Source organism: Strix uralensis, chromosome 2, assembly GCF_047716275.1.
Source record: "Strix uralensis isolate ZFMK-TIS-50842 chromosome 2, bStrUra1, whole genome shotgun sequence".
In the NCBI taxonomy this organism is placed as follows: Eukaryota; Metazoa; Chordata; class Aves; order Strigiformes; family Strigidae; genus Strix; species Strix uralensis.
In genome coordinates this window covers 89526520-89814877 of record NC_133973.1, presented here as the reverse complement: position 1 = coordinate 89814877, position 288358 = coordinate 89526520, and the positions used below count along the sequence as shown (strand labels likewise).

At 38.9% G+C, this 288358-nt stretch overlaps 3 protein-coding genes and 1 long non-coding RNA gene across 24 annotated transcripts; 2 read left to right on the top strand and 2 right to left on the bottom strand.

Moving 5' to 3' along the window:
• Window positions 1-60497: 60497 nt before the first annotated feature.
• Window positions 60498-134741, bottom strand: RBM26 (RNA binding motif protein 26). Of its 16 annotated transcripts, none has more exons than XR_012627616.1 (28): window positions 134260-134740; window positions 121387-121505; window positions 120693-120829; window positions 119720-119808; window positions 118882-119120; window positions 116815-117075; window positions 114009-114248; window positions 112391-112558; window positions 111886-112026; window positions 110761-110872; window positions 109796-109955; window positions 108227-108391; window positions 104601-104732; window positions 103562-103633; window positions 100318-100446; window positions 98014-98088; window positions 97196-97366; window positions 90835-90939; window positions 88119-88328; window positions 84911-84997; window positions 81162-81275; window positions 76599-76816; window positions 72524-74154; window positions 72349-72407; window positions 67756-68579; window positions 67422-67642; window positions 65888-65985; window positions 60498-65390 (listed from the first exon to the last, which is right to left on the bottom strand). XR_012627616.1 is itself a non-coding variant. In XM_074859440.1 (22 exons), exons 1-22 carry the CDS (start codon window positions 134328-134330, stop codon window positions 76727-76729), a joined length of 3087 nt encoding a protein of 1028 aa, XP_074715541.1. In that variant the 5' UTR covers window positions 134331-134740; the 3' UTR covers window positions 75990-76726. The 16 variants fall into 16 exon arrangements, 6 of the variants coding, with proteins under 6 accessions (XP_074715541.1, XP_074715543.1, XP_074715542.1 ...); XR_012627618.1 differs by having other exon boundaries at window positions 67756-67835; XR_012627619.1 differs by having other exon boundaries at window positions 67422-68579; window positions 72524-72595; window positions 74062-74154.
• Window positions 134742-134830: 89 nt separating this feature from the next.
• Window positions 134831-150536, top strand: LOC141940008 (uncharacterized). Its single transcript, XM_074860781.1, has 16 exons — window positions 134831-134971; window positions 135063-145304; window positions 145395-145544; window positions 145745-145909; window positions 146085-146126; window positions 146440-146524; window positions 146623-146676; window positions 146806-146872; window positions 147141-147313; window positions 147540-147701; window positions 147876-147985; window positions 148375-148570; window positions 148774-148899; window positions 149181-149236; window positions 149323-149457; window positions 150305-150536. The coding sequence occupies exons 2-15, from the start codon at window positions 145273-145275 to the stop codon at window positions 149441-149443; spliced, it is 1539 nt and encodes a 512-aa protein (XP_074716882.1). The 5' UTR covers window positions 134831-134971; window positions 135063-145272; the 3' UTR covers window positions 149444-149457; window positions 150305-150536.
• Window positions 150537-168544: 18008 nt separating this feature from the next.
• Window positions 168545-187292, bottom strand: LOC141939532 (uncharacterized). Of its 3 annotated transcripts, XR_012627613.1 has the most exons (5): window positions 187269-187292; window positions 181323-181420; window positions 180318-180347; window positions 170110-170417; window positions 168545-169083 (listed from the first exon to the last, which is right to left on the bottom strand). It is a non-coding gene; the product is annotated as an uncharacterized LOC141939532 (long non-coding RNA). The 3 variants fall into 3 exon arrangements; XR_012627611.1 differs by lacking the exon at window positions 168545-169083 and having other exon boundaries at window positions 169824-170417; XR_012627612.1 differs by lacking the exons at window positions 168545-169083; window positions 187269-187292 and adding an exon at window positions 185407-186045 and having other exon boundaries at window positions 169824-170417.
• Window positions 186593-233756, top strand: NDFIP2 (Nedd4 family interacting protein 2). 4 transcript variants are annotated; one of them, XM_074859436.1, is made up of 10 exons: window positions 186612-186719; window positions 202982-203066; window positions 205228-205384; window positions 206866-206993; window positions 210904-210963; window positions 214169-214256; window positions 222947-223071; window positions 226223-226289; window positions 229977-230082; window positions 231934-233756. In XM_074859436.1, exons 2-9 carry the CDS (start codon window positions 203061-203063, stop codon window positions 230078-230080), a joined length of 735 nt encoding a protein of 244 aa, XP_074715537.1. In that variant the 5' UTR covers window positions 186612-186719; window positions 202982-203060; the 3' UTR covers window positions 230081-230082; window positions 231934-233756. The 4 variants fall into 4 exon arrangements, with proteins under 4 accessions (XP_074715536.1, XP_074715539.1, XP_074715537.1 ...); XM_074859437.1 differs by lacking the exon at window positions 202982-203066 and adding an exon at window positions 196115-196189; XM_074859435.1 differs by lacking the exon at window positions 202982-203066 and having other exon boundaries at window positions 186593-186719.
• Window positions 233757-288358: the final 54602 nt, after the last annotated feature.

Here is a 288358-nt window from a genome sequence, read left to right as displayed (position 1 = left end):
CATCAGAGCCTTTTCAGCCAAATCTAAAGTACAGATAGCAAAACACCAAAGGGGGTGAGGCAAGTAGATGTCCCTTATACACTGACCATATGTGCCCACAGAAAAGGCACAGCTCAGTGAAGAGCTCTGAGCAAACAGCCTTTATCTCAGCTGTTGAGTGCTAATTCATCTGTCCCCAGCAGCTCAAAAGCTGTCCCAGAGGAGAAGTGAAAACTTTATTCTTTGTTCCATTTCCTAAAATAACAGAGCCCACGACTTCGTGTTGATCTAGTTATGCTACAGAAAGAATAAAGTTAACAATTGCAGCTTTACCCTAGCTTTTCTCTGCCCATAAGGGTGTCAAGAGCCCAGATGTGCGTTACATAGCCTTGGTTAAGGCATTTAATAATGTGGATAAGAGGTGAATTAAGGAACACATTTGAGTTCTGATCCAAGCTCAAAATATAAATTCTTTGTCTCATTGTCTGTTCCTCTCAAAAAAACTTTCTGCTGTATTTTCTAGTAAATTAAGACTGCACTGTGAAAATACAGATATGAGAAAAGACAGCATGGGGGAAACATTACATTTACTGGATACCAACTAACTTCATTCGAATCCAAAAACCTTACAAAACAAAAGAGCTTCTCCTGCTAGGTTTTGTATGAGCTGGAATGTCCTTGTCTTACTGTGTATTTTATCTCATAAGAGACAAATGCTTAGATCTGAGCTGAAATAAAAAGGCTAGATAGAACTGCACTCTAGGTCACTTTGATGTGCATTGTTCTAGTTTAACACTGTTATATTTGCAAGTAAAAAAACTACAACAATCTATATGTAATCATTTGATCATTTCCTTCACGTTACTTCTCTTTCCACCATTTGTTTGAGAGAGATTTAAAATTACTAAAGCAGAATCAATTGTTATAAAAAAAAAAAATCTTAGATTTACATTAGGGAAGAATTTCTGCAAATCATTTATTACACAGAAAATGCAAGGTCTACCATTTCATAAAGGTTAAAATGTAAACAGATTAAAAGTTCAAATTATATTACATTTGTTGTATTTTTTCATTTGTATAAAATTAATGCTAAACTAGATCCTCTTGAGGCTCTTGCAAGAGTTGTCTCCGAGTACTTCTCCTGAAATCAATCTAAAAATATTTAGCATTGTGTAAATCTTGTAATAGGAGCATGCATCTTTGTTAGATCTTGCCAATATTAAAGAGATTTACAAAAATTCAGTGTGTTTGGTATAGTACCTTCCTCCCACTTATTATGATCATTATTAAATTATTTGCAAATCAGAAAATTAATCTGTCCAGTAAATAAAATGAGATAGTTTCTTACAAAGTTCTGTTATTGCAGCTGGTTTTCTACAGATACATTAAGAAGTATCACTGTTTAGAAGGATGTGCATTCATTTGTGTGTGTATTTATATTTATATGTATATAAATATATTTAAAAACTAAAACTAAAGTGCTTCCTTCCCCTCAAAACCAGCTCTCTTTTTAGATATTTCAGAAATGGTTGCTTTAACACATTTCCAATGCATTTTCATTAATATTTTATTCCACCATCTTACGAACCCACTTCAAGTCACAAACAATAACAAGCACAGTTAGACTGCCTACAAATGTAGCCTCTTTTCAGTGACTTCCAAATACATGGGGATTTAGTTCAATAAGGCAATGCACCTGAATGACAAAAGAACTCAAGTGAACCAAACTGAAAAGCACAACAGCTGTAGGCTTCTGAGCAGACAAAGTGCCTGTGTATTCTGGCACTGGGCTGTACTTGAACTAGACCAAAAGCAACACTTTGCATTCAACTTTTCTTTCACAAAAGTAGGACGCTGAACTTTTCTTGATTGCATATTTTATTTGATATTTAAGAAGGATTAGTTCTAACTGGCCTGACCGTCTCTCTGACTCATTTTTACTCCTTACTATTTTATGGTGAATGCATCTTTTCATCTCACATCTCTTTCTTTTACGAGTGCTACTCCCCAGCTAATTTGGGCTCTACATATGAGGCTAGTTCCAATTCTTATTCAGGAATGCCTAGTATCTTTGGCTTCTAACAGAATATCCTATCATTTTTCAAAAAGATGATTTATATTACTACATACTACATACTTGAGTTTGGCCCATGAATTATAATTGATGAAAAGGGCATCAAATATCCTGATCTGCAGTGAAAGAAAATCTATAGGTCTTTTGCAAAGAATCAGTCTTTTCATTTTAGTCTAAGCTGTTGGTACTTATAAGATCTAAGACAGTCATAAAAAAGAAACAAGATGACAAAAACATATCAGATGACTTTCCACATGATTCTTGCTATTTATTGTGTTATTTAATATCACAGTACGTAACAAAATAATGTAAGAAGTGACAGAGAGAAAAGTGAAATACCAAAGGATGAGTCAGTTCAGAGTAAAACTCCAGACCACCCCACCCTCATTGATAATCTTTTTATTCCCTTTGCAGATAAAGCTATTACTGTTAAGTCTTTACATCACTATTGATACATTCCACTTACATGCTTACAGCAGTCAATGCTTTCTAGCCAAAGCAGATAAAGAACTAAACTGGCAGGGCAACCAACATTGCAGTATTAAAGGTTTAGTGTTCAGAGTAATTCTAGTTATATATAGTTCATTGTGTGGACTTTTTTGAACACTTCCACTAATATTTTGCTTTTATGTGTGAAAATACATAATTTTGTTGCAACAAATACTTTCCCCAAGCATTTAGAAAACTCTTCCCTCTCAACTATTTCTCAGTGCATCTCAACCTAAATTACCACTTTCAATTGAAATATGGCTCTTTCCAGATATATGTATTAATTAAACCATAATCAAGTTAAACAGATTAAAATCAATTGCTCATTTTTTAATTTCATTGTAAATCTGTTTGCATTAGAAAACTAACTGTAGAAATAACAATGCACCTCATGGTGTGTAAGAAAGGTGGGAGGTTATTTTCATTGCTTTACTCCATCACACTTGCCTTAGTTCCTGTTTAGAACTGCACAGGAACAAAAATGTCATAGATGGATGTTGTTGTTATTTGCTATAAGCTATAAGCACTTTTCCAGGAAGCCTGGAGCTCTTGGAATCTACAACCTTTGTACCTACAATGGTGTAGAGACATGAGGGAAGAAAAGGTTTGTAGGAAGGAAGTAGCTGCAGCCTGTGGAAAGCCCAAGGTGGAGCAGAGGAAAAGTGTTGGAGGGAAGGATTGGTAAAAAGAAGCTGCTACATACTGACCACAACCTCACTGCACTCCCCAGCCCCCTGCATTGCACAGGGAGGTGGGTAGAGGAGTCAGGAGTGAAGGAGTGAAGGTGAGCATGGGAAAGGGGGGAGGAAAAGTGTTGGTTTAGTTTGTCTCTTTTGTTTCCCACTACTTGAACACTTTATTTTGCAATAACTTAATTATCCCCAAGTTGAATCTTTTTTGCCCACAGCAATAATTGGGAAGGAATCTCCCATTTTTCAACTTAATCCACAGTGGTTCTCATCCTGTGTTCTCCCTTGTCGCACAGAGGAGGTTGAGTGAGTGAGCAGCCGGTTGGGACTTTGGCTGTTATCCAAGGTTAACCCACCACAAACATCTCTGAAAGAAAAGTCAGGTGGTATCTGTAGAAAAGAGAAGGATGCAAAAAAGGAAGCAAAATATCCATCTCCTTTGCTCCCAGGTGATATTTAGCACAGAATTCTATTTCAGACCTGACAGAGAGCTTCTGTGATGAACTGCTTGTTGTTTTTTTTCCCTGCTATTGCTGATAAAACAGTAGTATTTGAGTTATTTTGACACCATCTCAGTTTTCCCTTTTCCAATCTGTCACAATGTAAACAAACTCAAAGGCAAAGTGTATTTCAAAGTGTATGTGTATAAATATGTATGTGTGTAACAAGGTGTATTCACAAACATATATATATATACACAAAGAGGTCTTTTTTCTTTCTCTTGTAATTTTTTAAAATTTAAGTTTACATAGTAGCCATGAATCGCTGTGCATCAGTGTGTCTCTGGACACACTGCCTGGCATGGGGTTCAGAGCAGCCGGACTCATGCTCACTGGCATGCAAGGGTAGTCAATTAGAAACACCAAAGAAAAATAGTAATATTTCAAAATCTGGGTACGTGATACCTACATGGCAGATTCAGCTAGGTTTTTTCTCGGTTGTGAAACTGAGCTCCAAACCTTGAAATGACCTCCTCCACTCTGACAGCCAGATGGTCCTTTCTTGTTACAGCCCAAAGTTTAAGCCATCCCTCAGAATGGGATGACCGAAGTCCTTCTATTTCTGAGGTCTTTAGTCCCATAAATAGCCTTCACTTCCAGAAATATGCCCTAACCACAAGCCTAGAAAGGAGGAGGAGAGAGGCTAAAGCAGAGCTGCTGTTCAGGAATATAATATTCATGGATCCAAAATCAAGATCAAGAAGTCCTTATGCAATATTTTTTAAATAAGACATTGATTGTTTGAGAGTCTATGTAGGAGAGCGAATCTAAAAGAGAATGATGACGTTTCATTTGTTAAGAAATAGGGAAACACCAATGTTTTTTTCTGTAATATTCCATAACAATGTGAAATGTGGACATCAATAAAATTAAAAGACCATCAAACTGTTGACAATTATTTTCTTTCTGGTTTAGGCCAGTTGCAAGGTACTCTGCATGAGTCGCTTCAGCTTTCAAGATATTATTTTCCTGATACTGGAGACCAAGAATGATCATTCTCCTTCCTCTCTAGAAATACAACTTGCATTACTAAAGTAGCTGGTCAGGCAGAGTGGTACTGAGCAGCTCTAGACTTATCCCCAAACTGAGAAAATCATTAAACAGGGTATCTGCTAATTTCTGCAAAAGCCCCGTATTTCCCCCTAATCAAAGGTTTAGCAAATGGCATCCAGTATTAAGAAGTAGAGATGGGAAAGCTAGATATGAAGTATACTACTTTATGACGAGGGTAATCAACTTTTGCTTTTTACATCGTAGCAGATGCAGTCTGGAAGAATCTGGGGCTCTAACTCAAAATCAGCAGTTTTCAATATGGCTAGAAGTTGCACTCTACCTATAGCCTAAAACAAGGAAAAAGGAAACTCCATCGGTGTGTTTCTGCATTTCAAAGTTAGGACATATTTATTTCTTGCTTTATGTAAGATGAGACAAGACAGTGTGAGAGACTTTGGGGGGGGGGGGGGGGGAGCTAATCAGAAATACTTTTGCAGACTGTAGGACTCAATAAAACCCAGCAACTTTATGAATTGAAAATATTTTTGAAGGTAGGAGGGATTTGCATTCATGCTGACAGCTTCTGTATCAAGTTTAGCCCAGTGGGAATTGAAACCGCTGAGATATTAAACCTTGAAAAGAGGGATTTATAATGGAAAGGCTGACAGAACTTTAATTATAGCCAGTAGCACTTTAAGCATACTTAAATGTACTATGTTTTTATAAGGACATTATAAAAACCAAAGGGATAGAGGTCACAGATTAGATTGTGCTGGAGTAACCACTGGAACATCTAAGCCTTTAGGCCACTTTTTGGCTCAAGTTGGCTGACTGCGAGATAAAAAGTCAAGTACCTGAGAATTTAGGTAATATTAGACAACAAGATCTCATGTTTTAAAAATTATTTCACTAACAATATTCACATTTTTTTTTTCCTTGGGAATGTATAATTGGTAGTCTTTTGCCTTATACAAATACATGAAAAAATCAAAACACGGATAAAGAATCCTTTCCTTATTCAGTTTTATGCCCAACTCACCTAGTATTTTATAATACTACCAGGAATATACAATGTCACGAAAAATCTGCTATACTGTACCTTTGTGATTTACTAATTTTCATAGCTCACATATTTTGAGGCTCTCAGTATATAACATTTTTAAATAATATACTATATTAACAAATAATCTACATATAAACATCTGACTTTTAAAGCACAGTTTTAACACTAGAGAAAGGAGTGAGATTGACATCTCTGATAAATGAACTGTGGCAAACGTCTCAATCACCACGATAAGTTTAGAACACAAGACCTAAAACCAGAAGTGAACAAATTTGTCTCCAGAGGAGGTCACAGTGGCCAAAGAAAGGATTAATTTCAAATTTCAAATGCACTAAATCACCTTCTGGTCATGAAGGAGCAGAAGGACTGTAAAAATTAATTTGGATGAATCAGTATATGGCAACAAATCCAAGTTTCCCAAGTAAGCACCAACAAGGAGTCTTATAAATACACTTATATTACAAGGGTTAAAATAATACAACTAATGGCTTGTTGATAGGTTCTGCTCTTCCACTGCAGCAAATACCAGAGGACAGCTGTCCTCTGTGCTCATGTAGCCTTTAAACAATTTATTGGAAGCTGCTGTAAGACAGGAGAAGAACACGTTCAGTCTTCACTCTGGGCTCTCTGAAGTCCAATAGTTAAAAAAATATTTATCAATAGTGCCAAGCCATTTAACATGCTTAATTTAAGGCAACATGAATCCCCATGACACACAGGTCAGCTGTTTTGCAGGCTTGGCTTCTATTCCCAGCCAGGATCAAGAGAATGGCTTCCCAGCTACCTCATTTGTAAAAGAAAGGGGAGACTACTCACGTGGTTCATAGAGAAGATATGCAATTTAGTTATAAAAGAAATGTAGTTAACAAAAAAGTACTGTAGTTAACAAAAACATTTTGTAAAAGAGAGGATGTTCAGGGTGTTTGATACTCTAATTATCTTCAATATATTAAAGAAAAGGAGAATATTCTCCATTTTTCATAGTATCTATTATGTCTCTTTCTTAGCACACTGTTCAGATAAAACTAACAGGGAAACACAAGCTGCATTTCATCAGGTATTTCTAGGATTAATTACTAAAAGAAATTTAGAGAATGAAAACTAGATCCATTCACAAACATTTGGGGGAAAAAAAAAAAACATGAGACAAGGAGTCCTCTGTAATCCAAAGACCTTAAACTAAGACATGCAAAATCACCATGTATGTCCCTCCTTTGACAAATGCAGATTAAGCATCTCCTGTGATCTAGATTAACAATTTACCACTGCTATGAATAGTTATTGATAGCCAATAGTGCGTTATGGCCGATATCACTACTATTAGCTAGCCTGCAAGTACTTAGGTACCTTACATTCTCAAGCTACACCTTGATACATTTCCAACCAAAGTTATGTCAGAACTACTGTTCCTAAGAATAGTTTTGATTTCAGCAAAAAAGTATTTTCACATAAAAATCAGTACTTATAAATAAAAAATATTCTGTGCTAAGCAGTTTTAATGTCTCAGCTTCAAAAGGCAGAAATGTTAATCGAAAAGACCAAGGTACTCATCATTCCAGTTTGTACTTAGGTTGTGTCTACTATTGTTTCCAACTATTTAGAGGTACTGAATAGATAACATAAAAAGCATAGAAATGGAGTCAGGAGACAAGGGATCTAATCAACGATGCATCAAGGACCAATTCTTATTTCTTTATTCATTTGTTTATCCATTATTATTACCTTGGGATGGTTAAAAGACACTCATTTATCAACTCTCCTTATTGCCAGTCAAATTTGAGGGCTTCGCAGTTTGTTCACTGTTAGAAGTGTGGGGAATAGAAAACAGATTTCCTTTGCTTTTGACTGCAATAATATTTCCAGTACTACCTAACCTCTCTCTTTCTCAGAACATTGTGAGTTAGGCTGACTCACACTCCTGCTGTCTCCAGACCATACCATGAAAATGCATGCATAGAGTTACTGCATTTTAGCAAAAGGTGTGAGCTGAAACATGTGGGACTTTGTGCAGGGCTGTGTTGCAAGGCTGGGGGAAGTGTGAGCATGCAGGTCATTTCTGAAAGACTGCAAAATGGAAGAGGGGTACAGCCAGTACAGTCATGGACCAGCTCCACCAGTGAGACCAGAGATAGATAGGAACATACCACATATACAAAATTTCAAAGGAAAATGTAGATGTGTTATTTCAGGAGTACCTAAGGACTCACAAAGCTTAACCTTCACATTTCAAAATGTGATGTTGGCCCTGTCACTTAGGAAAGCAACCAGTAACTGACTGTATCTATAGGAGCCTGATATTGCAGAAACTTACTGCATGCTCCTACAGAACTGCTACAGCCAGTTCATATTATCCAACCAAATATCCCCTGGAAACAGTACTGTATTTAAAATAGTAAAAATTCTCTCTGTCTTTTCTTTTTTCTTTTTAAAATATCCATTGACTCACTTTGCATATATCAAACAACATTTTATGGCACGCTGTTGTGCTGATGTAGATACAGGAAAAGCAGTAAGCATAATGTATAGGCCATGCAGAGTGATTTATTGAACTGGTTGTCTGGTGAAAAACTAAGCAAAGGGCTAATCTGATTTATGGTTCTAATTTTGTTTGGTCACAGTATTACTTGCCTTTTTTGTGTTATGAAAAGATTACTATGAACGATAAACTTCAAAGAATCATTACCTCTGGCATTTGTAAGTGTGCTCAAATTGAGTACTTAATTACAAAATCTCAAATGCATGTTTTCTACAACTTTTACCTTATTAGGGAAGAGCTGTTCGAATATCTGCCTCACAGAAATGAGCACAATATTCTCAGGCAGCAAACAAAAATGCAAAATCAACTTGTCCTTTAAAAACTAATTAAAATTATTTGTTATGCCCTTTTCAACCTTGTAAAATGTGATGATTCTAAAATAAAAACACGTGTATTCTGCTCACAACAGATAAAACTCACTGAGAGTTCACTTAAATCGGGTAACAATTAATTTATTTTTCTGCAAAATTTAACAGCATTTATTAAGATTTTTTACTTAAAAAACATTTATAATACCAGTGTTCTGAGGGAGGGACTGAGAGAAAAAACAGGCTGCAATTAAAAACACAGAACTTGGAATCTGATTATATGAATGACTGAAATTGCAAGAAAAAAGCAATGGATTTCATATTTCAAACAGTACTATTTCAATCAGTGTATTTTAAATATATTGAGTATATCTATGGTTGTGTGTGTAATACACATTAAGCAGGACTAGTCCTGCTATACTAAGCTTCCTGCAGCAAATAGTTCCTAAGAAAACCTCTCTCTAAGCAATTAATTACTGCAGAATAAACACCAACTTCACTTTTTAATTTCTTTTAGGCTTTCATAATTATGTATAGCAATAAACAAGGTGACCTGCTATGGGATTAATATTTTTCACCCACAGATTTAAAATATGTATGTTTGCAGTGAGTAATCAAACACTGCAATACCACTCCACTGCATCTGTAATTGTATTTATAAATAGAGCAGATAGACCAAGAGAAAGATTTGTCCTCTGCTGCAACTGATCCTAGACCTGCTGAAAGACTTCAGCTGCCTCCAGTGGCCTTTGAGCCAGGCCCAAAGTGGCCTTGGGAGAAACTTTGTTTTCCTGCCCACAGACCTCTGAGGAGCTCTGTCTTCTTTAAATCAATGGGATATTTCACTGATCTGAATCTTTACAAATTGCTTTACATATAGCAATAAATGGCACTATAAAAAAGTGTGCCATATGAAAGATATGAGGACTGCTGCCAGTTGTCAAGGACCAATCTCCTGGTGGAAGTTTCAGTCTCTTTGGGAGTTCACCCTTGCCTACAGGAAAACACTTTGCTTGATTTTTTTTCCCCTGTGCCAGGCTCATATATTTGGCCAAAGAGAAGATCAGGGCACAAAAAGTTCCTAGAGTGTCCCCTAGAAAGTGGAGAACCTATATTGAAATCCAAGAAGAAGGAGAGGCAGTATGTGGGTTAAAAGCAGATGGGAGGATAAGGGGTAGAAGGGCAGATAAGGGGGGAGGGGGAGGCTGAAGGAATAAGAAGGAATGGGGCAGAAAACTTATTATAAGTATCCATGAGAGCCTGGAAGCAGCAGGCAGCTGACAAGATCTCCTGTTGGTGTGTTAGGCCTAGAATATTGTAAGTATCAAATAATATTGAATGCATTTGCTAGTCACCATTGCTGAGAAATCATCTTTGGCATCTTCTCCCTTGTTTTTGGAAGGCTTGTAAAACATGGGATCACTACAATGACCAATTTGAGGTCGTGACTGCACAAGCAGTTGAACAAGTTGGGGAGAAGAGCAAATAGATTGACTCTGGAAACTCCCTTGCTACCAGGGAAATCATGAAGCACATTGCACCTTCAGTGACTTCCTGATAAGAAGGTTGTGATTTCAGGAAATGTATTGACTCTCAGGCAAGTCTGAGAAGCAGAATTATCAACCTTATCTGTAAGTCATCACATCGATTACACTGGAAATGAGGGAGAATCCTAGTGCTATAGGCCTAGAGAGAAGAGATGAAGTTGCCTTCTAGAAATTGCATTTCTAGCTCCCCAGGTTGGTGCATTTCAAAACAACTTTTGGTTAGGCACAGCTGAACTACAAGGATGACACCTTGCCTTCAAATGTAGCCTACATTACCTTTTATGCATTGCTCTACATGTCACTGGCCAGTGTGGGAGGATCACAGGACCACCTCCTGCTTTTGAAAAGGATTTGGATCTTGCAGGCATCATCAAGTTCCCTTCCAGCTGAGAGCAAGTTGCAGTGAGTCATCCCACGGCTCAAGAATCACAGAGAGAGCTCTCTGTTCGCAATGTTTATAGGAAGCGAGCCAGTTTAATATGTTGCAGGCCTGCCCCACAGCGTTCATGGTCTGTTTTGGATGCAGCAAAGTGAGGAACCAATTTCTGCAACCTCACAAAGCTGCAATTTTAAAGGCTAACTACAAGTCTTGCAATAAATAATAGGTGAGTGATAGGTTTGCATGATCATCCAACTGATAGAATCAAACACGGCTTTTCATATGCTCCTGATCATCCTTCTTCAGTATTTTGAGGAAGATGAAAGCACTCTATAGAGTTGATCAAAACAGTCAGGCTGGTCTTTATTATTTTGAACAAGCAGAACCTAGGAAAGATGGTCACAAACCCCATCATTTTAAAATTTATGGTACCTGGGCTGTCCTTTGAGAAGATGTCTCCCATTTTTGCAGGTAGGAGAGGAAGCGATGAGCAGAAACAGTGAAAAGACAAAGGTTCAAGGGAATTAAAATGCCAAAGGAAAAGAATGGTATATAGGATCCACAGAGACAAAGTAGATTCAGGACATCAAGAAAGGTGCAGGGACCCTGTCTGACAAGAGGTGCACAGGGACTGAAAAGGAAACTGGAAGATGCAGCAAACTTTGTTGATAAAAACAAAACTCATTATACTTCTTGCTCATGCTATCAGCAATTCTCTCCCTGACGCTGTGTGAACTAGCATCCTCCTTTACAACTGTTCATTAAAATGGAAACAACTTTCTCATTCTTCAAGGCAAGGCACTACAATAAATGGTAACTATCTCAACTGATATCTTACTCATGTGCTTTAAGTTACCTAGGTAAAAAAACTTACCTAATAAATGGTGCTTTTTTTCCCTGAACAGCAGCATATTGTTTGACTTAGAGGATTGCTCTCTGGAAACTTGTGAACAAGTAGGCTATATTCAGAGCTAGTGTCCTTCCCCTTTATAGTCCTCTGTGGAGCTCAAATGCTAAAAGCTTCTTTAACATGTTATACATTCTCTCATTTTTTAAAATTTAAATATGCAATTTACAATTCTGTTTTTATGTTCCAATATATATCATAAAATTAATTATTCCTCAATCCTTTTTGAATTCTTCTAGTTTACATATCAAGTGTTTTTCTTATTGAAAAAAAATCCTTGAATTTTGTTCCAATAAAAACAAAGGAATCCTTAATATTGACTGCTCATACCTTCACACATTTCAAAGTACCACCTTCCTTTGCAGTGTCTGAAAAGCCTTCCTTTAGGATTTTGCTTTTTAAAATGTTAATGGCTTCCTCCTCCTAGGAGATGACTGTTTCTGGGCAAGTTTGTCAATCAGCATTATATTTGTATAGATACAGTATTAAACATTATACATTTACATGGCAAATACAAACCATATCAATCAGTCAGTCTAGAGAGTTCTCAGTAATCTGTGCCTGTACTTTCATTGCCCAGGGGAATAATATGAAAGAGATCTGCGAATATTCATTCAAATGCAAATCTGAATTTCACATCACCCTTACTCATGACCCATTTGTTTTTGCTTTCCTTGAAAGTTAAAGCACTCAAGCAAATACATGAGAAATTGTGTCCACCAAAAACTAGACAGAGCTATGTCTGACCTAACCCAGCATTGACCATAGTCCCACTTCAAGTAAGAGGTTGGCCTAGATCATCTTCCAACCCACGTTTTTCTGATTTCACGATTCTGTGACTCTGAAGTTAATTTCCACACACAGATGCATGCACTTCCACATCCAAAAAACCAAACACTGATCTCTATGTTACATTCTAGTCAATGATCAAAACCAACAGCAAGTGAATGTGTGTAACTAAACTATAGTTTCTCAGAACTACATGTTCAGTTTGACCACTAGCAAAGTCACGCTGAGCTGACAACCTACCTAAATAAGCTATGCCACCAAAACAATGTTTTTCATGAATCAAGGTGAAGGAGTTACCATGCTTAAGAGAAGAGCAAAATAAATTCCTTCATCTTAAGAGGGGAAAATATTGTTGAGTAGTTACTGAGTTTTGTACTATGTCCAATACCAGGGGAAAATTTGATGAAAAAATAAGTTTTCACAGAGACAACAAAAAGTGATGTATTTGATAAAATACAGCCAACTCATGGGATTGTGTTACAAGGAGTATTATTGGACTGGAAGGAGGTTCTTACTAGGCTTTCCTAAGAATCTGAGACTGAACGTTTTAGTGTCTGAGTTAGACAATAAATATAGCTCTGCTGAAATGACATTTGCTGTTGACATGAAGTTGCAATACACACGAGTAAAAAGGAATGTTGCAATATTTTATAGAAACCGGTAAATGACTCTAGAGTTGTAGTAAAGAAAATGGTTTAAAAATTAACTGTACAAAGTGCAAAGTGATGCACTGAGGGATGAATAACAAGAACTGCTTTAACACCTATAAGTCTGCAGGAGAGAGAGACCTGTAGGTAACAACTGCACACATTATGGCTATGTCCCTCTGTTATCTATAATGCATCAAATGAAGTATTTCTAATTTCTCTCAGTTTGATTTTTTTTAATGTAGTTTTAGATTTTCAGTTCACATGATAAAGAAATTACTGTATGAGATTAGGTTAAGTAGCCAAAAGTACAATTTAGAAATGGCAAATATTCATAATAAAACAGTTTCTTCTGACAAAAATATGAAATTACAATAAACTGCAATCTGCTTGCTGAAAAATGAATAAAATAAAATTTGAAATGAAATAAATAGATTAATATATATGGTATTGGAAAAGTTCTAAGATAGATCTCTATTTGTAATTTCCCTCAAGAAGGTGATCTCCTCTCCCTGAAGAACACTATAACTGATCTGCAGACAAAATACAACCGGGAGATGATATTCATATTCCAGACTAGGGAATATGACATGTGCCTAGCTTTCCCTTGCATAGAAAAGTTCCAAAGTCACACAACACTGAGCAGCAAACTTTTTATTACCATACATTTGGGTCTTGCTGGGAACTCATCTTTTGGAAAAGGCACAGAAAAAGACTTTGAAGACAGAAGTCTGATTTTTCTTGTGAATATTTTTCCCAAAATATTTCACTTTCACACTATTTCCGCCTGGCAATGCATATTCACTACCTCTTCCAAAGAGAAAAAAAATTTGGATGATATGCAGGAGGGAAGTGACAGAGCAAATGGCAAAATATGTTATCCTTGTTTCCACAGTGCTGCTCTGAGGCCATTGCTAAACACAGACATCTTGCCTCATTTCAGGCACTGTAGGGTATCTCACCTTCCTGTACAGCTGCAGAAGACTGTGAGTCTCGCATAAATCCTGTGTCACAGCTACCAGCCCTGTGCAGATGTTTTTATACCTTGAGGTATCTCATACAACACCACATGCCTATGTCTAGGCAACTGAACTGTGTCCTACAGCTACTTTTGGGTGAACTGAATGGTTTTCTAGGCCCTGCTAACTGTATCGTCTCAAGGTGGGATTCATCACCTCAAGTTATTCTACGGTATATGTGATATCTACACCATACTAACTGGTAGGACAAATAGCCTGGAAGCCAGGTAGGTGCCCAAGATGTCTACATTTAGGTCATTTGTTGCCATTGACTTTAATGGAATACAAACAAGGTTATATACAGATGCCTCCGTATACTGAAGGTTGGGTGCCTACAAACTGGAGATGAATTGACAGATGGTGAGCAGGATTGCATTGCCTAAACAGAGGCACCTGCTTTCCTTTTAGGCACTGTGGAGTATCACACTTGGCCTTCATCATGTCACACAGAGCAGATTTTCTGTAAGACCTGGGTCTGATGTATGAGGTCAGTGCCGGTGTGTCTCCAATGCCATAGGGCAAGTCAAACTGCACTGCTGGCTGTGTGGTTATGAATCACACCGGGACTGATGATGCTGTGTAGAGAAACACATGCTATATCTGCATTAACGAGTAGTGCAGCCCCAGAATAAGAGACAGCTGGAATGAAACAGTTGGTGCTGAGAACCCAACACTGTTATTTAAGCTTTTTATTTTGGATTATGTCTAGACTGGTCCAGGGCCTGGATGCTCATTAGCAACTGGAGCAGACTATGTGCATGCCTGGAGTACATCTTTCAGGCATGTTTCAGTCTGAAAAGAAATCTAATTCATGCACCCTTGTTTCAGTGGTCACATTTCCATTTCTGTGATGGAAACAAAAGTATGGGAAGTGGGGTACTGCAGAAAGATTTGTTTTGGAAGGATACTTCTGCTCTCAACTAAAATGTTTTTGTAGACATCCTATGATCTAGCTCAAGTACCAAAAAAGATGTAGTTGCAATAGCCAAAGGCTTTCTGTCTGCTAATTCGTCCCTTCCCTCCAGAGGAATAAAGGGTAAAAATGAAAAGGAAGAGCTTGTTCTTACAGTGTTGAATTAACAAAAATGAGGTTTTTCATTAAAAGAGTGCCTTGTCAGCACAACCTTATTTTTCTAGGGGGAGAAATGTATCTTCAACCAGCTTTAGCTATTTGCTATATTGCCCTTTTCTACATCATTGGAACTGAATCGTTCCTGGTAGCACAACATTGAACTTCCATAGGGCAATAGTCCAATCCTCTCTGATAAATGCTGTTCTCCACTGTGGTATATAGTGAAATTCTCCCTGCTCTTAATTAGCTGCACATATCTCATTAACGAGCTTTAAATCAAAGCCAGTCAGAAAGTGGCTACTGTCTCTTCTTGCAGGAGGGAATATTTCCTCCCTGTTACCCTTAGAGAATCACTAAACAATCAGCAAAGGAGATTTCAGAATAATGTGTCTCCTTGTCCCCTAAAGCTATGCAAATGATCTTTTTTATAACACTTTTCAATCTAATTGACACTTGTAATAAAATTCTGCCTGTACTGATCAATCTTACCTTAGAGTCATCCCACACGATCCCTTTAAGTAGTGCCCTTCAATTAAAACTTCCACAAAGCTGTGAAGACTGTAATAATCCACTTGTAGGGTGTGGGAGTTACTTGTTGCTCTGAGGATTTCATTAAAGATATTTAAGACTACGTATTTTAGGGCAATGGCTTTGTGAAGGGAGTTTTGTGGGCTTATGAATTCCACATGCTGTTTAATTATGTCCAGGAGTCCATTGCATGAACTCAATGAAACCCATCCCATGGTTTCAAACAAAATATAGTTCTTTTCCCTGTTTTCTGTAACAGGCATCTCCAGCTATCTTTATTTGGAGCATTCTGCCACTGCACATCAAAATAATGACAAAAACCACACACTGCCAATAAATGAAATACTGTTTTAAGCAAATAATCCCAATCACATCATTCTAGATTGATCATCACTTGAAAATGCCAATTAATTATTCTGTGCAAGATGAATCACCATCAGCCACATCCATTTTCGAAAAAACTGGTAAAGTACTTGATGGAGCATTAGAAAGCCCTTCAGATAGCCAAAATAAACTTTACAGGAGAGAAAAATCATTCATTTTTTTGCATGAACAAGATATCTACAAAAAGATATAGCAGTTCTCAAGAATGGTAGCATAGCTGCCTATATCATAAAATAATTTATATATCAAATGAACAGTCCTGCACACTGCAAGCTTTGATCTAGTGATCTCTACCTACAGGGAAACTAGAGGGGTTTAAAATTGTTGCCACTTTTGTACTGATGACAGAAATGAATGAAAAATGAACATTGTTTTTCACCTGATATTTAAGATACTTTTAAGACTTTTTACATATTGTTGAAAGAATTGCAAAGTGTTATTAAAGAAACAAGGATATAAAAGCTTAGTGTCTCAATTCTTGTGAGAAAAAAACCCCCACGTGATTGTCTATAATAAATCCTACATATCAAGGGACTGTTATATTTTATTAACTATAAAAAGTACATTTTTGGATTGTATCTTTAAAAATATTGTTACCTGTGTCAGAACTTTGAGAACTTCAATTTTTATTTTTTAACCCTGTGCAGATACATTTCTGATAACACTGCAATATGGCAATTTCCTCTTTCAACTTCAAACTTCTAATAAATCTTGTTAGATAACTGCTGTAATTCATATTACAAACATATATCGTAAGTAAAAGCCACTTCTGTGCAGTGAAGCTTAAATGTTTAATTTACAATATGTATTTATTTACTCACTGAGTAAATAAATACCTACAAAACAAATTGGTATTATCACAAATGTAGTTTTTGGAAAGTGTATTGGAAAAGATTGTTAAACCTGTCAGACAAATCCAAACAACAAAAAGTAAGAAGAGATTATGACCTAATTACTCAATTAATTTTTCTAAAAAATATCACTTTTTTTTTCTGAACAGGCAGCATTGTTCAGCAAATGGAGTTGATTTGATCAAAACCACGTTTCCAAAATAGTATCAATTTGCAGAGTGGAGTAAATGTTGTAATTTATAATCAATGCCTGGTTTTGTATGAATTTACAGGAATCATCAGGGGCTTTAATCAGAGGCTTTTGTTTCCCATGAAAAATTAAAGGTGTTAGTTTATTAGAAATGTTAGAAAGAATCAAAGAGAGGAAGCTACACTGCAAACTGCTATGAGACAGACCTTTGGGACAGCAGATGTAATTTGTGAGTGGCCAAATACATCCATCGATTTCAATGTAAAAACCCACTTTCAGCTTTGATGGATTCAAAGTCTAGCACCTATTTTCTTCTTTGCTTATGGTAAGATCTTATGAGCTTATCTGAAATTTTGTGAAGAAAGTAAAAAAAATCCCCCCATAAACTCCATTTTCTCTCCCTTGTATTATTTTTCCATTGTAAAGATTGCCATAAGTGTATGGGGCATACCACAAAGGAAGAGAGGTCATGATTTGTCTTCCCAGAGAGCTTATGGGTAGCAACGACCTTAAAGTAAAGGAGTTTTGCATTCCTTTCAGAAATTCAGTTGCATTTCTGAGGCACAGGGATAGCATCTGTAAGTCAATTTGCAACTGATCCAAAGGATTTAAGCTTGATTCACACTTAAGCCGACAGCCATGCCTAACTGATCCATAGATGGATGCCTGTTTCAGGTGGCTTCTGGCTGGCTGGATATGTTAGTCACTGGTTAGTTTTGGTTACAGAAAGAGATGATTTAACTTTGTTAGACACCTAAGCTCAATAAGTTATTCAAGCCATCTTGTTTCTAAACTCAAACCTTTCTTTTATTTAATCAAACTTTTTCCATAAAAAACACATAAATGTAATGCATATTTAGCATAACCATTCAACATAACCAGGAGAAGAGAGCTGTGTGTTTTGGCATATGGACAAGTTAGAAATAAGCAGATACCGGTGGAAGACATTTGGGAAAACTTGCTAAAATATGGACATCTACAGGAGATTAGAACATGGTCCTGTCCTGCTAATGGTAGAGCAAGGCCAACTGCAGTCTTGGCTTACTCCCTACCTTGCAGTTGCCTTGACTGCTACTTTAAAAAGCATAACAAACTTCAGGACAGTGGGAGGCACAAGCAAGTCTAAACTCAGCCTGAGCTTTTTCTCGATTGTGTCAGTTACATTGCATGAAAGAAAATTCAAAGTGCCTTGAACTGCTCAGTGCAGAGATCTGAGTCAGGTCAGTCTCCCTGGTGGAGAGCTGCAGCCTGTGTGACTATGTGAGTCAACTTATCATAGGGTGAATATCTGAACTACACCAGAATAACTGAACTCTATAAATGCCTATTTCTCTTTCCATTATCTATAAAGGGAGACTACAGTGTCTGACTCAGATGTCATCAGCTGCATTTTAGATATCTAAAATTAGGTTAGATGAATCATGTCCTGCGAGTCTCAGAAAAGAGTTGACTGGCTTGTCCCACACACATCCAGCCCTCTAAACACATCTGAAAATCAGTCAGAGCTCATGTCATGGGCCATGATATTTCCTAGGCACCTCATCAAAGTTTATTATGCATGCTTCATAATGCCTGCAGTTGGAGAGAGATGAACTTCACCTTAAAGGATTTGGTTGATCGGATTCTGTCTAAATTACTGAAATAGCACTGTGTTGATCTCAGAAAGAATAATCAATGTTAGTGTCCACTTCTTATTCCTATCTAGGGGATTTTCTCAGATTAATTGATTTTTAAACCTTGTTTCTGCATACCAGGAATATACCTCACTCATGAGGTCACGTATGACTGTAGGACAAGAAGGATGTCACCCTATATGGATGTGTCTTTATTGTTCCTCCTGATTCTGACTGGTGTGTAGAAAGGTGTATCGGATTTACAAAGGTAGATGAGGAGACCAGAAACAGAGAGACTACAGCTTGATAAGCAAGGGACTTCTCCAAGGAAGACCGAGTTGGTCACTTATTCTATAATCAACAGCTGAAGCAGGAGACACAAGGCTATTTTCTGGGAAGTCTCACTAACTAGTAAATTTTAAAGAAGGAACCTCCTCTCTCCATCCTGAGAGGCATCTGCCCTCAGCTTTCTACATCCCTGCAGGTGAACGTGACTTTATGAGATGCGTTCAGACCATCCTTGAATCTGTCCATGCCTGAAAGTTACCTCCAGGCTCCAGATAGTCTCCTGATTCACTGAGTTCCTCTACAGAGATTCTTTAGACCCCTCTGTGGTCAATGCAGAGGAGTAGGCTCCTGACTTGCAATCCCTTAACTGATTTTCAGAAACATTAGCTCCCTCTTTTAACCATGTAAGCTACCTAGGCTTTCAATTCTGGAGGTCTTAATCACTCTACAGAGACCAGGAATCCACTCTTATTGTTTGTAATATGGTGGATAGGTCCTTACATAGGCCACTGAAGCTGTCCCTCTGCCTCCAATCCAAGGACTTGTTTGACTTCTTTTATACTCAAACTTTGGCACTAATTAGGCATAACTAGTCCAATTGACTTAACTAGTCAACAAATTAGAATTATTATGGTTCGTTGCTATTGTACTGATATGAAAAGGCAGTAGAGAGCACAGCTCCAAATCTGTACATTTCTATAGACATTAACTTTGGTAAGCCTATGTATTTTAAACCAAAAGTTGCATATGAGAGTAAACCACTCCATGGAAGTTCCTGTTCTTTGATTCCTAAGAGAAGAAAGCACAGTCAGGAAATTTCAGAGAGCTTTATTGGCTGAGTATCCCAAAGAAGACACTGAATGTGGCACTCATTTTTTTCAGCCCTAAGTTTGGCCCAGATCTAGCTGAGTTGTTGCAGTCCTCAATGGTTTCCTGCCATTTTTGCCACCTACATTAGTGACATTTCCTAAAAGCATCTCCTTGCTAGCTAACACCAGTTTGGTTCCCCTGGGGCTAGCAATAATTTAAAATATATTTATCCACTTAGGAAGAGACAGATCAAAGAGCAGCTGGGTTCAAGGGGAGAAAAAGCAACAGCCAAGACTTGAGGGGATTCTTAGGTTTCAAACTGGGAAAGGTTGCTTTTATATTTTTTTTGTTGTTTTTACATTATACATTTTTCTAGCATCTCCACAAACATGCTGATAGAACAAATGAGTGCATTCTGTATGAAAAAAATCTGTGACAGTTTGAAGGGCACAGGATTCTTCAGTTCCAAGATCTCTCTGTGGACACTGCCCAGAAGTGATGGGAATTCCTAGACTCCAAGTGCATACTACTTACATGAATTATTGAAATAAACTTCATATCAGGTTCAGCATTTTAAAATATATTTATTTCCACAGAAGAAGGAAGAAGTAGGATGCCTCCGATGCTTCTGCCATCTGCTCCTTTGAAAAGAAGACTCATCTCCTTGTCTCTTGGTATAGATAATTTCTTATCTACAGAGCTGAAAAAGCAGCTCCAAAAGCCTGTGTTAAACTGAGGACTTTGGTATCATAAAACAGTGTCTCTCAGATTTATATTCCATTTTACAGTTCAGAAGTCCTCATCATGTATGTTCATTCTTGAATATCAGCGTCCCAACAGCTTAAGGTGAAGCTGACATTGAAAATGTGCCCTCCTGTTTTCCCTTCTCTGCTCACCTAACATACCATCTAAGGCAGCTGACATCTCAAAGTGATTGCTTGTGCTACATTTGAAACATAGTTATTGAATTAAAATCAAGCTAAGAAACTACTCATTCTGCTGTTCTAAATCCTCCCCACCCACCACACACAGCTTTCAAATCCCTCATTTTTACACCTTGCTCTTCAGTAGGTAGTTATTATACTAATTCACCTCTAAAGGTAGTAGCTATGTATCCGGGATTCTGGTGCAATTGCCACAATTAAGAAATTGATTAATTCTCCACCTATAGACTTTTCTACCATACTTAAATCACAGGCTGACATCTTAAAAACCAAAAGGAATCAAGGTCCAAAAATATAGTATTGGTAAGAAATCTAGAATCAGGTTATCACCATGTAACTTAATAGTTGTTTCCCACATGCTTGTGCTCAGAACCAATTCAAAATAAACTATTGGGAGTTTCATTGAGTGTTCAGCAGGAAATAATTTTCAGTGAGCTAATAAACTCCGTCCATGCAGTTCTCAAAACCAGAACAGAGTGGCAGCTGGCCTTTCTCTCTGTAGCTGACTGGTTTTCCTCTAAAATATTTGAGATATTAAAGATATCCCATCATGGAGAATATTTTCACACTGGAGCACCTAGCAACCTTTCCAGAAACAAAAAGAAAGAGTGGAGTTTGCAAGATGGGGGTTTGGAGTAGGTGCCAGGAAATCTGCATGTGAGGACTTTCACCTCCAATGTAAATGCCTACAAGCTAGTCACTTTATATGTCCATATACATGCCAAGCTTTTTTTGCTTGTCCTCTGATTGTTAAGGTTCAGTCTTTCCAGGGTCTTCCACAATGCTGCCTGTCCTTTCAAAGCTGATTCAAGACTTATGTACTGAAGACTATGATAGTGTTCATCCTTGATCTCAAAACCCCTTTTGGTTCCCTTTCTTCTCATAGACCATTCAAACTCATTTCCTTGCCCCCTGCTACAAACTCTGCATGGTATCAGAGAGGGATCAATGTAGCAGGACATTCCCCCTCTGCAGATGAAGCAGTGTTTTTTGTTCCACTTTTTCTTGCTCTTTTTGGTCATCATGTCATTAATATTTTGCTGCAACACTTACAGCACCCTGACAATAACTTAGACCAGTTCAGAATACTACAGTTTCTTTATTTGTTGTGTGATTCTCACCTAAAAACATCAACAATGTTTGTGAAGAACATGAATTGATTGTAAATCAACTTGGGAGTAATGTGAACTAATTAGCACAGGGTATTTTAACGTAAATTGGATGGATGAAAAAACCTATTCAATTAAACACCTGTTTGTTGAATGAGGTTTGTCCTACTTGATTAATGAGCTTGCAAAGTTAAATAACCACCCAGGTAAATGCTCTTTTATCTGCTGAACTCTTCATCGCTGTCTATTGAGACTCAAACCAGATGTAGAAATTCAGATTTTAAAGAACAGTTGTCTTGTGATTTTGCATTATTTAGAGGAAATATGTTAAATGTTTGGCAATACCTTTCTGTGGTCACTTTCATTTCTAGTTGAGTGATGGACAGATGGCTACAGAGAAAAAGATGTGGTCTTGATTTAAAATGGTCAGTTTGGTAGCAAACTGGACCCACCTGCTGATGCAGAGTGCACTGCTAGAGTTGTTTTGGTGAAACGGGCAAAACCAGCTTGAGAGTGAAGACTGAAAAACCTTTCTTTGTCACAGAAAATAAAACTGCACACTTTTCAAACTGAAAAAGACTACTATAATCATGTAATGTGATCTCCAGGATGATACAGGATTAAGTGTTTTACTCATTAAATTCCATGTAGAGTCCATGACTCTGGGGGAGGGGGTGGGGGATAGCATATCCATTATGAAGATATTCAGTTCTGATCTTTAAAAGGGGGAGAAATATGTTAGAAGAAAATTCTCTATTTTCCTGCTGACCTCTGCTTAGAAAGTGATCTTCTAAAATCTACAGTAATGTTACATTTAATCAGGAGAAGACAGATAAACAAAGGACCTGGGGAGTTACTTGTGACAGGTATTCATGAACCAAAACAAGGGAAAAGACAACTAAAATCAAATACCTGTTGTCAGTGCAAGAGCAATACCGATAAAAGCAAACTAAACATTTAGTTTGAAATCAATTCTGCTGAGCCAGAACTAACAACAGCTGCAATGCTAAGATTCCCTAGAACAATGAGTTTTAAGACTCACGTATATTTTATTTGTTGATTTGATTTCTGACCTGAATCATTAAATTCTGGGAGGACTCTCCGAAGATTATCTTCTAAAGCCACCGGGCCACTGCTGGTATTTTCTCTCCAAAAAGAGTCTAAGGTGTTGTGATTCTCTTCCCCTGCAAAACAGCATTCTGAAAGATGCTTGATCATCAAAATATTTCTAGGATATAGTAATAACATGTTCTGAAATAATTCTGTCTTGGTTGTTGCAGTGGGACCTAGTATGCTAGGGTAAAATTATGACCACTGGTGGCACACTTCACAGATAGCGAATGGGGGGTAAGGACATAAAACTCCGTGAAGAATCTCTTTAAGAACTTAGAGATAAATAGGCAAAAAGTCTGTGGGGGATCACTCTGAAGTAAAAATCACAGTGGACTCATTCTGTTTGCTAAACTGCTATGTCTGATATTATTTAATATTGTTATGAAGTAGCTTGGCAGCCTTTTACTTTTAAAATAATAATTTGCTTAAATCTCTTTTGTTTCCATCCCTGAGTATTGTAAATTGAGGGCAGGGGGAGAGTTTGACCACTCTAAAATTATTGCCATATACAGAAGGCCATACCTTAATCTTACTCACACGTGTGCTACCTGAAATCAATTGACTTCTACACATGAAAATGCACAAAAAATTTCAAGAGATTTCCTGTCACATCCAGAGTTTTTCAAATTTCCCCAGAAATTAGGACCTGGTCTAGAAATGTGCTAGCAAGAGTTTGAATAGCTCTCAGGAAAGGAATTGAGGATGATCAGTACCTCTTCTGTCACACCGAAGTCCTCTCCAGTACTGCAACGGCAGCAAAGCAAACTACTGTGTCCTCCATTCAACCTAATTAAGAAGTAGCATGAGAAATGATCAATGAAATTGTGCTGGCAGTGTGAGTATTTCAAGCAAGCAAATAAAGCTGTTACACAGGCATACAGATCATGAGGGGTTTTCTTACAAAAAAATTAAAAAAGGTGCTTTTTGTTTCTTCCATGGCTTTTTAGCCTTCAGCCTTAGTTCTTTAAGCTCTTCTTTCCAAACATAATCATACAATTAATTTTTAAATTTATTTTTAAGAAAAATTAATGATCTGACCTATTAGGACTTCTTAAGTAGAAATAACCAGGTTTACTATCAAATCGGACAGCATGTTTGAATTCAGGTGTTTTGTTAAGTGTAACCCCATTCGAAAGTTTTCTCACTGTTGGGTGTCCAGGACATCTCTTCTGTGTAAGGGTTCATGGGTGTTCAGTAAAGCTCAGTCAAGCTCGACTCTCTCTCTCAGGGTTACTTTGGTTTGGGAAACTTTTGCTGCGCACAAAGAAAAACTGTGTTTGTCCTTGCAGAGTAAGACTATAAAGCCAATAGTTACTCAATGCACATGATACAGCTAAATAGTACAAGTGTTAGGAGTTTGGGAATGAAGATGCCAGATATTGATAGCAGTGAGGTTGGAAGCTGTTGGGTCTAATCAAGGTTATGTCACTGTCTCAGTGAGACATGTTAGACAACTGATCCATCTGTTCTTTCATGAATCACCTGGCACAAGCTATTATGATTAACTGCCTCAAAAGTATAACACAATGCTTAAGTGGTGTTTGAGTAGTGGTTTAATTGGCTTGTAAAGGCAAGAAACAGAAAGAAATTTAATTTAGCTAGAAGGATAGACTGGGATTTCTGCTTAATTGTAGAAATAGATCTTGGAAGACTGTCCTCGAATGAGCGGGTTGCCAACACAGGTGACATTTGGGTTGACTGAGGTGGGACAGTCAGTAAGTAGATGTTAAGGTCCCCTGCTTTTTACTGCACCAGGCAGTGACAGCTCCAGAACCATTGCATGCCTGCTGCAGGAGGTAAAAGATGGGACCTGGTCTCTCTGGCTGAACTGGGATGCCTGATTTGCATCTCAGTTTTCCATGCTCATGGAAGCAGGACTTCAGAAGTGCAGAAGTTCCCTATCTAGTCTGAGTGAAAATGCAGGCGAAAGCTCTACAAGGAGAACTTACCTTCGGTGCCCAAGTTAAATGTGTATTTATCTAGAAGGCCCCAAATCACCTGCTATTCTCTACAGACTGTATCAGACTTTAGGTACTCTCTTTTGGAGGACAACAACACTGTGTACCTAATGTACAGATGCAGTTTAGGGAGCCAAATTGCTGGCAATGACTTTCCTGAAGTAATGAGGAAAATCTTTCTACATGTAGTAGCAGTCCCCTCAGCCTAACAAGCAGCACTCTCTAGTTCTTCCTGTGGAGACACTGACTTTAAACAATCTTATCAAATGTAGAAAATCCCTGTATGGTTAAACCTGTAAACTTGTCCCTTCTGAGAACCTACAACCAGCTGAAACAAGATGACTTGAACTTCTCAGGCTGAAAGAAAGTGTCTACTGTATAACATTTCATAAATTATTCCCTTTTGTGATTACATTTTTAATACAAAAATGTTATCATGTTTTCATTCTCTTCAATGTTCAGGGGAGAAACACATTTCTGAACAATCCGTTCAGATCAAAGAGGTCAAACTTATTTTGGGGATGCAGTTTCAGTTTTAACAAAATCAGTAGCATTTAATGTATTGAACCCATTATCAAGGTGGGATTAGATAGTGGTGTAAGCCATTAAGAAATGATACAAAGAAGAATTTGGGTTGCCAGACCTTTTCAGAACAGAACAACTGTGCAAAGCTGGCTGCTCACAGACACCTCTACCCTTTTCTCTGCATAAATCAATCATCTTGTCACAGACCATTTTAAACAAATAAAAAAAATTCCTTTATATTATCACATCAGTCACTATAGAGAACTTCCAGTTGCACAAACTTTTTATTAAACAAATTAAACACTACATATTAACTCTAACTGCAGTAACCCCCCCACTGTACGTGACAAGCGGTTTTACATCTGGTAGCATCTACGCCATTCCATGAAAGTACCATTCCATGTCTGCAGTTACAGAAATGGCTTTCTTTGGTCATCAGAGAGAGACAGGTCTCTTTTGCTCTTAAAAAGACACATAACTATGCAAAATTAAATGTTGTGCAAACATTCATTCTTACAGAAAGTACCTTGTAGTGTCAGTTTTAAGTGATAGGGATATACTTATTTTTCTCTTGATTTATTTCTTAAAAGTTTTTCACAAAATGCTCATATAAAAATTGTCAGTTTTAATACAGTGTGGTTTTATTGGCCATGATCACAACTTCACAGGGAAGCACCACTGAATGCCCATCCTATACTCCTCAGCAATGTAAATATCACATATTCATTTCCCTACATTTCTTGCATATGCCATTGAAAGGCATGGAAAAAATTCCATCAGCACTTCAGTTACACCACCTCAAGCTTCTGGGGTTTCTTTCTGGGTTACCTGCAGAGAAATGCCTGTTTGTTGCAGTGGGTATGTGGCAAGCACCATTCTGTCACCATTCTTATGCGTAACTTTCTGTCTCACACATCTGTTGCATTGTCATTAGGCTGAAAGGTACACTTTTTAGAGCACAAATTGAGTTTCATTAGATTTTGCAGAGGATGTGTTAGATATTGTCATCACAACAGGTCCTGTTACAGAGTTGAAGACTTCTGAGCCATAAAAATGTGGAGTAGCTTGTGACTTACAAGGGGACATCAGCTGGGAATGAGGTGGTTGCTATTCTAGCACATGCTTCTCACAAGGACTGTCAGCCGAAATCCTGATACTCTCAGCCACAGCCTATGCTAGATGGTGAAAAGGCACAGACTACTGCAGCACAGGACAAAGTGAACAAGTCCTCAAAGCCAACCCATATTTGACGTTCTGCTTCTTAGAGTGAAATAAGGGCCTTTGGAGCCCTGCAGTGATGAAGGAGCCATGATGAGAAAGGGCACCCTCTCCTGGCACAGTGCCTACAGTCTGTGGTTTTAGTTTCTCCTTTCTATCCACTCAGGGCCCCTGCATTTCCTCCAACAGCAAGTTGAAAGCTATTACATACAGGCTCATTTTTAAAATATGAGCTGAGCAAAATCATCTCCGTGTAGTATTTTCCAGTTGTCCAGACTGAGGGATGGTGCCTTGTGTGAGAGCCACAGTCTCTGTGATTGAAATTCAACCAAAGCCCTCCTCTGACATTTTGCTGTGCTAGAAATGTGTTGAGATCTGATGTGGCTCTGCCTTAATATCTCTGCTGTCTACCCCAGGTCTGAAAATGCTGTGTACTTTTGCTGATGTGTGAACAGACTCGCTGAAAGAGGGAAGAGGCCAAAAGACTGTGGACCCTTGCATCCCTTACTGCAAACAAAAGGTATATGTACGGAGAGAAGGAACTTGGGAAATAACTCACACCTCGCTGCACTAGTCATGTGAATCAGCCACAACAGAAAAACCTTAGGAAAGTATATGAGGGGATAAGCAGAAGAGCAAAAAGGCATTGCAGCCTTCCTAAGTGACATGATCCCCTGCTCCTTACAGAATATTACACTCAAGCAAGAATAATCCACCCCTGCAACCTCCAGTAGTGAGATACCCCATCCTCCAAACTGTGTGTTTGTGCTACCTCTTCCTCTGTGTCTGTGTCATCCAAAAAGACATTATTAGCTGAAAGGAAGCCTTAAGTAAAAAAGATTCTGGAAATTTAGGAGGTACCAAGCAGTTCTCTCTGAGCTACAGGACAGTATGTGGTAACAGCACTGTGAAGGAGAAGACAAGCATTGTGAAGGAAACAGCACCCTGCTTTTCTGCAGACACTGAGGAATTTCTCCATGGATTCAAGTTAAGGGTGGAGAAGTGGTGCAGGCCTTGTTCTTTCAACCAACCTAATAGGTGCCAATATTTTAAATGATAGGCTTCAGGTGCAAACTCCAAGAGCCTGAAAGCATCTCTCAGCATGCAACAGTCCTTTAATGTTGGGACAAAGAGGATCCTTTGGTTGCCTCCAGCCATTAATTGGAAGTTTGGAAATGTTTCTTTTTACACATCTCTATCCCAAGAGAAAAATTAACTTACACCTCTTTCTGACAGAGATAAACCAGCAGAAAATGTAAAAGATGAGTGATGCTGTGCTAAGGGAATAAGGCAAAGAAAATGTTAAAAACTGATAGCTTATTCCCAAAGAAACAATGTGAGCTCAGCCAAGCAGAAAAATGTGCAAATACTACACTTAATTCACTCTAGACAATTTGTCATTTATAATATTTTCTTTAGAGTTTGTGAAATCACAGAGTCGGTGGATAAACTGCTGCTATTTCTCTTGTGTAGCTGTTTACCTGGGGAGAGAATGGGAACATGGGCAAGGGGTTGTAGAGAGCTATTTAAAAATGATCTGGCACCCTCGAAGTTAACAGCAAGGTGCTTGTGGTAGGAGTTTCCTCTTATTTGTGTATTTCATTCCTTTTAAGTCTCAAATATATGATAGTTAAATCTCAGAATTTCCTTTTATTTTTGCTTTTTCATAATGTTGTTTTAATATTAATTTATTTATAATACATGCAGTATAGAGAAATCTGTACACACATGTTTATGTAGGAGCAGGATGTTGGAGGGCAATTTACTAAAATGATGAAGTGAAATAGACTCTTTAAGTCTTACTGACTTTCAGGGGAGCTATATTTAAAGCGAGTCTTTACAAGAAAATTGATGGACAAAGCTTTTTTGTGTGTAATGAAAACTGTGCACATTAGTGCTAACAAATATATGGCCAGAAATTTAGGAATAAGTTACCTTAATTTGTGGCTTTGCAAAACACCAGCAAAAAATGTAGTTCAATATACAGCATAGCTCCTTGTGAATTTGACAAATAGCTGTGATGCAAATAAATAGAAAAATGAGTCAGTCAGTAAATAAATTATCGAGTAAGAAGTTTTGTTTCAGTGATTTAAGGATGAAATATTTTGGTTTCTTAATTTGTATCTTTTCAGTCAAAACTCTTTTCATGTCTACCTGAAAGGAAATATCTTGGTTTTGGTTTTTATCTTGAAGAAAAAGAAAAGGTTTTTAGTTTCCTTGAATCTCTTATTTTCCCACTTATTTGTCAGACTGAAAAAATCTGTCATTCCCACATCCCATTAATTTTGCTATGATTTAATTTTTTTTAATCCCTTCTCTTTTTCCCAATAGTTACACATCCTACATGAAAACTATAATCACTGCAGCAACTGAGTTATTCCAAGTAATTATACATGTCTGTTTCCTCACAAAAAATCAACCCTCAGGCATGTGAAAGTTAAGTGTAGGCCCTTAAGTTTCGTTACGTACTTCTTAAAGTCTTACTGTTAATTTGGAGGTATAAATAAGAACTGATCTCCTAAATCCTAACTACAATACCATTTTTTTTTCCACAGGCAAATCACTTGATCACCCCTCTGAGTCTTAATCAAGTAGATATAAAGTATGGCCTGATGAGCTAATAAGAAGCTGAGACTATTTTTTTAAGTTTTTGCTTCACTGCATTTAAAGATGAGAGTTAGGCTCCCAAATCATGTTGGTATCTTGCCAAAATGGGAAAATTATTATAAAACAACCCAATATATTTTTGTGAAGAATTGTTAATAGAAGAGAAAAATCCACAAGAAAGAGCTACATTTTCCAATCATACTTTTAATGGAATTACTTCAGTGAGAGCTCTGATGTTTTTTTATTCTGGTGAGCTTTCTTTACAATCAGTGTTTTCAATCTTTCACTGAGATCTTAACTGTCAGAAAGGAACTGTCCTTCAGTGAATTTCCAAGGGTTTATTAGGAAAAATTTCAGGCTTCTTTCAAATTGTTCTTCTGTCTTATGTTTTGATTTCTGTGTATTCCGGATATACTGCGGTTGTCACAGAGATCAACATGTGAATTGTGCACCTCTTTCCCCATACCCACATGATGTAAGGTTTTATGCCTAGCAATTCTGGCTCAGGTTGTTTCTTTCCTTTTTGTCTAGGTCTGGAAGATATCCATGCATGGACTTCAGCAGAAGCCAAGCAGCTGTGCAAGGATGGACACCTACCCAAAGAGCAATTCACCGGAAGAGGGCTTTTAGTCTTTTGGTTGCTTCAAGATACCTGCATTCTTTGTTCAAAACTTCCTAAAAAATGGAGGCCTTTGTTACTGATCTGTTCTCCTCTGCATGTGCTACCTAATGTCTTATGGTTTGAATACACAGCAACTTCCTTTCTTTTTTTTGTCCATTAGAGGCAGGGACAAAATATGATGTGCATTTAGGAACAAAGTGCAAAAGAATCTAATCCAAAATTCCATTACAAGCTTTCTGTCAGTAGACTTTTTCCAGTCACCTTTGACCTGCTCGTGCACCTACTGGAAGAGGGACAAATACTAAACACTAACATCTAATTTTCACAGTCTGTCTCATGGACTGGTGTTAAGATAATAAAAGGTAGATAGGAAAAGGTCCTAGAGAGTTTATCTTGTCCATTGTAAAGTTGCAGTACAGGATCAGCTCTGTTCATGTCACTCCTGATCGCTTTTTCTCTAACATGCTCTGTAATGAGAAATAATCCTTAATCGATGCACACAGACTATCCCAGTGCTTCAAAATACCTTACTATTAAAATTTTCTTCTGTTATCCAACATGAATCTATTTTTCCTGATTTCAGTGCATTCCTTCTTTTCCTGATCACAGGAATGTGAAAAAAGTTGGGTTTTTTTTCCTTTCTGAAAATAAATTTATGAGAATAAAATTTATGTGCTTGGAAATTTGTACCATATTCCCACTTGAACTACTGCTCTTTAGACTAAACAATCCCAATTATAAAAGTCAAAAAGCTTTCTAAATCTCTCATCATTCTTGTAACTCACTGAACTTCTTCCTTTAGCCCACATCTGCCTTGAAATACAGTACCCAGAACAGGACAAAGTTTACAGTGGAGACCTTGTCAAGGCTGTCAAGACCAGAAGGACATATTCATGTGTCTTGAAAGTTATGATCCTATTGCTTTATCACATTGTCAAATTTACCTTTCTAAAAGTGTGATATTTTCATCATGTTTAGTTTGTGATCTGTTATAAATCCTAGTTTATAACTAGTTTTCTAGATCTTATATAGAATGTTATTCTTATTAATCAAAAATCATTCTGACTTATTTTTACCTAAAAGTCCTTTTCTGCAATACAATCATACATAGTCTCATATACCTGGTTACCTTTGTGTACAATTTTTTAAGTCCCTCGACAAGTGCAATTGCAGCATGGGGAGTCCATGCGGTCATGTTAAGCCATCACAACGCTGTCTTCTCGCTGTTCTAACTGCTCCCTTTGATACACGTATTGTGAGGAGCTCAGCTTGATGGCACATCACTCTCTGCTTTCAAACATGTTTTCAAAGGGCCTGTTTTTGCTGTAGCATCCTGGAAGAGACACACTTCAGAGTTGTTGCAAAGGCTTGTTGTAAGTATGGTCACTGTGAAAAAAGTCAGACTATTGCCTAACATTAGTTACGTTAAAAGGGAATGCTGGATGAGCAAGGCTGCTGCTGAGCTTGTCCGGGTTCTCTTCGTCTTTGATCTGATTCAGAAGCATCAACTAAACCTCGCTGGTAATCTGGAAAATAGTGAACATAGTTCACTCTGCTTCAGAGAGCAGTAAACAAGGAATGGCAGAGCCTACCTCCGCTGCACTTCATGCCAGCTTGAACAGTGATATGTAGGTTTGGGGAAGCAGCTCCGGCATAGAAAACATATTAATTTCCCCACTGTTCTTCCTTCAGTTTCACCTCTGCATCACACAGGTGAAAAGTGGCTCCTGATAATACCAGGGAGAGAAAAAGAAAATAAACCTGGACAGATACAGATTTGGGGTTTCCATTAGTTTTAAAAACTACAGCAAAAAACTTGCTACAGGTCAAGCTAGGAGAGAAGTATTGTATTCCCAGGTAGTCAAAAAGTTGAATAAAATGTAAAGTTCTGTTAAAAAAAAAAGTTTCAATTCTGAATATTTTACAGGTTTTAAAGTTAAAATAAAAGTAAATTTGAGGGGGAAGAATTGTTTCAAGTGCATGGAACTGAACCCTTTTAAGCTTTTAGAAACCAAGGAGGATTCCTCTTAAATTAAATAATTTCCTGAAAATGAGACACACTGCAAAAAATGTTAGTGTCTCCAAATATTCCTTCATCTCCCTCATCCAAATTGCCCATCATAAAACTTCACTCACATCTTATAAAGAAGATAGTGAGTATAAGGAGTTAAACACAATAAGAAGTAAAAATCTTTAGCAAATGGAAAGGAGACTGATGTTTTGACTTTTATTCCCCAAATAAGGAAGAATGTAGAGTCCTTTGGGAAAAATGACTAATGTAGAAGTAGCAAAAGACTCTCTTTCCTGGAATAACAAAAATACACATATATTTTAATCTCTGTTCTGGCTTTCATAAAGCAACTACATGCTTTAGACTCTGGTGCTGTCAGCAAAAATTAATTTTAAAAGTAGCACACATGAGTGACTTCAGCCTTTGCCTTAATTTAGTTTTTCACTAAGAGCCGAGATAAGACGTAGCCACGCTGAAGAAGGATGGACGACTGTACACTATATTGTAGGAGACGACAGTGCTAAATTAATCATGTTCTATCTGGAATTTGCAATTCTTTCAGAGATGCTCAAGACAATATAAAAAATTTAGTGGTAACAGTGAAAGTAGGCAGGAGGTTGGGAGGCAGAAAGCTTCAGAGGGCACTTTAAATGTGAAAGATGCATTACAGTTTCTCACATATGAACAAGATAGCATGCCTTACTAAAAATATAATAAATAAGGAGTGTATTCTGCCAGATGCAGCTGTGAAGGGAGTGCTCTCCCAGTCAGAAGTACCGAGCGTGATTGACATTCCCTTAGCTTTGCTGTGATATGACTAAATATGAAAACGAACAGCCTCGGAACGATGTTTGCATTAGGAACAACATACCATTCTGTTACTCTCAGAAGCCCAGCAAGTATATCAGAAGTTTTGGTACACGTACTAGAGGAGTCAGTCTGTTTCTCAGTCATGATTTCACTTTTGATTTGCTTTCCTGCTTCTCCTCTGCTTTGCTTTTCTTTTTTTCTTTTCATTTTCACTGCATTGTCTCATTCCTTGCTCCTGCTACAAACATCAGGTGAATGAAGGGAGACATAAATTATCCCATTAGTGGCTTACTGCTGATAGTCTGCTGTAATTTGAATAAATCAGTGCATGCCTGGCTGCAATAGCAACAGAAGGGAGAGAAAGATGTGCAGGTTCCCTCTGCTTGGGTGCCACTGCCATCCCTGCAAGGGCTTTCAACACACACATGGGTTTTGCGAGCCTGCAAAGCTCCAACAAGGGAGCCTCTCCTTCCAGAAAGTAAAATGTAAAAGAAAAGCTCCTCTTTAAGTTTGGAAATGAATAAGTGAGTTTCCATTTCCTTGCGAACATACCCACCAGTAGCAGATTACAACCAGGTTTTGAAAGTTGCTCTGGGAGTTGTTACAAAAATCAAAGGCTCTTCAGGGGAGCCCCAAAGTCACTCCATTTCTGAGGGAAGACAAAATTGTTAGTGACTTGATCAAGATTAGTGAACAAAATGCTAAATAAGTTCCTCCTTTCCCATCTGAACACACTATTGATGCTTTAGACCTCGGGCCTCTGCTGAAGGTCTGTGTGGGATTTTGACTGTAGGGAGGCACCTTTCTTTCACTACATTGGTATCTTTGAATTTGGGGATGCAAGGAAGTGGGGAAGATGCCAACCGTCCACCAGATAGCCCTCTACAGACCATTTTTAATCTTAATAAAGTGGATTATAGTTATATAGGTGAATGTAAGGCCATGGGAACTGTGGGAAAGGCAGTCAAAAATACATGGGAGGAAAACTTCTGGAGTAATTTTCCCAAATACAGAGAAGGAGTATACAGTTAAAGAGTTTCAATGGCAATGAACACCCAAGGAGCACAGTGAGATAGTGATAGTGACAGTGCAAGTGAGGGATGCCCTGTGGTGTAAAGAAGCAGTTTCTGAAATCATTGCCTTGTGGTTTCAATTCTTCTTGCGTGTTCAGCTGCATCTTCTCATTTCTGGCTGCAAGTTCATCTTTTGGAATTGAACTGTTCTCTGAGATCACAACAAAAATTATACTTCTTGGGATCCAGTGGTCTTCAAAACAAACAGTGCCTTAAAGGATAATTTTGGATCTCCAAATATCATCAAAAGAGAGTATCTGGAATATATTGGACAGTTAAAAAGTAGATGTGACAGTGCATCAGTGCAAATCAGCCAAAGTGTAAGGCTACCCCTAGGCTTTATTTTTCACTATATTATTTGTTATGGGACACAATGTTGCAAAACTAGTACTGTTAGAAAGGGCTAGGCTGAAAAACCTCTATTTTTCACACTGACCACTTTTGGCTCTCTCTACAGCTGTGCTGCTTTCTGGGAAAGAACAACCTGAGACCCCACACGGGAGTCTAACGTGCCAACAGCCCTGTAAGAAAATCATTTAAAGAGCAGAGCCAGGTGGGCAAATGAAACCGCTGGGCAAACATGTTGAGTCTGTCTTATACTGCCGACTCACTTCTATCCAGGTTAGTTACAAGAGAAGACAATATTGAGTTACTGCTAATGTCTCAAAAGATTCACTTTTGAGTTACCTGAAGCTGGTGATTGTAACCACTTAATACAGTGCTTATTAATAACTGTTTCATTACAATGACTCATAATTTTTCAAAAATCAATTTATGTACAAAATTTCATTTAACTAATGGAATTCATTTAATTATAGAATATGAGGCATGTATGTTATTCTAAAAAATCTAATCATTTGTAACAGATTGATAAAACTCACAAAATATCCCATTAGATACATTTTCATTACAGTGTTTGCAGAGTAACTAATAAATCATTAGAATTCTTTAAAAGTCTTTCTTAAAGTACGCACACTATAAGTGTTGCAAAGATAATCTTGCCTATAAGCTTCTCACCTGTTCTAAAAGGGATCTATTTCTGTGCAAAATTACATATTGTCAGCTTCTAAGCAGTTATTTGTGTCCCAATAGCTTTGTCACCCTTCAGTTTTTATAAATATTAATTTGATTTGAAGTATATTAGTATTACTTTATAAGTTTTAGGTTTGTAATAGATACAGTGGGTCCCAACCTAGCCAATTCATGAAGTAGAACAGATGGTGGTAGTTTGTTTAAGCAATTTTTACTGCCTGTTCTAGCCTTGTTTTAAATGTCCTTCACATTATTATTTCCTAATTTCATACTATTATTACTAATTATATGATGTTGGCTTTTTTTTTTTTGCTTGGCAGATAATTCACTTTGACACTTGAGCTAATCACTTTTGTTACTATGAATTGCAAAAGTAATTATTTTTTAAGATAGAGCCTTTAGGTCTCTCCTTGTACAGTAAATGAAGGTGTAATTGCAGCATGAATAAGCAGTAGCTATTTATGCTAGCTTTAATCTTGTCAGCAGGAGTAGCAGGAGTAGAGAAGCCGTGACTGACTCCACATAACATGACCTGTACAAGCACACTTGAGACTCTGGGTTTCTCCTTCTGCACTGAGGTCTCTGCTATCACCATGTTGTTATCATTCTTAAAGACAGTAGTAGAGCACTATAACACCACTGAATGCTAATGAAACCAATGATAACTTAGACTTACTAAACCTCTTTTCTGTGTGCACATATTAAAAAGAGGAATCATAAAATGGGTTGGGTTGGAAAAGACCTTAAAGATCATCTAGTTCCATGCCCCCTGCCATGGGCACAGACACCTTCCACTAGACCAGGTTGCCCAAAGCCCCATCCAACCTGGCCTTGAACACTTCCAGGGAGGGGGCATCCACAGCCTCTCTGGGCAACCTGTTCCAGTGCCTCACCATCCTCACAGGAAAGAATTTCTTCCTTATATCTAATATAAATCTACCCTCTGTCAGTTTAAAACTATTACCCCTTGTCCTATCTCTACACTCCCTGATAAAGAGTCCCTCCACATCTTTCCTATAGTCCCCCTTTAAGTACTGGAAGGCCTCTATAAGGTCTCCCTGGAGCCTTCTCTTCTCCAGGCTGAACAACCCCAACTCTCTCAGCCTGTCCTCATAGGGGAGGTGCTCCAGCCCCCTGACCATCTTCATGGCCTCCTCTGCCTGCTTGAGCAAATCTCTGTCCTTCTTATGCTGGGGGCCCCAGAGCTGAACACAGTACTCCAGGAAACAAGGCTCTGTGCAAGTTGTCTTGTTATAAAATAACATAAAAGGGTGAGGTTAGCTCTGAAGTCAGGCAGTTATGGTAGTTATTCTTGAAAATGCTCCATTGGAAAATAACTTTCCAATACTGCCATCACTTATAAAGAATAGTGGAAAACTTATCTTTAACTACTGAAGTGGCTGGGAAGGTACAGGTATTAGGTCTTACCCAGTAGGCAATAATTCAGTGATTTAGTGTGATGGCTGATTTTTTCTGTGTGTGATAGAGATATTTCATGTTAAAACAATTTTAGAGAAAAAATATTCTGGTTCAGAGTGTTAAATCTTTGAGAGAGCTATTTTAAAATAAAACTTTGTTCTGACTCATCAATATGTTTCACTGTAAATTACTAGAAATTTTTTTCACACAGGTAAATACCACTTTGTAGGTGATTTAAATTTTTCTAAAGAGCCCAGTATTTTGGTATTCCTTCTATAGCAGTCAGCAGTTGAATCTCTTCTTTAAATGAACAATGAAGCACCACCTGAACTCTAGCACTGAAGCAGGTCCTTCTATAATTAAGGTCTTCTCACTATTAGAGCGAGAATGTTTTAAGTTAAATACTGCAAAGCATGTACGTATCATCTGGGCTACAAAAATACATCTGGTGGGTATATATAGCATAAAATGGGGTTTATTGTGAGTGAAAATCAGTATGTTTTCAAAAATACAGGGTAAGCATTCCCAGCAATTGCTCTTAATACAAATTTGCTTACTAAGTGGTACTAGTTCTCTTCTGTGACTAGGACAGAAAATGTTCCAAGTGGGGAAACAAATTATTAGAGTTCTTCTGTGTGAAGCTGTGCAAACCCATGATGGATTATTACAAGTTAAATTCATTTCAAATCTAAGAAAATATTTTTTTTCATTTTGTGTTACATAAAATATTACTAGTTTGGGATAAGTTCTTAGTCTCTCTGGTCTTCTAGAAGATTGAGATAAACCAGCCATATTCCAAAAAAAATTTATCTGCTAGTCTGTGAAAATGGCAAGCTTCTCTCTTGTCTTCACTAGGATTTTACATCATAGTAATTATAATAATTTTGCCAAATGGAAGGAAAAAGCACATTTTTGTGTTTGTGCACATTAAAACTGAATTTCTTCTTCTTTCCTGGCATGAGAGAATCCATAAGATCTCATACACACCCACCACATTTTCTGTCCTCCTGGTGAAACACCTCTCTGAGCAAGCAGTCCATATATGTGACCTAAAAATTGTATTGAGCAAAAATGATTTTGACTTTTCAGTTTGACTGCTGTTCGTGTACAAAACGTGTCCACTCAGGTAGCCCACAAAGTGATATATACTCTTTGTGGGTTTGTGAGGTTATAATAAGAACTTTGAAACCGTATTGGAATACCTGACATCCCTCTCTCAACAGCTTTCATCTCAGTTAATTAGATATAATTCAATGTCTCTACTTTAATGGCGGCTGTAGAGTAAGAATATTTCAATTAAAGAAATCTTGTTGCCCTTCACCTGCTTTGGACAATTTCAGATTTCATATGAGACTAGAGTTCCGTAGTCAATATTGCACTTATCACTATGTCTTTGCAGTCTCTGCAAAGGTTTTTGGGTTTTTTTGGTGTTTGTTTTAAGTTTTTTTTGGGGGAGGAGGAATTTTCAGAGATTAATATACATTGAAGATGGGTGATATGCCCAAGGGCATACCTTGTGGAAAATTCCTTCTGCTGAATGTGTAAAACATAAGAGGGGTGAAGCAGAAAATAATTAAAGAAATGAACCAGAAGATTACTAACATAACAGTTTTGTTCTTGTTCTATACATGCATATACAAAATCTAACATGGTTATGGCAAAGGTAGCAAATGCATGCACTGCAAAAGTGTTTAAGGGCACTTATTTACTTATTTATTTTTAAATAACTGCCACTCTTTGTCACAGTCATGAATGTCATCTCATACTAGCATACCATAAGGCCTAACAGAGACAAGGTTCTTAAGAGAGGGAGGATCCAAGGTCCTGAATTTTTAAGTTGTTTTCACATGAAAATATCATATACACATACTTTTTAAACATAGTAATCTCCTAGTGTTTTACTGTAGAAATAGAAAGTGTTTATTACAACATTGGTTAAAAAACATGGTGGCAGTTCTGGCACTTTCTTTTATTGTTGTCCAGAACTCTTTCCATCAGTTTGATTTTTGGCAGATACTATTTGTGCTTGATTTTGGCCTAAAGAGTAAAAGGCTTTTTTGAAAGTTAGAGCAAAAGTGGAAGGGCCATGTTGACACAGGGATATATTCCAGCCTGCTTCACCTGGGAACGGAGTTTACCTGAGAAGAATATTCAGCTGAGGTTGTTTGTAGAGCTCATCAAAGGATGCCTTGCTCTTGTGACGGCGACAGCAATCCCTTCTTGTGTCAGTTCCCATTAAGTCAATGGCAGTGTAACCTTTCCCTTACTATGAGTGGCACAGTTGATAGAAACCGTAGTTTTTAATTAGGAAATATCATACATGCAGACATAAGTCTGGGCAGGAGCTCTGTTCACAGCTGCTTCGTTTATGCTGCTGCCCCTCATTTCCCATTCTGTTTGCATCTACTCTCTAGTCTTGAGTTGGCCCTGATTTGAGGTATGGGGGGGAGGAGAGGTTCTTTGTGGTGACAGGGATAAAAATTTAGATTAAACTAAGTTTGAAGTTTAATTTAAGTTTCCATTAAAGAAAAGTGTAAGAACTCAATTTTTTGCTGAATACAATAAAATACCTTGATTTTAGGAGCTTAGGAGAAAAACAAGGACATGAAAAGGTAGATATGCAGAGAAAGAGTCTTTGTCCTTTTTTATCGTAACCTATTGATTAGGGCATACATCCAAATTGTGAGAGATCTGGAGACCAGCCCCTTCTCACATTAATATTTAATAGTTATACAAAAGGAAACAGCATCTTAAGAGAAACTAAGAATCTGGTACCATTGCGCTGTCAAGCCAGTCCCCAGGGCAATGGGGACTGATAGTCAAATAGTCACACAGAAGAGTGAGTTGAACCTAGGGCTCCTATATTGTGTCATGTCCTAAATGTCAGGTTACTAAGTAAAGGAGGAACATCTTTTCTGCCAATATATCCTGCCAAAGTTCACCAGCTCTTCTCTCTTTCTTCACCCTTATTTACTGCAAGGTAACAAGTCAGTTACTTGAACTGATACTTGAAGAATGAGACCTATATATCTGAAAAATAATTAATGAAAAATAATATACAAAGTTTTATAACATTGCCTCTGCCCTTGCTCAGCATTTGTGGGGAGTGGCTTCAAAGGTATGTGGACATATTATGACAAAAATAACACAAATTAGTATAATATGTTTCACAGAAAATGAAATCAGGAAATTAAATTGAAAAACTCTGAACTAAATTTAATTTAAATAACTCTTCTTTTTAAAGAAAAAAAAACAACTAAAGAAAACACATGCAAAACAATTAAAGGTAGTATGAATTCAGAATTTGGGAATGATGAGCATTCATTCTTCATTCTTTTCTCTTATATAAATATCTGTACATATAGGTATATGTATATATGTTTATTGATATGTATTTTATGGCATATATTTATATGTTTTCAGCTATATTTATTTTCCTTTTCCTGTTAAGTTTGTCACCAGTAGAAAGCACTTTTAGTTAGAATGTTTCTTATATGTAGTATATCCTGTTCTATATTATCAAGCAGAATTGTTACTGAACAAATTAACATATATATTTACTCATGTAAACAAGCAGATGTGATCAGTCAGTCTGGGTGTATCCATAGTAATACTTTTCCCACTTTCTACCTCCCCAGACTAAATTTGACCCCTTGGTCAGCATCAGGCACAGAAGACAGAGGCTTCAACAATGAGCAGAAGCAAACTGCTCAGCACCTAACTCTGATCCTGAGGCAGGATTAACCTAGACTTGACTTAATGGTAAGGTGTAGAGCAAAGCAGTCCTTTCAAGTTAGGTAGATGTTTCCAGGACACCGGAACAGTTAGGTCTACTATTTCCTCAGTGGAAAGCAGTGGATGTCTTTCAAGGTCTCAAAAAGCAGGAGATTACATTCAAATTTAGATAAATTTAAGGTTCTTTCCTTTGGGAACCTTTGAAATCATCTCCACCCTTCCATTGACTTTACTGGGAAATTAAGTGTCTACGGCTGTAGGGATAAGTCATCCATACTGAGGTTTCAGGCAAAGTTAAGTGTCTGTGTAAGCAGACTGTTTTCAATACTCTGTTTCTAAAAGTTCTGCAGGTAGAGTCTGGGATTCAAACATGTACAAGTTCACCCCATAATTTCTTTTGATTTCGTGGGCTGATAGCTGGAGTCAAAGCAGTCTACATTTTGCTATCAAAATAATCCTTTCAGAGGAGACTATAAATATATGTGAAGATGGTATGAAAATAACCCTCCTTACGTCAAGTGTTCATCCAAATTACTTGATTTTGAAGAGTTTTCTAAGAAAAGCACCATGCAAATTCTCTTTTTATGTATATGTCTAAGGTTAAAAGTTAGATATGCAAAACAAAGTATATGTTCTGTGTATTTAAATTGTAGGTTTGATCTGCAGTTCTTTATGGGACTTTACAACAAGGTATTCACAAATTGGCTGTCTCCCCTATCTCTTCAAGGAGCAGACATTTAAAGAATCTCAGAGAAACAGCAACATAAGTGAAATTCTTCATGGAGTACTGCTTTATCTGCAGCAAACCAATGTACATGGAGAAGTTTCTGTTATCTGTATTCTTGGAGAAGTTTCTGTTATCTGTATTCTGCATTTTGCCCAAACACAGGCCAAGAGGAATTGGACTGGAAAGCATCCCAAAAACTGGGAATATGGAGAACAGGGCGGTTACTCTTCCAGAAATATGTCCTTTGGTTGAAACAAAAGCTCAGGGGAAAAAAAAAAAAAAGCTCTCATGCTGGTTAAACTCCTAATTTACGAATCTGTAGAAATCTGGATTCTGCAACTACTTGTGTTCATGCCTACTTGATTTTAAGCACAAGCAACACAGCTGAAATCAGACTACCAACACACCTGGAGTTCAGATTACAGAACATCTTTGCAGAGCTGGGCACACTTGTTCACTGCATGTTTTAAGTGAGCCAGTATATAACGGTGATGTCAAGGGGGAGGACATGGGGCACTGGTAGCAGCAAAGGCTGCAAGTAATAAAAAGTGCTTTTCTAATTGGCTGCAATAATGTTTAAATTTTCTAATAAATAACATTCACACATGTCACAAATAAGCCCTAGGTGAATGTTCCAATAGAGATATTTATTTGGTATACTGAACAGATTACATTTGCAGAGTTATACTGCACAGCAGGGAAATCACTCTACGTGGAGTGACAGGGCAACAGCCTTATAGCCATCCAGTCTCTTTTATAGTGAAGCACTTAGGCACATGCGTATTGATTTCAGTGGAGCAGCTCAAGCTTAGTATTATGGATGTACATTGCTGAACTGGGTTGTGGAGCTGTGCAGAAACCAAGCAATCTTTAGGAAAATATTTATAGGATCCAGGTGGGGTGCGATAAGCCCAAGTTCAAGTGAAAGAGGAAGACTGATTGCTTGCTTCCTTGTTCTTAATATTATGCCCTTATATTACAGGTATAGCTGTCAGAGAGCTTATTTTTAAAATGTGTTAACAATTGCATTCTGCAGAAGCGTAAATGTGCTCTGTCAAGAGAAATATACTCACAACAATTAATTCATTTTTTAATTAAGAGATTTCATACTATTTGGTACCTTAAGCCATGCAGCTGCTAGTGTTTACTGCATCTCTCTGTGTATGTATGCTTGGCCCTTACTTCCGTCAAAATGTTCTCCTCTGAGTATTTCTTTTTTTCCTGTTCTGTGCAGGGATGCATGAGGGAACAAGATGAAACCTGACTAATATTGTTTGGTAATATGGTTGTTTGCAGTTTATTTGTTCTCTGGTGGATTTTATTATAGCTGCTGAATTTTTACTCATTAGTTTAATGATGGTTATTTTGCAGATTTCTTTTATCCTGTATTTTTTATTGAATCCTTATTCACAATACCACAGTGATTTGAATATGCTCTTCATGATGCAAAATTTAATTAGATACTAACTAAGTAAGTGGTCCATTAAAATATTATTCAGATTGTTCAGGGAAATGTTTTGGTAAACATTTTCTTTGGAAGTTGACTTTTTGGTAAGGGAAATGGAAAAAGACAAATGAATGTTACTGTTTATTTTGTCTCTCAGCATGCAAAGGGTGAGATAGTGTGCATCTGAATTACATCTCCGTTTGCAGTGGGGGAAAGGACCTTGCCATTAGAGGAATCATAGCATCCATTTATTATGCAGTTCAGGTCTAGACTGGCTATACTGTAGTCCATCAAAAAGTATTTTAGGGGAAAGATGCTCATAATGTAGCAGGGAGCTCCACTGTTTGAATGATGATGATGATACACTGCAGTTGCTGAAACCTCATAATACACATTGCTGGAAAACGTCCCGAAAAAGATTTGAGCTGGAAATAAAGATATACATTGTGTGTATTTAAATATGGCTCCATTCACTAACAGGAGAGGCTTTAATTATACATGGGTTTTCACAAACAAGTTAGTTCAGAGAGTGTTCAATTCACAAAGGTCTCTTTCTCTATACTCCGGGCTCCTCGTTCTAAGCAGTTTTGCAGCTATTGAAACAGCTGCACAATTTTTGATTTGGTCATGGATACTTTTAATGTTCACATAAAATGAAGAGGAGAGGGAGGGAACATCTCTCTGCCAGCACCATGCAGAAGAGTGAGCCAGCTTGGTATCTGAAGAATATTGAATGAGTCTGTGCTGACCTCATGGAGCTGAAAATTAGACCTCCCTAAATCACAAGCACAGCTTTGATGGCAAGTGGTTCACCAAGTGGCAGCACATCCTTTGGTGGTGAGAGGGAGGGAGAGAGACTTGTTAAGTAGAAAGGTGAATGGGAAGAGAAAAGGTCGACTGTTAGAAGGAAAGAACAGCATGGGAAGCAAAGGAACTAGAAGAGATGTCAGAAATACAAGGGAAGTCAATTTCTCTCTCAAGACAGTATACTGAAACCTTTTAAGCAGAGGTCTCTGGTCAGAGACTGTCCTTCATCCCCCAAATAAACTATTTATTTTAGTACCATGAGGCTTCTTTCTGCATTCAAGAATGCCCTGGTGTGAAGCATCAGCTGCTGTCTGCTGAGGTGTGGCCATGGGGAAATACAGTCAACATTTTAATTGTGGTGTTCATGCAGACACAGAGCATGGAAACATTTATATATAGGAAGCATGTTTAAACCAATGCTACAGATAAAGGGAAAATTAATGTGGGAAACAGAGCTCCAAACTGGAAGTCCTCTGGAAGGAGCTGTTACTCTTTGATGCTACCACTTGGCAGATCAGTAAGCCTGTTGAGGGAGAAGTTCATCTGGGAGTTGAACTGGAATAAAAAATAGGGTCTTAGAGGAATATGGAAGAAGTGAGCCCTTCAACATGGCTAGTGCAATTTTTTTTCTGTGTTAAAGGACACCTTACTGGTCCAAAAAGGATGCCAAACACAAGTAACATTCGGAAAGAGTCATGTCCAGGAAAGACGAAAAGATCTCAGGATACATTTATAGCCAAGATTGGTTTCTCAAAGAACTAACGTTTTGGGTTTCTGACAGTTCCAAAACCAGGTAGGTTTTTCCATCAGCATAATAGATGATACCTCATTTGTCATAAATTTATGTCTTTAGGCTGAACTCCCATGTAAATTGTTTGTAGCATCAGTGCTTGCATCTCCCCCTTTCTTTCCTCTGGGGCAGGAATAGGAATCCTATCTATTTCTATAACACTTACTTCTACAAAACTTGTAAAAATGTAGCACCTTATCAAATGGAGTTAAAATTGGACAACATATTTGAAATTATTATGGTGAGAATGACAGATACTTATGCATACAAGTGTGACAACACAGAGCACTATTATGTGAACTTCATATCCTTGGGAAACCAGATGAATTATAGCATTTCAGGCTGATTATGTCGGAACAATTAGAGTCTCTGGGGGATCAGGATGCCTTCCTGCCATGGTGATTTCATCCAAGGGCATGCTGCAGGCTCCCTGTGTCCTCTTACACCGATGGACAAGACAGCATCATTTCTGGAAAAAGGATCTTCTCCATTTCCCTTCCTTCCCTTTCCCCAGGTGAGTGTGGAGAAAAACATAACATCTGTGGGAATTTGTGGCCGATAGCTGTGGGGCTTGTTGAAACTGTCAGAGAGATCCTAAAAATTATTCTTCCCGTGAGAGCTGGACTGGACAGGGAAAGATGAAAAGGCATTGTAGGAGATGAGGGTGGAAGAAGGTGACTGTTATGCCCCTGTTATCCATGGGAGGCTGACTCCCTCCCTCCCTCTCTCCTCAGTGCAAAACATGTTCAGCCAACTGGCACTTTAGCTTGCAAACAGAGAGCAGCAGTTTTCTCTTGTGTGTACTGTTTTAGGTTTCAGCAGTGCTTGAGTAGAGTTGCTTTTAAATGTTTATATTTTATTCAGAAAGCTTAATTGGGAGTTTTTCCTATCCCGCTGAAGCTATGGATAGGAAAAGTTTAAAAATGCTAGCAAATTACCACTGGCAAGTAATTTTTAAAGCATGAGGCTGCACAAATTCTCTTTAGAGGACCAGCAGTCAAAGACTATGGTGTATGGACAGTGAAGTCATGTTTTCAGTGCCTTTGTATCATAACAGTGTCAGAGACAAAGGATCCCTGATCTCATCTCCCTTTTTTTTTTTTTTTTTTAATTTATTTCTAGTTAATCAGGTGGTATCACTCCTTTTACATTTTGAAGAGTAATGGAGTAATTAATGACACTAGAGATAGTGTATATTGTAATGTGAGTGTTTTGGGCAGGTCTACCCCAATACAGGTCTTTGTAAAGCATGCGTGATGCCGCAGGTGACATGCCTGAGATGCCTGCTCATGCTTCTTCAATGGCTCAAACACAGCTGTGGCATTTTCTGCTTCTCTCTTCCTCATTGCCTGGCAAAATTCCTCACTGAAGACACTGTATCCACTGTTTCTGTTATCTAGTGCTGCAGACAACTGTTACTCTGCCAGTAACAAAATAACAAAAGTGCTTTCTTCCTTTGAGTTATGTCTCAAACTAAAGAGGTTTCAAGAAAAGAAATAGGATCAAATGAGAAACTGTGAAGAACTCAAGTATAGTTCAGGGACAATTGGGTGCCTTCATTAGGTGATTTGATCAAATGCATTTCTGAAAAAATAAAAAATCATAATATGCCAGTCTGCTTGTACCTATCCCTATATACTTTATCATCAAAATGGTGGTTGTGTGCTGAAGGCGTATGTTTTCATGAAAATCTAGAGGGGATGATTTTTCATGCAGCTTAGCCCAAGAATATTCTGCAGAATCAACTGCTACAGAAATTAAACAGGTCCCCAGTGAGTCTACCTGGCTCATCCTCATAAGTAACTTGGGATTCTGTCATGAAATACACTCCCACTAAGGTCAATACATGGCATAGTTACTTCCAATAAGTAATTTCAACACTTCTGCTGTTTTGGTGCTTTCTGTTAACTCCTCTTCCAGAAATTCCTGTGAGAGATCAAGCTGCCACAGGAACATTAAAAACAATAGGTTGATCTGGATACTAACCCAAAATACAGGTCTTTGCATTCCAACTTATACTGACTTAAATGGAAGGTCTTAGAGGGAAAAGAAAGGAGCATGAATCCATTTGCAAAGTTTCTATGCTACATAGCCAGTTTCTTCTAACTACTTTTGATCTCAGAAGGTGGAGATGTGGAAAAGTTTTTCTTAAATCAATAGCTCAGTAGTTTTCTGTGGAGTTGACGAAAGACATGATGTTGGCATGCAGCCATTTTAGGTAATGGGAAAAATGAATGAGCTTTGCAAGCTCTTACTAGTGGTGGTGTCTGTATATATACTTTAACACACTGCCACTTAGTGATAGGAATGCAGTACGGCAAGAGAAGCTGCGCTTTGCTTCCTTGAAGGAGTAGACATCTGCCATAAACCAGCTCTTTTATTTTCACTCTGTGAAGTGTGCTGGGATGCAGGGAGGGAGTTTGGTTTGGTTTCACCGGGGTTTGGTTTGGCTTTTACACAAATAATTTGGCAATAATTTTTGTTTGCAGTCATCAAAGGTTATGAGGCTATTACTAGCTGAAGTCAATGGGCCTCTTAGATTCAAGTCTTTTACTTGTATATTTACACATTGTCTTCATTGTTTCAGACATGACTCTCATGTTTTGCCTGTGAGACACCTTGTATTCTAAGTTGATTTGAGACCTGACATGTAGAGAGAGACATGTTGCCTGAATTTCACTGAATCCAGTTAAAATTAGCCTCAGAAATCCACGTTCTCTGGATTTTGCCCTGTGTGAGTTTTCCAAGAGCATAAAAATCCCTTGTAGGAGGGACTGCTACTGATGTTTGTCATTATTGTTTGTTGTTATTGTCCTGAGAATGGGATAAAATGACTCATCTCAGTTTAGTCATGAAAAAAAAAAATATTAGTCCCTGACTGCAGGATTTATTTATTATATATTATTATTATAGAAAAATGAAGGACTGATAGGGATTTTTCAATCCCATTCCATATTACCAAGGGTGACTGGGTAGCCCATACTGTCTCTTTCATGAATTTGACAAGCTCCACATTAAAAATGTTCCTTTTGGGGAGCTTGCCTCATTTTTCATGTGGGAAATCTTTCTTTTTGCTCCTGTAATCAATAGAAGAAACTATTGTAGTCTCTTGCATACATTCATTATGAGCTGAATTCATTTTATGACAAAGCTGATGCTTAGTTCTCTTTTGTCCTCTTCCAGAAGTTACTTTGATACACTTGTAGAAGGCAGTCTTATCCTGTTTTGGTCTTTGCTTTGGTCTTCTAATTTCCATTCTAAATGTGAGCTTAGATGCTGTCTTTTTGTCTCTTACATTATGATAGAAAAGTAAAGATGAAGGATCTTTTCCTTATAATTTAGACAGAAGAAGATACATTTGGAGAGAGAGATTGCTACTACTACAACTTGCATTTATGTTGTCTCACTGGTGAATAAAATGAGATAGCTATCAACTTTTGGGGCAAGATCTTCTACCTCTTTGATTAGTTCTAGAAATTATAGTAGTTAAAAGATCTCTTCTCGTGGTGATTGCTTTGTACTTTCCCACCATTTGCAGTAATAATTGCAAAAGCAAGTCATGGAATGTGAGGTTTAAACCCATATTTTATGGGTCACAAATGGGCTCTAAAAACACTGCAGTCTTGCAATTTCATCTAGAGATAATTATTAGATAATGCCAGTAGTAAATTATTTGCTGCTCATATACTTCCTAATATTCACTACTTGCAGGTAATTATTCCACCATTTTAAAGAGAAAGTACATTTGAGACAATTTGCTGGTGCTTTTAAGAATTGTACACACAATGAGGAAACCATTGCCCCAGCATTGCATACTCAAAGTAGCCATCTCATTACACATGCTGGACTAGAATCAGATATGCCACTGTCAATCCAGACCAAGAGTCCTGTAGCTGCTGAACTGTATGGAGTTGCCTCCTCCTCCCTGATGGATCTCAGCAGAATTGCTCCAGGTTCACACAGGTGTAAGAGAGGCCAGAGCCTTCCTTTTTTGTATCATGTCCTAAATGCACCTATATGTCTCCATCAAATACATGGGAAATTTTTGGTTCAGAAAACCTGTTTTGGTTCAGTTGTCTTGTTCAGATGACTCCTATTCAGTATGGTAAGACGACTTTCCTGCCTTAAAGTAGAACTTAAATGCTGAAAGAGAGAACATGAAACCATTTTGACATCACAAACACAAAGGGCTTAAGCTTCCCATTTCTGGGATATTACTTTAAAAATAAGGAGGATTATCAACTTTCTTTTAGAAAAGCTAACTCGCTTGGTGATGGCTGGCATTAACCATTTTATTGCAGAATAATCAACCACATCATCACCTATAACTTACATGCAGAATAGACTGTGCATTATATTTCTAATCAAATCCATATTCTATTCGCTTGTCCATTCCAGACCTCAAACTCACCTTTTTTGTTTTAAGTTACAATCAATTCAGACAACCCAGATTTCTTCCACATTACCACAGAACCAGTTGCCTCCCGCAAAACAGTTCTCCTATAGTCAAGTAATTTCAAGGATAAATTTAATGGTAAATTAAATTAATCCAAAACACACTCTTTACCTCCAAGAAAGCAAGACTGGAAATAAAAACAGATTTACAGCAATTTTACTACAATGGCTGAGTCACACTTAGTCCTTGAAACTGGGACTTAAGGAGTTCCCCTCTACTGAAAACACCAGAAATAGTGCTCAGTGTGTTGGGATTGCACTTGTCCATTACTGGAGACCTGAAGGAAATGAGTCCCAAATCCAGGGGAACTCTGCATCAGTATCAACTTTTTGGTCTGAATTTCCCCCTTTTCACAAAACTCACAGCTTGAGCAGATGCCCCTTACTGAAACTGCTGCTGGGAGATGGAGGGGACTTGTCAGAGCCATGCCTGGAATCTCACAAGGCACGCTGGCATAGTATTTGTGTTAGCTAATGCCATCAGCATCTCTTTCATGAGTATTTAAGTCATCCCAAATTTTTTAAAAGACTTGTCATTGTTTCTCAAGTAGATAAAAGCTTCATTACATTTCAGGCTACCGATGCTGACTTCTTCATGAGTTAGGTGATGTTAAACACCACTAAAAATTGATAAAGAATCAAATCGCTGCCTAATTTACAAAATAACAGTCAACTGACACCACATTAAAAGGCTGATCAGCCTTCAAAATTATTGCAGTGTGTTTATTTTTTAGATCATTTTTAGTCTTTGAAATGTCAAACGCAGTGATCCATCTGAGCTGCAAGTGTGGATGAACATACACAGGAATGTCATCCGCTTGGAGAAGAGTTGAAAGCAATTGCACATGGATTTATTACAGAACTTACACCTGTTCTGCATAAAATTCATGAAGAACAATGTAACCAGCCAGCTTCAGTTCTGCTACTTAATCCATCTAACTTTTGAGAAGGATACCCAGCTTTCAGGAACATGCCATTCAGGCATCCAGGAAAGCCGGGATCATTGTACCTGCCCACTCCTGCCTCTTCTGTTGCTGAAACTCATAAACCTACAGACCCTCATCACACATTTCTGATGCAACTCTGAAGCTCTGTATGGTGATACACTTTTAAGGCAAGAGCCTAAAGCAAGTCTCCTCAAGCCATATTCAGGCTACACAAAAGAGCTGAGCTTCTGCAGCGAGAGGCCTTTATAAATAGGACATACATACTCGCCAATTCTGTGTACAGAGGTAGCTAGGAAACTAATGAATTTCAGGAATATGCGGTCAGCTTGTGGGCTCTGTAGAAACCGTTACTTCTTGTGAATTGCAATGGCATTATTTGCAACGGGAGTTTCCACTGACTTTGCAATTTCTGGAAAGGAATTTCTTGAAAGGCCTTGGTTGTTACTGGTTTTATTGCAGAGGCTTGTGATGTACAGTACTAAACAGCTGAGCTCCTTGACCCCAAGTGATTGCTGAACAGTGCATGGGAGAAAACAGAACTAAAATTTTACTGGAGTGGAAGAGTGGTGTACTTAAAAGTCCTACCAGAGCTGAAACTCTCAGTATGGATGACATCTGGAGAATATTGTGAAAATGTAACAGTGGGTGCCAACAAAAGAAGAAAACAAGGAAAAGGGTGGTTTTATTTCTGAATAATTTGATTTTAAAAATACTGTTGAATTAGGCAAAAACAATTAATTATAAACTCACACTTGACATAGCCTGGTGTCTGATGAGTTTTAGATACATGACTTCATCTAAATTGTAAGGATAGGGTGGAAATTTTTTTCTGCAGTTGAATGTCTTGGTGTACTGTGGTTTCATTGAATAAAGTAGTGTAGAAATAATTCATAAAAATGTGAACTATTTTATTTAATGGAAAACCAGATTTTCTGTATCTGTGGTATCCCATTTAAATGGCTTGCTCTTATAGATGGTTTAGGGAATTTTAAAATGATGTAATACAAAATACAATTTGTTTCTTTCAAACTAATCTGAAGAACTACATATTTGATCAGTCACGCAGTGAACAGGTAGAGATTGATTTTAATAAACAATTTCTAAAAACCATGCAAGCAAGACTAGAATTACGTATACAGAATGATACACAATTCTGCCTTGTCAGGTCTGAAAACATGCATTCACCATCACTAAAACTTGTTATTAATTGTGGTTAATAGATTGAAAATGCAACATTTGTGATATTGTTAGTGCTAGAAAGAAAGCTTCTGTTAAGGCTCTTACCAGCAAAGCACTCAAGAATCTGTTTAAATCTTGGAGAAATCAATACTGGTTAAAATCCATGTATAATGGTAAAGATGTGCCTGCATCCTTTGTTGAATATATATGGACTTGAATATATGCCTTTCGGAACATGAATATCAATATGAACGTCATTTCAATTATTTTTTCAAGAGTTGTAATTATATTACAAAATAACAGACTTAGTGGATGTGTAGTTTTGGTCCCAATGTGCTATCATCAATAAAAGTTTACCAGAAGCAATTGTCTCAAGAGACTAAGAAATGAAACATTTTTGGAGGCATCTCCAAATAAAACTCTGTAATTAGTAACCGTTATCTCAAGTGTCTAGAATAAAAGATTCATTAGCACTAGATTTAAATCAAACAAAAAAGCATGCTGAACAGTTTTCTCTCTAAATTTAAAGTTTAAATTAATGACTATTTTACACTTAACTTTGAACTGTTGTCATTTCTTGTGTTTCTAGAGTGTTTGTACTTTTTCCCACTAGTAAATATTCACACTGTTTTGTTCTGGCAAGCCTTGATACCAACAATTTCTTGGTATTGGTTGGAAAAGACCTTGAAGATCATCCAGTCCAACCATTAACCTAACACTGACAGTTCCCAACTACACCATATCCCTCAGCGCTATGTCGACCTGACTCTTTAAACTCCTCCAGGGATGGGGACTCCACCACCTCCCTGGGCAGCCCATTCCAACGCCTAACAACCTGTTCTGTAAAGAAATGCTTCCTAATATCCAGTCTAAACCTTCCCTGCTGCAACTTGAGGCCATTCCCTCTTGTCCTATTGCTTGTTACTTGGTTAAAGAGACTCATCCCCAGCTCTCTGCAACCTCCTTTCAGGTAGTTGTAGAGGGCGATGAGGTCTCCCCTCAGCCTCCTCTTCTCCAGACTAAACAACCCCAGTTCCCTCAGCCGCTCCTCGTACGACATGTGCTCCAGACCCTTCACCAGCTTCGTTGCCCTTCTTTGGACACGCTCGAGTAATTCAATGTCCTTTTTGTAGTGAGGGGCCCAAAACTGAACACAGTAATTGGGGTGCGGCCTCATCAGTGCCGAGTACAGGGGTAAGATCACTTCCCTGTCCCTGCTGCCCACACTATTTTTGATGTAAGCCAGGATACCATTGGCCTTCTTGGCCACCTGGGCACACCGCTGGCTCATGTTCAGCCACCTGTCAATCAACACCCCCAGGTCCCTCTCTGACTGGCAGCTCTCCAGCCACTCCTCCCCAAGCCTGTAGTGCTGCTGGGGGTTGTTGTGGCTGAAGTGCAGCACCCAGCATTTGACCTTATTGAAACTCCTACAGTTGGCCTGAGCCCATCGCTCCAGCCTGTCCAGATCTCTCTGCAGAGCCTCCCTACCCTTGAGCAGATCAACACTCCCACCCAACTTGGTGTCATCTGCAAACTTACTGAGGGTGCACTCGATCCCCTCATCTAGATCATCAATAAAGATGTTAAACAGGAGTGGCCCCAAAACCGAGCCCTGGGGGACACCACTCATGACTGGCCACCAACTGGATTTAACTCCATTCACCACAACTCTTTGGGCCCGGCCATCCAGACAGTTTTTTACCCAGCAAAGCGTGTGCCCATCCAAGCCTCGAGCAGCCAGTTTTGCCAGGAGAATGCTGTGGGAAAGGGTGTCAAAGGCCTTACTGAAGTCAAGGTAGACAACATCCACAGCCTTTCCCTCATCCAATAAGCAGGTCGCCCTGTCGTAGAAGGAGATCAGGTTTGTCAAGCAGGACCTGCCTTTCATAAACCCATGCTGACTGGGCCTGATCATCTGGTTGTCCCGCATGTGTTGTATGATGGTACTCTGGATGAGCTGCTCCATCAGCTTCCCGGGCACCGAAATCAAGCTGACAGGCTTGTAATTTCCCGGATCATCCTTCTGACCCTTCTTATAGATGGGCGTCACATTGGCCAGTTTCCAATCTGTCGGGACCTCCCCGGTCAGCCAGGACAGTTGGTAAATGATGGAAAGCAGCTTGGTGAGCACACCAACCAGCTCCTTCAGCACCCTCGGGTGTATTCCATCTGGTCCCATAGACTTGTGTATGTCTATGTGATGCAGTAGGTCACTGACTGTCTCCTCCTGGATTGTGGGGGGGTCGTTCTCCCAGCCTCTGTCTTCTGGCTTTTCAGTAAGATCTGGTATATAAACAGGCAGATGCATGTTGAGCTACCTCTTTTCTTCTAACATCCTTTAGTGATGGAGACAACAGAGCCAAACACAATGTACCAGCTGTCACATCACTTCCTATAAGCTATGGTATGGTGTCTCTGGTTTGAATACATGTCCAATGTGTACGTGACACGTGTTTCAATGTGGCTGAAAAACTGCACTGAAAACTTGCATTCACTACATTATATATCTTAACTCTCAAAACCTTCCCCTTTTCTTGTATTTAATGGAGGCCAAGTCTATGTCTCTTTTGTCTTACTTGTTATACCCTCAATTTTGACAATTTTTATTAAGAGTAACTGTCCAGTTTCCAGGACATTCACCGCTGGCTCTGTATTGATCCTGCACAGTGCAGACTTTTTCACCACAACGTTATGTGGTGTACACCTGAGTGCCACACAGAAACCCAACTGTCACCACAGTTCAGAACAACCTTTGCTGAACTTCTGCTCTGTCAGAAGGGCAACACAATCATTATACAATAAATTTATTTTCTATGAAATCACAAGAGCATCTGAAATTAACTTTGCTATTACACCTCCAGTCTTTATTACTTGTGTTCTACCTCAGCCATTTTGCAGGAGAAACCTCAAGCTGCACAGCCTACAGTGATCCAAGCTCAACCTGTTTGGTTATTGTCACAATTTTTCCTGCACTTGTTCTTATATAGAATCTTTCATGCCAAAGCAAAGCACCAAGAATTAATCATTTTTAAAAAAGGCCATGAATGAATGTTTTAAAAATAACCAAGTCAGTTATAACTAAGTAGCCAGGCTTCTGACAACATTTTTGTATATTTTCTCTTCGTAAATAAAATAACTGTAAATAAATAAACCAATACTCTTCCTGTTCTAAGTGTTGAGACAATTCAACACTGTTGAATTGAATCCATTAAATCCATTACCATGCAGGAGATGGTATTAGCTATTAGTTTAAATAAATTTCTTAGCTAAGTATGTGACAAAAACAGTCTGCTCACGTGTACATACACAGATTATTTTTGCTTTCACTTCTCTCAAGTTAAGCAGGGATTAATTTCAAAAGAATCAGGCTGCTGTGCATCTAAACACTTTTTAAAAAAAGAGTCAGTTTTCCAGTGTGCAGGAATATAGTTATTTTTGATAAATCCCCCAAACTCTGATAGATTACAGATATTGACTGCTCAACAGAGGAAATGAAGGCATTTAACTTTGTTCAAAAGAGAATATGCTACTGGGTGCATTGTTTTCACCTTGAGAATTTAGAAATCAGGCATAGTCGATGTTGAAGGTCTGCTGACTCAGACTTGCAATAAGCCTGTTTGAACACTTCTTAAATTTCCCTTGTTTTCAGCCTGTTGAACTCTTTCCTCTCATACCTGTTCTTTCCAATACAGGAAGAATGATAACTCAAAACTTTATAGGGGGAGAAGAAGGAAGAAAGACACTAGATTTGTCATTTGCCTTTATGGAAACTTAAGTATAATAGAATGTTTTGGTCTGTGAACTTCCCTGCTACTGTTCCATTATTCTTTGTCAGTCATGCCCCAGATTTAACACACTTAGCCCACAAATACATTGTTTCTCCATCATAAGCAAGCAGTTGTGCTGAAGCAGTGGTTGTCGGATTTTTGGGTGCCCAGTTCTTTCTGACAAGCCTTTTCTTGCCACGACTGCCCCAACCAAACTTACTTCCTTCTTGCAACTCTGTACCATGTCAGGAACAGTGAAGATACAAAATGTGTAATGTTTTTGAACTAGAAGTTAGATATTTTCTGGAATAATAGAAACAGAGGAGGGACTCACAGTGAAGTTTCCTCGTAGCTCAGTTTAAAGTCAATCAACCCTGTGACACAGTTCTATTGGAAACTAAGCTTTATTAGTTCTGGTGCTCATGGTACTACTTGTTTTTAATTAAATTACTAAATGAGGGATTACGTGCAGAGACTGCACTGATACTGTAATTGCTTCCAGTGATGAAATTCAAATTTCAAGCCGTGAGCTTCTGTAATACAAATGGATCCTTTATCTAGCCACAACGTAGAGCTGCAGTCAGTTAAAGTAATAGCTTTATTCACAACAAAAAGGCTGTTATGACATTAGCATCATGATTATTCTGTGACCTTTTCAAATAAACATGCATTTAAACATGCACTCATGCCAATGTATGAGTCGTACAGAAACTAGAGCTAAACTTGTATAATAACAGCTGTCAGTTTTCTGCAGTTATAATCTGAGTCTATAAGACATTACTATCCATTTTCAGATTTAGAGTTTGCAAAAGTAGTAAGAAGGGGCATAAACACATCTATTCTGACCTGTATATTAATACCAGCAATAGAACTTCAGTCAGTAGTTTCTACATCATGTACAGTAATTTATGGTTGATTTACAGCACAGCATTTAGATAGAAAAGAGTTGCAGGAAGAAGATGCTTCCTGCCCTTTTATGTCCTGAGTGCAAAACAGGCAGAGAGGCATGTTATTCCAAAACTCCAGGCTCATGAGCTGAAAATGCTTGTGTGCAATAGTGGAGCATGGGTATGGATGTTCTCTCAACAGAGAATTGGATGAGCATTGTTTTTAAGAAGACATCAAATCTTAATTTAAGAATGTCACATAACAGTGAATCGTCTAAATTACCCTTGTTAAAATTTACCCACAGGGTTTGAATAGTGTTTTCTTTATGTAGACTGTGTCAGATCACTATTCCACCTTCTTTTGGTTTTTTACTAGACTAAGAACTGCTTACATCTGTCTGTATAGGACATATTTTTCAGTTTTATTTTTATTTTGGCAAGATATTGTCACACCTATTATGGTGCAACTAAGCATCCACCAGCTGCTCACTCACCCTGCAGTGGGGTAGGGGAGAGAATTGGGAGAATAGAAACTAGAGAAAACCCATGGGTCGAGATAAAGACAGTTTAATAAACGAAGGAAAAAACCCAAAACAAGTGACACAAAGGCAATCATTCATTCATTACCTTACATCAGCAGACTGATGCCTGGTCAGTCTCTGAGCAACCGTGGAAAGACTACTCCCCCAGATTTATTGCTGAGCACAACATCATATAGTATATTAAATACCCCTTTGGTCAGTTGGGGTCAGCCCTTCTGGCTGTGTCCCCTCCCAACCTCTTGCCCACCCCCAGCCTACTCACTGGTGTGGCTGTGGAGGGGGGACAGTGAGAAACAGAGAAAGCCTTGAAGCTGTTCAGGCACTGTTCAGCGCTAAAACACTGGTGAGTTATCAACACTGTTTTGGTCACAGATCTAAAACACAGCACCATATGGGCTGCTATGAAGAAAATGAACTCCCTTTCTTAATGAAAGCAAGCAAGCTAGACCTCGGACTTCATTCTTATGGTTCACAGAGCACTGATACCCTGAACCTTGTAGCTGTGGAGTAAGGCTACAGGTTGAAGTACCTACAGTAATAATTCAATTTAAATTGCAATTGATGATGCTGAAACTGAAGAAGCACCTGCCTTCAAGTTTTATAATTATATTTATTTTGCAACACAGATTAAAAAATATTGAAATGCCACTAGTGTTGGAGGAAGTATATGAATTCAAGAAAACATCCATTCCATAAAGGAAAAAACAGATGTAAGTCACTTTTCTGACTGCAACCACATTGTAAGTTGCAGGTGCTTAAACAGACAATTTTGATACTGTCCTTTTTTTCAGGACACCAGTTTTCCCTACAAATCCCAGCTCTATCTCTGCCTTCTTCTTTAAAGATGGCAGTTCAAATTCAGTAAGTATATAGCTCATCAAGGTACTAGTCTGTGCTAGATTAGGTGATAAAAATCTCATCTCCGCAGACACACAGGTGCACAGATGAGCAATGGTAAGTGGGGTAACCCAACTAAAATCCTGCCTAGCGACTTTCAGTCCTGTCACAGGAGAAATGTGAGTCCCTGGGGTGAAACCCATCACCACAAGTCAAAGGAAGCAGCTCTCCAGAGCACCCTTTGGACTGAGGGCGGTCACTGCCTAGGGGCATGAGGCATCTTATGGGATGCAAGGGAAAAGTCTTTTGGGATTGCACAGGACTTATTGTAGGATGTGCCAGGGAGGAACTAGCTGGTGAGGAGGCAAAGTGGCCCAGGAGCCAGGGGGTGTCTCAGGGTAAGGCCATGGGAAGAGGGGGCTACTGGAAGCACCAGGAGAGTCCTGACTGACTGCTGGAGAGATCCTGGGGCTTGGGGTTGGCTGAGAGACCCATGTGTGGGTCTCCACAAGAGGATCTAATTTACTGGACAGGCTGTGTGTCTGAACCCAGCTACTGAAGAGATCCATATTGAATATATATTTTTTTCCCACAAGCAGGCCTTCATCCCAATCAGAGAGAACAAGATGAAGCCATGAGTGCTGTTTGTGTTCACATCTGTCTGTCCATGTTGATTTGCGTGGCCGGACAGGTGTGTTTATTTATACATATGTACTGTACACATGCATTCATGCGTGTGCCTACGGGGAGTACATCCCCAGTCTCGTCACTGGTCGGAGCTGGGTGCCTGAAGCTGTGGCAGCCTCATCTCTATGGGGCTGCCAGATTTGGCAACCCCTACAAACCTGTACTGACATTTCAATACACGTTGTTTTACAAATATTGAAGATTTATGGATTAACTTTGATCTAAAGGTATTATACATACAGAAGTGTAATAGCAGTGACATTTGTTTTGTTCATTCATGTTGAAGTGTCCCTTTTTTTATTCCTTTACTAATGCCTGCCTTTCTGCCATGTTTATGTTTGTATTTTAGTTTGAAAAGATATCTGGCAACTTACTTTATTAGAACTTAAGAACTTCTTTCTCTATGTTGGTAAAGTTCATCCAAGTTCAGAGGTACCTTCTGCCAGACAGGTAAGAAATACCACTGCCACCTCTACTGTCTGTCTCTACAGCACTGTCATAGCATTGCCCTGGCACTGCATGTGGAAGGAAAGCTGTTGAAATCAACTGTGTACAGCATATGCAGATCCCACTTATTTTATTATTCTTATTAACCTCAGCTCATTTTCATTTTATGTGAGTATTTTGATTCAGGTATAAGGCAGTTTTTATTATATAATATGTTTTATTATTATTCTTCCACCTTACACCCCTAAAGGTCCCAGCGGCCTCCATTTCTACCATTTGACTATTTGCAGTGTTTCAAAGTAACCATCGGGTGCCTGTCCTTTTTAGCATCTAATTACACTTTGTAAGGGCTTGATTACCAAAATGCATTAAACAATAATTAGATAAGGATAATTTACATTCAAACAATAAAGTTGAAAAGAACAATATAACTGGTAATTGGCCTTGACCAAGGTAAATAATGTCCTCTTTTTTATTTACATTTGGTTTTCCCCATAAACTGCCTACTGGGTTGTACAGAAGTAAGAGGCTAGCAAAAATCTGAATCCCCATCCATCAGTATTAATCTCACACTTTACTGAGGCCCCATCCATTTATCTTTCCGACACAAATTAGAAATTCAAGAGTTTTAACAAATGAGCCTGCAAATGTAAACTTATTAGGCCATATATTTTTACTACACACTGTGCAGTGCCCTCCACAAAGCTGTCCCTTCAGAGAGTGTTTTCCTATTTTGTGTTATTGATGGCAGCTAACTAATCACATTTTTAATGTTGTCTTTGGGGAGGGCTGTTTGAGTGAATGTGCAAACTAAACTACCCAGAATAAATCTACCTTATTAAATGCTTGAAATTATGTGTCTTTTACGATAAAGAAACTCTCGAGCATTGTTACATTTGCTAACCTTCTTTTTGCAGAAATCAAAAGACTGGGATTAATTAAAATAATACATCAAAACAGGGGTTTGTACAGAATGTGTCTGTGCATGAGAGAAAGGCCAAGAAAAATTGGTTAATTGGTCTCTTCATCCCTGCTCTCTTTCCCTCCATTGAAATATCTTTAAAAATTGTTTTTAAACAAACCTTTTTTAGCTAAATGTTGTAACTATCTACGCTCTTGGAGAATTTACTCAAAGTGGATCAAAATGCAAACCTTGAGACACAGTCCTCCTCCTGCACTTGTCACAAGTTTGTCAAAGCTTCTGCATAACAGGGAGACTCTCTGAACAAAGCATTTCAGATTTTACAAAATCAGGTTATTTTACTAATAACTAATTGCTGAAAGTTTCTGTTAAGTGATATATTTGGTTTTCTATCTGCTTTTTTTAAGGCAGTGTTGTTCATATATGACTTTAAATTTGTATAATTTTAGAGAAAACTGTGAGAAGAGGGTTTAATCTGAATGACATAGACTTTCTACAAGAACATGTTTAAAAGCTTTTAATATGCACAGATAAGCATCTTTGACCAATGATATCCATGCTGTTTTATCTCATCATTCTTAGCATTTAACAAAATGATGTAATTACTTCAAGGATCTTTATTACTTTGCTAAAAGGTGGGTTAAATCATTTTAACCAATGATCAGTAGAAATGCTAATTGCCCTTTTATTGCTCCCTTCCCAGCAGCAAATACAAACATGGGAGATATCTGGATTCTTATCTTTAAAAATCAGGCATAATATCTTTTTCCAAGATTTGAGTAGTGAAGCTGATTTGGTTTGATTGGGACCTTTAAGACTTTTCAATGTAGTACATTTCACTAGTGACTCCTATAGAATAGGCAGAGAACATTTTCTGGTTTTCAGATAGGTAGAAAATGAAACTTGAGGACTAATGATTTTATTTATGAAAAAAAGGGGAAATATTAATTTTACATATACTTGCTCATATAAAGGAAGGGTGATAGTTTTGCAATGCAAGACAGGGGAGAAAGTTTAGTTTGCTTTACTTGTGTAACAGTGCAGAAGTCTACTTCTGCCCTAGTCACCATTTAAAATCGGTTTCTATTTGTAGCAGTCATTTATAGAAGTAGTTCCATGAAAATCAAGCACCATAGTTCTTGATATTAGTCCAAAGGAAAAAGAGCTTTAACACAGGACAAGAGTAAGCCTTGTGCAAGGTGCACCAATTTTGTTTAAGTTTCCTCTATTCTTGCTAAAATACTTCAGTTAGTGCATCAGTTAGTCATCATTTTTCTTTTCTTAATTAGACTTCAGATTCTACAGTATTTGGTAATTAATAAATAAATTGGATTATTTTGTATCTGTTGTATTTTTACATTAAATATATGGTTGTGTAGCTGTTGTCCAAAGCAATCTGCTTATTAGATATAGTCACAATTTTAGCAAATTACTTGAAATTGTTTGAATTTTTTTATTATTAATAAGTACCAACTGAGAATCCTATAGATGCCACTACAGTAGTAAAATTATCTAGCAGAATTTCACAGCAATGAATATTTTGCCATTTCAATACAATACATATCCTATAAATAGCATTCTAATGCATATGAAATTACAAATACTGTTATGTTGTCGAAACCCTATGGCTTGTGCTATAGAGGAGGTCAGGCAAGATGATCATAATGGTCCCATTTGGCCTTACGATCTATGAATTTCCAAGAGTTATAGGTATAGTTTAAGTGCACCCTCAGCATGAGTTGCCTTATTATTTAGCAGAAAGGGGGAAAAAGTAACCTTGTTCATGCTTATACTGTAATGCAGTAGGTCAACACACATTTTACCCACAGGGTAAATAAGTTTTCTTTTTTATATAAGAAGAATAGGCAATTTAATATATGTCTTTCTTTGTATATACCCACAGAACATGGAGATGTGTATGTGCAACCTGCTAATCCTTTCTGTGTGTGCTTATTCTTTTGCATTTAGCTATAGTCAAGAGCTAAACTCATGGGAAGGGGGTCAGCTTTGTATCATAAAATATAGGGAGAGATGAAGCAGTTGTCTCTCTTACATGCTGATGAAGTCAGCAATCTAAAGCAAAATAAAAAGCAAGTTATTGGAAGTTTGTTTATTCTAACACCCAACCTAAGAGACTGAGCTGAGGAGAAACCTTTATTTACCCAAGCAGACCTGGGAAAATGAGAAAATCCCCATGAATTACACAAAGGTACTTACAGAAGCAGAGGAGATTGTTTTTAATCAAACATCAATAGATATCTAGGTTGAAGGATAAATGGAAAGTGTACATTTTATTAGAGCTGAGGGAATATGGCAAAACATTTTCCATTAGTACTTGTTCAAAATTTTAAACACATTCCTTGCCCTGACTCTGTTGTTTTTCACAAAACATTTTATGGATAAGGATATAGAACCTGAAGAAATTTTGCAGAGTAGTTTCTGAAATTATAAATCAGGCATTTACTTCAGGAACCCAGTTTGGAAAACTGCATGTTCATATTTACTTAGGACACAGATAAACTTAATGAAGACATTTTAGAATCTAATTTCCCTTTTCAAAAACTGCCTTTAAATCCTACTGTCAGGTATTTTGACTGCAAAACTTAACCTGAGAGATGATATTTGGTTTTGTGGCTGTTGTGGTTGTTCTCTTCTTGCACTACTTCAGAATAAATCTAACAATACCTATAACTCAGTTCAGAGAGAGGTAAAGGAGGTACAACAAGGGATGAGGATTGTATTTTTAACAAATGAAAAAATCCCAGGATTTAACAATAAATTTTACATGTTCGATAAAGTTAAGTTAGAAACAAAGCAGGAATTGTATCTGTAAGCATAGTTCTTCCCATGACCAATATGACACATGAGCCTAAATATTTAATTCAGTTCTACCAGCTTTAACATATCTATGAGATTTCCAGATGAAATCATTGCATGGTAAGAAAAAGTAACAGTTTGTCAATAGGTATTAACCCTGATGTTGAAGAACAGGGTAACTAAGGAATTTTTATTGTTCTCTCTATAGGAAGAAAATTGGTTTTGAAAATGGTACCAGTTTTCTTTAGTAGCTAAATCTTCTTCTGCCTCTTTGATCACAAAGATATCTCAGGACATTTCAGCTATTGGGATGTATTTTGCAAGTGGGAGAAGCTGGGAGGAAATATTAGATTCACTATGGAACATCTTGTTGAAGGTTACTCAGAGTAACCTAAGAGATGTAACAACATTCTGGAAATCCACAAGACATCTTTTTGGTCTGGACCAAGAGCAGCTACTTCATTGATTTTCAGAATCAAACCTGTTGGCACTGTAGTTGCAACTTGTCAGTACAGAATTAAGTTTTTTGTTAGCTAACTCATTTCTTGAATTTCTGTTGCTCCTCAGTTTGATGCTGTGGGCCTGACATGCCAATGAATAGTCTCTTCCAAACATGTCTGTATCCCTCCTTTCCAAATACTTTCTTTTGCAAAGATGATTTGTGCGTTTAGAGTAATTCATTGGCAAACTTGAGAAAGAGGACACGAAATGAGGCCAACTTTGGAGAGCTGTTAATGAGGAAGAAGATAAAGTAGTATGATGTGAAAGAAGGATGTGAAAAAGGAAACTAATAATATTCAAGTGATCACAAACAAGTAAAATGTAGTGAGCATAGAGTACAGCACGAATTATTTCTCCAGCTGCATTTTTAATGACAGTAGAATTCAGTCATAAAAATGAGGAAAAGAGCAAAATTTAATGGAGAAGTAAAGGACAGTGATCTCCAATGCAGAGCTGTGAATGTTAATATCTTAAATAGCTGCAGTTAAATACATCAGACTTTGTCAAAGCCCTTTAACAGTTCAGCCCATTTAGCCTAGTAAAATGAAGGCTGTGACGACATGACAGCTGTTCATGAATGTATCAAGGAAGTAAACATCAGAAGGGAGAAAAGCTATTTAAAACAAAGGACAGCTAACCATAGTTAAACCTGGATACAAGTCAGTTTAGGCTACAAATTACATCGTTCTTAATAATCAGAAAAAAAAAAATTACTTTTTTTGGTACAACCTTATCAGAGAAATGGATGAAAATATCCTACAGTTTTAAGATACATCTTGATCAGTTTATGAAAGGGATTACACCATATTACTACCACTGCTGTCAGTGAACTCCACTTGACATGAAGGTCATTTCAGGGACTTTCCCCCTTCTCCAACAGAATGAAATTTAAAAGAATTTTAAGCAAAATGTTTTCAATTTTATTTTTAAACAATATTTCAGTCATATCTGATGATAAATTATTTTTGTCATTTGAAAACAATGATTTTGACATTTTAGAACTGCTAGAAAAATATCAGTTGTTTGTATATACATCTAAATACCAGTTTTTCTTATCAGGTTGTTTTTAGAAGCTTCCAACAGTCTTTATAGATTTATATCCACTAAGTCCATGTTATCACCCACCTTCTTAAATGATGATAGTTATGGACATTCAGAATATAACAATACTGATACCAAAGGAATGGATGACTTGGATATGTAGATGATTTTTTTTGCATTTTTGTATAGATAATAGTTTGGCTGAACCTCCTCTACCCTCACAAAAAATGCAGCATGACATTCAACTGTTTTAATTGGTGACCTTTTGGTATACGTTATAAGAAGTGATGTGTAAATTATACAGATAAGAGAAGGTGATCTGAAATAGAAGCATGACAACAGTTGTAAGTACATTTGGAAAGCTAAGTCAAACCCCAGAATTTTGAAAAATCACAATAATTTGAACAATACTTCATCCATGAGCTTTCAATGCCAGTTCAAAAATGGATCATAATTTCAAATGAATACAGCACCTCTGTAATAGGCTGCCACAAAGTACCCAGAAATAAGAATGTGTTTTTATTTATTATTCCCTTTTGAGAAGAAAATCTTAGTCTTCATTTTGAAATAATATATGTTCCTCCTATATATAATCAAAAGCAAAGACATTTTCAGGGTTTACAGGAGGACAAGATAAAATGGCAAAATGCAAAGGCATATACTAGTAATAGACTGCAAAATCAATTTAAGAAGTGCAACTGCAGTTGTCTTTCCCAGGTTTTTAATTATGTGTTTGTTTGCCATGGTGGCCTAATTTAGTCAAGTAGATGAGCCAACATTAAAAGCTGGTAGGAGAGGTAAGTAATCCCCAGGGTGGGCTGCTTGTGTAGAGAGTTTAAAAGCTACATGTACAGAAGCAGAAGCCAAGGCAAATTTGAGAAGGGGGTCCACATGATAAACAGTGAAAAGCCAGCAAATCAAATTTTTCACAATTAGTTGAACAACAACTGTGACAGGTTCAGCGCTTAGCATTTTCATTTGTGTGCTCAAATTTGGTTATCCGTCCTCTTTTATGCAAATGTGATGTGACAGGAGAAGCTGGGAGCACTCAAGCAGGCCGATCACTCACAACAGGAGCTAGGTCTGTACAGCTGAGAGGCCTGGATTAAATGGACTGAGTGCTGATGGATAAATGACATAAGCCAGGCTGAAAGCCTCATGAAGTGATTTAGAACTTCCACAAGATGATGCCCAGAACATAAATTGTACTTTATCCTCAAATGTAAAAATAGAGGGGAGAAAAACATCAGCTTCTGCTAGTAAATAACCATGCTTATAATCTCACTAAATTCACCATGCTTGTTGCCTACTAGAATACAAAAGTTGGGAAAACTACCTCTAATAATCACTTAATGCACCTCCATGTAACTATACAACTCACTGTGGTGTTTTTGTACCTGTATGGGAGACCTTGAAAGCTCATTAGGCAATTAAAGCATTCACTCTACTTTGACAGATGGGAGCATGGCTGGCAAAATACATGTACAGACACAGAAAATTTTTTCACAATGTATGTGCAAGTAATTTGGCAACAAAAATTATCTGTTCAGAGAATTCTATCCTGCTGGAGAAGGTATAATAATTAAGGTGATGTATTGTGCTAGAAAGCATACTTGCACACGAAGGGCTAAAGGACGAACTATCTGTGTATAGCTCCCCCTTCACCAGTTTATAGGAAACTGCAATTCAATAGGTAGGCTTGCCAGAAAAGCATCATAGCTTACCCCTTTGATTACCCCACTGCATTTTTGCTAGATTAATTTTTAGCACAGCTGATAATATTTAGTGGATAGTTCAAGAGATCTCCAAACCTTACTGATGATAGGGAAGTTTGAAAATAATGGCCTATAAGATTTTTATTCATTTTCTTCAATAAGGTTTCTTCTAACTTGTATCTCACAAGAACCATCATGTATTTTACACTTCTCATTAAATCCAACAGTTACTATGGTCTATACATTCTTGATTGCTAATTGCCGTTTATGTGTATGTTAGCAAATGTACTAGGATTTTTTTTTAAAGTACCCTTTCTCTCTTTTACCTAGTGACATTTGTCACTAGAGAGGATGGATTCCTTGCAGAACAGTGTTGTCAATTGTCACTGATTTTTTCAAAGAACAGATCTTCCTCAAGGCCCCTCTGTCTACCTGTGGAACTAGATCCCATTACCTGCGTCTGTTGGACAAAGCTTGGCATTTAAAAATGCTGCACAACCCAGACAACACCTGAATTAGTAAAACAAACAGGTCCAGTATGTATCATAGGCACTGCAACTTTACTGTCAGTACTATTAAATTGTTCGGTCTTAAGCACTGCAGAGACTTGGATCACCTATCCCAAGACAGAGACCATTCCCAGAAGAGAAAGTGGATGTGGTTGTCCTGTTTTGAAGCCTAATAGTGTGCATGAGAGTTGTTCCATGTCAGTTGGCCTTAGCATCAGAGAACAGTCCCAGCCATGTTTAATTTACTAGTATTGATGTAGACTGAGTCTGAGTACCAGCATTCAGACACGGGACCAAGACACTGAAATAACCTGTCTCCAGTGAGTTCTGCTAAAAGCAAAAGCTACAAAGACACGCTGAAATGTGATAGTGCCGGACAGGCAGCAGACTAAACCACAGCATGACTGTATGACATCAAGGCATTCACAAGTCACCACAGTCTACCAACTTGCAAAATCTTCAGGCAAGGTGGTACAGGGAGGAGCAGTTGGTGTGCAAGAACATCAATGGGCTCTTCTCACTATTCATTTGTCTGTTGGGGTAGAAGTGCAAGTTGTAAGAAATCATGTGTCCTTTGTCCCATAAACATTTCCCATAAAATTCAGAAGGGCCTGAGATACCCACATCATTTAAAATTTCATTCAGCATCTTTGTAAACAATATAAAAGAATTCATGCTGAAGGTTCCAAACACATTATTGCCATAACCACTGAACAATACTAACCAGAGTGGCTAGAGAAGACTACTCATTTTTTGCTTGGACATTTGGAAGGAAACAAACTGTGGAGTTCTTCAAAAGGCAATGTGTATTTTTGCAAGTAACAGTATATATGGTGTTTGGGTATATTTTAGAGATTTGCTTATGTGCTACTGACAGCTTTGAGAACTCTTTAAACTGTCCAGTGGATCCATGGAGATAAAAGTAGAAAATTACTTTTCGTTGTGATTTTTGGACTCCAACAAAGATGTAAGATTACAGTCTACCTTTCCTTTCATATTAATATTCTCATTTTGAATGTTTTTGATTACCTGATTTTAGGAAGCAGTTATCAAAGCATACACAACCTCTCTCACAGAACAACTTGGTACAGCTCCTAACACTTCAAATGTTCAGATCAGTTCCCAATCTGTTCAGAGAAAGAAGGGCAAGACAGGACCATTAATTCTTTGGACAACTGGAGAAGTATCTAAAAGGAGTTAGGTATGGAAACATTTTGCATTGCAAAAGTGTCTACTTCTAAAGGTTCAATTGACACAAGCTTTTATTAATGCAATCATAAGAGTTTAGACCCATACCTTCCAGCTTATCCTACAGCCATGATGACCAAAGAGGATCCCCCACTCCTATATCAGAACAATACTCATCATCATTCCCATGTGAAATTATGATATGCCCATTAAGTTGCTCATGTAACTGCTTTCTAACTTGTTCACTCAGACAACAGGGTTAAACAATTTAAATAACAGGAAAGATCTATTACTTGTTTAAGCTCATCTACCTAACTTGGACAAACAGGTTTGAACACTGAGTGGAAAAGTAGTCTTTCAAAACAGCAACTGACTGATGACACAACATATTTCATAGGGATTCATAATAGGGAACACTGAATTCTGCGATCCCTAAGCCACCCAGAAAGAATCACTAAAGTGAGGTTTTTCTAAACTATTAGGCATTTTAGATGCTACTTTAAAGTTCCAGGTGGAAGCCTCTGTGAAAGCACAAGGCAGAGAACCAGTATTTCCTTACCCTCTCCTGTGGGTTTAGCAGTATTTCCCAAATCTTTTATAGCAAGTCTTTTCTCTTCTGCAACAAATTACACTACCCACAGATGTGGCAGACAGTGGGTGGATTGCAGAAAAGGAAACATGCACGTAACCAACTGTTTGGCCAAGAACTTGAAACCTCAGCTTCTATCTGCCTCAGCATCACCTTCTAGCAATTTAGTATTGGTAGTTTATTTCACCAACACCCAACAAACTTCAACAAAACCAGCCTTGATGCTGTCTAACCTAATCACAAATCCTATAGTGCATGGCATATCCCTATACTTACTCTGCTTTCTTCCTATTTGCTTGGTTCCCTGACTGGTTAAGGTCCCTAAATGCCATCAGAATTGTCTATGTTCCCTTCCAGTGGTTTAGCTTGTCTGCACAGATCCATTAGAGGCAATGATCTCTTCCTGATGCAGCCTAGCCCCAGGGCTGTTTTACCCAGCTGGAAATCTGAGTTCTCCTACCAATGGAAAGTGCAGGCACTGTGGCCCTGCTGCACAGTGGAGGAGGAAGCCTCTCCTAAGTAGCTTGCTGCTACTGCATTAGCACTGCCCTGACAGTCGCACAGCCTTTGACAGAAAACTACTACACTCACAATAAGCTAAACAAAGATGCAAAAGATCTGACAAAATTCTTCCAAGGCTTCTCACACCTCCTTTGGGGATGATCCTTGACCTATCCAAAATTGCCTTTCCTGCCCCCCCACCTCCATCAGAACCACTGAGGGATACGCCAAAGGGAGCCAGAGCTCCCACAGCAAAGTCCCTGTTTATAAGGCTATTAAGACTACCTTTTTACTGACTTCCAAATGGGTACAGAGGGTCAGCTCAAATGCAGGGCCATTCAGCTTTCAATTTAGCAGGTCACTGTTGAATCACAACCTTGTGTTTCTGAGGAGCCTGTGTAAGTGCAAAGTTCCTGTTCTCAATCGCTCTTCTGATCTTCTGTGGAAGCGCTTCAGCTTCCACATTCTGCTCACTAAATGCTTTGTTAAATGTTTTGTCCTGGCTCCTGTAAATCAGAGGAAGAGAAGAGAAAACCCAAGTTGAAGCCAAACACACATAATTGAGAATGGCACACTGGTGCCGGTGTTTCCAATGGAAGCAGCTCAGGCTGAACCAGACCTGTGGGATGAAGAGCTCTACTGATCCCAGCTCCTCACTCTTGCTCCAGCATCCCCCACCACTAACATCTTTTCAGCCACCTGGTGAAGTAGATTAGGAAGGTAAACCAATTGGATTACCCCATTTTTAAAAGCATAGCTGACCTCCTCGATTACTACATTATCACACAAATACCTGCTGTGTCAAGCACAAAGGATAGGCAGGAGCGACCAGCCAGGGTCATCTTTAATGCTGGCATGGAACAAGACTATTTACGAGAACATTTTGCACAACTTAGTCCTGGCCATCAAAGAGTTACTACTGCTTTATCTAGAAAATAAGTTCTTGCAAACCACTATGAAGTTCAGTAGTGCACAGAAATTATTTCACAAAAAGATTCAAAAGCTAAAAGATAGCTCAGTATTTGTTAATTCAGGGTGACTCCAGAGAGTAATTCATAAGCTTCTAAATTAGTATTTTTAAGGAGGTCATAAAATGTGAACTTTAGTAACTGCTACAGCCAATCAAGCTGCCATCAGTCCTGCCTTAGACTACTAACCCTAGTAATTACCTACTCAAATTACTTCAAAAGTTTAACAAAAGCTTATCTACAGATAGTATCGTAGCACAATATACTGCCATTTAAAAACTGCAGTGTAGTGAATGTTACTGGTTAATCTATTTATTACTTCAGGTTCCGGTTTATATAACTTACTCCCCTAATACAAAGCTGTTTCTTCAGTGTTTTCCTGGCAAGCTGTCTTCAAAAAATTCAATATACAGTAAATTTGAAGAGAAAGGCCAGCACAAGAGCAAACATATCAGTATTTTCAGTACAGGAAGCACTACAGTAAATGAGGATGGAAAAGAAATAGCACTTTAAATTCACTTGAAAGGATGTTTAGAGATAGTTCAACACAGAAACAACTAATATTTTAAATTATTTTAATATTAAAATTATCAAAACATAAATTTAGTGAAGACATACAAATAATATTGTGGGAAGTTCACCAATACAAAATTGCAAATACAGACAGCATTAACCTGTTAGAAATCAAGAAGTTCTAATGGTGACTTATGTTCCTTAATTTTTCACTATATATCAACAGAAAAAAGTGCTCACTTCCATTCTGCTATACTGCCAATATCCTTACATAATTTCTAATTGAAGAATTATTTTGTAATTCAGGTCAGGCAGTAAGTCTGCCGACCAGCACTTTGCGCATTAACCATCTCTCAGCTTCTTCCACCATAAAGGCTACTGCTATTGCTCTTTGTTCTTTAATTTTACATTTTCCAGTAACAGAATACTCCCATCTAAATACATCTAAATACACTATGTACAGGATGTTGCTTATTGGAACAAAGAATTCCAAACTCTAAAATCAGAAAACACCTTTTTCAGAATCCAAAAGGTAGTTTTGCAAAACAGCTGATGAAATTTTACTACAGCAAAAAAACCCCCAACAGAAGTAGCTTGTAAGACCTCCAGTGTTCAGATCCCTGAATACTGGAAACAAATATTCACCAATTATTGACTTTGTATTTTAAAAGTAGACATTATTTTTTTCCCATGAAAGATACTGAGTAAGTGCTCCTGGATATAGCAGCAAAAGAAGTTTTCTATTCTCTCCGTAGAAAGACCTGTTTAAAAGGTGGTTCCAGAAGATAAGCAGTTATGGTTCCACAACCAGGCCCATTCAATCCCTGAAATAATGCATGGAAGCAAAGTTTTCAGGTATGAGCAGATAACATTTCCTTTCACTGTAAGAATTTGTTTGAAAGATGGTCAAGGTTTCAATTACTCAGAAAGTCCACCCTTGTGAACATGTGTACTGCACAATTCTATACTGCAGCAAGGTTTTCTAAACCTGCTCGCTTAATGCTTAGTGGATATTTCTGTTTTGTTTTGTTTTTAATAAAACTTGCAATTTTACACAACTTTTTTTGTCTTATACATGCAGGATGGTACAGTCTATGGGGGGCTTTTGAAAACACCAGCAATGAAAAAGGTTAAGATTGTAGAACTTCGCAAATAAATAAGCGGTATCATACCACTCTGTTTTCTAAGGTAAAATATTGCCATGGAGAATGCAGATGGAAAAACATAATTAAAAATTGTAACAAAATACATATGAACGTAGTATGTCTCTTCTATTTGCTACCAAACTGGTAGAAATAGCACATGGGGAATATATAATTTTAAACATTATCCAACACCTCTCTGAGAGCAGCAGTGGGTAAATGTTAATCATTTATCAGATCTGAATGCAAACAGACAATTGTGATAAATAAAACCAACAAATTTTTTCAACAAGAACTTCTCTTCACACAATCACTTTTGGTAAGCGAGGTTTCCATCTTTAAGTGAACTCAAAGATACTAACTTCTTGGAAGTTTTCTAGGATTTTATGATGTCTATCCACAAGCGACAGCAATACAGCTGCCATCTTGCAAGAAAAAAGATAGCATATAATAATCTCTACATAGCTGAATTTGTGAGTTAGGAGGAGCGTAACAAAATTTGTGCACCTCAGCAGTTTCTTATATCACGCTAATGAAAGGGAAAACACCACAGAATGAGTCACGTGCATTCTGCACGTTGTTGGCCTAAAAGGGATTCATGTGCATGGACTTTGCACGTTCCGAGTTCCAAGTGTAGAGACGCATGGGCTACCAGTAGCTTCCCGATGCACTTGGGCAAGACAGTTAACAGTGTATCGGAAGTACCCGGATGAACAAGTATTTCATATTGCAGCTGAAAAATTGTTTCATGTAGTTACACTGCACTAGTTGGTGGAGCTACAGTAGTAATTCTTTGATGTATTTAACATGAGTCTACCATAAAGCAAAGGTAACTGGCTACAGTGGTGATATTTCTTCATGCCATGTCAGGCTGGCAATTTCTTTTGTAGTCAATATAAAAATGTAGTATTGTCTGCCATTTCTGCCCTCACCACTGTCCAGCAGTAAGTTTTAGCTTTCCATTCACTGCATATCCCCTATTCTAGAGCATAAACACATAAAAAAAGATTTTTATGAAAAGCTTTGATAAACAGGATGTAGCTACCCAAAGTTTTCTGTAACTTCAACTGTAATCTATCAAAAACTATGTCAACTCCCAGAGCAGAAAAGGAGATGGATATATGCCTGTTGCAACTCAGAAATGTTCTTCTGTTTTATTCAGATTTAAACACCTTGAGTCATGTTTTATCATTGGTACCTAAATCCAAAGAGGGATACTTTGTTTCAGTTCACACAAACAGAATTTCTGCTGACATGGTAGGGATGTATACAGGTTTCCGCAAGAAATGCAAATATTAGTATGAGAACTGAAACAGGAAAAATATCACATAAGTGTTGAAATGAGAGCAAATCACTTTCAGTTATTGTGTTTCACTTGTGTAGTCATAGTGCCCTCTAGCAGTCGACAGAGAAAATACAGGGTTTTATCTCAAGGAAAAAAAAACCATTCCACAAAACCAGAACTGCCTTTTCTAAGCAGAGAAAGAACAGTTTGCAAATGGGAGGAAGAACATGTCTTCATGTTAAAAACAAGGTACTTTAATGGAAAGGGCACTTCTCTCGGCTTTTATGCAGCAGAATCCTGCACAGCTGGGAAGCGCTATAAAACAAAAGTTCTTGTACCTTAAAGGCATTTCTGTGCTTCTGTAGATCTCACCTACACCGTATATGCATTAGCAACATGCACACGATTTTGGCAAAAGGATATAGACTTTTACATGCATAGATAAACATACACTTTTGTGAAGTCTTTGTTTTCTCTCAAGGAGGAAACATTTTGGCTCAAACATCTTTATTGCACAAAATTTGGTGCAAGATGAAGAACAAATTATGGCCTTTAAAACCTAAGAAACTTTTCTCATTTCCCTGGAGATCATATTATTGTATAGAGAGAAGAGTTAGTGTGCCTGCGAGCTGAGAAATTTTCTGTCTAGCTGCAGATCATTAGGAAAACATTTTTGAGAAGTTAGGTGTTTCTTTTTCCCTTTGCATTTAAAAGAACACTAAGCCTAAGAAGTGTAAGTCATTCTTCAGCATCTGGTCAGCTGTACTGTTTGAGTTTTGAGGCCTGTAAATAACATTTCTTATTTCAAATAATCTCCATAGCTTGTTAGGATGAACTGTAAGTACCAGTTTGCTTTTTTTATTTTCCATCCTTTTTAAAGAAAAGTGTATGCTAGATGTTATAAAAAGATCTGACTTTTTAAAGAAAATATTTACCCATCAAATTACTATCCAAAATTCTTATGTGAAACTGCAACACTGAAGAGTAAAATAGTGTAAGAGAGTAAAAAGACAATTTCACCCTCTCTGCATCCAAAAGGTCAAAAAAAAAAAAGTCTACTGCAGATGTTTCTCACAAAAATGAATTTTTAAGAGTACATGTCTCAAGATTTTTTTCTCCCATTTGCTGACAGGGAAATACTACAATACAGGTCATCAACTAGCACAGACAGATTTGCTGAATGTGGTATTCCGGTCTTTGCCAGAGAAAGGTGAGAAACTGAATTAGTCTGTCGTACTAACAAAGCAGGAAGGATCTCGGACTTCAAGAATTCAAACTGTAACATGAAAATTATTATAAAATACCACAGGGTCAGATGAGGTGATTTTCAAAGACATCAACTGGTCTCAGGATTACAATCTTACTGTAAGAAGAAAAAAAAAATTAATCTTCACTCACATGGACAAAGAACAAAGTACCAACATTCAGATAAGCTTTTGCATTAAAACATATAGAAGGGTTTTACAAATAATTACCCACTAGGAAAAGAAAAGAGAAGTTTCTTGTGCAGTTATGTTCTTGAAATCCCTCCCATTAGCGTTCCAATTAGATCTAAAGAGAAATCAAATAAAAGACCGAAATCACAGAAGTCTATTATTGTTGCAAGTATTTTTGATGTCTACGGATTTAAAACATGGTTCAGAATAAAACACACAAAGACATATTAAACTAAAAAAGTGAAAATTATTTCATAAAACTACAGTACTTCAGCAACTGTGTGACAAGCACACTTAACGTGTTTATAAACATGAGTCCACAAAAACCAAGAGTTCATTTTCACCAAGGATCAGTTTACAGCTATATTGGCTCAACTGAAAAAGATATTTTAAATCTTCTCAGGAACTTCTACTTTGTCTGACTTAACAGGTTCAGTTGAAAGTAATGAAGTGCTATAACATCAATACAATAAGAAACAGCTCCACTCAGAATAGGATGAAGAACAATCTAAATTGTTCAGATTTTCACACTTTTTTTTTTCCACAACCTCTTCAAATTTCTGCTATTTGTTCCAGTTGTTCTAATCTTAATTTGTTAACTGTAACTTAATTTGCTAATAAAAGGTAAGCAATAGAAGATTAAATCTATATCTTCTTTAGTTGCAGTATTAAAACAATGCTGAACTACAGGAAATGAGGTGCTTCATTAAAGGTCTATGCCCCCTTATGTTATTTTGTATATTGGTACAACAGTAGTGTATGACTGGTGGAAGAAAAACAAAAAATCCCCTGCCATTCTCCATCTATTTTTGGTGAGACCTACTAGTTCAGAGATTAATTAAAAAAATACGGGGAACATCCAAAATCACTTCATTGAGTCAAAACTAAATTCTTGTGCCTCTTTTTGTGCTCTTTTATGTTCACAAGACAACCGACAATTACAAAGTGTCCATTCCATCTAGAACACCCTCTAACAAATGTACAGTTATTAAAAGTTATCCAAGGGCTGACAAGAATAAGCTTAGTCAGTTTAGGGACCTCTTCAGAGTAGATGGTCAACAACAAGAGCAGATGTCTTATTAGGTACAGTCATGCTATGCTGTTCTCAGATACCCAAGTTACCTGGATAGAAATTTTTGACTGCTTTTCTAGTTAAGGAATAGTAACTGTTTTCAGACTGTGGTTTAGAACAGAAACCTATTTTAAGTACCTGAAGCTGTACAAATACTTTTCAATGGGTTCTTTTGCCCTTTAAGTAAGTCCTGTACCTTTGCGATTCACTAACAAATAACTTGTATTTCTTCTATAGGTTTTCTGATTTGAAATAAGTGAGTTTTAAGAGAAGAAAAAATACAAATAGCACTGTCCGTAAGTAACGTTTCAAAGAGGTATTCTTGTTACTTTACTGTTTTGTAGACAAACTGTAATATAGCCTGAATTACTCCCATTACTTAAAAGTTTTTTTAGTTCAACCAAATGTGGTTTACTACAATATTGTCAACTGAACTACACGCCTGATCACATCTTATTCAAGCCCTTTAGCGTCTAGCTGGAAAAGAAAATACCTTCTTAAATGTTTACCTTCATTTCCACAGAAATTTTGAAAAGCTGTCTAGGGAAAACCGAGGTAACCCCACTCTAGGTGTTTCAGACTAGGAAAATCGATTTGCAGAACTGTTAAAAGAAACAATGATTTAGCTAATCATACTGGAGACATACATTGGAATGCATTCAGAAGGATAAACTAAGTGAAGAAGGGAATGAAAGTCAGCAGGATGCTTGGTTTGTTGATTCAAACAAGGAAGGATGCTGCTCTAGGTGACAACAGATTTCACTGAAGGCTATGCTAATAAGGATCTGACTGAACTGAAATGACAAGAGTTGGCTAAGGTAGTAGCAAAAGAAGGAGGGGAGAGCATAGCTAGACAAGGAATACAAGGACAGAGCAAGCCAGAAAGAAATCAAATCAAGAGTCATTTGATAATGACACAATTACGTACAGAATCCATTTAGACTGCAACCAGGCCACCGTTCTCTTACGCTGAATGGCACAGAATCACAGATTAGTTGTCATTAGCTTGTGTTGATTGACTGCAGTGAAAAGGCAGGTTTGAGCACCAGACAAAGCATGCCACACAACCACCTTAAGGCAGCATGCACAGCCCCTTCCTATACCTGTTCTGTACGACAACATATAAAAAACTTCTACCTGCCGGACTGTGAGTCTGGCACCTTTCAGATGTACTAAATTATTAAAACAGAAAACTAGAAAAGCTTGTATTTAATTCAGTAAATTAGAACAGCTCATTCAGAGCACTGGATATAAAGGTTCTTAAAATATTTTATTTTGCCTGAAATTCAGTGTAAAAGGAAATTAATTTCCCAAATACAATTCCTTATGGCAAGATTTAGAACCTACTGTAACAAGCATGGCAGTCAATTGTGAAATTTCAATGTGAAACTAAGAATCTACAAAAATTTTAAGTGCTTAATTTTGCAACAAGATATGCATACACAGAGGGACATATGAAAAAAACCCAACAAAAACCCCCAAAGCAGGATCCGGGTCTCAAAAACCCCTCAAATAGCTGTAAAGCACAGAACAAAAATTCTACAGCCAGAGCTCTTCTCTCTGGGCTACTATTACTTCTACTTTCCTCCATTCCTATTCTGGAATTAAAAAAAAGGCAGAGACATGATTTATAGCAGTTCTCCCCAGCCTTGCCCCCGAAAAGACAAAAACACAGACTGAAGTACTTGAGAGTACTATCCCCTGCATGTATTTGATAAATGATAGTGCTGCACCCATTAATGAGTTGATGGGGAAAAAAAAAAAAACAAACCAAAAAACCCTTCACAACTCTAATACTTAATAAATGGATTTTCTTTTGAAAACAGACCAGAAGAATGCCACTAAATGGAAATAAAAACAAGTATTTCTGGTGATAGAGGTCCTTTACTGCAAAGGACTAGGCAGTTCCCCTTCCTAAGAAGGGGGAAAACTTCAGACCTCACATAACAGAGTGCCTCGTTAGAGCCAATGAAGTATTTCTGTGGAGTATACTAACATTTCATGTCTGTACATTTTTAAATTATGAATATACACTACAGTGTGAACTGGAAAAATGTAATCACAGAAACACAGGAATAAAAAAGATGCATTAGTGTGCGCACTAAAATTTTTTAGAACAATACCTACCAAATATTCCACATCTCCTAATCTATTTTTCTAAAATACATTTCAGTACTGCATGTATTTTTGTGGGAACAAATTTTCTTCTACAGTTCCACAGTGCAGGGATACAGAATAAATTCCTTATTGTTGGAATATTAATCTATTTACTGTTTGACTTAAATCAGTATAAAATTCAGAAGACACCCAAAAGCTTTTATGCAACAGAGTACACCTGTGTGTTAATGTAAACAAATCATCATTATGTTGAGTTTTTTATATATTCGATAGTATTTTAGTATAAGTGATAGTGATTAGAGCTCCTTTTGTGAATATGGGGGTGGGGGTTGCCATTTGGAATGGTCTTTTTCCTTTTCTTTTTTTTTCTTTCCTTTTTTTTTTTTTTCATTATGAAGGACCATTGCCTTAGCTTTTTTGGTTATTGCTTTTTTTTTCTTTTTTGTTTTTTTTTTTTTTTAAGACCATTCCATTTCTTTATTTTTTAACATCTTAAAGTCATAAGGACTTATATGCAAAGCAGTCATACACTTTATCATTAAAACCCATAGGTAAAATACGTACACAAATCCAACAAAAGGCTAGTACATAGTAAAGCCTAAGCATACTACTATGCAATATTATGAATACATAACTTTAGAGACTTCGGTTTAGTACTGTTATCTATTCATTTCTGAAAACATTCACAAAGATTTTAAATGCAAATTTTCATTCCGTATCTGGAATAGAACAAAAATTATCTATGTTATAACAACTTTTGGTCATTTGTGTTTGACCAATTCGGTAAATTACAAAGAACCCAAAGAATTCTGTAACTTTCTGTAGAACTATGTAATAAAAACATTGCATATGTTCCTAGTATGATGTCTTTAGCAATCATTTACTGAAATGTAACTCAAACATCAATCTCTCAAAACGTATAACTGACCAGCTGCTTTTTAGTCTATATCCGAATCCAACTTCATCACAAAACCCCTTTTAATACAAAGATGAAGCACATTAGGTAATACTAATGCAACACAGGTGCAGTTCTAGCATTGTCATTGATCAGCTGAATCATCTTCTCCATGAACGAGATTCATTATCCTCCTCCTCTTCATCATCATCTTGAAGCAGTGAGTCATCCACCAAAGATTCTTCCTGAAACTTCAAGAGAAAAATGTGATACTCTTATGTCAGAAAATGTTAAAAGATCAAAAGGCAAAATACAAATCTCTGATACTAGCAATTTAATAAAAAACAAATTTATTTTTGTAGGTAAACATTAATGCTTTCCAAAAAGTATACTGTATGTATATGTATTATATACATATATTAATAAATGGCAAATGACACATTTTTCTTTTCAATGGACTTCAAAATGACCAGGACATATACACCTCATACTTAAATAGGTCTTCTGATTCTTTAGCATATCATTCATGCCCAAGCTGCAATGTTCCCATGGAACTTAAGACGCTATTCTGAAAACTAATGTTAGTTTTTGCACATTCACAGTAACTACGCCTGATTTCATCCAAGAGCTTAATGCACCTGTGTCAGACCATCAAAAAGGTTGAATCTGAGACATTTTGATTTTGACAGCTTAAACAAGCTTAAAACCAATATAAAGATTTAAAAGACTGGGGCAGGGAGACAGGTATTTACAGAAATTTAAACAAATTATATTAATGTATTTTCCTTTCAGTAACAACATCGTAACTTGGTGAGATTTTGCAAAACCCTGAACATTTCAGGTTGACAGTTACAGACAGGCTTCAGAGAGGCAAAGTTAAAAAAAAGAAAGATAAACAGTGAGTTAATTATTACCTACATGTAGACACAGGGATGTAGATATAAACTATGCTGTCTCAGAATTTTTTGATGATTGCACCTATCACAGCAATTTCTGTGCTAGCTAAAGAAAGGACTGAAACACAAGGATGTCTTTCCCCAGCAAAATCTCCCAGCTACTAAGTAACAGTTATGGTCCTTCTTGTTTTTCTTCTCCCAGTAACTGTAGTTTTTTGTTACAGAATTTCCAAATTCAGGAGGTGCGAAGGTTGATTTGTGAAGTCTCTGGAGAGGTGTGAGGCTCTAGGCTGAAGAAAGCCTAGAGCTAAGCCTTCTCTCTTTCCAGCAGGCTCTTTTACAAGAGGCAGAAACTACAATCTTCATTACTTTTGCCTACAGAAAGTGCATTTTAAAAAGCAGCTCTGTCAACACCTGACCTGTCAACGTTATGCCTGGGTACTCTAAGCCAGACTAAAACACTGAAGCTTCCCAAAGACTTCGCCTCTTCCCCTGGTGTCTAGATGTCCAGTAGGCTAAAATACAACAGTGCTGGCAAAAAGGAGTAGTCCTGGGCAGCACACAACACAGAACTCTAAGGTGTGCAAGGCTGAGTGGCAGTAGGGATGATCGAAAAGCCTGGAACAATTTCTGTATCGGGAACAACTATAGGGACTTGGATTCTCTGGTTTGGGGAGAAAGAAACTGAGGGGAAGTATGACAGGAGTCCATATATCTTAAGTGTCTCAGAGAAAGTGGTTGTCTTTTTGATCCAAGAGCAGAAAAACATATTAAACGTACAGGTGGCAGGTCCAATACAATGATACTTATTCTGGTAGATGCAGTTGAACAGTAGCTTTCCCTGTTGCAGGACATTATAGGTGCTATTCAGATTCCAAAGAAACCAGACAAATTCATAACATAAACACCTATCAAGGGCTTTCAACTACAAAGACACCACATCTCTAACTCAACAGGTCCCTGAACTGCAAACCACTGATGATTAAAAACGTATCTCCACTTACACATTTTATACTCTTCCTAGGCATCTGTTGTTGACTCAGAGTCAACTCTTTTGTTAGGCATCCAGGTGTAGTACATAAGGCATCTAAGAAGATTAGGTGCTTTCATAATTAAGTGGCTACTCACCAGGGATTTTCTAAAGCATCCAAGTCCAAAAGACCTACCTCATATTTTCATAAATGGACTAGGAGCCCGGTTTCATTATTAAGAATGCCACTCTGCTGAATGATCTAGCTCCCCTTTTCTTCTTTTTTCCTCAATCAAGGTATTTAGTTTCACTCAAGTTTTAAGCCTGCTATGCCTTTTTAGCATAGTATACCTTAGCTGAACTAAAATGGTAGTTTAGACATGGAAAAATAAAGGAAATCTTTTTCATGTGTTTACAACAGCTACTATAAAATGAAGTTAAATAAGTAGCATGATGAATTGCAGGCATACAGAACTCAAGACATTTTACATGTATAAAGAATGTATGACTGAAATTCTGTCTATACTGACTATAAGAACCCATCCCATCCCCAATCTAGTCCTGCATAAGGACCAAACTTTAAACAATAAAATGATGTAAAATTTCTTTTATACAATTGGTTGAACTTCAGTACATGAACAAGAAGTTCTTGAACTCATCCATCCAGGACCTGGGGATCATAACATTATACTTCACATACTAACTTAACCAAATGCTAGGAGCAATACAAAGCTCACAGAAAGAATGCCACTTAAATGCAAAATTTCCCAAGGATTATTGAACAGAAATTCCTTGTGTAAAGAAATTTGGTGAAGGTTAGGACGACTAATTCAGTTGTAGAAAATTCAAATAAAATCCAATCTCATTACAGAAAGAAGACAGGAGAGTTACATATATTTGTCTTGTTCTGAAAATGGAAAGGGTCAGAACTAAGTACATCAATCATGTTTAAAAAAAACCTGTAAATACTGAGCCAGGTAAGAATCCAGCAACACTACTAACAAAAATATAGGTAAACTAATATTTTTTTATTTCACATTTTCTATTGCAAAGATGTCAGCAAGCATACAAAAGCAATGAACATTAGGGGTTTTGATCCAAGATCAACTCCTATACATTTTCCACAAGAATAATTAGCTAAGTTTTCTTTCCATACCTGATGACTCCTGTTAAGAACAACCATCACCTAAAACAGATGTATCCCACTACCACAAATATTTCTCAGCTGATGAGTTGTCATGCATACAGGCCTGAGGTCTTTCCCTTCTGTCCTTTCCCTTTGCCAGGGCAGCCAGTGCTTCTCATTTGTTACTATATTCATTCCCTTTACCCCACTACCTCTATTCCAGAGGTTCCCTCCTACACTCAGTGTCTTCAGGTGGGGTTAAAAATTAATTTCTCTGTAGTTCACCTACCAGTGAATCTGTACTTTCCTTCCTTTACACTGCTGAAGCGTTTGCATATCCCTGCATGCCCTTCCTTCATTATGCCAAATGGAGACCTCTCAGTGAAGTAGCTACTCAGTGAGAACTCTCAATAAGGTAGGCTCCTTGCAGCAAAACACTGCTGTTGATTTTCACAGACAATACATCCCTGAAGAAGTGACAAAATATCTAAGATGCTCTGAAGATTCCCCAATGTAGCCTCTCATTCACTCACAGCTCATTACTATCTCAGAATGCAGACAGTTTGCGTCTGAGGTTTGCATCTACAAGGAAAGTAATATTTATTAAGTCAGAATGCACAAATGCCTAATATGAATACACATTAGTGGAGGTAGTCTACTTTACCTGTCTTCAGCTGACGTGCTAAAAAGGAATTAGCGTTTTTGGACACAGAAAGCAAACAGACAAACTGGCTTTCTTCAGGAAAAAACATGAAGTGAATACTACAAAATGTAAAACACCTAACTGAATTTGGTTAGACCAAAACAATCTTGTGAACCTGCTTCTATGGTAGGTCTGCCAAAATATCATAGCAAAAAGATACAGACAAGATACTATCACCGAGTAAGTCAAGGTGTACTTCTACTTCAGCTATTCTACAGCAATTATGTATAATTAACAATTATGTTAACCGGCAGTAAATTAATTAGAAAAAAAGACTGCCTGACTTCTTCCCCAAGTGGCATTTATTTTTTCAGAATTTTCAAACATCTGTATTTTGAGTATAATGAATTAAATGCATCAAGAAATGCTGCGCCACTATTCCTACATTAACCAATTCAGGTTATCTGGACAAGGTTTTAGTATCTTTCACATACCACGATGAAGACTAACACTCAGTAGTACTTCAGATGTCTGAATGAAGTTAGTAAATGCTCTAAATTATTCCTTCACCTGTAACCTCCAAGCCAAATCTCTATATAAAGGAAAATTAGATTCTGCAATTTTATTCTCTAGGAAATTAGTGCCTAAAGTAGATGGTACAAAACCATGTTTCAGACAAAATCCTTAATCTCTCTCACACAAGTTCAAACCTACTCCTTGCATTTTGTAGATATATCCTCGAGATTTTTTTGCTGTATAAGAAATGAAACATGTCTGCAAGAAAAAGTAAAGTATCTGGCCTTTCAACAGCTTAGAGAACAAGAAATGTATATATAGATAAATCCACTTTCTGATACCAAAACATGAGTTAAGTTAAAAAATAAAAGTGTGAATCAACATTTTCTTTTGAAAAATCTACATTATTTCATCTAAAAGAAAAATTAAAAAAAAGCAAGCTTACTTCTTCTTCATCAGGTTCAGCTTCTTCTGTTTCAACAGCTGACATACTAGCAACAGGCTTGTTCCATGCCAACTTCAACTCTTGTCCTTTAAAACGAGATCCATGAATTGCAGCCTAAAACAAGTTTAAACATTTTAGTTATATATGTCTTTGTCAGGGGAAAAATTAACTTCAGTAATACTTAAATGCCAGAAATAAACCAAGAGTCTGTTTTTTCAAAAGAAAATCCAAGTTGCAATACGTACTGAATTAATGTTAACAGGCTAAAACAAAGAAACTTCATGCATTGCACATGGATTTCACATATCCTTTCAGGAAAATGATCAAAATATATTCAGAAGAAAATAAGCTTGGAAAACCATAAATCATTTGGTGATGTGGATAATATATTGAACCAACACCTTCCTGGTTTTTAATATTATCTTGATGGGTTCTTCACCTTTCAAAGACGGACACAAAACTGTTAAAAGTATAGCTTACTGGAAGAAGGAAGACATCCAAGAAATAAAAATGATTTAATATTTAAAATAAAAACCCCAAACAACTAAAAAAAGCCCCTTTGTGATTACAACTTAATCTACTGGAAAATGTTCCACTTCCTGTAAAGCCCTTGTAATTGAAATGTAAAAATTTTTAACTTATGGGATATTCATGCCTTTCTAAGTACCAGCTGCATTAAGTGGCTGCTTTGGAAATAGTATGTTCAAATTAAAGTAACATGAATGAGCATAAATCAGCGTTAGCAACATTCCGAAATAACCGTCATGGTCACAAAAGATTTATAGTACAATCTGAAAGCACAGCATAATGTGAAATGTAGAAACAATTACATGTTCAATGACATCTGAACATGAATTGTGTGATATTAAAGTCCCCAGGTATAAATTTTAAATCTGTACATATAAATTTATGATAAATTTAAAAGATTCTATGCTTATTAAAATGCAGCTCAGGAGCTTTTTGTCCATGGTCTCATCACAATGTCACACACCTAGAATTTTTAAAAGTACTCATACGTGACATTTAGGTCCAGAAACAACTTGTAATCTTTGGAAGAAATTACTACTACATAAAAATGCAACATTTTACAATAGGGAATCCTCCCCTTCCTTCCAGGCTAGAACATACATGGTCATAAAGCCCAGGCCTATTTTCATTTAAGAAGGTAAAATATTAGCTGCATTTAGTTCACAATTGGCCTCAACAGAGATTTTTAATGATTACCTTCTGCAACTTTGCCAATTGCCAGTCTTAAAGTCTGCTTTAGTAGTAAACAGAAATTCCAGTGGAAATATATTTAATATATAAGAATATCTTAAGGAAAATACAGATTTTGCCGTATTTGATCAAACACAGTTTTCATCAAATTTAAATTTAAAAATGAGGTTGCAATTAGACACAAAGTCATTTGACAATTAAAAGCTTTAATTCTAACTAGAATGTGGATGTCTCAAACATTGATCATGAATTCTGACCCAGATAAAATAACCCCACTTTCCGGAGCATATTCTGAACTTCACCTTGAACACAGCTTGAAAACTCCACCTATTCTATTTGAGAGTGATTGAGGATAAACACACTGCTTTTTAAATGCAGTGAAATGTATCATAAAAAAACACCAAACAATATATAATGTTGACTTCAACCTTTCCACCAAACATATTTCCCTTCTCCTCCTGCCCACATCATTCTTCATTCTCTCCACTACCTTCTTTTTCAGATGCTTCCTATCTCTACACTTCTATATTTCTTTACAAAATACTACCATTCCCTGCTTTATGATACAGAAATTTAGCTAAGCCTGAAATGATTTTCCATGCCAATTTTTATGCAAAACAAGTTATAACAGTAAAACCTGTATTTTGCTGATGAACAAGTATCTGTAGTAAGACACTGTCAAGATCCTTGTTGTGAATCATACTCCACCTGGGAGAAGTAAAGACTTTATTTGAACAGTCCGATTGTTGTTCTAGGGGACCTATTTTTCTTTTCAGGGAAACAAAGTTCCTCTCAACACCAATGTCAAAGAATATGAAGTTGCAAAGCAAAGGACCCAATGTCAGGAAGCACCAAAACTAAAATGCCAACCTTAATTCAGTCCACTTGTGAGCATACTAATGATGACAGCTTTTATTTGCAAGTAGGTATTTCTTATTCTCCACAGAACTTTTGTTCACTCTTGAACTGTGTTCCTTCAATACAGTTGTCTGGTACTTTTTTCCCCCATCAGTCATTAACTACACTTCCTTTTTTACAGAGTAATTACAATCTCCATACTGTTAGGGCTCATCATTGCTGTATCTAAGAGTTTCACAAAGAATACCTCTACTTTCATAAAAACTTCCATGCCATTTCTGGCACATGCATCAAATAGTTTCTCAAAATATGTAATCATAATGATACTGTTAGTGTTCAAAACTATTGTCCCCATTGGCTTAATCTGCATTGTAAATATCAGTATTTCTGTCAGTCAGGTCACTGGTGGCTCAAAGTATACAAGAAGAGAAGAGTCTGATCAGGTATGAAAAGGTTCAAGTAAACTCCACAAGATGAACTCTGTGCAAAAATAGAAACTTTGCGCAAAATATAAACATAAAATGAAATCTTTCCATACAACCATACTGTAAACATGAATTCATTCCTTCTGGAGTCCCTACTGTTTTCAGGATACTCCTCCTCAACAGTGATGCAAGGATTTTAAAGAAAACATCATCATTTGCAGAACAACTATGTTTGTTATTTTGCACAGGTTCACATACTGCCTACACCATGGACTAAGGCAGGAGTCCCACTGAGCCAGGTGTATGAAGTCCTAATGATCCATGTGTAAGGATGCTAAATCAACATACATCAACTCTGGATTTTAGACTCTAAAAGTTACTTCTATAATTCAATACTACTGTAATTTTCTAAATTTCTAAAAAAATATGCCAAAAAAGAAAAAAAAAAGGAAAATCCCATCACATCAAATCACATTGACACTATCATAGTGTGGTGGTTTAGCCCCTGCCGGGGTCTGAGACCATGCGGCCGCTGCCCCTCACCCACAAAGGGAGTGAAATACAAAGCCCCGGGGCTGAGATAAGGAGAGGTTTAATACAACAGAGCAACAGCAACACAACAAACAGTAACAATAAGAATAACAGTGACAACAATGAACAGAGCAAAGTATATACCGATACAGCAGTGAGAGAACCGGCTGCGCCAACCCACGCGATCACTGATTCTTCCTGCTCACGCCAGGATGTGACCTCAGCATGATATATGAATAACCTGGCTAAAGCTCCCCCCCCACTGCTGGGGAAACTTAACCCCATCCTGGCTAAACCAGGACAGATAGGTTTTCAGACAAAGGTAAATCCAACTGATCACAAACAAAACATACAGGCTCACTATTCAGGATGTCAGTGAGATTTCACAAAGACAGTGAAGGTACCAAGTCTTCAGGTGAAAAAACCTGGCAATTAAATAAAGATAACCGAAGACACCCAGCTATCAGTTCCCAAGTGCTTCTCTTAATTTTTCTCTTATATCCTGTACTCGAGTTTGCTATAAATATCCCCATTTCCTAAGTATTTCAGCAATATGCTGTTCTGACAGATTTAATCTAGAATTAAACTTTGGTGTCAGACTTCTTTTAAAAGGTTTTTAAAAAATCGGCAGTATTACATTTTAAAAAATATAGAAATATAAGGTAACTAGAAAGAAGATGAATGTTGCAGAGTATTTTCAACAAAGATTATACTCACAGCTTCAGCTTCTGCTCTTGTTTTAAAGGTAATCACCGCATGGAGAGAAGAGTCATCTATTTGGCAATCTTCAATTTCACCATATTGCTTTTAATAAATAAAAAAAAAGTTTAGTGAAATAGTTCTCCACCTCTAAAAATGTTCTCCTAAATCAAATGCCCTCAAAAATAATTTAAAATTAGAATAGTGTACCTTTCACAGCCTTAATGCCAACCAGAGTACTTGTCTTTGCAAGGAATACAGTTACTTTTACTTTCATTTCTAAAACAAAAAAGTGCTGTAGTGTCTGGATTTCCTTATTGTAAACATACAGGTATGAAGTAAAATTATGTCAGAAAAAGAGGTTATTCTGCTTCAATACTTCTCTTGATCAGAAAGAGTGGTCTTGAGATGATTCCATTAATCTATTACAAAACTCTTCCACAAAAAGATTTATTAGATGCAGGGACTGTAGAAAAAGTTTCAAAACTTAACTTGATTTCAGCAGTTTAAGAACCTGACCCATCTATTCCTGTAATGGTCTCTATGGTATTGCTACCTTTAATGCTGTCATCACTGTAAGCTGCAATGCCCAACATATCTGTACAGGTGGAGTGCACTGCTGATGTGCAGAGTTGTGATATCACATGACAGAAACAGAAATGCAGCTCAGTGCATTTCCATGGAATTTGGAGCAAGTTTAAAACAGCAAATACTGTTTTAATGAAATATGCAAAATGAAATAATTAACATTTTTCTTAAGTGTTATATTGCTAATACTGTGAATAAAGTTGTATTTCTTGATGTTATCGAGTTTTTTTTGGTTAATATTTTTGTTTGTTAAAGATCGTAAGTTTAATATTCCCGGCAATAAAACCAGAGTATAAGAAAATGCTAAGTCCTGAGCAAATTTATGACATAAACTGACACCACACAGCAACGCTTTAACAGTGGCAGATTGTCTTCATTTTTATATCCTTTGCAGTAATAGAAGTACATAACGAAATGAAAAATACGAAAGGTGACCAGCAAAATTTACTTCAGCAGTATTCATAAGGCAGACTAAATCACAATATAATGCTGCGGAGTAAAAGTAAGTTTTTTCTTATAGTCATCATTGAAACTGTACTCAGAAATGTCCTATGGTTGATGAAGTGGATTGCATCGTTTCATCTTAAAGTTACATGTTCTTACTTTTACACCAAAAATTTGTAAAGTCATTGCTCAAATGTTCAGTCCATCATACATCTCTACAGAAAGTACTTCTGCTCTCCTTAAATAGACACACATATATATGGATATGTATAAATGTTTGGTCTCTCATTCATATCAATAGAAAGTAACATTGTCCCTCTTATGGGTATGATAGTTCCTTTTCTGTTCCCCTACAGAGGTATGATGTGGCATATTTAAGGGGAACAAAATATGTATACACATTTATGTATTATAATATATATTGTGTGCCCAGGTGGCCAAGAAGGCCAATGGTATCCTGGCTTGTATCAGAAATAGCGTGGCCCGCAGGGACAGGGAAATGATCTTGCCCCTGTACTCGGAACTGGTGAGGCCGCACCTCAATTACCGTGTTCAGTTTTGGGCCCCTCACTACAAAAAGGACATTGAATTACTCAAGCGTGTCCAGAGAAGGGCAACGAAGCTGGTGAAGGGTCTGGAGCACATGTCGTACGAGGAGCGGCTGAGGGAACTGGGGTTGTTTAGTCTGGAGAAGAGGAGGCTGAGGGGAGACCTCATCGCCCTCTACAACTACCTGAAAGGAGGTTGCAGAGACCTGGGGATGAGTCTCTTTAACCAAGTAATAAGTGACAGGACAAGAGGTAATGGCCTCAAGTTGCGCCAGGGAAGGTTTAGACTAGCTATTAGGAAGCATTTCTTTACAGAACGGGTTATTAGGCCTTGGAATGGGCTGCCCAGGGAGGTGGTGGAGTCCCCATCCCTGGAGGTGTTCAAGAGTCAGGTCGACATAGCGCTGAGGGATATGGTGTAGTTGGGAACTGTCAGTGTTAGGTTAATGGTTGGACTGGATGATCTTCAAGGTCTTTTCCAACCTGGACGGTTCTGTGATTCTGTGATATATAGTGCTCCTGAAAACACACTTTAAAAAACCCAATATAATAGTGGCAGATTTTTTTTGTTGTGGCTTTTTGTGTATTTGCTTTCTTTTTGTTGTTGTTTGGGGTTTTGGAGGGGGTTTTTTGGTTTGGTTTTGTTTGTTTAGATTTTTTTTTAAATTTTAAAAAGGAGAGACAGGTCCTTGGCTCATTCTTTTGAAAAGCTGCTTGCATGGACACCAGACAGGAAATATTAAGTACACTGACTGGAGTAGAATTTACTGGACTTACTGGCTCTGAAGACTTCTTCAGAGAGGACTACTGCAATTAAATATTGAAAAAAAAACCAGAAACAAACAAAACCACAAACCAAAGGGCCACACACATACACGCAAAGATTCTCACAATTTATGCCGCTAGATATTCTTGGCATTTATTCCACAGAATAAACAATTTTCCTTTTATTATAACCTTTTTAATGTTGATTTCTCACTGTATTATATTTGCAAATAAAAATTTGCTAAAAATTATGTCAGTTTATAATTTTTTTAGACTAAAAACAGAAAAAAAAAATGTAGAAAAAGCTCTGACTTCTTAAGTTTATAGATATGAACAGACAGAAACCTTTGGCTGCCCTGCCAAGATATGCACATAATTGCACAACTCTCATCTTGATTCTTAAATTTAGAAAGTTAGGCAAAAGCTCTTAAAGTTTTCAGTGAAAATTTTCCTTAAGCACTTGTTAAGATATTTCAATAACTATAAACAGACTTCAGGTATTGAAAGTTTGGCACAGAATCAGTCTTTGTTCTCACCATCCCCTTAGTTATTTTATCTTTCTATATCTAAAAATCTGTAACAATTCAATATATAACCTGAACAAATAAATATTATAATTCATTATTTTATATTCCCAAGTTCCTTCCTTTTTAAGAAAATAAAACCAAGCCTTGCAAATGTTATGTGGTTACAGTTATAACTAGTTGAACCGGTGGTGTAATTTCTTTGTTTCACCTTTTCCTGATGCATCCTCTTTTTCTATGAACATGTGTATCATGTTAAAGATTCATTCCTAAGTAATATTTCCAGATTAATTGAATCAAGAGAAAACAAGGCAAGAATGTCATTCAAAGAACAGAAAAAGTAAAATTGCCACATACCGCAAAATGAGGAAGAAGATCTTCTCTATCGCTTTCTGTAAATGCAGAGATTTCTAATGCCCTAGGTCGATGATCCACAACTGCATGCACAGGAACTCCTCTGCCTCTACCCCGGCCTCGTATTCCTCTACCTCTGCTACGTGATGCACCCCGACCTCTTGCATGAACCCCTCTACCACGAACTGAAGAAAGAATCCCTCGTTTGGCAGCCTAAGATGTTTACACATAAAATATTGATGTATTAAAATTCATAATCTAAATATTTAGACAAAATTAACACGTTTCCTAAAAACACATCCCCAAACAAGCCTCAGAGAGAGCACCTTACAAGTCTCAGAATAACAAAAGGTGAACATGTTAATAACATTAAAAAGCTAATACTGTTAATTACTAACAGATCAAAAATAGGATGGAAATAGGAAAAGAGAACCAGGTATTAAAAACAGATATCAAAAGAGCCCTTATCTGTGAGGATAACTCCTCATAGTACTGAAGTTCCTTCCTCCTATGTTTGAAATTTCATTAATAAATTTTCTTGATGTTGCAACTACTTAATTTGTCTCTTTCTCTTTGTCTCAATTTGTCTCTGAAAGTCCAGCCAGGGCTTCTATTCTGACCAGAATTAATGCAGCATAATAGCTTTTGGCCACAGAACTGTGAGGTATGAACAGAGGCTCTAACAAGCACCTCCAAGAACAAAGTGTTTGCTAAAAATCTGCCTCTACGTGCTCACTAATTTCCATTCCCACAATACCTGCATATGCCTTCTAAAGAACTGGCATGCACTCTCCAAGAAAAGTCAAAAGGCCAATGACAGCATCTCTGATAGGCATTTAAAAAATAATCTGCAAAAGTTATCATAAGTTTCAAAATAGCACTTTCAAGGATATAATTCCAATGTTTGTAACAAGAAAAAAAAAATTAAAACCCAAACAGATTTGATGTGAGAATTAAATGTTAAATGAAATCACCATAACAATGTTTTTAACATATCCTACAGTATTTACAACTCAAGCACTGATAGGCACTATTTTAATGCACAGCAAGCGATATCACCCATGACAGGACCAGTCTGTTACGGCTTTATTCATGAAATTATTCAGATAATTTTACAGTGGTATATAGTTTACTTTTTTGTAAAGACAGTCCTGTGGATTTTGGGGTTTTTGGTGGTTTTTATTTTTAAACATTTTTAAATGGTTAAATGAATAATCCAGAAAATTAAAAGATTATGCTGACTCAACAATCAAGTTGTACACTGTTTGGGTTTTCTCAAAGTAAAATTGGGGCCACCTGGAACAGAACAGCAGCTTATGAGCCACAGAAGAAACACATGAATGTGCGAGTTCAACTCACAAAGACAATGTGTGAATAAAAGGTTTTCTGAATAATCTGTAAGAACACTGAAGAATCAAACCAACATCAAGGTGAAAAAACCTCTTGTAAATTATACAAGGGATACATTTCATGGTGTTCCTTGAAACATACTCGTGTTTTAATAATAATCCTGGTTTTCTCGATCTACTTTGATCAGTACTTGCTAAAGGCTTCAGAATATTAATTTTACTAGCAAAACTCATTTTCCTGAAAGAGCTACAATTTTTTTCCAACTCAAAATACAAACTCCATGAGAGATGGAGTAGGTTTAGCACGCTCAACTACAGTGTAACTTTATCTCGAACAAGCACCTACTTCTCTACTGCTATTTTACATATCATTCAATTCACATTTTCTAAAATGTGCAATAAGCTTTCAGTACGAAATATTATTCACCATCAGAATATATATTGTTAACATCAGCTTTTATGTCATGTCTATTCAACTGGCTTGGCTTATTAACAAACCTATTTTCACAATTTACCAAAGCCGCATAACAACTTAGTTTTAAAGTAAGATTTTAATGCAATTTAGCCATACGTATGTGCATTGTGTTCATATGCAGTTATACTTAAGACATGACCAAACTTCATTAAGATAAGAGGGATTTAAGTGACACAGCAGCCTGCTTAACAGTAAAAAGAGGTAAGATTATCATGCAATTAAGTAGATATTACACAATCGTATAGGCAAGACAGTGCAATATAACACAGAATAACACCCAGAGCATTCAAAATTTCTCAAAATAAGATATGAAGATACAGATATGAAGAATCTTGCACAGCCTTCTGAAATTTTTATAAGCAAGTACTTTAAGAAAAAGTGTGTTTCTATACATTGAACACTTCCTGAAACATTGTATTTGCTTTTGCTAAGTCCTCCTCTTGAAATCAATGCTGTAGTTATACCACTTCTTGCACTTCAGCCTTTTTGGTTTATCTCATTAAGAGGATGCTAACACTTGAGAATAAAAGGTCAAGCACTGTTTTTTAACTCTTCTGTATCAAACACAACACTATAAAACAATATAAAAGGCAACAATATAAAAACACATCATGTTCTCAAGAAAGTATTACTACCACAAATCTATAAAATATGTCTTCTAAACAGTTACAGAGTATTTAAATAGATTAGCAATCAAAATTAAAGACAAACTATTTCTCTACCTCAATGGAATTCAGAAAGTGATTTTTAAAATTATTATTGCTAAATGCCTCAATCTACATACAACTTAATATTGCCCGCTAGAAAAAAAATAGTTTATGATACAATACACAAGCTAAATTTATGAAAATATTTGATTAGAAGTTAGTTGCTACGAAAGAAGAGACAAACATACTTCCAGCTGTAGCTCTGTATATTTTCGTCTTAATTCAGTAACTTCCTCCCCAGCTTGCATCTTCTTGTATAAATCCAGTTCAGTATCTAGTAACTCTTTCTGCATCTAAGAAATTGTTATGGTAAATTATTAGTTCCACAGTTCACATTCTCTACCAAGGAAACAATTTTGTGATAAAACCCAAGGATCTATTGCTGCACTGCTATCAGCAAAGTATTTCAGAAATAAACAGCGATTTAAAGATTGGTCATCACTAGCCTCCAGGTAAGGTAGAAGTCTGCCACAGTATCTCTATCTGGAAAACAGATTCCTAGAAACTCTAAGGAAAGGGAATTTGAAAACTAAAAGCTGTAGTGGAATTTTAAACTTAACCAAGTTGTGGCTTATTAATTCAGATCACATCTGTAACTTTGGAGGTATACTGCTTACTCCACTAGGTTTCTACCTTCAAAAACAAATCAAGCACAAGCTTAGGAGTCTTCTTGGCAAGATAAAACTTCAATGTGTAGTAGTATGTTTCTGAGCTTGGTGATGCATACCTTTAAGACTACCACACAAAGCCAAAGCAAATGGAATTTTTTCTAAACTAGAGATACACAAAATAGAAAATGAAAAATTATACAGTAGTGATGATGAGATAAAGAGGGATTCTACAAAAAAATGCAGTACAATTATGAATGAATACGAAACCTATAATCAGCATTGAGAAAAAGCATCTTAAATTTATCCCAATTTCATAATGCAGAAAGCCCAAGTGGTAGTTCTGGGCAGACCACAGTAGAAAAAACAAGATCTCTGCTTAACAAAATGTTGGTCTCTGATGCACCCAGAGTTGTCTTCCAGCACACAATACCTTAATAAAATTATTAGAAAGTTAAAAAATATATATGAAACTGAAAGGTGTCTCTGAACCCAAATTTAGACATGTTCATTGCAACCACTGAGGTGCAGGTGCTGGTACAGGTGCAGAAAAGGGCTTTATACAACCGTTAAAATTTTATTTGAAGTTCTGTTCCAAATGAAAAGCTAGCTTTTTTTTTTTTTTAAATGGAAAAAGCAGCAGCCAAATGTTCCAGTGACATCACAAATGAAGGATAAAATTATAGATGATTGTGAAAGTTTTACATTTACACCCGTTGATTCAAAACCACAGCATGTAACATATTCAAAGGCTGGTTGTCAAGAGATGAAGGTTTCTCAGTTGTGACAGCTGGAAACCAAGTATCACCACTGAATGTTAAAGAAGGGAGTTTTTTGAGTCTTTGTTTTTTCCTGGAAGCTTTAAAAGAAAAAAAGCTGGATTATTCAACTGGCAACTTCAACCTGAACCCCTTTCAGCCCCATTTTCTGATTATCTACAGCAACCACAGGAAAAATCTATTATCTCCTGTATAACTGTTCTCAAAGTTTACAAAACTGGAAACAGTGTTTCTCTCAAATCCCACTGTGTTGCAACACATCAATGACATGGCAAAACAACCATTTCTGGAGTTTAATAATGACCAGCAGTTAGAACTCACAAAGCAGCCAGTGACACTGGGGTCAAAGACTTTTGAGGTTTATTTCTAGTGCTCTTAATGAAGACTTCTCTTTTATAGAGCTGTGCCAGGTCTCAAGAAGAAAATACCTCCTTGAAGACACACCGAGAGGCAGCAAAGGTTTCTACACTTGGGGGGGAAGAGCATTTTGTAATCTGCGTGAACTAGAACAAGACAAAAATAGGTAAAGATAATGGCACAGTCACACGGGCCTCATCTTCAAGTTTGCAGGGTCTTCTGAGCTGTCCAGGTTTTAAACGCTAACAAAATGCAACAGAACCTTGAGTAAAGTCTCTCAGAAAATTGTCAAAGTTGTAAATTTTAACTGAAGGCTCTGTTAATTCCACAAAAAAGTCATATGGGACTGACTGTCTTCTCTCTTTCAAATGTTAACAAAACAATGCTCACAGATAATGCACAATCTCCCTGAGAGGAAAGCTATCAATAAAATCCATTTTTCTGCAGGTTCGGTATTTTGTCCATTATGAAATGGGTTTGCTTAAAATGTCTCTTCACCTTACATATTACAAAGGAAATGGAAAACCAGCTCAAGAACTTCATTAAAACTGGAATTCAAATTAGCATATAACCTCACTTTACTAGTAAAAACAACAATCACACAAGAAAGTAGTGGACCAGGTTGCCAAGCAAAGGGTGATGTGGGCAGAAGAGATCTCAAGATCAACAAAATCAGGTTGACGGGGGACAACCTCAAACATACACATACCAATCCATATAAATGAAGGACAGCCTACAGAACAGCATCAAGGGGGGAAGATCTCATTTCTTTTCTGGGAAATCAGTGCTCTCTGAAGAGCCTGTATACTAATACACACACATGACACAAAGAGCAGGTATTAGATGTCTACGTGTGCAGCTACAGGGCTGCAGTGTCACCAGGTCTACAGAAACATCATAGTAAAACTCACAGGACTGGAGTGGTACAGTGTATGGATACAGTCTCTTAAGGAAGGACAAGCCAGGACAGCGAGGAGCAGGACTTGCCCTTTATATGAGAGCACAGTATAAACGCACAGAGAGCCAGTCAAAAGCTTGTGAGTCAGGATTAGGATGGCAGCAGACCCATGCAGGTGATGTCACTGTCAGTGTGTACTACACACTGCCTGATCATGTAGATGAGGTCTTCCTCAGACAACTGAAAGAAGCCTCCTGTTCAAAGACCCTGGGCCTGGGTATCTGCTGGATAGGCAGGATGATTTTCAAGAATCACATTCTCCAAGTTCCAGAGTGTGTGGGAAATAAAGCAAATGTGACAGGATGCCTGCCTGGATGAACAAGGAGATCCTAACAAAACTTAAATCCAAAAACAAGGTGTACAACAGGTGGAAGCAGGATCAGATCACAGAAGGAATATAGAGAACTGTCTGAACATGCAGGCACTGGTTTGGAAAGTCAAAGCCCACCCATCTAGAATTAAATCTGGTAAGGGGGGTGAGAAACAAGAAGAAAGGCTTCTGCATATCCATCCAGCAGCAAGAGGAACGCTATGCTGTGAAAAATGTGGGATGACTGCTGAACGTTGAAAGAGGACCTGGCAACAAAGGACATGGAACAGTCGAGGTACTCAATACCTCCTACTACTCAGTCTTTACCGGAAAGACTTGCCTTCAGCAATCCCAGATGCTGAGACTAGTGCAATAACCCGGAGCAAGACTTACCTTTGTTGGAAGAGGATCAAGTTCAGAAACATTTAAACAAACTGGACAGACACAAAAACCTGGGACCCCACAGGATGCAACCACTATGTACTGAAGGAGCTCGCTGATGTCATTGCAAAGCCAATCTCAATTACCTCTGAAAGGTCATGACATCTGGGGGAGGTTCCTTGGGACTGAGAAAATGCAAATATCACTACAATCTTCAAGAAGGGCAAGGAGATCTGGGTAACTACATGCTGGTCAGCCTCACCACAATCCCTGGGAGGATGAAGAACCAAAACATCCCGCAAACCATTTCCAAGCATATTAAGAACAAGAAGGTGATTGGGCAAAAACAAGGAGAAAACATGCTTGACCTTAACAGCTGTCTATAACGAGATGACTGGCTTGGTGGACATGAGCATAGTGGAAGTTGTTTATCTTGACTTCAGTACAGCTTTCAGTACTGTTGCCCACAACATCCTCACAGCCAAAAGGATGAAGTGCTGACTAGATAGGTAGACAGTGAGATGAACTGAAAACTGGCTGAACTGTTGGGTTCAGAGGGTTCTGATCAGTGGCAGAAAGTCCAGCTGAAGACCAGCCACTGGTGGTGTACCCCAGTAGTCACTGTTTAACACCTTCATTAGTGACCTGGATGGTAAGACAGAGTGTTCCCTCAGCAAGTTTGTGGACCATACAAAACCTGGAGGAGTGGTTGGTACACCAGCTGGTTGTGTTTCTGTTCAGAAGGATCTTGACATGTTGGAGAAATAGGGCAGGGGGAACCTCCTTAATTTCAACAAAGGAAAATGCCAAGTTGTGCAACTGGGGAGGAATAACTCCAGCCACCAGTACAGGTTGAGGGCTGCCCAGATGAAGAGGACCTGAGGGGTCCTGGTAGCAGAAGAGAAGCTGAACATGAGACAGCAATGTGTCCTTGTGGCAAAGAAGGCCGACAGCCTCCTGGGCTGCATTAGGAAGAGCACCACCATCAGGTCAAGGGAGGTGATCCTTCTCCTCTACTCTGCAGTGGTGAGGCCGCATATGGAGTGCTGTGTTGAGTTCCAGGCTCCCCAGTACAAGAGGGACATACTGAAGAGAAAGGCAAAAGGCCACAAAGATGATTAAGGGACTGGAGCATCTACTACATAAGCAGAGGCTGACAGAGCTGGGATTATTTAACTTCAGGAAGAGGTGGTGGCAGGTGGGGTGGATCTAATTCATGTGTATAAATACGCAGCATGGATGAGTAAAGAAGACATCCAGACTCTTCTTAGTGGCACCTGGTGATAGAACAAGACAAACCCCAGAGATCCCTTCCAATCTCAACCATTTTGAGCAATTTTGTGTTACCAGGCTAATTTTCTTGTCCACTCCAAGAATTTACTGGACCACTCTCAGGGTAAAATAACTGTCATGGGTTAAAATGCTGCATTTAAGTTTTCTAGTCAAGAATTTAGCAAGTTTTCATGATGCAACTTGCTTCCTCATTTCCATGGGTCTGGATTCATTTCCTTGCATGTGACAAAATCCACAACCAACTGGTATTCTTGGATCAAAACTGATATAAACTACTTTTTCCTGTTCAAATTTAGGAAGCACTCTACACCACTCCAGCAGAAGAGTATTTCTCAAAACCATGAGGCTTTAACAATCAAATGCAGCTTTAAAAATATTGCCAATTTCTAGGACTTTTATAGTTCAAATTCACTCTACAGGCAGGTAACTTCCTTCAGACTTCTCAGAAACATTTTCTCACCGGAAAACGTCCACTCTCTCTCAAAAACATAAAAATGTCAAAAAAATGATCTTCTCTCATCTCCAAAAAAAGGAGAGTTTAATCTTATTATAGCAGTGCCTGAATTCTGGGATTATTATACTTAGTTCCCCCTCTAAAACACAGTAGAATATTCCACTGCAACTGAAGTTGTTTTATGAGGTATAAACCAAGTTGCAGGAATTATAACATATACCCATTTTCAGGATAAAAATAAGCTGCTTCAACTTCTTCCTGACTGACAAATGATGTAAGAAACTACAGTCAGTACATACAAGTCATTTCAGTATTTCTTTTTGATTATTTCTTTTCAAAACTGTTCATCACTGTAATTTACACCGCAGTTACTTTTAATGCCTATATTTCTATGCAAAATAAAGCAGTAGAAATGCTGCTTCAAACTGAAAACTAATGATCCATTTAAATTAAATCTGGGTTGTAATGTTACACCAGCTTTTTAAAACAGAATCCCAAACATTAGAAGAGAAGACTAAGAATTCTGAAGATTTAAGAACTGAATGAAAACAGCAATAAAAGATCAAGGCTTTTTGTCTTTACTAGAAAATACACTGTACAAAAATCTGCTCTTTTATCAGTGTGCAATTCCTCACTTGATAAAGCAAGAAAAGCTTGTAATATATTTAAAAGAACACTTACTGATTTCTTAAAATGTTATTTCTCAAAGTCTCACTCAATCACCTTGTGATCTGTTTAAGAACATATACTTAGAAAAAGCAAAATATTGCATTTCAAAAGGTAATTTAATTAGATCTTTAAGCAGTTGGGAAACTGCTTGTAACCATGTAATAACAATAATGATAGCAGAGGAGAGAAATTCCTCACAGGTACAAGCCAAACCCAGGTAGCTAGGTCAAAGGAAAACTGACCAGTATGATCTTCAATCTAAGAAGCTTAGCATACTGAAAAATTTCAGTGACAAACAGCCCCAGAAAATTATGTACAACAGTCAACTAGTTAGGCAAAACACTTTGTTTTGTGTATCAAACCTGACCAGAAGTTATCTGTGTTGCATAACGGTAATGCTTTTGCGTAAGAAACCATATTTTCATGATTGCTACTCAAAATTTAAGAAAGCTATAGACTACCAGAAGATTAGATAAGGAAAAACAAATAATCATACGATTTTTGGTTTGTGTTTTTGATTTTCCAGACATGTAACAGTGGGGAAACCTTTCAGACAACAGCATGGTTTTAAAATTAACTATGTTCCTTTAAAAAGAAGGCAAAACCAATCTCACTTCAAAGATGACTTCAAAATTAAACTAGTATGGCTCTAAACACTGCTGATGTGGCTGCATATTTTTATTCTGCTCACACAAGCACGTGAATTCTTCTTATTAAAAAGCTGACCAAAACTTGAGTACCTGAGTCTTAGTTTTCATGCTTTTTAAAGGAGTCCCTCCTCCTGGTGATACACCTTTTAATTCATCCTTTAACTTGGTAATGCTATTAGTCAAAATTTCCAGTGTTTTCATGATTTCTGCTTTGTCTTCTGACTTCATGGCTTTATTCTTCTCCAGCTTTGAAATCAGCATCTGCCCAATTTAAAAAAAAGAATAAAATCTTTTACTTAGCAACTACTATTACAGGTCTGTCTTCCAGTACGCATTACAACTAATGGAAAAACAGAATATTGCATTTATTTTGCTTTGATATTCAAACTCAGCATATAAGGCTTTTAACAGCTTATATTAAACTAAATTCTTTGTTTGAATCTCTGATTAATTTGCTAACAAACATATGATATCTCCATTTCATTTGGACAGATTTGCTCAACGCACTTAAGTTACTCAAAATTTTTATTCAACTTAAACGATATTTTGGCCTTTCTCTGCTCCTAAGCCTAAGTGTAGCCATGCATACTTTTCTACATCAATCCTCCTGGTCTTGTCAAGTAGAACTCTCAGGATTTCACTTCTCCCAAAAAATATGCATGTGGCACCCATTTGGGTGCAATTTCAATGAAAATTGCACCTAAATTGCATAAGCTTGTAGTTTAAGTAAACTAACAAGACAAGTTAGATTAAAACTCTAAACTTAAAATAATGTGATAATACCATTCTAAGAGAATGCTTATTTCATAGGCCAGTTTTGTAGCCCGTGCTTACAAATTCTGAAATATTTTACAGTGAACTGAGACTTTACAACTGAATTGCTGACTTTCTTTAATGCTGACATTTACCTTTTGTGTTTCGATGTGCTTCTCTAAGATTTCTTGCTTCTTTTTTCTCACATCTTGTTGAAGTCGTAATGCTTCCTAGAAGCATAAAAAAATTACAGAAAGTTTCTAGATTTTGAAAAATAATGCCAGAAGAATAATATACTATGCCTGACAACTATACAATAGTGACTTACAATAACAGGGAAAAAAATTAGTAACAGAAACTCAAGGTACTAATGGACAATGTTTCAAATTATGCTTTGGAAAACAATGCATCATCAAATTAGTGAAGGATCTAATGATCTTTCCTAGTTAGATCTGTGTTAAGAACACTTTATTATTACTTACGTACAAAGTAGCCCCTTACACAATTCCACTGAAAGCTGAAAGGCAATATAATACACTACCGCAAGAGGTATAACATACAAGAGCTTAAATATGCAAGGACAGTATCTTGAAAGAAACTGTAAATCAAGTCCATCAATTAAAACACATTCTCCCGTACAGTTACAAGCAGAAAGAAAATACATTCTGTTTCCTAAAATTAAAGTGCTACCCAAAGAAAACCATCTCTTTTGCATCCTACTGCTGTAACTTGGAAGTGTCAAGTACTACAACTCAATCTCCTAAAAACAGAATGTTGACACTGCAATGGGCAAATCAAAATGAGCTGAAACTGATAAATTTGTGACATAGAGCAGTCAGAAGGAGAAGCAGGAGGAGATACCACAGCTGCTGTGCTCAACTTCTACTAGTGCTGCTTGAGAGAAAGCAATTGCTTCTTGTTCTCAGATACAGAATGTAGAAGTCTTAGACAGCAGGATACTTGTGGAAAACAATTAAGAGCTTTGACATCAACATATTTAATGGGATAAAAGAGGAGAGGCAGACGATGATTTTTCAGTTCTAGACTACCCATCAACTGGGATCAGACTGCAAGTGAATTATCGTATACAAAGAGTGTAAATGCACAACAGCCGTAAAAAAAGAATAGTAATAAGGTTTCTGTATGTCTTCCCAAATACTGACAAATTCTGCTGCATGAAATGTTAGTTTTGCAATACAGTATGCAATCATTTTTTTGAAGGGAAAAGGAAGATAAGACAAGGGGATGAATGCTTAGAAAAACTAGGGAGACAGGAAGAAAGAAGGGAGTGAGTCCCACAAAATCATGTTTTTCCACAAGTACTAGTACATTGTAATAGAAATCTCTGAAGAGAAGAAGGAGCACATGAAAAAGGAGCCAATCACTTAGCACATCTTCAGTGTCTTCTCTCAAAAAAACCCTACAGCTGTTATGCTGAGTCAGTAATTTTATTACAAGCTTTTTGCCATTTCACAGGCACTTAGCATCTTAACTTGAAAGGTAAATGCTCTGATTCAGAAAAACATGTTTTAGGGGACAAATATGAAATGAAATCCCAAAATTAGAAGTGATTTCTTTAAAGTCTGGACCAATGCCACAACTGACAAACTGCTATTTCAAATTATATTAGACAATAGTTACAGAAGATTATCAAAATAAGCTAAAAATCTTTGTTTAACAGTTGTACGGCTTTCAACACTTATGTTTGAATCTAACTTAGAATTGAACTCTTAATTTGAGGTTTGAAACCAGTAAGATAAACACTGTCCTTGTATTTAGTTCTTCTAAATTATAAGAATAAAAATAAGAAAAAGAATAAATGATAAAGAATAAAAGGAGCTTTACTGAGCTCTTTTGAAAATTCTAAGCAAGCTACACTGAGTCACCTATTCATGGCCAAATGCATTTTTGTTGCATTTCCTCTCTAACAAAAAAAAAAAGTGAAAACCTAATAGTATGCAAAAACCAAAAATGGATGCAGGAGAACTATTGTTTGGAAACAATAAAATGCGGAGTCACACAGTTCTCAATTCTCTCAAGTAATGAAACAATTCTGGTCACAAGTACAAAATACACTGAGAATATAGCCCAATTTGATGGTAATACAAGCCAGCTCCAGGAAGGCTTAAGAGAGAAGAACAGTGGCTATACTATACTCCCTTCTCACTCACAATAGACAATTCATGCCTCAACATGGAGATTCTGCCTCCAGGAAAAGTGTTTCACATTTTGAACTTCTAGAGAGTTTAAAATCTGCTTACACTACCTGAACATACACTGAAAAAATTAACAAAACAATGCTGAATTCTCTTGTCCTTTGAAAAGAAACCATTATAGTGAATTTAATCTTATAACTAGTTTCATCTATGCTCTTGAGATGAATATACATAGTGCACTATCTCTAGTGGTCACAAGTTCCCAATCTAGGTCCATTTTACAAAGAAGCATGTTTAATTTACCTGTTTTTTCTTCTGTGCTTCATTAGAGTCTAGCACGGAAGTGGAAACAACAGGCAAAGATTTCTGTGCTGCCTTCAAAGCAGCAGGGTTGTACACAGTTTTTGTCAAGCCAGTAGAAGTGGATAAAACCTATAGGAGGAAATCATTTTATTCTTTTGCCAGTGAATTTCAATTTTTTTAAAAAAAACCCCGTGAGTGCTTAAAAAAATATATAAGCGTCTTTTCTTTTGTCTGTTTTGATGATATGGAATATAAAAATTTGGTGTAACGATTATATTTGGAGTTGCTAAAGCTGAACAATTTTTAAAGAGGCAGCACCACATCAGATATGTAAAAATTATAAACATCAGATTATAAATCCTTTCCATTGAGATTTCATATGTACTTCCAAGTTTCAAATATATAAATTTTTATGTATTTGAGCATAATTAAGGAAATAGAAGAATGAGGTTTCCCCAAGAATAACTGAAGTTTTTGTTGGTTTTTTTTTTAAGTTTAAAATACAATTTTTCATGGCTGCATGAATTTTCCAAGCAAAAATTCCATTTGGACTAAGGTCCAAAGTAGGTACTTTTGATACGTAGTTTGTGGAAAGTTGAGCTTGCACAATCAGCAAGAAGTAACTTAAGTACAGGGAAGTCTTCAACATCATACAGCAAAGGAAGAGACTCCTATGTCTCTCTGTTCTCTTTCCTACATTTGTAATGAGGTATGAAATTTCTCCATGACTTAAGAACACAGTTGTCTGCTTTACAAACTCTCTAAAGTATACTATGTACATCTCCAAAATACCTGAAGATTTGGACTATTCTGATTTTTTATCATGTTAGAGGACATTTTGGTCATGTTAGTATTAAAAACTCCATGGCTAAGTGCTGGAGATAACATAGCCATGATTTTGCCTGCCTTGTTAGCAAATCACAGCAATTATGCAATTGATATCATTTCCAGGAGTTTAAAAATACTTTATATATATGTAGAAAATTAAAAGATGCATGCAGTCTGTTGGTTACCATGCACTCCATAAAATAGACACAATGCCCATCAACAGAAGGAAAAAAAAAAAAGAGACGGCCAAGAAACATTAGAAAGACAGAAAAGATCGAGATCAGAAGAATTTACAACAGAAATGCTTCATATAAAAGCTTTTCACTTTGTTGTGCTATTTATACAATTTCTTCTCACAGTATTTTCCAGAGTAGGTAGTGCAGAGAAGGGGGGGGGGGGGGGGGAAGGAATAATCAAAGCATGTTATGGGCTATTATAAAAGGTGATATAAAATGCTCTAAGCAGGCCATTAAAAAGGAGATAAAGGATTTTTTTTAAAACTTAAAGCACATTAATGTATGCATATCCTGATCATATAGTTCCTATTACAAAGTAGCTTTAGGATAGGCTACATCACAGACAGAGGACCAAGACAAAAATATTGACACACTCCTTTTGCCCTCAACTGTCTTCATGGCAGAGTGAACCATGCTTCCTCATCTCTTTTAATATAAGGAGAGATGCCACAGGAGATGTACCTGCATCATCTAATACAGAAGAGCAAGAAGCAACACATTAATGTCTTCTAAATCTCTTACTACTATTCAAGAGAAGGAATAGTGTCAATCTCTTCACAGGTTCATAAATTTGCAAGTCCCTATACAAATCTCAAAAGGCCTCACGATGACTGATCCATCTCCTTTTCCTTCAGCTCTTTGGGAAACATAGCTACCTACTTTCTTACTGGAAAGTTCTTGTCATACCCTGCACTCAGTCAGAAGCAAAAAAACATCTAGGACATGACATCTATGGTTTTTGACAGCTGTCAATCATTTAATTTCTAAAGGTTATAGAGTGTTATCACTGCAAACTAAGCAAGGTATTTCCTTGTAAAGGTAGTATGTACAGGTCAAATCAAGTTTCAGAACCCTATCAAAAAAGCCAAAGGAATCTGCTGCTTCACGACCAGCCCACTGAACAGCCCAGTAGTTAATCAAAATGAGTCTGTACTATAAGACAACACAGTGGAAAACCATTTTAGCATGACTTTACTTTTTGTAGACAAGTGTTTCAGAATAACTCAGCTCTTACAGAATGAGAAAAAAAAAGTATTTCCACTTAAACTGAAGCACACTTCCTATTTCTAAAGTAAGTATATAGTATGTATATAAAATGTAGTTCATGAATACACAGTAAGATATTTATCTGCAACTAATTAGGGCAACAAGAATGCAACTAATCAAACCCAACAACCAAACGTAAGCCAGAAGCCAGAATCAGTGCATTCAGGTGAACTGCTCAGCTTGAAATGAGTCAAAGACACATCCTCTACAATTACAACTCAACACTAAGTATTGTTAGCTTTGTATGCTAAGCACAGCATAGTGTTTTTGGAGTAAATTTGACTTAGATTCCACTAAATGCGTTAACTGCCATACCATAAGGGGGTGGCGGGGGAAATGCAGTGGATGCTTCATTCATTTCAGGTCAAGCCAATTTCCAATAGAAAAGATATATACCTAGGCAGAGGAATCTTGTTACTGGGGAAAGCTTACTGTCTTTCTACCAAAAGCCTTCTCAAATGAATGTTATAAACACTAGGGAAGCTTGTCCGCTAAGGGGCTAAACAGACCTGGAAACATGCATCTCAAACTTTACTACTAAAGTAAACACAACTCTGTGATCTGAAAATTGCAACCACTGGGCAAAATACATAACTCATAACCACAATTCAGATACACCTTTCCCACTCTACCTCTTTGTGTTTTCTATACTGATTAATTTCCACTTATCTTTTCACAATTACTGAAAATTTTAAGACCAAATAAGAAGGTAAATGTTTATAGCATCACCTTTTAAAGGACAGAAAAGCCCAAACACGTTTTTATAGAAAGGCTTTCTACAGATTCATACGTAGTGTCAAAATGTATTTATTTATTTCTGTATTCTTCTAACAACTCAGGATCCTGGAATGTAACTAGGTATTTTCATGACTGAATAAACATAGATCCTACTATATTAAAACAAAAGCCACAGAACAGCATCTTCTGTCCTAGCATGTTTTATTCTTCATATAATCATTTAGCCATCTGCTAAGCCAAGTTCTGATATATTGTACTTTATAAAACTAAACTTTAGCAAATACCTTGATTCATAGTTATAAAAGAAACTTAATATTGACACAAGGGGTTTTATAATAAAATTAGTTCCACTGAAGTTAAATGTAAGAGGAAGAGAATGAGAGACATTCTCTTACCTTTTCAGTTGTTGGAGTAACTGGCTTTGACACAAAACCCAGTCTATCCTTCACAGATAATTTAGTCACATTCTAAGAAAACAAAACAAAATTATAGTTCAAATATACTTTACTTGATGAATATTTTACTGTTTCCTGTGTAATTCCAAATGTTAGGAATTTAGAAAAAATATATTTAACTAATGAAACCATAGACTTTTGAGCAACAATACAAGAAAAATAATATTAAAGCAGCTGATAAAATGGAATTTAGATATTTGATTATACAGTTAATATACATCTATAAGTAGACTGGATAAGACAACGATAAAGCCAAATTTGGAATTCAAAATTATACTAAATATTTTTTGCAAGAAGTCCATGACATGCCAGCTGGCAGAGGTCCTTTTAAATACACTCCAGTTTTTGTGTTTTATAATCTGCTATTCACAGGCATCAGTTCAAGAAAGTTGATTGAATTTAAACTACAAATGTTTTCTGAAGTGTGGTGGTCTTCCTTTTCAGAAGTAAAACTGAAGTAATGGCACAATGTTAATAATGAAATACTTCTAACGTAATAAAAATTTAAAGGCTATTTCTAATGGGAGTAACATGCCAGATTCCGTCATTATTCATACTGGTACTGTGGTTACATTCTTCCTTGTATTAAGGGTGATGTACAAATACTGAAAACACTTTTAGATCATTTTAGCTGTTTAACAGATGCAATATTAAAAAAAGGATAGCTTTTAGTTCTTTGGATAGAAACCAACTTTATTTTGAAATCATAAAATTGCAATTTAACATAACATTACTGAAATATTTTCAGAGTGCTTTTTTTTTTAAACTAAGTAAAAAGCTACGATACTAAAAATTAAGTACCATGCTTGGGTAAGAAAGCCAAGTATCATAGCACTGAGGAAAACCGTCAAATTAGGTGCACTTATAAGTAGTAAATGTGTACTTGTACTATATGAGTAACTAATGGATACATTCATACCCTATGGAACCTATTACAGAAAGAAAAACATGCAACTGATTTTTTGACTATCATACATACCTGAGTGACTTCTGTATTGGCACTCTGTGCTTCTGCAGGTTCGATATTACTCGCAGGTACCGGACCTAATCGCTCCTTGACCGACTGTTTCACTACTGGTAAACTAGGTTGCTGAACTAAGGGTTGTATTACCTGTAACACCACCCCACCCCCCAAAAAAACACATCATAATATTAATAACAAAAGGCTGCTACATATGTAGTTCAATAAATGCACAATGAAACTGCTGCAATGGCATTTAGATTTATACTTCTATTATCCAGTTTTTTCACCTCTTGGCAAAAAATAAACACTTCATGAGATTTAGGATGTTATAATCACTATTTGTATAGTGCATACAGCACTAACCTCTACTTTGCACTTGCAGCTCACAGAAGTGATCAAACAACTCCGGTCTATTTCTATTAATCATGTCTACTTAAGACTACCTTAATTTTAACCTGTCAGAACTGAATAAAAAGTAATACGCAGTCTTCTCATTCCTTTCACAATTCTTTCATCATCAACCATTTAGTTATGAAAAGGCAGAATACAAACTTCTATCACAAGGACTCTCACTTTTTATAGTGGTATGTCACTTTTCATCTGCTATTTGTTTAACTTGGACAAAATACAGAAAGAAAGAAGGATATAGAGACATGCAGTCATGGGACTGAGGAAAGAGAAAACAGAGCAGCTAATCTTTAAACCTACCATGGATATGCCCTGACAGCTAACACCTTGCCTTATTTTCTTTGACAAAAACATTAAACACTTAAGACCAAAAAACTATGCTTCCAAGCAAGCTTCCTGTCATATTTATGACCCTCAAGAGGTCACCTAATCCATTCCTCCACTTCAGGGCAAAGTCAGCTATACCCAAGCCATTACTGACAGTATCTATCTATATAGTTCTTGCAGATTTTCAGTGAAAGACGTCTTATCACTTCTCTAGGCAGAAATGTTTCAGTATCCTTTAGCATTAGAAAATGTTTTTTAATATCTAACCTAAATCTCCTATGCTGCCTTTTAAGCCCAGTACTTCTTGTTTTATCTACCAGAGATGTGGAGAGCACATTATTTCTGCTTCCTAGCAGAAGTCTTTTATTTGATGATTTATTACAATTGACTCATGCCAACTTTATGAAGTTCCATTCCTTTCAGAATTTCCACAGTGAGAATTTTCCAAAGTAATCCTGCTGAGGAAACAGCAATGCTCAAGAAATTGTAGAGGACTACTGAAGGGACAACTTAAAAGCCAACTGCTTTTACATTGAAAAAAATTCAAAAGCCTGTCTTTAGTGCCTGACAGAAAAAATCTGGCCAGAAACCCTTATAAATACAGGTGAAATTAATTAATACACCAGAAATCTTGACAAAAATTCAAGTACTTAGAGTATGTGAAGTACTATAAGAAAAGAGTTTCCACACTGTTTGTAGATATGATACCAAATATTAATTTCAGTGAAAAGGGAAGTAAATATTCATGGCTCCTGAAAGGCTTATGAATTAAAAATACCTGTTTATTGACTCAACAATTTGGTAATTGTTATATTTTGGGGTAGAAGGTAAAAACATTGCACTTAAAATTTTAATTTCCTGTTTAAATTTTTCTTGTCACTGTGCACCCTCTATCACCCATAACAGACTTCAAATTGTAGTCTCCTGACATGTGCTGAAAGGCTGTTCTTTGTGAAGTGGGAACCCTTAATAATGTCACCTGGTACCAAGGGGAATTCATTCTCAAACCATCAAGGTTAACTTGCCAAAGGTGGTGTGCTAGGAAGCTAGTAACATCACTAAAAACCGTAAGGCTATTTAAAATTGATGTTTTGCAAAATAACAAATATACAGATCAAATACTTCTTTGGAAATACAGAGTTAATATTCCAAGCTGGATAGCATAATCAGCAAATAAGCTGATGGCAATAACTATTCAAACTATCCTTCTCAAAAGAGGTAATGTTTGTATGAATGCAAAGGACATACTCCACTGCCCTCTCCTGGTGGAGATGTAAATCAAGCTTAAAAAGTAAATACCATTTTGAGTAGCAGTAGTTCAAATCAAGCATGAAGAATATTTATAAATTTGATTCCAAACTCAAATCTAAATGATGATAACTGGGAAGACAGTGAGCTAGGTGTCATTAAAACTGCATTTTTGTAGCTAAAAAGCAGGGCATCTGTTACAAAAGGAGAGAAAGGAAACTGTTAAAATGACCTACAGCAGGATTGCTATGGAAAACTGGGTCATTGACTCTGAACGATGACATACACCATCCAGAGAAAGAAGGAATTCAAAACTTAAGAATCCTCTAACAACTCATTTGTACATTATATCAGTGTATATAAATAAGTGAATGTTTCTTCTACAGATCCTGCCTCATATTTTCTAACCATAGAATGTGTTATTCCGTGCTAACGGCAAATCCAATAAAGCAGGATACACATGTATTTAGAAAGTCTTGCTATACTGGCACCTAACTGACCTGACTCTCTATCCAATAACCTACACAGCCTGGGAGAATCCAAGCTTCCTCTTACGTCTGAGTGGAACCACTATGCCTGCTAACAAATCTGATTTGGTTTACCACAGGTTACAAATCTCAGCTCTGCAACAGTGACTGCTGTTTCATATTCTTAAAAAGCTGACAATGCTACTATGCACAAGACAACTACCAATAGGGGCTCCACTGTGCAATTCAATCCAAAAATGTAGAATGAAATAGTTCAGTTGGAAGGGATCTACGATGATCATCTAAGTGCAACTGCCTGATCACTTTAGGGCTAACCAGAAGTTAAAGCACATTACTAAGGGTATTATCCAAATGTCTCCTTAAACACTGACAGGCCTGGGGCATTGGCAACCTCTCTACAAAGCCTGTTCCAGTGTCTGACCACCCTGTCTGTAAAGAAATGCTTCCTGATATCAAGTTTAAACCTCCCCTTACGCCATTCCCACACATCCTGTCACTGGATTCCAGGGAGACCAGCACCTCCCTCTCCAACTAAAACTGTAAAATGTCCCTGATCCATTCCCACAAAATCAGTCTCTCTAATGCAGCTGTCCTCTTACACTGCTGTTTGCATGTCCCCTCTCCCTACGTATATATTTGTGTGTATCTGTATATACCTACAGGTACCTTTGTGTAAAACAAATCCTACTGCTACTTTCTGTAGCAGTATGAATGCCCAACAGGAAAGGAAAAAGGAAAACCACTGGAAAAAACAGCACCTTTTGGAAGAAAATGGAAATTATCTTCCAAGAAAAGCAATATAACTTTGCTGTCTTTCCTATGCTCACCAGAAGAAAAAAAAAAAGTCTATACTAGTTAAAGCAAAATGGATGTTATTCAGCAGACAGTAGCATCAAATCTTGCTTCACATGAGATGACAACAGAGTGGAAATCTCTAAGTCACAGAAGGGCCTTCTTTAAATACCTTCATCTTATCTTGCTAATCAACTCCTGAATCTTGTATCTGAAGTCAAAGAATCTACAATTAAAGAGTAACTTTCGGAAAAAAATTACATGAAGTATTCATTAGTTCAGAAGTACTTAGTTTACTTTGTATAAACGTTTTTTTAAAATGTTTTAAAGCTTATATTTTATATAACATTCTAGACAGAATAGACTTAGATCCTGTACCTTCTGTGTGGTAGTCTGGATTTGTGGTGCACTGCCCTCTCGATGCCAATAAACTTTAATAAAACGATTATTTAATACTGCTTCTGTACTTGATATAGCTTTCTTTGCTTCCTCGTGTGTGGCAAACTGAATAAGGGCACCTTCTGGATCACCTTGATATGCAACCTAAGATTTAAAACAGAATAAAAACTTATTGCATTGTAGGTTTTTTATTTGTGTCTTGATTGTCATAAGATCACTAGTTTCAAGGCTCATCAGAAGCTTACAATTTAAACCTAATATAGGTCATTAGATAAATACTTCCCATTCATGATTCCATCTCAAAAGCTTAGTGTCAAGGAGCAACCTTGAGATTAAGCTAATAAACTTCAAGAACAGTTGAAAAACCCTGAAGCAAACAGAAGTAAAATACCTAAACAATCAAACGGTATTTCTAATTGCAAATATGAGTAGTTGCTTGAAAGACAGGAGGAATCATCACCGAAGAAAACTGCTACAAAAAATACAGGGGTCAGTTAATAAATGTCCTATCTAGTACCAGAGATAGACAACAAAACTAATTTTGGTTTTCCTCCTTTGAACATTAACATTTTAGACACATTCAAAGGACAGAATTATACCTTTTGGAAGAGCATAGCTTGCAATATCTATCTCGGTATCTGTCTGTCTCTCTATACACATCCACATAAAATTTTACCTGCCTTACTAAATCATACTGCCTGCTAATACACCCACATTCTTAGGTAAGCTATGGAAAGGCTTAAGAAATGCCTGAGAGCAATTAAGAGAGATTTAATTCCCTCAGTGTTCAGACAGGCACAGGAGGCTTATTCTGTACTCTGTCAGTATGCACAAAAATATTCTATTACACCTCTTCATTCAGCCTCTCAGTGCAAACAAGAAAGCATATGTAAAAACACAAGCTAGCCTCTGAAACTTTTTGATAATGAAGCATGATGAAAGATCAGACTGAGTAGCTTAGAAACTGGATATGAAATACTGACATTACCCATGCAGCCTGCAATATGTAACATTCAACCTAAGTTAGGCCCTAGTTCTTTGCACCTCTTTTTATCTTTGTTTGCTTATTTCTGTTTATAAACGTGGGTCATTCAGATACACCAAGGAGTAATTACAAGGGAGAAGCCACCACTATTACGGTGCTAGAAAGCAATCATGTCACAGGGACTGCTTTCTGGATGAGAAATACAGGTGTTCTGTATTCACAATTTATCTCAAAAAATAGAGGGTTTATGGTATCAGATCCAAACTTCAGAAAAGGGGTGAAGAAAGACACTTCCAATCAATTTTCAGTGTTATAAACAATGTATCTTAAAAGTCTTATCTGTGAGGAAAACATTTGTTCAAAATCTACAATGACTAGAACATTTCATTTCTGTTTCTTCAATGACTATTTCATTAAAAACAAAGAGATCATGTTTAAGAAACATGTTAAGAAAGTAATGAGGACAGTTTCAGGGAACCACTTAAAAAACAACAGCATTCTCCTTTTAGCAATACCTCTATCATTAACTCAAAGCATACTGCCTTCTCTTTCTTGACTCTTACCTGCAAGTTGACTAAGTTTCCAAACTTACTGAAGTGCTCATTAAGTTTGCTGATATTGTTAAGTTCTGGGGGAACTTTTCTCAATTCAAGTTTTGTATTTTCATTTCCAAACTGCACCTTCTTCTGGAAACCTGGACTATTTGTTCTGTTAAAATTTTGCCTGCAACAAATGAAAAATCAAGCCAGAAATCCATAGCAAGCTACCAAACACAATGTTAAATTGTATATGCTTACGTAGGAGCATGTGTGTATGAGACACAGGGGAAAAAATCTTCAGACTTAAAAGAGAATACAATTTTATAAAGTGTGGAATAGTACAGCACACAGGTCCATACACCTGCAGTTTTCCCCACCGATAACCTCAGCATATCCCGGTGCATAAATCTGCAAGATAATTCACAGTAACTTGTTTGTGTCAGTAAACCCTGTCTTCCACACTGCTTCTCTCCAAAAACTATTTCTCAGCTATTACACAGACTCTCCACACTAATGTTTCAAATAACAACTACTTCAAGGCTCTCCACAGTCCCAGTAATCTCTTAAAATCCAACCTTTTGTCACCCCAGGTGTATCTGGACACTAAGGACTTCACCCTATATTTTCTGTCAGTAACATACCTGGCAACTCAAACCAAAATAGCAATAATAAAATTCATGTTTCAAAACTAAATTCAGTCATCTCTAACAACCATTACACTGCAGCTTCTCTTGTTTCTTAGATCATTCCAGCTTTCAGGGAGTAGATCTTGGTATCATCCAAAGTAACTTCAGCTATCTCTACACTGCCTTTGAGAGAAGACAGTCAAATACAGATTACTCTATAGTGTGATTTATTTTAGTACAGTCAGCTTATTCACAGATCAGCTTGCTTACAATTTATGTAGATTTATAGTATGTTTCAGATTACAGAAAAGAGCTCCATGGAATTCCAACTATTAAGTCAACCTTGTGTTAATGATCACTCACTTGTCAAACCAAGTCTTCTTTGTAGGAACTCCACCATCCCCTGCACCAATTGTTCTTTTCCTGGATTCAGCATCTACCACTATTCTCATACTACTTTTATTAGGAGGTTTTTCTGTAAACAGATGAAAAGATTTTACAATATTGCTTGTATTTTCTGTATATTTGATCATAAAAAGGTATTCTGCTCACACTGAATTTGCATTGAAAAGTGCAATTGTTTATTTTGAAATTAGTATGGTCCTTGTTCAAACTGAATCAAATCTTGGTCACAGACTATTCTTAACTATCAACAGATGCAGTGACAGATCAAAATAGCTAATAGTCATTTTGTCATAGTAACATCACACATAAGGAAAACAAAAGAGGTGTGGCAGAAAGCATCTGCCTCAAGATGACTGCACCCACTGATTCACAATGTTCCATACAATACTCTGAGGCTCACACCATTTCTACTAACACCTCCATTCTACTATTAGATGGCACACACAAAAATGCTCATGATAGGAGATGTACAGTACTCCAGAGCACTGACACCTAGAAGCAAGATTTAGGGACGGGGTGGGAGGAGGACTGGCTCTTGCTGAAGAACAAGAATCATACTGGGGGACTCCTCACTGAAAATATACCAACAGAGACATAATAATATTAAATACAATCACATACAGATGTAAACAAAACCAGATTTAAAAAAATGGTTTTATCCCTCTTCTGTTCTCATTTTGTGGGCCGCTGCTTCTTCTCAGGGCCATGGGAACTATGAGGTTAAGATTACTCATGCATAACTGTCTGCTACCAGATAAAAATGACTCTCTCCTCTCCGCAGCATCATCCTAAAATTCTGTTACAGAAACATTAACATTTTCTGTATAAAAGATATACAAAGTGAACAGTTATTACAGCCAAGTGTACACTGTGCAATACTCTAGCAAGAGATTTCATTTCATCTATAAAATGCACAGACAAACCAACTATGAGCATAATTTCCTATTCAATTAAACTTCTCTTCATTCCAGAAGATTTTAAAAAGGCAATGTTTTCCAGTATTACATTTACTGAAAACTGCCTGTATCTGCATTAATGTAAGAAAACAAGCTAGACTAGGTAAGTATAGATTTAAGAGCATACCTCTGGGTGGTAGATCCATATCACCTGATGTGAGTCCTATCAAATTTGGTCTTTGGGCATGTACTCTATGTCTATACATAGGTCTTGAAGTATTTGTTATACTTGGAGCTTCTGGATTATAGCCATCTGTGTCATACGTTTCTGGTAACAAAGAAATTGTCTAATTAAAATAAATTGCAGTTAAAACCCCTAAGGTTTCAAATATAATATTTCATTTAATTACAATATACAGTTACAATGGTAAAGTTGTGTAACAACTATCCTAAAAAACTGCCATCCCAAGTTTTCTGCTTAAACACAATGCAAATAATATTCCATAATCAAGATTCACACTCTACATGCAAATTTTATTCCATCCTGAACTAAGTTAAGAAAAAAGTGTGTTAAATTACTGTCACAGTCTAAATGATACAAACTTATTCTCCCAAACTATGAAATGATAATATCTAAATAATATCTAAAAAGTACAGTATAATATGAATCAATGTTATTCTATTTAGCAAACCTTGTGGGCAAAGCCTCAGTACTACACCTGCTGTAAAAAGAGAGGGTGGAGCAGGAGGCGGCTGGTGATGAATACCCGTTGTAACAACGGTAGGAACTGAGCTAGTTGCTGAGTTTGGGGGGGCATCCATGCCAGCAGGCTGCAGTGGGGGAAGTGGAGGGGGTGGTCCTGTCAAAAACAAAGGAAAACACTGCATTAATTTATTACCCACTAGACTTACATTACACCCAACTCATAAGGAAATTGATCTGAAACGTTTTTAAGCCTACTTAAAAAAAAGGGGCTGAGAAGGCATGTATACAGACATGATGTTGTACCATTCAATCATATGAAACTGTACCCACTAGCAAAGGACTCAGAACTAAGATTTGAAGAGTTTAACATTTCTCCAGACATCTTCTTTCTATAAGCAAAATTTAATTGCTAACCCAGTATTTATCTTCACCAACAGAAGATCTTTAAAGCTCTGTAAAACTCCCTCAAAGAAACAAATTCTATTTCTTATTAGAGTATAACAAAAATATTCTATGATGACAATAACTAATTTGACTGAAATTGTTCTTTCAAACGCCCAAGGAAAAACCTACAGCTCCGGTGAAAAGTCAAAGGGATCCTTCTCAAAATGGAGAGTCTTTTTGGTTGGTTGGTTGGTCGGTCTTTTTTTACAAGAGGTAACGTGACACTTTCAAAGCTGAGCAGTCAAGCCTTACCTTCAATTTAATCATTGGCAAAACCGTGTTTTGGGAAAAGATATAAAGTCACATATTTGGACTTTCCATACAGATCAGGAAATAGCAAGTGAGGCATAACTGATCACCCCAGCAATATAGTTACTCTCTATACAAAGCGAAATAAATACATTCAGATCTTACTTAAATATACCATCAACTGGAAATGGAAACAGTTTAAGAAACTTCCAAGCAATAACAAATATCAATTATTCTTGAATAATTTTACAAAATGGGATATCTAAGTTAATAAAAAAAGAAAGGAATAATCACATAAAATTAACATAACAGTTTTTAAACCACACAAGGGAACTGAATACTAAACTACTGTTTTATAAATGAGAGCCAGGCACACAAGTCTTTATGTAATTTGTAGTGCTTGAGCCAAAATACTTCCCAATGAAAGAATAAACAAGGTGGAGAATTTTTCTTAGCTACTTTACAACTTCAGTTTAAAAATTCACTGCAAATGACATTTTCAGGTATAAATTTGATGTGGTCATGAATTCTCTTTAACTTTATTATTACAACTGAAATACCAACTATCTGTTGTTTCCAGGATTTTTCCTTCTTCTCTAACAGTAGTCAGTTTCAGAAAGCTTCTCCTACAAAACTCAAGGAACTGAGTTTTGCCATGCCATGCTTTTGCGTGAACACAATTAAAATATTATTCCATATTCAAGACTCACATTCAACATGCAAATTTTAGAACAATCAACTTTGCAACAATTACCATAACAGTCATTTTGGGGTAAGCTATGCCATAGTAGAGTATAATACAACTTTCTAAAATACAGCTGGCATTCTCGAAACAGCTTTTTGCACTGCATACAACCCAAGCAACATCCAGACTTTTCTACTAAAAATGAGGTTTAATCTTTTTTCATTACCTGTTACAGGTGGAAGGCTAGGTGGTAAGGGGCCTGGTGGTGGTACTGGAGGTCTAAGGTTAACAGGAGGAGGACTCAGAATTGGTGGAGGGGGAGGAAGTCCAGGAGGAGGTGGTCCTTCGACAACAGGGGGTTGTGCTGGAAAAGGCAGAATGCCAGGAAGATTCACATCTTCCACCACTACTGGATCACTTCCATGATCAAAAGGGCACATGTCTCCTCTCATACAGAAACCCTTTTCTGAAACATCAAAACCAAAAATAATTGTTGTTAGTATTCAACAGCGGTTGTTTGATTCAGAGTAGATATGAGACATACTATGTGTAATGCAGCAATTAGCAAATTAAGAGCTTCACATACCAGCAGAAGTTTATATTAGAAAATAAAATTGACCATTTAATTTTAACAGTCAGCACACAGCAATATTGCAGCAACATTGTAGCAGAATAAATACAGGAATTAGATTTTTCTTGAAGAATTAATTCTGCACTAAATTTTAACAAACTGTGAAAGCGAAGACCAAAATCTAGATGTCATCATATTAACAAAAACACAGTGTTTCTAAGTATAAAGTCCAGATACTGGGATTGAGAAACCCCTATTAAAAGTTAGAATATTATAAAATTCTAACATGAAAAAAACTCAGTCTTTTTTCTCTTTTTCAATTATTTCAGGAAGAATTTGAATATTTTGCCATTGTTTAATGCAATTATGTAAGAGGAAAAAAAATTTGTTATTTACATATATATGTATTGTACATGTGTATATATACATGCATACATAAATATGAAATACACACATATAAATAAAAGTGGATATACATTCACTTCTCTTCTTTTACATGCAAGTACAACATTGGAGCAGGTCCAGAGGAGGGACACAAACACGATCAGAGAGATGGAACACCTCTCCTAAGAAGAAAGGCGGAGGGAGTTGAGGTTCTTCAGTCTGGAGAAGAGAAGGCTCTGGGGAGACCTTATTGCTGCCTTTCAGTACTTAAAGGGGGCTTATAAGAAAGATGGGGACAGACTTTTTAGCAGGGCCTGTTGTAACAGGACATGGGGTAATGGTTTTAAACTTAAGGAGGGTAGATTCAGACTATATATAAGGAAGAAATTTTTTATGATGCAGGTGGTGAAGCACTGAACAGGTTGCCCAGAGAGATGGTAGATGCTCCCTCCCTGGAAGTAAGTGTTCAAGGCCAGGCTGGATGGGGCTCTGAGCAACCTGATCTAGTTGAAGATGTCCCTGTTCATTGCAGGGGAGTTGGAACTAGATGATCTTTAAAGGTCCCTTCCAACCCAAACCATTCTATGATTCTATGACTATCTGTTTAGCAACAGCCCCCACAAAAAAACCCAGTCCAACTACTCAATACAGTATGGGAAAAACGTTCAAAACATCTTCCAGTAAAACAGGAAGAAAGCTGAGCATCCACTTCCTCAAAACATGATCCTGAAAAGCAGGCTGTTATTACCTCATCTTCAAGAAGCATTACAGAACGTATAAACCGAAATGTTAATGAAAAATGTAAGTTCAGCATATGGTCAAGTAGGAAATGTGAAAGTGCCCACAGGAAGAGCATTATGTTGGAACCGGCTAGCCCCTGAAGAGAGATGAGCTAATAAATTTAGAAGATACAAACAGTCATGAGAAAAGCAAATGGAAGACACATCTACTGAGAGATTTTAGTAACAGTCAAAAATGTAGGAAAAAAACCAGTAAAAATTTGAGGATAACTATACCACAGTTTTCTAAACATTACCATTTGCTTCATACTCAGAAACTGGAAATAATAAGCTGCTATAGAAGACAGACTTATTAAAGGTACAAAGTCCCAGTGCCATGCCTGGAGTTGTTATTTTGAAAGTATACTAGCCTGCACATTTTGTTCCTTTCTAAAAAACCTGTAGAGCTGGGAGACCATGACATAACAGTCTGCAGCTCAGCTTACATTAGAAGAAAACTTCAAAACAAAACTACACTTTCACAGTTCTACTTGCTCCACAGTATTGCTGTGATATATACTGGCAAAGGTCATCTTCACAAGTGCAACTCTGCCAACACCTGAGAGCTCAGACTCCTATTTTCTTTATTTAAAAAAATTGTATTCTAAATCAGAGTTCTGAATGTAAACTGGCCTAGATCTTAAACTCGTCATTGTCGTATACTACAAAAAACCCCCTCAGAATAAACTTTTTGGGGAAATTTAAACTCTTCTGACCTAACAGGTTGGCTGAATTTAGCTAAGATACTGCCAACTACAGCAGCCTCCTGTGTGGATTTTGGCACAAGACGTGCAAAATGATAGCTGAAGACACAGATAAGCACAAAAACCCACCCAATTTTAAGAAACTCCTATATGGAAAAATGGGTTAACATGAGCCTGGGAAGTTGCAGCTCTAGACCTTTCCAGTTTAAAATTGTCTCTTAGGGTGAAATAAAAAGTGATGAGGCCAGTAAGGTGCTAATCATAGTCAAAACCGTCAAATACAGTATTTGGCTTGGACGTAACATAAGACACAAAACCAGTGTAAAAGTGGATTTTTTAATAACTTTTTTATATAAATATACCATTTTTCATCTATATAAAATAATTCTAGTAACTAAAAAACTATACAAACACTAATAAAGCTATCTAAAAACTAAGTTAACAAAAAGTGGGATAAAATTTGCATTCAAGAATTGTGCAATAGAAAAAACACAGTATTAGAGAAGATTAAGAAAAGAAAGGAAAATTACCTCAATCTTCTCAGAAAGGGGCCAATAATAGCTGCAGGAAGCAATTAAAAAAATACAGACTTACCATCATAATCTCTACAGCGTTTTTTTGGCAGCGGAGGTCTTCCATAGGAGTTGTGGTCCAGCTGCTCTTCATGGAACTCCGACCAGCTTTCAGTAGTGTTATTTCCATGATGAGCAGGAGCAATAACAGTAATAGTGCTGCTCAGTGTAGGGACAGGGTAGTGGCCGGATGAAATATTTGTCACAGAAGAAACTGGAGTATAATTGTTCTCTAATGGATCTGTTCTATCCATATCATATTTTGGCTTTCCCAAATCCCTTTCTGTAAAAAAAGAAAAAAAGTTCTCTTGGATGGTTCCTTCTGCACATTTTCACCAGAAGCAGCCACTAACCTGTGTAAGTATCTTCAGTCCACATCAATTCATCTCAAAATATAAAAACGATAATTGAAATGTTCTAAAGGTTGCCCAGAGTGCCTGCAGAGATTCCACCCTTGGAGTTACAATTTGTAACTCAACTAGACGGGGTCCTGAGCAACCTGTTTCAGTTTATCTGCTTTGAGAAGGGGTGTTGGACTACAAGACCTTCAGAGGTCTCTTTCAACCTCAACTACTCCATGATTCTACATTCCAAAGGTTTAATCAGAAGAATAACAATCTTAAAAGCACACAGTCAGCCACTGGCGTATTTTAATAACAGCTATACCCACAGTAAAGCAGAAACCCTATTTAACTTCAAGCAGAGTACATGTTCTGTAGTGATGCATACATTTTTAAGAACTTCAGGTGGAAAGTTATTCTGAATAAAGGGAAGCAGTGGGCAAGAAAAAGGTAACCACCCCTCGAAAACACTATAGAAGTTACACATCTTTAATGTTTCAAGACATTGTTATTGTTGCATCTTTATGTTGTTGATACTCACTTTATCTGCATTCAAATGCATACATTTATCACAGGCAAAGAAAGCTCTGTCATGAGTGAATAACAGTGCTTGACAGGTGTGGAACACTCCTGGACAGATACAGCAGTAACATGACCTTTTATTCTGAATACATACAAACTATTCTTTTAATTTTCTAATATTACCAGCAAATAAACACTAAGTATCCAGATTAAGACAGAAGAGTTCTGTCATGAGGTAAGCTGGTAGACTCAAATAGTCCCACATTAAAAGAACATTAATAAAAATGTCTTAAAGATGGCAGGTAAGTGTGAGTAGAACAGGCTTCTTAACGTGCTTAGAAAAAGAAACTAAAAGCTTTCACTATGAGGTATTGTCTATAAGATATTACCATTGCAGTTTATCTAAAATAATCATTTAATCTTTCAGTTAAACTGCTGCATGATATTTAACTTGCTCATTCATAAATTGTTTGGAAAATATGTGCTCATGTATTTTCAGGAACACTGCATTTCTACTTTTAAAGCTGAGTTACCAAGGCCCATTCTACAAAAAGAAAAATAATATACAGGAGACTTAAACCAGACTATTTTTACCTCTACATTGTCTGAAACAGAATAAAGATATAAAATGACTCCCAATGCTTTTTTCCAATTTAACATTAACAACTATTGGGGGAAAAAGCAATCTTTTCGGCTGAATAAACAGCTTCGTTTTTAAAGGAGTTCAATTCAAGAAACTACTGTGCTAAATTTTTAAGTCCTACAGATATGTGTGCAAATGTACATATTTACTTTAATAATTTCAGCCCCTCCCTATGACACCAAGGAAGAGACAAGACAAAAAGAACAGAGCTGTACTGTTCTGCTTGACAAGTCATTTGCTACCAAACAGGTAATTTCTGCCAGTTCTACCTCCAGTAGATGGGTATTAATTTCTCTATCTTCCCAAACCAGATTCTGAGCTTCCTGGAACTTTATGAAATGCAATTAAGTCAGATTTTTCTGCCTCTCTTACAACATTGCCTAACAGCGGCCAACACAGTCAAAGATATTAGAGAATAATGGAAGGAAATAGGGAAAAACAAGCACTGAAAACATAATCACATAAGCCTTATTCCACAGAAAACCAAGCTAAATTTGAACAAAAAGCAAGAATAGAGGAAATTTTGGTACATCTTGAACACAGTGTTTAAGTTTAGTGTCTAAATTTTGTAGGCAACATTCACCGTATTTTAGAGACCAACTGTTGGTACCTCTGCTGCGTGTTCTGCTCCGGCTTCTGCTCCGGTCTCGATCCCGGTCCCGCAATCTCTCTTTGCTCCAACTTCTACTTCGACTCCTGCTGTAGCTCCGACTCCTCCCTCTTCTTCTGTTATATCGATCCCTGTAAGAATCTCTTCTGGGAGGATTTCGGTCATAATCTCTCTTCCGAGAACGTTCATCTTTTTTCCTTTCATCACGGCTTCTAAACATGCAATTTTGTAAGTTAATGACAAGAATTATGAGCCATAATTTAAAATCTTTACCATTAAAAACCTCAAGAAATGGCAACGGAAAACTAGAGAAAACTACAAATGAAATCTAACTACAGGCCTTCCTGTCTTCTCAAAAGACTTAAAATTCTTTTATTTGGTTTATGCATTTTACTTTTATCATCTGCAATATTTTAAAATGTATGTAAAATTTCTGTTTATGTTTCTGCCCAATACTGCACCTTCCCCAAGTTGGAAATGGCAAAAAGGTAGCAGTTACTGAAGGGAAGGCTTCTAAATTAAAATTATCACAATTGAACCTCAATACTGAGCAGAGTAAGTGTTGTAATATAAACCACAAATCTAACGTAAAAATGAATCATAAAACTCAAATGTGATAGTTGTGCACAACTGTCACCTATATACTCACCATTTAATTACATAAAAGCAATTGCATAAAAGTAATAAAAGCTTTATTTTCAGGCTTATTAGGTGACCATACAGAAAGACGATATTTAATTTAGTAACACCATAAAAATCCAAATCCATCCGACTCCTGATATAATACAATAAGTTAAGCAAAATTTACTACCTGGTATCTCTGTAGCGAGAACTTGACTGAGGAGGACTGTGATTTAATCTTCTAGAAAACTTTTTCTCTCTCTCTTCCTCTTTAACTATCTGAATTTAAAATACATACGTTAGATTAAAACATGAGTACGCTATAATGGAGACTTCTGCACAATCAAATAAAACCAAAAAACTCAAAATGTTGAGCAAATCCAGCAGTACCACTGAACTGAAACAACATTCTTGCATCTAACGCAATTAGAGAATCTTCCTAACATATTAGACTTCTATTTCTAGGAATATTCAAAGCACAGGTTGGGAGAAAACAAAGCAGAATAAGCAATCCTTAATGTGCTGCACTGAACATACATCTGTCTTTGTTACAGGTGGACAAAAATCCATATGAAGGTGCAGTGACAGATCTGAGAAGACATGAATATTCAATGATTGACACAGTAAGGTCTTCTCTTCATCAGCAGGTTAGCTGGTTCAGATCGCAGTTAAACACTCTCATGCAACCAAACCTAGGCTGCTCTTGAAAAGGACAAACCTAGTCTTCTGGCTCAAAGAACAACATAAATACTTGTGTCAGAATAAGGATGTTATTTGGATCAAGCAGCTGGAGGAATAAGGACTGCCATTTGGAATGGCAGCCTGGATTTATGCTGAATTAAAGGGCAGCATAACTACAACAGCAATCCTGAGCAAAGAACTAATGTAGGTTGTACTGCAACTCCTACACTACTCAGTAACTTTATTTACATTTGCCTAGTCAGAACCACTTTGGTTTACCTTTGAAGCACCCACTTATGTTTAGAAAAATTGTGCAGCAGTACTCAACAAACCAAGCACAAATCATCTGACACATTTTAATGCTGTAGTGTAACTTCTGGGACTATTATTAATAAACAAATAAACATGACGAAGTTGAACCCCATAAGCAAACTACAGGAATGAGGAAAAACACACACATTTAAAATAAAATCAATGCCTACCTCTTCTTTTTTTGTCTCTTTTTCTTGGTGCTGAAAAAATTCTACTTTCAGGCTTCCTGATGATGGCTGCTCCGGTGGAGGTAGATAGCTTTTTGTATTCACAGCATCAAACAGTTTTTCCACAAATATCTGAGTTTCTAAAAGTAAAGGATGTACAAATATCCACTATTCAAGTCTTCAGTTAACATTTGCTTTAAATACGAATATATTTTAAAAAAAAAAAATCAGCATTCACCAAAAAGTTAAAACAATGAAGAATTTTTTTTTTTTTAATACTCTGCTGCTATTTTATATTTAAAAGGGCATTTACGGGTCAAGAAACATGGAAGTAATTACAATGTTTCACAAAGCTTTTTAATCCTTGAATTATTTAATGCCTCTTAATAAAACATCTGGAAGAATATTTCTGGAATATACACAGAGCTCCAATACTTCTAATTCTGGCAATAACTCTTAACATTCGTAACTTTCTTCCAAGTATACCAATAGACATAAAACATACACCTAATATGTGCATATTGTGCTACCCACCTGTTTTTTAAAACAAATTACTTCATGAAAACTGAGTTACATACTTCAAAGTAACAAAGCTAATGAAGAGATATATGCACAACTCTATCGTAAAAGATTGATTGAATGAATTAAACAAGACAAACTCTTCACTCAAGCTTAACTGTTATGAAAAAGACCATACCTTTCTGAAGAAATACATCCAGCTGATCAACACACAATGCCTTCAGTTCCTTTTCACTTTTATCCTTCTTTACCAAAGCCAGAACATATTTAGCTAGGGCAGATGGATCTGCATCACATCTGCAAATAGATTAATTAAAAAAAAAAAAATAGAAGCAATTAACAGGGAAGACTCAGTCTACTTAATTACAAATGAATACAGTGATGCAACAGAAGTGATCTATGCTATAAAAAACCTCAGACTTGAAGAGACTTTCTCTTAAATGTATTTTAAAAGAATCCTATTACTACCTACATATGAACACCATAAAAAGCAGATTAACTGAAAAAATCTTAATTTCAAAAGCCTAAGAAAAAAGTGTCCATATAATATTATCATTGAAATCTCCACAAGAGGTACACAGACAATGAAGGGAAATTTAGGGCATCATTATCTATTCTAGACATCTAAATTCAATCAAAAATTAAGTATGGAGCACTTCAGTGTAGAAGTTGATGGTCTCGTGCACATCAAAGAACTTAGAACTTCTGAGTAAGTTGTATAACCACATTAAGGAGAACATTATTTAATATAACTGATAGAATTTTATTATAATGTTTCACAAGCAGTAATCTACAATGAACTCTGTAGTGGTGTTATAGAGTAAAACCTGCCGAAGCAAGTGAGAATACTGCAGAAAACCATTTCACACTTCATAACTCAAAGACAGCAGGTAATGAAATGGTGAGACACTGGTTTATCAGGCAGCATTTTCTTAAATGATTTAATCCCATTATTTAGCATAAACCAAAGGAAGACCTCAGATCCCACAAAACCAGGCAGGATTTAACACATGCACATGGGTCATGTGATACAGACTGCTAGCCTGCTTGTGTTGTGATCAAAGTTAATACTTATGTTTTAAAGAACTACAAGAAGAGGAAAAAAATTGCACTAATGCATCCTAATTGTACATTCTGTCTGACAAAAGTAACTGAGAAATACGTAAAATTAAACTGTGGTCAGGGAGTTGCACTGAATATCACACAAATACCATTCTGGCATAGAAGTCCACTAGTCACAATGAAGGAATAAAACAGCAGTTCCCAATCTCTTCCACATTAAAACAAACGAAATTTCAATGCTGAAGCTTAATCATAAATCTGAATCTTCATCATTTAAATGACATATTTTAGACACTGGGCAGAAGAAACCAAATCCATCACCACATCATGCTACCTATCTCCTCTCCCCAAAGAAACTATTTCCTGCACAGCACTGTCCTCCATGCAAACATATCCACCAAGCAAAGGAAGCAGATCTGTTGGCATCCATCCTCATGAGAACTTCTGGATAGCCTGGGCCCAGCACAGAGTGCTCTGAAGTTAAAGGTCAGAGCTTCAAACATAATTCAGCATCCTGCAGAAAACAGGCAATAGCAGAATTTCATGCTGTAAATAAAAGGCAACTTAAGCTGCTAAGGGACATACCACAGTATTCTCTATTTGTCTACATTAAAGACAGGAGATGGGAATTCACAATCGGTCAACATTCCAGAAGAACCTGCACACACTAAACCAACAAAATGCTTAATGTTAATTGAAAAACAGACTGCACACCAACTGAAAATTCTTCAGAAATGTTTTTCTTCAACTATCACATCTGCTTTGTCCCAGTTCAAATTTAACAATTCTTTACCAGAATAAAATGCTGTCCAAGCACCCAGTCATCTTGGAGGCAGGCACATAACCCCCTATAGTGAGAACCAGAAGGACTGCACGGTCTCTTTTACGCTGCTAGCCACCTGAGCACATCATCCAAGCAGATTATCTGAAAGCCTGATGCTGAACAAAGTGCTCCTCACAGGCTGCAATGAGGCCCTAAGGCCAGCATTGCATAACTTCTCAATGCTTGAATTTGCAAAATTTGGGTTTTTTACTGTTCTTTAATGCAACTTCAGTGTCACTACAGGAGACTTTTCAGTCCTCTCCCAGTTTCAAGCTGAATCATGCCTCGGAAAATTAGTGTGCTATTTTCATATTACCTACCTATAGTCATAACAGGGAAACAATTTTGGGGGGAGAGGACAATTTTCACATGATAATCCTCAATTCTTTTCTTCTCCTTTCTATTCGCCATGAAAATTAGATAAAGCATTACCAGCTGAATTTTTTTATTTCCATTTCCACAAATTCGGTTCTCATCTAATAATATGAACAGTCAGCTGTCACTGTTCAAAATCTGCTACAATTGATTTAAATGATGACACATGCACTCAAAATTTAGTAGGGAAAAAAAAGAAAAGAAAAAAGCAAGTGTCGGTCTAGAAGGTAAAAACCCACTTCTGTTAGCTACTGCAATATACTTTAATTCTCCAGCTCCTACAGTAGTGACTATACAAGAACCTCATGTTCAGTTTAAAGTAATTCCTCTCTCATGAGTAGGGCAGGAAATGGAAAATCTTATTTGGGAAGCCACCTAGACTTCAAAAGGTGTAACAAAAAAACCCCAAACAAACAACAAAAAACCCTAAACAAAACCCCAAACAAACAAAAACTGTTTAAAAATAACCAACCAGTGCTTTCACCCCTTCCCACCATGATGATTTTTTTTTAAATCTTAGCAATATTGTCCACCCCCAGAGTGACCTCAGAGTTTGAATTTATCCACCCAACTCCAAGATACTCTCAAGAAAATGTCCTCAATAAAAATGTACGTAAATGTACTTTTAATTTCCAAAACACAGAATCACTTTCTCCTGTGGCATTGTCTTAGCATTTATCACTCTGTATGTGATACAACCACATATGAACAATGCAAAACAACTGTACTGAACTCTATTATTATTATTCAATATGTAAGTATAGAAATTCACAACAGGAAGAACTTACATGCTTTCAAGTTAAATCTCTGTATTTAGTTTGGCAATTCAACAAATACTGGTTTTTTCAAAAATACTGATAGATGAATTACTTCAAATTGATGCCAATTAAGCAATACTGAATACAATGCATCTTGTGGTAGCGCAAGATGGAGAAAATGTTTTTATAAATTGACAGTATGATTTTGTTATTTCTTTTCACTTTTTAAAATTAAACTGTGAATGATATTTACACAGCCAAAGACTGATTTCCTTTATTATGTACTGACTTGAACTAGAAGCCTCCTCTTCTATATCTATTGTTCAAAGCTTGAAAAAAAACCCATGAACTGATCTGTTTTCTTCACACGATTGTGAAGACCATGCTTATTACTGTAGCTAGTATTTAAAAGAAATTTAACAAGGTTATATCTGACCTTTTACAGCTTTTCAGACTCTTACAAAATGCCATTTTTTTAAGATGATGCTAAAATTTAATTGCTAGCAACCTGAAGTGGTGGAAGAGAAATTAAACTTTACAGAACTGTGAATACAGGAGGTCTGCCTGAAATTTTCTGTTCTTTATAGCTATTAGAGTTCTGGATATTATAATCAATTGCTTTGTTTGAGGGAGAGCTGCTTTTTTAAAAGCAATTCCTTCCTACTTTTCCATTCAAACCGAATTCTGAAATGTTGTGCATAAATTCTCCATCCTTTGGTTTGGTCAAAATCTGCTTGTTTGGATTACAGGGACCTTGACATTTTCTGATAAACAAGTTCTTATGTTCTCTAGTCTGACAGTATTTTCTTACAGAATAGCAGCCTTTGTATAATATGCAATATGCTTAATGTATCTTTGTTGTGCATACATGGATTTTTCACCTGTTTTGAGCTAGCTTTATCAGCTTTTCTAAACCTGTCTTGTATTTTATGCTCTTATAGTCAATATTGTTTTATTAAGTGATATCACTTTAAAGAAAACAGGAAAGGAACCCATACTGATGGCAGCAAAATATACTGTGTAGCACAAGGACTTATCATACATATATATCATGCTATATTCTTTCAGATTACAAGATTATGTGCAGTTAAGGACAGAGAAAGGTCTTTAACTGACAATTCAGAAAAATGGGAAAAATCAGAATACCACCTACACGTTTCAAATAGTCTAAGTTGCATCCAGAATTAAAAATAACTTGGTATTTCAATTCCTGTGTTCACTGAATGATACACTTTTTCAATTGTTAGATAGAGTTTGAATCCATGGCTTAATTTGAATATAGCGTGGTACATCACAGACCTGAGCGTAAATGGAATCTGCGCGTTAGAAATGTGACAGAAGTTGACATAACTTCATTCTTATGCTAAAGTTTGGCTACTAGAAAAATATTCACATGCACTGAAACATGTAAAACAACATTTCTCAACTTTGAATCCCATATCTACATCCCCTCAACTTTTTATAAGCATGTTCTGTAAGTAGTAATAAACATCAGTAATCACATAGATTTATTCTGTTTTCTGCTCCATGTTGTCTTTAACAAACAAAACCCACAAATAATCTGAACTCATTTCCACTGCAGCAAGTACATCCCAGTGCCTGCTACAATTAAACACCACAGCATGTTTTCTTACACCCACTTTCTGAATATAGGATCCTAACTAGTAATGCTAAATGTTTTTACTTCTAGTAACGCTTTTTTGCAGTCTGTACTCTATCAGTCAGAGAACATGCAGTGTCTACTGCTCTATATTAAACAAGGGAGACTGCTCTTGCAATCTTGCTTTAATAAACAGTATTTAATATACAGGCACAGATGGAAGAATTCTCTTGCTAGAGCTCTACATGTTCTTCAGAGAATGATCTGGATATCTCCAACTGCTAACCACCAGAGAAAAGCTTCTAAAAGCAAAGAAACACCTAATCAAATATTTTGTTCAACTGTAGGAACAAGAGTTCACAACTGCAACAAACCTCACATAAAAGTTCAAAATAATTTATTTCTGATTTCGTCTGGTTTTGCAGTCATTATTTGAAATCATCATTTCAAATAAAATAAAGCAGAAGAGAAAAGCTGAGGCTGTTGGAGTAAATTTAAGCCTTAGATATATATATATATGTTTTTAAAACTAATGAATGTTTGAGAAGGGGAAAGTAATTTGGCTGAAGAGGACTCACTTCTGTGTAGTCTTTTTTAATACTTTGCAATTCATTAAACACTGCTCAATCTGTTTCCAATCCTCAGATTTACATATGTTGAAATATAAAATACTAAATATGTTCTGAGAACTCACTTTGACTTTTACAATCACCATGCAATTACAGGCATCAGCGTTAACTTGCAAATGCAGTGGATGCTGAATACATATTAAAGTTGTTTGCAAAGAAATGTTACTGCTGTTGCTGTACATATAAAATCCCTTAACAACAGAGCTTATACTGACTTTTTAGAAGGACTTTGCCAAAATAGCTGTAAGTAACTAAAATACCTTTGTACATAAATACTGCAGAACCACCATTTTAACAGATATTGAATAGAGGCATATAGTAAATAGCTCTCAAGCCTTAAGAGAGAATAACCACAAACTTTGAATACAGTATGCCGAGGACATATTTTGCCAGGTTAATGCCGAAGAATGTGTTTAAGCATCAATACAAAAATACATATTCAAATGAAAGGCAAAACATGCTGATTTATTTATTTTTAATGTAAAAGGTATAAAAAGGGAAGGCAGATCTGAAAGTCTGTTGGACTAAATATTCCATTATCAGCTGAGAACTTTGGGCGTGTCTCCCCAGCAGGGCTGGGAACTCTCCACCAAGCAAATATCGAACACAAGGCCACCAGGACTCCTGTTCCAATACTCACACCAACAGCAAAAAAACAAAAAACAAAAAAACCAACCAACCAACCACCTCATGACGTCTTAAAGAGGAAGAAGAAACGCAAGGAATTAAAAAATGGCAAGCAGACTCAAGAAGTTGATAGCAGACCTGAAAAATTCACGTATTTAAATAGCTTGTTAACATTGCCTATCCTACTCCAGTCTGACTTCCTTGAATAACATCTTCCAGCAAAACACAGAATGAGTAAAGATACATATTCTAGGCTTCCTACATATATACGAAGCTGAAGCCCTTTAAAGTATTAACTAATTAGCTTGAAGAAAGTTTTGAAATACCTAAACCCAGATATTTTCCTTTCAGAAAAACCCGCACCTCCAGTGCTATGAAGTTCTTCACGCTGCAATTCACCACTGAAGTCAGTTCTTAATAAGCAAGGTAGCCACTTTGAACTGGAGCTCTAAAAGAGTAACTATTTCTGGTCTTTTTTTTTAAAGCAGTATCTACAGTATTTGGTGCAAACCTGGTACTATGGTGCTGTAGTAAACACTACAGAAATCAGTTTAATCAGCGGATAATCCTCTTTTTGCTAAAAATTTCACCGGCATAGCGAAAAAAACCCTGCTGCTTAAATTTTACCGTTATTTGACAACAATTCAACCATTACATGGAAAATGAATTTGATTTTTTAAAGTTTTTTGGCAATATAAGCTTCATTCACACTTTTCTACGTGCCTTTTCTATGAAAAAAAAAAATCTAGTATTCCAAAGCCTACCCTCTGGTGACAGTGTTCGGAAAATGTATTCAAATTCCCAAAGGGAGATATACATAAGTAGTGTTTAACTACAGGGTACATAGGGTACATAACCTTTTTACCATCGGGGGGGGAGGAATTAAAAAGAAAAAAAAAGAAAAAATCCTCATGCTGAAGCTGTCAAATTGTAATCTGACAGTTTTCACAAAATAAACAGGGTTATTCACTTCTGAGAAAAAGTATGCTTGGGTGAGGGAGAGGAGCAAGGAAAGAAAAGAAACTTCCATAAAGTTTCCTTGTAATGCAACAATACTTGATAATTGCAGTTATATTTAGTTGCCTTTATCTGAAGTTAATGCCAAGACCCTCAATCTAGACTTCATTTTGGACACAGCTAGTGCACACACACGCACGACTTTTCAAGATGATAAAAGAAACTACATGAGGGATTTTTTTTCTTCCTTTTTTAAAATTAACGTACAGACCAAAAAGGTGCTGCAAGTCGTGAAACGAGTTCCTTGACAAGTTTAAATTAGCACAATACACTGTAACCGCAAAAGCATGTCTGAAGGCCTCCAGGCAGTGAATGGTCTTTCTGTAGAGGAAATAACATGTAGGCACATGCTATTTGTCGTACTCTGATCCTGAGAATTTACAACCTAAATTTCAGTCTAGTTTTGTTGATTAACATTTATACTTCTCTAGAATACTGCTCAGTTCTTGACATCAACCAAGGTGGGCATGGCTATGTTTGAAGGCTGAGACACATGCATCTTATTTGCAGGACTGAGTGGGTGCAGAAAAACATACGTTGCATATTGGGCAGAGCAGCTAGTCTAATTTAGGCAGTTGTACCCTTCTGTTGCATTGCTACTAAAAAAAAAAATCTATAAAAAGCTACAGTGTTCAATTAGTAAAATGAATGACAGGCTCATTCAGCAATATCCAACTTTTATATTGAGACACTACTGTAGATGAGAAAGACCACTCTTACAATGCTCACTTTCACTAACTCTTTAACCGTACTTAAAGTAACAGAAAGATATTGAGGAATGCAACAGCCTCCAGTGCTGTTATGTAAGTTACAGATGTCATTACAATAGTTCTAAATTATCATGATACCCAGATATGACATGTTCATACAGCTGCAACCAGTAACCGGCACCTTAAAATGCCACCTCTAGATTCCAGACAGCTCTCATGAGGCAGAACAGCTGTCAGCTTGCTGGTTGTCCAACACACATTCAATGCAGAAAGCAAAAATCGTCACAGTGTCTCTATGACTTGCCATGCAGCCAAGGGGTTCCATTTCACTCCTGATGTTCGGTGTAACAAGAAATGTTTCCTGTAACAGCAGTAATTTTCTCTATTTTCTGCTTTCAGCTATACCTTTTATATCAATATTTTAATTCTATCACAGTATTTTTACACGGAAGCTTAGCAGTATCAGCACTCTAAGTTAGGAACCTCGATTTCTCAAACACAGCAGCTCTCCATGAGTCAGGTGAACAATCAAGTTTCCTAACAGAAGAGTAACATACCAATGACATGCATTTGTGCTTTATTTAACATAGTTATAAATAGCTTAATGCACAGTGTTAACAGAGTAAGTGAAATGAAGAGAAACATCTATTGCTTTTGAACTTCTCAGGAAGTTTCATGGAAAACAAGAGTGAAACCTTCTGGTGGGCCAATGAGCGTTATTGGGAGGATGGTGTGTCACATGTATGTGGAAAGGAATGCCAGTTTTTCATTTTACCTTATTTCTATTCTTTCAGTATCTTGGCTTATTAGCATATTCCTTACACCATTGTCAAACCTTTTTTATTCACTACCTTTTTCAGGTAACTGGTGAAGATAACTAACCAGTAACCTATTAACAATTAAGCAAAGATCCAAACAGCCAGAAAATATGGTGGGATTTAACAAAGGTTGAAAAGTATGGCAAATAAAAACAGAAGCGTGAAGGCATAACTGAACACCAGAGCATGCTGTTTGCCATAAAATATTCCAATGATAAATATACTCAAATTATTATTTAAACAATTTGGATTTTATTCCCTCTGACATAAGTAGTTACAACACCATGGTCACTTACAGAATCAACCAACGCAAAAAACCTTTCCATTTTAATGAGGTATGCCTAAATACTGCATAAACATTGTTTTAGCAATTTTTTCATCTTCCTTGCAAGTCTGATTTAGTACATGAACAAACTTTCATAAAAATGTAGAAACAGCAAAGTGGAAAAAATTAGATATGGGAGCCTTAATCAACTTGCAAGTAAAATTCAGTGGGCCAGAAGATTTTAATTAAATTTATTTTACACAAAGTAATTAAAAAATAAGAAAATTTTCCACTGTAAAGAATTAGGGCAAGGGGGAGAACATTACAGTGTCTTACAAGGCAAAATGGTGAGTGCAGCATTAGTACAAAAGAGCTAATTTTTTCACAGGTAGAGATTCAAACAAATTCCAGAAAAAAAATGAAAAGGACATCTCTACTTGGAACTTTGACAAGCCAGATCCTGATATTCCAGCAAGGATTGTATACACAGTTTATACAGGATCCAGAATGGACTTGCAGAAAAGAAAACCATCACAACAGATATGGCTCAGTGAGGACCTTGTTAGTACAGAAATTGAAAGTGACAGACGTGCGATTATATTCCAAGTTTAACATTATTTTCAGATACTTTACAGGAGCCATGCCATGGACAAGAAAAAGTGTGTAACACTAGAAACTAAGCATACTGCTGTCTGCAAGCAATGAGGAAGACTGTTGACAAATGCCGCCTTTAGAGAACTAACTGGAGTTGAACATACAAGACAGTTCTAGTCAAATAGAGAGCAGCCACAGCACAAAAAATTACTCTCACCACTTTGTTTACACTGGTACTACATTCACATCGCTGTAACAGTTCTGTGTGCGTATTTAGTAATTCTCAATCCACCAAACTGAGCTGCTCAAAGATTTATTTCCAAAACCACAAAGCAGCCTGCCTTTGGAACTGTTGAAAATTGCTAGAGATCTATGACCCCTCAAGCAGAGCTGGACTGTGTAAGTGCTCCAGCATGGTAGCTTTTGCAGTTTCCACCTCACTGCAACAAGACCAAACTCAGACAAGGAGTGTGTGTGTGGAGGATCACCAAGACTTTGTCAAAGGCATTACAGCAGTCTGAAACAAACAAAAAACCACAACACCACACCAGAAACAAGCAAAAAAATTCCAAAACTTAAAATTCTCCATCACCTCTCTCCTCCAAACACTGCTGTCTACAAACAGTGTTTCCCAGAGGCACCATGTGGAAAGCAATCCAACAGTCAAATCATGTGCAGTCCATACAATTATGTAACACACTTGTTTCATTACACTAAAAAGTTACCATTCTTGCTAGTGCTTTAAAATAGTTTAAAGATAAGACTTAATGATAAAATTAAACAATTTTTATGGATATTGCTATCTTCTAGCTCTGAAACATTGTATTTCAGAAGTACATGTGTTACAGCTTTTGGAACAAGCTATACACCCTGATTAAAAATTGTTAGCTACCTGTAAATGGGCAACTTGGAAAATAAAGCATGTTTTAACTACTCAGCTCTAGATAACTAGCACATAAAGACAGACCTATATACACGTGTATAAAATTTATTTATTTTCTTAAATGCACTTCTCCCCTTAAAACTACTGAGACAACATCTCCATAATGATCTAATGGAGTAGTATCTTCCTTAGTCTTATTAGGAAGTTCAGCTGCCTATCTCACAGCTAAAGGTTTCTGAAAGAGCCACAAGATAAAAACAGTTATCTTTTCCTTTTAATAAAACAAAAAAATGTGCCAAGTCAAAAATTATTCTCAGTCTATGGTCTCCAGACTACCAGCGCTTAGAGCCTCATTGTTCTAGTACTGCACCAACAGCAGTTACTTCTTTAGAAGTAACTTCTTTAGAAGTAACTGCACACTGAGATTTTCATACAGCCAGAAGCTATGGCTGTAGGCACACATTTCAGATAGCTGAGATCAGAAGCAGCTCCAAGAGTATTTGACTGCTAGGAAATGACAATATTTTTCCGCCAATTTCAACATTTATTGGAATAATGCAGTAACATAGGACAAAACTGCACAAAACTGAGTGACAGTTGAATTTTACAGTCCCTACAGGCTTGTTTCCTCCCATAGCTAAAAATTCAGAGAACTGAACATCCTCCAGGTCAGCAATTCCCTACCCAATGACATAGTCTTCCAGCATGAGAACCACATTTGAATGGCTCACACACCACATTTAACCTAACAGAAACAAGTTGGTCCTTTTAGTGCTAAAAAGCAGAAAATTACACGGATTCCAAAAGCTGAAAATCCCAACTTCATCCTTTAACTGTTGACTATCACTAGTAGGTATCAGTTCAATATTCAAACAAGTAGAGAAACATGGAACAACCCGAGTTTGTTACCAGAATAAAAAGTTACTACTACACATCACTAATGAACAGAGCTTGAGTGGAAAGACTGAGGAACCATACTGACCTCTAGCTAAACAGTATCTGGCAAACTTTCGATATTTGTTATCTTGTGAATAGGAAACTTTTATTATTCACTGGTGAAAATTAAACTTAAGCTCCTGATGCGCAATACTCAGAGCAGAAAAACCGTAGAAATTAATTTTGGATACAAATCTGCAAAATCCAAAGAACCTAATGTATTTACTCAATAAAGGGATTTTGAAGTCAGCTGAAGCCCTCCTGTAAACATCACAAACAGTTTCAGATTTCACATAATTTAAAAATGCTCCTTGTAAACTGTTTGAAGCTAACATACCAATCTCCAGCTACTGACCAATTGAGGGGTGTGTATGATTTATCATTTCAAATTACCAACATGTATTTTGGAAATGAGATTTTCCAAAGCTAAATATTGTCTGTTCCAAGCCTCTTGACCAGCACACTAAATACTGATGTAAAACTGTTGATTGTCATTAACAGTATATTCATGCAAGAAAGTAGCCAAAGACTAACAGGGAGCATTCTGCACCAGAGGATTAGCTGCATCTATTACCACAGAACACAGTGTGCTCTGTTACTCTAATATTACCTTGTCAGTGTGCTCTATTATTCTACTATTACCTTACACTGACCCAAGAGGAATATTAATTCACCTTCCCAAAACTACACCTTTATAAGAAGATGGATTTTTGCAAATAAGAAAAAAAATCCTATCATGGTCTTAAGGATCAAACCTTTTATATAAACACACTTGGCGTAATTTGCTGCAGGCCTAATTCAAAGTCCACTGAAATTAAGTTCAAGACTCAACTATTTCAGTGTGGTTTGGATTAGGTCCTATGATAAAAAAGACCACACCCACCCCCCCAAAACACAAGTGAATCTCTCCTACATACCTCCCAGCATCTTGTAACTTTCTCAAATTATTTCAGCATAAGCCATACAAGTATACATCTTCATACATATACTTAGCTAATGGCTATGGAAGCCATAAAGCAAACTTAATTTTTTTCCCCATTTAATAGCATCAAAGTAAAACCAACCATGTCCAAACATTTCAGAAGAAAAGTTAACACCAGAGTTTATAAGTGCTAGTTCTATTGACTCCAATCAAGCTCCAGCAATTTAGTTCAGACATGTTAAAATGGTGTTTCAGAATGACATGTGCATGCTTTGATCTAAAACATCTATAGACACCATACTTCCAGAAGTCAAAACTTTTAAAACCAAGTTCACGTCTCAGTTCCACTAAAATGTCATTCAGAGAAGGAAAACATGGGCTACTTGCAGAAGAGCCCAAATTACTCACATGAATGTTATGCTTAGAGGCCAAGCAGGTATTCACAAATAGGCAAATTACTCTCTGGGGCTCCTACTCCCAAATGCTCTACTGATGCAATTTATATTCGGGGCAGGTAAACAAGAGAGCGTCAAATATTCAAAACTGAGAACGACGGGCGACGAGTCTATGGAAAATGCTACTGGGAAGATCCCAGGATGCTGGAAGACGTCCCAGCGGCTCCTGAGCTCTCTCAGAGAAGGTCACTGGGCAGGGCGGCTAGCCATGGTTATTAACCTGGCCTCTACGGGGGCTGAGAGCAGGGAACAGCGAGCTGCACACGCACACACATTATCTCCCGCTCACCGTGGGCTACAAAGGGAAAGACGAAGGCGGTCGCTAGGGGGGGAAAGCTGCATCCTCCGGAGAAAGACGGTCCTACCTCCCAGCCGAGGACGGCGCCGGGAGAACGGGGGAACGACGTACCCCCACAGAAGGCGGCCAGGGGAGAAGGGCGCTGGGAGGGCATCTCCCGGGACGCCCTCGCGGGCCCCTCCGGCACAGCGTTTCCCGCCCCCGAGGATCCCCGTCTTTTCCAAGGAAAGGTTTATTTTGGAGGGGCCGGGAAAGAGAGGAAGGGTCGCGGCTACTCACATGGGCTCCAAGGTTTTGCTGAGCCAGGATTTCAGCGCCTCGAAGTTTTCTATGATCATTTTAACCACCATCCAGAGCGGCCCGGTCCCCCCGCCTCCCCGGCAGCAGCAGCAACAACGGCGGCGGGGTCCGCGCCGCCCCGCCGGCCGGGACCCCGGCTCCCGCCGCGCCTACTCCCTCCCGCCGAGGCCGCGGCCGCCTCCCGGTTCGGCAGAGGCCGCCTGGCAGGGGCCGGAGGCCCAGCGCCACGAAGGGGGCGGAACCAGCCGAGCAGCGGCTGCTCCCTACGGGCCCCGCTCTCGCTGGTCCTTGGCCGGGGAGCGCGGTCCGGCCGCTCCGCAGTTCCCCCCCCTCCCCCGCCTCAGCGGCGAGCGGAGGGCAGCGCGGCCGACGGGCCCAACGAGCGACGGGCCCCCAACGCGGCTCCGAAATGCACCGCCCCCCCCTCTCCCCTTAGCCGCAGAGCCAGACGGAGCGAGCGAGCGAGCAGGTAAGATGGCGGCGCCCCGACGTCGCGAGAATAAGGAGTCTCGCGAGGAGAGGCGGCGCGCAGGGGCTGCCGGGAGGCGGAGCCAGGCCGGGCCGGGCCGGGCCGAGGCGGCTCGGCGCGGGTGAGAGCGGCCTGTTGTCGCCCTCCCGTGAGGAGAGAGTGGTCTCCCGGGTAGTGGGGAGAGTGCTTTGCTAAGGAAGTGAGCCCTGGAGACGCAGAAAAGTACAACGAGTACTCCCTCTCCCGTGGCATTAACTCCTATAAACGTTTGCAGCTGACAGAAAAAATAAACACTTTTTTTTTTTTTAAAAAGGTCGGAGTAAAAAAAATTCTCTGAAAACATGAGAGTTGGCAGCAAAGTCCCACGTCTTCCCGCCGTCAGCCCGACGTGGGGTGAGATGGGGCAGTGCTGTGGGCCAGTGGGCATCGACACCGACCTGCACGTGGGGGTTCCCTGGCCAGTTCAGGCCCCGCAGGGGGGACCTGATGGAGGAGCTGAGCCCACCCAGCTGCTCGGTCACCGCCAGAGGCAACGGTGCTGGGAGTGCATGGACTGGTCCCCCAAAAACCAGTGCCCACCAGTGTAGGGCCTTCCCACGAAAAGTTAACATATGCCACTGCTTTCACCAGTACCCTGGGTTAACCGAGCGCTGAAAGAAAATGTCCACGGTGAATGTACCTCAGTCAGTTTGGGCTTCCGAAGATGGGCATCTCACCTGAGCTCCTGAGTGAGGCGTTTTGCACGGTTGATGAACAAAGGCAAGTATTTCAAGGAAACTGCTCTTTCTTGGGGCAGAGTGGATGACTCTCAAGCTGCCTGCCTGGTTTTCTCAGATACAGAGGAACTTCAGGTAATTGACTGAGATTAGACAGCAATCATGATCTCGGCTGACCTGTCAATTTATGAGCATCCTGAAGTCCTACCCTTGTAACACAGAGTTGGGATAACAGCAGAGGGAGCCCTAAAGAGCAGGGACGAAGGCAAGAAGACCTGTTCAGATATAAGATAGGATGCCTGCATGTTCCCCTGGCATGGGAACTCCTTCAAGGTCTGTCTCCCGCTTCATCCTGCCCTTGGGAACCCACCACGGACCGCTGGTACTTCTGTTTGGAAACGTTCAACTTTACTTTGCTATATCTGTAACAGAGCAAGGGTTATTGGCGATTATGACCCTTATTTACAATTTTGCATGCCACTGAGAAACACGACCTCAGCAGAGAGACTGCCAAGAAATCCAGTATCTGAGACACCTAAATAAGAACTGGAGGACGCTAAGGATGCCTCAGTTATTTGAGGCTTTATTATCATCCTTGAAATTTTGTTGGAAACTGGAAAGTGCAGCAAGCCAACCACATAAACTGCCAGCTTAGTAGGTACTTACTTCAGTAAGGACTTCCCAATTACAAGATATACTTCGGTTTCCTTGCATAGTGGAGAGTGAACAGCGCATCCACTCAGTAGACAGAAAATCACCAGAGCCCCAGAGCCTGAAATTCTCTGGAGACTATTCTGTAGACACCTAAAAAGTCCTTGGCTCACAGTCACCAACTTGTAAGTTAACTCCCCCTGAACATGTAAAAAGGGTCACTAAGCTTGGGATTCTGATGGGTCTTTGAAGGGAATGGCACACAGAAATTCGGCATTGTGATAAGAATCTAAATTTGGTTTTGGATCTGGCCCTTAATCCTTTGCAAAAGCCAGTGTCTAGTGGAAGTAATTCAGGCAAGCACTGTGTCAGCCCACTGCACTTTCATCTTTGTAACTACCTTTGATCCTTGAATATACAACGGCCACCGAGAAAACACAGCCTCTAAGGCTTCCCCACATAAAATGTATGGATATAACCATGGTAGCAACTTCTCTGTGTTTGACATTCCATTTTCAAAACTGCTTTCCAGCCATTCAGAAGCAGAGTGCTCTAAGTAAATGAAATTTGTGATCAGCAAAAGGATTTCATAAATACATTTTATGCGTTGGATAAGACTTGTCTGCATGTGGTAATTTTTGAACATTACTGTGTTGATAGAATTATGCTGTTACAACAGTTCTGTGACAATATTCAGGGTAACTTAAATAGATAGATGATAGATAGATACATACCTACATACATACATACATACAAGCTGCTGACATTGCCAGTTCTAGGGTTTGCAGACTTGAAATTCAAGGCCTTATAAAGATTTAGACCCCATGTCTTCAGAAGTGACCGCAATGTTCCGTGGCATCTTTAAGGCAATTTTCATTTCGTTTCACAGCAGGAATTAGAGGAGTACAAAGTAAAACTATTTATTAGATCTGAGGAAACCAGTGGCTTCTATACATAAGGTTGTTCCTATTTAGGTTCGATTTAAAAAACATAAAATAAGCAATAGCCTTTACTTAAACTTTAGTCAAATGTGAAATCTGTACTTAAACTGAAAAAACCCCTGAAGATCATGTTTCATTTAATGCAACATAATAGAGAATCTGTGCAAAGGGTCAAAGTAATTATTAACTTCTACAATGTCATTTTTCCATGAAAGAAATAAGTTTCTATTTCTCTTGCAGCTTTTTAATCTAAAATTCACGAACTGTCCAAGGGAAAACAAAACATACCCTAAATTTCATCCCTACCGGTACAATTAAAACCCCAAAGAAAATAGCAAGGAAAAAAATGAATCTCTGAAAAGCTTGGAGAGTGGCTAAAGAAGAATTGAACATGTTCTCCTAGGTTTCAACAGTTTAACACCTTCATTTAAATAATCAGCTCCTGTTGCTAAATCATGTTCTGTATCATGTATATGGTCTATGGATACCAAATATTTAATAGGATCTAAATAACAGAAATCTCAAAAATACAAAAACAGACATATATTTTATGTGGATTAATATAAAAAGTGCATTTTAACATCAATAATCTTAAAATATAAATTGTTATATTAATAAGGTAATACAACTCTAATTCCCTTATTTATTCATGCATCAGAATTACAGATTCCTATAAAATCTTTGTTAAGTTCTTCAGAGTAGTATAGATGTTTTCATGTATGACTCCCAAAGTTCATAGGTTTGGTGTGTGCTTAGTTTGCCGTAGTCTTATCTAACTCAATTTAGTGATCTTTGACGTTTAAAAATAATGGGTTGTATTTATTCACATTTTTATTGTTTCACCTACTTACGTGAGAGCTGAATGTTGCCAGCCAAGACAGAGATATGAATCCTTCTTGAGATTTCTGAGATTTTATTCCCACTGATTCCTCTCCAGAGCCAGCCATTGGACTTGTGCTCATAAACAATCTTTATCAATGTGTAAACTTGCAATTTAAAGATTTTTCATTGAAAGCTGATATTTTCTTAAATGTCCATAGATCTCTTTTTAACTCAGATTTGTCCCTTTAATTTTTTAATTTTTTAATACAAAAAGTAGTTGTAGAAGAGAAAAACTTTTGGGTACATCCATCTTTTTGCCGAACCTATCCTACCCTCATCAGTCAGTGCTTATGTCATACAGAAAAAAGGTTAATTATTCTTCTTTTTTATTTGTTTGTGTTTGTTTTTTGGTTTTTGTTTTTGTTTTAAGTGTGTTTAATCTTTTTGAAGCTGCCAGACTGGTCTATGGCAGTATGAAATTCTTCAATCTATCCTTCTAATGCTTCATCTTTTTGTTTAGGAAAGCACAATTGCATTTGCAATTGGATTTAAACATTCATCTCCCATTGTACGTTTTCTACTAATGTTAAATGTGATTCTGGTTTTGTGTAGCGGATGTAATCCACCAGTTCCAGACTTGGGGCCCTTAGTGTCTCCCAGCAAAAGTATTTAAGCATTACAGGACTCAGATGTACCTGAGTGGATGTAGATCAAGGATTCTACGTCCTTGTAGCATACCATGGCCCCTAGCATCAATGCATGGGATAAAACAGCAGAACGGATGAAACTGGATGGCATCAGGATGGCTTGATGGAACAAAAACATTTTTGTATGTTGTTCAGATTTTTAGTTTCTGCTTTCACTGAGTTCTGGGTTTTGCTGTTAGTTGCTGTTTAGATATGTATAGATGTACATCTGTACATATGTAGATATATTGCCTTTGCTCTGTGTAGAAGGGTCAAATGATATTCCTCCTTACACTTCTTGTCTACTCTATAGTGAGTTTCATCTCAGGAGTCATCAGTATGAGTTTTGATGACAATGTCACAGAACGGATCCAGTCTTCAGACTTCCCCTTCTCTTCTTCACAAATAGCAAATGTCTATCAATTCCCGAGCATCTGAAAGCTGAGGCACTTCTGCCTTTCCCTGTCAATACACCTATAAGTGCTTCAACAGAGCAACAGGTCAGCTTCATATTGCTCTTACTTGACTGTGCCTCAAAAAGATCAATGTTTATATGAATGTTTAGGTCTTTGCTTTTTTACTGTTAATTCCCGCATAGTGAATTGAATCAAACTGAGCCATCGCTACTTAAAAACTGGGGCCTGTAAAAGCTCTTAGAGCAGATGGTCTTTAAGATCTGAATGTCTGCCTCTAATCTTGAAACCACAAAAATTTAATCATGAAATATGCTGTGGACACTAGAAGACTTTCCGTGACCATGGTCTTTCTATGCAACAGACCTTAAGCTGTGGGATTGTGTATCTCTCCTGCTTTCTGTTGCTGCTGGAAGAAGATAGGTGATACAGCTGGAGAAAAGGGCTCTACATGGCCCTGCTTGACCAGATGACCTCCACAGGTCCCTTCCAACCTCAACCATCCCATAGTTCTATGAAAGGCTTTTGACAGTGTCCCAAAGCCACAGGCGTTTGAAGTATTTATAGCTGGTGCATGTATCATTTAGCCTGAGATTGCAAGTCACAGAATTGAGCATTGCATTTTTGAACTGACATAACAGTTGTTTAACAGGTTTTCTTGAAAGCCAAGGTCAGAACCAGTTGTTAGTCAAAAGTCAAATATACAGACTCTATGGTTTTTATTATTGTTTAAATAGAGACATTACCAGTAGTGGATATTTAACAAGATACATCACACTTCTGAAGTCACATTATGCTAAGTCTATATTGTGTATCTCTAGATGGTCTTGTGTTTTAAAAAATAAGATGGGTCAGTTTTGTAATACAAGACGCTCATGTTGTGGAACCTCATTAGCTCGTACTAACGCAGGGACAACTTGTGTACTTGCTCATTAGCTTGTACTAACGCAGGGACAGGATTGCTCCACTTTGCCAATGGCAGCAAAATTAAGCTGGGCCCCTGCTTGTGCCTGTGGGAAGGATGACTGGGAAAGGGCCCAGGGTGTAATTAATACCTCCTCTTCTTCCCAAAATGCGGTGGAGCAGGAAAGGAAAGACGTAGCTCCTAATTCTGCCCCTATGACACCAATCAGCAGAGCTTCATCTTCCAGAAATCTTATTAGTGCAGTCAGCAAGTACCAACTGTGGCATTCCGGTCTGTGTGAGCAAACGATTACAGGGCAGAGCCACACCTGGATTTGTGCCTGCACGTGGAGTAAGCGGCTGCCCACATTCCCCAATTCCCTCGGGCAAACTGCTGTGGCGGAGACGGCCACAAGGCCCCAGTGCCTTGCAGGAACACGGTGGCTCCATGATCCTGGGCCAGGCTGGAGGCAGCTGTGATACTGATGGTGGTGCTGCAGTCTCATCTTTTGTACCATGAAGCACATGATTTGTGTGAGGGATTTACTTCTAGGGAAGACAGGCTGACTTCCTAGTAATTAAGTAGGTGCATCCCAAATGTTATTTCCATGCTCCTGTCTACTGTGCGTCTTACAGAGCAGCTCATGCTCTGCCCCGTTTTCGGCCATAAGCCTACAGTTTTGGGCCACATTGTATAGCACATGGACTGTTGACTCCTGGAGTGGCTGAATTGGCACTGTATCATGTATTTTGCTATGCAAATCCTATGCAGAAATAGAAGACGCTGTATCCTTTCCATTTCAGATGTTAGTCATACAGAAACCATAGGAGGATGCAAGCAGGATCTTGATTTTGCCCTTCGTGCTGCCCCTCATGCCCAGCCCACCTTCCTGTTAAATTGAACAAGCGTAGAGAAAAATTCTTTTTCTGAGCCAGCGTTTGTGCAGGGTAGACCACGCTGGACGTAAAACATTCCTGAGCCACAGTATGAACCTCCTTTGCCTCTGAGATGGTTCAGCTAAGATCATAATCAAACGTCTGATAAATGAAAAGAATAATCACAAGTGGCAGACATTTATCTTGAAACTACTAGTTTAGTTTTAATTATAAATAAATAGCCTTTTCAGTTAAAACTGAACGCCAGCCGTCGTTAAAGATGGCTTCATACTAGAGATGTAAGAGCTCCATGTTGAATATATTAGAAACACTGTCAAAGAATTTTAAAGGATACCTTCTCTCATATTTGAGGTGAAAGTTGTACTGTTTACACTATCCTTCTTCACAATAGACTACTGTATACAGAATCACATATGGTGAAGCTGTGAAGTCTTGGTTGTATGAGTTCTTCCTACAGAAATACACAAATAAATTGCTCCTGAGAGGATGAGGCTATCTATTTTTTATTTCTGTTACTGTTTGTTTTGGGGGAGTTATTTGCTTCACAATTAGACAGTTAAAAAGGATCTAATTTTAGCATTAAAAAGGTTATTTAAATCTTCTTTGTGAATAGTTAATTAGATAAACTATTATTTTAAAGTTCTCAGGTTGACCACCGCACAGATCAGGATTTTTATAACTGATTGGATTATTAAAAATTACTGCAGTATTACAAATACTGGAAAAGCGCTGTCGTCCATTGTGCAAGGCATTTTTATATTTTTCAACTGTCAGATCTTGGAAAAAACTTTCAGGAAGTTTTGAAAGAGAATAATTTTTTAACCATTTTAATTTCCATTTGAAACAATTTTTAATTTTTCTCTTTAAGGAAGCTGAAACAGTACAGTGCTTTACTTTTTTTGTTCTTTCTGTCGTGCACAGGCCTCAGCCCTAATGTCAGCAAGGTTAGGATTTGCTTAGGTCAATGCCGCTGCAAAGCCAGAAGAGGGAGCACAGACATTGTTTCTTCTTGGTAATCCTGTAGAGACAACTTTGATTATTTCACAAAGGAAAATCACTAAATCTATTTTTAGAGAAAGTCTTGTAGAATACTTCTTTACTTCTTTTTTTTTAAGATTTTTTGAATAAGATTTAATTAAGAGAAAATTAAGAATGGATATTTTCATCAATTCTTATCAAGCAAAAAATCTGTTCATACCTTTGTGAATGTGTCGTATAGTATTTTAACATATTTAACACCTTTTACAGAGAATTTTTACATTTTATTCTGCAGCTACTGAGGAGGGTGAAGCTTATCATAATCCAAATAGAGTAGTAAAGCTTGATTCACTTCAGTCTAATATTAGAAAGTGTCTTTAAGCATATTTGTATTCTAACTTCAGATCATATATCTACTCAGTAGTTTACAGATGTATTTGTATTAAAAACGTTATTTTAAGGACACAAAGGATACATAAATTCTCTCCCAACTTTTTAATCGTAATTGTTAGAACTTCTTATATCTCACCTCTGTCATAATTTCTTGTATTTCTCAGCTGTTACAATTGCTCATACCACTTAGATTTTCCTGACTTTCTAGAGAAAGTCAACAGAAGTGCCTTGTCGCACTTTCTACTGATAATAATTTCTACTACTTAATCTGTTGATATAGGAGAGTCGCATTGCTTTCCTGTAGCAGGACTTGTATGAATCTTTTTTAAGAACTCCTGGAATAAAATTAAAGTGTATAATCTGTGTAATGGCTTTGTGGTACTGAAGAAAGACTCACTCATGCCTTTGGTTTTGCCTAAACTGGCTTCTGTGTGGGATTTGTGAGAGCAGGACCCAAGATCATCTATGGATTGATTTTTCCAAAAGTGGACATGTGCAAGGAGTGTGTGCCATGATGGTCTTGGTCTTGTCCTCTTGGATAAGCATAGTTAAATACTGCATTTACTCTTCAAACTTTGGTTCTTTTGCTACTCCCTGAGAGATAAATTACAGCCTCAGTAAATGAATGGAAGCTTGAACAGCAAGTTTTGACCTCACAGAAGTGTAAGGAGCTTTTGTGATAGATTTAAATGGAACTAGCTTTTTTTCTTATTTTCTTTCATGCCAACGTCTGTCTTTTGAGTAATATCATATGTCTTCCTTCAAATCTCTTCCTGAAGTATGTTCTTTGCAGAACTGCTTGTGGGTGGTCAGATTATTGATAATGTTTATTTGTATTTGAAATTAATCTTATAGATCCTATTGACTAGGTTTGAACTTCAGGTCGCAAAGGCATTAACTCAGGAAAACTCCACAAATAGAATTATTTTGCTTGGCATCAAAATAAGATAGGGAGAATATTACTTATACTGTATTCTGGATATGCTACTGAATGTATTACATTTTGAGCATATATTCCTGCGCTGACACTGCAGGATGGCCATGTTCACAAATCCACAAGTTTATACCTTAGCATAGTTCTGGTGCAGCCAATGGAACTGCAGCCTACAGGAGTCTTTAAATTTGGCGTATTCATCCCTAGGATAGCCCTACTGCCATAGTGGTTGAATTTGGTTGGAAATTCCCAAATTTTACAATTAAACAACTACCAAAAAAGAAGAAACAGGAAAAAAAAAAAAAAAAAAAGGAAGAAAACTAAACAGAAGCAAAGCACATAGAACCCCATAGTAGGAGAAAGGAATTGTAAATGCCTAGTAAGAATTGTAAGAGTGAAGGTATGCTTTGTAACCAAAGTTTGTGTTTGCTACTATGTAGATGAAGAATAACTTATTAAATCTCTGTAAGATGGAGGGTTTTCTTGTGGGCAGAAGTGGGCATTTTGAGACTCCTGTGCTCACAATACAGTTCTTCGGTAGAAGACCCCCACCAGTAGCAATCCCCATTTGAGAGGTATTGGATACTCTGCTGAGCTCCTAGGAAGTAATTCTCCTGTAATTTGTCACTGGAGAGAAAACATACCAGAGAGAAAGCCACAAACCATATCAAACTCAAAATGTAACAGAACATGGCAGTGCCTATGCTGGCAGTCAGCACAGAAGTCACTGTCATCAAAGACAACATCCCAGAAGCACAGTGGTTTGCAACAGACCAAGCCTTGGCTCTTCCCTCTTTGTACAGCATCAGCCAATGGCATAGACTAAGGACATCAACTCCAGCAGTCTGTGGTTACCTGTAGACTAACAGATCCTATTCCACAGGTCATGTTTCCCTATAGATTGTCAGTGGCCCAGCTCCAGGCAGCACAGAGTCTCATAGTGGTGGCCATGACTAACAGTTCAGCTTCTTACATATAAAGGGCTGTAGTGAATGGGACTGTATCTGGCTGGCAGCCACTCACCAGCAGTGTTCCTCAGGGCTCAATTCTAGGGCCAGTTATGTTTAATATTTTTATTAATGGTTTGGATGCAGGAGTTGAAAGCATCCCTAGTACATTTACTGGTGATACTAAACTGGGAGGTGCTGTTGACTTTCAAGGAACAAGAAGCCTTTCAGAGAATCTAGATAGATTGGAGCATTTGGCAATCATCAGTGGGATGAAATTTAAGAAGAACAAATGCCGAATTCTGCACCTGGGATGGAGTAATGCTGGACATAAGTATAAACTGGGGTAGATGTGACTGGAGAGCACCCCTGCAGAAAGGGATCTGGGGGTGCTGGTCGACAGCAGACTCAATATGAGTCAACAGCATGCCCTGGCAGCCAAGAGGGAAAACAACATCCTGAAGTGCATCAAACACAGCATAACCAGCCAGTTAAAAGAGGTGATTACCCCGCTGTATTCAGTGTTGGTGCGGCCTCATCTTGAGCTCTGTGTGCAGCTCTGGGCCCCACAATTTAAAAAGGATGTTGAGGTGCTTAAATGCATCCAGAAGAGGGCATGAAAGCCGGTGAAGAGACTGGAAGGCATGCCTTGTGAGGAGCAGCTAAGGAGTCTGAGTTTGACTAGTTTGGAGAAAAGAAGGCTGAGGGGCGAACTCATTGGTCTCTATAGCCTCGCTCTTGCAGCATCAAGTGCTGACGCTTTGCTTTGAAGCACCGTCCGTGCCAAGGGACCTGAAAAACCTGAAAAAGCCAGGTGAAATGGTGCCCAGAAACCCGTGCTGAATGCCTGTAGCAGATGACAAGATAAAGCATGTGTTTGCTCCCTTCCCCTCTGCTCAGCGCTGGTGAGGCCATGCCTGCAGTGCTGTGCCCAGGCCTGGCCTCCCCGGGACGAGAGAGACTCGGGCACCCTGGGGAGAGCCCCTCAGTGCCCCGCCCCCCCCAGCACCCCCAGCACAACCGTTGAGGTCACAATGTCCCTCTGTGTTGACCCGGCGCTGCCCTGGCAACGGCCCCCAGTGCCTGCAGGGACGGTGCTGTGCCAGTGCAGAGTCGTAGTGGGGTCTCGCCCAGCAGCACCTGCAGAGCATCAGGACCCCCGCGGAAGCCTCTCTCGGGCCGTCGGAGCACGGCCCTGAGCCCCAGAGTGTGCAGAGCGAGGCCTCTCGTGTCCTCGACGGGATGGGCCAGGTGAACTGCTGCCGTGGCTCCAGGTGAGCTCCCCCCGCGGCTCGGGGACACGCCAGCACAGCCGGGCCCCGCAGCAGCCGCCTTGCTCATGCCCGACGCTGTCTGCTCTGCAGGGTCGACCCTGACCCCGAGCAGCACTGCAGGCCTGTCCCGGGGTCACCCGAGCCGCTGCTCCGTCAGCGCGTGAGGGTGACCCAGGGCCGCAAGACGAGGAAGAGGGACCTCCTCCTCTCCAGGGACACCCTGGTCATCGCCAAGTCCAGGTAAGACTTGCAGAGCCCTGCTGCCTTTCCTCCCAAGCCCCGGCCCTGGCACCAGGGCAGGGGCACCCAAGCAGCAGCCCCAGGCCCCCGGCACCCTGGTGCTGGAGGCACCCATGGCCGTGCCTGTGGCAGGTGGGCGGTAGAGGGGAGCCACTGGGCTCGGCCAGCTTCAGGTCACTCCCTGCCGCTCCTCTCTGCAGACGTGGCAGCGCCCCGCGCCCTCAGCTCTGCCTGGCCCTGGGCCAGCTGCAGGTGCTGAGCGGCAGGATAGGGGCGGCCGGTGATGGCCCCGAGGAGGAGGAGGACAAGACCACCAACTCCCTTGTCCTCGTCTGGCCCTGCGGCTCGTGCGTCCTGACCTTCCAGTGAGTCTCAGTGCCACATGCCACAGCAGGACTGGGCAGCGCCTCTGTCCTGCCCCACGGGGCTTCGTCCTGCCTCTGTGGCCGTCCCCACGGGGCAGGGCTGTGCCGGCGCCCGCCTCTGCGTGCAGGCTGGGGAGCAGCGGGCACTCAGGCTGCTTCTCCTCTCTTTCTGCAGCTCCTGGGCGGAGAAGGAGCTCTGGGTCAGCGCACTCCAAGGGTAAGCCTGGCCTGGCGCTTCAGCCTGGGAGGCCCGTGCTCACCTCACGGGGGATGCTCCAGGCTGGGGAGAGGTGCCCCCACGGCTGCAGGCAGCTCTTGAGCAGGCAGAGCTGGCAGAGCTGCTTTGCCTGGCTCTGTCCAGCCAACACCTGCCCAGCCCCAGCCCCACCTGGGGCTGCCACTGCTCTGTGCTCCACTGCCAGGTGGTACCCGGCTGCTTCGAGGCAGCTCAGAAGTGCTCCCTGGGCTGGCAGGAGAGGGAAAATGCAGCCTGGGTCTCACACAGCTCTTTGCCCCTTGCCCATACACAGGCCACCAGAACGAGTGGAGGGAGCCCGGGTCACCCAGCTGCCCTCCATCAAGGCCCTGATGAAGGAGCTCTGCCGCCGCAAGGCAGTGAGTGTCCCTCCTGTCTGTGCTCTGCCCCCAGATGCTGCTCCAGCCCAGCATCGGGTGCATCCCTTCTCACCTTCTGCTCTCTTCCCCTTGCCCAGGTGACGACACTACGCGCCAGCAGCCTGGAGAGGCTGGTCGAGGGCCAGGCAAAGGTCAGGATCGTTCAGGGGTCAATCTTGGCCATCCCACCTCTCTCTCACACATGGCCAGGGGCCGCTGCAGCTCACCGGGTGCCCTTGCTGATGCGAGGCTGCTCGGTGAGCACGGTGCCTTTCTTGCAGGCGGGTGCAGAGCAGCGGCCACCACCCGTCCCTGCTGGCGGGAAAGGTGGACACGGCCCCTCGGCTGGTGAGTTTGGAGAAGAGGAGGGCAGGACAGCCTTTCTCTCCTCCTCTGGCAGGGGGGCACTCGTGTTGCAGTGGGGCTGCTGCCCCTCCCCTCAGGGCACCTCCATCCCCATCGCTCCATGCAGGAGATAGCTGAGCCCCCAGGACCCCTTGTTCCCAAACGATGCCTCTCCCTTGCGCTCGGTGGTGGGGGGACAGCGCTGAGAGGGTCCGGGAGCACTCGCCCGGTGGCTCTCATGCAGCGCTTTTTGCTCTCTTTCCCTTGACAGCAGGTGGGACCCGCGGCAGGAGGAGGGGGCTGCCCTGGCCCTTCGCACGGCGAGGGACCTCGGCCGCTGCAGAGGCGCCCGGGCCATCAGGCTCTGCTGGCAGCGGGGCTCTCTTTGGCCGGCCCCTGGCAGCTCTCTGCAGCCAGGACGGCACGCTGCCCCGGCCCATCCAGGTAAGCGAGCCTGGCCACGGGCCCCCACCCCGCTGGCTCCTATGGAGAGGCGGCGTCCCAAGCAGAGGGACCCCGGCTGGGACTCTGGGACAAAGCTGGCTCCTCCCCACGTCCCCAACCTCCAGCCACCGCTCCGTCATCCAGACTCGCTCCTGGCCCTGAGGAAGGTTCACCTGCCCCAGGGCCTCTCTCCAGCCAAGCAACTCTCCTCCTCTGTGCCCCACAGGACCTGCTGGCTCTCCTGCACCAGCACGGGCCATCCACGGAGGGGATCTTCCGGCTGGCAGCCAGCGAGCACACCTTGCGGGAGCTCCACGAGGCTCTCGACAGTGGAGCAGAGGTCCACCTCGAAAGCCAGCCTGCGCGCGTGCTGGCCGTCATCTTGAAGGTGAACCCTGCTGACCTAGAGCCCGGCAGCTCCCGGCTCCATCGGTGCTGGTGGGCACCTGCGAGAGCAGGAGCCAAAACGCGGCCGCCTGCTCGTCAGCCAGAGCGCCAGGGGTGCTGCCTGTGCTCCTGGCGGTGGTGGTCAAGTCCTCACCCGCATCCCTTGGCATTGCAGGACTTCCTCCGCAAGATCCCCTCCAAGCTCCTCGAGGCAGAGCTCTACGAGGAGTGGATGAGTGCCCTGCAGAAGACCAGCAGGCAGGAGAAGCTGGCAGGACTGAAAGAGTAAGTGTGGCGAGCAGCCTGCCTGCTCCGCGGGGACTGGCAGAGGCTGGCAGTTGTCTGCAGAGTGACGGCCTCCTTGGAAACGCCCTTTTTTTCTGCCAGCCGCCTCTTGCTGTTGTGGGGTCGGGTTTTGGGGGCAAGTGGCACAGCAGAGCACGTCTCTCCTTGGAGCGCTGCCCGCAGGCATTGCGGGTTGCTCCACGAAGGGACTCTTGCTAGAAGGGGAGGGAGGGAGGAGGGAGGCGGCCGTCTCTCAGCGAAGGCAGTCCCTCTGCTGGAGAGCAGGCGTGGCCAGGGAGCCTTCCCTCGGGCGAGCTTGGGGGAGATCAGCCCGGGAGGCCTGTGCTGACAACACTTACGGTATTAACGTTGTCGTCCTGTTCCCTCAGGGTGGCCAGCAAGTTGCCCAAGGCCAACCTGGTCCTGCTCAGACAGTTGCTGGCCCTGCTGCAAAACATCAGCAGCAGTGCAGCCACCAGCAGGATGACTGCCAGCAACCTGGCCATCTGCGTGGGGCCAAACCTCCTGAGCCCAGCTGAGGAGGACACCCTTCCCCTGGACGTCCTGGTGCAGGCCACGGGGAAGGTACGCTCTGTTCACCAGCCGGCTACAGCCCTCTGGGCCCGCCCCAGCTTTGCTGTTCAGAGGTACCTGGCTGCCTCCTCTCTTCAGCAAACGCTTGTGGGGGAGCTGCTGGCAAGAGCAGCCCCACAGCTGCGCAGAAGCCAGGCTCAGCAGTGGGAAAGGCTGTCGCACCTAGGTGGAAACCAATGGTTTGCTGTGTGCAGGTGACGCAGCTGGTGGAGTTCCTCATTGAACACCACGAGGAACTCTTTGGGGAGGAGGTGGCTGGGCTTGCTGGCACATCGGATGAGTCGCCGCTGGCACCGGGGCTGGCAGCAGCAGCAGCAGAGGTATGTCAGGGCCACAAACAGCGTGACGACCAAAGCCTCCCCCCTCAGAAGGGGGAGTGCTGCCGCCGCGGGGACAAGCAAGATCATCCACCAACCTGCAGCTCTGCAAGAGCGCAGAGTAAGGCTGAGGCAGGTTGGCCCTTGCACTTTGGCGGTGATGCCGCCAGAACTGGCTCAGCTGGGCTGTGCAAACCCATCCGAGGGATCTGCCTTTCAGAGCTGAGGTAGCAACTGGGCAGGTAGGTCCTTGCCACCTGTGACCTTCCACCTTTCCATTGCAGGTGTCTCCTGTAGCCCCAGAAAACCAACACCTCAAGAGCTCGTCTGGGGAGAGGAGGTAACATGAGCTAGCTTTGGTGAAGAGCAGAATTGTTTCATGTTTATCATGGCTTTACCTGTCTAACCATACTATTGCATGGAAAGGTTGCCAGGCTCTTCACAAGAGAGCAGGAAGAGAAGAGCGAGCTCTGAAGAGGGGAGCGATGGGCAGCCAGGCAGGAAGAGGAGGAAGCCGGAGCCAGAGCTCTCAGGGATGGGCAACTGAGGGAATCTGAGCAGGTAAGATGAATGAGAAGCCCAGGTGTGTAGCAGACCCTCTTGTCCATCTTCCAAAGGCTCTGAACACTGCTCTGAGTATAGGAGGTCTTTCCGAGGTGCACAGAGATGGCCCCAGACAGGAAGCACGCACCTGCCCTTGGGAGAACGTGTAGGTCTGGAGGAACATACCGCTCCAGAGTATGTTGGCAGTGCTCCTTTTGGACTTGCTGAAGCTTGTTTGTGCAAGGCAGACACCTCGGCAAGGTCAGAAGACTCACCATTTTGAGCTCTTTGACCCGCTACCTACAGAAAGAGGCAAAGTCTCTCTTTTCTGTTCATGCCAGCTGGCAATCCTAGCACTGGCTGGTGCTGCCTGAATCCCAAAGACGCAGTAAGGAGTTGTTCCAAAGAGCTGTAGACACTGAGATATTGGCACTGCTGAAAAACTCACGTTTCACCTGAGGAAACTGGGGGAAGAAAAAAAGAACCCAAACATTAAAAAAATCAAAAAAGAGCATGGTTTGCCTGCCAACCTGCCATTTTAGTATGGGACAGTGAGGGCTGCTGCTGCTGCTGCTGCTGCTCGGGTTTTGGAAAGGACCCCATCCCAGCTCCCCAGGGGCTCCCTGCCGAGCCCTACTGCCTGGCAAGGGGGCACTGCACATCTCTGTCAACCTGCCGTGCCCTGAGGGCATCGCAGGCGTTGAGAAGGGGCCAAAGCAACACCGGAGTCACTGCCAGTAAGGGTTCTCTCTCCGGTGCCAGGAACGACCCCTTTTTCATTGGACTCCCCAAAGCACAGGCAACAAAGTCACGCCTGTTCCTGCCCTCATGGTTTCACCAGTGCTTTCTGACTCTGCCCTCGTAGGTGACCATCTATTTTTGCTGCTTGGGTTCCCCAACGAGCTCTGATGCCTGGGCTTCCAGGGACACGACGCGGCCCCAGCACCACCTCGGCGGAGGCGAGGAGAGAGGCGCCGTGCCCTTCTGCGCTGGCCAGCAGATTGCAGTCGCGCACCGCTGAGCCGCAGCGGCCCCGCACCGCCCTCAGAGCCATCCCAGCCCTCACAGGAGGCCTTGCTGGCCCACTGCCCAGCTCCATCAGCCAGTGCCCACCAGCCGGCACATCTCCCCAGCTGGGGAGCTGGCATGGGAACTTCAGATTACAGGGAGTGTGTTACGCGTGGCGACGCATGTCGTCTGGGAGGGACAGGAGGGACATGCTGGCCAGGCTGCTCCAGACTAGAAAACCCTCCAGGTTTTACTTACAACTGCTCACTCTCGGCAGAGAGATGCTGAACCAACGTGGATGTTGTCAGAGTCCACGGATTAGAAGGAGATGACACAAAGACATTGGTGAATGCAGATGAAGAATGGTAGCTTGTCACACAACTTCCTTGTGACATTTGTGAGTGTGTGTCAAGAAGGTGGGTCGTGCCAGCAGAGCTGCACTGCTTTATGTGTACAGGAGCGAAGCACTGCACCTTTCAAAAATGCAGCTAAACTCTAGAAAAGTATTGGCCTGCCGTTGGCATGCAGCTGCATACCGCATAAACCTGTGAAGGTCAGGAAGGAAAGAGAAAATAATTTCTAAAAGAACATGCAGACGGGCAGCGGACAGGAGCATGGAATTACTCCACCGCATTTTTATTTACAGCTGCCCATGCTTGGCAGACAGATGCCGAACCAACTTGCTGAGTCCAAGCAGGGAGCACCCGCTGCAGCTCTTTGGTCGGTGCAAGTACTTGTATGCAGCACACAGCGGAATGTCCTTTCTTATCCTTCCGGCTCAAACATGACTAGCTGGCAGTTTCCAAGAGCTTGAGAACTCAGATCAGCTACAGAAAACATCCCTTTCTTGCACCTGCTCCTGCAGATCCGCTCTCTCTGGACTGAGGCAAACACACCCCTTTCCGTCTGTCCGTCCGTCAGAACCGGAGTTTTGAAACCAGCTTTTCCCAAAGCTCCAAGTACTTAAACAGCCTCTACTGTTTTGATACTTCAGCCCTCTACGATGTCTAACGGCGTCGAGCGCCTTTCAGAAGGGAAAACACAAGTGCCAGCCACAACCAGGGCAAGAAATGGCACGGCTGCTCTGCAGGTCTAGCAATGATTGTGCAGGGGTCAGCAGAGCATGCAAATTCAGGTGCAACTCTCCCAGCTGGCGTCTGAAGTGGTCCAGAGGCAATGCCATCTTCTCTTCACCGCCAAACCCTCGCTTGTTACCCGCAGCAATTGCGGCCCTAAGGAATGCAAGTCCTAACTGCTCGGAGCTCTGCACTATGGCAAAACCGAGGGGATTTAGAAAGAAAATCCCTACATCATTTTTGGGAAAAGAAAAATCCCTAGGTACTCAAAAGGGAGAAACGTCAGCTGTCGAGACCTTAGTGTGGTCTTTCTTACCATTTCCCTGCCGTTCATTTACCTGCCTCTGTGGCTAACTGAGAACTGCCGATCAGCGTTTGGTGCGCAGTTACCAAGCGGAGTCGACGGTGCTATTGTACACGCAGCTGTCTGTTTGCTGGTGCTTGATACAGACTCAGAGCCTCTGCTAACACATTGCAATAGAACGTCGTGCCCCATTCGCTTTTCCGCAAAGCACTTAATAAATAGTTATGTTTATATTTAAATAATATAAATTATATTAATATTAATATAATATAATATAAATTATATTTATATTTAAATAATTATTTAAATGCCGTTCGGAGATGATTGCAGGTATCCCAGCCGTCTGCAAACAAAGCTGCCTCAAATCTGAGTACTGACAGAGTGATTTGTTTGTAATCGGACTGAACAACCGACATGGGCCTATTGCCCTTGCCTTTGCTGGAATACATTGTACGGACTGTCTGCAGCCCTTAACATTTCTTCATATGTCCTTCTTTCTAAAATGTCTTACTGTTTCTTTGCAGAAGTGTCAAATGTATATGGCAGTCTCAGTGTCAGTCTCAGTATCTAGATGAGTCCCCTCGCCTCCCCTCCCCTCCCCTCCCCTCCCCTCCCCTCCCCTCCCCTCCCCTCCCCTCCCCTCCCCTCCCCTCCCCTTCCCCCTTCCCCCTTCCCCCTTCCCTCCCCTTCCCTTCCCTCCCTGATGGGAATTGGGATCATAACCCACTAGTCTGAAATTAGCAATCCAAGCAGAAATGTACTGGTTATAGGTAGCAATAGGTAAGTAATTAAATTTTAAGTTTTGGGGATCTCAACAACTTAAAAAAATTGTCCTGTACAGGACTGGAAAATAAGCTGTAGGTGATGCCCCCCATGTGTGGCGAACACACTGTAAGAGGCCTTTGCAACCCAGGGGAGCTGTCACACTCCACCTTGTCTCCTTTGCCTGGCCATATCCCAACGCTTCATGCCCAGCAGCTGCTGGGCACACAAAGCATTGACTGATGGGCCCCAGAGCTGGACACAGTACTCCAGGTGGCATCTCACGAGAGTGGAGTAGAGGGAGAGAATCGCCTCCCTCGACCTGCTGGCCACACTTCTCTTGGTGCAGCCCAGAATACAGCTGGCTTGATGGGCTGGGGACACACATGGCTGACTCACAGTCAGTTTTCCATCCGCCAATACCCCCAAGTCCTTCTCCGCAGGGCTGCTCTCAATCTACTCATTGCCCAGCCTGCATTTGTGCATGGAATTGCCCTGACCCATGTGCAGGACCTTGCACTTGGCCTTGCTGAGCTTCATAAGGTTTGCACAGGCCCACCTCTCCAGCCTGTCCAGGTCCCTTTGGATGGCACATCCCTTCCCTCCAGCGTGTCATCACATTCTCACGCAGCTTGGTGTCATCAGCAGACGTGCTGAGGATGCACTCAATCCCTCTGTCCGTGTCACCAACAATGATGTTCAACATCACTGTTCCCAACAGCGACCCCTGAGGAATGCCACTCGTCACTGCTCTCCCGAAGTCAAGCTTAGTTTATCCCTAACGGTAATGAGTAAGTGATCTCCCTGGCTTTATCTCAACCCTAAATCTTTTTCATCTTATTTTCTCCCTCTTGTCCTGTTGAGGAGGGTGAGTGAGAGGGCAGTGTGTGGGTGTCTGAGCCAGCTAAGGTCAACCCACCACAAGATCTGTTCAAGATTTTGTGCTCCTCACCACTTCACTTAAGGAACTAGATAGAACAGACAAATCAAAGTTTATGTCGACACACACTAACGCTGGGTTCAGTGTGATATACAGCAGTCATAAACATACTCATAGATTGTTAACGAATTTTTGCAGAAACCTGATAGCTAGCTGACTTAAAGGGGGAATAAGACAGAAGAAGGAAGGGAAAGAGGGGAAAGACAAGTCGTGTAGCTCTATAAGGAACGCCAGGTTTCTTCTACCTGCAGTTTTCCTGTGTTTTATCCAATGGTTATTGAAAGAAAATACGTAAGGAATATGTAAAGTCCCTAAGTGTTTAGTGAAAGAGGCAATCAACTTTCACTTACATTTGTCTTTTCCTCAGTATTTTTTCCTCTGTTGCATGTGATGAAGGATATCCTGCCCTTGAGAGCCTTAAGAGCTTGAGAGCCAAAGCAAGATCCCATTGATTACAAGAGTGCGTCTCCCAGACTTGTATAGGGTTTATTTGGAGTGCATTTCTTTTTCTTTTGTAACAAGATAAGATTTATTTCCTTATGGTATCAGCATATGTTGCATCACAGGGAGAACCTTTTCCCTGCAATGTCAGCTGCTGCTGCTCCAAATTTATCTTGCAGTTTGTATTCACACTCCAAATCATGTTGATTGTATCTTTCAGTCAAACACCAAATCTGAAGTCTCATCTCCCACCATTGTGCTAGATATGTTTGCTCTGACAGCAATAACAGGCTTCAGGGTGTTCTACAGAAAGACATTGTCTTGCCTTAGAGATTTTTCAAACTCCTACGGACAAAAGCAGGCTTGATCTGACCAGGAAGCTGTGCAACTGTACCCCTTAGCTCAGGCTTTCACACTGTGTTGACTAGTGGTAAAAGCTGAAAGAACTAGCCAAAACCTCTAAGAAACTTACATCTGAAATAAGATATAAGTTATGGAAGAAGGGGTCAGCTGCCTGAGCAGAGATATCTAGAGTAGGTTTATGCACTAGGTGATAATCTTCTGGACTTCTAGTTGCTGGTCAGAAAGATATGAGACTCCTCTAAGTATTCTCTCATACCTGTGAGCCCTGTGTGAACATCTTATATACCTAAGGGTTTTCAGATGGCATTAGGTGCCCATTTTAGGCAAATCAATAGTGCCCAAAAGCAGGATCAATGGTAACAAAATTATAGAAGAACAGGAAAGTTGAGTATGTACCTTTCCAAAGTTCTGCAATTCTAACTTGAAATTTTTCAGTATCTTCCTTGTCCTTATGGGAGATTTCAACTTCCCAGACATCATATTGCTGTGACGAGTTGGTCTTGGAAATTCTTTGTAGGAGATAACTTCTTGTCACAAGTAGATGTCATAACAAAGGAAGAAGCCCTCCTTAGACTTGCTGTTTGCCAACAGAGAAGGACTTGTAGGGGTTGTGCTGGTAGGTGGCTGTCTTGACCACAGAGGTTATAAAACGGTTGAGTTTAAAACTTTCAGTGTAATGAGAAAATAGGGCAGCAGGGTTGCTACCCTGGACTTCAGGAGAGCAAAATTTAAGCTATTCAGGGAGCTACCTAGCAGAGTACCCTGGGACTCTGCTTTTGAGTGCTTAGGAGTCCACGAGTGCTGGTCAGTTTTTAAGAACCACCTTTCAGAAGCACAAGAGCAGGTAACCCCATTGTGTCTGAAGTCAAGCAAGCAGGGCAGAAGACCAGCTTGGCTGAACAGGAGTTTAAGAGGAGCTTAAGAGGAAAAAGATGTTGTACAATCTCTAGAAGCGAGGTCAGACTTTGCCGAAAGATCACAGAGCTGTGGTTCGTGTATGCAAGTAGAAGACATGAAAGACCAAATCTCAATTAAAGTTGCAGCTGGCCAGTGTTGTGTTAGATAACAAGAAGAGTTTTTCTAAAGTATGTTAATAGCAAAAGGAGGTCTAAAGAAAACATTGGACTGATACTTGTTGAAGATGATCATCTGACTAATAAAAATTGTCCTTGTTTTGGCCAGGATAGAGTTAACTTTCCTTGGGCTGAGAGGGAGCACAGCTAGAGGGCAGGGTCCGGATCTATCATTGGAATCTTCCATATCATGTGACGTCATGCTCAGTATATAGGTGGATGCATGCTCTCTCTCGCGGGTCGTTTTTGATTTCCAGGTCAGCATGGCAGGATGTTCTGGTGTGGTCAGATCACTGCTGTGGGGGGGTGGGCTGAGTACCTCTCGCTGCGCTCGGTAAGCCACTGCTGCATTTTACCCATTTTGGACTTACTATCATTACTGTTGATTTTGTTACTATTAGTAAATTTTTTTTTTATTCAACCTACAAATTTCTTCTTTTGTCCCTCCCCTATTTCACCAGGGAGGTGGGGGATGAGAAGTAAACAACTGGCAACATGGCAATTGGCTACCGTCTGAGTTCAGACCACAACAGCAATGAAATAAAAGCAGAAGCATTCACTGCTTTTTTTGCCTCAATCTTTAGTAATACTGACAGACAGGCTGCCCGGTCCCCCGAGTCAGAGGAGCACCAATGTGGAAACAGTGACTTTCCATTGGTGGACACTGAAATTGTAAGGGCCCAGCTGTATCAGATGAATGTGCCCAAGTCCATGGGGCCTGATGGGATTCACCCCAGAGTATGGATGGAGGTAGCGGATATTATGGTAGGACCTCTCTCGATCATCTACCAAAGGTCTTGGGAGTGTGGGGAGTTCTGTGCTGACTGGAAGCTGGCCAGTGTTATTCCAGTCTAGAAGAAGGGTGTGAGGGAAGACCTGGGGAGGTACAGAGCTGTTAGTCTAACCTCAGTTCCTGGAAAAATTATGGAGAAGATTGTACTGGGTGCTGCTGATGGGCCTTTAAAGAATAATGCAATCATCAAGCACAGTCAGCACGGGTTCACAAAGGGCAAGTCCTGTTCGACTAATTTGATATCCTCCTACAATACCCTTCTACCTGCCTAGTGGGTGAAGGCAAGGCAGGAGATGTGGTTGTTCTGGATTTTAGTAAGGATTTTGATACTGTCCCTCACAGCAACCTTCTGTATAAGTTGTCCAGCTATGAGATGAGCTGGTACGTGGTGTGCTGAGGGATGAAGAAGTGGCTGAAGGGCAGGGCTCAAAGGGTTGTAGTGAATGGCTGGTAGAGTAATATGAGGTAAAGGAAGGTTTCCCATTTTTAACACCTTTGATGGAGTATGTTTACATTTTGTTCTGCAGCCACTGAGGACTGTGAACCTTATCAGAATGGATGAGTCACAGTGGATGAAGGGAAGGTGGTGGACATAGTTCTTCTGAATTTTAGTAAGGCTCATGTTAAATGCTGATACAGCAACAACACAGAACTTTCTCAGAGGCTAATCTCAGATTACTTCCTAGAAGAATCAGTAGCTATACAAGGATTTTCTACCTACTGTTTATGCAAAGATGTGCAGGATTTTGCTAGAAAATATAAAAGATGCAGCACATCTAATGTAAGAAACCTATTTTTTTTTTCCTCTAGAAAAAGAGGAATGAAGATACACAGAAGATGACAGTCACATTTTACACAGTTCCATAAAGCACTGTGACGTGGCCTGATTGCAATGATTTTTTTGCATCTACCTTGTGATTACTCTAGTAAAATGCCCTTTTCTTCTTTCCTCTCCCCATATTGCAGTGTAAGCCCATCGTGTATTTCAGTCATGTTGTGTGACAGAAAAAACCCTCTTCCAAAAACTCTCCACTTCTCCCACTAGAGGGCTCACCCAAAATACTCATGAAAGACAGTTCCACTGACAGAGATTTTTCTACTCTAGATAAGCATTTATAGTAATGTTTTGGGCATGGTAATGGATAGCCAGCAATGAAATGAAATCTCTGCCAGGTCTTGCAAAACGAACTGGATCTTGGTATTTGCTTATTTCTTTAATATAGGCATATATTTGCTGGGGGGATTAACTAAAAAATACCCTATGCACACTCTGAGGAGTGAAGCTGGCAGAATTTTAGATATATAAATCTTGTAAGAATAAACACAATTTGTACACAAGTATTTGACATCTTCATTATCACCCACAGTAATATGTCCATAAAGCTGTTCACTCAAGAAACCTTGAGTGTGTTACAAATCTGAAACTAAACACTTGCACCAGTGCTCAGCACATATGTTGTTCAACTAAAAATAGAAATTACTGTCATCAGCAAAGGGTATCCATGAGGGAATGATGTTTCACATAAATATACTAAGATACATGCGGATTAGTTTAATGAAGAAGATGTAAACAAACCAAAGGACAGAGCTTTGAATGGAGGAAGTAGGATGCATAGGAAGTGTTCAAGGGTAATTTCTCTGCTAGTTAAAATCCTTAATATTATGTCTTGTTTAAAAAACCAGCAACAACAAAGTTTCTTGTTTGTTGAACAGCTATTACATTATGAACCTGTAAAATACTATCCCTAAAGAAGTCAATCGATTTTAGGAAGAATTTCAACAGGAACAGGATTTCTTTTATACTTCTCTTATATTTTAAAATACCAGCCTACGGTTTCATGTATCTAAATTTCAATTTTCTGTCTGAGATCCCTGAAAAGGGGCAGATTTTCAGAGGGTGATTGCTTAGCATTTTCTGATTGTAGCATTTTCTCAAAACCAGGCACATTTATAACTCAGGTGAGGCTCCCAAAAACTCATTCAAAATAACTGGTGACAATTTATAATTAAGGTCATGGAGTTAGAGACATGAGAACACTTTATAAAGAACAATTTATTTGCTTGCTATAACCCTTTTTATGTTTCCATATTTATCTGTAATCAGAAAATGGATAGAATTAGTTTGATATTCAGAGAATTTGGGCAAAACTCATACATAAAAATAATACTGGAAGTTTTAAAAAAATTGATGAGGATAATGGTATGGATAAAAATACTGATAATAATGCAGTTTACAGTCACAGGTTACAGCAAGACTTCTACAGAAATAAGTCCTTTAAATTTATTTGCCATGAAAGCATAGACACAAGACACAGAAAGGGAGCTCTTTCAGCTCCAGAATTTGACTCCTAACTTTTATTATAATCTCATTTGTTTAAAAAACAGTGCTCCTCACTATTTATTCAAAGAGGGTGGAGGGTGCGGAAAGCCCGTGGATAGATGTCATGTCAGATCATGAGGGAGCAAGAGGAAGACCTGGCTTCACTGAGGAGTTCTCAGCTAAGCCATGAAAGGAAAACACCAGCTGGCTTTGAAGCACAGCCAGATTTAAGTGGGTTAAATTAGTTCATGTATGGCCCCGTTAAAGTCAGGTTGTATTTGGAGTCAGTGGGCAGTCTTAACTAAGGGTACAAAATAACTTTGGAAGAGATAATCTAATTTTTCTTTGGCAAAAGTTATAAAGCTAACTGAACTGTAACTTAAGTAGAGTACAGTTAATGTCCACACACACTAACCATTTTAATAAATGAAATTGTAGTAGTGGCATCTTAGCATTTAACAAAAACCTGCAGACATTTTCTATAGATTTTCTCAAGGGTATTGCCCAAGATTATATTGGGCTATATATAGCCCAATATGTATGTAGCCAAGACAATCCAATAAATTGGATAATTATTATTCTAAAGGATAATGAGCAGGAAGTGAAGATAAAGGACTTTCATATAGCTAGACAATAAAAAAGTTGTTGGCCAGATATATTGTCTACACCTGGACTTTTTTCATTGTAATTTTGGCATTTTCTAGTTGGTAGAGGTCATATTTCTGTTATTTATTAATCCTCAAATGTGTGTTTGGTTTTGTACAGATACATAGAAAGTAGCCATGTTCCTGCTCAAAAGTTATCCAAAACACTAGCTATTATAATACTTTGAGGCATACCCGAAGCGGTAAAGTACAAGGTCATATTGGAGGAAAAAAAATATATATCTATATAAATGTATTTTAAGAAGACAGCTGAATGAAGAGGGAGGGTTATTTGGTTCGTAGCAAGTTACAGGCAGTTCCAAAAGAATCTGTATCACCACCTATAATAAAAGTGCCCATATGCATCTCCTGGTGCTCAATATACAGCTGGGTTTGCTGACTGCTTTACAGTTAGGCTCTGTCGGGAGGCAGCAACTGTGGGATGCTCCACGAGGTGTGGGGAGCAGCAGCTGTGGGAAGAAGTCCTTGGGGGACGGCAAGCTTAATGTAAGCCAACAGTGCACCCTGGCACCAAAGACAGCATTCAGGGTAACGTTAATGGGAGCCCAGTAGGTCAAGGGCAGTGATTATTCCCTGCCTCATTTAGCACTCGTTAGACCACATCTAAATGACAGGATGACAGGGAGGTGATTAGGGACAGCCAACATGGCTTCACAAAGGGGAAATCGTGGCTGACTAATGTGGTAGTCTTCTTTGATGGAATGTTCGTGGATAAGGGAAGAGCAACTAATGTCATCTACCTGGACTTCTGTAAGGCCTTTGATACGGTCCCACACAACATCCTTGACACTAAGTTGGTGAGATAGGGGTTTGATGGATGGACTATTTGATGGATAAGGAATTGGCTGGATGGCCACATCCAAAGAGTTGCAGTCAATGGCTTAATGTCCAAGTGGAGATCAGTAACGAGTGGTGTCCCTCAGGGGTCTGTATCGGTACAGATACAGACCCCTGAGGGACACCACTTAATGAAGATACTGTTCAGTATCTTTGTTAATGACATAGACAGTGGGACTGAGTGCACTCTCAGCAATTTTGCAGATGACATGAAGCTGAGTGGTGCAGTTGATTCACTTGGGGGAAGGGATGTCATCCAGAGGGACCTTGATGGGCTTGAGGAATGGGCCAATGTGAACCTCTTGAAGTTCAACACGGCCAAGTGGGCTGGGGCAACCCCCAGTATCAATACAGACTGGGTGATGAATGGATTGAGAGCAGCCCTGCGGAGAAGGACTTGGGGATATCAGTAGATGAAAAATTGAACATGAGTCAGCAACGTGCGCTTGCAGCCCAGGATACAATTGACTTTTCAAAAGAAATGTGGCCAGCAGGTTGAGGGAGGTGATTCTGCCCCTCTACTCTGCTCTCTTGAGACCCCACCTGGAGTACTGTGTCCAGCTCTGGGGTCCCAAGCACAAGAAAGACAGGGACCTTTACAGCGAGTCCAGAGAGGGACATGAAAATGATCAGAGGACTGAAACATCTCTCCTATGAAGAAAGACTGAGAGAGTTGGGGTAGTTCAGCCTGGAGAAGAGAGGCTCTGGGAAGACCTTATTATGGGCGTTCAATGCTTAAAGGGGGCTTGTAAGAAAGTTGGAGAGAGACATTTTACCAAGGCCTACAGTGACAGGACATGGGGCAACAGTTTTAAGCTGAAAGAGGGTAGATTTACATTAGACATAAGGAAGAAATTTTTTACAATGCGGGTGGTGAGAGATGGAACAGGTTGTCCAAAGAAGTTGGGGATGCCCCGTCATTGGAAGTGTTCAAGGCCAGGTTGGATGGGGCTTTGAGCAACCTGATCTAGCGAAAGCTGTCCCTGCCCACAGCAGAGGAGTTGGCCCAGATGATCTTTAAAGGTCCCTTCCAACCCAAACCATTCTATGATTCTAGAGATACTGCAACCAGGTTTGGACTCCCCAGTACAGAAAACTGGGGTGAGTTCAGTGGAGGGCCACTAGACTTGGGGCTGAAGCACTTAGCCTGTGAGAAGATGCTGAGGACCAGAGCTTGTTCAGCCTGGAGAAGTAATGACTTCAGGAACACCTAAGAGCAGACCCCAGTGCCTGTGGGAAGGTGAGCAAGGAGATGTTCTTCACAGTTGTGCATGGTGGGATGAAAAGAGGCAACGGGTGCAAACTGAAATGGACTGTATATAAGAAAGAATTCTTTCCACCTGAGGACAGCTGGGCAGGAAGCAGGCTGCCCAGGGAGGTTGTGTCATCTTCATCCTTGGAGGTGGTTGAGACCAGACTGGACAACCTGGTCTGACCGCAGTGAGCAGGAGCTTGGACTAGAGACTTACTGAGGTGCCTCCCAGCCTGAATTATCCTGTGCATTTATGAGATATGTCTCTGTTAGTCACCATGGGCTCCATTTATGATTAACAACATTTCTAGACAGTGATTAATTTGACCTATTTATTATAAGTATTTCTTGCTATACAACTGCCCGTTTCTTCACTATGAAGATAGTCCAGACAGCTAACTCAGATCTAATTATCAATGTGTTAAGTGTCCAAATGGAGGTCAGGTGGATCCCATCCTGGCTGTTTGTGCTCCCTGAAGGGCCCAGTTGGATACCAGGGAGGGAAAGGAAGAAGTTATTACTGTACAGCGTCATAGCAGTTACAACACTTGCCCCAGAAGAAAGATATCTGAAATCAGGACCATATTCCCTAAATTCTTATTGTTTTTATCCAAAACCTCATTGATACCAAACTAATAAATATGTAGAGTATGTATTCTTCCATCTCTCTCTTCATTCTGTCTGTTTTCCTGCCCGAGTCTCTCTCTGACCCCTCATGCTTTGCACGAGGCTGTGCCCTCTGCCCTGTGCTCCCTCTTCCATGGAGCCATGGCTTCTTCCTGAAGAAACTGCAGGGCCAGCTCTCCCTGTTCCTCAGGAAATGGTCCAGATGCTACTAACCCTAATACTAGTTTGTCTTGACACTGGCAAAATTATAAATAGATCATTTAGGTGTTTCTGCTGGGACTTTGATTTGTGGCAAAGGGACACATTCTGATTTTTAAATTGAATTGTTTAAAAACACCTTTCTTCATGTGATTTGTAAATAGGCTACAGAAATAACATTCATGCTACCACAGCACCTTGCCCCTTTTATCAGTGTAACGGTAACTCTGACATAATCTGTTTATACATGCATTTTGTAGCTGTACAGACATAAAAAGCATTACCATGTTTGTTTATGTTACTAATGATGTGTTTCAACAAACAATACAATTAAGCACATCAATAAATTATCACAGGGATAATACTGTTGACTTTTCCCTTGAGTATCTGTTCAGGTTATATGTGTGAAAAAATACAGTAGTTTTCAATCCATTTCAATGTGTGGATCTAGTATACAGGAGATAATTATCCCAAAGTTAAGCTTGCTAGAAGTATTGTCCCAAAATCTGGGTTCTTTTACGCGGTGTGCAATGAGCTGAAAAACACAGAATTGAGATATTTGTTTAATCCGTATCTGCGCAGAGATGGGTGCTAGGTGGTGATTCCACAAAGCTAGCACCCCTTGGTTAACACACGGTCAGCGTTTCTACATTCCGCGCAACAGTTCCCAGTACTTTACACTGGCAAGTCTCGCCACCCCCGTTCTCAGTGGTCCTTGCCAGGTCTTGTCTCCATTTACAGGCGCAGTAGCCTCTTTTTTAAGTGCGCATGTGCAGTGAGGAAGGGGCTTTTCTTGGTAGGGGGGCTTTTCTCTACTCGAGCAAGGGTTTTTACTGTGTTAATGAGGTAAGCTCACTCATAGTTCAAGTAGTTTCCTCCTTGGTTTTATCAGCAGCTTTTGTTCCTGTGCGCTTATCTTGGTATTTCCCTGCTTGAGGGTTTTAAGGTGTCATCCCTTGCGCTTATCTTGGTATTTCTTTGTTTTAATCAGTGTTGCTTCTTCGGGATCCTATGTCTTTACCAGTACCTTTACCAGTTCCTGGCATGCTTTCACAACCTCCTTTGGTCGTTTTATCAATTAAGATGTAACAGAAGCACCCTTGCTGTTCTTGGGTATTTTTATTACAAAGTTCATGAATCCCATGGTGTGTCAATACCACTCTGATTTCTAGACTTTTCAAAACTATGTCTTTAGCTTAATTATAAACATGGTTTTTCATGCCTCGTTAGTGTTTTGTGCTTTAGGACGTTTAGCTTTTCTTCTGTTGCTTTGCATGTTAGTACCTTTTCCTTGGTGATTCAAGCAACAACATCTTTGCTCATCCTAATTCAAAGCAAGAATGTGATACTGCATTTGAAAGCATAGGTGTTTCTGACACAACTCTTGCTTCTACATGGTGTATTTTGTCTTCAAACATTAGCACCCCAAGGCACATATGTGACTGAGCCTTGAGAATGTGTATTTCCTTTTGAAGTTTGTTTGTATTGCTAATTCACAACAGGGTGCAAAGATTTCTGAGGACAGAAAGAAGGACCGATTACCATTCTTTTATTTTTGGTATTTCATCCGTAGATGTGTACATTTTGTTTCCATAATTATTGTAAACTGTAGACTTTGTACATGTTGATGGATTATTTTTGTACTAGACTGTTACAGAAAACTCTAATTTAGGGACTGACTTGCATCTATTTTGCTAACCTGTTATAAGGAAAGTGCCTCCTAAATAACAAAATTGGTAAAAAATCATCCCCCCTGAAGTAACATGTTTGTTGGTATATACCATACAGATTAAATGAAAAATACTGGATGAAAAGATGTGACTTTGTGATTTCTTAGAAATTATGTGGGTGCTTAACTCCAAGAATACAAGTAGTCCTACTATGTGTCTCAGATTTAGCTAGTCTGAGTACTTGCATTGCTTTAAACACTAGTTGCATACACAGTTCTACTGCCAATGGAAACTGAGAACCCTCAGCACCTTTCAAGCCATGTTCAGCTCTCTTTAGGGTTAGGATGCTGCTTGGACTCATGTGTATGTCTCTAGAATGAGAGTTTATTTTATTCTGTATTAGGTTGCAAGGGATAGGAGTTGTTTGTTTGGACCGATTCTTTTTATGATTAAGAAAGGAACAGAAGGATAAAGGTAGGAAAGAATTGTTCTAAAACATGAGTGTAAACATACTCCCCTGCCAAGTCTTTTAACAACTGAGTAGTTAAAATTACTTCACAGATACCCGTCCAAATAATGTTGCTTTCTTTTTTCACTTTGTGAAAGTGCTCTCCTTCAAAAGTTGAATGATCCTATTTTTTGGTCTTCAGTCTTGAAAACACTTATATACGTGCAAATTTTACACTTGGGAAAATGTATGCAGGGTAAGTCTTGATAAAGAACTATCTGAAAGAATATTTGAGCTATATTTTACAAATTTTCCTCCTACCTGCTTCACTAAATACCCATGCTTTATATGTCAGAAGACCATCCTTTATATTATATCATAGATGTGTCATAGAAAGCAAACACTGTCCAAAATTATCTTTTTTATTATTGTTACTTGGCAACATTAATGCATTCATTGTTGCAAGGTCTTCACTGGAACAACTGCCATACACAAGAATCCTTCTGTACTAACATGCTTTAGTTATTTACCTGAAGAACACTGCAGAAGTCACATTTTCTTTGTAGGAAACATATTTATCACTCAGCAAAATTAATTATTCTTATTACTTCAGAATTTTTCTTTCAAATATTGACTCTTGACCATGTGTGGGCTAGGACAGATCCTGCTAGTCTAGGTTTACTTTTTTTCATGCTAGTATTGTTATAATTATCCATTTAGGATTCAAACACTTCTCTTCCTCCTTTCATGTTTCTTACAATTGTAGTAGGTTAAATAACATTGTATTTCCAGTAGACGTTCACAGAAAAACTGTCAGGTTTTACAGCAAAAACTATATGCTCAGTCTTCGTTTGTCTTTATGATTTTTACTGAATTCAGTCCAATGATTAATCTGAACTATCTCTAGATATGGAACTCTGCAGCTTCTCTTTCCACTAAACTGAACCAGTCTGTACTTTTGTGGATATATGCAGAACAATCATCTACTTGAACAGCAAAAATGAAAATAAGTAGTGTTAAATGTGCTCTCATACAAGACTTCTATATTTTTCATTAAAAGCCTGGTTGGTAAAACTGATACTCGTGTCCTTAGTTATTAAAGCAGACATTGCTCAAATACGGAAGCAGTTACTCCCACTCAGTTGCTTATCCCTGCCCTGCAAAATATATGCTACAATAAAACAGAAAATGACTGTTAATCAGGACACTATCACTTCAAGTCCTATGATAATTTGAGAGGTGTTTAGAAACATGGATTTCAGTCCTGATTTATATGGAAAAGCTCATTAGACAGTAAACTGGAGTGCCTAGCCAGATTTTTTTTTTATGGCTATGAAAAATAAAAAAATCATACTAGATTCTTGCTTATTTAATTTTTTTAGAAAAAACTGTTTTGATAATGACTGTGATTGCTACTTATAATTTCCATCATAATGCTCTAATAATGTATTCAATTTTTTTATGTTGTTCAAATAAAAAAATTAAGAAAATTAATATTGTGGCTATACAAGAACATGTAACAATTCTATGCACCTATTTGTAATGCCTTTCTACTTTGCCAGGTGTTACTCCTTTTCTAATTATGTTACTGATGTCACACAAGCATTTTGAACATTACAGTTTCAAATGGAGTTTGGAGTCTCAAAAATCAATGTGTGGCCCTCTACACAGTCTTAATATGAAGACTTCTAGATAAAAAAATGAGAATCAAGATTTCAGTAGTTCTTATACATGAAATATCTTCATTAGTTTGATTGACTATAGTACAGTCTATAAGGAAGTTTTCAGTATAAACATTAAACATCTATATGCTTTGGGAAAAATAATATCTGGTTCAGTTCTCCTTACTTTACTGGCCTAATAAAAGGATGCGTTTTACCCTGCATGTCACCTCAGGGGGGGGGGGGGGGGAAGAAAAAAAAAAAAAGACCAAAAGCATCTCTGAAGAACAGAGAAAAATATACTAAATATTTTCCAGCTCCTTTTTCTATCAGTGTTTGCACAACTGATGCACTGGAGCAACTCAGCTGGAGATGTAAGCACAATAGGCAGCCACTTTAATAATTGTACCAGATGCTTAAAAGTTTCTCCTGAAAGTTCTGTAAAGATTTTTTTTCCTTTGTCTGAGGGATCCTAAGGCTTGCTACACTCTCAATAGGGAGCAGTGTCTTTTTACTTACTTACAGAGGAAACTGATGCCTTAATCTAAGCTTTTGTTGCCATTTGGCTGCTCTTTTTTACAGTATTATAGAACTGAAAAACACAGTTTCAAGATCTCATGTGTAGAAAATTCTCTCAGATTGGTACCAGAATAAGTAGACAGCTTTGACAAAATTTTTTTAATAGCAAATCAGGAAGAATAGGAGTCTCTTTTATGAATTTTTGTAGTCTTCATCCAAATGGAAGATAAGAGAACTTACAAATTAAATTTTAAATTAAAATGATTGAACTCAGTTTGAGTCAACTTTCAGATTACAATTATCAGTTATGGAAGAACTGGACATGTCCTCATTGCCACTTTCTATGGCATATTGGACCACTGTGGACTTCAATACAGGTAGACCACTGTTCTCTTTCTCAGACTTTCTAAATACTAAAAAGAAGAAATTTCAAAACAATCTGTGGTCTGAAAGAGCTTTGTTTTCTTAAAACATGTGATTAGACTCTGACCCAACTCTTTAACGCCAGTTAAATCTAGGAATTTTCCTGGTTTCCTTAAATATAATCCCGATGGCAGTGCTCTTTTGACTAGTCCTTCTGTCCTCACGTGACACAGTCCCCATCAGTACATTTTGTGCCACCCACTTGTGCTGGCCATTGCCCGAAGACATTTGAGGAACTGAGGTTACATTTCTGCTCACAAGTGAAACTGAGCAATTCACAAAGGTAACTTTGTAAGAGTTGTCTTTGGGAAGTTTATGACATTTTGTCTTTCAAACCAAATAGCTGTATGTTTATTTTTGCTAGAAAGCTTAAATGGGCATGAAGAGATGCAAATACTTGGCTGACTGACCTTTCTTCTTTTTTATATAGCTTCAGTCTTACCATGGACATCTTTAATTTTTAACTTTTAAACCAGCATTGTGATCTATTTTTCCCTTCCTTTATTGATTTACTACATTGTGAAAGGCTTCAAATTTCAACTGCTGTGTGACAGAGACCCAAACCAAACATAAACCCATGGAAAATAAGGTGGGGAGTGACTCCCAGGAACTACATATAGCAGTGTTGTTCACCATTGTTATTTATTTCCACCAGAAGCAATCGCGCTGACATCAGTGGACTACTCAGAGTAAGGTACTGTTTAATACAAGCAAGAGGATCACAGCCTGGCTGCCTAAAAAGTACAGTACAAGGAACTGAATCTCCAAATTACTGTACCAGTCCATGTCTAACTTTCACAGATTAATGTGTAACCCCATATATAAGAAAGTGAGGTGGTAACAAGCTGGGAGGAACATCCTAGTCTAGTGGGAAAGATATAATGGAAGGTCTTTACTCACTAATACTAGTAAAGAAACTAAGTGGCTTAGACTAATCTTCTCCAAAGGGGAACAGTAAAAGAGTAAGGAAAAAAAAAAAACCCAGAAATGTCCTTGTTTTTAGAAATCCTGAGCACCTAGGAGTGCTTACTAGCCACGCCTGTGTTAGCAATTTAAAAAGCCTGGGGAGTATCCTTAGGCACTGTAATTTAATGGTTTATATCATTAAACTGCAAGTACAATCCCTTAGAGAATTCTGGGCTTTGCCCAGCTTTCTAACAGTTCCCAGGCATGGTTTGGGTAATAGCATGGGTAAGAGACTGTTCCCAACAGGCAATTTAGGCCAGACCACCCTGTTCTGGAGAGCCGAGCCACACAGGTGTGGGGGTGGGGGCTGCCCCATGCCAATTGCCTTTAATGCCAAAGAACAGTCCTTGGTACATTTGATTTCTTAATATAGACCAGCCAGCTGATGTGGAAATTTCCAGATGCCTGACAATTCAGAAAGTCCGATTGCTTAAATTGAATGTATGGATTTAGTGCCTAATTATAGACCTATTTTTCAAAAAGATGTTGGCCTGAATAACTGAACAAGCACAGGGCAAAGAGTTCTTCCTTAATGCAGGAGGAAACTTGATGGCTAGGAGCCATGCCAGCTACCAGCTGGATCACTCCCCCAAGCACTGTATTGGCTCTCCTCTCCTCTGGCTGCTCAGTCAGTGCCCAGAAATGCTCCTTCCACTGACCATTTGCACAGAATTTATGCACACAGAAAGACTCAGGTTATCACCAGCAAACAGTTGTGACAAAATTAGCAACATAAATGACTTGACTTGGTTTGCTTATACTTATTTTATTTATACTTACATACTTGTTTATACAGTTACAGCACAGCATTTTCAAGCAGGTTATGTCTAAAAACTAGCAGATGGACTAACAACTTTCAAGCTGCAAATATGTAAAATAAATCCTCATGTTAGATGCTCAAGAGGGGAAAAAACCCCCCACTGCCCAGATTTCACTCCTTGAAGTGCACAGCTTCTTCTAGCTTTAGTGAACCATGAAAATATTAAGGGGATAACTTGCGCCTAAGTATTTTGATGTTCATTAATCCTCAGGTTGCTTTAGTAAGAAAAACAGTTGTATCAGTATTGTACAGCATTGCATCAGACACTTCTACTCTAGTTTTTTGGTTGGTACGACTTCTCAGATTTTTAGTTCTGTTAAAGAACACAGATTCTTCAGCAGTCTTTGAAGGGTGATGGTACTTTAAAAACCCACAATGGAAACATGTCCAGGGAAAGTGAAAGAATCAGCGTGTTTCCTAGGAAAATGACATTTGAGTGTGTCCTTCCTTTTGAACTTATTTACTATTTCAAGGTATTCTGGAAGAAGGGATGGAAAATTCAAATGACAATTATGTTCCTATAAATTTAATGAAAAAAAAGTATTCACTAACCCAAACATAAATTGGTACTTTATAATATATTGAATTGTCTTTCTTACTCAAATGTTCCAACCATAGAAAACAAAAACTTTTAAGAATCTTCTATATGACACAGTCTTTTGCAATTAATTTTGGAGCTAAAATTATCCGAAGAATAATTATAAGCATTCTGTGTGTGCACCCAGGCCTTAATTTACTCTGTCCCCAAATGATTCTCAGTTAATGCTTGTAGGTTTTAAAATTGCTTTACTTTACTGATATTTATGTTTACAGGCTGGTGGCTAATATAATTTGTTAGCTTAATCCAATAATTTTTTTTCTGTTATATGTATCTCCTATGATAACCAAATAATTAGCATATCTAAAAAGATGGTAGAACTCTTCTGCAGTTGTGATATTCTGAAAATTTTACCTTTGATTAAATCATTTTTCAATAGTTACTTCAAAGAGGATAGAGCATATCCCAGAGTACTCATAAACTGACACAACACTGAAGAGAGATTTCTCCCTCTATCTATATAGTACATTTTTCAGCTCCAAGCATCTAATTTTATCATTCAAATGTTTTAGGATTCCAAATTTTTCATCAAAACCCAAGGCTATTTTACAGAATGTCATAATGTGCATATTTTCACATTTGATAAAATCAATATATTTAATAGTATTTTCCATCTTTTTCTTGAGTAGCTGACAAATGTAAAATATTTGATCCCCCAGGGGTACATTTATTCTAAATCCCATATTGATGTTCCCTTCTCATTTCCTTTGATTTTGGGATAATGTAATGAAGATGGTATTAATGGTAGAGATGCCATGATAATCTTTCGATTTAATTTCATCATGCTTTCTCATAAATTGGTATGTGTTAGTATTCATCTGTTCCACTGAGATATCTTCAGACTACTAAACCTAGCTTAAGTCTTTTTGTTATCTTATGCATTTTATAGTTAATGAAGAGATTTACCAGTATCTGTTATCTTGCTGTTCCCAAGCAATCTAATTTCCTCTTCAGTTTATTTTTTAAAATATTTCTTCCATATTTGCTTCCAGAAGAAGGTGTTTTCTTTTAAGATAATTAAGAAGATTACTCACATCTTCCCTCAACTGGTCTATAACTGTAGTATTTGAAATTAAAAGATGCCCGTTTTCATTCTCCATCAGCTCGTCTTCTCCAGTTCAGTGATATCTTCCCATATTCCTTTTGCCCTACTCCATCTCATATGCAGTGCTTTTACCACCAGCTCTTCACTGGCTCTTTCAGATCTAGGAGGTCTGAAAAAAAGAAGACCAAGAGAAAGATGACAGCAGTCTACATAAGTAGGGTGGGAAGTGTGAATAGAGATCAACTGCTCATTGTCCCTTTGAGAAAAATACATAAGGGATATCAAATAAATGTGATGGATAGAAAAAACAGAAGAGGAAATACTTCTTCATACAGTGTAGAAGTCTTGGCCATGTGGCACTAGAATATTAAAATGTCGCAAGAGTTCAAAAAGCAGTGAAGAAATTTATTGAAGAAAATCCTATGGGGGTTTGTTAGAAAGATGGTACATACAGTTTGTAACCACAGGTTGCTGGGAGCTGAGCAAATATTCTGGGGATGTGTCACGAGATACTTGTCTTGTTCTTACCCTCTTCTCTGCACATCTGCTATTGGCAGGTTTTGGGAACAAGATCCTGAGGGAGTAGGACATTTTGTATGACCCAGAGGCCATGGCTGTCCTTGGCCTTTCTTCTGCCTTATCATATTTTTCAGAGATTCTGTTTCCAAAGACATATGACCTCTGAAGCACATCAGTTCTCAGTTGTTCTTTTCCAGCCTTTATCAAAACCCTGTTCATATCATTCCTGTTGCCATACTATCCAATGGCCTCTTTGTTTGCATCAAGATCATCCATAACATTCACATAGTTTTAAAATCCACAAGTCTGTTTTATAAATATCACCTGATATCCCTCTTTATTTGGATTCTCCAAAACACTGTATTTTATGAGCAACTCAGCTATTTTTTTTCTATTACTTACTGTGCCAAGGTTCTGTTCTTTTTTTTACTGCTTTCAGCACTTTACAGCTTCACAGTCAACTTCCCTTATTAGTATTCTGACAGACAAAAGTTAAGTGGCCACCAGCTGGCATCATAATCTTTCAAAGCATCTTCTGAATTTATCATTTTGCATATGTAAAGCATATCTAGAAATTCTACATATCTAATACAGAAAAGAAGTCAATATGAGTATGCAAGCTAAAGATATTCCTTAAATATGAAATGGTTGAGAGGTAGAAGCTATTAGACTAGTTTTTACTTTTCATTAATACTTGATTGGAACCCAGGTAGATTCCAGGAAGGAATATTACAGGACCAACTTTTATTATCCAACAAATCCCAGGAAAAAAGGTATTTTCCAACAGGGCCAGACAATGGCTAGGAAAGAGAATCTGACAGCTCAAGTCCTGGCCATTCTCAGTATTCTTGATTTCTTGCTCTATCTCTTCTAAAGTTTACCATTTATTTGATTTATAAAATATGTGTGGAAGTAGCATTGTGATTTTCATGATAGACCAAGAATAGAAATGAGGCAATGTCTGTGGGAGCGAGATTTTAATTTACTAGATAAGTGCTAGAACCAGGAAAAAGGCAAGCATAAAAGCCTCTTTTCAGGATATTATCTCTCCCTACACACCTTTCCTCCTTTATGTAACAGCCGCATAATTTAAAATGACCCATTATTTGTCTTGGCATTTTTTGTAATAGCTTGCTGATGGAAATAGTTACGGATCTATACAATATTTTCCCCTTCTGGGCCTTTGTTGTTAGCCTGTTGCTGTTTCATTTACTAATCATTTGTTTCTGTGACAATTTAAGCCAGTCTGTCAATTTTTGATCTTCGAGACCTTTTTTTTTTAAAAAAAGCTATCTCAGAAACATAATTTTGTCAATTATAAAATGAATTGCAACTGTGAGCTGCTTCTTCATTTCTTAAGAGGCTGCTGTGTGGGCTTCCTAAGCCGGGTGGAAGAAGGAAGAGAATTAGGAAAGATACAAAAACTTGCTACAGTTGCCTCAACTTTCAGTTGCCATTTCAAAGGCCCTCAGGTTTCTCAGATAGATGCGATTTGACACCTCAAAAAGCTGAGGTATCCCCAAAGTTCTGTTAGGATGACCTAAGTATCCTAGGGCATTTCAGGTGACCCTCACATAGAGTCTCAAATGATGGAAAAAAGCATGGGGGGGTTTGTTTGTTTGTTTGTTTAATCTAGCATTTCCAGTTGATCTGGCTGTGTAGTACAACTATAATATGAAGGGAGACAACGAAAGGAAATAAATGCAGTAATCCAGCCTTACTTTCCCATGAACCGGGGCAAGTCTTAATAACTGTCATAAGTTAATAGTGTCTTACAGCTATGTTTTCTTTAAATTCCAGTGATCTGTGTTCTGATTCATGGAATATCTATCTACTTTATTCCAAAAAATAATTCTTAAAAAAAAAAAAGTTTCGAAGCAATATAGAAGCTTGATGACACCTGAGAATTTATTTCAGAGGGATTTACAAATCCTGTTTTTAGAGCTGCTTCATACAGTTAGGGACATGTAAAGTATCTGGCCCTTACAGTTCAAAGATGTTTATTTTAGCCTTGCTTATTTTAACCTTAGGAAGTTCTACTATTGTGGTACTAACTGTTGTTGCAAAAGGCACTATTATCTTATTGTAGGCTCATTTAGAAAGAAATGATAGAGATTCACTGAATGAATTATTCATACTTGGCTGAAGTGACAACATATTATTGTACCAAAATACAGGAAAATATAAAATTCTATTTGTTCTTCAGCTTTGGACACAATGGTATTTTTAAAAAATCAAATACTAATGTGTACTTTGGCACATCTTTAGCATTTGTGCCTCCCTCTGATAAAAGGTGATGCAAGAGCTTTCATCCAGCCTCTCTGCAGACAAGGACACTGCTTCAGGGGAATGCCAGACAATGTAGTAGCTCTTCTGCAGTAGACAGGGAAAACATACTACCCCCTACAGTTAGCTGCTAAGTAACCTTGTTTTTATCCTCTATCCTTTTCAGGTACCCAATTCTGCTCTCACCGAGGTGAATGAGATCTTTTGCAGGAAATTTGCTTTTGTTCCATAGAAATTTACGGGAAGGAAATGGTCCTTCAGGAAGAGTTCATTCCTGTGCCTTTATGAATTTTCTATAGCAGGGTTCACAGCAACAGCAATTCCACTACATTTACCAGCAATTCAGAAATAACCTTAAACACTCGTTGCCGTCAACTACATGTGTGTTTAGCTGTCTTAAAATCAAGACAGACATTTAAGATCCTCCTATGGCCTTAGAAAACTAACTTTATGTGCTTTCATAAAACACAAGAAAACTTCTATTCATCTCATTTTGCATCCATTGTCACCCTCTTGATGAGGTATCTGGTGCTGAGGTGCTGCACATAAGATGCCTCTACTGTTTTGCTCTCAGAAAGGGAAACTGGACATTGTATTATTGTCTGTGTGTTACTATGAGAGAAAATTAGATTACATCTTGCACTTTGAAGCAAAAAGAAGGGAAAGTCCTGACAGATTTTACAGTCTACAAGAGATACTTAGTCATGGAGTGATTATTCAAAAATCACAAGCAATCATTACACTTACTTTCCCTTGCTTTGTTTTGTAAAACAGCAGAGAGCAGTTGTGGTTCTGCATCTTTTCTTGGTTATCGTGGACATAAATCAGTCACAGATTTGGAGGCAGGTATTTCAAATCTTGAACTCTGCGCAAAATTCAATACAAAATCAACATATAGTGGTTTATTTTTCTGAAGAACCAAGTTTGAGCACTTGCCTATGAATATTCCAGCTGTGGTGTACATAGTGCACATATTTAACACATGTTCTAGTTAGCAATGTCGGTTGGGATTATGCTTGTGCCCTGAATATTGCCAGACTTCTGTACTGAAGACACAAAGAATGAAAGAAAACCTAGTCACTGCTTAGTGGGTTTACTTCTCCTATTCATGCTGTTGGGAAGTAAGCCAGTCACTTAGTATTGAGGCCATTGATAGGCTCTGACTCATTGATATTATTGCCCTAATCATTTGGTTTTGCATAGGAATACTTCTTTTCTGGTATAGGTATTTAATCTAAGTCTTTCAGATTTAAGAGCTCTTACATGATGACTGATGTTATGATCATGTAAACCAATTCTAATGGAGTTTACATACACAGACACTAAAATTACTCACCTTCAGGGGCAACAGTACTAATAATGAAATGAATTAGCAACTTGATCTATTGGATATGTTAATTTGCCTGGTAGATTTGGAGAAAAGATAGAGGATACCCACACCAATTTCCTGAATACAGACTGATTCACTATTATTCTCTCTGACATATGAATCACTATATTTTTCAGTAATGAATGTCAGGTATAATGTTTAGAAACAGTGGAGTAACAAGTTACAGCAAAGATTCATACAGCTTTTTCCTTTGCTAAATCCGAACTTATCACCCTGGTGATAAATAGCCTTCTCAGAATTAGTAGAGGCTAATTCTGTGACATATCCCTAGACCCCCATTACAAAAATATCTCTCTCCTACTTAAATGGTACTCTTATTTCTCTGATTCAGAAAAGAGCCTGAAAAGCTGTCTTTTTCTCCTCTCAGCTCTGTTCATATGGGCATCTGGTTCAGATGGAGTTAAGGGTCTTCCAGTTCATTCAAACATCTGGTGCTATAAATATTCATGCCTTGGTAGGATTCCAAATTTTTTGTGTCCGTTGGCTTCTTTTTCTACAAAATACTTGAGGAGTTTATATGAGGGGAGCTTTCTTCCATCTGAGTGCTTGCTCAGAATTATGACTGTATCTTCAAAAACTGCTGAAGGAGGAAGAAAATTGACATTGTACAAAAGCAGTATAGCTATACTAAGTCAGGAAAAAAACACCACAGACATTTAGACCAACATCCTCCCTCTGACACTGAGAGAATGGAGTAAATATGGACTCCAAATGAAACAGATTCTCCATCCTTGAAGATATCAAAAATTTGACTGGGCAAGGCCTGAGTAACCTGATCTAATCGGGCCTGCTCTGAGCAGAGAGTTGGACTAGCTGACCTCCGCATCTCCCTTCCAGCCTACATGATTCTGTGACTCTATCCTTTCTATTTAGCATCTATCCATCCATTGCTAATCCCCTGGTATCAGAAAAATAAATCCTTCTCGCACTTGTCTGGGATCTTTTCAATTATGCAATAAGAGTGTCAAAACACACATTCTGTAGCTTTTTGAAGGCACACGGGGTATAGCTAGATGCCTATCTATGAGCTAGATGCCCAAGCTCCCACTACAGTCAGTGGAAATCAGTCAATACAGTTGATAGTTGCACTAAATTTTATAAGTCTAGGTTGCCCACAGTCTCTATAAACTTGTTACTAATTTGCTGCATTTAAATTACAGCTTAGGTTGCCCCTGCCAGTGTGGAACTTGTGCAGTTCATGTGGGTCACGTGTTTTACACAGAACTGGGAATTTACTGCTAGTCTAATTAAAGTCTTGACAGTCTAATCAAAGAATTAGTATTAGTCCGGGTACAATGATACTAACAATTATAGTTTGAATTATCCAAACATTACTTAATAATGATACAGTGAAAACCGAAATACCCAAACTTTGTAGTAATTTTCCCCTTCTCTAGCATTATGCTCACCCTTCCACTGTCATTCTGGTGACACAGAGATCACGTCCTAAGATTGATGGCTTCTATCTTGGGAGGAGGGTGTCATGACAAGTCATCCATGGAAGAATTATGATGTTGGGGCGTTCCTCCTCCTCTTTTCTGGAAATATGATGTTGGTGTTGATGGTTTCTTACTCCTTGGTTCTTACTCTTGGGACTGCTTAGTGTCATTATTATGTACTTGCTAACACAGTCCACTTGCTCCTTATTCATTGGTTCCCATTTCCATATTATAACCAAATCTACTCTGTATGGTATGTTTTACATATATCAGATTCCTGTTCTTTGCTCTGTTTGTTACACCTAAATTGTTTTACCTAGCTCCCAAGGTTGCATTCCTTTGATGGTCAGTAACTGACTACTACCGAGTTGTTTATGACCCAGGGCCCTCTGTTATCATCCTGTGTCTGCACTTTCAAGGCTTCAGTTGTCATCCTATGACTGTGCTTCTCTACACTGCATTTTTATTCTAGCATTATAGATAGGTCACTATAGAAAGAAAAACTACATGTATTTACTACTTATAAAAATGTATATTACAATAGGCGTTACACCATTCAACTGTACATAGCTAAGAAAGGCTGAAACAAATCAGGTAAGTCACCTGGTTATCAGACAACTGCTGATACAGCTAAACAAACTAAACCCAACCTCCAGGTAGGTCAAGACAAGTCCAGGTGAATCCTGACATGTCCTAAGGCCTGTGTTGTCAGCTTAACACAGAGCCTGAAGCCTGATAATCGTAACAGTAGCACTGTATGCGCTGGGCTGTAAGGCTGAAGAGTCAGGAGAGCTATTCAGCTCACCTTGCAAACAGATGCTGCCATTTGAAGAGCCCAGTCCCACCTATAGTGTCCTGAACGTGCTTGGAATCCTGGCAACGCATCCCTTGATTTTCAAGGAGAGTGAATTATTAACACTTTCTTTATCTAGTTCTGAGAGTGCTAAGATCAGATAGCGTTTCTAAAAGACATCCTGAAAAGCACATGCTTGGCAAAACTGTTTTGAAATGCAGATACCATGGTCTTATCTACACATGCTTTACCTATGTGAGAGCTCATATGTCAGAACAACTGGCACATTATGGATTTGGAACCGGCTTTTCTATCACTCGTAACTCTGATGATGTCCGAATGAGCCCAACAAATACCATGCTTCCTTCATGACTGGGACATTTGTCTCAGAGTTGAAATAGTCAAGACCAGCACGTCCTTCCAAGTGGACATTTGTGTGCTGAGTTAAGCAACATTTTGTGTTGCTTGTTGACACCAGAGTTACAGCCATATTCATGTAGTGCTTGCTGACTTGTCACTATACCTGCTACATTCACTTTTGCTGGGATTCTTGCACAAGACCCAGATCTTCATCTTCAGTTGTAAATATCAGAAAAAAATGCTGGAAGACACTATAGGCCCCATTCAGCTTGCAATTCTGGGCTTCATTTCTGTTTAAACTTGGTACAGTATATATCAAAGGCTAGGAAATTTGGTGTGATGCATGTCCGAGTCTAGTATAATGCATGCCTGAGTTCAAATGCAGCTGAGATGTGGTCAATGGAAAAAGGATCTAGGAAAGCAATCTTAGATCTGTAGGTATAGGGAGCAAAGGACTATTTCTTAGTTCCAGCCAAACTCTCTCAAAGTATCAGTCAGCATCTTAGGCAATATTGTTTCTCACATCTGTTGGTTTCTAAGTTTACAAAGGTTTCTGCAAATAATTTTTCACCTGTTTCTCCTCCTGGCTGGCATCTCCTCTTCTTTCTGAGACTTAACATTGCCTGCAGATTTTACAGAGGCTCCCATTTTCAATTCCCACCATCTTGCTTATTATTATATTTGCCAGTGTAAACAGCTTAATAGCAGTATTGTCAGCACATGATTCAGCACTTCTGGAAGCTCTCACTGTGCAGTATTCCAAATGACAAGGAAATAAGCTCACTTAATTCTTACTCAATGCACTTATTAAGATATAGATTTATGGCTGGACATGCCGTGGTCCTGATCCCCAGTCACTCATTCTTCTTTCTGAGATGGGCACCCGTCTGTTTTTTTTTCTGTTATGGCCACATTGCAGAACTAGCATGGTGGTTTATGCTCACAAGGTTTTCACCTCCAAGAGAATATGGCTAGCATGTGAACATGGTTCCAAAAGTACAGACTAGTCTCCTATGCCTAGAATTAACCGCTGAGTATCTTTTCCCTCTTTCGTCTTATCCCCCTTATTCTGTGATGAGCAAAATTAGCCCTTAAGTAGCCTTTTCCTCAACTTTCCAGACAGAAAGGGCTAATCAGTTGAGATATCCTACCAAAAAAAAAAAAAAGAGCTTCAACACTGAGATGAAGTACCTTCTTCTATTTTTTTGAGAAACATACCTTTATCAAAGATAGACTCTGCACACCCCATGGGTCACCTGTCCCTGCTTCCACATATTGTACACTTCCTTTTTATGTCTGAATTAATTTAGGAGCTCTTTGCTCATTCCTGCAGGCCTCTTGCTGCCTTTGTTTGATCTCCTACTTGTCAGGATGGACCCTTCTTGAGCTTGAAGGAGGTGAGCTTTGAATCAACCAGCTCTCCTGGACCCCTCTTCTTTCCAGGGTCATAACCCCCAGGATTCTTCCAACCAGATATCTGAAAAGGTTGAAGTCTGCTCTCCTGAAATGCAGGGTTGTAGTCCTGCTTTTTGCCCTGCTTCCTCTTCTTGGGATCCTCCTCCTGGGTCCTTCTGGATCCTGTGACTCCAGTGGTCACATAGTGACTGCAGCCAAGGCTGCCTCCAACTTTCATATCCCTGACCAGTTCTTCCTTGTTTTTAAGTATCGGGTCCAGGAGAGCACCCTTCCTTGTTTGCTTCTCCAGGATGAGCGCTGGCACTGTTCAGCATGGGCAAGAGAATGCTCAGGAGAATCCCATCCATGTATATAAATACTTGAAGGGATGGAATGAAGAAAAGGCTGCCAGATACTTTTCCGTGGTGCCTAGTGACAGGACCAGAAGCATTTATCTTAGAATGAGATTAACTGCATGATGAAAATTACTGTTTTTCTCCACTCACTATAAAAAACATCCAGATACCTAGATCCTAGGCAGATGTCTGTAACAGAAACAACTAAATTTAGGTGAGGTAACTGCTCTGTGGTGGAATAAATCTGGGCAGCACAGCTGACAAATATTTTAAGATAAGTCTTCCTCCTTTCATTTAGCTGAACTCACATAATGATGTGCAGGATCAGACCATTACTGAAGTGCTGAGTTCAGAGCAGCTCTGTACATTCCCAGCAGCATTTAAGACACTGAAGCATAGCACTGTCTTTTTTGCCTCAAAACTGGTATGAATGCTGAAATATCATGCCCAAAGCTATATACACGCACCACACAATTGAACAAAAGCTGGTTTCAGTGGAAATTGTCATTGAAGATTTCTCAAAATTAATTTTTACTTTCTGCCACTGCAGTCTAGATCAGCTCAGATGTTGACAGATACTTCCACTCAGATTCAGCAAACCAGGCATTTTTTCCAGAAAGCTACATTCTTTGGAAAACAAGAGTATGGAAAAGACTTGAGCAATCTTAATTACAGTTGTGACTATGTGTTTGCGTATTACTAGTTCCTGAGGTGTGTCTGGATAAAATTTGGGTGACTGCCTCTAGCTGAAATAGCACAGTGTATTCTGACAGTGGGACACATGTTGTTTGACTGTTAACATGCTAGTCCAGTGAAAAAGAACATTTTTCTCCATGTTTAACAAGTTACCTGTTGAGGTAAGCAGTCATATTCAGACAGTTTTAACCACCACCTAAGCTTGTGTGTCTAGCTAACAGGTAAAAACTATGGATGTCAGAAATCCTCTAAAAGTCATTTGAAGTGCTTTGCAAGATACAGAATGCTTACTCAGCAGGAGACTAGAGGCACGGGGCCTCAGTCAGAATTTAGGCTGAGTTAGCGATACAACTGGCAAGTGATGATGTGGTGGCTAATGGCATGGTAATGCTCTATTTTTGTTTATATTCTGACTTAGGTTCAAAGGAAACTAACCTAGCATTACAAGGAGTCAGTGTAACAGCGCAACACCGTGTGATTTTTAATGCAGTTGGATTAGGAACCACCCTTTTGTTCTGTGTTTATAATACAAGAGGTTTATAATTTATGCAGAGCTTTATTTTATATAGAAGAAAATCAATTTGGGCATAAAGCCTGCTCAAGAGCTGTATATATGGGAAACATATATAATGATGAACAGACTGAAAGTTATTTAGAACAAGACCATTATCATACCGTACAGGACAGTGTGTCACAGGACATCTAATTTGAATGATCAGCATCATTTTGATACTGAAAAAATAATTTTCATTTTATAGTTTTTTCAAATAGATTTTTATATTGTGTTATCAGTGTTAGGAGAAATGCCAATACATTAGACTTACTATTCACTTACCGTGAATATATACTCAGTTTCTCTCTGTTCCTGTAGGACAAAGACCATGCATTGCAGTTAATATTTTAAAGCAATATTGGCACTACAAGATCATGGAGTTACTTGTGTATCTATTACTTGGTCTTTCCTCTTCTAGTTGTATAACAAAATGATTTTCAGATAACATGCAGGCCTTAACTGTTTAGATTTTTTGCAAACAACCAAATTAAAAACAAGGTAGCTTTCAGATTAATGGCTGAACAAATATTTGAATAATCTTTTTCCTAAGGGATACACGCTAAAACTGTTTTCTATTTAATCACACCTTATTGATAGTATAAAAAAGACAAGCATTGCCAAGATCAGAATGGAAATGCTGCATATTGGCATCTGTATTTTTTACCATTTTTTTCCAACAGATCTCAAGCGTTTGGGGATTTTTTTTGTGTTCTTTGTTTTCTAACTGGAGGTATTTTCTCACATATTTCCCACATTCCTTCACAGTTTAGTGTATAGTTACATTCTTTATTCTGTATTTCTACTTTACTGTCATCAGTTTTATTGACTCTGCCTGACTTCTGCACATTCCATTCAATCCCATTTGTTAAATGGCAACTTCAAAGCCATGTGGGGATTTTTTTGTTTGTTAAATATTAGTTATTTCCATAACAGCACATTTTGCTGCCGTCAAGACTAGGTTTTTAACATCAGATCTGTATCTGAAAAAAACCTGAAAAACTATTGCATAGAAATTTTTAAAAATTGTAATTACCTCTTGGTTTTGTTGTTTGTGGTTTTTTTAGGTAGTGTCCACCACTGGTGTTTGCTACACACAAATATTTAAATGATTATATTTTATTAAAAGACTTCTTAAAAAAATATTTACAAACTCATAGATTTTAAAGACAAAATAGTTTTAAAGACAACAGCTCCAAACTGGGACACATGTGTTTACTCCTGTGATTCTTCTGCTTTGTTCTGACTTCTCTCAGAGTACACATGCCTCTCCGAAGAGGTGGGACTTACCAGATCATTATTACTCACTGTTAGACCTTTCTGTCACCTGTGTGAAATGCTGTCAGCCTTTGCATTCATTCTTCAGAGCAACATCCAGTTTGTGTCACCTTATGTGGAAATAAGACTTTTTAAGAAGAATGCCCTCTCAGAGACAAGCACACACTGCCTCAGCCTTTATTTATGGACTCTGTACCATTTCCTCTGGATTCATAGCTTACTCCACAAAACTGGCTAAGCAATCATCTCTCAGTGACAACTTGTTCTGCCTTTTTTTTTTTTTCTGCAAAACCAGCAAACTATACTGAAGAAGCTGTATTGCTGCTAATGGGAGCATTGGCTCCCCGAATCTGTCGGAAGCACAGCTATGTCTGCATTGAGGATCATGTTCCTTCACTTCTGTGGTCTCCTGCTTTAACCATGCTTGTGGCCAGCAAAGGTAATTAGTGTAAATTGTAAGGGAGGCAACAGAGACATAGGGATCTGACCATGCCACCGATTTAGACAAAGTACAGCTATGCACAAGTTTGTCAGAATACACCTGAACTAGTGTAAAATTGTCTCTGTGACTAATGGCAAATAGGTGTGGAAGTATAGAGATCCACGCAACCTGCAAAATCCATCCTAGACCAAGGCAAGTACTTGGGATGTTTCCTGCCCTGAGCTCTGAGATGCAGTAATGACACTCAAAGCTGGTTCAGATATATCCACATGGTATTTGGACATATCCAAGGACCAGATTTACAAGACTATACACATGTCTAGTCACACTGAACAAAGATGATGACAGTGTAATTGAAAATCCATGTTCAGCTATGCAATCTTAAAAGTAGCCCAGTGTTCCTGTTAATGATGGCTCTGTCATTGCCTATGTGGCCTAAAAATGGAGAAGATGAAGAAAACCATTTCTTCCTAATAAATTCAGTCCCAGGGGTTTCTTTAAGCCAACTTCCTGCTTAAAGTAGCTATCTAAACCCATATGGAGATCAGAAATTTTGTGCAGTTTACATAAAAAAGAACATGGAATTAAAACTAAATAGTTTATAAACAGAGTTTGAAAACAGCGGGGAAAACAAATAGTAAATGCACAGCGTGGTTTCAGGTCAGTCCATGAATAAATTAGGTACATTCGTTTCATTAGACTTAGATTTGGAAAAATCTATTTATTTCCCACTGACATTATCTGTATTAGAGGTTTGAAAACCAATGCTCAAGATGCAAAATGAAGCTACAAAAACTGAAATTTTTTTTTTGTTCAGTTTTTGGACAGAAATCTACACCTTTTATTCTAAATTCTTTATATGGTACAACAAGCAAAACAGGACAGTAAGCATAATATTTACTTGAAATAGTACAAAACTGTAGAATAAATATGCAGTATTGGTTTTATGTATGTTTATTAAAATAAAATTAACCTAGTTTGGAAATCTACCTATTATGTAAGTTCCATCAGAAACCTTAAAAATTTGAATAGCCTTACACAGGTGAAGAAGTGTAAAGTTAAATATAGTGTTTTCTTATTTGCTGGCCATCGATTGAATAATGAATGAAAAACAGGTTTTAAATTGCTAACAGTCCTGTACTGCTTGCCTTTGTGCAATCACATTCAGACTTGTCTGAATTCAGATCACATCCTTCAGGTCAACTTTCTGCAGAATTGAGCTTGCAACAGCAACTAGTACCAAGAAGATTCTTTTCTTGGCGCATTTTCATGGTGGAGCAAAGTTTAAACTGTTGTAAACTTGCTGACTACAGCAATTAAGTTTCTTCTTTCCTAAAACAAATCTGAAGCAATATTTTAAATGTCATTTTGACACTATTTTGTTACATGCTATTTAGAACACTATGTTTCCTTAAATACAGATCTTGCACAATAAACAATTTACTGCCAGGATCCAGGAGACAGTGATAACCATTACTGCTACTATAGGGCCTTAAAGTTTAAGAAGGTCAAACTGAAAAAGTAAATCTTAGAACTAGCATTAAACTGTTTTAGTCCACATGACTTGTTCATGTAAGTAATAAAGTCCTAACAGTTCTGAAATACGCGTTTCTCACATTCAATACATGTTTTGTACAGGAGAGACGTGGACAAACCGGAGAGAGTCCAACAAAGGGCCACCAAGATGATGAAGGGACTGGAGCATCTCTCCTGTGAGGGAAGTCTCTGAGACCTGGGACTGTTCAGCCTGGAGCAAAGAAGGCTCAGGGGGGGATCTCATCAGTGTCTGTAAATACCTGCAGGGAGGGTGCAAAGAGGACAGCGCCAGGCTCTTTCCAGGGGTGCCCAGTGACAGGACCAGAGACACTGGGCACACACTGAAACACAGGAGCTTCCCTCTGAACATCAGGAAACACTTTTTTTTTTTTATGGTGAGGGTGACTGAGCTCTGGCACAGGCTGCCCAAAGAGCTTGTGGAGTTTCCATCCTTGGAAATATTCAAAAGCCATGGTCATTCAAATTCATGGCCCTGAGCAACCAGCTCTATGTGGCCCTGCTTGAGCAGGGGAGCTGGACCAGATGGCCTCCAGAAGTCCCTTCCAACCTCAACTATTCTGTGATTCTGTGGTTCTGTAATTTAAAGGTGCCTTCATGCTTGCCAGTTACTTTGCAATATAGATTAATATTACACCATAGTCAAAACCTCTTGAACCAGACAGTTAAATTAAAATATACAGATAACACTGTTTTGAAAATACAAAGACCTGACAGAAATGCACAACCTTCCTTTTGTAGCCTCTACCAGTACAATGACATAGGCTCTAATCTAGTTACATAACTTTAAAAAAAAGTTACTATGTTTCAGAAAGAGTAAGAACTGAAAGATGGACATACCCTCAAAACAGACAATGTGACTGATTTAGGCTTTAAATAAGTCCCATAAGTACACTGGTAATACTCCTGAAGAAAAAGAAGTTGAGACTCTGTATATCTCATAAGTTGTATCACCCATCCAAAATCTGTCCCTAAATATAAAACTCTGTCCCCACACACACTTTTACTACCTTTACTGAATCTACCCCTGCCTCTACTGACACTTTTCCCAAGCTCTATGGGATATTTTCTAATTTCACTATTAAAGACATTCTCGTTCTTGCCTTTCTTCCCTTAAAAAAAAGTGATTTGTACAAGTTCAAAACTAAAAGTTACACCTTAATAAATTCTTACTTATATTCCAACATTTACACACTGAAATGCTATTTGGCAGCTACTAACTAGCATGCAAACTGGAGCTTCTAGGACAGCGTATTCCACAGAGCTGAGATACAAAAAAACCCACTTACAAAACCCATGGAGGTTAGGTGACATTTTCAAAATTTCAGATCAAAACTTCATTTTTGATTTGTACACCACTTTTCAGGAAATGTCTTCTTGGGCTGAGATGTCACATGCAACACTTTAGAAACAGTTTACTTTGGGGAAATTTGTTTCTAACAATGTAGAAAACACTAGAAGTTAAACCTATTACATGAATGGTCCAAATTCCATTTCCCATGCAATCTGGTAATATAATTAAGAGATTTTCCTTCTATTTGGTAACTGAAGTACAGTGTAGTACTCTGTACAAACTATTCTTAAACTCAGTATGACCTTTACTAATAACTGTTCCTTTTAAGACAGAATAATTAAACATAGAAATTTTCATAATGTATAAAGAGGAAGAAGGAGGAAATCCTGTCAGGAAAATAATAATATTAATCCATTTATAACCTATATATCTCTGCCAACTTTGTTTCCTAACTGGTAGGACTTTTGATGTGCAACAGAGTTCTTGTATGAGGAACATAACAAATTCAATGAACAACAGAGTAGGCCCAAACTTTCCAAACTTGTTTGGGTAGCTCTAGTAACCGCTGCATTAGGCAGATACGGGGCTGCAGGCAAGGTCCCAGGCACACACGGAAAGCCTCACGCTTCCACCTCCTCCTCCCTCATGATCCTGTATATCTTCACTCCCACCCCCGTCTAGAAACAAAACTCTGAGCTCACTCTCCACTTCTCTGCCCTCCTACGCATACATACTGGGACTTAACTCCACTCCCTTAAGTCCTCACCCAGCTTATCAGTAATGACTGCCTGCACAAAAACACTTACCCTGCTGTGCAGGTCAGCCTCCGTACTAGCAATCAGCCTGGATAAAGGCGATGATCTGGGTTGCAGGTTAAAGTTCTGCATGCAAGCTATTACTGATAGCAAGAAACTGCTTTTGTGAAAGCGTTATATTTCAGTACATGTACAAACACTCCTCCCCACTGCATCTACAGCTATTTCGAAATTGTTTCATACCACAGCTACATGCAAAAGACTGGGAACCTAGGAATGAGTCATCCTCATCTGATATGCCACTATAGGTGAAGGTGTTTTTCACTGTTTTTACCACAGAAGGTCATAAACATATAAACAGTTTTAAGAGGAAGGCAGAAGAAAGTCACATTTTCTTGTCATACAGTGATGATCTGCCTTCAAAGTCACAGAGGGCAAATGGGCTCATGACTCATAATTATGCAGATGCCTATTCAAAATCATCCTCCAGGTCCTCAAGATGTCTTCTGGGTCACATCCTACTTCTCACCCCATGGAGGTAAGTATCTAAGCAAGGCATGAGTTTGGGACCGAACAGCCTTACAGAACAGTACTGCAAAGAAAAGTGGGGAAAAGGCTGAGGCGCAGACACCTGGTCATAGGCTGGGCACCGTGTATGCCACCGGGGGCGAGGCTGAGGACGGCTGCCAGCACGGCCAGCGCTCTCAGCTCAGCACGGCTCCGGGAGCAGGCCTGCAGCAAGGCCGGGGCCTGTACCAGCCCTACACTGATCGACAGGAGGCAGCAACCCTCAGAGCCTGCAGCAGCAGAGAAGATGGCGATGCCCACAGGCGGGAAGCCCGCGGACTCAGCAGCCCCGAAACCTGGGACAGGTACAACGCTGGGGAGTCCGGCGAGGGAGCACGGCGGCGCAGCACTACCCTCCCTCGGTGCAGCTGCCAGCACGGGCTCCGCCAGAATATGGCCGCCCTCGCGCGCCCCCGGCAGCAGCAGCGCGCATGCGCGCCCGGCAGCGACCGAGGGGTTGGGCTGCGGGGGCACGCGGGGCGGAACACGCGTGGGGCGGGGCGTCACGGCGAAGGGGCGGAGACTTCCCCGCCCCGCCCCGCCGCCCTGCGCGCGGCGTAGCTCTGCCGGCACCTCCGGCGGGGGCGGGGCGCGGGGGGGCGGTGCCCGGGCCGGCTCCGCCGCCGGGGGGCGCGGTGGGCGGCCGGGGCGGGGCGGGGCGGGGCGGCGGCTCCGGTCGAGCGGGCGGGGGAAGGGCCGAGGGACGCGGGGCAGGTCGGAGGAGCGGTGGCCGCGTCTGTGCGTGTCCGCGGGCGGCCAGGATGGATCACCACCAGCCCGCCAGCCGCTACCAAGTGGTGAGTGGAGCGTCACCATTGAGGCCCCGCTCGCCCCCCCTCCCCCCCGGGTCGGGGCGGTGCGGCGGGGGAGGGGGCGGCCAGGGGGCTTTCCTCCCCGTCCCGGTTCTCGGCTCCCCCGAGCGGGGGTCTGGCAGGGACCCCCGGGCGTTTCTGCAGTGCCCGTACGGGCCCGAGTGCGGCCCCGTCCCCTCCCCTGCCCCGGCGGCGGCGGGGCTCTGACAGCCGGACCTTGCCCGGGCGGCGCGGCCCTGGCGGGGGGAGCGGCCCCCTCCCGCCCCACCCTCCCCCGCCAGCTCGGCCTCTGAGGAGCGGCTGACCGGCTTCGGCCGCGCTGCTGGCCTGTACGGAAACCGCCTTTGCCCGCCCCCCTTCCCCTCCCTCCGCCTCCCCCTCGGCGGTTGGTCCCGGTCTGAGGGCGGCGGGTTTTCCCCAGTGCGTCCCCCGCCGGTGAGGGGGCGGCGGGCCGGGCCGCAGCGCGCAGTCGGAGCAGGACGGCGGCTGCCGCCTGCCGCGGAGCGGGGTGGGGGACGGGGTAGGGTTAGTTACCTCTGGTGAGTACGTGGCTGGGAGCGAAGCGGCGTTCCTGCTCTAAAACCTTGTTATTTTTAACAGCTCGTTGCTGTCTGGCACGGGGATAAAGTGTAATGCGCGTATGTGTGTTGTCACCTTTAAGCCAGTGTGTGTATACACACACACGTGTACGCGGGCTTAATGAAGATTAGATGCAGGGGACTGTAAAATGCGGGAGACTGACCTTCAGAGTAAGCCGCTGGGGGGGTGTGTGTGTGTATGCACACGCACAAACACACGCGGGCAAGCTGGCTTACTAAAGAACAGCCCGCAGTGCTTTGCGGCTCGTCGAGTCCAGTTTAAATGTCTGTTCCTTCCTTCCTGAACTTCACTACAGAAATAATCATTTAGGCGGCAAAGATTTTCCTCCTGCCCGAATTGACTGTACTGCTTGTTTCTCACAGTCATTAATGTCAGTTATATTAATCTTGTAGTCATTAGTTTAATGATTATACAAAATATATAAGCTTTTCTGATTATCGGTCACAAAAACTACTGAGGTGTGGTCAGTCTCGTCAAGAGTTTTAATTTTCTCCTTCGGTTCTTTGTACTTCATGGCTTTGCTATGTATGTAAGGGTATACTATAGAAGTCTGAAATCTTTGCTACTGTCTGTAATTCAAATTTCTACTAAAATCTTCTAGGTAAATACTGGATTATTTATCTTAATGTTTGTGTTTTACAGCTTGAGCAGTGAAAACAATGTTCACAGAAGTAATCACATTTCTGTGATCACATTTCTGTGCCTATGTAGAACTAAATGCTGATACTTACATTCAGACTGTTCCTAGGTTAAGATCTAAGAAGAACTAATAGGAAAACCCTTGTAATAGGTTTGGTAGTCTTACAGTGTGGGAAATTTCTATATGCTTTTGGACAGTTATATACTGGGACTGTCATATAGCTGATAAACACACCTAGCATCCTGCAACTTCTCCAGAGTGACGTGTGCCTTTGGGGTGCTAGTTGGTCGCCAGTTGCTTTATGGGTCAGTGCTTTCTAGCATGCTTCTTTTCCTGCGCCACACTACCATAACCTGGAATCGGCAGAAGTCATTCCTTCTTCTTTACAATGGAGAACGAAAATGCTGGCAAACTGTTTTCTTAAGAGCCTACAAACACTTCTCTTCCCTGAGGCCTGAAGTAACCTGGGTATGTTTTAAAAGGCCTTAAAAGTATATGCTGTTAAACCTCAGACAAATATAAGAGAAATTTTAATTCCATTACTTAAAGGAACAGAAAAAAAAATGGTAAGATGAAACAAAGAAATAATTTGCCTCTTTAATATTTTTGTTACATTCAATTAGGAACTTCCAGCGATGGTGCTGGTGCCAGCTTTGGGTAAATGCTCTCTGGTGCGGCCTTCCAAAAGGGCTAATCTTAATATTCAACAGCAGGAGTTGGCCTACTCAGTTCCCTGTGGATATTAAACTTTGTGATAAATTTGTGCCACTGAATTTTGTTATGGAAGTGTTCTCTGAAGCCTTCACAATTACAGCACGTTAAGTTCCATTGAATTTGTTGTAAGTCACGATCAAAGTACTATCTTAACCTCTGATGTACTCTGGAATTTAAAATATGACCTTACTGATTACTGTTCCATGGGAAAGAGCATGTTGTTTTATCTTCTCTCTGTTGTATCTGACTGCTAGACATTGAGATTTTTGTAATGTTATTTACTTACTGTGTTGGGTTAGAGAATGAAAGGAACAAGGCAATTGCAGATGTACTTAACTAGCACCTGATTATTCAAGCATGTGATCTTAAGTGTTATGATGTATTTGCTTACATAATGGCTGTGATGGGTAATAAGCAATAGATCATTGCAGATTTTATGGTTGTGTCCTAATTTTTACAGACAAAATATAGAAGGAAAACACGTCTTAACGTGGCTAATGCAACATTAGTTTTTTGAACGTCCCACTCCTTAGTGCTAAGCTTATGAAATCTGACCAGTTCTGCTATGCTCGCTGTCTCTTTTTTTTTTTTTTCATGAAAAAACAGGTTTTTTTCAATTGAACCCATTCTGCCTTTACTTCTAACTGATCTGTTTTGCTCTATTCAGGGCAAGTTCTCTTCTAAATAGAAAGAATTACAGGCATACATTATTATAGAAAGAATTACTGGCTTGCATTTCCGTTCCTGGCAATGACAGTAGCACTTCAGCAAAGTTGAAGGAGCTGTCTCACTGCTGCCTCTTTTTATTTGTGGATTCTTCAAATATGTTAAACAAAAAGACTTTAAGAATGGCAGGCAGTTTAGTTTTGAGCTTTAGCACAAGCCAGTTTTATGTCATCTTATGAAACAGAATATGTCTGATCATAAAGCTAACCCTCAGCTTCTCTTGTTTATCTCTGTCAGAAATAGCTTCGTTCTGCATCTTATTCTTTCTTCAGTGAGTCTGTGTTTTATTTAAAAAGCAGTTTAAAAATGTTCAAACCAGGCAACAGTTAGAAAGCCAGTACTTGAAATTGCAGCAAAGTAAGCGTTGTGAGCAAAGAGCAGGCGGTACATCAGCATTACATAACTATCTGCCATGGGCATGTGTGATTTATACTGCTTTCTGCCCCCTCCTTTTTTGTCCTTTCTTCATAGGGCAAAAAGAAAACTAATTGATGGGTAAGAATTTGTCATGCTTCCCTGCAGGAATATGACATCAGAAGTAAATTAGCCAACCTTTGTTGTCTTGCTTTACTTCCTTTTTTTTCCCTTAGTCACTTGCATGTTACAATCCTGTTGGTAAACGTGTCTTAGATTTTACATTCATTACAGATATAGTCAGTTCAGTTGTGTTGTTTCCTTATTGTTGTTTTTTTTTTTCTTTTTCTTCCCCTATTCTGCTTGTTGTTGATGAGGGGACTGAGGCATCAACTTTAGGAAAATTATAATAAAAATTCCTCAGTGATCATTCATCTGATTCTTTTTACCTACTAGCTCTTTGTCATCTGACCTTAATTTGTGCATTACTGTCTTGTCTGAAATGTCTGCTCCTAGTCCAGCTTGTTTGCAGAAAAAATGATTTGAATGATGCTTTGTGAATCTCTACTGGAACAAAGAAAAAGAAATGCACCCATTTTCTGCAGTGCATGATACTGGCTGAGCAGCTAAGTATTAAAGCTAGAGATTGCCTTTTTTTTTCTGTGAACTGTGATTTTCCAGGTACTTGAGTCATGAGGGAAGACTTCATGTGCATATGAGTGGTTTAGGCACAAAAATCGCATTCAAGGGTGCAGGACTTAGATGCTGAACTGCTTGAATGATAATCAATTTGCTGCTTCCACCCTGCCCCCCTCCCCCCCCCCCACGGTCTTTCCTTATTAAAGCTTTGGGTTATCAATCTGGGATCAGGTAGTCATCAGTCTTTGACTTACGGAGTGGTAAGAGCTAGACAGGTAAGTGGTAAAATGAGTAGTTAGCAAACTGAGACATATGGAGCCAAGGGCAGCAGTCCCCATGGATGTCAGTTTAGCTGTCACTGAACTTGCCATGCCACTGTAGCACCTGCTGTTGGTGGGATTTGTAAGTGATGTGTGATGTGAGACTCTGAGACATCAGCCTGCTGTTGTACAGCACTATGCAGGGATAAGGAAATTTTTTTTTTAAAAAGGCATGTGAATCTTAGATGAATGCAAGTTGTGTGTGTTTTTTAGAAACAGGGTTAAGAGATGAAAATTGCTGTTCTAAGCACTTTATTCCAATCCATTTGTCTGCATAATGCTACATGTTGTGAATAGTTTTAGTTATCCCAGATGAAGCTTAATTTTCTGTATCTCTTAACTCCATTGTTATCGACTCTTTACTCTCACAATGTTATCTGGTTAAAAACATTAATCAAAGTCAAGTTGTCTTTGTAGGTCTCAAACACGTGTGAGTCAACCTACACAGGAAATGTGCACAAAGAAAAAATCTCTTCCTCCTTCCTTTCTTTTTGTGGGACTAAGCCTAATAGTGGTTGACAAATAAAACCCCAAATATTGTTTATTCTACACCTTTGTTATAAGACCCCTAGCTTATATCTAGCATACTTTCTACAGTATTAATTGTCTTTGGAGAACTCTTATGTAATTGGTGTTACTGAACAGACCGAGCTAGTTTACGTTAGGGAAATTCTGTTGCTTTCCACCGATCTGGTGGTGATGTCGTAACTGGAAGATAAAATACTGCATCTAGGGGACTGTTTATAATACTGAAAAATATTGAATGAAGATGCATTAAGTGATAAGCATTACTGTTGCTTGCTTGTGGCGGTTGCACTGATGTTTTTAGTGATACGAACCTCTTAATCATTGAAGATAAAATTTTTCAGTGCACTGGCTTTTTACATGTCAAACACCTAGCATAGACCTCTAATAGTTTAGAAGGGCAAATGAGGATTTTCTGAAATTAGGTAAATAACACTTTCAAACAATGGGCTGTCCTTGCATCTTAATTGGTTTTTTGAATTTAATAATAAACATTTTAAAATTTGGGTTTATTTCTGTAACATTTTTACCTGTGATAAATGTGTCCATTAAACATAATGGATTTTTCTTGAAAGAATAGCTTTAATATTTTTATAAACACTTTTCCCTATTTTTGTGAAGAATCTTGCCACAAATGAAGAAGAAAAATTATAAATGTTTAGGTATGTTTGCGGATACAGTAGTGATGCAGCTTAAAAAGTAGTATATTTTACATTTTCTTCACTTTTCAGTTAAGTTTCTAAATACTATCATGTTTTACATGAACAAGGAAATAAACCTCAAATCTCTTTGTATGTTTTTCCTAAGTCAAGGTGATGAGTTACTGGATAGGTACAATCTTCTCTGTCTATTCCCTTTTGTAAATTTAAAGGGAGGTGGTTTAACTTTGTGTATTGCCATCACAGTCTGGTTTTTGTATCTCTTTCAGAGGGCGACAAATACAACACCCAGCTTTGCAACTGATTCACATGAAGAAATGCTGGCTCACTGGTACAGCAGGAGTGACAGTGGTTACAATGGCTTTCTAGTTTTTATGTGGGCACAGGTTGTGGCATGTGGGCAGTTTTCTTCTTGGCATGGGCACAGAGGGACATAAGGTAGTTTGCACACAGATTGGTTTAGTTATATAGGGCACCAGTTTTACTGTACTGAACAAAATAAAATCAGTATTAAAAACTAGCAAAATGTACCTGGGTTGCTCCACTCGGGTTTTTCTCCAAGGGTCTTGGTAGGCCAAAATTTAAGATTGAGTCTGTATGAGAGTAGTGCAGGAGGAGAGAGTAGGAACAAGACTGTCCTTTCTGGTGGCAGCAAGCTGTTGGAATGGCTAAGCCTGTCTTGTGAAACTGTGGGAGTTTTAGGTTCCTGAAAGATGCACAAACCCAAAAGAAAGATGTACCTGATCTGTGTGGTGACACTAAGTCAGGTAATGTAAAAGGACAGCTTCAGGCTGTGGCATGCATACATGCCACATCTAGTAAGTCTTCTACTAAAAAAGGCGGAAGTTCAATAAGAGGAATAAAATGCATTCAAATAGCAGGGTTCTCAGCAGAAGTCAGCTGTGATGTGGCCAAGCTAGATGTTCTTTTCATGCTACTTTAAAAAAGAGAAACTCTTAAGCACTCTTTCAGCTTGTTCATATCTGAAAAATGTGGTAGGAACCACACCAGGATAATCTCAGAAATCAAGCACTACATTAACACAAAATATTAGTAACAGTCTTCTAGACGGGGAAAATCAGGTGCTTCTGACAAATGGCTAATGCTAGCCTTATTTTGAAACTTTCTTCCTTGAAACAGTGTTGACAAAACAAGGAGGATGTGGCAACTGGTAATGTCATCACACCTAACTTTGTGAGACCTCAGTGCTCAGTTTACAGTCATAGATTTGAATGTTGCGTTCAGTTTCATAGCCTCAAGCCTCCTTCTAGACTTCATGTGTGTCAGCTACTTTGGAAAGGGGAATGAACAAATGGATGTATACCAGTACACCCACATTAGACAAGCCATTTTCAAAGGGAGAAGAAAAGTAATCCTAAGAGATTATGAGTAGAAAAAAGAATGAAAAAACTGGCAACTCCTTAGGTTGGAGAGGCACTACCAACTCTTCCTACTGAAACTGAGCTATTGAACAGCCAAGACTGTGGGGTTGAGCAGCCTCAGGCTTAGGTCTCCCACTTCTTGGACAAGTACTGTCACAGCTAGCTGATTTTAGTTAAATGGGCACCCCCTTTGCCAGCTGTGTTTTTAATGAAAATGACTAACAACTTCTGTTTTGTGCTGAAGTCATTTCAGACTTGTGCTGTGAGCCCTGGCTGTGTGTGTCAGGATGTGGATGCCTTACAGCTTTGAGATTTACAGTGAAAGTGGAAAAAATATTTCCATCTTAACATTTAAGTGTATTCCACTTAAGCATTGTTTCCATTATCGTAGGCTAATAATAGCCTAAAACTGATATAGTTGAACTTACTCCTCAGTCACTCTATAGCCAAAATACTAGATATTGAGTCACCCCCTAACCCCATCCCTGGCCTTGCCTCCTCCAACTCTGTTTGGAGTGGACAGAATGATTTAAAAAAACAAGCTTCCAAACTTTGAGTGGTGTAGACACAACAAAATCCCATCAATAACTTGTATGTTACTTTATTTCTGTTTGTAATCCCATTTTTCTTTTTTTTTGAGTTACTGTTCAAGGTGCTTGGCAGAGATTTTTCATCTTCCTTCTTGTAAAACGTGGCTTTCCAGTAAAAATTGAAGAAAAATTTTGGTCTCCAACTATTGTATGGTAACTTAACATATTTGCAAACATAGTTTGTCCATTTTAACTTCGCAAAAGGTAAAATATTGTTCAGTAATCCTATTAATGTTGACTGATAATTGTTGTAGGAGAGGTCAGAATCATATCCTTGGTAAAGATGTATATGTAGTTTGAATTTTTGAACATGTGTTTGCTTTTCTCTGATTAATCTGAAAAGGTTACATAGAGCAGCCTTAAGGAAAGGTTATTGACCTTATCAGTTATCTCTGCAGAAAATGAGGTGGTTTGGATTTCTCTTTTTTTGTAAAGTAACACAAGTTCATGTTTAAGAATTGCTTTGGTAACGGTTAATGTAGTTAACGTGTCTTCCTTGAGGAGTGAGTGATGCCTTTGGTGAAGCATAAGATGGTTGGGATAAGAGTCCTGGGTGATACTGAGGCCAGTTGTCCATTTTGATCATGGTACTTCGAATCAATTGTCACATTTTGGAATTTAAGAGAAACAGTACTTAAAGTATTTTTAAGGAATGCACTCAAGCATTAAGACTTAATTGAAACTCCAGAGTTGTGGTCACAAAACTGATTTGCATCAAAAGTATAGAATAAATGATTAGGAAAAAGATTTGCATAAGCTGTTTATTCTTAAAAACCTGTTCCCAATTCTAGAATGAGAGCGCATAATTTGAACAAATGAGCAGGCCACTAAAGCCCTGCAGTGCTGGGCCACCGCTGATGATGAGTGGTGCAGCCTGTGTTCCTTTTTCCCATACCTCAATGTCTGCTACTTTTTTGTTTTTAAATACTCCCTATGGTTTAGAGGTAGCACTAGTTCGATCAGCTGCTCTCTTGTGAAGAGGTGAGCTTCCTGGACTGCTGGGTTTTTTTATTGTTTTGTTTTTGTTTAGCTGCTTTATAATCAAACAGCCTGCTGGAAAGTGCTTGCTTCCAGATGTGTGCATCATCTGTCTAGCAACTGAGAGGTCCAGAGAATTGTCCTTTGGGCCACATGTTTTGTAGGTTTTCTTTAAAACGCTTGGTCGGCGCTCTGTAACTCTTAACAGTAGGGTTGAAAAAACTTGACACTATCTGTTGAGACATAAACATGCGTTCTTTAAAGAAAGGGCCTTTAATGTTCATTGCTGGTGTGAGTTGTGTTTGTCTTTGCTACTAAATTTTATTAAAGCTGAGTCCCATAGTGGACAGAAGAGGAAGACGACCACAAATCAAAAGGAGAGCCTTTTCAGTAGAGCCTGTTCTTCTGCATGCAATGTACAATAAGTGTGTTCAGCTGGTCGTGTATGTATGTGGGGTTTTTTTGAGCTGTTGAAATTTCTGTCTGTATTATCTCTGTAAATTGAGGAGCTTGAGTACTCCATTTCCAGTTACTAAGAAAGTGAGTTAAGCTGAAAGTCAGGCACGATTGACCTGCTAATAAGAATAGAGTGTTTGCTCTTATTGATTAATAATATCCTCTGATTTATATTTTATTTAATTAATGATTTCATTTTGGTCTACTCTATACTGTCAAGTAAGTGTTATTCTGTACTGTCGAAACTGTTGTGCTTGACTAGCTTTATTCAAGTACACAAGCGATAAAACCTCTGTGTTGTCAATCAAGTTGAGACACTTGAAGTTTTTCTTAGAGTTTTCCTGCAGAATTTTCAAGGCCACTTACTTACATGTGATATAGGAGACACAAACTTGAGTCCTTTTTTTTCCTACTTCTCTCAAATCAGGGACTTAAGGTGTAGCTGTGTGCTGCTTCTGCACTTCAGTTTCCATGATACTTCTTCAGGAAGAAACTCCTCTTTTTCTTTATACCTCCCCTTGTAAAATGAATTTGCCATTTGTGGCATCCTCCTGCATTGTCTTCGTTAGGAAGCTTTGTGTGTGAGCCTTCCTACTGTAGTTGGGCCTTAAAGCGGAACATGCATAGTATAGTTAGAGAAATATTTAGCTTTTTCAATCAACAAGGAATTTTTCAGACTAAATTTTTCAGACTAAAATGGAAGCTGGAACTAACTGTTGAATATTGAGTTTGGTCTTGGTGACAGTCCTATCCATTTCCTAATTTTACAGTCTCTTCTATTCCCTGTACTTTTACAGTTTACGTGTTTCGTATTCTGTATGACTTTGGAGTGACCGGGATCTACTTTCTGTACCAATTCTGTAAAGCTGATGGTAAGTAAAGATAGGACCTTTTGACTTGCAGTTCTTGGAGCTGCCACTGATGGTTTGCTGAAGCTGTTGGTTAGTAGCAGCTGCCAACAAATCCTGTTGAAACTTTGTCCATCATTGGGAAGACAGTGAGAATGAACAGGAAGCATCATTGTATGAAACCTGGGGCCTGCTCCCATGTTGGGTACTGTACACAGTTTTGGTCTCTCACAAGAGGAGCCTAGAGGAGCTACAGAAGGTAGAGAGGGAAGCAGACTTTTTTTTTTTTAAAAGTGGCATCTGAAATGGGTGGTGAGAGTTGGAAGCGATCAGTGCTTACAAAGTCACCAAGGCAGTGGATAAAGCAGTTGTGGAGCTGTTATTCACCGAACTGTGCAATGTTAAAACTGGAGAGCGCTCACTGAAGTTTGGTTTAAATCATGTAAAAGAAACTACACAAGGAGAAGTGACCATCAGTAGTTCGTTAATACACAAGATCATTGAGGCAGATAGTACTAGCAGATACAGGAACACAAATTCACACACATCGGATCCATAAGAGATGCAAATGGAATAGACAGAGATGTGCACTTTACCAGCCATAATACAACAGCTGTGAATGTTGGTGGAGTCTTGAGAAAAATGGATGGCAAGTAAGTGACTAAGGCTCGTGTGCTGTCCACGGATTTTCTGATGATTGTGTTGGAGACAGAACACTTCCTTAGCTGGTCTCAGGTACATACTTTTGTTTTATTAATGAGTCTCTTCTAACTAGAAAGCATTCATGGTGGAGAGCCTCATTTTGTACTTTGTTTATAGAATCTAAACTGGTTCCTCAAGCAGTTTCTGCGTTACCATTTGACAAATAGAAGGCTACATGGTAATCGTTAGTAACTTCTAAATTCTAGAGTAGATTAGAGTTGCAATACCTCATTAAGTACAAGCTTTAGAGTAAGCTTTCACCAACTTTTTTTTTTGTAGAAATATTTTTTTTTATACTTGTGCTTGAAGATTTGAAAAATGTTGGTCCCAGCCACAGTCTTTATTAGTATTAGAGACATCAGGTTTTTGTTGACAAATTTCATGATTAATTCTTATAATGATGCAATAGGAAAAACTCTTGGAAACTATGCCCAATTTAAAATTTTATAAAAAATACGAAGCATGTATCTGTTTGGATCATACCAAAATTCCAGTACTCAGAATTATTTCTGAATAATTATTTAGTAGAGAATAAACCTGAAAAAATAAATCAAGAGAAATGGATATATTTTAAAGGATAACTCTACACTTCTAGTAGCATTATTTCAGAATATTTACTTTTAGAAGAGTTCTCATATTGACACATGGTAAGTTACTGTCCTTTACTAATAGCTCTACTTTTGCTATTAATGTGGGGGATGGGAAAGAATAGATGTCTTAGAAGCCATAGGGAACGAATGTAAATGTATATGTTGTGCTCTTAAATGTGTAATTAATTACTTAAATCTGGATTATCCACAAAAAATGGAAGAGCAAGTAAAATGTTATATGTAAAGTAGCTGTTGGGATGGAGAGTTATAGATCTATATCTATATATATCTAGCTACACACACATTACATATATATATATAATTTTTTTTTTTTTTTCCCTTCACAAAATCCTGATCACCATTGTTGTGGGGTTTGGTTGTTATGGGTTTTTTTCTGACATTCTTATAAGCTTCTTTTTTTAAAAAACTTGCAAAATTCGGTATCTTAAAGATCCTAAGTTAAACAACTAAAATCATCTATCACTTAAGTGACATGCATGTAAACCACTTTCACTTGCTATGGATCTCTTTATTTTTACATGAGGAGTCTCACTTTGGCAGAAAAAACATTCTGTTGTAATGTATCTTTTCAACAACATTCAGTATAAGTCTCTTTGGATTCTTTTGCTAGAAATTTGCCTCCAGAGGTGGTGGGTTTCCATGGTACCTAATCCTTATTTAGTAGACACACTTGGTATTTCTACACAGCTGTGGAATGGCAGCAATGGACTTCTGTTCTGCTTTCCTGCTTCTAGTGCAGATATTATACCTTTGACCTTCTAACATACTGACTACTGTTGAAAACTTTCTGCAGAGGTGCATCAAGGAAAAAACCCAAACCACTGTCATGAAGGGCTATTGTTAGATCTGGGTATGTGATAGTTGCTGCTTGTCAAAAGATGGCATGGTGGGGAAAAAAATGGTGGGGATCTGTTTTGTGCAGTTGGGAATTCTGATCAAATTTGATCACTTAAATATATAAAAGCAAAAAGTATCTGAAAGTTGCTGGACTTCGGTGTTTTACTGGAGTGTACTGAAATGCCTTTTAAACTTAATTGCTTAGTACTTTAGTAGAGTGTTTGTTAATATGAGGGCTCCCCAGTGTCTAGAGGATAATGTTTCTCTGGAGTGTTGTGGCTGTGGCCAGGGCTGTGGTTCAGGAGAGGGGTGCGTTTGGTGCTGAACTGCAGATAGCTGCGTTCCTACTAGCTGGTCTGCACGGGTTTGTGTTAGGTTGGTGTTACAACAGGAATTTGAAGAAAAAGGAGTGATCTTGTAAACTACCTTATTGGTAGAGGATGAAAACTGATACTGAGGAGAAAGCTAGTAAGTTAAAATACGATGTGGTGGTGTGGTTTCTTTTTTCCTCAAGAATACTTATATTTTACAAAATTGTGAAATATTTCAAAGGCCATTGGGGATATGTGTTTTTCCTGATAAACAAGAAAATTAAAACATTTATTTTGCAGAAGGATTTATTTATCGCTTCAGCTCTTGTAGTTCTTATCTAAGTGTAATATGGATTATTGGTTTCAGTTTTGGTTGTTCAGTGGTTACCAGTGACCTAAATTAGGGCTGATTGATTTTTAGGGCTGATTGATTTTTAGCACTTGAATGGTGTTTATGGGTTAACTGTATAGGTTTTATGTTTTCTTTCTAAAAATACAAAAGTAATAGTAGATGGTGTGAGCTGTTGAGACTATTATGTGTCATTCAGAAACAACAGAGATGGGTAAACAGAGGTCAAAGCTGTCTCCGACATTGAGTATTTTTAGAACAGGTTCAGAATTAAATTTTATTACAAGATTTCCTTTTGTTTTTTTCCCTTGAAAATCCCAAGATTAATATTCTGCTATTTGCAGATGAATAAACCTATTTTTAGACTGCTGAAGCTGGAAAAACACAAAATGTGGTTACAAAACAAGCATTTAATACACAGCCTGTATTTGTTCAAGTGAAATTATTTTTATGTAGGTAGAGAATTCTGCTTTCAAGTCTCAATCTCAAGCCTCATTTGTAGGGAACAGTTCAGTACAGATTTACAAACTGCTATGAGTAGGCAGGTATAAAAGGCATTTTGAATTTTTCAGCAAATGAAAATACCAGGTGTAACACAGAGCTGATAAGCTTCCTGAAAACTTAATGAAGATGATAGCAGTTTTCTTTTTAACCTACTGTTGGTTACAGCTCTCATATTTACTACAGTAGAATTTCCATGGAATAAATACCTGTGTAGCAGTATGGAAGATGTCATGAATCTAATGTAGAAATGTTGGAATACTTTTTGTGCATTGCACTGGCAATTTTGAGATGAGTCTTTCATGCCTTTCCCTCCAGCACTAGAAGCTGCAGTAAGTGGATATTTTTGGCTGACCTTTAGTCATAGACTGAAAAACTGACTGTAGAAGACCCAAGTGTTAACTTCAACAAAGTGAAGATGATGAACCTCTGTTGCTAGGAGTGTTGCTTTTTGTGGAGGGTGGAGGAAGTGTACCAACTGACTGATTTTCATATAGAGGTTGAACTTGCATGGTCTAGTTAGTTGTCTCCACACTTAAAGGAGAATATTAGGTCCAGCGTTATGGAGTTTCTATGCATTGTGTTTGTTTGAATGCAGTTTGAAAGAACCCATGAACTGATTGGTGTGAGGTCAAAACTGGAGAAGCCAAGCTTCTCAAGAAATGTAAAATCATTGGAAAGGCTAGGAAGGAGGACACATTAAAAGTGCTCCTAATTTACAGTTGCTAGTGAGAATGGTGTGAAGCTCCATGGTGCCCCAGGCAGAACCATCACTACTAAAACACAAAAGCTTACCTAAAAGTTAAGCTTTGTCAAGATGAGCTGGTAATAAAGTTATAAAAGGAAATGGGAAAAGAAAGCTGACTACTTGTTTGTGGGTTTGGTTGGTTTTTTTTTTTCCCCCCTGCATGGCAGTATCCTCTGCATAATTTTATGCTGCACTAAAAAAAATATATAAATAGCATGAAAATAGTGTATGTTTCTAAAGGAGGTCTTTTAAAGTGCTTGCAGTGTTCTGTTGGAGTTAATTATATTGCAATAATTTTATAATGCACTGATTTCTGTAAATCATATTTTGGATGGGGAAAATGGGAAAACATCAGCCTTTGAAATGTGCATAAAATCAGGTAACAGAAATAGTGAGTGTGCTGTTTGTGTGTTACACTATGAGTATGACTAGAACTAGTGTGTGCTGCTTCAATGTACTTTTGTCAGAAAATATTGTTCTAGTCTTGTGTATGTATGCTACAGGTGACATAAGACATTTTATTACATACTTCTCCCCTGAATTTTTTTTTTTTTAAATTTGGAATATTATAATAACTTGCCTGTATTGCCACTCTTGTAATATCAATCAGTTCATCACAAATGAAGCAAACTGTTTATCCAGACAAGCAACCTTCTGTAGGTCAGACAAAATTCCTATTTGCAGGTAAATGAAAAGTATTAAGTAAAGAACGAGATGTTCCTCCCAGTTTAAGTTTTTATTTTGAAAAGCTGAAAGAGTAAATGCATGCGCATCAGTCCACTCAGTGAAGGCTTCTGTACTAAGCACTTTCTTGTGGTTCATGTTCTTTGTAGGGTGTCAGCTGATTTCAGGCATTGCATCTGATGACTTTGAAAATAATTACACAAGCTAACAGACTTGAGGAAATAAATTGCAGGAGGAGATGCAGCACTTATAAAGGTAGCTGTAATTTCCACAGTATTTTGGTGCTGAAAGGTCTGACATAGATTTTAACTTCTGAAATGAAATAGTGAATCATTGTTTTATAGAGCTTCTCGGGGAAAGAAGCTGAAGATAGTATAGGGTAGAAATCATATGAAGGAAACAAATGTTTTTTCCTATACTATACGCTCTTCAGTAGTTAGCATGAGATTTTGAGTCATTGGTGTCAGATGAGCTGTTGCTCCTCGATTGAACGTTGAATTTTAAATTTCCTAACACAGATAGATCTTGAGAATATGAGCATGATGACTTTTGAGCCTGTAATGTACTGTAGTTTCAGGGCTGTGAAAGCAGGAATTGAAATATTTGTATAAACAGTTTAAGAGTAATATGTCTAATAACAAAGTATTCCCTTTTTTTAATTGTAAATCTCCATATAGCCAACCAGATACCCTGTGTACAGACTGAGATGTGAAGGAAAAAAATGGTTTTGTGTCCTGCTTTTAAAATGTGAGGGTGGGGGGCAGGTGAAGGTACTAATTTACAGTTGTCTGTACCTTAATAGGTCTTGGCAATTGTTTTGACCATAATCTTGGCAAAAGCAGCTGTATTGCTTACTACCATGTAATAGTTCACTGGGGGCTTGGGAGGGGGGACTGGGATGGTGAACTTTGAGTTGTCCTTAATCCTTTAATTAAAAAAGTGGGCAAAATAATCTTACTATTGGAAAAAAAAAATCTTAGATACAATTTCTATACTTTTAATATTAAATGCTGTTTCAGGTAACACTTAAGTACATAGCATAAGTAATGCCTTGAAACAGACATTTTCTGTTCCCTCCTGAGTGTTTTTAGCTTGGTTTCTATGGCAATCAAACCTATGCAGAGTGTCAGGCCTCTTCTTCCCCTGTCTCCAAAAATAATTTCTAAATTTACCAGCTAGTATGTGCCAAAATTAAACGGGAAGGGGGAGACTCAAAGGTAGTCAAATTCCTGCTAGCTTCAAGCAAACTGGTGACTCCACAGAGGAGAATCAGTGCCCTGTGAAAACAAGGCAGAGTTGCTACAAGTCAAAATGATATACCCACTGCTGTCTACCCTACTGGCATAGGCAGAATTTCCAGTTTGCTGGGGCAAGTTCTGCTGCAGTTCTGGGGTTTTATTGTTTTGTTTTGGTTTTTACCCCAGTGGAGTCCCCTGAGAGGAGCTGAAGTTACTGCCTTGAGGAGAGGCTAGGAGACAGAACACTTGAACAAAAACTCATTTCTGTTCATGAAACAACTTGTGTTTATTATTCTAGGTGTAAACACTCAAGCTGCTTAATCCACATTTTGTGATCTTTATGATGGGGTGTTCTGTAAGGAGTCTGTTTTATGATTTTTCTTTAAATTGCTGTATTAGGATAATCTTGATGCCTTTCAGAATTTCAGAAAGGTTTGTATAGTAGAAGACAGGATAAACAGAAATGCTTGGTCCCTGAGTATGAGCCCTACAAAATAAAGACCTTTTGAATGCACTAAATGGCATAACAGGACTGTCTTGTATGGAGCCCTTAGGATGGAATTTTTCTGTTTTCTAATTGCAGTTGCTATAACAATTGAATGACTTGTTAACTTGGTCTTTGAAGGCAAGAAGTCTCATGTGCATGTTCTCTCATCCTTATGTTACCACCGTCATTTGTAACTGTTACTAAATTACAGATAATTTGGAGAAAAGTAACTTTCAAGAAAGCCTGTAAAAGACACAAAATTAATTTCCTCGGTAATGGCAGAGTGGGTTTTGAGCAGTAATATGCTCTCTAACCAATGAGCTGCTGTGGATCTCTGTGTGTCTTCAGGATAGTGACTGCACATACTCTGGCTTGGTCGGGGAGAAAAGTTGCAGTGACTGAAGTGGAGGGCGAAAGGAGAGGAAGAATGGAGGTAACAGACAGAAATTCATTAACTAGACTTCACTTCTTCTCCTGCTCATAGACCACATTGTTGTGGTGGGGTAGTCAGAACTACACACACATCCCAAATGAGGGTGGGTGTACCAGCCATTAGTGTAAAAGCATGCCAGTAATGTTCTGTTACTTGTCTCATTGCTAATCAAATGACAGTTTTATTTAAAAATGGTTTTATTTTAGCTGTATCCATTGCAATACTAGATTTTTCTTGTGAATGATTGTACTTAATTTAGAACCATAACATTTGTAGCTCTCAGGCTGTTTTTCTGACCTGCTCAACCTTTTTAGAGAGCTTTGTCTTCTCACTTGCTTTCTGTACCCCTAAATATATTAGGTTATTTTGAAGTAGTGTTGTTTTCTTTGGGCTTAACTGCTCTAAATGGCTATACATATTTCTCAGGTTGCTACTTCCTCTGGATCACTGATTAGCCATTAAATGACCTGATTGCTCAATACCCAAAAACCCTCACTAGCCTCTATCAGTTCCGTTGAAGGTGACTTCTTCATAGTAGATGCTCGTGTGTGTATTGTGGCCTGTGTGTATATATATACACTCACATATGTGTGTGCATATATGTGTAGTTTATATGTATAGGTAAACCCTTTAAGCTATAGTTCTTTGAGTACAGTATTGGGAGGGACTCCTGAAAAATGCTTTAGCAAGTAACTTCATCACTTGTCCTAATTTGACACATTTTAAAGAGAAGAGTGTGGTAGAAGCCATATGAAAACTGCACAAAGTTGTTCTGCTGTGCTAACTTCTCTTGAAGAATTTTCTGTTGAGCTATCTTTCCAATTTACCTGCCTACTGTTGAAATGTCTTCCATGCTTGTAGTTCCTGGTGTTATCCTTAGTTTTTAATTAACCTGCAGAACTTGAATATGAGCCAGCAGTGTGCCCTTTCCACAAAGAAGGCTAGTGGTATCTCGGTCTGCACCAGGTAAAGCATTGCCATTAGGTTGAGGGAGGTGACCCTTCCCTTCTGCTCAGCACTGGTGAGGCCTCTGCGCTGTCCCCAGGTCTGGGCTCCTTAGTATGGGAGAGACGTGGACATACTGAAGAGACTCCAATGAAAGGCCACTAAGATGATGAAGGACCTGAAGCATCTCCTGTGAGGACAGGCTGGGAGACCTGGGACTGTTCAGCCTGGAGCAAAGAAGGCTCAGGGGGGGATCTCATCAGTGTCTGTAAATACCTGCAGGGAGGGTGCAAAGAGGACAGCGCCAGGCTCTTTCCAGGGGTGCCCAGTGACAGGACCAGAGACACTGGGCACACACTGAAACACAGGAGCTTCCCTCTGAACATCAGGAAACACTTTTTTTTTTTTGTTGTTGTTTTGTTTTTGTGTGGTGGTTTTTCCTTTGGTTTTTCCTCTTTAGCTAAAATAGTCAAAAATACCCTCTCTAAGAAAAAATCCTAGTTGGTGGATCCGAATTCCAATTTTAGTTGACATTCTTGCTTACCCAGTTTCTATTTCTGTATATGCTTAACTGGACATGTCATTTTAAAACTGCATTTTAAAAAAACAAACAACCAAGCTAACTAGCAACTTTAAGTTTTATAGGGTAAGGATTCTTTCCAGACTGTAAAGAAAAACAGAATGTTTTGAAAAGTCTTAGAATTTGAGTGGAGAAGCTCTCTGACAAGATGCAAGAGTATAAAAATCACAGTTACCGAAGTAGAAAAGTGTCTTATTTTTTTTCATTTCTTTTAGATTAATACAATAAAACAGTGTTGCTCATCCGTTATATTTTAAAATGTGTTAATAGATTTTATGAATGTATTTAAGAAAAAAAAGTGATAGTGTTAAAATATTTATATAATAGAAAGTATTTTATAGTCAGCATTTTCCCATATAGTAAACACTACAAACCCCAGATTTTATAAGACTCTGTGAACATCACTAATGAGAAGAAATCCATTTCTGGGGGAAAAAGAAAAGGCAGTTAAGATTGTCTTTAGCCATTTGTTTAAACGGATTTAACTGGACTACTTAGTCACATGCTGTTTTGTAAATAGTTTTTGTTTTGCTGAAGAGAAATATTCTCTCTTTTTGAAGATGGTTCTGCAAGTGCTAGGTTGTCATGGAAAGTATTCCTTGAATGTGTCTGAATTTTGTGTGTTTTTCTTCTAAGCTTCACAATGAGGATGACCCCCCAGAGTCTTCATCAGCTGAGCAGCCTTCCACATCTACAGAGACTACGCAGACTCCTCAGACAGCAGCTTTATCTGAAGCAGATACTTCCCCTCCACCTTACTGTAGCATAGCTGTAGAAGCAGCTGCAACCTCAGGTATTTTTCTTAGATAGCAGCTTGTCAGGGAGGAGTGTGTGTGTGAATCAGCACTTGGTTCAAAGTGTTATGATGCTGCGGTATGTTGGTTTTTTCTACATGCACAATTGCAGCAAAAAGCTATGCTTTCATCCACAGCCCTTTCTCTGGTTTGCTCAGAAGAAGCACGCTTCTAAATTATGCTGATTGTTCCAAATTACTAGACTAATAGAAGCTCATTAATTAGTGTAATAGGTTTTATTGAAGTATCCTTGTAGTTCAGTTCCACATCTAATCTACATCTTTGAGTAGTGCTCCATTATTAGATGTCACTAGCAATTTTCATTGCCTCTTTATAAAAAAAAAAAACAAAAAACAGCCCACAAGAAACAAAGCACTGATTTGTCAAAACTCAAGCTTTTTAAGCGTATGCCATTGTTAGGTGAAAATATTGCCATGAAAAGACTTATTTTGCTTTAAAGGCTGTTGATAAAACTTCTTGTGGAAAATGAGTAACATGGATCTCTTTCTCTATTTCTTCACTACTCACTTTCTCATGAGGTTGTGACTTTTCCTTGGGGTATGGGAAACTTAACAGCAGGCAACTTCAAAGTCCCTGTTTAAGTTTCTTGGATTTGGGTCTCCCATGTGCCAAATAAATATTTTTAGACATAACCTCTAATTTTTTTAATGTTGATTAAAGGAGCAATTTCCTGTCCCTGTTCTTTGACACAGTGTTTGCAAGTATAATACATAGCTATGCAGAATTATCCCTATATATAACATCTTTGTGTTGGTGTGCTGACAAATCTTTTTACCATGTGACCTGTGCTGACAAATCTTTACCATGTAAGCAATCTTGTTACAAATTACTGCTGGCTGTAGGAGGAAGCTCAAGGTGTATTTTAAATACTTTTTATTCATTTTGTTAATAATTCTATTCTATATGATAATGTTTTACTATTCTGATGTATAAGAATGGAGTCTGAGGTTCGTTTTGATAGAAGGAACATTTTATAAGAATGTGGTGAAATTTAAACTGATTTTCACAGAACAACTGGAGTTAGCAACAAGGCCATGCTAATAAAAATATAGCATGATTATTACTGGACCCAAGTAACTAATCGGTGTTGATAATTTTTTTTAGGATATTTCTGTGCAAGTCTTTTGTATGACATGGTAAAAAGCTTTTGGCTGAAATGCCTTGGGATGTAACTCAGCAAATATGATTTTTTGTTCATAAATTTGTTGGCTCCTTGCAGCACCTAGGTTAAGGTTTCTGCCTTGAGTAGCAACTAAAAGTACCATCAAGCTGTTCGCTATTTTATTTTGTAAAAATAAAGGTTTTTTGAAAAACTTGTAAGAACTTGAAATACAAATATCAATTTCAGCCTCTGTTGGGAAAAAATATGCTTTAAAGCTCAATAGTTACGTGCATGTAAAATTTAATGTTCTTGACATATTTCTGGCTTAAAAATGCATAACCTCTTTATTTTAAACAGAAACACACAATGAATTTTATCCTGTACCACCTCCATACAGTGTAGCTACCTCTCTTCCTACTTACGATGAAGCAGAGAAGGCCAAAGCTGCAGCAATGGCAGCTGCTGCAGCAGAAGTTGCCCAACGAGTAAGTGATACAGTTCTGCTTTATTTCAATGTTGTGAAACTTGTTAGGCTAATCTAATTATTTATAACAATTGGGCCCATATTATGGCCTGTTTAATAAAATAATGGTGAGCTGGTATTTTAAATGTTTTGAATGCTTAGGTTTTGTATAGATAGTGTAAGTTAGTTGTAAAGTACTATGAAAAGTGTATCATATTAACTCTTTTCTGACACATAGCTGCTGTCTAAACAGCTTTAAAACCCGGATTTTGCCCTGGTTTAATACTTTATCCAGTATTTTGTCATCTTTTAATTAGGTATCTGCTACTAATGTTACTTTGTAGAGTCATTGCTGATATTTAGTGTTTCAGGTGGTAAAAAAAAAAATAATGAACAAAGACCTTTAGAGAGGAAGGAGAATTCTAACAGTCTGGAAAGGGTAAAACCCCAAATAATGTAGATCTTTCTTAAAAGGAAAGGTCCCTGTTGTTTGTTCTGTGAAAGCTTTAATACCGAAGTTCAAAGAAATGTTTCAAGAACTTAAAACAGATAAAAAAAACCAAAAAACAAAAAACCCAAACCCCAGCAAGAATTTTTTATAAGAATTGACATTCTAAAGAATACAGGCTTCAAAACTGAAAATTGATATCTGTACTTAGTGTTAAAAGTTATTTTGTAAGCAAAGTTCTTCCTTTTTTTCTCCCAAGTTTTGGAATGTGGAAATTCTGCTCTTTGGTAATATTGGCTGTACTATACTATACCCAGATTAGACTTCCAGTGCTTTCACTGAAAGTCTCCACTTTGAGATCAAATGTGATTGCATTTGAGATGCATTTAAGATCTTACTGACTGCAGTGTGCTTGTGACTGGAAAAAATATTCTGTTCACCCAGTGGGAGTCTGTTCCTTCCTTGACTGCTGTACAGTAATCACAGTGCACAACACTCACTTTAAGGTATGCACAGCTAAAGTGAAAGTGGATTTGTGTAACAGCACCAGTGAAGGTGTTACACAAATCTGTTTTACTAAATGCAGTAGGGAACCAGGGACGTTTGAATGGTTACTTGCCAAGTTTCTGTTATGAAGTGATGATCTGCAGTTGTAACCTTTAAACTGCTTTAATGGGAGCGTGGATTCTATGTAGTCTGTGCTTACTGTTGTCATAAAAGTAAAACTTTTGCTGAAATACTGGTCTGAATGAAACCTTCAGTCTGAAATTATAAACCTTTACACTTACTTGGAACATTAGAAACCCAAGCCTTAACTTTTAGGGACGTTACATGTCCTGTGATGCTTCAGGCAGGACGTGTGCAACTCTCTTGCAAGATTCTTGTTGCTTTTAACTTTGTATGTCTAGAACCCTATGAGGTGAAAGATTCAGACATATAAGCAATCTTCCTTGACCTAAATTTCACAGGGAAAAACTCAGGCTGGGGTTAGCCAATTTCAAGAATAAAACTAAGCAAAAAAACCCCCCAAAACAAACAAAGTCAAAAAGCAGTGGGTTTTGCCTTGTCATTTGAAGCTTTTTTTACTTTGGAGAACTCTTTCTCACATGTTCAGGTCACTGTGTCAGAAACATCTTTTGCCCTTCCTCAGAAAACCTGCCTGGTTTTGGTCAAATCTGATAAAATTTCAAAGTTTTTGAAAAATTATTTTCCACAGTTGATACATAGAGCTTCAAATTTAGTAAGTGTGTGGAGATTGTCTTGCATGAATAAATTTAGACTGCTTATAGCTCTGAAAGGGATGGGACTGCAGATGCAGAATGTCCCCAGAGAACATTCTCAAATGTTCTGTATCAGAGTAGGACTATGGGACTAAAAGTAGATACACATTATGACTGCTCTTGACTGCTTTTCGTGAAAACACTGACACTGAGAAATAGGAATTTCTGGTGTGCCTTGAAGTAGTTTTATTATTCTTGGCCTTTGGTTAGAAGAGAAGGGGAAAGCCATTTGATTCAACTTCAAGGGCCTCGATGGTAGGCGGAGGGAAGAAGGTCAATGACCCTGGGCCTCTGAAGCTTACGTGTTGTGGGAAGAGAAGTCTGGTTTCGGTTGGGCAAGGAGGTAGCTGGCTCAAGGTGAACACAGGCAGGGATCAGAGAGGATGTGTCTAAGTCAAAATAAGAAAGGGCAAGGATGAATGGAGAGCAGTGGTATGGAGGGAATACAGATTTAGATGAGAAACAGGAGGGAGAAGGATGAACGGATTGGTGGAGAACAGAACCTAAGTGGGGACATAATGTGGTACTGGGAAAGGAGCTGAATCTGGTGTGTGAGAAAAGAGGAGTAGGGAGGGAGAAGGAAGCTGGAGTTAAGAGGTGGGAGAGTAGGATATGGTGACAAAGTGAGAAATAAAATTTTACATAGTCTGCTTTTCCAAAACAAACAGTAGAACTTGACATTCAAGAACAAGGTGCTGACACCACAGAATTTCACTTATGAAAAATCAGTAGGAACACACAATCATTCCCCCAGAGCAGAAATTGGTTAAAATGTTGTAGACTTAACAGCAGTACTAAGTTAGTATCGGAAGTCTACTCAGTGTATGTAGAAGCCACAGTTCTGCTGACTGCTAAAGATCTCAAGTTTGACAGAATTTCTGCTCAGTTTGCTTCTGTGTTTTTGGTGGCTTTGTTTTTTTTGGTTTTTTTTTTTTGTTTTTTTAAAATCACATGCATGCACACACACAAGCTATATCAAAGAAACAGTATTAAGGCTGCAAAGTTGAGATCTGGGGAAAAAGTTAGAAATGCTGAAGTTGAGTTCCAGTTCTGTAGATGATATTAAAATTATGTGCCAGCACAGTTTTAATTAATGCCGTTTTAATTACCTTACCATGTGATACTGTCACAAAATCTGTCTTATTTAATACTTCTGATGGATTTACATTGGGGGTGGACTAAGACTGTGGAATAAGACTGTCTTAATCTGGCAGATGACTGGAATAAGGAAAAAAAGGTCATGCTATGGTTAGACTGGTGGTTTGCCATCTTGAGGGGAAGAATTTTGATCGTTAGCTCTGAATACCCATGAAAGAACAGATAAGTAAACGTAGCACTACTAGTATGTAGTTAATTGTTTTCTCACTTTCACTGTCTTGGAGACCACAGGCAGTGACAGCTGCAGACAGTATCTGACTTGTATACTACACACTTTGCAAAACATACACAAATGATACAACTTTTGTTTTTTTCAGTTTTTATCTTCAGCCTTATGAAATTAGTGCTCTTATAAACGTGAAGCCTGCTATGATCTGTGCCTCTAGTTTCTTCCTTATAAAATGAGGTTATATTGCCTCTTCACTACAATAATATGAATAGTTAAATGTCCTTGTTACCTTGAGTGATACATGAAGCAGATAATCGTTTCATGGTATAGTCCAACGTGTGCAGTAAAGAAGACTACAAACTGACTGACTGAGCAAAAGAGAGGAAAATGGTATAAAAAGGCAACACACTTAATAAAGAGCTTTCCTATTTTTTTCCCGTGAATCATGCAAGGATCTTAAAACAAAAATATTAGTGTGATTATGTCAAAGACTTCATCATTGGCCTGGCATTCACAGATTGTATGAACAATCTAAACTTAACATTTACTGAAACTTTCAGTAGTTGTAGTCCTTTGTGTAGTTTGGCTTACAAGCATACATTGTGCATAAACATTTATTTCTTTCAAATGTTCCCAGATAGCTCAATATATGAAAGAAATTGTAGCAGCCCTATGTCATCAGTAGTTACAGCATTAGTTACCCTGGTTTTTGATGTTTTCCTTTTCAAATTCTCAAGGTCAGTTTTGAAAGGTTAATTTAAATGGACAAAAATATTGCTAACAGTTAAATGACTTGTTTGTATGTTGCAATGAATGGCTTTTACTTAATGCTTTTCAGTTGCATTTGTCTTATGTTTTTCTGTTTTTACATGCTTAGCACGCCCAGTTTAGGGAGTCTAGGAGTCTGTTTGATGAAATATTCCTCAGTCGTCCAGAGGTATGGTATAGTTCTCTCTAGTTTAGACTTTTAACTATGAATTTTCCTGCTGGCAAACAAAAGCTTTTGGAGTTCATTGTGCCTTTTTCCCCCCACCATTAACTTCTCCATATTGTTTTGTATGCTGAAGGTATTATTTATGGGGTTTATTAAGTAATTTGACCCTTTCCTCATAAGTTTTTCTCTGTAAATTCACTGCATTGAGAAGAGTTGTATGAGTGTAGTTATCTAAGGGGTTCCTGAAAACTGGTTATTTGATTAAAGGTGGTTGTCTCACTGTACTCCATGGTAGTTTTCAACCTGAAAGAAGTTAAATAGCATTGGGGGGGGAAAAAATAGTCCTCTTTTTGCAGAATACTACAGAACACTGTAGTTTCAGAGGATTTAATAGATTCAACTTCAATAGATGCTGCATACCATCTGATGTTCTTTTTGCTTAGAGAAATTACTCTGTGTGACATGCCACTTGTGCTGATAATATATTTTGCTGTTTAGATGTTTCTCTGGTTGTAGGAACAGTAAGTTTTCTGTTTATACAGATCTCAGCATATTTAGCAAACAAGAAGTATCGTCCATGATCCTTAACATGGCTAAATTTGTCAAAAATCAGTATGAGATACTGAAACAGTATTATATATTTTATGGATTTGTGTGGTGTTATATGACATTCTTCTCATTAAAAAGAAAGAATATATGTAAATAGAAGATTATTATTCTTATTGATAAAAATGTCAGTATCTAATAGAAGTATTACTGTGAAATTATGTTTAGTTCTAGACATCAGCAGAGAGAACAGTCATTCTTCATTGTCCCTTTTCATTCCTCAATGAATGGTGGCAAACAATTACATTTTGAAGAAGGACTGGGGCAATTGACACCAACTAGATCAAATGAGAGTGCTGTGAAAGACAGCCAATATTAGTAGTGGGGCTTGAGTGGTAGCCAGTTAGTGTCTTGCATCTGCAGGACTGATTATAAAACAACTTAATATTAAATAATGTAGATACAGGCTGAATGTGATATAAGCACAGTAAACTGTTTCATTTCTTAAACATTCTGATAATTTTCATATGCCAGTTTTTGGGGACTGTAAGTAGAACTTCGTTTAACATCATTCCCTTTTGACATGGAGTGTGATAAATTACAACTTGTTCACACTTACTGCAACAGTGCCTACTTACAAATGTCTGCTCTCATGTCCCTGGGTTACATACTGACCTGTGTTTCTCACACATGTAAGCTTTAGAGAAGCCTGTGCATATAGAGAAACCTGCTAAGCTTGTTATTTTAGTTGAGCAAAACTTTCTTTTTCTGAAGCAATGTTTTGCGTAGGGCGTAATTCACTAATTGGCTTGGAAATGCTAGTATGAAGTACAGTAGTTAGCAGACAGTTTAAAAAATTCAAACGTTATTTTATATGGGGTTTTATAGACCTTCTGAAAATAAAATTGAAAATATTTTTTGTTGCCCTGACTTGAAAAAGGAACTTTTGTGGCATACTTTTCAGAGATAAGCACATTCAAATGTAGCTCTTTGTTAAATGCATTTTCAGCCCTTCCTTCCCTTCCCCACATCAGTCTTGTAGCTGCAGCAAAGTTGAGCTAAATAAACTAATGCTTTCATAGTCACTTAAGATAACCATTTAGGGACATCTGAAATTATGTGGAGCTGAATTATAGCCCCTTAAGATTGTTGCTCAGCTACTTTTTTGAGCTTTCCTTAGTATTGTCGATGTGAATAGCAGTGTTTTTAAAGTAATTTGTCTGATACAGAGTCCTGGTTAATTAATCTGAAACGAAATAGTGCAGCTGGAATTTAATGGCCTTGTTACGAAGAGTAATGCTGGCTGCCTTGAGTTGGTATAGTTCGTTCTAGTACATTTTTAACCATGATAGCTATACCCTGGTAAATTATTTTGCTGTGTTGACAAAGGTGAACACGTCAATCACATGAAAGAGCTTTAGATCACTGTGATTGTTTAATGCCCTTTTAGTTATGAACTTACTTACAAAATAACATCTGGTACAGAGACTGAATAGTATGCTAAAATTAGAAGCAGTAAGCAGTAAAATTTCAATAGTGTTTGCTGTGAGTGAAAAAACTAAGTAAATCTCACTTGAACTAATCTCCCTTGATGCCATTTTTTTTAAATAGGTCATTTCTTATCTCATTTCTAATACATTCTCATTTCTAATAATTGGAGAAAAGGATAGAAAAGAATGTTACTCATGCTTATGTCTAGACCATATTACTGCTGCTACTGGCTGCATTATTTAACTTGTATCATCCTGCATTGTTTTGATGTTATTAAGTGTAAAAATGGTGTGTTTAACTGGTTTTACAGTTTTCATCAGGCTCTCCTTAATAAGTGCTTGTTGTCATGAAAACTTCTAGTTTCCCAGTCTCCAGTTGCAGCAATGTTTTACTTGTGCACAGAACTGTATACCTAAGATCGCCAAGTTCTGTTGGAAATAAAGTACTGAGGAACAAAACAAACTCATACTTTAAATATCTTAAGATCTAGTATTTTGACACGATGGGAGAAATCTTTGGCTTGTTTTGACTGATACCTCTGTTTTCTTTTGTTTGACTTAAGTACTGTGCGTTTTGCGTAGAAGACTTTTAATGTGCTCGCGCCCTCTAGTGTCCTCAGGGGTTTTCTTTACTTTGCATATGTTTTTCTGCAGGTTATAGGATAGTCAAATTGGTTAGTGCAGTGCTGTTGCATCAGCAATTTATTTTAAGATTCTAACCTTATTCTAAAACTTTATTTTATATTTTTGGAAGCATTAAAAACTTTTCTGGCAGGAAAAAATTAGAACATACTATGTAATGATTTTTCAAAAAATATTTAGTAGCTTGGCTGCATATCAAGATAGTTACAGTAAGAAAAGAGATTTCTTTTGGTTTTGGTTGTCAAAGAACTCATCTGAAATAATTTCTAGCTTCATTTAAGATGAATAGGCAGTATGTACATATCTTCTACAGAAGCTTTTCAGTTAAATTTGGGCTCTGTCGATATAAACAACAAATAACACTTGTTTTATAGCTATGAGTTACTTTTTTTTTAAACTTCCTTGATGTGGACGTGTTACAGAAATGTCAGTTTTCTTCTAGCTTTAGAAACATAATTAATACTTTAATCCTACAAATAATTATTCTAAAGTAAGCTTTTCACTAAATTATCACTAACCTATAAATCCAGGAAGAAGAGTATCCACCACGGGATGATTTCAGTGATGCAGATCAGCTTAGAGTGGGCAATGATGGCATCTTCATGTTGGCATTTTTCAGTAAGTTATCTTGTATCCCAGACCTACTGAGGTATATCTTAATTGTACCTTTTTTCTATGGAATATAAAAGATAGCTGTGATAAACTGCATTAATGTACTGTAACGACTGGATTTTTTTTACCTGTACACAGATATAAACGCTTCCTGTTTCAGATGTAGCAAATATGTTGCACTTCTTTCGGTGGCATCTGTGACAGATAAGGGGACAAAGCAAAATCATTGTAAATGTTTTGAGACGTGGCAAGGCTGTACTGTTACCTATGAATTGGGAATTTCTGTCATCATCTAATTGGAGTACCAACTTGAATTAAAGGCTGGATCACAGAACTCTGGCAATTGATTTTTAAGTAGAAAAAAATTTGAGGGGTGATACTCCATACAACAGTTGCTGATGTTAGCATAGTGGATTAAATAGCTGTGGGTGGATTTTTGGAACAAATCCAACAATGCTTATTTTCAGGTTGAACTAACTACGGCCATATAAAAATGTACTGTCTTTAGGTAATGTGCGATTGCAACCAGCACTACTATAGCATTTCTTCAGGTACTGTGTGTGTGCACTGTGCATGTCTTACCTTGTAATTTATGTACTGCATTAAACAAAGTTAGATTTAGCCACTATAAATTACTTCTAGAAAGAAGGTGCTTCTGCTTTGCCAGTTGCATATTTCTTTCTAATTTCTGAGGACTTTTACTTTCTGAAATAAATGTTGGCAACCTGGATGAAAGCTTGCTGTTGGGGATGTAGCTGTTTTTAGCATTTTCATCAGGATGAAAGCTGATTGATTATCCACTGAAATCTCCTTTATGTCTTTCAACCTAGAGCTCATCTTAGCTCTTTTTTCTTTAATGTCTTTCACAGTCTCTTTATTTAACTGTTACAGATGAAGGTTACAGAACTATCACAGATTTTTTTTTTTTTCCACATTGGCATATGATGTACTAGGACAATGTGGTGTTCGTATCTTGGGATAAAAATATATGTGTCTATCTCGCATAGCAAATATATAAATACATATGTAGGATAATAAAGTGAGTTTTACAGTCTGACCTCTTTCTGTAGTTGGACCATAGAAAGGGTATATGTTCTTGGGTGCAAAGAGGGGTGTGGCTTCTTTTTCCTTTCTCCCTTTTTTCCATAATGTGCTGCAGGTTTTTGTATTTAACCCGTTCAGGTTTTGTATTGTGTGGACTTGTTCTTGCTTTTAAATCCTGGTTCAGGCCTTCATTAGCACTGCACTTGAAGGTCAAGTGGATTGTTGGCTCTAATATGTTTTAAGTCCTTAAAATCACAGCTGTGAACAGACTTGTTAGCTTGCAGCTAGGAGCACAGTAGTCCTAAAAAGCCTGCTATGTAGAAGCTGAACTGGAATCAAAGGCTCCAGAAAGGCTCCAGTGATACTCACATACAGTTGGCCAAAACTGCATGCCCAGAACCTTGTGTACATCTTCAAGAATGCAGATGTTTGGTTGGATAAACTGGCAACTTTCTCTTCAAACAGCTGTTTAGCTGAGACTGGTTGCACAGAGCACTGCATCTACAGATTTGACAAAAGTACTCTGTAGATCATATTTTTTCTTGATTATTCTGAGACTACCTTACTACCAACTTTGCTCACCTACGAATGAAATGCATAAAATGAGTGCTTACACATGCAAGATATTTATGCAAGTGCATGCTTAATTGGAATCTGTGTTGGCTGTTGTGAATGCTGTTATCTATGAAAATTGATCAAGTTTGTTTATTATTATTTGTGTTCATAGAATGAGGAGTTCACAAAAACTTAAAGCATTTTTAGACCTGTAATATTCAGTAGTTTTTCTTAGGGAAATTGGAGAGCTAAATGAAAAATGAGCTTAACTTGATAAGGTTAGATCATAAATAGTCCGTGGTGTATTTCTGCCTCTGTAATAATGAGATAAAAGTCTCCATAAAGTTGATGTATGTAGATTTAAGAGAGTGGGAATGAAAATGAAATTTACAGTATGACTCTTTTTTTTTTTTTTTTTTTTTTTTTTTTGTAGCGTGGAATATGTTTAAACGGTGCAAGTAGAGGTGGCAGATCAGAGAGCCATCAGTTCAATCATCAGTTCTGTCACTTAGTTAAAATGCAGGAGAATAGTGTCAGGAGCTGTGCTTCTAGTGAGAGGAGCATAGAAAGAATGGCTTGTTCCAGATGTGCTCTCCCACCTCCTCCCGTGACTGTTACATACAACGTTGGTAGAAAGATCTTGGGGAGGGCGGGGGCGAGCTGACTTTGTTTTAAATATAAAACAATGAAGTAAGCTTTTTAAATTTGATTTTATTCAACCGAAGTAAAATCAAATAAACGTTTAACTGAGCTTGCGTGCATATTGCAATCAACTAGTGATATGTAGCTGCCATCTAGTGGTAGCTGTCCAGGTTGCATAAAGCTTCTGTCTCGAGGCCATCTAGTGGCGGGATCTGTTTGTTTGGGTTTTCTGTTTGTTTTAGGAGCTTGATGCGTGCAAGTTACAAACCTGTTTCCCATCTAAGTTGTGAAGCACTGTTCTCTTTAGCATAACTAAATAGAATGGGACAATATATGCTAAAGAATAGAAGTGTTTTGCGTGAACAGGTGGATTTTTTGTTTTAGCACTTGATTCAGAAACTTAGAGGAAAAATTTGGGAAACAGCCTATTTTATTTCTAATATATAGTAAAATCATGTGTTTTAAGAAATTGGTGTTGCTCCTGAAGTCTGTGTGTTGGTGAGTGAAGAACCTGCTCTCTAATGGTCAGGGCTGGTGTTTGTCAGTTTCTGATTTTGCTATGAATGCAAAATACAGCAAATTTAGCTGTTGGACCACTTAATGTATTTTTTCTGGCCCCAGAAGGAGTTGTGGAGCTCATCTGGATTCTTTGAAATCATGGAAGGGAGTTTTGGGTTGTTCGTGCAACCTAGGAAAAATTAATATGAATTTCAACCTCACAGATGGGTTAATAAGGAGGAAGAAATGTAGAGAAGTGTTCAGTCATACAGCCAAAATTTAAGTTCACATAGAGAGACCTGATTTGTTCTTTTTGAACAACATCTGGGCAATTTAAACCATCTGTACAACTCCACCAATAAAATCTCATGATGTGGAGAAATGTAATGTGCATATTGTCTCAGATGCTATAATGATACCAAAATTGTGTAAACTAATGTACATACAGTTTTCAAAGCTATTAGATGCTTCAGTTAATAAACTGCACACAAGCTATGATATCTACTTAGGGGGTTTCAAGCGGGCACAAGTTGGAAGGTAGCGTTGTGGCAGAAGCTCAGGGTGAGCACAGCATCCTGTTGTGTCCTTCCTGAGGAGTGGTAAGATGGTCTAAATTTCCAGTGGGAGGATTCTTCTGTGTGAATTTAGGAAACTTGACTTATGCATGTCCACATCATGAATGTTATGCAGGTTTCCCTTAGTCATGCAAGAGAAGCTTAGGGGAAGTCATTTGACTGAAATTGCAAATGTTGGAAGGAAATAAAGGAACTGTTTTGGGAGTGCTTATCTCTCTCCAGTTATCAGGGGAGCCTGGCTCATGTTCATGTACAATCACCTGACTTCTTTCTTAATGTAGAAAGAATTTGACTTGAATGGTTTCTCCATATGCTTTGGATATAATACAAAATATTTGGAATGAGGAAGCTTCTAATTGGGCATTAAGAAAAATTTATCCACAAGGGTAATGAAGCCTTAGAAAGAAATAAATCGCCTAGGGAATTTTTTGAACATTCATCACTGAGTATAAAAAACTGCCAACATTATCTGTGGAAGCTGATAGCAAATGCTTCTAGTGATCTTCAGACTTCAGGGGTGCCCTTCAGGAAGGAGCAAAAATGTGTCCCAGTTCAAGAATGGAATAAATTCTATGCAGGAATGGGAAGAATAATTTCTAGTGTTGCATGGAGATCTGGAAAGTATATTTATTGCAGATGCTTAGTAAACCTAGGCTAGGTATGAAATATTAAGCTTTGTCTGCTGTATATTAAAATAATAAGTCGTTGGACAAATCAGGGACTGAGGGTGTAACTGAGCACAATTGCTTTTTGTAGATATGTAGTTGCCATTATAGTCTTAGCACAGGCTTGAGCCATGGTTAAAATTTGGAACCAGCACAGGTCTTCAGACCAGTTTTGTTGGCTTCTTTTCATGATACTGAATATAAACTTAAGTGATTAATGTGTAGCTGTGGAAAGTTAAGTAAAAAAGATCAGCAAGTGAAGTGTAAGAACAATTCAGGAAAAAGTAGACTTTTTTTCTAGTGTGCTTGTCATTTTTGTATCTTCTGATGTATTGCAAGATGTACAACTCAAAACCTTTGCACAAGATCGCTTAACTCAGAAAACTAAGTTTTCTTTGTTTACTGTAAATTGTGGGAATACAATGAAAGGATGTGTCAATATTGTTTTGCAACTTAATAAGCACTGACAAAAATAAACATGGATTAGTAAATTATTAATGACACAGTACAGCTTCACACATCATCTTTGCCTTGCCCCTGTAGTTATTGGAGATGAAGAATGGCAATGGATACAAGCTTGTTTGTCAAAACCAAGTTGAATTATTTTACTCCAGCTTCTTTGGAATTGCCAATAGATAAAGATTTTGATTTCTAACTTTAAGTTTTGATATGAAAAATGCTATGCTGACCACTGCCCCTCAGAAGAAGGCTTTCAGTGTGGAAATAGCTGATGGATAGCCTTATTTTACATGTCAGATTCAAGAACTTCTGCAACACGTAGAACATCCTGTGCTTTGTATCTTGGCGGAGATTATGTTACTGCACAACATGAAGAGAAATACAAGTATAACATAATTGTTGTGGGTACTACACTGGATATCAAGAAGACTTTTTATTAAAGATGACCTTTAGTCCAACCTTCCTCTTCCTCCCAAAAAGCAAGTTCTTGCCTGTTTTTATGATGAGTTTTGCTGCCACGAGGAGATAACTCTAATGGTATATTCTTTGCATGTGAATTACATTAATATAGTCTTACTTTCTCTTCTTGTTGGCACTTCAAGAACGTATAAAACTCAAAAATCTTACTTTTATCAGTTCTGCTTGTCTGCATGGTGTTAGAGTAGCAAAGAAAGACTGAAATCATGATGCCAGCGCGGTCAGTGTGAGTTTCATCTAAATGTCTGAAATTCATTAAAAGAAAGAGGACAATAGTTGTAAGTATGAATCCAGATGCTAGCGATCTCTGGGATAGGAAACAATTATTGCTGCAGAGTGGGTAGTCTTGCAGTGGTTGTCTAGAAGATACAAATGCTTCTTTAGTTAAAACCAGGATGATTTAGCAGCTTGTTAGACTGTCTGTCTCATTTTTAGGAATGGCTTTCTTTATGGTAACGTGTATTAGTGTCAGACCAGGAACATTGGATGAGAATGTCATGGGAAGCTGAAGCAGTATGAAGGACGAGGTCATCTCTCTTAACTGCTGAGCAGTGTCATTTACATTTCACTGAGTGAGTGAATGCAGACAAATAGAGGATTGCATGTGTTGCAGCAAGAAGCTCGCACAATGACTTGTTTGTCTCTAGTAGATACAGAAGGAAGTAGATACATCTAGAAAGAATAGTAGATGCTTCCTTTTATTAGTCTGTCCCCTCGCCATTGTATTTGCTTTCTCATCTTGGTGGACAAACCTGTGCTATGACTTCTCTATGTCAGTATAGGGATGAAAATTATGGACAACTTTTATTGCAATAATTACGTGATGCAGGAATTACACAGAAAATAATGTTAGTAACTCTTAAGCAGATGCAATGTAGGCTGCAAAGCTCAGACAACTTGCATGACTGACAGAGGATATATATGGAAATCATCGTGGAAAAAGATACAGAAAGGTGGATCAGGCTAATCTTGGTGTGAAGAAAAACAGTTGAAAAATAGATAAAAATTTTACTTGTTGCAGTTTGCTCAGAAGCTGGAGATGTGTTTCTGAAAGGAAAAAACGGATTTTTGCAACCAGAATGAGAGTGAAGATGACTTCTGGAGTAGCAATAGGATACAGAGGAGGTGAGAGAGTAGAAATGGGAAAGATTGAAAACGTATAGACATTATTTTTGCTCATCTTAAGTTTGTTAAAGTGATGCAACACAAAGGCAATGTTGGGAAGATCTCCCTGATATGTTGCCTAGGTTTTACAGAGGTGGAAGTACACATTCCTATTGCTGCTGAAGACAGGGAGTTTTGATTAAGTTTCACTGCAGATTTATTCTAGTGGATGGTTACAGATGGAAAGTTAGTGAGATTTTTTCCTTCTGTATGTAGTCCAGTTTTATTGGGGTATTTGAACTTGCATAGTTTACAACTTTTGTATAGTTTATGCCTTTTCTTTCCCACTTGCACTGTCTGCTTATCTAAATTGATGGAACAGCACACTGGTTAAAGGAAAAGAGCTACTATGAACAACGTTGGAACATGGTGATACCTTTGCTTTCAGGAGTTGGGCAAACAACTTAGTGTTAAATATCTACCTAATATCCAGTGACTGTGGATTCTATTTTGAATATTCCTTTAGATCAAATTGAAAGAAGGGTAAAACTGTCACTGTGTTCAACTTCGATTATAAGAACTAATTTTTTCCCCCTCCTATATTTATGATTGGGAAGTCTCTAACTTTTATAATGCGTGTACAAATTAGTTGAGGCGTTACAAAAATCCTTATTTTTTTTAAAATGTATACCTATTAAAATTGTAAGTATTTTGGGAATTCCTGTAGTCTGCATAGTCCATTAGAAACATGTCTATCTTCTGTCCTTTTTTGCATGTCTGTCTTTGGAGCCACAGTTGAAGTCACCCTTGTCACTACTTTGCTTGAGTAGTGGGGAGGAAGAGAAAGAGCAGTAAACCGTTATGCTGGGACAGGAACAGAGATGTGTTGAAGAACTAGGTTCTGAATTGTGTTACTCTTAAAAGTATGGTGGATTTGGAGAGCTTGCTTAAAATAGGGAAATCCTGTTTTCAAAACAAAGTATCCAGGCTTTGTAAAATGTAAATGCTTTTCTTGTGTTTTGGAAAGATAGGTAAAATGTTAGGGTCATGTGTTCTTATGTAATAGAAATGCCCTCTTTTGTTTTTTTCTTTTTCTTCTCTGTGTATACAAATTTGGATCAGAATTACTCAAAGTTGTTGTGTGTTTTGGGGTTTTGGTTTGGTTTTGTTGGTTTTGTTTGTTGGTTTTTGTGTTTTGTTTTGTTTTTTTAAAAGATTACTAATTAGCATAAAAGAGTAAGCTTTCTGATTGCTACCATCTATTACCCATGGCTCTGTCTGGGACAAGGTGTCTTCTCACTTGTACGAAGTGACTGTGCTGATGTCTTCCAAAACTTCTCTTGGAACTTCAATTTTTTCACAGTTCATGGAATCGCGCTGCAGTTTTACAGACTAATTTTGCATTCGTGGGCAAATCATTGCATCTTCATGTGGATTCTTGGAGGAGTTGTGACGAAGTTTTAAATTACAAAAATGGTGGCTGTTTATATATAATCCTACCAAATTAAATTGGCTTTTACTTAAGAAAACTATTGACCAGTTTTCTGTTCCTAATGTTTTAAGTGTTCAAACTTTTACAATAAAGACAGACATTTTTTTTCTGTGGTGATTTAATGTTTGAGTTTTATGTGAGTTTTGTTTTTTCCCCTAAATTTGGGGATTTAAAACATTGAGGATTTATGTGCAGGGGTTTTGTTCCCCTCTGCCCCCCTTCCATTCCTGCTTGCCTCCTCAGTGTTTTTTGTGTGGCTTCTCAAATGTTTCAATTTTTTACCATCTTGTCCTCTCCAGAACTCCTAAATGGTTGTCTTCTGCCAGCTCCCCCAGCTTGTCTGTTTGATGGTTTTCCTGTTAGTTGGGGTAACTTACTCCCAAAGCTGGGACATCAACCTAACTGGGAATTCCGACACTTTGACCTAATGCATACAAACAGAAGTCAATACAGATGATGATGATGTTGATTGTCAAGTACATAAGCAGATATGAAACTTTAAATTGTAAAACTACTGGGAGCTGGGTAGAAGTGTTAATTGAAGTAACAGTAGTAGTTATGCTCAACGTCCTTTGTGTTTCTTCATTTCTTAAGCTTCTGTGTAAAACTTCTTATATCTTATGCTTGAATAGAGATCTAAAAGAGAAGACATTAACCAATGAAACATCAGCTTCTCGACTTATCTTCGTTTCTATACTATGTTTACAGAGCAAGAGAGGATACTTTTATTCTGTTCGATCCAAACTGGATAAAGCTGAATATGCAGCCTTGATACATGCACGTATGTGTGCATATAACTATATTTTTAGTTATAGAAAAATGTAGGAGGGTTTTTTCGTTGTTTTAATCCAAGTCTCATATGTTACAGTCCTTTGTTTGCATTCACTCTTCATGTCTAGTGTCATCTGGTTAGATTTCTGTAGCAATATAATACTTTCTTTTAAGTTGGAATTTTCTCCTGTTTAAAGTAGTAGGTTCCAGCCTGTTTACCATTTGCTTTGTTATTAAGTGACTATACCATGGGGAATGTCTGGGTTCAAAGTCAATCTCTGAAAACCTGAATTACCGGAAGGGAATTAGTGACTGTGTAAGCATGCCCTTATTAGTTTAAAAGTTAAATTAATGTTCAGTCTGTTTGCTTAGCTATACAGATTAACAGAAGCTACTGTTTCTTTTATTTTATAGTGGCTTTTATTTTCAACTGGATTGGATTTTGTTTATCCTTCTGTATAACAAATACCATAGCTGGAAGGTATGGTGCAATCTGTGGATTTGGGCTGTCCCTGATCAAGTGGATTCTCATTGTACGGGTATGTTTCTTGATTCACGCTGTACAGACTCTGTTTGTAGAACCAAGCCATAACAATTTCTTCAAGGATATATAATAATGGAATTAAAAATCAGTATATTAAATTCTAGTGCTTAACAGAGTGCCCAGACTTCTCTCTAACTTCCACTTTAGTTAGAGAATTTACGTGCTATATATTCATATGTGCTTACTAATGATGAAGCTTAAACTATTTTTATCTGACATAGCATTTTATATTCATCTTTCCACTAAAATAAATGATTTATTCTTTGCACAGATATTTAAAAGCATTCAGAAGAAATGGAGGAAGTACCTAAAATGTCACTGGTATTATAGTGTCCTATATGAAAGATTTATAAATGCCTCAGCCTATCGGGGTGGACAGGGAGGAAATCAGAAAGCATTTATTCCTTGTATCAGATTCTTTTATTCCTTGTAAGATACATACTGAGTCAAGTCAAAATTCAGTATGTAGTTAGTCACATTTTTACCATCTCACATGCTCAAATTCCTGATATTTTCACTGCAAGACTAGATACTTTTCAGAAAGGTATGTTAGCCAAATGGAGGTTACTTAGCTGACTGTGTGCTAGATGAAACGTGATAATTCTTTCTGAACTTGAATTCTGCATGTCTGTGAGACGCAACATATAAAATCTCATACTGTCTAATGAAGAAAGGTCTTGGATAACTTAGTTGTCTTTTATGCCCTGCCAACTCTGATTTTTTTTGTTTGGTTGGGTTTTTTTTGTTTTTTTTTTCTGTGTATGTGCTAGTAGCTTAACTTGATTTGGTCTTTGCATGATAGTACAAGGTTTGTAGAGAGAAGAGATTGCACGGTCCTTCCTGGACATGTCCTGCATCTATCTTAGAGCTGAGGGTGATTTTGGTGGGTTTTTTTGTTTTGTTTTTTTTTCTTCTTCCCCAGGGCAGTGGAATGCTACTGGACCAGATGTGATTCTGGTGTATTTAGTTGGAATTCAGGGTTTGGGATGGAATTTATCTTAAGGGAGCGAGGAGACATGAATTTTTCAACTATGCATTCATTTGGGGATATTTTCAGTTTCCCTTGAGGCATACTAAACAGAGGGCAGAACTTGCTCATTGTGTCAGTTTTATTATTCCTGTCTGCTTAAAAATGTGCTTATAACAAACACAAAAATTATTATATGTTAAACTTCCTTGAATTACTGTGTTCTAGACTATATTTAAATTCTTTTATGTAATCTGTTGCTAATTCTAAAATACTAGAGCTGACCAATTCCAAGACCTCAGGGGTGGTTTTTTTCATAGTGAAGATTATCATCTTCTTGTGTTGTCTCCCCTTCTAGAGACAATAGCAGAAAGCTCATAAGGTGTATGCCAACAATTCTGTTTTAACGATGACACACAAGCACACATGTGTGCACAAAATTGTTCTGTTCCTTTGTTTCAAGCTCCTCCGAAGGTCTGTGTTGCCCTTTCTCACTCAGGGTCAGTAGTACAAAACTTTAGTGTCTAAATAGTCTGAGTTCACTTATGCTCTCTCTGTATCAGTTTTTACTGGGGGTGGGGGGAAGAAGAAAACCATGATTTTGCTGTTGGGAAAACTCTGCAGCCACTGCTGCTTCTGCCTAAAGAGTGAGAGTAATGCACTTAGGCCAGTATTTGATTGCTGGTTTTAGTAAATCTTCTTTTCAGTTAAATAAAATTGTAATTTTAAAAAAAGTGTGTTGTTATATATGTTTAGAGAATTGAAAATACTGACTACCAAGTGAGATGGGATTAATAATGTTGTTAACTTCCTGGGAATTGAGTATTCATTTGATATTTTAATGAAGTGTCAAAAAATATGAAATGCTTACTCTGCCAAATTGCAGAAATGCTAGTATTTATATAGGGATTTTGTAAGTACCAATCCTTTAGTTCAATTTAGCAATTCTGCTTCTTGATTATTTTTTTCTTCGTGGGTTGCCCATAGAAATGAATATAGTACAGGACTAAACATTTAAAGAATTCACATGATCTGGCTTTATTCTGGAGAAAACATGGGTCTCAGTGCACAGTTACTTGAAGAAAAAAAACCCAACAACTATATCTGGAGTTCTTTAAATGTCTTGGATTTTTATCTGGTTGCATATGTGGTCTAGTATCTTCTCTTTTTTTTTTTTTTTTTTGGAAGTAAATTGATTTACATGATTTCTTGGTTGATACTACTGAAACGTCCTAGAAATGGCAAATGGGAAGCACTGTAGCAGGATGCAGTAAACTTACTGAATGATAGTAGGATGGGAAGTGTATGAAAAGTGTGCAGAGCTACTAAAAAGGTTATTTTATTCCTTCTGGCAGCTTTTCACACATGTCCCCATTCCTGCTTCTTATGTGAATTTTGGAGACATTTGATTAGCCTTTTTATCAGTGAAGCATGCAGTCTGGAGTCTGGTAAAGGCACAGATACCTGTCTCCAATACCATCACACCCTGCCCTCCAGCTGCCTTCCACATCACAGGGAGGACAAAACTGTCTACCATGGTCACTAACAGGAACAGTTGAAATGCCACTTCAAGGTTCATTTAGTTGCGTTCAGCTCACTGCTGGGAACTGAATGCTGGTTTGAAAATGAAAAGACTTTAATGAGTTGGGGGTCTTTATGGGGCTGGTATTCTTGGCAGCGATTAACAGTAGGGGGTATACAGAAGGTCAAAAGCTCTTCTTTTTGAGGGGTCAGCAGAACATCCCTGTCTGATAAGATTAAACTAATGTGGCTTTTGGTGTTAATATCTAAAGCAGCAGGCTGCTATAATGTGTTTGGGATGGCAGGCATTGGGGGGGAAAAAGGACAATTGACAAGTGGTGATTCATTATAGTAGAAAATGTCAGATGATTCTGGCAAGTAATACAAGGTTGGTTTTTGGTTTTTTTACACGCACACATACATTTTTTTAATGTATGTTTTAAAATAACTTTGCCACAGACCAACTGACACTGAATGTTATTTGTATATTAAACTGCTGCACAAATACTAGTTTTGCATTTTAGTTGAATTTATATATTCATTTAAATACTTTTATTTAAATTTGCTTTTTCCTCTGTGCTTTCTGTATTTGCATAGTGCATTAAATGTGTCTTAGTCATCTGTCTTACTGCAGCTGAGCCTTGTGTATGAACTTCAGTTTTCAGATTACTTTACTGGATATTTCAACGGGCAGTACTGGCTTTGGTGGATATTTCTTGTACTTGGTAAGTGGCAATTGAAAACATGTCTGTTTTGATGCGGAAGTACTTAAAGATGAATCATATCATTGTAAGTAAGAGTTCTGTAACGTGTTTAGCTATGTGTTTTTCTTTAGCTGCTGATAGTTTTTTGTGTTGTTTTTATTTCCATAGTATTCATGAGGTTATTGGTTACCATAGTGGTGGTGGTGTGTGAACTGTGGACTGTTCAAATAACCTTCATCTCAAAAAATTTTGTTCTACATATATAATTATATAGATACCTGAGACTTGCAATTTGTACTTTTTAAGCTGCTTCTACAGATCCAGGGGTGCAGAACTGTGTAATGAAACTTCAGCTTTATGGAGGGAACATATTGAGAAGTGAGTGGTATCTAGTACTTAGATGTATGTCAAGTATTAAATTTTAAGAAATGTGACCGATACTAGGAAGGTGGAGTCTGCTGTGTTGTACATAGGTCATGAAATGCCCTTTTCTAGTCCTTTGAAATGCATACTGCATCAGTAGTTTCTCAGTCGGACAAGAGAATGGCTTCATGCTGTCTGATCACAGTGCTCCCATGATGTCAATGTTCTCTTAAGAGGGCTGTCTGCCTGTGTTCCAAGTCTTATACACATCAAATTCTGCTCTTCTGTCTGTTTTTAATTAGGATATACCAAACCCCAACCTCTATACCTTTTTTCCTACTGTGGCTATTGTAATTTGAATATGGAATCTGGAATGCTTTTCTTTTACAGAAGTGAATGCTACTATCCATTTTATTTCCTAGCTTTCCAAACAAGGTTGCTGGTTCAGTAGGTGGCACTCTTCCCTTTAAATCAATTGACTCAAATGACTAACAGCAAATGTTAGAATGAAATGATGAGTAAATTAAAATAAAAAACAAAAAAAGCCCACAAAAAACTCCAAAAACACTGAGATCCTGACTGTTTGTGATTTGCTATTTATCTCACAAGAAATACCAGTAATCTTAAACGATGTTACCTAAAACTTTCTCTGTCTTCTAGTAAAGTTCAAGGGCATTCATCAGACTTCTTAAGACTTGGGTTGCCCTACTGTTCACTTGGTTGTTGACGTTATATAGAAACTGCATATATTTAACGCATCATAGCACCAGTCTCTTTAATGTTTTCATATTCTGTTTGAGGTGATTGCATTTAAGTAGCAAGTGAAATGTCTTTTTTACAGGTACAAACATCTCCACATAAATCTTTAATTAAAACAAACCCTTGTGGTGCCTGAAATTGGGGTTTGACACTGTTTTCACTTGGATGAAAATACTGTGTTCTTCCCCTAGCGGTTTCCCCTGCCATGTCTATGGAAAAAGCTGTGATTTGCAGTTCCTCTTGTTTCTAGTGTTTTGCAGCACTTCTTCAGAAGGAAGCTCACTTTGATTTAGGAAAGCCTTATCTTCAGCCTTAACTGTTTGAAGATTATTTTTTTTTCTTTAACTCACAAAGTTTATAATATGCTTTGTAATAAAAGACACTGTGAGGCATGTAGTATGCATCTAGCGGTCAACGTTCTCTTGTTTTATGAATGTTTTGCATGAAATACACCAGCAGTGTTTTTAAACTGATAAAGTGGATATACCAAGATTGCTAGAGAACCATAGAAGGATTTAACCCAGCAGAGCTACTTAGCAGGACATGGAGGAATATTATCAAGTCACGGGAGCTCTGCCAACCAGATCTGTATTTCATCGTTTTGGCTAACTTTCCCATTAGAGCATGTGAAGTAGCATGTCCTGCGTCTCTTCAGAAGTGAATGAACTGGTTAGACTTTTTCTTTTGGATAGTCCTTTGACATACTTGAGCCCACCTATTGCCATCTTCTCCTCTCTTCTGGTGTTCATCGATCTGTTTCTGCTCCCTTCTTTCAACATCTGGAAAAATCTGCTCATGCTTCACGGAAAAGTGAAGTGCTCTACTTCCAAGGAGCTGTCATGTACAGTGAACAAATTGGAGAGAGACAATTCTAATTTTTAAATTTAAATGTTAGCCTATGTTTCTTTTTGAGGAACACAATGGAAAGTGGTGTGTGGTGTTTTGTTTTGGTTTTTTTCTTCCCTAAACAGAGAAATATAAAATATGGGTTGAACTTTGACTGGGTTTTCCAATGTGTGTAATGTAGAAGGTACGCTTTCCAGGCACCTTAAGAGCTGCCTGACCACCTTTTGCTGTTTCAGCTGCCTTTCAGTTGAACGTGGGACTGTCTCTGGTAATGTTTGGGTGGCAGCTTTTGTAGTAAACTTCTGATCCAGATCTTAGTGCTTTCTTCTCTGTGCAGAATTCACCTTAATCACAGAAATGTGTTTGGCTTAGGTCAAAGTTCCAATGGTTAGCAGAGCAATCTGTGTGTTTGGGGGTTTTTTTTGTGGTTTTAAAAAAGCAAAAAGAAAGTAAATAAAATAAAAATTTACAAATAAAAAGCATTTAGAGAAGAAATGAGCATTGGAAAAAACAATCAGTCTCAATCCCGAGAGCAGGAAGAAAAAGTGCATCACATAGCAAAATACCAATGTAACCATAGAGATTGTTTATTAGGATGTAAGATGGTGAAAAGGACTAAATTCTTTGCTAAACTTGTTAAGCTTCAGTTTAGATTTTCGTTTGAACCTTTGGAATCTTAATGTATACATGTGTACATACACATAAGCATGTATCTTCAAAAGGTACCTGTGTGTTCATTAAATGAGAAGAATTGCTCTCTAGGCTCATGTTTCTCTCCACTGGATGTGGAACTCAGATTTCAACCCTCCCAACTCTTTGGGCAGATTGTTTTATCTCTGTTGGACTCTCCCTGATCCAGCTGATAAATGGATTAATCTGTTGAAGTTTACTTAGCAGAGGAAAATGGACCAAAGAACTGTGTCCACTATGCAACAACGTGTTTTTCTGGGTTGGTTTGTTCAGATGTCCAGTGAATCTCTGAATTGATAAAAATGATGTTGGCAACATCATGTTAGTGATTTCCATTGTTGCAATTGTAACTTCTGTGTGACTGTTCTGTATCTCTTGTTCCTCTTATCGGAGCTGAAATATTCTTTCAGATGCAGCTAAATTTAAATATTTTAAAATAATTTGAAATGTGGATTTGACAAAAGAAAATGTAATCATAACACATGTTGAGTAATTTTCTTTGAATCGACTGTTGTTCTTTCTCCTCTTGGACAGGTGCATTTTCCTGGATGGTGAAATCTCAAGCCATAATCTACTATAATTTATTATTGGCTTGTTGCTAGAGCAATCTATACTGTCTCTTCCTGCCCCCCTGTGCCGCGCCCCCCCCCCCCCCCCCCCCCCCCTTATAATACATTTACCTTATACATTTCTAAAGGTATGTTTTGTAGTTTGGGTAGTCTTCTAGCACACTAGTAACTCATTTTAAGAATCCTACTTGAAAAGAATGTGTAGCATGTTTTTTTTTTCTTTTTAAATTCTTTCATGCAGTCTTTTAAGCAGATGATAATTGAACCAAGAATGAGTGTAACACTTCTGAAAAGCCTTCCATAAGGCTGTGTCCTAATATCACAAGATGAAAGCAGAAGACTTGCTTGTTGAATTTGTGAATCATGCATAAAGACCTCACTTTACTTAGTGTAATCTAGATTTTAAAAATTATAAGCATAATGTGGGATACCACATACTTAAGTTGATAGACTTCATTTTGTTCATTTTCTACACTTTCAGGACTCCTCCTGTTCTTTCGAGGTTTTGTTAATTATCTTAAAGTCAGAAATATGTCTGAAAGCATGGCAGCTGCTCACAGAACAAGATTTTTTTTCTTGTACTGAAGGTAAGCAATTTTTAGTGATAAGATTATCTCTCCCAGGAAAACTGAGAAGAATGAAATACTTCTCAGTATTAAATAATCAAGCTTCTGTCACAAAACAGTAGTCACATGGGTTTTGAACATCTGTCATAAATGTTATATATTCTACATGGATTTGAAAATATCTGAAATCTCTTTAAGTCATGAAATTTGAAAGTAAATTATGCATCCTCGTCGCCTCCAGTCCTCCCTGGAACTAATGTTCAGTAACAAAAATGAAGAGGAGCCTGTTGTTTTCCTAAGCAAGAAACAGTATTTGGTGCCTGTCAGAATACTGTTCTTTGTGTTGGAAAACTGGCTTTAGTAGTCAACCTGTTGTCAGCAAGTTAGGAAGCACTAATCTGCTTGCATATTAAATCTTATTGACGTGGGTCTGAACATGTAAACAGTAGATGAGTATTGTCTCTCTTTATATGATTGTCTTAGTCCAGTCCTGTACAAGTATGATTATTGTATATGCAACAATGTGCTTTATATATCCTTCAGGTAGCTGACTAATCAGTCTGACACATACCCACTCTTTTTCTTTCTTTTTTTAAACTTTTTGTTTGTTAGGTGGATCTATTGGACTTCACTATGTAACTTAAACCAGGGGGCTCTGCGTTCAACTTCTTTTACTGCAATCACATGAGATAAATTTAAGCCTAGAAATAAGTACTATAGCATTTTCATTACTCTGCAGTTTACTTAAAATGCTTAAATATTGTATTTTGACTTAACTGAGAAACTATGTTTGCTGTAATAAAGCAGGTTTTCTTAACTTTTCTCCAAGACTGGTCACAGGATCAATATGAAGTAACCAGCAACACATTATTGAAGCCTGAAAAAAACAGTATTCGCCTAGAAAAAAAACCAGTTATGTTTATATAAGACACATTTAAAAACACTAATGATAAATATCTGTGCTATACTACATAGTTCTTGGTCATGGAAGAAATCTGTTAACATGACTGTAACATAATATTTCTTTTTAATGTGCCATTTTGTCAAAATCATGCAGTAAGTTAAATAACTACGGTGTATATTGCCTTTTAGTGACCAACCTAAATTAGCATCTACCTGGCAGCATTTCATTTTTACAATAGTTACATATTGCTACTTTTCTTAGTAATGTTGTAACTTCTTCAGAATACCGAAATTTATAGAGGTGAGACTGAAAATATGTTAACTTTCTGTACAATAAAGTTTAAAAATACTACTTAAAAATAATTTTTAGGACCAATTGGTATTTTAAAACTGTAGCTTGAAGAGAATGAGACTGTAAGATACTGTGGTCTGGGATTCTTTGCTCTCCTGCAGTTAAAATTCTGCTCTGGGACAAAACACAACTTTAATTCAGCATTAACTGAAGTTAGTGAGTTCTGTGCTATGTGAGTTCAGTGGCTTTGAATTTTTCCTTTACTTGTAAGCATTACTGAGAGGTATGGGCTGATAAGGTCTGTGGAGTGCTTAGAGCAGAAAAGTACTAGTTTTCTGAAGCATCTTAAGTATTGCAATAAGAAGTTCAAATTAATTGCCGTCACACTTAAATGTCCTTGTTCTTGCATGGACAGGTAACTTTCTCTATAGTGACTATTAGTTTTAATAAAAAGCAAATATTACCTCTACAGTTACAAAATATTCTTAGGTGTTCTTTTGAAATGATAGTAAAATAACAGTAAGTTTTCGCTTTTTTTCCCCCATCCTGAGGTGGGGGGGAAAAGCGCTGCTGCTTTGTTGGTTCTAGGTTTAACATCAGTTAGCAATGGTACTTCTAGTGAATCACTGCGATGAACTGAGGTACAACTCTCTTCTTTTTTTTTTTTTAATCTCCAGACTGCATCGAACAGACATTCCTTTCCTATACCAGTGTGAAACTTCCAGCTGATCTGTAACCCTCCAAGTTAATAGGATAGAAGACTACTAAAACCAGAAGACAAATTAGTGAAGATACAACTTCAGAAATGAATGACAGGATGGTTTATGCTCAAATACCAGTTCTGGTCATTCTAGTAAATATTTATAATTGCTGCCTTTTTGTTTTAGCACATTTGTATATGTGCTTATTAAAAAGATAGTACTGAAGTAAGAACAAACCATCTGTTAGTATAGATTAGGCACAGTCAGATTAGGTTAATCTGCGCTTGTTGTATCTGAAAGATTTAAGTGGACACTCGTTTCACGGCATGTATGTACCACTGACTTGTTGATCTGAACTTTGAGTACAGAGAAATGCATTAAATGATTCAGATTAACCAGTTCAGACAGTTTTTTATATAATTTAGATTCATCTAATGATTGTGTAGAACATTTTTAAGTTTACTAAACCCCAACGTTCCTTGTCACAAACTTGTATTCACCAATATTTTATCAAATTCAAACCTTAAATTGATACTCCACTTAAAATTGATACTCCACTTTAAGTCCCTTGTAAATAACTCTGCATAAATGACTGTTTGAATTGCTTCTTAGGAAATATGTCCAAATATATTTTGTAACAGCGTATTCTCTAAATTTTGTTTAATCTTAGAGCTACATACATATTTTTTGTTAATTGGCTATTAAGGGTATAGTTACTACTAGATGTAATTTTGGAGGTAAAGGCATTGAATTGTTTGTCTCATTCTAATTTTCCTCACATGAATTAATATTAACTGGTTTGGGCTTGAGCCTGAAAGTCATTATTCATATGCATGATCCCATTAAAAGATAGAGTTTGTTCATGGTAGCAGGGATGGACAGCCTTACATCTTTAGTCATTGGTTATGCAGTCAGATCCTCGTAGGTGCACCTTTGTTCCTGAAACAGAGTATTGCATATGTATTCTCTGGGTTTATAACACTGGCTCTGTTTAAGAAGTCTTGAGTTCAGTGTAAATACAACATCCACCCTGAGGGCTTCTCAAAAAAAATTCATATAGCTATCTTACAATGCTTGTTTAGAATAAATACTTAGCCATTTCCTATGAATAAACTAATTTAAATGTAAGGTAATTTTGGAAATAATCTCTGAAGGGGAAAAAAAAAAATCTTACTTTTAAAGTTCTGAAAGTAGAAAATGTGTGTTGCACCTCTCCCAGTATTCATTTAAGGTATACCATTACTTTCTTATAAATATCATCTCTTTAAGGGGTACTGTCTACTGTTCATGCATGTGTGGTTTCCTTTAAAGTTTGTGAAATTTATGCTTCTCCTTCAGTAGGAGAGTACATCTCTCAGTCCTTTGTACAACTGGAATTTCAGTTGCAAAAATACATTGATTGTTGGTTGCACCTTTGAGGAAAAAAAAAATACAAATACTTTCCTCCAGTTTTTGTTTTTATATTAGAATTTTGCCTTTTTATTACTAACATTAAAACCAGTGAGGTTTATGTTGTTCTAAGCTAGTGCTGTATTCAGTTTTGTATCTATAATGAATGTTTAAAATATACATATGTAAACTGGTCACATTATTCATTTTCTTAATCTTTCAGAGATACTGAAAGTGACTAAAACTTTAGGGACACCTTCACTTCCCAGCTTTTTATGGAAAGAATAAAATTATGTTCAGTATCCAATTGGGATTTCCTTCTAAATTTATGTGTGTGTTTCTGTGTTCTTTTGCATTCATTGTCCATATGAAAAAGAAGTGGATAATAAAACATTGCTTTGTTTTGCTAATTAAGACTTACACTTTTTGATTTTTTTTTGTATTTCACATTGAAAAATACACACTGCAATATTTGTGTCAGCATGGAATTCTAGACAAATTACTGGGCAAATGTTTTATGGCAACAAACTGTAAGGACATTTCTTTTAATGGGTTAATATAACTGTGCAAAGCATACCATATTGATTCATTTTCTCTGTTTACCAATATCAACTAGTACTATTTTCCAACTACATCAATTTTCCCAAATTAAGTAGCGTCTTCTGATCGAATTATTTCTGTTTGCTCCACTGCATTTTCCAGAAAGCTTCATACAGATACTTGGTTTTGTTGTGGGTTTTCTTCTGGATTAGCTTGGAAAAATTCTCATTTGGACAGAAATAATATGTAGGGTTAAAAATGTACACATGTTATCTAATCCTATATAGTTGATGCAGCAGTTTGGTAGCCTGAAATCTCATCAGCAGGAGGAAGGGAATTGGGACACTGTTTTCAAAGACTTTGCAATCTATTCCAGATGTGTCAAATGCTGCATATTTTCCTTGCTATTTCCTGTGAGCTTGGTTAGGAGCAGCTGGCTCTGTGGTTTAGAGACACCTGGCCAGCTTTGCTTTGTGTCTTAGTCATGGGGGAAAGGGGGAGGGGAAGCTCCAGTATTGCAGTGAAGTTGACTGTAAACAGATTTTGTATGAATGCAGATAAGCCTTTGAAGTTTGGGGCAAAAACAGCTGGGGGAGGGAAGGTGGGGAGAGAAAATTCCACTTTATTTGAGCAACTGGCATGAATGTAATTTGTTTAGTTTTGTCATCTACTTTTACTGCTGTGGACACCACAGGAAGTTGGACATCTTGAATATGATTCAGGTAGCCTGCGACAATAATGCATTTCAGAAATGATCCATCACTCACACTTCCAGCCCTCTTACGGAATGGAGGTTGTCTCCAAGCATTCAATTTGCTGACTCACCTAGAGTGTGGACATCATCCTCATCCTGCAATACCTTTTAACCTGGTTTCAACACCCTACTCTTTCTGGGTCTGCCTCACTCCCTTTGAGTGATGATAACAGGTGAGGAAAAGTGGTTTTATTAATGTGCTATCATAACATCAGAAAGCTTTTAATCTCTTTTCTGCTTTTGAGAATGTTTTCTTGTAGTACTCTGCATCAGTCCCTTCTGTATGGTGGCTTGCTTTTGTTCACTTCAACAAAAAGTTCATCTCATGAAATTGCTGTTGCTTCCTGGACTTTTAAAGAGAAGGTGAATAACTTCTGGTATGGAAATAAATAGCTCTCAATAGGGGGGGGGGGAAATTTTAATCAGGCTAAAATGTGATTAGCATGTGTACATAGCTATGCAGAAACAGTAGAGTCCAGTGTATTGTTTGTCCTATGTATGTTGTTCTTTTCCACTATCCTAAGACCTTTACCTTTTTTCTTTATAATTCTGAGGATACTTTTACCATCCGTATCTTCTCTAGTTAGCATATCCTTTCCACTTCCATGCTCCTTCTCCTTTCTCTGTACGCATAGCTTGCTATGCACCCCACAAGGACAGTCAGACAGCTGCCCTACTGCACGTTGGTTGCAGTTAATAAGTAACACCTAGCAATTTTGAAGTGTTTTGGTTTTGGTTTTTTTCTTCTGCAGTGGTGGCTTGTATTTTCATATGTCCATATTTTACAGGTAAGCCAATTTCTTAAAAATCAGTGACTTTCAAACAACTGAAAACGCTTAAAATATGTGACTGTCATCCATCTGTTGTAAGCATTGTGTGTGCAAGTGGTATTAAAACAGTGGGAGAATTTGGTTTAGGTATATGTTCCTTTATCTCCTGAAGTGTCTGCATGATCAACTTGAAACTTCTCTGATACGTAATTGCTTTCCCCTACCCACCAACCCTCCCTTCCGAAATGAAAGAAGTCAGCTTTCCTGGATTTTTGCCTGTGGTATATTTTCTACTTGAGGAAACTTGCATGCAGTGAGGCTTAAAGGTATTGCAAACATCGTCAGTTCTCCAGCTATTGTTCTTTCTGTTGTGAGTAAAACAGAAAGGTATATATTCAAAAAAGTTTAAAATGTTTTGATTCTTTCATACTGAGGGATGGTTACAGTTATCCCCACATTTTTACATCTGTTCTTGTAGTCTTCACTCTTAATTTTTCTTGTAGTCAAACAAACACTGTTTGTGGGAGTATCATTAACGTAATATGAGATGTTGTTCATTGATTCTTCATTATATATGGCTGCACAGATGCCCATCCTTAATTTTCTAGGTGGTTATAGTCCCATGGCTTCGAAATGCCCAGTTTCACATGGGCATCAGACTGCTGATGCTATAAATTGTTTATTAGTAAAATAACTATAAAGCAAGCTTCACTTGCATGTGTTCATTAATTGAGTCTTGTCGTTTAATATGATTGCAGTAGCATTGCTGGTCAGTCCACTGCTGCTGTTGCTGTATGTAGTTGATGAGAGCTCACTCCTGGAGTCTGAAGTCTCAGGTGTATTCTTCCATTAGTTGAGACGTGGGTGTTTGAGTAAAGGCTGTAGGTCTTACTGGTGGAATGGTTAATGGAATAAAGCCAGTGCTAATGGTTGTGTAATTGGTAACATTTGCACCTGTGGGACCATTGCTTAGCTCTTCCTTGAGTCTCTGACTTCTAATGAATTAATTAATTTGACAATGTCTCTTGCAACTTTCATGGAAAGTCTTCATACATATTTTTGTCTTAGAGGATGACAGATTGTTTTTGATGAGTCAAATTTACCTCTGGACCTGTCGGAACAAGGAACTTCGGAAGACAGACCTACCAGTTCACTCCTCTGTATACACACAACAATGGAAATTGTTCCTGCAGACTAAATTGTTGACTACTACTACCTGAAATGTGAATCAGATCCCGCTAAAAGCTCTTACTTTGGGGATAGTCTGACACTGTGGTTAAGCAAACCCAGGAATTTCTATTATAAATAATTATCACCAGTCAGTTGTAGTGTTACTCTACTTTGGATTCTCAAGTGCTGCTGTTTTTTCCCCGAGGAATCAAAAAGTTTTGTTCTTTTGTAGGAAATTCGCATCACTTATTCCAGTTCTGCTGGTGCGCATCATAACATGGACATGTGTTAAATGCAAGAAACACTGACAGTGTAATCCCGTTTAAGTGTAAGTGTATGCATTCAGGAGGCTTAAATGTTGCTGAATTCTGACTGAAAGCTGACGTGACGTGTTGGACTTGGCAGGTTTCATATGGCTTGGCTCAGGTCTCCACTCGATTCCTCCTTCATAAGGATGGTGAGTGCTGCTACATGGTGTGATCTGGATATGTCACGGCTTCAAGCTGTGATTGCTGTGTATTAAGCAGAGATTTGCTGTGAAGGGACCAAGAGAAGGGACGAGGGGTTCTTGGACCTTTAACTCTGGGTTTTCAACAGCTGATGTAGCAGGTGTTTCTGGTGAGATGATGGGAGCACACCCAAGTGCAGTCCTCATCCCCTTCTTCCCTGGTTGACCAGCCACTTTGGGTACATACATATTCTGTGAAAAGGGACCCTTAGGTTTTTCTTTTCTTCCTGGAGACAACTGGAATAGCAAACTCTCCTCCACTTGGACAGGGAGAAGGAGGTCCTAGCTACCTGTCCTCAAAGGTGCTTGGGCAGCAGTTGTTAGCCTAGCTGGCCCCATGGGAAATGCCTCTGGCTGTTTCCCTGCCTTGTCAGCAGGAATGCGATCTGCAGCCCTGTCTTTGATTATACAATCTGTATGGCATATGCAGCCTTCCCAATTCTTGTGACACTAAGGTTTACATTAATGAAATCACTGTTGTCAACTTTGTATTTTGTCACAAATCTCATGATGCTGGGCACCTTTCTTACCGTTTCACTTAGTGCGGTAGCTACATGAGATTCAGTTTAGGGTGGAAAAAGGTATGTTCCCTCCCAGCATATTTTTTAAAATCTCTTTGATGGATGACATGCATTAATGAACACTTGCTCCTGATCTTGGGTGTACCTCTCTACCCAGTACAAAGGGATCACTAAGATTTGTGACTGGCTTCTTAGGAATTACCATTTTAATCATAAAATTTGAGCTTTTTAAGAGAAACTGCTACTTACTAGAAATGTTATCTACCCAGTAACAGCAACAGCTGTAGGAGGAACATAGCCCAGAACACTTAATAGTTCTTACTAATAGTGTCTAATATAATATATGTTTTGGTGAATGAAAAATTTCAAGTACTGTATTAAATTTTTCATGTTTTTTACTTCTAACTTTGATTTTTACATTTAATTTGTATGGAGTTTTTTTTCCTTTGGGGTATGTAGACAGCTAAAGGGTGAATGTTGCAGTTCTCAAAGATTGAGTCACTTAATTTGTTTGTTCTTAGAGGATTGTTCTTCTTTGAACTGTGAATGTGAAAATTACTTAGGGAGGTTTTAAGAGCAATGAGTTATAAAGAATTTAAGAATCAAATTGATCAAGAAGGCGTACCCAAAAAATAAAGCAAAAGTGTGCCCCCTGCCCCTGCTCCAAAAAAAGAGATAGATGTCTTTTGGCTCTTCAACTGTCACCTTGACCAGCTGTGCAAAAGTAACTTTAGTTCTGCAAGGTCTTGCCTTGCAAATCATCAGCATTAAGAAAAACTGAGCAGAAGAAACTGTCCTTCCCGTTATGCTCTTAAAATTGAATTTGTATTTAGAGTCTTCCCACAGTTAGCATACATATACTCTATGATATAAAAATTGCCTCCAAAGAAAGGTCATTATTTTGTAGGGCAGGAAGGGTATCTGTCATATGATAATAAGTAATGAAGTTCTGTGCACTTGCCGTTTTTTGAGAAATGTCTTTGGTAAGGTGTCTGGGTTTTCTTTTTACCTCCATGATCAGACTCTTCAACGGGATGTTGTGAAGTGAGTACAGTTCTTAAGACTGGCTTCATATGTTAACTCTGACAAGTATGTGTGATGCAAGATGCATAATTCTTGCCTACCTCAATTCTGTTGAAGATGCATAATGCAAGAAGATCCTTCAGCTTTGTTGATTCTGTAGTATAAAAATGATTAATTTGAGAATATGGGAAGATACATTGTATCTTTTTTTGCTTTCAAAAATCAAATAACTGTGCAAGGTCCTGCACCTGGGTTGGGGCAACCCCCGATATCAATATAGGCTGGGTGATGAAGGGTTTGAGAGCAGCCCTGTGGAGAAGGGCTTGGGAGTACTGGTAGATGAGTCAGCAATGTGTGCTCATTGCCCAGAAAGCCAGCTGTACCCTGGACTGCATCAAGAGTAGGGGTTAGTAGGGCCTGTTGCAATAGAACAAGCAGTAATGGTTTAAAGTGGTTTAAAATTAAAAGAGGGTAGATTCAGACTAGATATAAGGAAGACATTTTTGATGATGAAGGTGGTAAAACACTGGAACAGTTTGCCCAGAGAGGTAGATGCCCCATCCCTGGAAACATTTAAGGTCAGGTTGGAGGGGGCACTGAGCAACCTGATCTAGTTGAAGATGTCCCTGCTCATTGCAGGGGGGTTGGACTAGATGACCTTTAATGGTCCCTTCCTATCCAAACTATTCTATAATTTTATGAATTTAGTAATTCATATGCATTCTGCCAGTGAATGTTATCACAAAGCATTTTTTATATGTTTGTTTTTATTTCCCTGCGGTTTTTGTAATGTCTCATGATGATATTTAGGCTATATAAGTACTATATATAGAATTTGATCTCTGTGGTCCATGCCTATAAAGTGACCGACCATATTTTATGTGCATGCAGTATATATTTCTGTGATGATATCAAGAGAAAAGATGGTGTGTGTTTTTTTTTTAAAAAAAAAAAAAAAAATCTAGGGAGGTTTACTTTTGGTTTGCTTTGGAAGTTTCAGCAGAACATTTATTACTTCTGCATCTCAGCCCTAAACTTTAAATTGCAGTGACAATGGTGATTTTTGCATCTTTATTTCCTTTGTTTTTTTCTGGTCTGGTTTTTTGAGGCCTTTGTTAACGCTTGTGCAGTGTTTAGCACAGTGCCACTCCCCATCATTTTTAGAGCTTCTAATTATACAGCATCTGTGCTACAAAAGTGATTAAACAGCTAGTGTGTGTGATTTAATCCAGATTTGGGGCTTGTGAAATGCATAAAATGTAATCCAGTAGTATTTGCGCTCCTAATTAGTACAGAATTGTGTTGCCCTTCAACTGAGAAATACCATACGGTTAACTCTCAGCTCCCCAGAAGCAGCTTATCTGCGTGATGAATCAGTGAATGCCATGGGCTGACACCTGCACTGGTCTTGCTTGGCTGCCAGCTCTGCGCTCATCAGTTTAGTCATGGCAACTATACTGCTATGAGCCTTGATTTAGGCTTGAGTTTGGAAAAGTTATCACAGCCACCCTATGACCCAGATATTGGGCTGGTAAGTCCCTTGCAACTGAGCTAGCTGCACATAGAGGTGTCTTTGGTTTCCTAGGTGGTGTCTCCAGTATCTGCACTACTGGGAAATATCATGCACAATTTTTGATTTGGAGTCAGCTTGGGTCTGACATGGCTGGTTGTAACTCACGTGACACAAATTTGGTTAGGCTCAAGCATATGCCTTTTGGACCAGTCTGAGCATCAGCATCATGTTCTTCAGCACATCTTGAGTATCCATATTAACTAGATCTTTTTTCATGACAGTGAGAAATGAGTATCAGGCTGATATATACAACACTTAAGTTCCTTTATGAACCTAGTTTTAGGTGTATTGCATGGATATACAACAGGTTGAAGTTGAATTCCTGCTCTCAAGATTATTTCTATCTTTAGCATAACTGAAAATCTCTGAGTATTCCAACTCCCATCTGAGTGATATAGCTAGGTTAAAGGGTTGGGTAGCTTCTTGCCTGTTTTCCTTTGGACCAGTAATTTCCAAACTCACTGCAGAAGCAGTCCTTCAAGTCAGAGGGGACCACAGGAGGTAATCTGGTGCAAGCTCCTGTTCAAAGCAGGGCCAGTGCTGAATTCAGACCACACTGCTTCAGACTTTGTCAGCTGGGTCTTGAAAACCCCGGAGCACAGTGATTCCCCATGCTTCCTGGGCGAGTTGCCCCAGTGCTTCATTATCCTCGTTCATCATCATCCCTGACTGAGTTTCCATGAGGGATGTGCTCAGTGGCTCCTTCCACAGCACCCTGGAGCTCCCAGCTCTCTTTTGACAGGCTAATCCCAGCATGAGGAGGGATGTAACCCAGGTCTCTGGATTACTGAGCAGCCCTACAAACTCCTCAGCTGTCAAGTGATGAAGGAGAGAAAGCATTTTGAGAGAAAGAGTATCCAATCTCTAATGAGTTGCCCACATTTCCAACACTGAATAAGGATGGTGGGTCTTCCACTATTTCCTGCCAGCTTGTTTAAACATCTTAGCGCTCAGAGTACTGGATGCTGTGAATTCTCTTAATTGGTCCGAAAATTGTCACTTCCATGAAGCCTCTTCCTTCATACATGGTTCCTGGGTATTCTTCTGTGATTCCTATTTCAGACTAACTATAGGTTTAAGTATCTGGATCACTTGCAGCAGGGCTCACATAGTCTAATTGCATTTGCGTAAAAGTGTAGTCATTAGTCTAAGCTAGTTACCAAGGATTACTCTGTAGTCAGATCAAGAGATACATCTGCAAATGATGCTTTTTTCCACCGAAAACTGTGTGTCTAAGATGGAGTCAAGTGAATCAGTGTTGAAAAGTATTTGGACAGCAAACTGCACCTTTCATTACCTTTTAAAAAATGTGCCCTGCAGGTTCTTAAGAAAACAATAGCTTTTGGTCACACTGGAGCTTGCTGAAGAGTTCCTCGTTTATAGGAAAATTTCTTTTCTTTGAAATTCATTTGAGCAATTTGCCCCAGCTTCCAGTGTTCCTGCCCTTTGGGGACATCTGTCTTGTGGCTGAGGATACCACAACTTCCAGAGTTGCCAGTCGCCTGGGTTCCCCCAGGATCCTGCCTCGTATTTGGCAATAGGCTTCAGTCTGTGGTGTTTCAAACTGAATGGCTTGAGCTTTGTGAAATCCTGTTTTCCTACAGACTTTGTTTCACAAACAAATAAGGATCAGCTGTTTGCTCCCTTCTGATCCAAGAACTGAGGGGACATAATGAAGCAAGTATGGAGATGTTGAATTTTTTTCACAAAACGTGCCATTGAGCTGTGGGACTTCTTTCCCCAGTGTTTTGGTATTTGTTGTGATTAGAGTGGCTAAGTTCATTACAAAGACCAGAGAAACCAATTTCCATGGCAAGACTTCTTTTTGGTATGGCTTGTGGGGGCAGTATGTCTTCATGGTAGAGCTGGCAAGGTGTGTTAAGAGTGCCATGCAGTGAGTTGCCAGTCAAAATTTGTCGTGTTCCCAGCTCTTTTACCTAGTTTATGAACAGTATTTGTAGCTGGTATTTGGGATTAATTGCTACTTTAGTGATTTTGAGAGGTCAACCAAGTGTTCCAATACCTACAGCCCTATTTGATTCTTGAATCCTCCCCCTGTGAAAGCAAGAGCTCTGCCAGTTCTGAGTCTTACTTAGCAGCTTGGCATGAAGAATAACAAACCTGCTGCAGGAGTGCTGCTCAGCAACTAGACAACGCTTTCTAGATAGGGCTTAGGGACTTGCACTGTCATGAATTAAATCAATTTTCAGAGACAGCCTGGGACTCTTAGTACACTGCTGAATATCTCAGCTTCAGAAAGGGATCCTTGGCTCCCAGGCCAAAGGTGCAGAGTGGCTTTCATGCACGTTACTGTGATCCAGCAGACCTGCAGCAGGCTCACTGCATCCACACTGCCTTGGTTGCTGTTGGATCCTAAGACAGAGTATTATTTGGCTTTTAGTTCAAAGCACCTGAAATGTGGCCTACATTGCAGCTTTTCAGACTGGTGCTTTTCTATCATGAAGCAGACAGTCTGCAATATTTTGGAGTGCTCAATGGTTCCAAGGCTGCTGAGATAGTGTTTGGAGGACTGAGACAGTAGCAAAGGAAAGAAAGTCAAACCTGGTGCAGTCTGAGCCATGCTATCTGTCGGAGGCCTTCTCTGGAATAATTTCTTGCCAGAGCTGCATCCAAGTTCAGTTATGTGGAGAGAGCTTAGTTAAAGCAGTCAAAAGTAGTGCCAGAGAATGACCTAACAGCTAAACAGTGCAGAAGATTGGGGCTCTGGTGCTTGTGTTCAATCCCTGACTCCTTCATTGAGCAACATGGTCATAACCTTAAAACCTATTTTCATGATGCCAGAAATTTACTTAGCTGCAAGCTCATTTGGATAAAACCCTGGATGAAGCCTCTGTACTGTTTAGGAAGTCGTGTAGATTCCCTCTCTCAGTGCTGGGAAACTGATTCAGTTGCTACAAAGAAAGCAGGAGTTTCTTGTGAATTGGTTAAGCCTCAATGCTTTAGTCTGTTATATAAAATGAGGAGTGATCCAAAACATAGTGCAGTAAGATGAAGGACTCAAGGAGCATTTTATTGTGACCACTGGAGAACAGGAGAGTTTACCACCACTTGAAAGCTCAAACCTGCTCTCACCACCACTATACAAGCTAAAAAGCTGTGACTGTGTGACTTCCAGGCAGGTAGCAGAAGGTGCATGTTAATATTCAGTTTTCGTCCTGTGTGACGTAGGAGTGCCTCCCCAATCCTGACTCTGCTCTGCATCCCATCTTCTGGCAAGCTGGTTTCCGTACAAAGGAAGGGAATTGCAGCGAGTTCTGAAAATATCCCTGGGTCCGAACAACTATGAAAGGAAGGTGTGTTACTGAATACACTCACCCTGCCCAGCCAGAGAGACCACATTTCAGATAGTTTCACAAGCTGTAAGGCCTCAAATCCTGCCAACGTTAGCACATAATCTTCGCTTTGTGTTTGTAAGTGGTCCCCTTGCTTTTGAAGAGAGGGGGAGTTACTAAGAGAGGCCTCTTTTTGTAGAACTGGATTTTAGTCTTGATTTAAAAAAAAAACAACTCAGTAAGTGTTTTTTGTTAAAAAGAAAACACAGCAAATGTGACTCATTTAATATTGTAGTCAAGTTTTTCTCCTTTGGGTTTCTGTAAAGAGGTACAGAAAGGATTGCAGAGATGTTGACACAAGGGTAGATGATAACCGGTTGCTCTCTGAGGGGCTGAATGGGTATCTGGAAGGTAATGCTCCACCTGGGCGTTGTGTTCAGGCCTGGTGGTTGTGCCCACCCAGAAGGCTCAATAAAAAACTTTTTTTCTTTTTTTTTTTTTTTTGCCTTTACTATTGTTCTACTGAGAGGAGGTTTCCTGAATTCAGCTATATAAACTTTTAATGAGTGACCTATTTGTGAGACTCCTTTCCGCATTGGCAAATAATGTGGATGGGAGGGAGCTCCTTGTGCTCTCCGAGCTGTGGCTGCACTCTCCTCCCTGCCTCCTCTCGATGGGACCCAGCCGAGGTAGGGAGAACTTGACCTGAACTCACCAGCTGTGAAATACAGACTGGACACAGCATTTCTGCACCTTGCTGTATCAACACCAACAAAAAGTAGGTATCTTGTGTTAAAACTGGTGGCGTGTACCATCTGCCCCAACTGAGAGACTTCTCAGGCCTAAACTAAACAGCTCTTGCTAAATGCTGAGGCCCACACTATTGTTGACATAGCGATAAAATAGCATTTGCAGCATACAGCGTCCTTTCTTTCACTGCTTTTGAAAGGTGTGGTGCATCCAAAAACCAAAAAAGCAATGGGTTTGGACCTGGTGTGTCATGCTTTACAAGGCAATACATCTGTCTGGATGGGGCATAAGAGCATTCAGTCCTGCTTTTTCCTCCTCCGCCTGCCACTTGGAGGGTTGGCGTTTTTCTCCAAACATAGGAAACTCTGGATTAATTTGTCCATACAGAGAAAATATATTTTCTTGAAATAATATTTATTGCATGTTGATATTCCTTAGACTTAATGTATTCCTGAAAAGGGGATTAGGAACCAGAACTGGGGGGGAAAGCCCGAAACCTGGATCAAAATAATTAACAGAAGTGATTGAAAAAGATAAAGATGTAACATTGCATGTTCTTTGAAACTCAGACAACTTCATACTGTGTAAAACAATATGGCAAAAGAAGTTTCTAATGAATAATCCAGTTCATCATATGATATTCCAGTAAATACTGAAAAACAGAAATTTTTTTTAAAGGTTTTAAAAGAAAATGTCACCAGTAACCTTTAATTACTGAACTTGTGCTTTAACAGAAAGGAGTTCATAGGGGTATGGATGACATTTTAGTCCTCCATCTCTGACAGACTTGAAAGATATTTGTACTGCTACAGTGAAGATGAATTGTGTAAATTACATTCTGTAAAGAGACAGGATACGTAGAGAGGAGAATTAAAAAGCATCAATTAATATCTGGTGTCACCTGAGACAGATGTGGGTTTCACATCTCAGACTTTGTTCCATTTTAGCGTCCACATACAGGCTTTGTGAGAGACCAGATGCATGTGTTGATTGCAAGCAGAGTCCATCTTTCATGTCTGCAGTAGCTAAAAATGCATAGTTCAATGTTGTATGCAGGGACGACACAAACATCCACGTTTGTCTTTAAGTTGTACTCACAAAGGGAACGAAAAATGCACATTTCAAGTCTGCAGTGTTGCTCCCTGTTCCAGTGGTTTTCCAGTGAGATGCCCTGTAGGTCCATTTGCAATTCTGTAAAAAATTGTCATTATAGTTTGCTTCCCAATATTACACCTGCTGTTTCTCTACTGTAACCAACAAAAGGTACAAGAGTGATATCCATTTAAACAAGTGGCCTTGAAATGCCATTTTGGTTGCAATGCAGTCAAGTTTTGTGTAAACATCTTCATCCTGAAACTTGAATTCAAACATTGGTTAATTCAACGTGTTGGAAAGAGCCTGATAGTTTATTTGTGTGCATCTCAAAACCGCTGCATAGTTTGGCATGGGAAGTGAATAGCAGTGAACTGGCAGGTCATGAGTGAGGTCAGCTGGCAAAATGGCGAGGAAGCTTGCACAATACCTGCCTGTCGTCGGTTTGGCTCTAGCTCTGAAGTCACCCACAAATCAAACAACGTTAAAGAAAACACCTGGTGCATTGTAGACGTTTGTACAACACTGTAAACACGAATCAATTTTATTAATGGAATATGCTTTATCAATGGAAGTGAGAATCCAGATTTGGGGGAGATTGATGGGAGATGGGTTTTTTTGGGGGGGGTGAGAGGAAGAGGAGTCTCTTCTGCGCAGCGAGAGTCATTCCTCTGGAAGGTCCCCACCAGGTGTTTTGGTGAAGTCCTGTGGAGGAATGTGCAGTAATAAAAAATGGAGATTCAATGAACAAACCGGGAGGCAAGGATAGATTTATGTCCTTGGCAGCTCAGGCCAGTCTCCATATGTTGTTAACATTAGATGGCGAGAGAAATTAACTGTATCATATGCTATTGCACAGCCTGTATTTTGAGCCTCTCCTGTTTAAAAACATCTTAAAACAAATGGAAAAGATAAAATGAGAATTTTCCTCAAGTGAGAACAGATGGTAAAGTTTTCAGGCTCTGGAACGCAGAGGGAGACTTCTCCATGGCCAGGAGGAGATGGGACAAGGAGCTCTCTGCAGGGCACTGCGTCACCTCTTTCTACAGCAGGAATGTCCGAACCTTCCAACAACATGCATGTTGTCACAGTAACTTACCTTTTGTAGCCAGCCACCCTCCCCCTGCTTTAATATGGTTTGAAGCTCAAACTATTAAGGGCATAAAGTTCCTTGACAGACGTGGTCATTATTCCTGATGACACTTGGTTCATTAAGCTGCATTTTCCAGTTCCTTTTTTGTCAGGACTTGGGGCCTGTAATGGAGTACTGTCAAGCATCTTGGTGTTCTTCCTTTCTTATATATCAGGAAATGTGGGAGTTTATTTTTGATTTTTGAGGCATCTAAGTTGTTTTCAGGCGGTCTATCTGCCCAGATGGCACCTCCAGGGTCTTCCTGGACTGTGGTGTGAGCAAGCAAAGGAGCCGTACCGCATGTCGTCAGGACCCGGAGGTACCCTGCCACAGCTGTCCAGAGCCTCCAAATAAAGAAGGAAGGATGCTTTCAAAACAATTAGCTGAGGAACTCTGCAGTTCGGCCCTATGTTTAATTAATTTATTAAAGATTTGGGCTAGCTTGAATTCCTTAAAAGCCTTAGTTGCCAATATTTTCTTTTAAGATGTGAGCCTTTTTAAGGCTCACAAACAAGCAAACTCCACATCCCATTTTGTCCAAAAATTTTGACACTAGAGCACCTGACAGAGGAGGCTTCAATTCTCATTTCACCTGCAGGGGATTTTTTTAATTCATACCCATTTGAACCATGACCACCCAAAACAGTGCCCCCACGTAACTTAGTATCTAGGGGTTATTTTCACAATCCCTGATGATAACTTTTTCTTCCCCAATAAAAATTTATTGGGTCACTGAAATAACTACTCCATTAATGAATTATTCACTGGTTTGCTTTACCTCCCAGTAGAGTGCCCTAACTGATAGGCCTTAAAGTCATTTCCCTCTCTCTTTGTTCAATGTATATTTAAGTAATTACTTTATACAAAGGGGTGGAACAGCTCCAGGAGGAGAGCTTGGCAGAGCAGGGCAGCTTTGTCAGGGCGGGCAGGATCCTCTCCCGAGAGATGGCTGCTGAGAATTTCACATCCCTGTAGGGAAAGACGACAGGGGTTGAACCAGTATCTCCTAAATCCTGCATGTGGGCTGTTGAATAAAAGCACTACTGCCTTCATTTTGGAAATAATGCCAAAGCGCAGCTGTTTGAACATTTTGTTTGCCCTGAAACAGATTGGTTTGGTTTGGTTTAATGTCAGTGAGGACACCTCTCTTCAAGTCCCGTTTTGCTTTGGAAAAAAATGCCTTTTAATTTTTTCAGTGGTTTACTTCCAAGGCTTAAGTAAAATGAGAACAACCAAAGAATTTATTGACACATGTATAGCTAGCTGAGCCTTGCAGAGAAAAGGCAGAGGGAAATGCAGCTGCAGGTTGATCCCTGCAGGGCAAGGAGATAGCTTTTCATTTTCCATCTGTTGCACGATGATGAATTTCATTTCATCTGGAAAATAGTCGTGGCTGTAGGTTTGCAGTTCAGCTACAACCTTCTGGGCAGTTCATATCGCCATGGATCCTTGGGGTTTGGTTGGGTTTGTAATGACTGTTGCACTGCCTTACGTTTGGTAAACATTTTGAAAGCTAACTGCAGCTCCAACTGCTAGAGACTTTGTTTTTCAGTGTAATCTGAGATCGAAGCATGTTTTGCACAAGGGTTGAACTGTGGGCGCTCATGAAATATACAGCAGAGGCTGCGGTTGCTCATGCCTGTATTTCTAATTGCTGATAAACCTGGTAGCAACCAAATCACTTTGTAGCCTCTGCAACTGAGAACAAGTGAAATACGAGGCCAGTCAAACACCATGGTATGGCTACAAGTAAGCTACATTTTCTGGATGAATCTAGGGTGGATTATCTGTCTAATCAAAATTTGTAAGGTGTATTCGACAGTACAGAATCTGAATTTCTCAGCAGCAAGTCATCAAATAATTCAACAATTGGCCAGGAAGTTAATTGTTTACATTAAAACAGCTTTCTTTCAAGACTTTGGGTGTGGATGGAGCATAATATTTATTTAAAGATGGAGATAAAAATTTGCCATGCACACATAATCTTGTATGTACATCTCTGATGTAAATACCTTCTTATCCCTAATGCCTCTTACTGCTGTAATTATGTATTGCACTATTTATACAACCAGGAAGATATGAATTAAAAAGGAAGTCCTGTACATCTTTTATATTAGGGTACACAAAAGCACCCAAAGCAGGGATTGAGAGACTTTGTTTTCATATGGATGTTGTGGTTTTTAGCAAATAACATGGCTTCTAAACACATGTATTTCCCTCTTACCACATAGTTTCTAACAGTTATGGTATAGGTTATGTCTAGAGAAAATCAATCAGCTTTTTTCCCCTGTCTTTGTAGTAACAGTATAGTAGAGGGTTGTGGGTTTGCTGCTCTCTCCTCCCCCTCGTTTGACAGCAGGCATAGGCTCTGTGCTGCTGCAGCCCCAGGAGCAGTTAATGGTGAAGCGCTTGCTGCCGCAAGGAGATGCTTAGAAGGCCGGTTCCAACACGGCGAACGTCTCCCTTACAGAGAATTTTAAACTTGTTTACTGGGAAAACCCTACTTGCCAGAACAAGATCTTTTTACACACAGTGAGAACAATCTCCTATTGTCTCCGGGGATAAAATGGTGCCAATAAAAGATAAAAACCCCATGCCAATGTGGTGATACATAACTATGTTAACTGCTTCACCACTATATTTAACTATGAGGTAAAAGTCTCTGAGAGAGGTGTTTTTTTGGTCTTGTACATCCAAATAAATGGAATGTAGCAATTACATTGAAAAAACCCCCAAATGTTACATTCACAATTCTATAACTATGTGACTATGAGTATTACCACTTTTTTGTTTGTTCTTATGCCCTGGCTGTGTGTCTGTATGGGAGGGCAGGAGCGAAGGTTGAAGTGTCTCCTGCTGCCTTCCTAGCTTTGTAGAGCTGCTGTCACAAGGGAAGCATTCATATTTTAATTCTCTATAGCTGGAAAGAAGATGCTCTGACCCACTTCAGTTTTTCATGGGAATGGGCCATTTCTTGTGCCTCCTCTCATGATGGTTCCTCCGCTTCTACAGAAATAGTGGCTGCCTCAGTTTCCCCTCACTAGGACAGCCCAGCTCTGTATGAGCAATGGCTGCTTGAAGGTACCTGTTTGGTGTAGCCAGCAATTTTCAGGGAGCAGGAGAGTGGGAATGGGTCTTATCTAAGACATTCATTAGCTAGAAAATTGTGGAAACTGGGTGTGATATTTCTGATTCTCCTCTCTCAGCTTAATGTCCTGACAGTGAGCCTGTAGGATTGGATTTCCTCTGCCCCCAGTGACTCCTCTTCTGACTCACACTCTTGATGGTCTGTCCCCATCAGGTGAGGTGGCAGGGCAGTCTGTTGGCGAGGTACTTCTCAGCACTGTGGGCTGTGTAGGTAGACCTGTAGGTGAAGCCTGAAATGCCTTCTCCAGAGACATCGTCTACGTAGGGCAACAGAACAATTCCCAGAAGGGACCCTGAATGCAGCAAGCACCTATTTTACAAAGAAGAGTGTTTAGCCATCCCAGGCCTGTTATATTCAGTAGCGTAGATAAGGTCTGCAGGACGTGAAGCAGGAGGTTGCTGAGCCTGTGTGGAAGATGGGTGCCTCTTCCCAGAGAGGAGTGTGCTCAAGACAAGGGCCTCTGGAAACTCCCAGGCTCACCAGGGAGGCGCTGGGGGACTGTAGGATCCTCAGGCTTAGGTGCTGCTGGCCAGTATAGGCTTTCAGATACCTTTGGCTACTTGGATGTAGGTAACCACAAGGAGAATTTGGTGGTCTGAATCTTGCTCTGTGCTTTTGTCTGATTTTCCCTACACAAACTCATGATTGTGCTGATAGTTTTTAAACAAATCTGCTGCTTTTCCTTTAATCTTCCATTGCTCCTCCTGTCCTGTTCAAGCCCCTTTTGTAAATTAGCTGGAGGAGTAACAGTGTTTTTCACGCTCATAGTACTGGCGCAGCCTTTGAACAGTCCTCGGATGTTTGCTGAGGAGTTCTTTACCTTGAACCATTCCAGCCCTTCCTTCTCTTTTTATTCCCGTCCCCTGCTTCAACTGCCCTTCAGTAAGCTCAAACAGTGTATCTCCTAAATATCACGTAGAGAAGCAGTTTATAGTATATATTGCATGTATATATATGTACAATACACATATGCATACATGCGTAGTGTATATATACACACACAAAGAGTATGTATTTGTATATGTATGTATGTGCATATATAGAGTACTGGAGAATAGCTCCAAATGCAGTGTAGCCTCTAGATGCTACTGCATTACAAACAACCAGCCCCTCATTCAAAACCTCTTTTTCTTAAGTTTGGATGTGCTCATTGTGGAGAGCTGGCCCCATTATGGGGCTTGCCCTTTTCCATTGATTACATGGCACCAAAATGTAGAATTGAATGCAAGTCTAGGTTCATGCTGAGAAAACCCTGCTAACTTCAGGGGGAAGGAATTAGTCGGTTTTGGAATTTTAATTTGGTCCCAACTGTATTTTAGCTTTCTTTCAAAAATCTGAAAAGCATAACAATCAGGAAAACCATGCTACATAGGTCCATGTCATTGAGCTAAAATTTTTGTTTGGAATAAATAAATGGAAGTGCAAACCACTGCAAACAATCTGGTTGCAGATTGTCGTCAAAATTATATACACACATGTATACATTTTCATTTCCTTCCTTCCCAAGATAAATTATCCCTTAAGCTTCTCCTGTGGAACACATGTGTCTCTGGAATTTCAGGAGACTGAAATGTGTGGAAATGCAACATGTGAAATCAGAATTACATCTGGTTATGTACTTTTTCACTCCACTATGGCTCAGTCTCTTGCTTCCCAACAATGTTTAGATTAAGCCCTCCAAGATGAAAATTGATTCTCTTTGTGTCTCTGAATCTGCAGCCATGAGAATTAAAAAAAAAAAAAAAAGACAAGAGACTTTTTCTGGTGTAGTCTTTTCCCGTATTGCTCTACATCTTTTATAATTGGTAAAATTGGCTGTTATGACAGAGGCAGCATCATAAATAATAAGCAGCAAGCTGTCCAACTAAGAGCTTCTTTCTCACGCTATTTCCTGCAGAGTCAGATTGTACGGATGCCTGCAAATATCTAAACTTGGGGCAGTATTTGAACATCCCTATTACCTTTCTGAGCTTTAGATCCAGCTCTTTGATTTGTTCTCTCAAGCTCCTTAAAGCTCCTTCTCTGCCAGTTTGGATGATGTGTAGGAGTCTGTGATGAATACGCTCATTATCTAATACAAAGTGGCATAAAACACTCATGCCATGAACTCCGCCACACAGCTATACCCTGCTGCAATTCTCTGATTCATGCTGTAAGAGATTAATAGCATTTATGTTATTCATATATCTTGGTTGACCTTGATCTGTTAGAAACTCCCTCCTTTTTATCTCTGTCCCATACTGGGGAGGTTTTGTCCCACGTTAACAATGGATCTTTTGTACTTCAAAGCACATTCCCCCCACGCCCAACATCCTGAGTTTTAATTTTCCTTACATATATAATATCTGTTCCCTTCTCTTTCCCTCTCATATTCTTACCTATGTTTAATGGGCTGATACTATCTCAGGAGCTGTAAGCTTTTATTTTATTTTTTTTAAAAATCATCTTAAATTAACCCTTTGGAAGCTAATTGCAGAAAAATTCTACTGGAAGAAATAAAACATGCTCTAAGAATAAACAGTATTTGTAGCTTTTCTCTGTGGCATTTGTAGGGCAAATACTGTCATTTCAACTGGGACAATACATGAGAAGACATACGTGTGTATGGGCAAAAAGATGATACAGGAGCTCATATAAAACAAAAAGGGGTTACGTAGTTATTGGTGTGATTTTTCAGAAAGCTACGGTTCCTGAGTTTCTCTTGGGCACATTACAAAACTGGGGCATGTTTCTGCCTCCTGTGTTACTTCTGTGCTCGGAGGGATGAATTGCTCTCTGCGGTCCCCCACTTCTGCTCCCTGCTGCAGCACACTGCTCCCCACTCATGGTGAGACCCTTCGTTTGTGAGCATATTTGAGTTGTGCAGGGAGAAACATCCTGTTGGAAGTAGGTGTCCATGGTCTAATCTGTTTTCAGCCAACAAGTCTGCCTTTGCTGGCTGCAGCCTCTAACTACTCACTATGCAGAGGGAGGTCGAGGGGTGAGCAGGAGCTGGGGTTCAGAGAAGCCATGCCCTGCAGATGAGAAGCCATACTTTCCCGGCCCCTGGCCACAGCAACACTGCCTTGGGGACAGTTTGCTGCCATGCTGGTGGGGAGAAGCTCTGGATGGGCCCAACAGCTCTTGTCTTGGCTGTGTGGAGCAGAAGCTAACAAGGCTCTGGGCAGAATGTGCACAGAGGGAGACATGGGGCAAGAGCAGAGCTGGGGAAGGACTGCAGGCAGTGCAGCAGGGCAGGGAAGTGCAGAGGAGCACAGAAACAGATGCAAAGGGAAGGCGAGAGAAGGAAAAGACTGGAAGTGGGAGGTGGTGACAAGCCTGAGCGTGACTTTAGTGAAAATAAGAACAGAGCCCCTCCATATGGTGCAAAGGTAGATGCTTCCTGCAGTTCTGGGGCCAGACTCACACCTCAAGAAGTCACGTCTCTGCCGTGGACTGGGCATCCTATATCCTTACTGTCCTTCCAGGCCATCTTCCACCATAGCTGGAAGTGGAATCCAGCTCTGTCTGGGTCTCAGTCTGTCACAAACTGCTGTGACACTGCCATGGGTAGGCTGGGAACTCCAGCTACTGCCTCCCTCCCTTTTCTCTTCCTCAGCACATGCCAATACTAAGAGCTGTCAAAACAGGTATATGCCTGAGTCCAAAAATTGCATCTGGCAAGGACCATGTGATTCTTAGGGTTATAAAGGCTTTCTAGTCTATTTATTTATTTATATCTCCCCCTGGCTTGTGATCAGTGGCTTCTTAATTTTTATTTTTCCGTCAGGTTTCTGAAAGGCTGGATTAGAAATATAATAGCTAAAAATGCTGATCTGGAAATACATGTGAACCAAGAGCTGTGGGGAGAGGCAATGTCTTATATTAGACACACTGATACCGCTGGAAAAATAGACAACTTCCAGATATAGCAGCTCATCTTTAGGTCATGAAATCCTGTCTTTATTTTTTCCCCAGTGATATTGGTTAAGACTAATAAAAGATATGACATCTAGTTCCAGATTCTTCCTTGCTTATGTTGCTAGACCATCATTGCTCCAGCAGCGTTTATCAGTAAATATTTGTGGCCAGGGTTGTGCTGCTTGGAGCGGTTCCTCCCTCCAACTCCCTCCGGCTCCAGCTGTAGGCTCCTTGTTGCCCGCCGCTGCCAGTGTGCAGCCCTTGTGCCGAGCAGCAGCAGCCCAGGGAGCAGGGGGACGGCTGGCTCTGCTCCACGTCCCTAATGCTGCACCCGCCTGCAGCTCTCTTTGTAGGGGATTTGCTGAAAGGGGAATAAAACAATTGTGCTTAATGCAGAGTAAATAGAGCAGATCCTACCAACCTTTCTTTGCAGTGTATGGTGAGTTCTGCATATTTTTTCCTGCTGTTTTACAGGGTTTTAGAGTACATGAATGGGTCAGAGTTTTTAACGGAGGCAGTGCTTTAAAATTCTTATGAGTTTTCCCTGTGCTTATGCTGTTGTTGCCCCACAGGTCTGAAACATGTTAAAATCCATCTATGTTATAATCCATCAAATTAGCTAAAGGAGAAGGAGAGACTAAGATTTTTTTTTTCTAATCTCTGCTTTAATCCTGCAAAGAAAAACCTGACACTTTCTAAAAGAATTCTTAAGTGATAACAACCTTATCGGTATCAGACCCATGGTTTAACTGTGCTGTGCCTGTGTCAAAGGAAAGCTCTGTTGACTCTGGATTTGCAACAGGGCATATGCAACTTTCATGGGCTTAGAAACCCATATACTTTGGCCTGGTGAAATTGTTTTGCTTTCTTGGCATGTTCGAACTTCTTGAGGAAGTGAAGGACTTCCTCTATGAAGGGCCGTGCTTATTTCATTTCTTTGTGCTCCAAGTACTGAGACAGCAAGTTCCTCAGGAGATCTGTTCTTTGTTCGCTTTGGGTTTATTTATGACATGCATCTGCCTGCCTTGTCCTCTGCATTCAATACTAAGAAGAAAAAAGAAAGAAAAAAAATAAAGGAAGAAACTTGGTGCTTCTACAAAACCATATCCCCTAATCTTTATTCAGGGATAGACCGACACTTTAAGACACAGTTTCACAGTGCATTAAATTGCAGGGTGCAGTGCCAGGAAGTGTATCTGAACATCAGCAGGAAAAACATGCTACTCACCACCATCCTCCTGGACTTTGAAGGAGCTCTATTACTTTTTTTTTTTTTTTCTGAGATTATGAAAAGCAAGCCATGCACCAGTATGCCAGACATTTTCTAACCTTATGGTCTCCACAAGGCCACACCCCGTTAATAGGTTTGTCTTCTGGCTTTTCAAGCCTGAGTCTTTGTCTAAGGTTTTCATGTAACCCCATGCGATGAATTCCTTGTTTCCATGCAGGTCACGTGAATTCCCACCAGTGCTACAGCACTCGGGTAGTGCTTGCAAAGTTGTGAAAAACATTCCTTAACAAGGATGGGTTCACTTTGGGTAGGATTGGGCTGTATTGCTGCTGTCCTAAACACTGCATAGGACATTGAAAACTGGTAAAAGCCATTTTATCCTGTCTTCTGAAAAGTCTGCACTTGAAAACCACAATTTTTTTTGGTGAAGCAGACATGTAAAAAAGCAGTTTGTGAGCCCAGAGTTGGTTGCTAGTGTTAAGGTCTCTGTAGCTCCAAGTTAAACTCATCCTTTAAAGTTCCTCTGTGGTCAGGGGTGATGAATTCATTCCCCTCAAGAGGAATGGTCTGAAGTAAGGATTCTTCTCTCCCCAGGGATTCTCTCCCTTCTTTCAGCAGTAACCCAGTCATTATGCTTAGGTTAGCTGACTGCATGTTAGATACTTACATTTAGACAAGTTAAATCCTACCATAAGCAAACAAAGGTAGTTCCCAGCTGAAAGTCAAGGTACCCGGAAAGGATCAGGTTAGTACAATACGGAGATACTTGCAACAGTTCCTCAAAACATCCCACAGCATAAAACCACACATGGGACTTTAAAATCTGGACACTGCTTCTACCTTTAATACATGTGACAGTTTGTACTTACCAAAGCTTTTTACTGATTCCCAGCATAACATAAGAAGATGCAAAGGAAGCGGGGAGAGTGATGATAGCATTTAAATTTAACCTCCAAAAGGAAGAGAATCATCTGCTTTTCAGGTCCGTAGGGACAAGAAATAATTTCATTAAACTGAAGTGGAGGAGATTTTGGCAAAAAGCCTGTCTGAAATAAAGGTGACTAAATGCTAAACTAGACCAGGAGGCCATGGAAATCTACCACTAGAGATTTGTCAATAAGAGGTTAAACAAACTTTGGTTTAGTTTGTATAAAGAAACAAGATCAGCTGAAGACAGATGGACCTGCTGCAAAGTTACAGAGGGGATTTCCCAACACTGACCTCTGGGCACTGAGGTCTCCTTCCTACTGCTCCTGCATCAAGCAGGAGTTCGAAGTAGGAGTCTCTCTTACACATCATTGGGGAATGGCTGAACTGGTGACTCTGGATTTGGCACAAAATTTCGTATCATGCTAAGAGTGTGTGAATACAAGGGTTATAACAGAAGTCTGAACGGGCACTGCATTACTCAACAAGGACTGCTGAAAAGCTGTTTGAATAATGAGTTACATGACATGAACCTCGAAACCAGGCAGCCAAGTCCTGTCTGACATGAATTTACCAACTTGGTAAAACATCTTTCAGAATGAATGTAAAATAACTAAATATTTATAAGAAATTCCAGGAGACACACTGAACAGAGGTAGCAGGCAGCGTGAGAAAGCAGCGATGGTATAATGTTGTGTCTTACTGTGCACATGTTTGTGCATCCCTGCCACTGTATCCCCTATAACCATCTGCAGTTGTTGCCTGCCTTGTTTGGGATCTGGACAGGGGCTGTATTTTTAGCTTGACTTCAAACATTGTCAGTGCTTGGCTCTGAGTTGCACAGGCTTTTGCCATTTCTAACAGTCATTGTTTGGGACTGGAAAGCCTTATATAGCCTTGAGTTGGAAGATAATGTATTCAGCTTCTACAGTCACAGGAACTGACTGACTGATTTACACCTACTTGGTGTTGAGGATTTAGGTAAAGCCTCCAAAAACCTCTGAGTGTTGTCAAATAGAAACTGGGAAACTTTTCTAACTGGTACCATATTTCACAATTTCATTTCACCTTGTTTCTTTTAGAAGTTCCTTTTAAGTGGATTCAACCTGGCATTTTAGATGGGGCTGTTGTGGTAAGGGATGTGGCACCGTCTGGAAACACCAGTTCCTCTCCACTTACTGTAGAGGGAGCCTAGAGGGCTAGTTTAGATTACACACTCATCTTTCAGACTGCTGACATTAGAATAGAGGAATATGTGTCTTTGCTAGTAGTGAAATCAAACCACGAGGAGAGAAAGTGCCAGAAGTCGGTAACAGAGTGGAAAAACTTAAGCTGCCTATTAGGAAATATTTATGAGATAGTGTGGTTTAAGCACTACTTCTGAAAGTGAAACACCTATGTTGACCTTCCAAAGAAATGCCTACTGCTAATTAGGGGTCACAGCTATGGAACAACTCCTGGAACTGGTTACCTTAGTGCATCTGTTCTCATAAAGTCCAGCAGAAAATGGAGCCAGAGTTAAAGTATTCTCTGGCAATGTCAGAAATACAAGGCCTTTCTTTCCTCTTTTGGCTGCCACTTGTGAGAAATGGCTAGTTTAATAGCCAGTGTCCAAGAGAGGGTTCTTGGTCATGAATTCCACATGGAGGGATGGAGGTCCCTGCGGTTCAGATTTCAGTGCCTACTTTGTTTATAGAGGTGTAGAAAGGTATGGCATAAAACCAGCTCCCAGACTGGCCTTTGTAGGCAGAGGAGTATGTAGTCTGTGAACTGTCTGTCCTTAGATGTGAATTAGGTGCCAGCTTGCTTGACAGCATCAAAACTTAGGTTATTGTGGGTGTGCTCAGGAGAAAGATATTTAGGTACCGAAGACAGTTTACTATAGAAACTGTGAGTTTGGTACCTCCAAAGTGACGTGGCACTTAAACAGAGAATTTGAAAACCCCAATTTAGCCTTAGAGACATAGAATAGCAGTGAGACAATTCTGCAAGGGCTATGTCCTGGTTGCTGCTCTGTATGGCCACATGGAGCTTAGCCCAGAGTCAGCTTTTAAATCTTACCAGAGTTTACTTGTGCTACCTGCTATGAATTCCAGGCTGTGGGGGCTAGAAGACTTCTAGTTCCCAAATAACAGGTCCCACCAGGTGAGCCTATGCCAGCCTGGGGGAAGTGACTCACTTCATTGTGTTTTGCTACCTGAGTTATGAACCTTTCTACCTATCCTGTAGTGCCAGTTCTAACTGTACAGGGACTAGACCCTGTAGCTTTCCTAGTCCTTGTTTTTAGCCCCCAAACCTCAAAACCTTAGAGACTCAAAACTTGGAGCCTAAGTGCACCTGAAATCACAAGAAGTATTTAGGTTTAAGAGCACAGTTGCTTTGCCTGTGTGGGCAATGGAAAGAGAGGGAATCATCTGCAGAAACAAGGTACCCCTGCCTCTGGGCTGACATGTCTGGGATACCTCAGTAGCGTTTGTGTGGGGACCTTGTCCTGTATTACTACCACAAATGGGACTTTTGCCATGGACTTGGTCGAAATGAATCACCCTTTTCTTACAAACATTTCTCTGTAGAGAAGCTAGGAGAAAAGCAGTGCTCACCTTTTGTAACACCAATTAATTTGGAGACAGAGTGTGAATTTGCATGTGTCTTAGGTATAGATGTTTTTGGAACAAAAGTCTAATCGAGTATTTTTGCTGAGAGAGTTGTTTCATAAATCCTGTCGTGTTATATGATGCTACTGGTCCTATGTGTTTACTTTCAATTTACATTGTTAGCTCTGTTTATTGCCTTTTATTGAAGTTCATCAAGGGGATTGTTTTTAAGTCCTGTTATGAGAAAGATGAACACCAACATGTGGAATAACCTAGATAAATAAACTGAAAGTAGTTGAAAGCTTCTATACTCAGAAGTATCTTATTTGAATTTCTTGTGTGGGAGTATTTACTTGCAAAAGACAGGATATTGATGATCAAACATGCAATTAACTGAGAGGGTTCTGTTTTCTTTGTATTAAACAAAGGTATATTGCATAAAGGCTCTGGCAGTTTATTTTTTTAACTCTTTTTTCACTCACTTCTTTAAATGAATGGATGCATATGTTGCAATATGCTTTGCCATAAATTGACTAAATGTAGTCACACATTTGTTAAAGGAAAAAATCAGCTTTCAATGACTTAAAATCTCACAGAACTGCTGATATAAATTGCTTCATCTGTGCAATCCGATCTATCCATCTGTTATGTTTTATACTGGTTCATTTCTATATTTTAGTCAGAGGCTCATGATGAACATCCTATCAGTCCTCCTTTGTAATGCAGTCCGTAAGCCAACTAGCAGTTTTGAGTCAAGTCTATAGTGTGCTAGAGGGTCTCTCAAAAGACGTCTCATTCACTTAAAAGCCTAATGGCAGGACATTTCTGCCTTAGTATTTACCACTCAGTCATGTTTCAGAAATGCTATCGTTGTCCCTCTGTGACAGCCATTCTAGTGCACCTGTTTCTTTTTTTCTTTTTACTTTTTTTTTTTTTTTTTCCCCCAGACTCTTTACAAGTGCCTGTATTCACAGTTTTTGTGTGTCTGTTTGTATTTTACTCCGTCAACTGACACCCTATTTCTTTGCTAGGATATACCTCTACAGTCCCAGTCTTTCACATTTCCTGTTCAGTTGTCATTTTTATCCTACCTTCTACTCCCAGACACAGAGTTACCTTTGTGCTTTTGACATCTCTAGATGTCTTTATCTGACCTGAGTGCTCCCCAGCACCTGTTAGCTTTGCCCCAATTCCTATTTTAAATAACCTCTTCCTCTCCCAATTCCATCAGTTTTCTTGTTGAGTAACTTGGCTCCACCACACAAAGTACTCCTTTCCTTGTATGATCCTTCCCCTCCTTATTTCTATCTTATCCAGCATTTAGGAAGAGTAACCCTCCTCTTACATATCTTCTGCAAATACATGGGTTTCCTTGCCAGCTGCTGAAAGGTGGTGATGAAGAGCAGTTCAGGATAGAATTTGTGTGGCGATTTCAGCCCTAATGACTGTGTAGCCATACTTGTATAAAGAGATATGTTCTCTACAATGTACCTCTTGCAGGGATGAACTGCATTAGTACCACATTATTGAAGTTTGGGCATGGCCTAAGATTATAAGGTCCAACTGGTATGTAGTACTGAAAAGGTTCAAGAGAGGATTTAATAACCTAGAAGCCTCAAATTTAAACCTTGATAATCAAAGTGTCACTCCCATGATCTCTTATCTCCTCCCCTAGATGTGTGATACAAGATTGTGGCCATGGTGAGATTCAGTCTTGAATCAGTCTGATTGTGGCTTCAGTCTTGTGATGCATCTGATAACCAAGGTCTGAGGGCAGAAGATGCTGGATCACAATCGCTGCACCTGAGAGAGGCAGTTCCTCTTTTGTAGGCAACGCAGATGACATGAAACAGGAATATGACCAGTTGTTGATTTTCCCCAGCCTTTCTAAAGCCTATATGAGAGTGACCTAACTTGATGCACCTCCTAGTGACACCCAACCCAAATTCTGACCTCAAAAATTGAATTGCCTTTTCTTAAAACTGCTCTCCCCCTTCCCAGTGTCCTTACCTGCTGCTTTTTGCCCATTCCCACCCCCATGTGAATGTCTCTGAACTACTCTGTCCCACGCTGCAGATTTTGGAAATGTGATGCAGAAATGTTCAAGCTGGCCCCACATAAAACTTGCCCAGTTTCAGTTCATTTGCTTAACTGAACTGCAACCCTCGCATGCTTGAGTCACATCAATGAGGCATGCTTCCCTGCTTGGGAACCGGTGGTATAGGCAACAGCTTAGCACATGGAACAAACCATTTGTTCTGTTTAAAAGTGAAGACAACTTTACTTTTGAACTGCGTGGTGTGAACATCTCTTCTAAGAAATGTGTTTTCTTAAGGAAGAAGAGAGTATGTCATCTACAAACCCATTGACAAATTCTCCCCATGTGGAAAATATGATCTCTGATAAAATCTAGCAGGTGTATTTGAATTTAACAGAAGATGTCAAGGTTCTAGAACATTTTTAAAACTTATTTCTTATTAGTCAGTACTGTCAAAGTACACCAAGGTGTAAGATTTAGCATGGCGGTATTCAGATGTTTTCTGGGCTCTTCTCTTTTACTTTCCTTCATTTACAGACTGCCTTGCCCTGTCCCTGAGCTGTCCAGTTAGACAGTGGTTATACTTGACTGTTGATCCTTGGTAATACATTCTATGAAAGATTTTTTTTGTTTGTTTGCTTTATGTAGGAGCTAAGAAGGTTTAATAGAGTGAAAAAGCATGCGGGTGAAATGTAAGAAAACACCCACGGCAGTTGCTTAATTCATCACTGAACTGTGGCCATTTTAACCGTCTGCATGGCCACCTCTCCATGCGATGGGCAGCCTATGGCACGTCTGTTTGGGACCTGCAAGGGCATTAACCTCAGGATTATGACATCAAGAATGGCATTTGTACAATTAAAAATGTTATCTCACGGGGCAGCCCCTGTTGCCCTCGGCCACCTTTGGGTAAATTGTGTTGTAGGAAAGGTTAAAAAAAGCTGCTGGAACTAATCCTTTTGATGAAACCTTTAACAAGTATGTCAAGCTCCTCTGATCTTGGCCCTGGCAGAGTATAGTTGTAGTTGATGTCCTCGGCTCTAACTCACCGTCTAGGACCCTCTTTCCTGCCGTGTGTTTTCTTCATCAGTTTGTATTTCTGCCAGTCAGTGTCACAAAGCACTTCCTGCTTCATCCCTGCCTGACGGGGTTAAGCCACGCTGATGGTCTGCAGTTGTGTGCAGCTTCATTTTTCATAGATTCTTTCTGATAACCATAACATGAACTCTGGAGTATGTGTTAGGAACTGAAAACAGGCCAAGTGTTTTGTATTAGAGCCTGTATTCCCACATTCACCAATTCTCCAAGGGTTGAAAATGCATCAGTGACATGTATGAGAAAAAAAAAGGCTGGGACTAAAATCAATTTTCTCCCCTCTTGCCTACATGAAACAAAATTAAAAGCACAATGAGCCTTATTCTTTTTTCATTTACTGCTGAAATTCCTCTGCCGTTTGTGAAGGAACTCTTGTTACACCACCGTAACTGGAGGGAGAATCAACCTCAGTGTCTGCTGCAGATGTTTATACCTTAAAGAACACGAGTGCGCCCAGCTTCTCTACTTGCTTTTTAAAAAGCCAGTAAACATTTTATCTTTATGGATGGATCTAGACCCCGGAGAACTGCATTAACCGAAACTTGTAACTTGCCCTGAATGAACAATTTGATACTCCCTTATACATGGCTGGCTTTCAATATTGCAGTACGTATTGTGACCCTAAGCTGTCTGTTTAATGCCTGTGTTAACACAGATCAAAGGAGAACTGAAACAAAATATAAAAATATAGCAATAAATAGCCTAGTCTGCTTTCTTATCTCCAGTGACAATTTTATATTAGGCTGGTTTATTTGCTTGGTATTACAGAGTCTTCTTTAATTCTGTTGAAAAAAAACTGGGGTGAAAAGCCACAATAATCCTTCAGATAAAATGGAAAGAGTTATTTATGCCTGTGCTATAAATAGACATCTCTTCTTAGAAACCAGCCATTTGTGGGGTTTTTTTGTAGCATCAACTTTTCTCCTTGAGGTCTCGCAACCCTTTCTTTCTTTCTTCCCCCCCCCCCCCCCCCCCCTTATTTTTCACTGTAATGCAGACCCATGTTAACAATTCTGCCTTCCTGGCTGTCAAAGAGATTTCCTGTGGTCTGTTTTTGGCTGTGCATTCAGCCAGTTGCAGTGTAGATCAGGCATTTGTTTAAAAAATAAACAGCTACAGTCATCAACGGCATAAAAATTAACCCATGACATGCAGGATTTTTCACTTTCTTAGCATGTATCCAAGAGCCACCTGAAGACTCATTGAGAGATGGACAGCCAAGGAGTTGAATGTGTTTGAGGGTGGTTGTTGCCATGAGAAAGGCAAGCCAAGCGTCATCATCTGAATGCTAAACAGGGGTAACCATGGATTTGCTCATGTGATTTGGTCCCTTTGCGTTGCTCAGAGAAAGGGACACAGGAAACACTGCTGGGGCCTTTCCAGCTGGGGACAGAAGGGGACAGTCCCTCCCTCCCTGCCAGCACCAGGCTGTGCAGATCCCACATGCACCTTTAAAATACATCAGGTTCATTTTCTAAGAACTGATCAGCTACGGACGTTTTTCTCAGCATCGTTTGAAGAATAATTGTGGTTTCACAAGTTATTTTTCACAGTAACATGTGAAGAAAAGGCTAAATTACTCTACTGTGTTCAGGATGCAGGGGTACGTAGAAACATTTACCAAAAGTAGGTGCCTTTAGGCTTAAGAACCTAATGACATTTTTTTTTCTCTGCTGCAATTTTGAAATAAGGTGCCTAGTCCTGTTTTGAACATCAGATCACTGTCTGGCTCTGTCTCATAGTTCCTAAGTATTAAAAATGTTTTTTGAGGCTTGCCAAGAATACTAGATGAGTGAGTAATGCCATTTGACTTACTGAAAGGTTTCTAATGCAACATTAATTCATTGTAACAAACCTCTTGCAGAGCAGTAATACAGCTTCCTTTAAAAGCTGATGAGATAATTTATTACAATGTGATAACCACAAAGATTTACAATGCATTAATTTTAGGCTGGGTATTTAAATTTGGGCAGTATAGAGATTAATCTGCATAATTATTTGCTTTAAGAATGAATCAGAGTATATACTTCCTGCATTAGACTGGACTTTTAAAGTAAGTGTCAGAGATAAATGCCTCTGTTTGCAGTAGCAATGTATGTTAACACATCTTCCAGAAACCTCCTGTTCTTTCTGATACAGAAAAAAAGATACTGATAAATTATGTAGAGGTCCACAAGTTTTCATCAACCTTGGAAAGCCAAACCTAGGGTTATACAACTAAATTCTTTATCCATAAGCTGATATAACAAGGCATGATACAGAGTAATTTGGGATAGGTCTCATTTCATCTAACTTTAGCTGCCAAAAGGGTTAGTGTCCAGGTACATGTGCTTCTAGTGGATTATACACCCCATCTTTAAGTTAGAGGTTTAAGATAGTTGAAATGGTTCTCATCTGATGTTGTCTTTTTCTCTCCATCTAAACCTGTAACATCAAATGAAGACAAATATCCATTTTTTTTTCCTGTCTAGAAATATTACAAGAAACAGAAAAGTTAATGAGCTTGGAAAGAAGTTTTTACTGGAAGTAAACTCCTCAAAGACACAGGAGAAGAGTTTCAGAATAGCACATAGGCATCTCAGGTATGTTTTAGATAGCAGTAGTTGCCCATATTTGGAAGAACAAGCAATTTGCACCTCCTGGGTAGATCTGTGTCATGAAAGGACAGACAGACAGGAAGTGAGCTCATGCACTGGTTGGTCTTGGCAGCTCCCTCCTGCTCTTTCAGGGACTCTTTCCTTTTTTTGTTATCCTTCCTCTTCTTATATCATGACAGTGGTGAGCTCTCAGATGTTACATTCATTCATGTGTACAAGGGGGGCAACCTTTCCCAGATAATTCCAGTCTGGGAAGAAAAAAAAACCCTGGTGCCAGGGAAACTCAGTGATTTCTACCATGTCTTCAGAAAATGTCCTCATGCAGTGTTCTGGAGGAAGACCAGGGAGGTGGGAAAGCCTCCAGTCTTCTCTTGAAGCTTGTCCATGTCTACATGAAGACAACAGGAGTCCTGAGACCCAGGGGAGATCAGGAGAGAAGGGATGTGGTGCTTGCGTGGTGAGCAGGAGACCAGGCAGAGGGTTGAGAAGATAGGAGTTTGGGTCTGTGCTTGGAGAGAGGTTCCCCTTTTCCATCCCCTGCCCAATGTAGAAAGTACATGCAGTCCAACCTCTGTCACAACTGAAGGACCATCCAAAAAAGAGGATTTCAGTGATTCTCAGGCCAAAGGAAGAGCAGAAAAGAGAACCTGGAATTTGGAGTTACTGCTGAGCAATGGGAGTGCCTGGTTCTAGGGGGGCTTGTGGAAGCACTTCACATTTGGGGGCCCTTTATGGAATGTGACATGAAATCACTTTCTAAGCTGAAACCGTGTACTTCCAGTGCTGATGAAGATGCCATTGCAAGTCACTCATTTCACATATTAAGTGGATCAATTATTTTGGCTTTCTGACCTTCCAGTTCCAGGAATGCCTTGGGCTTTTTTGTTCCCAAGCTGTATTTCTTTTCGGACAGACCATGAACTGAATTTGTTTCTCTAAGGAACATGAATAAAGTTTGTTTTTCCTAAATTCCTGGCAAACAAGTTGATGAAATCCATATGGATAACAAAGACTGAACGCTTGCGTACAATGTTCCTCATGTGACCAAACACTTGTCTTTTAAAATAGACGACTTCTGGCTGTGGGGATTATATATATTCATATTTAAGATCTGTTCTGTGGGCCATCAACTAGATTTCAAAAGCATAAGACAGGAAGGTGACTGCTTCTGAAGGTGTTTTCCGTCTTCCTCATATTAAACATAGATGCTTTTCAGGTAATGGTTGTTAATTTTAATTTGTCATCATGTCTGATAATGAAAGAAAAATCATGAAAAAGTGTTTTCAAGCTTTCATTTTAAACCATAATCCTTCTCAGCCTGAAGTTTTTACCTGAGTTTTAACCTTATTCTTACCATTGTCAAAATCCCTTCAACACACACACACACACACAGACACACACGCACACATATATCCTGCATCTCCTACCTTGGCCAAGCTGCAGATGATCCAGCCTACTGGGATTCTGAATCAATCTCCTTTTGAAATGTCCTGCGCACATCTCCATGCCCCAGCATGTCTCCAGCCCACACCTTCCTGACACCAGACTACCTGAGACATGCTTGAGTGCAGGCAAAGAAGGGAAAGCATCTTGGGGGGCAAGCACTTTGAAAGACTGCAGAGAAGGTGCTTTCTCACACCTGACAGGCTGCTCAAAGGAAAGCTATGCCCTTCCCTCCTTTTGGAAAAGAAAGGGGGTGACCAGCTTAGTTAATTAAAAACTGCTCATTGTCTGTGAAATGGGTAGCAGTGAAATGAATTATCAGTTAGCAGACCTCATCTGTATATACTTAAAATCTGTACAGTGCTTTCTTATCCCTGTCTGTACATGAAACATAGCAACTTGAGGTGCTAGATCCTATGGCTGTGTCACCAGTGGGGGACCGTGGCCCTCCATTGCTACACCCTCTCTGACATCCCCAAAACCCTGCCTGGGGGCTTCCACACCAGACAGGTGCTTCACCATGCACAGCCTTCCCTCTTTTAGGACAGGAGCAAAATGGCATGTTTAGTCCTATTCTCTACTGTCTTATCTCTTCACCTCCTCAAAAGACAGGAGAAGTGTCGACAGTCTTAAATCTCCATGGGAAGTGCCTGTGATTGACAGAGCTGAGAACTAAAAGCATTGGTGTGAGAGTGAGCAGCAAAATGGGGAGACAGCAAAGCAGGATGGATAGATTTGAATGGCCAGGAGGGTGAGGATGGGGTTGTTGTCTCCCTGTAAGGAGACTGGGTAGGGCTGGGCAGCTGCCCTTGCACCTGGGGGCTGGAAGTGACTCCTGGTCACTCGTGCCAAGTAGTGAACAATCATCAGTTTATCTGCAAAATAAAGCATAAGCTTTTTAGCATACCACCTCAGAAACCTTTGAAATGATTTGAGAGGAGAATAAAAGCAATTAGCAAAATATGGGGTTAGAACCAAGGGAGTTTCTGCTGATTTTTTTTCTTCATGTTTATTTTGTAAGTGGAGTGAACAGTGTGTAGTAAAAAAAGTTGAATAATTGAGAAAAGTTTTCCTTGGCAAAAATAAAACATTTTAAAAGCAGCAGAAGATGAAATGTCAAGGCAGCTGTTGGGCTGCAGTCGCTATGGTAATCATAACACAACACTTTGATTAGTTAGGCACACGGCAGAGACTCTGGATAAGAGTCTGGGGGTGGTGGTGGTAAAAGGCAGGTTCTTTTTTTTTTTGAGGAAGCTTTAGAAACAACACAGAGAAGGATCTGTCATTTTTAAAGGACATTGTATGCCGAATTTTCTGCTAAAATGTATTTGTACACACATTTTGGCACTTTAAAAAAAAAACTATCTTAAAATTAATAACAGTCAGGTGCTTTTTGCTAAAATAATGCCTGCAGGACAGCAGAATGGTTCCCTTAATATGGGGTACGAGCATCTTATGTCTTTCATGTATTCACAATACCCTGTGGAACAAGGAAGTCTTTTATTCCCGATTTTTCTTGTGGGGACAAGAAACCAGAAAGGCTATGGTGTGGATTCATAAGAAAACATAGGTGTTTGGACACTGCATCACCTAATGTGGGCACATCCAAACTACCTGCCACTAGTGAGTTAGGCTTACCGGCATCTCCATTTGTGCAGGTTTTTGACAGCGGCATGAAACAAACATGTTGAAGGCAAGGCAGAGCTTCCTTTCCTTTTCCTCCTGCTCTCCTTCACTTCCACAAACCAGAATTGAGCCTTAAATACGGTACTATTGAATAAAGTGGACAGTCCTTCCAGTCCATCTTTCAAAAGGAAGGATTGAGGGTTGTTCAGTTTTGAAGAAAAGACTTGGCTTCCCAACTTCAGTAGTGGGTTGAGCCCTGCGAAAAGCTCCTGGGGGATCTGAGCAAGTGTATGTCTGGGTGGAGTTCTCATCAGCATGTCACCTGCTGTGCTGAGATGCTGCCTCCCTGCGAACAAGGACATTTCAACTTTGTATTTGTGGCTTCTCTTCACACCTTTTGTCTCTTGTGTTTATTTTGACTAGAAACTCCTTCATGGGCACTGGCCTCTGTGGCATGTGTGCATAGCACAGTATGCCTCTGAGGTGATTTGGATGCTGTAAGTACACATAGCCAATGCAAACAGTACAAATAATGTTACATATTCTTTCAAAGTGTTGAAATACATGAATTATCCAGGATGACACATCACCTGTTTAGCATTTTGTCTTTCTAAAAAAGACAAATCAAGATCAACATGGGTTTTTTTTGTATGGGGAGCCTTGAACAGGAACGACAGTCCCAAATCTTGTAACAGGCTTCCCCAGGACAGAATTTCTTACCTCTTTCAGAGCTGCTGCTGATTTTGTGTGGTGCTGCACTACACTCTCAGAAGTCAGGGGTGTTAAAATCAATCCCTTCTCCATTCTGTTTGTCAATTAAAAATCTCCTCTCACCTTTGTGAATTCAGGGGTTAATCCCTTCTTTCATCTGGCACTCACTTCCCTGGGCAGCATCTGGCTCCTGTGGCCATAGCAGCCTGGACACCCCCATCCCAGGGAGCCCCAACCCCAATGCAGCCACTCACCTGTGCACAAACTTCTCTGGTTTGACTGCACAAATTAGCTTGCAGGACGAAGACCTCAGTGCACAGCCTGAAAAGTCATTTCAGCCCGAGAAGGGCTGGAGTAATATGGTAATGTAAAGTAATACCTAAACAAACCCACAAAACCTAGAAGGGAAGAGATTTAAGTTCTGTAATTGCCCTAAGCTTTGCTAATTTTGAGACCACCAGCTGCGATAAAGGAAATTGATTTCATCAGTTGTCAGTCATCCTCCTTTTATTAATGATCAGAAGTTCACATCTCCTCCAGGCAGGACAAAGTCCTGCTCTGCTCTGCTCCTCTCTGCCATGCTGAAAGCTTTGGTTATAACGAACACTTGCATGTTACACAGGGAGTTTTCTCTTTCCCTGGTGATTTCTCTTTGCTGGGATCATGCTGAGAAGAGTCCTTGTCCTGACAACATCACTTGGAAGTTTCTTGTCAGGCTTGTTCCTTCATCCATTTGCTTATTAACTAATATATCTGACTTCTAGGGCAGAATTGTCTGTGCTGTGGCTAAACTGGTTTCTGTTAAGTACAGCTAGGCAGCTACATTACCCTGAGAGGGTGTTGCTAAGTATAATGGACAGTACAGAGATGCAGGACCATGCTGACTGCTTCTTTCAATTTTACATGAATTAAAAGTAGCCATACAGCTAGTTAAATGTTTTGTTTGACAATACAGCAGGAAATGTTCCTCTCCACCTCTCCATTACTCTAGTGCAAAACTAACTCTTAAAAAAACTGTTGAAAGATGGAATTTTATCAGAAAGGAACTTGTTTGTTAGGGTTTCAGTTTCAGATAGATGTGCATTGACAAGCCTTGGTACTGCTCTTGGAAAAATGAGAGAGCTCTTAAAAATAATCAAAAAAGAATGAAAAGGAAAACCAGAACAGGCATGTCCTCCTCCCTCTTCATTCTAAGCAAATGGTTCTGGCAATGCTTTTTCAGCAGTGCTGACTGGGTCTGTACTGAAGAAAAAGAGGTACCAAACTTTCAAATGGTCAGCACTGAACTTTATTCTCACTAGAAATGGATCATTTTGAAATTTATTGAAGAAACATTGTGAAAAAAACATAAAATGTTTTGGGGTCAGATGAGTGGTTTTGCTTAAACGTTGACTTTTGTTTTGCATCTTTCTGTCTATTGTATTCAGTCTTGTCCATCTAGGTTTAGATATCTGCAGTAGGGCACATGAACCCCACCCCTGCAGAATGACAGAAGAACTGGTACTGTGGTATACAAGGCTGCATTTAATCAGTGTTCCCATCTTTATTTATTTATTTATTCATGCATCTTTAGTGCTTCAAGCAAAACTGCTGTGGACTCTGGCATGGGAGAATGACAGGAGGGGAATGAAAGTATAAAGTGGGGCCTTGGGATCGAGACTGACTGTGTAGTAACATTTGTTAATTTTGCATGTTAATTAGACTTGTGAATGATGACATGAGGAATTCACTACCTTATGAGGTATTCAGCTGTGAAAAACTTATCTTCTAATCATAAAGTTCCAGTGTCTTGGAGAATCTCTAAATCTTTTAAAGTCTCATTTGCATCATGGCTGTTGGAGCAGAAATGTAACGTTTATGAAAAAAATATATGAGCAAAATGGATAATATGCTCCAGAAGTGGTAAACAGAATGGGGAACTAGTGAGCTGGGGTAGAAGAGATGAGGGTTAGTAGGTGGAAAGGAAATTTTGCAGAAGGATAGTAGGAGTGGAAGGTGGCAGAGAGAAGACTTGTAATGGGAGGAATTAGAAGGAAGACATCTGGGTGCAAAACCTCACTGGAGCCCAGCCTTGAAGGAGAGCTGGGTCTACAGAAAACACCTACACCCTCAAAGGGCGAAGGAGGTTGTGCACAAGCTTGAGTCTTGTGTTCTCTGCAGCAGCAAACGTGCCTCAAAGGGGAATTGAGGGCTGCACTTTACGATGGGCAGAAAGCCGTTTCAGAAAGCCCATGTAGTGAGTGCTGTGCAGTGCCAGGAAGAGTGTTGTGGCAAGAATGAGAACACTGCTTGTTGTACTTTCTCATCACTCTGTGACCTTGATATGTTTTATTATTTTAAACACCTAAATGTGTTACTTAAAACCTCTTATAATTACTCAGTTCTCTAGAGGCATACTTACAACTTTTGCATAACAGTCCTGGGTAGATCCTGAAGCAATTATTGAGGAAATCTTGTGAAATACTATATTGTAGAAGCACTCTATAGGTTAGCTATGGCATAACAAATATGGAAATGTACATAACTTGCTAACTTACTGCCTATTCATGCCTGCAGTGGGAAATGGCAGTTCCTAAGCAACAATACAAGTGACAGTATTGCAGTCCCTCTTAGAACTGTCTTGCTCCACAGTCACTACTGTGCATTGCTCTTGACCTGAGGCAACGTCTAGCAGTACTGGAGTACAACTGGGATGCAGACAGTCAGAGGTCAAGGAACAGAAATGTCAATCATTACCATTGCTGGATGACTCTCTGCATTGAATTTATTAGCTTTTTAGATACAGATGAAACAGCTACAGTTTGAGTTAGATGTGCTAAAAAGTAATAAACCAAAAATTGCAAGCCATTTCCAGCCTTTTTTGTTTTCACCTCCACTTTGGAATATGTGCATAATTTCCTCTCTCTATAAAGTTCCTGTGGGACTTCTCTCTGTACTGTGTATTTTAAAGGTTTTTCTTTGTTCTGTTGTAAAAACTTGAAGTGGTACGAAGCAAGTACAGCATGTGAGTGTAGGCAGCTTGCTGTGACTTTACCTCTCTGGAAGTGCCACCTCTTGCAGTCAAGAAGCCCAGTGTCCATTTGAAGAATGTCAGCAGGGTAAAGCAGATACTTTTAGAGGCACTCTGCAGCAGTGAACCGTTTGTTGCCAGTTTATCTCTGTGTTTAAACAATAATCAAGCTCTTCCGCTCTCGGTTGGTGATTCACAGTAATTTTGTCCTATGCAGGCTCTAGATTAGATGAAGGCAGCTGCATACGTTTGATCAGACTCTCACATCAGCTGAATTCTGACAGGCTGGCACTGTCCTGTTTTAGCACTGTCCTTCATGCATACAAATATTCTGGCATGAGGATTTCCTAAACTACATGTCTGAGGCTGACCAGCATGGGAACCCTGCTACTGCAGAGAAGGAGTAGTGCCTTGCCTACGAGGTTCAGGCTATTTTGTTTCCCATTTAAGTTACTGCGCTGGAAATGCGATACATCCAGTTAATCTTCAACAGGCGATCTCAGACGTTATAGATCCACTTATACCTTGTGATGAATTACTTCAGTGTCTGGCAAATATTAAATAACATTTTTTTGTTGACATGGAAGTGTGACCTGCAGGCTGCAGCTGGTCCCAGTGTTTGGTGCTGTTTGTGTGCTGCCGTCTGGCTCTTCCTCCCTCTGTTCTCTTGCTATTGAGACGCAGCTGGTTTACGTCCATCACAATCAATGGAAGGACATTTCCGAGCTGGTAATTGCTGAGAGGATCCGGTGCTGATAGCTTCTAGAGCTGCCAATCCAGGGAGCAGCTTTTGGCTCCCGCTGTGTACAGTATGTCTGCAGTTTGACCATTTATCTCACTTTACATACTTGAACTGAAAGAAAGGTTTGTGCAAGCACTTGCTGCTCATTCCCTGGCATGTCTTTCTCCACCTCGTCCCCTCCCTCCCTCTCTTGTGTGTTATCAGCTATTGCAACAGTACTAAAATGTGTCAAATAAGGTGAATGCTGTTGTCTAGTTCTGAAGTAATGCTTCACAGCAACTCCATTCAAAATGTGACTTTGAAAAAATCACTGGTTCACAATAACAGGAAAAGAAATACAATTATAGTGGCTACACTCTGAGTGTTGTAGGCCCAAACTATCAAACTTTGATCTCTAAATGCAGCTGCAGAAAATTTGTTTAGGCATTTTCATAGATGTTTCTAAGCTTAAAAGCTGGTGAAGTCTGTTAAGGAGATACAGAAGGTCGAAGAACGGTGAAATCAGTCTGCTGCTGTAGGTGATTGAATGACTTCATTTAAGATATCAGATGATAAAAATATTGAGTGGAATCCGGTCTGCAAAATCCTCCTTATGCTGGGATTTAGGCTTCTAAAAGCCACTCAATTTCCAGTCTTGCTTAATCCTGTAGGCATCTAAATTCACTAAGCCACTAAGCCTCACTATCTAGTTGAAAGCTCCTTTGGTTCCTGGTTTTATTCACCTGCAAATGCTCAGATTGCTGTTGCTAGGAAATGGGTGTCTGTCTGTCACCTAAGCAGTTTGGGATTCAAGCTGAGGGGAACAGGAATTCAAATACTGCCCAAGCCCCATGGAAAAGAAAATGCAAAATGAGTTTTCATCAAACCAATGATTACTTTCATTTGACATAGTGACACTGACCATGTGTTGCTTGTTAGCTGAGTGTCTAGCATGCTGACAGAAGAAGGAAGATGCTGGGTGGTTAGCACACTGACAGAAAACTGACAACAGAACAGAAATGCTATGTAGCATCTTTCCCCCAAAGAGTGTGTGGACCCCTTAGAGGTCTTAGAGGAGCCTAGCTGGACCCAGCTAACTGCAGTGTGCACCCCCTTTATATTAAAGTATCAGTGGATAAACAAGAAAAACTGCCTTGGGAGCAGGGATCAGAATTCAATTTCTCAATTTTTTTTTATCAAGCTACACAGAAATTGTTTTGAAGAAAGCTCCTAAAATAAAAATGTTACCCTTTTGCTTTGCCTTGCCTTGCCTTCTCTCCCTTCCCTTTCCTTCCTTCTTCTCATTCTCTGTCCTGTTCATTCCCTTTGTTTAATCTGTTTTAACTTTAACTGGTTACTACTCTCCATCAGAAATTTCAGGCCCCTGCTCTCTCCTCTGCTGCTCAGTGTGTGCATATTTGTACAGGAAGGAATGCTGTCTTCCTGCTTTGGCATCTTCTTTGTTTAGCTCACCTGTTGGTCAAGACTGTTCACATCCGTTTGCTTCTCAGGCTCCATGGAGACTGCATATAAATCCAAAGTGAGGCGACAAAGACATCATAAAAAGGTGTGTTTGATTCAAGACAGATATTGAGAAATATCTGATATGTAGCCACTAGGTAAGTGGAAGTAAACATCCTCCCAGCTCTATGGGTTAAAGGAAGTTCACAATAATCTCTCTTGTTTCTTATCTCATGCCTTCAGTGAGGTGTCACCAGATGGCAAGAACCGTGGTGAACCCCCCCACACTATTTTTCTCCTCACCATTTTCATCATTGGTCTATCATATCAGATCTGTACTAGGTGTAGGATGGAGAACATCGCTTTTTTCTTTACAAAATAGTGAGATGAAATAACTACTGCACTGACCTACAAAAGCCTTGGTCTATGTATGCCAGACTCCTCCATCTGGCTGTGTTCTGGTACACATATAAATAGTGTGGCATGGTATTCGGCGGAAGGAAAAACAGGATGTCAGGCAGTTCCCCTCTCATATACTCCATGCCTGGGTGTGCACAGCTCAGCTTTGCAAGGATGAGCCCCAGAAGGAAGGAGATCAGCTCAGTGCTGTGTCTGGTCAGGCTGTGGAAATCCATTCCTGATTCAGTTCCTTGCATATGGACAAAAAGAAAAAAATATTTTGGAATTACTTTCTGGCTCAAAACTGCTTAGTTACTGAAATGAGACTGAACAATACAGAAGGTTATTGGTGATTAATTTGACAACTGACAGAAATACTTCTGTGGAGCTATTGATTTCTCATTATTATTCAAATTATGTATTAAAAATCTCTCCTAAAGCATATTCTTAAAGGGAAATCTCTTCAGAACAACAGTACAAAATGTATGCAAAAACCTTTCGTGTTGACGTGTTAGCAGTGTCCGGCAGCTTTTTATGGCTGCAGATGACTACAAATAGAGCATGACAGAGCAAATCATGCCACAGCAGAATATCAATGATAGCTAAACTGGTAAGCGATAAGGCACATAGATAACTGATAAAAATGCTTGCCTTTTAAAAAAATATTGGAAATGTTGTGCTTTATTCTTATTTTCAATAGGAGGGAAAAGACTGGAATTCAAGGACCTTCAGTAAAATCTAGGACAGCCTTGTTCCACAGCTTTGTTGAATTTTTATAGAAATTTTCTGTTTTCCTAAAGTTTTATAGCTGTAGGTGTTTGAGTAGAGAAAACATCACAGGGAGAAGGCTTCCAGGATTTCCTAATGTCTAGGATTTACCTGAGGGAACAGAAATGTTTGTTTTTATTTGCAAGATATGAAAAATATTAACTGAATATAAATTTTGAAAAAAAAAATGCTAGGGTTCATTCACAAGAAAGATTTTAAAAATAGATTTTTAAAAGAGACAGATATCATTCAAGGTTTAAATGCAGTAAAAGGTTTAAATGCAGGTTTAAATGCAATGCAGTTCCACAGAATTTACTGTAGCCAATACTGTCCTTAAGAGAATCATTGTGCGTGTGTTCTTACCCTAAACCAAACACCTACACCTACACCACTTAGACACACACAGGTCTATGGGGCTGGATGAGATCCACCCAAGGGTACTGAGGGAGCTGGTGGATGTGTTCACCAAGCCACTTGCCATCATTTATCAGCAGTCCTGGCTAACTGGGGAGATCCCAGTTGACTGGAGGTTAACAAATGTGTTGCCCATCTACAAGAAGGGCTAGAAGGAGGATGTGGGGAACTATGGGCCTGTCACTCTGACCTCAGTGCCAGGGAAGGTTATGGAGCAGATCATCTTGAGGGCTATCCTGTGGCATGTACAGGACAACCAGATGATCAGGCCCAGTCAGCATGGGTTTATGAAAGGTAGGTCCTGCTTGACTAACCTGATCTCCTTCTATGACAAGCTGACCTGCTTAGTGGATGAGGGAAAGGCTGTGGATGTTGTTTGCCTAGGCTATAGTAAGACCTTTGACACTGTCTCCCACAGCATTCTCCTGGCAAAACTGGCTGCTCATGGCCTGGATGGGTGTACTCTTCACTGGGTAAAACACTGGCTGGATGGCTGGACCCAAAGAGCTGTGGTGAACAGAGTTAAATTCAGTTGGCGGCCGGTTACAAGTGGTGATCCCCAGGACTCAGTGTTGGAGCCAGTTCTGTTTAGCATATTTATCAGTGATCTGGACAAGGGGATCAAGTGCACCCTCAGTAAGTTTGCAGATGACACCAAGTCGTCTTGGGAGTGTTGATCTGCTTGAGGGTAGAAAGGCTCTACAGAGGGATCTGGACAGGCTGGAGTGATGGGCTGAGGACAATTGTATGAGGTTCAACAAGGCTAAGTGCCGGGTCCTGCACCTGGGTCACAACAAACCCATGCAACACTACAGGCTTGGGGAAGAGTGGCTGGAGAGCTGTCTGGTGGAAAAGGATCCAGGGATGTTGGTCAAGAGCCGTCTGAATATGAGCCATCAGTGTGCCTAGGTGTTGGAGAAGGCCAATAGCATCCTGGCTGTATCAGAAATGGTGTGGCCAGCAGGACTAGGGAATTGATTCTCCGCCTGTATGCAGCACTGGTGATGCCACACCTCAAATACTGTGTTCAGTTTTGGGCCCCTCACTACAAGATTTTGAGGTGCTGGAGTGTGCCCAAAGAAGGGCAGTGAAGCTGGTGAAGGGCCTGGAGAACAAGTCTTATAAGGACTGGCTGAGGAAACTTCTTTAGCCTGGAGAAAATGAGACTGAAGGGACACCTTCTCGCTCTCTACAACTACCTGAAAGGAGGTTGTAGTGAGATGAGTGTCAGCCTCTAGTCCCAAGGAACAAGAGATAAGACAAGAGGAAATGGCTTCAGGTTGCACCAGGGGAGGTTTAGATTTGATATTAGGAAAAATTTCTTCACCAAAAGTGTTGTTAAGCATTGGAACGGGCTGCTCAGGGGTTGAGTCACCATCCCTGGAGGTATTTAGAAGATGTGTAGAAGTGGTGCTTAGGGACATGTTTTCAGTGGACTTGGAAATGCTAGCTTAATGGTTGGACTTGATCTTATAGGTCTTTTCCAACCTAAATGATTCTATGATTCTATGATTCTAAATAATTCACAAATAAGAGTGTGATGTATTTGTCTGTAGGTTAAAAGAATAAACCCCCTAAATGACAACATATTCAGAAAACTGCAATAATGACAAAGGAACTGTAGGAACTGATCTTTCCATTTGCACCAAAGAACAGCAGGTGGATTGTGTTGTGTTTGTGTGTGGCAGCTACCCTTTTTGAGCTCCTTGTGGGGAAAAAAAAAAAGAGCAGCTTATTCATAAAACTGTGCATTTCATTTTTATGCCTTGGGCTAAACAGTGGAATTGTATATCAAACACCAGGTGTCTATCACATTGCAGCCTTGAGGCCTAAATCCAAATATTTGAATATTGCATGAAGGTTGGGATGTGAATATGACTGAAGCTTCTTTGGCCTTAGTGAATGAACACATAAGGCAAACCAGAGAATAGACTGTGCCACTCATCATGCAAGGCTGAATCACACAAAGATACTCAAAATGATAAATGACATCTTCAGAACTAACTTGAACCACTAATTTTGTAGCAGATAAAGAGGACAAAAGGGAAATAGTCACAGATGAATGCAGGATTCAGGTTTGCCAAATTCAATTGACAATCACAACATTCCTTGGCAATGACTTTCTGTGTTAAGTAAATAGTGCATGTACTGCACACTGTGGACATCAAGAAATTTGTATATTTGTTTATATATATATATATGTAAAACCATCAAAAGGCAAAGGTCTTTTTATACCAGTTTTCTCTCTCCTGTAAATATATGAATACACTTGTTACATAGACCTCTCCGTCATAAATTAATAACCACTATTTCTCATGCTGTTGTATCGGGGGTGAAGATGAAGAAGGCTAAGGTCCTTCAGGACTCCATTAGCTCCTCTGCCACCACTGCCACACATCACCCAGTCCTTGGGAGTTCTGTGACCCTACAGCTTCCCTCTCCCTAAGAAATACTGTAGCATAGATCAGCTACCTGCCACTGATTTTCCCACCATGTTTCAAGTCATGATTTTGGAGCAAACCCTGTCATCTGATACAGCGACTGTCACTTGTCACTTGACACAGGTGGTGGTCCATCCACTCCTCCAGTTCCCATCATCCTATCATCTTGTTCAGAAGTTAAATGTGCAGTAAATTAGTTTCTTGGAGACTTACCAAGATTTTCTTGACAGATACGCCTCAGAGAAAGTTGGGTGTCCACATGCTGGGAAGAAAATTGGATTATGTTCTCTTCAACTTCCATCTTTCTTGAATCAGGAAATATGCCTTCTCTTCTAAAACAAGCAAAAATTATAAGGTTCTTGGTCAAGTTTCGTGAGTTTCTGCAAATAGGTTTCATGTTTTGTTTGACCTGTTCATGCATTTGCAGCTACACCCCAAGTACAAAGTGGCTGCTTCCTTCATACTCCTGTTGTATAAGAAAATAAGCTGTTGCTGAAGATGGTTTCTGAGCCTGTACTAAGAATGGTTTGTCTTATATACATAAGTTTCAGCATTAATTCATACTAATAGTTTTGCAAGCTTCTTTACTGTCCATTGTCAACAACGTCTCTTGCATAAAATTTGATTTTAAAATACAGTGTGTACTATATACTTCATAGTTTATCATAACACTTTACATTCTTCCTACACTGTATGGCTACTTTTCTTGTTTAATATGTCAGAAAAAGCTGAAAAAGTACTTTCTAGCCTACCCGAGCAGTACTTTGAACCCCAAGTTTAAGTGCTTTGACTCACATCTCTGAAGTGTGAGCAGAGAAATAGAAAACGCTACCTGGGAGGTACATTCGGTTTGCAAAATTCTTTAAAACTCAACCAGTGAGAAAAAGCTGATTCTCTGGTTACTGCATTCACCAGATACTCTTGCACTGCACTGGGTTTTGTTGCACTGTCTGAAAATGATTTAAATGGAGAAAGACAAATCCACATTTCAAATGTTTTTATTGTTTAATATGAAGAACCAGCTCTGAGCCTCCAGAATTCCCCATTCAACATATTTAATGTTCACACAAGGCTGTATTCTGATCTTATTATTCATACCAAGCAGTGAAATGTCTGACTGTTCCCTTTGCCTTTTTTTCACTTTGGTTAGTAGGTCCAAAAAATAGTTTCCTGATCAGAGGTTTGAGAAATAAGATTTTTACATTAAAAATATATTACAGATGCTCATGGGTTTTTTTACTCAACTTTCTTTTTTTCATTTTCTTTCATTTTCTTCCATTTTTCCCCACAAAATTGGCCTCATAAACGTAATTCTTAAAACCAAAAGTTATATTACTTACAGTCAGACAACTTTGCTGAAAACAGAACATAAAGTGTCATAAACTAAGTATTTCATTTGTTATGCCCTGAAATATAGCATCTTGCTTGACTAAAAGAAATCATTAACACCATGAGTTCATAAACAACTTGAATAAAATATTTTCTGAGAGTATTTTTGATATAGTCCAGTCAGGCTGAATTCAAAACATTCCTATAGCTCTAAAAATATACATACTCATGGTTTCTCCTGTTACAGATTGGTTATTACACTTGATACTAAAGACTACACACTAGCAGCTCCAACATGGAATTTTCTAACACATTTGTTTTTCTTTGATTCAGATTTAGTCACAATAATGCTGGTTAATAACTGCCTAGTTGTGCTTGCTCTCTAAAATACATAGAACATTTGCTGTCCTGTGATATGATAACCAAAAAAAAAAAAACCAAACCCAAAAAAACCCCCCCAAACTAACACTCATTAACTCTGATGGTGATGGGATTAGACTGTGTAATTCAGTGAACTCTTCCTGAATATGATTCTCTACGTTTTGGAGGTTTAAATCCATTTTTCTCTTTGCTATTGAGTTCTGTTTCATTCAACCTAACTACATGCCTATTTCCAGTAAACTTCCTTCAGAATTATAAGAGCTGTAATTTACATTATTTAATTTTGGAAAGAAAAATCAAACAAATATAGGTGTGAAAGTGTATCTTGACTTTTTTTTTTTTTTTTTCCCAGCGTCTTTGAAATATCAGAATCATTTTCTGCTTGCAAACAGCATGGATGAATACAGTTAGAGCCTACCTCTCTTAAAAGTGTTTTCAACTTGTTCAATGTAATAGCTTCACACTGTGAGTTCTTAAGTGGCAAACTAATGGGTAGATTAATATTTTCATTAAGATATTTCTGGTTTTCTTCTAAGAGCACTGAAAACTTTGTGATCTGAAAAAAAAAAAAAAAAAGAGGAAAGTGTTTGTGGATCTTTGGTCACAGGAAGAAGCCTAGGAACTTCCAATTCAGCTCCCATTAAATAAATTCAGTGAGCATGAAAGCTTTAATTGGGTATTTAGCCAAAGGATAGCCCATGTTTAAATGGTACAGTGTACAGCCATTTCAATAAAATTCAAATTCACTAGCTGGAGAATAATGGACACTTTAAGCTTTTTGAAAGTGAATTGGTCACTCCTGAGTGAAAATGGTTTGCAAGCTGTTCCAACGGCAGTGGAAATTATAAACCTACTGTGTTATAAATGTGTTTCCTACATCTCTGTTCCCTTACAGTTGTTATACCTACTGAAACACAGAAAAAACAATAACTAGCAATTTGCACTGAGAGTTCAACAAACTTATAAACAACCTGGGATCCTTTTCCGCATCCCCTCTGGAAAAAGATGCAGCCTGTGGTGTGTCTGATTTTGGAGTTTGAACACATTTGTTAGGTGGATAGGAAGCACAAACCAAATAGTCAGGTTAACAGAGTAGAAGGTTGTCCAGGACAATGTCGAGTCAAGTTTTGAATACCTCCAAGGAAACTCCACAACCTCTCCGGACCACCTGTTACAGTGTTTGACCAGCTTCACAGTAAAAAAGATTTTTCTTGCTTTCAGATGGAATTTCAGGTGTTTTAACCTGTGCCCATGGACACTTGTCCTATCACTGGGCACTACTGAAAAGACTCTGGCTGCCTCTTCTTCATCAGTATATCAGTGTATATTTTTATCATATTGGTAAGATCCACCCCACTTGATCTTTCTCTTCTCCAAGTTGAAGAGTCCCAGCTCTCTCAGGCAGAATTTATATGAAATATGCTTCTATCCTTAATGATCTTCATGGCCCTTTGCTGAACTAGCTCAAACATGTCCATATCTTTCTTGTACTGGGGATCCCAGAACTGGACACAGTGCTGCAGACGCAACCTCACTAGTAGGGAAGAAGGATGATCTCCCTTGACCTGCTGGCAATGCTCTTTCTACTGCAGCCCGGGAAGATGTCTGTCTCCTTTGTTGCAAGAACACATTGCTAGCTTATGGTCAGTTTGGTGTCCCTGAGGACCCTGAGATTCTCAGAAAAGCTGCTTTCCAGTCAGTTGGTCCTCAGTGTGTACTATTGCCTGGGGTTATTCCTCTCCAGATGTAGGACTTTGCATTTCCCTTTATTGAACTTCATGAGACTCTTTTCTGAGCATTTCTTCAGTCTGTCAAGATCTCTCTGAATGGCAGCACACCCATCTTGTGTGTCAGTCACTCACCTCATTTATTTTTTTTTAAACTTGTGAACTCTTTGAGGGTGTGCTCTGTCCCAGTATCAGGTCATTAATGAAGAGATTGAACAATATTTGCCCTAGTATTGACAACGGGTCAAGCATAAGAATGTTGTGGGAGGCAGTGTAAAAGCCTTACCGCAGTTGAGGTAATGTAGTGGGTTGACCCTGGTTGGACACCACGTGCCCACCAAACCCACTCTTATCTCTCCCTTCCTCAGCTGGACAGGGGAGAGAAAATTTAATGAAAGGCTTGTGGGTTGAGATAGGGACAGGGAGAGATCATTCACCAATTAGTCACAGGCAAAATCAGACCTGACTTGGGGAAAATGAATTTCATTTATTACCAGTCAAATCAGAAGAGGATAATGAGAGAATAAAAACTAAATCTTAAAAAAACCTTCCCTCACTCCTCCCTTCCTCCCAGGCTTAACTTTACTAAATGTTACTCTTATTTGATGGAATTTGTATTTTGTTTATTATGAAATGTTAATTTTGTTTAACAGAGTACTTCTGTCTCCTTCCAAAACTGCTCAGATTCACTGGTTAAGGTCCTCAATTATCTTTCCTTAGGGAAAAAATGCTATTTACATAGACCTTAGTAGTCTCCTTACCATCAAAATGTTTACTTTATTTTCACTGAAAAAAACTTGTTACCAAATACAAGCCAGATGGTGGCTTATTTTCCAAAAGATAACATTTAATATAGACAAACATGCTGTTATGTCTCCGAGGGCAGAAAAATATTTGATGTCAATGATATCTCTCAAAAAATTTACTTTGCAGAGACCATATTATCTTTTTCTACATTTATTGATCATTCTGTGTCTATACAAGTGAATGTCTATCTTTTCTCTCCACAGTGGTTCTTTTTTTGTCTTCTTTACTTACTGTCTGATTTGTAGAGAAATTAATTTTTCTCTGATTTTGCACAAAGGGAACTTCACAATGGCTAGTCTAGAAACTTAGGTTTGATCATGTGCTGTTGTGATTTTACGTTATTTTTAACACTGAACAGGTGACACCTTCCTCTCATAGTGCAACGAATGATGTTGCTTTCCAAATACATGATTTGCACCCAATGTATAAATTCCTGTTATGGGTATAAACCCAGCTTTGAAAGATGCCTGAGTTTTATCTGTTTTGTTTCTTCTGCTTGGTCTTTTCTTACAGTGTTGGTGGTGTTGCCTCTGACTGTACATCTGTCCAGCTTAAAATTTATGATATTCTACTTGCTTTCATGATCTACTGATGTTCTGCAGTGACATAAGCAAATACTCCACCTAAGAAAGGCAACTTGAGGTAGTGCTTGTGTTGTCATCTTCCTTGTCTAAGCAACAAATGTTCTGCTGGCATTTGGACAGTTTTGCAAAATAACATGCTCCACTGAAACCCTAGCTTTCCTGTAAAGGGGCAGGGTTTTCTGGGTTTATTGGTCAGCATGTGTTTAGCAAGTTGTGTTTTAGACAGATAGGTAAACTCAAGGATCTCAAAAGTAAAAGTGACATATGACAAGTGGACATGGTCTTCTTCAGAGAGGCTAAAGCTGAACAGTGTGGATATTTGCTACTTGTGGAATTTGTACCATATGACATTAGGCATAGGCATCACTCTCTGGGAATAATATATTCAACAATGTTGTTTATTAATCTACCATATGAGCTGATAAAGAGCTGACAGCCTTCAGGCTCAACTCCCCACCAATCCACTTGGTAGCCTATCAGCAAGGCAAGTGAAAGGATGGGAACTAAGAGTCAGATTTTGGATGGAAACTTTCAGAATCAGCAGATTCTGAAACCCACGTGTGCTTCTTCACAACTTTGTCAGCCTCATAATTTCTGAGAAATATTTCACTTCTGATTAATCACCTGTCTCCATCCAAAGAAATTGCATTGGAAGACTTCTAAGTCATATGTATGGCTATACTTTCCAAGTGGCCTACACATACAACAGGATTTTGTTAAGGCAAGGTTTTCTACATAGAGTAAAAGTCAATTTCTATCTCACAGAGATGGCAAGAGACCGTTGATATGAGAGATTAAAACAGACAAAGTGAAAGAAGATGAACAATCACACAGTATTATTTATTGTATTAAACTGTGGTATGAGTCTATCAGCCTACCAGGGGACTGCCTATGGATTTTTGGACATATTTAGAATTAATTGTTTTGGTTTTTCATTTTGAAGTTATATTTTCATTTAAAGTGGTGACCTAAATTAAACAAAGAAACCAAGAAAAAGATAAAAAAGTTAAAAAGTGGATGGGAAGTTATCTAAATGACAAATTAAATAATATCTTTCATTGGGAATTGAAGTATTTTATATTGGCCCAAAAATCTTCATTCAAAAACCTGGTTGGTTATTTTGCAAAAATGTTTTAATTTGATTATTTTGTTCTTTTGGAGCTATTCTCACTTGCCTATTCTCTGTTCTTTTTTGTTATTCTACTGCACAAAAATATGAATATTCATACAGTTATTTTCTGAGATGACTGTTACTGCTCTGCGTATGTTCCAGTCCTAACCATAAAAAGCTGAGATTGCAGATTTCACTAGGAAAATACTAGTACTACAAAAGAGTAGCAAGAAGCCCTTTTTTTTTTAATTATTATGTGAAGCCATTGAGAAAAAACTGAAAGCTATTGAGACAAAATAAAAATATCCAGCAGTTATGACCAATTCTTCATCTCTTACTTGATACTAGATTTTCTTAAAGATGCCTTCTTTTTCAGTACAATTCATATTGATAACTCCCTCCTTTGGATACCAAAATTGTTAACAAAGGATGTACTACTCAATTCCAATTCCAGATATCAAAGCTTTTGTTGTTTCTCTTTCCAACCTGAAGAAAGTTTTCTATACCTAAAGGCTTGTCTAATTCTTCTACCCACATCAGTTGATCAAATAATAGATATTACCTCTGCCTGCAAATATTGTCCTACCATATTTTTTTTAATTATTATTACAGCAAAATACTACTTTAGAGAGACATTTTCTAGACAGCATTTTGGAAGCCTCTTTCTCTTTCTCCATTGACTATAGGGGAATGCTAGGAACACTGGTCTCCTAATTCAGGCACTTCATTATGTAATTTGAGACTAATCTGTACAAGATATCTACTTAAATCTTGATCCTTGCTGCCTCAGCAGGTGACCATCTATCTATTCAAGCAACTCTAAAGATTTCTACGTCACATGGTCAGGATGTCAATACAGAAAAATTCACACCGTCAAAGTCAGAACACATCACTGATTTCATTTCAGGTTTTAGACATATAGCTTTTAGATTGCAGAATATCCTTCCACAGAAAGAATTCCAAATGCTTGAACTTTATCTAAGGGGTCCTTGTTGCCAGAGACCCTAGTGGAAGGATGCCTCAGCCTCTGGGGACCTGCAGTCTCACAGCATTGTGTTGCAGCTTCCAGGCGCACATTCCATTCAAAAAAGGGTGAAATCAGGGAATGTCGTCCAACGTGCACCCTGTGTGATTTGTCATAGTCACCAAGAAATCACTTTCTTGTGATATTTTGGGCAGACTCCCTTGAAGCATGTAAAAAAACCACTGTTCCTCCATGACCTAAAATTGCCTCTGGCAATGCTGGAAAACCATCTGTGCAATCTTTCAGGGTCTCTGTGTGGTTCTGCTTTTTCTCGTACTGGTGCCTGTCTGAATGCTCAGCGAAGTCCAAAGAAACTGTAAAAGGAAAGGCTGCAGAACTTAACAGGAAAGGTGAAACAATGGCACAGATAAGCACTTCAGGTTCCCAGCTTCAAAGGAGTTCAGATAACAATGACTAGGCCATCAAGTGATGGGAAGCATTTGCCTGTCTGGCTCCATCTTTTCTGGGATCAAAAGACATGGAAAAACCTCAAAGACCCTTGAAAAGGGAGGGGACTCAGGAGAGTGCCCAGATTGTGTCAGTTAAAAAAGGCTGGTGGGCTCCCTCCTCCCACATGAAAGGAGGGAGTAGGCCATTTCTTTTGACACAGAAATTGGGAATAAAACAGGCCTTCCTTTTGATAGGGTGGAGAAAACTTGGTAAATAAAGCATGTGGGTAACATAATTGTAAAAAATAATTTTCCCAGTATTGCATTCCTTCTGGCAAAAAAACAAATGCTTTGCTTTCCATTACAAATATTTTCCTTATTACTGTTGAAGATATTCAGGCTCCAGGAAGAGAGCTCTTGCAATGGCCAAAACTAGTTATATCTGTCTCTTATTCATAGCTAAGAGAATGATAAAATATCAAAGGATGTATTTTGGATACTTCTTTAAGAATGAGCTCAATGAAGCCTATCACTTTTGAGGGTGCATTCACAAATGGTTGTTATTGTCTTACACTATGTTTGTCACCCTGTGCATAGTAGTAAGAAGACCATGTAGACCACGTTCAGATAGAATATTTGTTTTTCCCTCAGGAGACTCTTCTGAACACAAATATTTTGGTCATCAGATCCACGCACCCAGCATGCAGAACATGTACTGCTTTCCCATGAATGTCTGCAGCCCATGTGCTCTCTGACTGCACTAAAACTATTGATCATGAAAGCATATGAACAAGAACAAAATTATTGACATTGTTAGGAAGCTATCCAGCTCTGTTTGGGCCTGTGGTAGCTATTACAGGAACATGTCACAGGTGTTGCAGTTTTCAGGCATTCAGGTTTTGCTGATAGACTTTTTAGCAATTTTTCACAGACAATCATGATATATCACCCTTCCTTCTCCAGCTCTTGTTTTAACACTTCCCTGTAAAACATTTCTGTAGGAGTTAGTAAACCTGGACTAATTCTGTTGTCAGTGGACAGACACAGGTATCTTCAGAGAATACTCATCATACCTCTGTTAGTTGTTTTTGAAATGAGATGATTCAACCTCGAGAGCTGTGTATGCCTATACATTGACAGGAGAGGGGGAGTCAGTTTACTGACTGAATTTTTTTATGCTCGATTGCTTGTCAATATGTTGACTTAAATACCTCATATACGAATGTGATATTAGAGATCTGCAAACCTTGAACCACTAGAAACTTTCAAATAATTGAGTATTTTTAATCTTAAGAAGAAAACACTGAAACCATATATTGTCATCCTGAATAATTAAATGGTAGCTGCAAAGAGCAAAGAAACATATTCTTCCATTAGTGCACTGGGTTAGGAAAATAATGTCTGCCTAACATTGCTATAGGGTGTATTTAGGTTAGATTTGAAGAAAACCAAGTATGATTAAATAAGCGGCCAATGGAGATTATGGGATCTCTGTCCCTGGAAGGTTTTGAGAACTGGATGAACAAACATTCAGGAGCAGTGAGCATTTGTCATGCATGATTTACCCCACTGCAAGAAGCAGGTGATCTCATCAAGTTCCCTGTGTCCCTGTTTTCTAAGGCTACATCTATACTGATATGTTAAATCTGCCTAGGATCGTTTTCTGACATGATTCCAGCTGGTATAAGGCAATGTATATCTATAGTATTAAATTGCCTTGGCCACCCAAAACAAGGTGGCCAACTCCACCCTATTCAAGGTGGACACTGGCCTGTGCCAACTGCCAAATCATGCCCAGAAATTGTTTGGGAGGCTGCTTATTGATGTCAACCAAAATTGTGTGGAGACCCTTCTAGCATTTGAACAGTGCAGATGATCAAGACAAATTGTTTGGGAACATTCCCAGGCCCAGTTTAGTTTACTAGTGTAGATATAACCTATAATTCTGTGGCCAAGTCTGTCCACACCCTCATCAAAACCATTGTCAAATTGAAAAATGAAATAAAGCTCAGTGTTCTCTACTCCTGAAAACAATCAGCCTTTTACTACTAGTGAAGATTCTCTGTAGCTCTCACATTTAGACTTCTATCCTTTTTTTCTCAGTAGAGGGCATCCTTAGTTCAGTCACTTCAGTAGTCTGTATCCATAAAGAGTGGGAGCAAACTTCATAATGTCTCCAAAATAGACTAAAATGGGTAAACACTTGGTACACGTGCATATTTATGAGAAACACTAGGTCTTGTGGAACAATTTGGGCCAGTATTCACTTGAACAGGCTTTCTCCTCTTCACCAAAATAGGCAAAAAAGGGGAAATAGGGACTGGAAGATTAGAAAGCACTTGTTAAAATTTCTTGCTTAAACTTTTTTTGAGTAGAGAAAAAGAGACAGTATGAGCATAGAGTTAAAATAGCATATTTAAGTTCTTGTCAGAAGAAGGAGGGGAGATTTCTCCATTTACTTTAATTAAAGTTCTCCACAAGCTTCTTTTTTCCCCTTAGGTTTGGGAGCTTGGCAAGCTTTATGTTTTTTAAAAAAATCCAGCTTGCTCACTAGGCAAATTTTCCCATGCTTTCAAAGCCGTACTGTTTAGGCAATCAAATGTTAATCCGACCACAGTCTAGCTTTTGCTTTCTTCCCAACAGCTTGATATCTATTGCCATCAATGTTATACCCTCAGATGTAGGGTAGACAGTGATGTCGCTGTCCAGCACATAAGTGGTAACGAACTGCAGCACAAATAATGAATTGATAATATGCATGTGTTCCTCACCCCCAGAGCATGTGCATGGGTAAGCCAGCTGCAAATGATTTATTCTACGTACCAAAGCTATACTAAATCAAGCCAAACAATATTGCCTTTTTTTTTCTTTTTATAAGAGTGAAATATTTCCCACAAAGCTGGTAACCTCTATCTATTAGTTTATAATCTATATAACCCAAATATTTTGTTTTATAACACTCTGCCAGTGGTAAGCATAAAAAAAATTGAAGACAGTCTCTAGGGGACTGTGTTAACTGGAGAGTGAGCATGCAACTGAAATGAAGAAGGCACGTCTAAGAAAAGAGAGAGTATAAAAGTGAAAGTCTAAATAGTTAAGAGATCTCAGCCTTTGAAAAGAGGTTTTTCACCGAGTCCAATCTGTAAAGAGTTACCACCATGAATGTTTTGAAAAGCAGATTGATGTAAAACTTGAATTACAGCCCTTAAATCTACTTGATCTGTACTGGTCGTCATTGGTGGCTTTTACTGATACATTTAATGTTCATCTAGGATTCTGGTTATATACGGCAATAGGGAAAAAATATGGAGGATGCTTAAAAGTGTGCATTGTTTCATCTTTTTCTAAGATCTTCATTATAAAGGAGGTTTGCAACCAAACGTGATAAAAAGTGTAACTTTTCATTATTAGAAGCTAAATTTGAATGACAATAATTTAGCTATGATTGGTTTTGATGATAAACTGGAAACAGCATACAGTGATCACTACCACATGTATTTAGACTTGGGTTGGCTAGACTTGTATTCTCCCAGGGAAACTGGGTACATCAACTGGATTTCATTTTTTAAAATTTATATCTCACGGAGAAATTTCCAACTTAGTTTCCAATCTATTTATTCACAAGAATTCTTAGGGTTTCCACTAACCGTTGCAGATGTTCTTTGCTAGCCTGGGTTCTGCAATCTTGGAACAAGCTCTCGGGAGAGAAAAGGCCTATTTTACTGGATCAGGCTGTTTATTCACGCTGAAGTCAAAAGGACTAGCTGTATCATGTTGCAAACAACAGCAAATTATCTGAACAAATAGATTCCTTTTCATTACAAGGATAAATGTGCACGTACACACACATACACACACTGATGGACACACAGGCACATGCACACGTATGCATGAACTGTTTGGGAGTAAATCTCAGAAAGAAAATGAGGGAGGAATGAGGTTAGAAAAAGTTAATTGGAGAAAAATAACCCCCTTGGGTTTTACTCTACTCCTGTCAGAGAGTAATAAAG

Bases quoted from the DNA above. Each gene is read 5' to 3' on its own strand.
- RBM26 (XM_074859440.1), bottom strand. From the start codon at position 134,330: ATGGTGGTTAAAATGATCATAGAAAACTTCGAGGCGCTGAAATCCTGG. The intron at 103,634-104,600 runs GTATGTATGATA...TTGTTTTCTTAG, and splicing joins CCAATACAGAAGTCACTCAG to AATGTGACTAAATTATCTGT. The intron at 76,817-81,161 runs GTAAGCTTGCTT...TTTCTCTTGAAG, and splicing joins CTGAACCTGATGAAGAAGAA to TTTCAGGAAGAATCTTTGGT.
- LOC141940008 (XM_074860781.1), top strand. From the start codon at position 145,273: ATGGGCCAGGTGAACTGCTGCCGTGGCTCCAG. The intron at 146,127-146,439 runs GTAAGCCTGGCC...GCCCATACACAG, and splicing joins TGGGTCAGCGCACTCCAAGG to GCCACCAGAACGAGTGGAGG. The intron at 146,873-147,140 runs GTGAGTTTGGAG...TTCCCTTGACAG, and splicing joins TGGACACGGCCCCTCGGCTG to CAGGTGGGACCCGCGGCAGG.
- NDFIP2 (XM_074859435.1), top strand. From the start codon at position 186,684: ATGGATCACCACCAGCCCGCCAGCCGCTACCAAGTG. The intron at 206,994-210,903 runs GTAAGTGATACA...TTACATGCTTAG, and splicing joins CAGCAGAAGTTGCCCAACGA to CACGCCCAGTTTAGGGAGTC. The intron at 226,290-229,976 runs GTAAGTGGCAAT...CTACACTTTCAG, and splicing joins GTGGATATTTCTTGTACTTG to GACTCCTCCTGTTCTTTCGA.